Below are 286,614 nucleotides of genomic sequence, written 5' to 3' on the forward strand. Positions count from 1 at the left end.
AGCAATGAATATGAAGGCGCTCAGCGATAAAGTTGTGTAGTTGACGACGACAAACGCAACCGACATGATGAAGATGACGATGTCGGTGATCCAGCCAATAGCAGTGTAGCAACCAATGATAATGACAAAGACGCTCATCAGCATTTGCATAGTAGGTCAACCGTGAAGGTGAAATAATAAGTCGGCGAAAACATAATCATCCATTAGCAACAGCGGAGATGTCAGGGTCGATGAAGCAGAGGTGCTGGTGATGATGTCAGTGACAATAATCCAGCAAATTAATGTTATAGCTGTTGTAGATGCTTCACTTGGAGGAGAGTTGATGTTGTTGTCCAACTCGTCCAAACCGAAATATTTGAAGTTGTTGAAGTAGAATGTCTGCTCCGAAGCAAAGATGAAGATAATGACTCCTGGAGTTGACTCGTGGGTTGATGAATTGATTTCTTCAGCTTGACATAAAATTTGTCAAATTTTGAGCCTTGTATTTGTGTAGCCCCCGACTCTTTGATTAGTTGGGAAACAACTGAACATAGAGTCGAGAACTGTAGCCTCTTGTCGTCGAATAGTTATTGCTTGATTGAAGATATGTGTTGAAGATGTCCAAGTAGAAATCATGAATGTTGGAGAGCCTCTTGTTGTAGTAAAATAACATGGCATCGCATGCCGAGATGTCGAAGCTCACAAAGACGTCGTGGTTGGTGAAGTAGCAAAACTTGCGAAGTAGCAGCAATAGAGTTTGCTGGTACCGAAGATAATAAAGATGAAGTCGCTCCACCATGATGACAAAGTTGTGTTGCCGTGATGAAGTGACAGAAGCAAACTGGTAGTGAAGACGCGCAGTTGTGAAGATAAAAGCACTAGTCGGCGGCAGCATAACCAGTCGGCGACGGAAGACGATGATGTTCATCAGTAGTGGTAGCTGTCTAAACCAGACGTAGAGGTGAGGGCACTAGTCAGCAGCAGACGTAGACAGCTTGTGTTGAAGATACTGATGCCTATTAGTAGTGACAGCGATGTAGCCAGCCGTGAAGAAGATAGCATCAGCTGGCGTTATAACAGGCCAGCCGTGCAGGCGGTGACACCAGTCGGCGGCGGTCGAGGCGGCCGGTCGGTGAAGACGTAGACGCCCAACAACGGTGGCATAATAAGTCAGCCGTGCAGGCGGAAGTACCAGTCGGCGGCGGACGAGGCGGCCGGTCGGTGAAGACGTAGACGCCCAACAACGGCGGCATAAAGGCCAGCCGTGCAGGCGGAAACACCAGTCGGCAGCGGCGAAGGCAAACCGGTCGGTGAAGACGTAGACGCCCAACAACGGCGGCATAAAGGCCAGCCGTGCAGGCGGAAACACCAGTCGCCAGCGGCGAAGGCAAGCCGGTCAGTGAAGACGTAGACGCCCAACAACGGCGGCATAAAGGCCAGCCGTGCAGGCGGAAACACCAGTCGGCGGCGGCGAAGGCAAGCCGGTCGGTGAAGATGTAGACGCCCAACAACGGCGGCATAATAGGCCAGCCGTGCAGGCGGAAACACCAGTCGGCGGCGGCGAAGGCAAGCCGGTCGGTGAAGACGTAGACGCCCAACAACGGCGGCATAAAGGCCAGCCGTGCAGGCGGAAGCACCAGTCGGCGGCGGCGAAGGCAAGCAGGTCGGTGAAGATGTAGACGCCCAACAACGGCGGCATAATAGGCCAGCCGTGCAGGCGGAAGCACCAGTCGGCGGCGGCGAAGGCAAGCAGGTCGGTGAAGATGTAGACGCCCAACAACGGCGGCATAATAGGCCAGCCGTGCAGGCGGAAACACCAGTCGGCAGCGGCGAAGGCAAGCCGGTCGGTGAAGACGTAGACGCCCAACAACGGCGGCATAATAGGCCAGCCGTGCAGGCGGAAACACCAGTCGGCGGCGACGAAGGCAAGCCGGTCGGTGAAGACGTAGACGCCCAACAACGGCGGCATAAAGGCCAGCCGTGCAGGCGGAAACACCAGTCGGCAGCGGCGAAGGCAAGCCGGTCGGTGAAGACGTAGACGCCCAACAACGGCGGCATAAAGGCCAGCCGTGCAGGCGGAAACACCAGTCGGCAGCGGCGAAGGCAAGCCGCGGTCGAGGCGAGCCGGTGATGATGTTCTGACTGATCCATTCCTGGAGCGTAAGAGATAAGCTTAAAGCCATGAATCTCTTTTATGCATATCTGGATCTGGATCCTGCAGAACAAACATATAGGATGAGTAGTATCTGATATAAATATAATACTCGAGAAAAAATCAAGCATTTTAAAATGTTTATAAATATGTATTTCTTCTCTTGTCAATTGTGATTTCCTCGAGCAGATGACTCCTTACGTTTAAACACTCTGCCCGACTAGTCATAGTCCCCAAGCATCGGGAGTCGGCCTAGGCACTTCCCAAACATGCATATGAGTGACATGAGTTCGTCATTAATGGAACAAAGTTTCACGGATTAGAATTTACTACTCAGGTACTTTTGCAATTATTAAGAGCAGAAAATAAATTTATCTTATCTCTATGCTTTTGATTTATTCCGAATAATACTTAGCACCTTGCGTTACTCGGTCCATCCAACGAGCCCCCGGGTGCTAGGAATCGGCTCAAAGGCAACCATCCATTGGCAAACCAAACGGAAAGCATAGGAAGATAGAACTCCATAACTCGATAGGTACTTTTGTACTCAGATTATGTCGCAAGCAATCAAGATAAATATTATGAAAAATATGATATAACATCTGTAGCCCCCGACTCACTACTCAATGGAAGACCAATTGGTGTAGTGAGGCAGAGGAAAAGGAAAAATATCATATAAAGAATAAAATAAATGATGACTTAGCTTTGTAATATTCCCCTTGGTGATGGCAGAAGTGGCCAATGTGGGAACAAAGTCGTCCATCAATAACAATGAAGACACCACTCGGCGGCGACGGAGGCAGGCCGGCGGTGAAGTCGTAGACGCCCAACAGCGGCGGCATAATAGGCCAGCCGTGTAGGCGGAGGCACCACTCGGCGGCGACGGAGGCAGGCCGGCGGTGAAGTCGTAGACGCCCAACAGCGGCGGCATAATAGGCCAGCCGTGTAGGCGGAGGCACCACTCGGCGGCGACGGAGGCAGGCCGGCGGTGAAGTCGTAGACGCCCAACAGCGGCGGCATAATAGGCCAGCCGTGTAGGCGGAGGCACCACTCGGCGGCGACGGAGGCAGGCCGGCGGTGAAGTCGTAGACGCCCAACAGCGGCGGCATAATAGGCCGGCCGTGTAGGCGGAGGCACCACTCGGCGGCGACGGAGGCAGGCCGGCGGTGAAGTCGTAGACGCCCAACAGCGGCGGCATAATAGGCCGGCCGTGTAGGCGGAGGCACCACTCGGCGGCGACGGAGGCGGGCCGGCGGTGAAGTCGTAGACGCCCAACAGCGGCGGCATAATAGGCCAGCCGTGTAGGCGGAAGCACCAATCGGCGGCGACGGAGGCAGGCCGGCGGTGAAGTCGTAGACGCCCAACAGCGGCGGCATAATAGGCCAGCCGTGTAGGCGGAGACACCAGTCGGCCGTGACGGTGGCAAGCCGGCGGTGAAGTCGTAGACGCCCAACAGCGGCGGCATAATAGGCCAGCCGTGTAGGCGGAGGCACCACTCGGCGGCGACGGAGGCGGGCCGGCGGTGAAGTCGTAGACGCCCAACAACGGCGGCATAATAGGCCAGCCGTGTAGGCGGAGACACCAGTCGGCGGCGATGGAGGCAAGCCGGCGGTGAAGTCGTTGTTGATATCAGCAATGGCGGTGGCGAGGACAAGCCGGCGGAGTGGACTCGCGGCCGATTGACCGGAAAGCTGAGATGCCTTGAGTCCATGACCAACATCGTTCGCCTCAGTAGTGCCGCGTAATTATATGCGAACAACAACAAAAAATAGCAAGAAATTAATCTGAGTTTAGAAATCAATCTAATATATATTGATTATTGATAACAAATTGAAACGAAAAACTCAAGTCGAGCAGTGAGGCTGGATCGTGGGTGATAGCCGGCGACGCGCCATGCAACATGTATAAGCCCCGGCAACTAACTGCTAACTCGATGTTCTTTCGGTATGACGCCATTATCGGAGGTAGCCGGCGGAGCACATCAACCGTCATACATGGAAACAGGAATCGAACGGCACATGTGTACATGCAATAGAAAGCAATTAGTAGATTAATTCCAGTCTGCATATACGTGTTGATTAATAAATCAACAGATGCGTGTGTTTAATTTGCTCCTGGCGGCCTGTGCTACTCCAGCAACACGTCCAACTGCAAGGAAAGGAAGAGAGGAGCACTCGGACACGGCAAGGGCACCCGAGCAGGCGACGATGATGGCCGTGTCTCGATCTCATCGAGTATATGAAATGCATCAAAATATCAGGAAATCAAACAACGATTAAAAATCAATCTAATAAAAATTAGATTGGAACGATAAACCCGATTAAAGATTTGAGCCGTCGAAATTGATGAGATTGATCTCCGGGCTTCTTCTGAAGTTGATTCCATCGCACTTTTCGACAGGTAATTCGACGCATCCCCTACCTGGCGCGCCAACTGTCGAAACATGAATTCGGCAATAATAAAACGGGGTAGCGCACGAGACCTAAAAGTGGATGGATGCAGAGACAAAGGATTTAGACAGGTTCAGGCCCTCTCAATGAGAGGTAATACCCTACTCCTGTTTGGGGATTTGAATCCGCCGGGTGTGTATTGATCTGACGATCAGGTTGTCTCATGCCCCCTAGAGGGCCTCCTGCCCACCTTATATAGGGTGGGGGGCAGGATTACAAGATAGAAACCTTAACCAACACGGTATCGGCTTCCTAAATCTACTTTACAATATTATCAAATCAGGACTTTAGGCCGCTCCATAATATAAAAGAAAACGTAATACCCAAGTCATGATCTGTTACATATTCCATACATATATGTTATCCCCTATTACTAGTCGGATAACCATGCCGTGTGGGTATGGGGTACCCATAATCTCCACAGTAGGTAAGTCTGATAAAATACGAGTGGAATTTTTGTACTCGATGTACTTTGAATTTCGAGAATATATATTTTTTTAAGAAACACATAAACGCTCTCACAACACGAGCATTGAGATTGACGAAGTCACCACGGAAGCCTCAAGCACACGTGTCAAATCAAAGATTTGAATCCAGATTGACTGGTTTCACCACAAGAAACTATGGGAATATACCTGTGTATGTTATCTGAAATAAAATGTGTGGAGTTTAACAAATCGTAAAAATCAATCTTTTTATTTTTGTGAGAGTGAGTATTGTTTTGAGTTACAAATTATATTTGAAGTCAAATATTAATTAGTAGACATGAAAAAAAATGAAAGACGATTAGACAGTGAGGGGAAAAAAAATTTTAAAAAAAAAGAGCAGACAGGAACAAAGAGAAAAACAGAGAAGAGGGGACCGATCGAGAATTTTTTTATTATTTAAACATTTTAATAAATAGATGCAACGGGTAAAATAAAAATATAACAAATACAAAAATATTAGGTTATTAGGATTTTAGTTTTTCATGATATGAGCCCTTAAAGAAGTTGTCAAAAAAAAAAAGGCCCATTAGCCCTTACTTTTCTGATTCAAGTGAGTGAACCATGAGTCCATGATGGCGACCACCCGGAGCAACAGCAATGACATCACAACACAGCCATGAGCGACGTACTCATGTCGTTCGTGTCTCTAGTGAGCCCCGGCGACGATGGAGACCCACGACCAAAGCGAAGCCAGCTAGCTCGTGTTGCACGTTGCACTGGTCTAAGCGAGAGATGTGAGGGCGACTTGGTGGAGTGATGACGGCAAAGCTTCCATGCGGAGTTAGCTGATGCCACGGTGTAAGAGAAGGAGGTGGGAGACCAGCTTATCGGGGAGACGGGAGCCAGATACCCAGAGCGGACGACACGTGCGACGTGGCGGCGGCGGCGACTGAGGCAGGCGCTCTGATGGCGAGGGTGCTGCTCGTGATGTCGTGCGTGGCGTGCCTCAACGACAACCCACACTAATTAAAATAATTAATTAGTGCAGGTAAAATAATTAATTATGTTTTGTAAAAGGGGTATTTCGCTCTGGGTATCTGGAGCCAGATCCCCAGAGCGGACGACGCGTGCGACGTGGCGGCGGGGACTGAGGCAGGCACTCTGATGGTGAGGACGCTGCTCGTGATGTCGTGTGTGGCGCGTCTCGACGACGAAGACATAGGGGCCGGAGGCATCGTGGAGAAGGCGTGGCGACGAGCAGGTGGCCAGTGCCCAGTGCCGATGCAAAGTACCAGGTGATTGATCGATTTTATTGTATTGCAATCTCATGGTTCCATTCAAGCTGATTTTATTGTGGTTACTGGTCCGATTCTGGGTCCAGATCGAATCCATCCTTGTTTTTCCCTTCGTTTTAGTAGCACCTTGGCTGGTTGCATCGCTCAAATCGGATTGCGAGAAAGGAACGAAGGACGAACGCTAACACAAATGTGCGTACGGTCGAAAAATGGATTTACGAACGAAAAAATTAGGTGGCGAACGAAAAATTATTATTTTTTTAAGTAGTTAAGATAAGATATACCGCTTTTATAAATAAAGTACTAAGTTATAAATGGTTTTCTTAAGAGGCATTTGTAAATTTGCTATCGGTTTTTTAATTTTTACAAGGATGTCACTCGAATGATAATTCTAGTGGTATTTTTATATTTTTTAGTGCCATTTTTTAATAACGTTTAAAAATGGTAAATTTATAAGGGACGCACAAAAATCAAAATTGAACAGTCTTGCGGAGCCCAATTGACTCTGCCCCTACAGAGCCCACGTCACCTTGCCACACTTGGGCCGATCCAAGCACACATCTCAAAGAATATGTGACGACCAAAAAAATCGCATGATGCAGGCCACTAAAATCTGTTGACAGCTTAGTTAGCAATAACCGCTCGGGGAGAGAGAGAGGAGAGACCGAGAGAGAGCGTCGTGCACGGTGCGCCTTGATTCTTCCACCCATTCTAATCTCCTCATTTTTCTCTCCTCCACCGCTCATCCTTTTCTCTTATCTTCTCTTTTTCTTCTTCTCTCCTCAGCCCTCCGTCTCCGTCCCTTTCTCTCCCCACGGAGGCGCCGCTCCCTAGGAGATATTGAACTATATACCACTTTTAGATGTGTCAATTAACTATTTGCCATTGGACCCATATATCATAGACACATGTGGACCCACATGTCATTGAGATAGGTGTAGCAAATAGTTAATTGCCACATCTAAAAGTGGCAAATAGTTAAATGCCCCGCTCCCTAGAGCCGGCGGTGCCCTTCCTCCGAGCCAGCGGCTCAGCCATGCTCTCCCTCTACCTACGACCCCACCATGGCGCCTCCTCTCTCCCTCTCCCTCTACATGCGACGCCATGCCAAGGCTGCCTGGCGAGCAGCGGTCTACGACGGGCTAGGGAGCAGCGGCCGGCAAGCTACTCCTCGGCGTCGGCGGCGCTCCTTCTGCGAGCGGCGACGGGCGGCGGCGTCTCTCCGCCTCTCGCCTTCTCTCCCTCGCCATGGGGCCGTGGGAGGGCTCGACCGTAGCGGGCGGCAGCGCCCTCCCTTCCGGCGGGAGGGGAGGCGGCGGACAGGGGCGGTGCCCTTCCCTCCGCCGGATCCAGCGGGAGGAGGGAGGGGAGCCGACGGCGGCCCACCGGCGTCCCAGCGGCGGCGGCACCCTCCCCTCCGCCGGATCCAACGGGAAGGGAGCCGGCTGCGGTTCTGTGGCACCTTCTCCTTCGATCTAGTTGCATGGCAATTTTGGGATATATTTGTGTATATATGCTTCAGTTTTTCCTTTCTCCGTCTATTTGTGTGATGAAATTTCAACTGTGATCTTTTCTGGGGGACGGACGAAAAATTAGATTAAGATAAGATAAGATTTGAATTTGATTTGGGTTTTCATGCATTCGGTCATACAATCGAATTAGGGTTACTAATTTTGGAAATTTTGGGGGAAATTTCAATCTGATTTATTCCCTCTTCCCCAATTCCTTTCTTCTTCCCCGCAAGGCCGTGCGGCGGATTTCCCACTCCGATTGCCCTACCTAAATACAATCGGATAATAAACGGAAGAAGCGGAGTCGTGGCTATCGCATCTTGCGGACGAAGGGATGAACGAAAATTGAGGTGACGATTGGAAAAATACCAATCTTTTAATTAGTTAAGATATGTGCACACGGGCAGTATTACCCGTTGCCAACACAAACCGACTAGGCTCTGGGTTCCGCCGAGACCTGGACAGTAGCTACATAGGCAGGAATTCACAAAGCCATACCGTTGGAACTATATATTAAAATAATAATATCTATAGCTAATTATTAGCCTACTCATATTCAGGCTAATACAAATCAACTAGGAGAGCCATCATCTTACATAAAAGACAACATAAGCAAATATTATATACTTCCGAAAGGGACTTTCTCAGAGGTGAAAACCAATGTTTCAGGATTGTTTTAAAAAAGAAAAAAAATAGAATAGCACAATAGCAAATTCAAAGCTACTGATAGCATGTTAGTTAAGGATTAATAAGGCATGACAAGATGCGTTATGTAGTAGTGTGCAGAGGCATTTTAGCAGGAACTAGTAATATACCCGTGCTAAACGCTACGGTGTAATTGATAATACAAACCAAACAATTCACCGTGCTAAACGCTATAGTGTAATTGATAATATAAACCATGTTTTTTTTTAGCTTCATGTAAGGTTGTAAACGGATATAAAAGAATGGCATGAAATAAATATCATTTCTTGTTTTCCTTCACAATACTAATGTTTTAATCCTAAAAGTGGTAATAGATAAATTTGAGCAGTCAACATTAAACTCGCATAGTATGAGCTCCTCTCATCCTAGGTGACTTGGCCATCTGATTAAAAAAAAAAGACATGCCTAGCTCCAAAATAGATTTGCTCCACCTCCTACCTCCTTGATTCAGGACTTCTCTGTTTCCCCCCACATCAATGTCTTCTTCTATCACAAATAGTAGTCAGCATAGCACCTGATGGTGTATGATGAATCTTCATAGCCAAAAAATGATATTCCAGCACAAATGATCTTCCATCTCTTTACAACCAGCAAATTGCAAACAATGATAGGTTGATGATTAGCCATGGCATGAGAAAGTTCATAACTGGAAATGACCGGCCAGGGTTGACGGAGCTCTAGATCGGCGTCGCTGTTGAAGGTGGGAAATGGGATCGTTGCAGTGATCTATAGCCACCGCAACAGGGGATTGGCAGCTAAGGATCATGCAGGAAACACCATATCTGTACTACTTAAAAAATTAGAGAAATTTCCGTCGTCCGTGCGCCGAAAAAAGTGTGAAAAACTTTTTCTGTCCGATTGAAAAAGGAAGTGCAAAAAAGGATTTCCGTTTTCCGTTAAAAAAATAAAGAAATATTTCTGTACGGAAAAAACAAGGGCTAAAAAAAGGGTGAAAAAAGTGTGAAAAAATATTTCCGTCCGATTAAAAAAAATATCCTGTCGTCCGTGCCAAAAAAAAAGCAAGCGCGAATTTTTTTCTGTCCTATTAAAAAAATCTCTATCCTTATCTATATCTATATCTATCTATTATCTATCTATTATACTACTTAAAAAATTAGAGAAATTTCCGTCATATGTGCGCCAAAAAAAAAGTGCGAAAAACTTTTTCTGTCCGATTGAAAGAGGAAATGCAAGAAAGGATTTCCATTTTCCATTAAAAAGGAAAGAAAGATTTCTGTACCCAAAAAACAAGGGCTAAAAAAAGGCGAAAAGAGTGTGAAAAAATATCAGAAAATCTAGATAACGGGAACGGGATGCCTTAAAAGGTCTACGTTATTTCCATCAAAATAATTGTACACGCATGTGACACAATTTCCTACTACGTGGCAGGTCTATACTCCACAACACATCCACTTGTATGTGTTCTTCCTGCAGCACAAGAACTCTAGGTATATTGGTTGGGCACTTAGGCCATGTGAATCAATTTGGGCATGCACCTCTGTAGGCTTGACTTACATCTTCTATATACCACGGTCATTTTTAATTTTTCGTTTTCTCCTTTTCTTGCTTTGTTTCTTTTCTTGAGTGAGACACATTGAGATTTAGTATGTCGTGTAAATTAATTGACACAATGATATTATGTAACATAGATTTTATTTTTTTTCTCTTTTTGACTGGTGTTCGCTTTTCCGCCGCTATGCTGATACCAGTATGGTACCAGTTGCATGGTACCTGGTACCTGTGACAGCTGCTACCTGATATCTGTGATACCTGGTACCTGATACCTGTGACACATGATACCTAATACCTGGCACCTGGTACCTGTGATATCTGGCACTTGGTACATGTGATACCTGGTACCTGATACCTGTGACATCTGGTACCTAATACCTGTGACACGTGATACCTGATACCTGGCACCTGGTACCTGTGATACCTGGCACTTGGTACATGTGATACCTGGTACCTGATACCTTCGACACCTGGTACCTGATACTTGTGATACCTAGTACCTTAGGTATAACATGTTGTACGCTAATTGATCATACGTAAAAATTGTCCCGTGACTTCACTTTTCCAAAGTATCCCGTGGGCTAGCTGCCCTCAAAAATATTTCCGTCCGATTAAAAAAAATATCCCGGCGTCCGTGCCAAAAAAAAGCAAGCGCGAATTTTTTCTGTCCGATTAAAAAAAAGTGTGAAAAAAGGGTTTCCATCTTCCTAAAAAAAGGAAAAAAATATTTCTATTAGATTCTTAAAAATAGTATGTATAAGCCGGTCCTCCAAAAAAAGGTTAATGGAAAAAAAAAGTTCCTGTGCAACGTTAAAAAAAATGCCTGATTCCATAAAAACCGTCAAAGTAGATTTGGAAATGTAAAAGCGAATTCAATTTTCTCCTTTCGAATTACTTTTTTTATTCATTCAAATTATCATATATTAAAATCCACCTAAAGATGTCGAAGTTTATATAAACCGCGCGAGAAAAAAAAGCCCTTATAAAAATGAGTAAAACACCTTTATAAAAAAGATAATAAAACCATCCGACTCAATGCGAGGAAAAAACCACCTTTTCGTGAGAAATCCGTATGATTACGCGTGAAAAACATCACTATTTATAAAAGAACAGCTTTGAAAAAACCATGTGACTCAACGCGAGAAAAACACCACTGTTTATTAAAAGAAAAAAACTGGTTCGGCACTGTGCAATGCAAAAAAAAGTCCGAATTTAGAAAAAATACATCTGATTCCATGAAAAAGATTCGTGACATTTGTATCGTCCATAATCTACCATGTCGGTTTGGTTTTTTCAAAGCGTTGGTTGAATGTTCTAACATCTGGAACTAAGACAAGTCTTGTTTGGGCCTTTTTTTTATGAGCACAAGATCAAATTGATGGACGTTTATGTCTGATAGGATCCATCGATTTTTTCCATCTCCTTCACGGCTTTTGTTTTCTCATCTATTCTCCTATAAATTATCATACTACTATAGCTACTATTCTTTATAACATATTATATGGAAATAATATTAAAAGGAAAATATGTTTTAAATTGATATTTAGAGAAGAGTGCACGGTGGCTCTATTTTTTTTAGACTTTACCATGCAAGGCAGTGTAGGATTTTGATTAATCATATTTTTTATTGCAAGAATAGGATTGAAAGAGTATTTTAGATTATGGCTGTGTTTAGATCCACGATAAAATTGGAAGTTTGGTTGAAATTAGAATGATGTGACGGAAAAGTTGGAAACTTGTGTGTGTAGAAAAGTTCGATGTGACGGAAAAGTTGGAAGTTTAAAAAAAAAAGTTGGAATCTAAACATGGCCTATATGTATGCTGTCACATGAATAATCCAATTCTTTTGGGCAAAGAATGGAAGATGTTCTATTTTTCCTTATGATATGTCTTAGCTACAACAATCAACACAAACATTATTATTCACATGGTTATTTATGAAAAACATATATTGTCATTGGAATTTTTCACCCGTTGCAGCACACGGGCAGTTTTGCTAGTCTGATCTAAAAAGAAAGAGCCATGCTCAGTGCCACCAACTGATTAGTACATGCTTGCTTACTGATCACAAACAATGGAAAATCTCATAAAATAGCAGCACTGAAGTCACCAAAACTGAAAGAAAAACTGCATCCACAGTAGTTCTCATTGAGCAGGACATCCGCTCCTCATCCACGGTCAAGCGCCATCCTTCGTTCTGCAAAAATGAGTAAAAAAATCAACATTATATAGCAAAAAACTAAATATGACTCAAGTCAATAGTACATCTCAGTTCCGCAACCAGGATCTCAAGCACAAAACAATACTACCCTAGTTAGTTCCCTTCCTATTCAATCATCATTGGAGGCACTGAGTTCAGCTAATCCAATTATATGAATTCAGGGTAAGAGCTGCCTACATGTGCATCAAAGGGAAGTGCTATCAATAATATGTTTAACACAAATGTACCATGTTTCACCCACGATGACTCAAAATGATGTAATTAATTAAGCATTGACTAATCACAAGTTTGGATAAGGTTATGTTATCCTTATTGTAACATTGTATTGTATAATGAGCTTTGAAGGAGAATTTTATCTCCTGACCTAGTAGTAATAAATAAATAAATTATGGCAAGATTAAACCAAAATATACATCCATACATGCCAAAAAGAAAATCAAACTTTAAAGATTCCTAGACTCGTAGCATCTGATCAGTGATGATCTTGAAAAAGAATCTCCCAAGAAATACAGGGAAGCAGCAGTATATTATATGTCCATTTTATATATTTTTGGTCATGTTCTCCACACAATTAAACAATATTATAGGGATTCTAAGCCATTAGACTCAATTAAAGGAAGTATAATTTCGTAATACATAGGGCACTGCATTCTAAAGCAAATAAATAACATTTTGTTCCAACCCAACCAAATCTCCAGGAAGCAAACACACAAGCATATCTAAAAGGACACATATCCGGCGATGTTTATTAGTGATTCCACTAAGAGCATAAGCATATCAAAGTAAGCAACGTCGGACATACCATGAACACTGCACAATTGGGTCTAAGTTACAGCAGAGCAAAGTTTAGCTGTTCCGCTCCATAATCCATGAAGATTTCAAAATACATCTATCAGTAAAAAATAGTACCTATGCCTATGTTAATTCTCCTGAACTACCATTGTATAATTCCACGTCTCCGCTCGCCAAACTGCTCGATCAAAATAGACATAAACCACTTTACCACTCTGCGCCTAACATATGGACTTCAAAGTTAAGCTATAAGGGTTAAAATATCTGGGGTTGGTGATTGCAAATCAGCTGCATATACCCACATATCTGGGGTTGAGAAAATTGTATGTTGAAGTCTAGTAGATTTGAAGGGAAAAAATAGATGGATATATATTACCTGCAGATTATAGTATTAGTAGTTTAGTACAATGCCTATCAATGGTGAATTACCGAAAGATGCATCCCTTGCAATGTTTATATAAGTAGAACTCTGTCAATAGAGTGCAGATGCAGAATTCCTCCACGATTTCCATCCACACCATGGCATATCTTTTTGTATATGTATGTATATGTGCCTGCAATTGTAGTATTCATGAGATCGTGCTAATCAGTTAGCATACTGCATAAATTAATTACAGGAAAGACAGGGTAATTCAAAAGAACATGCCTGTAAAATCACAGGATATTTTAATCAATTAGCTAAATGCATAACACAATAATGTGTACCCATCTGCAAAAGAAAGTACATGCCTGCTTGAATGATCAAGAGCAGTGGAGGACAATTGTGATCATCTCCAACATTGGTGTTTTCTTGAGCAGAAGATTATCCTGTTCCAATCTATTGTGATACCATGAAAAACAAGGGGAAATTTTTAGTACAAATCATTCAGGCTTAAATAAAGATTGCTAATTACTTAGAAATAAATTCAGCAAGCAGACCATCAGTGGATTAATGCTGGGCTAGCTGTTTGTGAACAACCAAATATCACATGTCCTATTTTGACCCCTAAAGCACGAGATAATTTTTTTCCTTTTGTCCCCAGACTATCATGAATGCATCGAATAGTATGTTAGCATTTCAGGCAGAAACCCAAAAATTAGTTGGCACTAACACATTGGCGTAATACATTCCAACCATCGATAACAAAATTGCTTGACGAACAGGGTGGCGGACTGTTTCTGCAGCATTCAATAGAAAACATCATGTGCATGTTCAAAAACATACCTTGCTGGTATATCACAGCCAAAATCAAATTGGCCAGTTTGTTAAAAAAAATCAATCAGGCCAAAGAAAAATAATGAACTAGAAGGGAGAAGAGATTGAAACTGGACAACGGAAGAAAAAACAAACCGTGCGGAGGAGACCGGTGGCGGCGCGAAGGTGGGCGACAGTGCGACATGAGCCACCGAGGGCGACGACCTAACGCTGCTCCGGCGGCGGATTTCGAGGTGGAGATCAGGTGAGACGCGGAGGAACCGGCGAGTGGGGAGGGGAGCGCGCAACAGCGTGCAGCGCGTATTCGTGGAGAGAGAGGAGGTTAGGGTTAGGGTTTGGAGAGAGTTCCTCCCGTGAGTGGGGAGAGGAGCGGCATGCGGCGACGGCGACCTAACGGCGCACGATGGGGAGTCCAGGAGAGAGGAGGGGGGCGATGCGTGAGTTGGGGGTTGAAGATGTGGTGGGGAGGGGTGAGGGCGTGAAGTGCGCGGGGGGTTGGCAGGGGAGACGCCGAAACGGAGCCGTGACGAGCGATCGGCATGCGGAAGAGAGGCGGAGCTGATCTTGATCGTTCAATTGGGGTAGAGATATATGAGCCGTTGGATTTGATGAATGAGTAATGTAGGTGTAAGAGTGAGTTGATGAATCTACCCTATAGTTGAACAAATGGTTTTACTCAGGCCCCGTTTGGCACAGCTCCAGCTCCTAACTCCAACTTACCTGGAGCAGGAGCTATGCCAAACAGTCCAGATCCTCCATTTTTGGGAGTTGAGTTGGCAGAGCTACTCCACAAATTTGTACTACGGGGGTGGAGCTGGGTTTTTGCTGCTCCACAACTCCACTCCAAACCAAAAGACCCACTACCCTTTAAATTTTTTACATATTTACACAAAATTGCCACTCAACTACCCCTAACTCATCTCTCACCCCCTCTCTCTCCCTCCCATCAGGCCGTCACCCTCACTCTCCACTCCGACGAGCTCGACGGCGGCCGGCGCGCGGTTGGCGGCGAGGTCGACGGCGGCTGGCGCACGGCGGGCGGCGGGGTCGACGGCGGCCGGCGCACGGCGAGCAGCACGTGGTGGGCGGCGTGCGGTGGGTTGGTGCGCGGTCGGCGCGCGGTTGGCGGCGAGGTTGACGGCGGGCGGCATCGGGGACGGCATGCGGTTGGCGGACGGACGGCGGCAGGCGGCGGGCGACATCGGGGACAGCGCGAGTGGCGCGCGGCCGGCGGGCGGACTGCGGCGGGCGGCGCGCAGCAGGAGGCGGCCGCCCACACACGGGGACGGCGACGGCAGCAGTTGCGATTGGGGAGTTTTTTTCTTTTTTTTTTTTTTTAATTTCAGATCTGGAGCTCGAAACCTACCAAACACTTTTCAGCAGGTCTCCAACTCCTACAAGAGCTAGCTCCCACTAGAGTGGGAGTTTAGAGCTGAGAGTTGGAGTTTGGAGCCCTACCAAACGGGGTCTCATTCATCATTCATCATGTTACACATCCAACGATGCAAATCCATCTGATGACTTAAATCCGACGGCTCCCCGCCTCCCTCCCGATCCGATCCAGATCGCGGATCGCTTCCCCTCCCCCGGGCAAAATCACCGCGCACTCCCTCCTCTTTCTATCGCTCCTGCCGCCTCGCCTTTCGCCCCCCTCCATCTCGCCAACGCCACCGCCACCGCCTCCGCCTCCGCCACCCCCTCCGCCCGCCGCCCGCCGCCCCTCCTCCCCTGCGCCGCCGCATCCGCACCGCCCAACCCCGCCGGCCACCGAGGACGCGGAAACCGCACCTCACTCCCGGTCTCCCACGCCTCCCTCTCCTCTTTTAGTCAGAACGCGGACGCCCTCCTCTCTCGCAGCCGTCGTTGGAGCGAGCACCGCCACTCCAATCGCCGGCAATCCCCTTCGCCGTGCGCACCCGTCGTTGGAGCGAGAGCCGTCGTCGGTTCCTCCTCCACCGTCGCCGCCACCGGATCACCGACGCCGACCGCCCGCATCGTAGCCTCCGTGCCAATCCCCCCATCTCGCGAGCAGAGCAGGGGAGGGGAGGGGAGGGGTGCCGACGTGCCGTGGTCCTGCTGCATCCCGGTGAGCATCCACATCATCTTTCTGATTCATCTCTCTCTCTCTCTCCCACCCACTTTTGTCTCAAATTTACCTGCATTAACCCTAGCTTCTCTTCTAGATCTGGATGGAGCTCTTCTCTTATTTTGTTTGTTTGTCTCCCCAAAAGTCCAAGTTCGATCCGCCCCTGCTAGGGATAAATAAGATTCAATTCAACACGAAACACACGCAAAATTAATCTGAAGCACAAGCCCCTTCACTCCCTTCACACGCAAAATCACATCTGGTTCTTGTAGTTTAGAATGAACATAATGCTACAGTATGCCTTGCTGCTCATGAACTGATTGACAAAATGTCTCTCAAGGTTATATCTGAAATTCTGAGCATGTTAATTTGTGTCTCCCAGTAAGGTTCTGTCATCTTCTGTCATCCATTAGTGCCCAATCAAAGAACTTGCATATAATAACATATATTCTATTCTTTTAAAAAAGCAGAAGCTATTATCTGAAGTTCAGCTCTCAGTTTCACAGTAAATTTACATAATTAACAGTGCATGTAATTTGTGGGTACTCTTATATAGGAAAGGAAGATCAGCACAATACTGACGGGTTTCTCTTCAAGATGATCCCGTGGTTCTCAGTTTTCTGCTTTCTACACTGTCTACATCTTATATGTGTTCATTGAAGCTACAGATTGATGGACATAGCTGTCAAACCTGAACCTACCAGGCCTCCTGGTCATGTTTCTCCTCAGCTCTCATCACATTTATATGTTTTCTTACCCAATTCCATACAAAAAATTTTACCAAGGCAGACCCGTTAATTTTGGTATGGATCATGTGAATTTTGAAGAGAATACGTACACCGTTAATTTATTCATGCATTCTGCTTTATACTATAGTCTACCCAATTTATTCAATTATTCTGCTTTGTACTGTGGTCTAGCCATTTTATTCATTTTTTTCGCGTTGCCCTCCGCTGTCGTCCAGGACCGTCGCCCACGGCGCTGGCGACGATTCACCGCCGACGTCATCGTCCAACACCGTGACTTGGCCCTTCGTCCTCCATGTCCACCGCGCCCTCGCCGCCATTCATAAGAACAACATTGCAGCACCCAATCTGTGGCACCCCATCGACACATACGACCGCGTCGCCCTGGCTCATCGTGGCTAACCCCACCGACGAGGTAACTAGATTTACCTTTTGCTTTTGTTCGATTGTTTGACGGCCGAGCAACAGGGATCGCGACCAGTCGGCAAGCTGACTGTTTTGGTTAACTGATAAGTGATAACTGAGGAATTTAAAGCTGTGTGTGCTTGTCATGTGCTTTCGGGTAGCTGTTCTTAACCACTGCCAAAAGTTTCGGAAGGTGATAGAACCAAACAGGTAGTTCCTTAGCTGCCTGTGCAGTGTGCAGTGTGTCTCTGGACCAAAGGTTGTAAATGTTGCATAAATGTTTTTTTTTAAAAAAAAATCCAGTTGAGGTACTCTTGGGTCCAAAGCCATAAATGCATAAATAAGGTCCAAAGGCACTAATTTCCATTGCTAGCTTTCTTGTCACTTAGTTTCATTACATTTGACATATACCCAGATGATTTTTGTTCTTGTTTGTGTACAGGTTCAGAGTTTTTTATGTAATAATTACTCTCTTTCCATATATGCAGTACATTTTTATTACACGATAACATCAGTGTTAATGTTCTATATGGCATTACTATCATTATTTTTCAACTTATGTCATGCATATCATTCCATATCTTTTACTTCTCTTTTATTATGAAAATGACATCTTTCTGATTCGTTGAGGGCATGCGGGGTAGTATATCTGTTATTTTAATATATTCAGTGTTTTCATCAATATATTGACCAAATATTCGGTTTATATCAGTAAAGGGCCATGTTCTTTTCACAAGATCTGTTTCTGAATATACAGACTGTGTTGCAACATTTATAGAATTCAAGTTGTCCGTAGTCCTGCTTTGCATGAGTAAATGCCAATCTTATGTGTCTGAACTCTTTTCTTCTGTGTCTGAACTCTCAAGTGATGATCTATGTTTCCCAAAAAATCTTATGTCTAGCAAACTTAGTTTCTGTTTCCAAATGAAAAATCAAGTAGTGAATAATGTACCTGTATTAAATGTACTGGTCTCTTATTTAGTAATGTATCTAGATACATATGCTGAATTTTTATATATAGAAGCATATGTTGCTTTTACACATGAAGGTGTATATGCTATCAGGTTTCTATAATATGGTTCATAAGTGAACAGCATCAAATGTCTACGTTACTTTAGTTTGAATGTACACGCTGATATAAAATTTAGAGAGCATTCTTGGAATGTACATACTGTTAAGAAAATTTAGATGAATTAAATCCTTATGCCTTATATGTTTTTTCTCACACAGTTGTAAGTTTGTTTGGAGAAGGGGACATTCACAAACTGCTTGAAAGAGGTGTTTTGGTATCTCAATATATGGTGGAATATTTACTACTGCTTTTAGTAACTCCTAGATAATCTTTTTTTACATACATGCATAACTAAATTTGCATATATCTTCATGTGCAATTGCGCTCTCTGATATTACAATGGTAGGATTTGTCTTTGAATTGGTATAGTGACGTATTTCTGATTCATTAAGGGCAAACTGGGGAGTAGAACTGTTATGTGCGAGATATTCAGTTTATATTTCTAAACTTGGGTGCACTTTGAATCAGGACGAATAGGCTCAGTTGAATCTGTTGAGTTACATAAAGAAGAGGTGGATGTATTGAACTCACTAATGTTTTTAGGATGATGCTTACTGGATTGCCAATTTTGAAGTTCCATTCAGATCAAATATTAATGATTTATAGATTCAGGTTTGTCTGAAAACGATATAAAACAATATGCTTTGCTGAACTTAATACTGGGAGATCACTAGGGTGGGGTAGACGGCCTTCATGGCGTCTAGGTTCTATTGTGGTCCAACACATACTCTTTTTACCGATCCTAATAGATTTGGCATAGGTTTATCTACATCTGACTATGACTACTGTATATTCCTCAAAAATCCTATTAGTATATGTTTTCTGTTCTGACTCGTCTGGTTGTCTCTTATATTAAAGGTAAGGAAATTGAAGGAGTTGTAGCTATCCAAATACATCAGCTTCTCAAAATAGAAGAGCTAAATATACTAGTAATATGCCCGTGCTAACGCTACGTGTATGTTTAGTAATAGAAATCATGACACATAGTAAAGAAAAGATAAAGATTAGGAAAGGAGATGAAAATTAGATTGAATACAAAAATTTAGGGACGGAATATTCAGTTTTTGTTAGCAATAAATAAATAAATAAATTCCTCAATAAGAAGGGGGTTTCTCTTTTCTTTGCCGCGTGCGTTCCTCTCCTCAGGTGGTGACTCGGTCACCCCTTGCCTCCTTCGGCCACCCTCTCCTCCTCTCCTCTCCTCTCCTCTTCCTCTTCCTCCCTCTCCTCGTCGCCCTTCCACCAAAGCGAGAGATCGACCGACTCCTCTCCCTCCGCCGCCGACCCCCCCCCAGGTGAGCGATTCAGCCGAGATCCTTTCCTCCTCCTCGCGTTGCTCGATCCCCACTCCGTTGTTGTTTCCTACCTGTACTGTATCGCGCGCGGTTCTTGGGGGGAAAAAAATCCTTTCTGATTAAGATACAGAATTGTTTTAAAATATCAATTAATTCTGTTTTTTTCAAGTCTCTCTCGCTCTCGCTCCGGCGTGTGCGGCGCGTGTAATGGGGGATTGGTCATACTGTAATGGGGGATTAATTAGTTGCAATGTGTTTTCTTGGTGCCTGAAACTCTGAATTCTTTAAACATTATTGTCATTGTCCTAGTAAATTATATATTTCATCGAAGATATATAGTAGATTCTAGGACGAATTCGATTTGGACATAGCAATTTTCTGATATCTCTAGTAAATTACAATTTAATTCCGAAATGTTGGGTGATACAGGTATTTGTCTTTCACCTTGAGTCAGCCCCAATTTCCAATCTTGATCTTGACTTCAGCATATGAATGTTGCTTGATCTGTATTCGACCTATGCAGGTGTTGTTGATCGCTTTGCGAAATGGAGCTCCCAGTTGCTGATCCTGGGCCGGTGAGGGCTGAAGGATTGCTTCTGCAGTGTCCCTATTGTGATTCAGAGGCAATGCACAAACTCGCGCAGTTCTTGCTCCCCGGCTTGGCTGCGGTATGCATTGACTGCACGACAGGCGATCTCTTCAGGAAGCCGTCGGTTGTCGCCGTTGACATGAGGAAGGAAATGGTGGACTATGTCACGCAGAGAAGCGAGACATTCATATCCGATTCGCTTATCGAATCAGAAGCAAGTCAGGATCAAGAGAACGAGATGCCGGTGGACCCTTTTGAGATCGTGTCCATCTTCATGGATGATTTTAGTAGCACGAAGAGGAACATTATCGGCCATGTCTCTGGGTGGTTGATGAGCGACAGCCGCGAAGATAAGATTGATGACTTTGTCCAAGAAATGGAGATGACCCGCTTCTGGCCGCTGGAAAGGAGAGAAGTTATTGCTGAGGTCCTCCTCAAGAATGTAGACCTGAAAACCAAGTACCACTGCCCTGAGAAATATGAAAATGAAGAACGTCTCGCTGATCATAAGGCCCAGTGTAGCTTCAGACCTGTTACCTGCCCCAATGATGGATGCCGAGCGAAAGTTTCTGTTCGCTGCATGCAAGACCATGATTCAGCTTGCCTGTTTAAAATCCTTACATGTGAGCAGAACTGTGAGAAGCGGCTTCTGAGGCGTGATATGGATAGGCACTGCGTGACTGTGTGCCCCATGAGGCCCATGAAATGCCCTTTTGGCTGTGATTCCTCCTTTCCTGAGCGTAATCTTGAGCAGCACTGTTCTGAGTTTCTTCAGGCACACCTCCATAAACTCCTCAAGGTTATTCATAAGAAAGGTTTTACAGATGAGGGGCTCAAGGACCATGCTCTACTGCTGGAAAAGGTTAGGCTCCTGATCTTGTTAATTTACAATGTGTAACATATGTTTTTCAATTAAAATGGCTGCCTTATTTTCTTGATTTGGAAACATTGCTGTCAAACTATTGTGAAAAAGAAGACATACATGGACTGCAACAATATGATTTACTGAAATAATCTGGTTTTGTTCTGCAGCATGACAATGATGGTAAACTGGCTAAATCTCGGGATGTAAGATCTCTTACTAATGTTGTAAAGAATCTTGAAGCCAAAATAAAAGATGATTCGAGTTAGAGTGGATGGCGTCTCCAGAGCAAAATGCAAGTTTTTTTTTTTTGAGGCAGCAAAATGCAGCATGGATATTGAATGGTATAGTTGAAGAGTTGTTTCCACTCACAGTATACACCGAAGAGTACAAGATTCTGCACGTTTTTCCTTTACAACTATAATTTTCCCCTCATGATTTTTCTTTTCTCAAAATCGGTTAGTTTTTTATGGTGTAAAAGTATAACATTATTTTATCCTTGCTATTTTGTCCAAGGAACTCTTTTTTTTTCATATAAATTGAGAATAATTTATCAGGAATGCTAATTTTTGTTTAATTTATGGAAGGGCGATGCTCGAAGTAAGGGATGTTTTTCCCAGTCTGATTCCGTTCCCTGTACCAGCTAAATACCCACTAGCTGAAGTTAAATGCTATTCCTCACAATGTTATTATTTGTTTTTTGGAAACTTTTTTTTTCAATGATCCAGATCAAGGTTAGGAACACTAGCATTTATCGGTAAACTGTTGGAATGGTTTAAATTCAAATTTTATTTTTTGATTTACACTTAGTACCGTTTACATGCCCTCACATGTATAATGCCCATTGATAGGATATCTCCACCTCCTACAAGTTGTGTCGTTTTCATTTATCATGGATTCGTGTATGATGTTTATTTCAATGTATAAATTATTACAAGAATGTCAAACATTTTTTTTTCAACTAGTCCCTGATCCGTAACCATTATTCAAATTCTTTTTTTTTCTGGGAAAACAGTTATTCAAATTCTAATATTCGATTTGGATTTATGTCCAGTAAATTCTACTCCCTCTGTTTCATATTATAAGTTATTTTGAATCTTTTCTAGCCAAATTTATTTAGGTTTGACAGTTTATTAAAAAAAATAGTTCGGTTAAATGTAACATTGAATATGTTTTTTTAAATGTTGCTATATTCTTTTATTATTTGATCAAACTTAAAAAAGTTTGACTAGGAAAAAAAATCAAGCAACTTAAAGTCTTTTTATACGAGGGGAAAAGAGAGAATTGAGAAGATACGCAAAACAAGGTGAGCATTAGCGAATAATTAATTGAGTATTAATTATTTTAAATTTTAAAAAATAGATTAATATGATATTTTAAAGCAATTTTTCTATAGATTTTTTTTATAAAATAAACATCGAAAATATGCGCGTAAAATACGAGGGAGTTTTTCTGTTTCTACCTAATCAATTTCTCACAATCAGTTTTATGATATGAAACGGAGGGAGTAGATCGCTAATTACTGGTCAGGCTTGGGTGACTGGTACTTTTTGCAAATACTGGTTTCCTAGGTTTTATCCTAACAAATAATCTGGAGATCTTTTACGGTGTTTGCATTTTAAAAAGGGTAAAAGTCTATCGCTGCACAATGAAAGGTACCACTTAAAAGGTTGATATAGTTACTTACTACCTCCGTCCCACGAAAAATCCAATCCTAGCATCCCAAGATAGAATTAGTGGAGGATAGAAATGACTAAAATGCCCTTAATCATTGAAAAAAGTAGTAAGAGTAATAATAGGTAGGTAAAGGGTATTAAAGGGAGTTTTATCTATAAAGAGTAGGTAGGATGGTAGGATGGTATAGGATGGTAGAAGTTGGTTTTTTTATGGGACAAAGTTCAAACTCTAGAAGTTGAGTTTTTTTTTTTTTGACGGAGGGAGTAGGTGGTAAAAGTAAAATGATAATTTTCGTAGGAGATAGAGAATGGCATAATTGTTTTCGATATTAGTTCTAGGTACATAGGTGCATACAATACCTCAATAACTGTGTGCCCGGTAATTTACATGACATGTTTTTTAGATTTACATTTTTTCCTACGAATATGGTCATGCAGTAATCCTCTGTTACATTATTTACGTGTTTGTTTTAGATTTATATTTACGTGATATTTTCTAGATTTTCATTTTGTTCTAGGAGCACGATTGGTTAAAATATGACCGAATGTTTGCCAGGTTATTTTGATATTTACATTTTATCACAAAGAACATCTAACCTTGGTAAAAAGATCAGTGGTTAGTAGGTTCATGTGTAATTCATCCTCAATACGATATATTTATATTGTTTCCACGTGTTTGCGTCATCTCCCCGATGAAATTTAACTAAAATGTCTTAAGCAATTAAATAGCTTATTTCCTTACAGTTATTTTGTAATGTATCGGGTAAAATGGAAATCACATGCATGCTTGGATAGCATGTATTGTTCGGAAGTGCTAATGGGTGATCGATCGCCCGGCGACAAGGGTTGCCATCGATCCCCCTTCCCCCTCCCTCCCTCTCTCCACCTGGTTTCCTTTTTTGGCACCGTATTACTTTCCTATTTTAGTAAATTTATGCATCTAAAGTTTATACATCTCAAGTTTACACATCTAAAGTTTATACACCTCAAGTTTACACATCTAAAATTTAGAGACCAAAAGTTTATAAGTCAAAAGTTTATATATCCGATTCAAATTTGAATTTGAATTTGAATTTAAATATTTTTTTTATATATAGTATTTCTATATATACATCTAAAGTTTATAGACCTAAAGTTTATAAGTCAAAAAGTTTACATACCCGATTCAAATTTGAATTTGAATTATATCGGGATTCAAATTTGAATTTGAATTCAAATATTTTCTATATATAGTATTTTTATGCATCTAAAGTTTATACACCTAAAGTTTATAGACCCAAAGTTTATAAGTCAAAAGTTTACATACCCGATTCAAATTTGAATTTGAATTATATCCGTTCAAATTTGAATTTGAATTATATCCTTCAAATTTGAATTTGAATTCAAATATTTTCTATATATAGTATTTCTGTACATCTAAAGTTTGTACACCTAAAGTTTATAGACCCAAAGTTTATAAGTAAAAAGTTTACATACCCGATTCAAATTTGAATTTAAATTCAAATATTAGTTTATAGACCCAAAGTTTATAGGTCAAAAGTTTACATACCCGTTTCAAATTTGAATTTGAATTTGAATTTGAATTCAAATATTAGTTTATAGACCCAAAGTTTATAAGTAAAAAGTTTACATACCAATTTCAAATTTGAATTTTTATTCAAATTTGTATGGTGTAGTAGTAAGAGAAGAAGGGGAGGTAAAGTAGTAGGGGCAGGGGCGAGTGATCGCTTGGGAGGGGAGGGAGCGATCACCCGCCCATTAGGAGTCCCCTGTATTGTTGCCATTGAAAATTAACTACCTCCTTGATTTTAGGATTTATGGATTTAGAATAAGGTATTCGGATATCTGGATCAACGTGCGCCTAGTCTACAGATTTGCGAACTAATCACCTATGTAACCAAGCATAAGGAAGATAAGTACCTATTCTTTTTTAATACGTACCGGTTCAATCAAGAAAGATATTCACATCAAACAAAATTATCGTTGTTTTACTAGTTACTTACCCTACTGCCATTGGTTATAATAATTTTATTTCACATCTTGCCCTTGCCTTTCTCTTGATCAACGATCCACATCGCACCACCTCTCAATACCTTTACGTATCTCGCAAACACCGTAAAAGAGCTTAATAAACTAAGATGAATGTGAGGCCATAGGCCACACGTTTTCCTTCGTATCCCCGAAAACTATATAGTATCATGTAACAAATAGTCTAGAACAGCTAACTATGCGTCCAAACAAAACTACAGCGTATGCATAGGATCGTTGGTATCAAAGGTACCAGGAGGTAAAAAAATTATACTAAAAAAAATATATTATCTTTATGGACGTGACTACACAACTAGTGGTAGCTAGTTTGTCTAAACCAGCTACCACTCCATTTATAAGAGACATTATCCACATATACTTCAAATACAATTTTCTCTTAAACTACTCATCCAATTTACGATTCGATTGCACCGTTATGTTTGTAACAATTAATATTTATAACAAGATCTCACATGATTATATTCTGATAAAAAAATATAAATTACTTTTATAATATATCTAAATTACTTTTAGATTTCACTAAATTACTTCTTATACATGTAAAAGTAAATTAAATGAAGCCTAAAAGTAATTTACATATATTATAGAAGTAACTTGTAACAAAAAGAAAGTAACTTTAATGAATGTGTCGACGGGGGATACCCGTAGACCGGATATAGAGGGTATTGGGGTCTGTTGGTACGAGGATCTACGTAGTATGACATCAAGCAGACAAAAGACAAGGATTATACTAGTTCAGGCCCCTTAGCAGGTAATAGCCCTAATCCAGTTGGTATGGGATTATATGGTGGAAACCATAGATTACAAAGGGAATAGAAGAACTCGGTGATATCGACGAGACCGTAGTCGAGTTGGCCCGACTAGATCTCCCGGTGACTTGGCTCCTGTAAGCTCCGGCTTCGTAGGCTGTGGTGGGTGTATTAGCGGTGAGATTTGATGCCTTAGATCCTGCCAGGGGGTCCCTTTTATACCGCGAGTCAGTCGATCTCCAAGTAGAACTCGGAGATATCGGACCCCTCATGATATGGTAAAGACCCAGTCTCGTCCGAGTAGGACTCTCCATCCGTAGATTCTGTTCCTATCACGGGACAGATTTCCTTAATGTATACGGAAACTATTCGTACACGCACGGGTATACTATATCGGTACCCATCGTATATCCAAGGATAGAGGGCATACCTTATCCGTAACCCTGACAGAATGTCTTTTTAATTGGATGTGACTACACAGCTAGTGGTAGCTACTTTGTACTCCATCTAGTATCTCCTTTCAACTTAAAAAATACAACAGTATCTTCTTTTCTCATTCTACATGAAAACAAAAATGAAAGGGAAAAAAACAATCGATGATTAAACAGATTTATAGAGAGTTACTTTTGAACCATGCAAAAGTTACTTCCAATTAACATTGAAGTTACTTTTAAAAATTGTTAAACTTATGTGTGTTGATCCGTGCTGATTAAATTTAATTTTTATATAAAGTCATATTTTTATCCGTACGACGAATTTACTTCTATTGTCGTGACAAAATTACTTCCGTTTTGTTTTATGTTACTTTTATAATATATGTAAATTACTTTTAGACTCTATTAAATTTACTTTTATATATCTAAGAAGTAGTTTAATCAACTCTAAAAGTACCTTATATATATATATATATATATATATATATATATATATATATATATATATATATATATATATATATATATATATATATATATATATATATATATATATATATATATATATATATATATATATATATATATATATATATATATATATATATATATATATATATATATATATATATATATATGATAAAAACAACTTACATATAAAATAAAAGTAATTTACAAATATAAATATTTTTTTCATCTTAATATAATCATGTAAGATCTTGTTGTGAAGATTGAATTGTAACGAACACAATGATGTAATCAGATTGTAGATCGGATAAGTAATTTGAGAGAAAATTTTGTTTGAAGAGAAAAAGGACGTACATGTATATTAAAAAAATGCATGCATGTAGTACTATGTAGTAGCTGGACTTCTCCACGTTTCTCCGTGTTTAGGCGTCGCTAGTTAAGGTAAAATCAAGATGCCTCTCCAAATAGATTTTACGTACCTTTATACTCCCTCCATAGTCATTTTTTTTAAATCTAAAAAATTTATTTTTGATAGGCATATTTCAATCCAACAACATATCCTCTTAATGACTTTCTCGGATTCAATGTATGTCTCTCTATTCTTCCACATATGATTGGCTACATGGGCATTGAGAAATATAAATATTAATGAATCGTTTGTTTACGAGGAATGACTAGTAGTATGTTTAAATGGATGATAAGTAAAATTACTTATCCTTGTTCTGTGTGCCAAGATAAAATATGACTATTAAAAGTAGATGGAGGAAGTATTAGCTCTAATAACCTCTCGATACCTCCTATTGACCATAAAAATCCCTATAAAGAAACTTTTACTACAAACACTGGAAAACTTGAATCTTTCTTGCGGTAAAGACATTGATTGTAGAACGCCACTGATTCTAAAACAATTTCATGTACGTCCAAAATATATAAGTAAAACGAAATATGAAAAACACCTTATGCATGTTGTACACGCCTCTGAAATCATCCAACTATGCGTTGTAACCACCTTATACTCGATGTTATATTGTAACCTTCCTCACTGAAATGTCTTCAACACCTCGAAATTCTGAAAAACAATTCTATATTGACATTTGCCAACATGTCAATTTAAGGTTTACACAAACACATGATTTTCTACGTAAAGTGGCACACGGATTAAATAAATAACCAGGAAAATTCATAGTAGTTTGGAGTATGTTTCCTAGAATGATTTACAATAAAAATCGGTTGACAACTTGTTTTTCTTAAAACCCATCCAACAACGGGTTAGAGAACCTTCATGCACCAGAATTTTGGCATTATCATCACCAACTTTAAATACAGAAGCAACTTGTCACGCAGACTCTTGACAAGTTCACTTGAGTCGGCATCAATTTTGGGTCATGTTTTAGGATCAATTCTGAACATCAGATCAGAGGTGTACTTTCCAGTTGAAATTCTACAGTAACAGAAGTTGTCTGCACTACACTGGAAACACCATTGCTACTGCTGTAGTGATTTACTACAATTAACTGTAGCACAAGACTCATTTCAGTATTGATGCACCTCTGCAGTAAGGATCAGTTTCCGTTGACACTGCTTCCTCTTTTTTTCCCTCAAAAACGCATGAGAGCATTGCTCCCATTTTTATCAAGGTAATAAGCTGCATATGGTGTCACTTCAGCTAACAAGACCAACCTTTGCAGATCAACCAGTCCAATTAATCAGGAAATGGGCCATGCTAACATTGAGGTCCAAAAAAATCTCATATGACTGCCTGCTACATCATCTCAATGGCTAATGATCATATTGTTCTGCTAACACTACAGATATAAATTAAGTGAAAAGATTCAGGACTGAATTTTACAGCTGCAGAGGGGCACTTGTATGTCTTACCAGCCAGGGTCAGATGCCTCCCAGCTGCCATCCCATGGATAACTGCTAGAAAATAAAATGTACAACTCTGATTCCTTATCCGTTTGTGCTACAAATAGATGTCAAGTCAAAGGAGTAAAATTATAAACACATAACCATGGAAAAATCAGGGGAAAACACAGCAGTCCAACAGGAAAAAAAAAATGAGTTTAACTACAGCCCTCAGAACAAACAATGGCACAAGATATGATGGAAATATAGAGGCAACACATGGTCTTCAGGAGAAGTTAAGTGCAGTTCAACCCAGGGTATAAATGATCCACATATTTCTCATAATATAAAAACTAAACAGGAATAACATAGCTCCTGAAGAAAACGATTTCAGAATTTCAGGCTATCTGAACAGTATAGGATATAGTAAAATCTCATCGATCACCAAAAAATCCAAATAAAGCAATAGCAGATGTTCTCATGGATAGTGGTAATCTTGGACAAAATTGAAGATCATTACAGCATGACTCCAAGCATATATATACAAAGAGACATGCACAGAACACAGAAGATCCAGGATATTATATTCTAACTCAGAACACACATAGTTTGTCTAACTAAAGAAAGCATCAACGGATTAGATAGACACACTAGTGAGAGGTTTCTGATGTCAAAGGGTGGTTCACTGAACTTTACAATCTGCAATCAACTGTAGAACGAAATTGCTAGAATTAATCTCTTCTACATTTGAACATACCTGGCATCAAGTGTGACATGTGCAGTAGAATAGCCCTTCATGGAATCCAAATAGAAAAACACTAAAAAGGGGAAGAGCTTAGACATAGTCAATCAAGAGGACAAGGCCATTGGATTGTGAATGTGATTCATCCATGCAAACAAGATTTGCTATGGTCAGTACTCAGTAAAATACTTTAGGGATTTGCTATGGTCAGTAAGATTTGCTATGGTCAGTAAGATTTGCTATGCAAACATGTTTTTTTTATCATATGCACATTTGGTTTTCATTGGAAAATACTTTAGTTGATATACCTTTATTTGTTTTAATCATACTCCCTCCATCCCTAAATATTTGATGCCGTTGACTTTTTTAAATATATTTGACCGTTCGTCTTATTAAAAATTTTAAGTAATTATTAATTCTTTTCCTATCATTTGATTCATTGTTAAATATACTTTTATGTATACATATAGTTTTATATGTTTCACAAAAGTTTTTAATAAGATGAACGGTCAAACATGTTTAAAAAAGTCAACGGCGTCAAATATTTAGGGACGGAGGGAGTATTATATTTTTTACACTAGCACCTCCTCAATTTACACCCTGGATTCGCCACTGAACATCACTGAAACTATAGTCTTATGTTATGTCCAAAGCATTTTGTGGATTCAACAAACATCACATTTGTGAGGCATCTAGTCAAATATTTTTTTAAAAACTTCAAAATCATGTGCATAGAAAATATGAGTTTTCAGATACTGACAGTTGCTGAAAGGAGAAGCACTCTAATCAAGAATAAATTTAACAATCAGTCTAGCGCTGGCAAGGGGACAAAGAAAACGGAATCCATGCGAGGATAGTAATGGGACTGGGTTCGCCCAGGGAGATGGCTAGAGAGTAGGCAGAATTTTCTGGGAGCAAAGTCATTAAAAAGACTTTGTTAAACGCATTAAATTGATGGACTTCTGATCAAATCACGAATGGCCATGATGTCCTGTATCATCTAGCAATCATATATCAGAAAATTTTAAATTGATGCCTTTAAAGCACAAATTATTTGTTTTGGGGAGATTTGGAGGTAAGGATCCAACTTCAAATATGAGGTGTTTGATCAAATCAAGCGCTAGCTAGGACTACTTGTATCAACGCTCCATGTATAGCCAAACTGATGCTGGTGCTGTTATAATAAAGTATAGATACACATCTAAATTTTGGTCAAAAAATTGGAATATCCATGATGGCATGATGTTCATGTTGCTATTTACACGTCAAACAGTAGTGTTGCATGGATCTCTTCACTTCTGGCATATCAGGAAGCATGTGCAGTAACTAAACAAGTTGATGAATACAAAACACAGAACTATTTATAATTGCAATTCCCAAGCTGATAAGATCAAATTGGTGAAAATTTGCAATTGCTTTTATTTACAATCAATGAAGTTTACTAAGAACTTACGTATATCTGTAAGGAATCAGTAACACAATTTCTAAAGTGCTGCAGAACAGAAGCAGGTGAATCTGAATTGAACAGTACGCAGGTGACTTTCTTCACCTCAATATTAGACAAACAATCGTTACTTTATTGTCTAAGCAATTCTAAGAAAATTATATCGCAAAAAGGTCCAAATTTGGCATATAGTAATGCAGTGAAATAATTTCCCATCCTGATAAAGATTATTGATTAGTTTCCATACCTGCAAAGGCTTCCTATGCTTGCAGTGCATGCATTTGTCAGGAGGCACCAACAAGGACAGCTACTGATCTTTGAAAGAGCTAGCTACATATGTCAGATGGTACAAGAAGCAACCACAATTAGATTGACATGCAAAATTCGATTAGGACCAAAAGAGTTTACAAATACCAAACCTGTACTGCAACAGATCTGAAAGCTACAATATTACTCCAGAAAAAGCAGAATAATATAAATATCTGTCTCCAATTCTCCATGAAATACAAAGAAGTGCTTGAAATGTTTGCAGCATATATGACATATTTTTATTCCATATATAACATATTTGCTATTCCATATATGATATATTTGTAATTCCAAACGATAGATAAGCCAGCTCTTTCCATACCTAATCAGAAACTAATACACAAAGGTAGTTAGCAAACTGAGTAACTGGTTTTGGAGAATACAATGGCCAGCCAGCACTGAGCAGCCATATTTCTAAGGCGTTGTTCGTTTAATCCCCAAGAGAGAGGGATTGGAAGGGAATAAATCCCCTTCAAATCCACCCATAAGAGGGATTAAACGAACAAGGCCTAAAGGGGTTTCGTGTATGTAGGTGTAGAACCCATAGGGCCCATGAGTTATATATACTATCGCCATCCTTAAAAGGATGACATCATAAAATGCATGCGGTCAAACCTCAAAATGTTAAACGATTAATATATGGAAAACATATTAGGATTTGAATATGAAAATATATATTAGTAGATTTGCTATGAAAAACTATTTCATATAGTTATACTTTTATTAAGTTTTATAAATACATAGTTTGAAAAATTAATGATCAAACATGTGCATGGAAGACTGACGATATCCAAAATATAAGTAAAAAAGAATGGAGGTAATAATATGGTGGTATAAGTCTCACACTCTTACATGATGAGTTTAATAAATAGGTTAAGGCCAGAGTATAAAATTAACAGTTCCAAAAAAATAACTCCGGTTAATGCAAGTGTAAGTAGGGTAAGGCCTGATAGAAGGGCTAGAGATTAGTGATCAAAGTATTGTCTTGCAAATATATTGTGATAGAAATTGTTATCAAAGTTATATTTAGGAGACCATGTTGATGCCCAAAATGATAAGTTTTCATGGCTAGAGTATAAAGAATCTAGATTACATCAGTATTCCTTACTGTGGGAAAATATATAGTAATACATTGTTAACTACTTAGTTTATGCTTCTACCTCTGATGCTTTCACAAAAGAAACCCTCACCAATAGCCACCACATGAGCATGAACCATTCTTGAAATGATGAAAACGACTGGGGTCGCGCACTACGATCTCATGGTCCACAATCTTGGAAATGTAGGTGAATGCGCTATGGCAATCACCACATACACGCAGGTTCTTTGTGATCCTTATTGGGCAACCAGGGGAAGTTGTGAGGAGACCATATGCAAGAGCAAGTTTCTCACTGTGCTCAACAAGAAGATTATTTTTCTCTTCCTCATCAACATCATGTAATGCGAAGTTTGTCTCAGGAACATATCCCATAGCTTTGATGCGATCAATTAGACTCTCCAGAAGAGCATAAATTTGTGGGGATAGTGGGTGTGATCGATCTCCGACAAAGAAAGATGCTGTGCCCTTTTGACCCTGGACCCAGCTGCATCCTGGCCTCTTCTTAATTCCTGATTTCTTCATCAAGTGCCTGATCCTCGCTACATCCTTCCACCGCCCTGCAGTGGCATATATGTTGGAGATAAGCGTGTAAGATCCATCATTTTCAGCATTCATCTCGACCAGTTTGTTCAGAGCATGTTCAGCAAGTTCAACATTTGAATGTACTCTACAGGCACTCAGTAATGCAACCCAAACTACTGCGGTGGGCTCCATTGGCATATCCTTAACTGTTCTCCATGCCTTATCTAATCGCCCAGAGCGGGCCAGCAAGTCAATAGCACAGGCATAGTGCTCTGCCCGAGGTGTCAAACCATAATCTGCACTCATGCTGTCAAAGTACGATAGACCTTGATCAACCATTCCACAATGACTACAAGCATAAAGAACAACCAGGAAGGTTATATCGTCAGGAACAAAGCCTGCTTTCCGCATCTTGTCAAATATGTCCAGGGCCTCACTACCACGACCGTGCATTCCATACCCTGTCATCATTGATGTCCAAGAAATAGCACTCTTTTGAGACATGCTATCGAATACATGCCTAGCTGTATCAACATCCCCACACTTCGAGTACATATCAATGAGGCAGTTCGCCACAAAGTATGCAGATGATTCATATCGGTGATGACGAAGCACATAAGCATGAATCTGCTTACCTATACGTATGGCTGCCAAATGTGCACAGGCCATCAAAATGCACGAAATTGTATAAGCATTTGGGGCTACTCCATATGGTTCTGAAATCATCTCCACGAAAAGCTTGAGGGCATCATTTGAGTCCCCATATTGTGCATGCCCCCCGATCATGACAGTCCAGGTGACAACATTGCGTTCCTCTAGAGGTATATCATCAAATATGGAGCGTGCAGCTTTGAAGCTTCTGCACTTTGAGTACATATCTATTAGCGCGTTGTACACCATAAGATCCTCATCCTCACCACCAAAATCATTATCCAAGGTTAGAAGACAGTTCTTTAGAGAGTAGGCATGAATTTCCGTACCCTGAGAAAATGCTCCCAAAGAAGCGCAGGCAGACAACACAGAGATGATTGTGACACAATTTGGCAAGGACCCAGAAAATATCATTTGACGGAATAAATTGAGTGCTTCATGGCTGCATCCCCTCTGAGAATAGCCTGCAATTACAGCAGTCCATGTTACCACATCTAATGGGATATTTTCCTTGCGCATGTTCTTGAAAAGCTCAAAGGCTGCCTCAAAGTTGCCACTTTGGGAGTACCCAGCCACCATTGCGTTCCAAGAAACCACATCTTTGAATTCCATCATGTTGAAAACCTTTACCGCGTTTTCCATCAAACCACACTTAGCGTAAGCATCAATCAGGGCATTACCAACAAAAACATCTGGAAATGTGCCATTACGAATAGCATTACCATGGACTTCTTTAGTTTGAGGTACTGCCTTTAGAGAACCACATGCAGGGAGTATGTTGACAATGCTAATGATGTCTGACCTTTCATTTGTAGGCTTCTCATGGACAATCAATGTCATCTTTGAAAACAGATCCAATGCAGTCCAAGCATTACTACTTTTAACATGGGCTGAAACAATAGAGTTCCATGAGATAACATCATCAATACCCCTCTGAGTTATTTCATCAAAGATCATGCTGGCTTCCTCCAAAGAACCACAACGGGAATACATTGCCACCAACGCATTGCATATGAAGACATTGGACTCAAAGCCATTGCAGCATATCAATCCATGGAATGCACTACCACAACGGTATGAAGGTAGCTCTCCACATGCTTTTAATACATGTGGTAGAGTAAAATGGTCCGGCCTAGTTCCAGCACGCAGCATGCGGCAAGAGACATTAATTGCACTGTCAAGGCGGCCTTGTTTGATGTGTTCTCGGATAAGTAGATTCCACCACACAGCTGGTGACGGTGTAACACGTTCCAACACCAAGAGAGCATAGTCGGTAGCACCACAAGCAAGATAAGAAGCTACGACACCAGTACCCAGAGATCTTGGAGATATAAATGGTTCGGATGGCAATGCTGGTAGTGAGACTGACAATAATGGTGTGGGCAAAGAAAGAAGACCAGAAGCAATTATCTGTTGGTGAATTTGATGAACTGTATTTGCAGACTTGCATTCCTTCAATAGGGATGCAAAGTGACTAGGATAAACATCTACACCAATGCATGCTGCCCTTGCACCTGAAAGGAACCATTCTCCAATTGGTTTTACCGCCTTAGGCAAGTTCAAAAGCATAGCTGCAGTAGAATACCATTATGCATAATGAATCCTCAAAGAAACAGCCATTGCATCACTGTATGACCAAAAATAACTGAATTAGCAAAAGCCATCATACATATTACATCAATCTCATGCAAACCAATGTAATGTAAAGGAAGAATAAGTCAAAGATCACAAAGGGGAATAGGCATGCTATCCATCAGGGTTGCAGAATCAAAGGTAGTTTGTAGTATCCTACCATCCTGTAAAATCCTTCTTATCTGGATTATTGGGGTTTTAACAACCTAACATCATGCAAGATCAATTGTCAACTCCCAGTGACAATATTCATGCCCAAAGCTTGTTCTATGTAGCACTAAAGCATTGCGATGCTTACAAATTATCCACCTGAGCATGTGACTGTGAATGTCCATTTCATCATTTCACTTCAAATGTCAATCTCAGGACAACAGCGGAAATACTAGCCCTAGTAGGAAAATTTTGACTATTTATGTGTGATAAGGGGGTATAACATGAAAATAGTTTGAGCTGCAACAGATGCACACATAGACATGACTATAGGTTTACCAAATTGTCAGAACGCACGAGAGAATGAGAAAGGAAGAATAATAACAAAGGAGCAACTGTTTGTACCTTTTGTATTCACAAACACTGCAGTTCAAATCAACCATGAGAAGCAACAGTGGAATGATTTCAAATCAACCAGGAATGCAAACTAAATTGTTCTTTATATCATATCAACGCCTCCTAAATCTATGAGGAGTATGTGGAAAAAATTCGAAGTTCAATACTACAACTAATAAGACAAATCGAAGCCATTGAAGGGTGTCAACTTTTCTCACTATACCATGTCCCATCCATTTTGATTCAATTCTTTGAAAACCTTACAACAACCAGAACACAATGGAAAAAAAAAGAAGATAAAAACATGAATGGTTCCACTTCTTACGATCTAAATCTTGAAGTCCTGGTACAAGTCCCCTTGTTTCAATTTAGAACAACTGAAATCCACTTTTTAAGGAAACCTTTGATAATTGGATTTGCTTGTACTACTCTCTATCTGTGGTCTGTACTATTGATTAACCATAAGCATTTATTTTGAGCAATAAAATCTAAATCTGGCATAATAATTCATAGTAACAGTTTTTCAAAATTAATTGACAACATAAATAATGATTTCATTTTTTTGTTGGGCTTAAGCGGTATATGGCGTAACTATCAACACTGGAAGCAGTGGGAGTCGGCAATGTATAATTGCCAAAGAAGAAAACATGAATAAAGGAAAGTAACCATGAAACTTCATCATCCTTCAATTTCTATCAGACACGATTAATTGCCGATGCTGAACCCGTCCCACTACAATGTATAGAGATTTTCTTTAAATACAGTAAGCTATATGTTTCAATGACAAAAAAAAAAAAAAAGAGGAGAAGAAGATCAAATGGAGCACATGTGGGAGAGCCACCGCCACAGCACCAGCACCAGCACCACTGGAGTTGGAGAGGAGCTGGGAGAAGGAAGAGCTTTGTTATTACCTGCCCTCCAGGCGTCCGCACGCAAGAAGAAGGCGTTGGAGCCGCAGGCACGGAGGTGGCGGACGGCGGAGGGCGCCGACGAGCCGCAACAGGCCAAGGCACGAGGCAGTGGCCGGAAGGCAATGGCGTCGAGCAAGCGAGGGAAGGGCCAGCGGAGCGTCGGGGCAGACGCGCAGAGACCGGGGGAGCGGAGCTGCAGGGCGGCGGCGGCGGCGGCGGCGGCGGCGGCGTGACTTGTGACGGAGCCGTCCAGAGTCTGGGTTTTGGAGCGGCCCAATCTGAAGCCACACGTACGGCCCATAATTTATTTATTTATTGCTAACAAAAACTGAATATTCCGTCCCTAAATTTTTGTATTCAATCTAATTTTCATCTCCTTTCCTAATCTTTATCTTTTCTTTACTATGTGTCATGATTTCTATTACTAAACATACACGTAGCGTTAGCACGGGCATATTACTAGTATATTTAGCTCTTCTATTTTGAGAAGCTGATGTATTTGGATAGCTACAACTCCTTCAATTTCCTTACCTTTAATATAAGAGACAACCAGACGAGTCAGAACAGAAAACATATACTAATAGGATTTTTGAGGAATATACAGTAGTCATAGTCAGATGTAGATAAACCTATGCCAAATCTATTAGGATCGGTAAAAAGAGTATGTGTTGGACCACAATAGAACCTAGACGCCATGAAGGCCGTCTACCCCACCCTAGTGATCTCCCAGTATTAAGTTCAGCAAAGCATATTGTTTTATATCGTTTTCAGACAAACCTGAATCTATAAATCATTAATATTTGATCTGAATGGAACTTCAAAATTGGCAATCCAGTAAGCATCATCCTAAAAACAGATTCAACTGAGCCTATTCGTCCTGATTCAAAGTGCACCCAAGTTTAGAAATATAAACTGAATATCTCGCACATAACAGTTCTACTCCCCAGTTTGCCCTTAATGAATCAGAAATACGTCACTATACCAATTCAAAGACAAATCCTACCATTGTAATATCAGAGAGCGCAATTGCACATGAAGATATATGCAAATTTAGTTATGCATGTATGTAAAAAAAGATTATCTAGGAGTTACTAAAAGCAGTAGTAAATATTCCACCATATATTGAGATACCAAAACACCTCTTTCAAGCAGTTTGTGAATGTCCCCTTCTCCAAACAAACTTACAACTGTGTGAGAAAAAACATATAAGGCATAAGGATTTAATTCATCTAAATTTTCTTAACAGTATGTACATTCCAAGAATGCTCTCTAAATTTTATATCAGCGTGTACATTCAAACTAAAGTAACGTAGACATTTGATGCTGTTCACTTATGAACCATATTATAGAAACCTGATAGCATATACACCTTCATGTGTAAAAGCAACATATGCTTCTATATATAAAAATTCAGCATATGTATCTAGATACATTACTAAATAAGAGACCAGTGCATTTAATACAGGTACATTATTCACTACTTGATTTTTCATTTGGAAACAGAAACTAAGTTTGCTAGACATAAGATTTTTTGGGAAACATAGATCATCACTTGAGAGTTCAGACACAGAAGAAAAGAGTTCAGACACATAAGATTGGCATTTACTCATGCAAAGCAGGACTACGGACAACTTGAATTCTATAAATGTTGCAACACAGTCTGTATATTCAGAAACAGATCTTGTGAAAAGAACATGGCCCTTTACTGATATAAACCGAATATTTGGTCAATATATTGATGAAAACACTGAATATATTAAAATAACAGATATACTACCCCGCATGCCCTCAACGAATCAGAAAGATGTCATTTTCATAATAAAAGAGAAGTAAAAGATATGGAATGATATGCATGACATAAGTTGAAAAATAATGATAGTAATGCCATATAGAACATTAACACTGATGTTATCGTGTAATAAAAATGTACTGCATATATGGAAAGAGAGTAATTATTACATAAAAAACTCTGAACCTGTACACAAACAAGAACAAAAATCATCTGGGTATATGTCAAATGTAATGAAACTAAGTGACAAGAAAGCTAGCAATGGAAATTAGTGCCTTTGGACCTTATTTATGCATTTATGGCTTTGGACCCAAGAGTACCTCAACTGGATTTTTTTTTAAAAAAAAACATTTATGCAACATTTACAACCTTTGGTCCAGAGACACACTGCACACTGCACAGGCAGCTAAGGAACTACCTGTTTGGTTCTATCACCTTCCGAAACTTTTGGCAGTGGTTAAGAACAGCTACCCGAAAGCACATGACAAGCACACACAGCTTTAAATTCCTCAGTTATCACTTATCAGTTAACCAAAACAGTCAGCTTGCCGACTGGTCGCGATCCCTGTTGCTCGGCCGTCAAACAATCGAACAAAAGCAAAAGGTAAATCTAGTTACCTCGTCGGTGGGGTTAGCCACGATGAGCCAGGGCGACGCGGTCGTATGTGTCGATGGGGTGCCACAGATTGGGTGCTGCAATGTTGTTCTTATGAATGGCGGCGAGGGCGCGGTGGACATGGAGGACGAAGGGCCAAGTCACGGTGTTGGACGATGACGTCGGCGGTGAATCGTCGCCAGCGCCGTGGGCGACGGTCCTGGACGACAGCGGAGGGCAACGCGAAAAAAATGAATAAAATGGCTAGACCACAGTACAAAGCAGAATAATTGAATAAATTGGGTAGACTATAGTATAAAGCAGAATGCATGAATAAATTAACGGTGTACGTATTCTCTTCAAAATTCACATGATCCATACCAAAATTAACGGGTCTGCCTTGGTAAAATTTTTTGTATGGAATTGGGTAAGAAAACATATAAATGTGATGAGAGCTGAGGAGAAACATGACCAGGAGGCCTGGTAGGTTCAGGTTTGACAGCTATGTCCATCAATCTGTAGCTTCAATGAACACATATAAGATGTAGACAGTGTAGAAAGCAGAAAACTGAGAACCACGGGATCATCTTGAAGAGAAACCCGTCAGTATTGTGCTGATCTTCCTTTCCTATATAAGAGTACCCACAAATTACATGCACTGTTAATTATGTAAATTTACTGTGAAACTGAGAGCTGAACTTCAGATAATAGCTTCTGCTTTTTTAAAAGAATAGAATATATGTTATTATATGCAAGTTCTTTGATTGGGCACTAATGGATGACAGAAGATGACAGAACCTTACTGGGAGACACAAATTAACATGCTCAGAATTTCAGATATAACCTTGAGAGACATTTTGTCAATCAGTTCATGAGCAGCAAGGCATACTGTAGCATTATGTTCATTCTAAACTACAAGAACCAGATGTGATTTTGCGTGTGAAGGGAGTGAAGGGGCTTGTGCTTCAGATTAATTTTGCGTGTGTTTCGTGTTGAATTGAATCTTATTTATCCCTAGCAGGGGCGGATCGAACTTGGACTTTTGGGGAGACAAACAAACAAAATAAGAGAAGAGCTCCATCCAGATCTAGAAGAGAAGCTAGGGTTAATGCAGGTAAATTTGAGACAAAAGTGGGTGGGAGAGAGAGAGAGAGATGAATCAGAAAGATGATGTGGATGCTCACCGGGATGCAGCAGGACCACGGCACGTCGGCACCCCTCCCCTCCCCTCCCCTGCTCTGCTCGCGAGATGGGGGGATTGGCACGGAGGCTACGATGCGGGCGGTCGGCGTCGGTGATCCGGTGGCGGCGACGGTGGAGGAGGAACCGACGACGGCTCTCGCTCCAACGACGGGTGCGCACGGCGAAGGGGATTGCCGGCGATTGGAGTGGCGGTGCTCGCTCCAACGACGGCTGCGAGAGAGGAGGGCGTCCGCGTTCTGACTAAAAGAGGAGAGGGAGGCGTGGGAGACCGGGAGTGAGGTGCGGTTTCCGCGTCCTCGGTGGCCGGCGGGGTTGGGCGGTGCGGATGCGGCGGCGCAGGGGAGGAGGGGCGGCGGGCGGCGGGCGGAGGGGGTGGCGGAGGCGGAGGCGGTGGCGTTGGCGAGATGGAGGGGGGCGAAAGGCGAGGCGGCAGGAGCGATAGAAAGAGGAGGCAGTGCGCGGTGATTTTGCCCGGGGGAGGGGAAGCGATCCGCGATCTGGATCGGATCGGGAGGGAGGCGGGGAGCCGTCGGATTTAAGTCATCAGATGGATTTTGGATCGTTGGATGTGTGACATGATGAATGATGAATGAGTAAAATTTTGATAACTTTACTTTAAAAAAAATAGTATGGTTAAAAATGATATCAAAGTGGACAGACCATAAATTTACGATATACTTGTACTCAGTACAAAGTAGTACTATTATACTTGCTGTGGGTGATGTAGCGCGTCACCCGCCCGCCCACCCGACCGGAAGAACCCACTTGGGAATAGCGAAAACGAAAATTCCGTGGTCGCTGATACTACCACATCTTGCCGAACTCGAGCGCGTGCGTTCCCACCACCACACCTGGGCGATCGATCGATCGCTACAGCGATCCACGCAGCACAGCCAGCCGCCTGAGCCGCGGACGCACGCAGGCGCAGGACGTACGGGTAGTGGTCCGCTCGATCGGTCCCGCGAGTCGCGGCGCATCGCTGGTCGCGGTCGCGCGTACGAACGTACTCCGTATACGTACGGGTACGCCCGCGGGGGCAAGGCGTCTCGCTGTCACACACACCCGGTCTCCAATTCTCTCGTCGTCTCCCCGGCGCGCGCGAGCGTTCTTCCCGGGCGTGTTGGCTCGGCAGTTATACGTACGTGGTGTAAGTACATGTTACATAGGTTAGAAAACGATAGGCAAACAAACGATAAATAACAGTAGATCAATCACAAAAAAAACGAGATTTTAACGTGGAGCTGGCTTTTATTAAGTGCAAATAAATTTGGATCACAACTCAACAACGTACGTGGACGTGTGGTGGCGTGTGGGTGATCGATTGATCGACGAACGTGTACGTGGTGTCCCGTCCCGCGTTGTCAAAGGCTCGCGCGTGTGCGTGCGGCGCCGCCGTCGTATTTTGCCGATTAGTTCGACCGGTCTTAGGTAGGAGTAGTATACGTCGTACGTGTACAGTACTATGCGCGGTGAGTAGTGGGGCGCCGTACGTACACGATCGATCGACGGCGCGGATAGGTCCAGCCGAGTGGCCGACCCCCACGCAACGTTGTCTACCGCCGTACGTACAACTTCGGCGGTGTGATCAACTGTCATATGCATTCCAACATGTGGTGGGACGTCGGTTGGTGGTTAGGCGGCTCCTATTCCCTCCGTCCCATAAAAGAACGATCTATGATGAAATATGACGTTTACTAGTACAATAAATTTAAGTATATTAAAAAAATAGCATATTTTATTTTAGATTAGTTTTTTATGAGAAAAAATACGTTGAAAGGCTTGTTTATATTGATGTTATTTCAAATCATATCACTTTTTGGTAGAGTTTTTGCCAAACTTTAGTACATACGAAATCCTACTAAAATTTTAACAATATTATCAAATTGTCAAAATTTGGTTTATTTTGTCTACCATTTGAACAGCCCAAAATATTGAATGGTTGTCAGATAGATGTGCACGGGCCCTATTACAAAATTGATGAATGATAGTGCCAGCTCTCGTTTGTCGTCAACTTGGCATGATATGAACGGTGTGGGATGGTTCTGTAATAAAGAGGACCGTTGTCACTCCATGGAGTATATTAGTGTCACAGGATTTTTATACTCCATCCATCTCTAAATATTTGATGCCGATAACTTTTTTAAACATGTTTGACCGTTCATCTTATTCAAAAACTTTTGTGAAATATATAAAACTATATGTATACATAAAAGTATATTTAACAATAAATCAAATGATACGAAAAGAATTAATAATTACTTAAATTTTTTGTATCCTTGCTATTTTACGTGTGCTAAACGCTACGGTGTAACTCTATTTATCTTTAATAACTATCGCCAATGCCTATATTAAAAGATGGATTTTCACGTTTTCCTTTTACATATTTGACAGACAAAAAATATATTTTGTTTCTCATTAATCGAATTCCCCTATTTTAAAGCACTACAATGTGATTCATGTCACGTGAGAACTTTTTTTCCATGCAGTAATTAAATAGTTTTTTTCACAATCCTTTTTATGGCGTGCATTCGATAGTTAGTGTATTTAAGGATTTATTTGTATTCATATTTAAATGGGCAGACCAATTTAATTTTTCATATGTATGAGTATAATGTATTTTGAAAAGCACCACATCGGCGAATTAAGAAAATTACCTCTCGGAATCAATTCAGAGGGGAGGAAACATTGAAACATATGGATCCGTCGAATTTCATCGAAGCTACAGAACAGGCTTATGTATATTAATTGGATGAACAAATTGAAGAGCTGCAGCCCACCATTTCACCCGTATTGTCGAGGTTCCTTTTGCACTCGCTTTTGCCGCCTCCTATGTATCAAGCATGAAAAATTTTCACAAGTCAAGGCTATTCAAGTCAAGCAGCTTTGTAATCTTCTTTTCCTATTCTGCTAGCCACTTTTTACAAACACCTCTACTTGGTGCGGGGCTCGATCCTATTCTTCTCTAACAATCGCTTGCTGAGCTGCTCTCATTCTGCAGCACAAAAGACATAAAAAGGATAAATACCCAATACTGCACACACAGCAGTTATATAAGCTAAATGGCAAACACATAATTGCCCATGACCGCTTCTCTATCCTCTGATGAGATAGCATGATCAGGTTCCCTCTAAAATGTTAGGAAGAAATTTCAGTGGCAACCATATGTTTAATCGTAAACAGGATACTTGTTTGATATGCAATTGCCAAACCATTGATAACCGATAATGAGTACTATGATCTGCTCGTCAAAGACCACGAAGAAAAAATGATCTACAGATGTCTGTAACACACTAATTCTTGAGGATATATTAGCAACAATAACCTTTTGGTATGCACTTTTGTTACAAATTTTATAACATCGAATGAATAACAGGAAACCTAACCATTACCAGAAGGATATTAATAGTGTCAGCAAATAAAGTTGGGTAAACATTGCAAAAATCATCTCTCGGGATCAAGGTATATTGCAATCATGTTATCTTACAGGAATCCTGTAAAAAAAGCAAAATACCAGGGCCTATATTGTGCATGTTGGAAGATTTAAAAAATTGGTAAAAGCAAATGTAATTGGCAGAGTAAAATGACAGGAAGGAATAATACGAGATATAGCTTAGGAGGTTGACAAATTACAGATTAATTAGCATTCTTTAACTGTAGATAGAAATAAATGTAAGATTTGATGCAGACGCCTACTCAGTGCTCATATTACTTCCATAGATACTCTCCATGCACTTTAGCTTGTTTTCACTTACAGTAAATCGGCATCCTTATGAGAGATTTAGTCTCATGGGAGCATAAATCTCTACTATCTCATAACCATTTGTGATACCTTTTTTTTCGAGGGTGGTCATACCTGAACACAAAAAACTAAACTACATTCTTATCCTTGATAGTTATCAAAGGCCATTGATATGCAGCTTGAGGTGCCAGGGTAGAAATTAGGCGAGATTCCCCATGTTGATACATCTGCTGATGATCTGCAGTTATTCACCCATCCACAACAAAGTCAATTAGTATACCTGGGGATACTACCAGCTTTATATGAATGATAATCAAATAGTATGTTCCCAAATTAGATAAGATATATTGAGCACTCAACCATTGTGAGTTTATATATTGAAGGACAATAAGTACAACGTATCTGAGAGCATGTTTTGAGAGTTTGTGAACCATTGGGCGGCGACCGGCCGGTGATGGAATCAGTCTGCGGCGCGATGTAGAGATACCACTTAACATAATGGTTCTAGCATGTAGCTCATAGAATAATCAAATAATTTGATACCCTAGATACCCCTATTCTGGAAATAGTACAACTGAATAAATTGGCTAGACTACAGTACAAAGAAGAATAATTGAATAAATTGGCTACACTACAATACAGAGCATAATAACTGAATATGTTGGATAGATTATAGTACCAACCAAGTCTAGGTTTTATTCTGTCCAACAGAATTAACAGTGCACATGCTATTCTCTTCAAAATTCACACGATTCATACCAAAATTAATGGTTCAGACTTAGTAACATTTTTAACATGGAATCAGGTAGGGAAACATATATACACGATGAGAGTTGAGGAGAAACAAAGACCTTTCTAGCAGCTGTTGTTAGGGTCTGGCTGTTTGGGCGTCCGACACCCAAATTCAGATGCCGTTTGGGTGGGCGTCTGACACCCAAATTCAGATCCACAGGAGTCAGAAAAGCAGCAGTGACGATACCATTGAACTGCAGCTCATCCAATGTATAAAGTCTAGTACCTGATTTAGATTTCAGTAAACAAATGACTACATATGATTGAGTAAATAATATGGGCACACATCTGCAAATAAAAGTAACATTATTATGATATAGTTATTGTAGTGAATACTCTTTTCATATATATACTCGAACTGCTTGTAAAATAATTTAACAACGATGTTCTCTTCTCCATTGCAAATATACAAATAAATAAAAACCCATGAAACATGAAGCTCAATTTATTGTAAATCCCATCATCATGACATCATACCATCTCATTTTCAAATTACATTTTCAAGGAAAAAATTATTAGTCTGCACAAAGCAGAATTTGACTGACAACTAATAGTAAAAACTGAAATAAAAAAAACGAATAATATGAAAACTCTTCCCTGCATTAGTTAGTACAGAGTACGTACAGATCAGTGGTGAGAGGGACATACCGAACTCCTTGGCGGAGGTCGCGCTAGACCGGATGGCATGGGCGGCGCCCCGTCGGCGGGGAAATCCGTCTGCGGCGCGATGTAGAGAGACCGAAGGAGGCGCGACGGTGACCGGGTGGCGGCGGTGCGATGGTGACCTGCGGGGCGACGGCGATTGACGGCGACCTGCGGGGAGACGGCGGTTAGGGTTGGGAATCGCGAAGGCGACGGAGTGCGATGGTGGTGAGGGCTTCCGGCGGCGAGGAACGGTGGCGGAGCGGAGAAGATCGGTGAGGAAGGCAATGCCAGTGGGAGAGATCGGTACAGAGCAGATCGGCGCGGGCGGCGACCTGGAGACGGGAGGAGGGTGAGGATGGAATTTTTTTTTTGGGAGAATCGCGAGAATGAGGAGAATCGCGCGTTTGGGGATAGAGGGGCTGAGCGCGTCGATGAGTCTGACCGTTGGATAAGTGTTGAGCGAGGAGGTGCGTTGGATGTGTGATACGATGAATGATGAAGGAGTAAAACCATTTGTTGAACTATAAGGTACTCAATTAAAGAATTTTTTATTATTTGTGAGTACCCTATAGTTCAACAAATCCTTTTACTCACTCATCATTCATCATATCACATATCCAATGGTCTAAAATCATCCAATCCAACGCCTCAGATTACCCCACCTCTCCCCCTCCTCTCCTCCCCGCACCTGAAATGGTGAAATCACGCCGCATCCACCGTCCTGTGTCTCGCTCTTCCCTCCTCTTTCTCCCGCATCTCCCACGCATTTCCTCCTCGCGCTCTCTCGCCCCCTCACCGTCGTGCACTCGTGCGCCGGATTTTTCACAGAATCGACGCGCTCCTCCTCCGCAGTCCGCACCACCATCGTGCCGCGCGCCTCTCCCTACCGCGAAAAAACGCCGCGCCAGCGCCCACCATCGTCACTGGCCGCCCATCGCTCTCCACCGCGCCCTCATTGCGCCTGACGCGAAGGAGGAGCCCGAGGAGGAAGAAGAAGAACAAGGAGGCTGACGCCGATGCCTGCAGGCAAAGAAGATGACCGAGACCTTCTTGTATGAGGGAACACCGAAGAAGTCGTCCACGCGCGGGCGACCGGGGGCGAACCCTAGCCCCCGGCCGCCGCCACCCACCCCTCCTCTCACCGCCTCGCCGCCGCCGGAAACCACGCGGACGCTGGGATGGCGGCGGCGGGGCCAAAACCCCCGACGGCGGCTCGTCTCCGGCGCAAGGAGGCGGCACAGCGCGCCGCGAAGGCCTCGCGGCGCGTGGCTGCGGATCCGCCGCCGCCGGATCTGGCCCTTCCGTGGCTGGATCCGGCCCGTCATCACCGGAACTGACCGGTGAGCTGACGGAGCGGGCGACGGCGGCAGGTGGCGTGAGGACGGCGGCGTTTGGCGGGGGAGACGGCCGACGGGAGACGCGGGCGACGCCACGGCTGGAACTTGCTGACAGGAGGTGGTACGGCTCCGGCCGCTGCGGGTACCTCCCCCTCCGCCACCCACCACACGTCGCCCCCCGGCAGATTCACCGCCTGCCTGCTCGCCGTCGCCGCCATCACCACCATCTTCGCCCTCGCCCTCACCCTCCACCGCCCTGACCTCTCCGCCGCCTCGCCACGGTGAGCGCCCGCCCCCCCTTGCTCCCTCCACCAATTGCTCGCGGGTGCGGTTCGCGATCAACGCGGAGGACAGCCTCAACAACAGGTTCAGGCCCATCCAGGGGCTCACCACCGACGCCGCCTTCGCCGTGTGGCAGAGTGCGCTCTCTGCCATGGTGGGCTTCGTGCCCCGGATGCACTGGCTTGCTGACCCGGTATGCACAAATGCATTCAAACTCACGACCATTTCTGAATTTTTAGTGCACCATGAGTAATCTTTGAATTTGTGGTGCATCATGAGTAATCTCTGAATTTCTGAACTTTTGGTGCATCATGAGTAATCTGTGCACTAATTGAGGATGGCTACACATTAAATAGCTACTCATCTCTTGCAATTACCAACATAAGTAAAGTACTTAGCACAATGTTAGCCTTTTGTGCTTGCTTCATCCCTTGTGCTTTAGGCATGATGAACAATAGAATAATAGATTATCATCCCGGCCAACACACGGGAACTGGCTTTACGTCGCCACTGCTTGTGACCTGCTTGATGGAATGCTTGCCTTGGAGTTCTTAAATATATTATGAAAATGTACATATATGCCTTAAATTACATCTTATAGTACCCATATGAATGTATATACTTATACTTATAGTACCCTTATGAATACAAGCATGTGTTTAGTAAAATGCTAACAAGGTGCATAGACCTGTCTAGGGCATTGGGCAATGACATGTCATCATTTCTTAAGTCTTGTTTACTGTCCTTCTATGCATCTATCTAATTAGCTCCATGATAAATAATTTTGAGTTACATGGATGCTTCATTGAACGGAAGCTTCTACAGCTTTGATTATTTATCATGGCTTAAAACCTTTCATTTCTTCTATCGTTGTGCAAAGTTAGAAAAGGATGATTGGGTCGTGCGTGAATGTCTGCATATGATTGTCTATTGTGAAATACTTGTCTTGTATTTTGAGTGATATCTACATGGTCTCCATCATGTTACTTAAATTATTGATTGGACGTAGAGTTTATATCACTGCATCAGTACAAGTTTACAAGAACGGATCTTGTTCGCTCTGAAATTAACCTTCTAGCTTCTACAAATTTATTTTATGCCACATAAGTAGTGGTTTTTCTTGCATCGGTACCTCCAAATTTAGAATATTACCTTTGAGTGAATTTTTTCAACATTTGTCATATGAATAATAGAAACAATCAACATATCCCTTGTCTCCTTCAGAGGTCACCTGACCTGTGGGACTCCTGGCTGTTTTTTCACCTGTCCACCTCGGCTTACTGTCCACCGCCAGGGATGCACGAAGGGAAGCTCGGACCTTGCTAGCTCAAGGTATTCTTGGCTCCTTTACCATGATGTTTGGCTTAGTATTTCCTTGATTTGGTCCTGTGCGCATTTGATTGATATTGCCTGGACTTACCTGTGCATGAACTACGTACGCAAGCTATGTATCGTACCATTTAAAAATTGCTAAGCGGTTCTATCAATAGAGCAGTCTGGAAAATTTTAACTGATGGGGAATATATTTTATATGTTGATGATGATCAGTACAAAATTAAAAATCATATCATCTCTAGAAGATCTCATTGATGCGTTATAACATCTTTCTTTTTCTGCTAATTGAGATACCATGCCTAAAATGCAATGAAATTAACAAAATAGTGGTCGGATCAATAGCAAAAGCAGTATCTCTAAGATGCAATATTTAGTTATTTAGTGAAAAATACATCTAACACAAATATAATGACTGACCACTGTAGCAGTATATGGTATTTCTGTTTTCCTTGTGTGATTGATATGACCAGATATTTTGCACATATTCTTCTCAATGTCAAATGGCCAATGAAGGGTACTGATGTTCATTTTCCCCATTTGGCTGATCTCAACATTGCCACTCCAACTTAACATTACAATTACCATGCATTTAACCATGAAAAATTTTACTCCTAGCATATATGTTACACCATAAATAAAACTACTGAATTTGAAGGCTGGGCGTATTACTGAGAATATTTGAAGACACTTTAGTCCTGAGTCAATATATCTAGACCAGGCACTTCATTGGCAGTCCAGTCAAAACTCAAACATGCATTCTCTAAAGATGGCACCCCTACTGCTGGTAATGTGTAATGAAAGTTTGTTAGGCACAACTGTTGATTAGTTGTATTCACCTCTCAAGATTAGTGTTTGTTTTAACCCATAGGAAACGCTAGCCAAGTAAGTGATGGTGCTCGAGCTGTCTTACTAATGAGACGTGACATTGCAATGCAAAAGGGTCTTCCAATAGTTGGCGTCTTCAGGTATTAATATTTTTCTATATATCTCATATCTTGGGTCACAACTCACATTTATAGGCATCGTTTTCAGCCCTAATTAAAAAGTACCAAAGCACTCAGTTTATAGATCAGACAAGGCTACTCTATGTTTCCTTCTGCTCCCTTAACATCATGAAGTCTGAAAACCAGCGGCATGAAGGCATCAGCGCTCCCGGGTAGAATTTCAGTTCGTTATATTTTATTCTTCTTATTTAATTGGTTAGCAGTTTTAGGCGTTTTCTTGAGTGCAACAATTGTACTATAGGTCTGAGTGTCTGACCAATGACTTTTCTGTTCATTTTGTTCCATATTATGGTGTAATGCAAGCAGAATGGAAATGAACAAATTAATTAATATTGAGGATGGCGATTGTTTTGAGTTTCATCTTGCCTGTCTTGTGCCGGTGTGACTGCTGTTTACCACCGATTACTGGTGCTGAATTTTTCATGCCATCGGATCGAAAGGAAAGTTAACAGCATGTAAGCACCATAATGTTTGTGTGGCGAAACCCAAGCACCTGAAGAGCATGGTGGATGGTATGCACGCGACCTTGAAATATGCCTCTGGTTTTGTTAAGTTCGTAGATGCAATTGTTAAGAAAGAAAGCAATGCATTTCTTTTCTGGATTATCTACCAAAACTCAAAAGACATTTGAAAATTCAAAGGCATTCACGAAAATAATTATTTTTTATATAAAAGAGACTTTGTGAATACAATGAGACATGACATATTGATATTGGTATTGCTGCTTACGTTTGCATTGAAAATTTGAGGGTATTTTCTCCATGGAGGCAAGCGTGCAGCTATAGTAGCGTTGTGCCGCCGGGTTGACTATTGCAACCGTAGCGTTAGCACGGGCAAATTACTAGTCTACCCTATAATTCACCAACTCATTCTTACACCTACATACTCATTCATCAAATACTACGGACGAGAATCATCCAATCCAACGCCACAGAATCGTTCCACGTACCCCCTCAACCTCCGCGCGCATTTCCCCAACTCCCCTCAACCGAAAATCACGCCGCTCAGATCGCTCCTCCTGCCATCTTCAACGCGCTCTCCTTCCCCAACCTAAATCGCTCCGCCTCCCTCTCCCAACCTACAGCGCCGTCGCATCCCCTGCCACCACAAGCGCCGCCGCACTCCCCCCGGCAAACCCTAATCGCCTCCTCCTCTCTCCCCTGCTGCCACCCTTCCGTTTCGCCACCAGCGCGACGGCTCCCCTCCCCACCGACCGCGTCGCGAACTCGCGATATGCCTCCGACGCTCGTGCCCCCCTCCAGCGACGGCGGCGCCGCCCCTCGCCGCTGACCGCGCAGCCGGCGCCCAGTCCCTCCTGCCGACCGCGTCGCGAGACGCCTCCCTCATGATTGACGCGCTTTGTTCTGGGTTGGGCACAGTAAGCTGAAGTACCTCGTCGCCAGCTCCGTCTCCGAGGCCTGCAACAACTCCGTCCTGCTCCTCGGCCCCTGCGGCTGTGAGGTTTTCCTTCTGCTTCCCCTTTCAGCAGTTTTCTGGAATGCAGGGGTGGTGTTCGACGAAATGTGCCAGTGGGCGGTCTACGACTTTATGCTATCTGTTGTTTTGGCCTGGACTGATATTTCAATTCTTCGCAGGGGTCGACATGGTTCTAGACGATCTGAAGAAGGAGCATCCTAATGCAATATCCTGACTTTACTTGTTGCTAGAAATGTATCCATGTATTTGCGTAATACACGACCAATGATTTACCTACGTTGGCCGTGAAATAAACACAGGTTACGAGAAAATAGTTTGTTTCAGGGCGCTTTAGGGCGGAAGGGGACAAGGCTAAATGTAGAAATTCCTTTCATATTTTTATATTCTCAAATGCATGGCCTAGCCAAAAGGACAATATATCATAATGCACAATTAGTTAGACTTTGTTAACTTGTAGTCCAGTTGGATCATTGTGCAAACTTTTTTCAGATCAGGCTGAATGGGATGCTACATAGTGATGACAACTGTGCCACGAAGGTTAGAGCTTTCTGATGCCAGCTTTTTTGGTTCAATTTCTGTATTCCACATGCTCTCTGAACCAGATCTCCCTCTCTCTTAACTCCTGTCCACCAATTCAGTTAACTCCATAGTTGTTTCTATGCTTTATCAACTCCAATGCAGCCATGCTAATGCTTCTGTTACTTTGCTTTTAAGGAAATTGCGAGGCAACTTTGTTTGGAACATCAGTTATCATTTTCCAAAATGGTGTGTAGCGTCTACTCTAGCCTTCACTCTCTCAATTATTGTTCTTTTTACCATTTTAAAAGACCTTATCTCTTTTAGGCTTCTTCAGATGACAACACGGAATTCATGATTGACATGTTACGGTCAGTGAAGTGTTAACATGATGAGCATCTGTACATCATAGAGACATCCTTTTTCCTGGGTGAATTTCACCTAATCTGAGCCATCCTTTTACTTCTATGACTGAGATCACCTTTTTCTAATTAACAACCCTTATACTCAGTTTAGATGTGGAGGGAATATACATACTTTTCTCTTCATGTAGCGATGATGAGGAAGATCGGTACTGAGGACCGGCACCAGTGGCATCTTATGTATGGTTTCAGATTTACTAGGGATGTATGTATGGTTTCAGATCGTGGTTTTGGATGAATAAATTGAGTTTAGGTTTTAGTGCAACCTTGTCTCTTGCATGCGTGGGGATCGTTGGGGTCTTACAGAATGCATGACAAAATGGATTCCGGTAGAAAAACATAATATACTCTTACTTGCACCGTGTATATTATATATTTACCTCGAGCATAGTAACAGATTCAATTTCTATCTCGAATGGTGCTTCAAACAATATATACGTGGGGTTGTTTTTTTGGCCCTTATCTTTTTTAATCTTCCTTCCTCTTTTCTCTGTGTAAAAATATACGATGCAGCTCGAAATGTATTGTTTTTTATATGTTCATCGGCCTGTTCTTGTTTGCTATAGGAAGTATGCATTTTGTTGGTATGCATTAACAGAGAAGGACCTTAGAGAAAAACTGAAAAATCATTTGTCTGAAAATTGGTTGTGAATTTTAGTTCTTTATATCCCCGAGGAATGCAAATATTATCTGGTTTGTTTCCGGCTTATTTCGGTGGCTTTCAGATATAAAAGAAGGGAAAAAAAGAGCAGTGACTGTAGCAAGTGTGGAGCAATACCTGTAGTCATGGCATATTACTAACGCTCGAAGGTTTAGCCAACGCTTATATCCATAGGGTTATAAACCATTTGGCATATTACTAGTAAGCTGTGGCTGTCGCGACGGCCGTGTGGCAGAAGTCCACCGACCCTGCCTGCTACGACAAGCTCACGCCCGTCTCCTCGCCGCCCAAGTGCGACGACAGCGTCGACCCGGACGCCGCCTGGTACGTGCCCATGCGCTCCTGCCTCACCTCGCCTTCTTCCACTTCCTCGCGCTACAAGAAGCTGGCGCTCGACGCCACCCCCAAGTGGCCGCAGCGCCTGGCCGTCGCCCCAGAGCGCATCGCCACCGTCCCCGGGAGCAGTGCCGCCGCCTTCAAGCACGACGATGGCAAGTGGAAGCTCCGGACCAAGCACTACAAGGCTCTGCTCCCGGCGCTGGGGAGCGACAAGATCAGGAACGTGATGGACATGAACACCGTCTACGGAGGCTTCGCCGCCAGCCTCATCAAGGACCCCGTCTGGGTCATGAACGTCGTCTCCTCCTACGGACCCAACTCCCTCGGCGTCGTCTTCGACAGAGGCCTCATCGGCACCAACCACGACTGGTGACTATTTGCATTTAATTCATTCTTCTACTATATCATAGCTTAATTATTCAACTACTCATTGTCCTTCCAATCAACTCTACTGTAGGTGTGAGGCATTCTCTACATACCCCAGGACGTACGATCTATTGCATCTTGATGGCTTGTTTACTGCAGAGTCTCATAGGTACGTACACTTGCAAATCAGCATTTCTAACTTCAAATTCACAAGAAAGCAAGTAAGAAATACTCCATCCAGTTACAATTAACACGTACTTACCGTACGTTGCAATTGCAGGTGCGAGATGAAGTTTGTACTTCTTGAGATGGACCGTATCCTTCGTCCCACTGGTTATGCCATAATCCGCGAGAACGCCTACTTTCTGGATTCTGTAGCCATCATTGTCAAAGGAATGAGATGGAACTGTGACAAGCATGATACCGAATACAAGGCAGACAAGGAGAAGGTCCTCATCTGCCAGAAAAAGCTTTGGTCAGGAAAGAACACCCAGCATTGAAAAAAATAAATCAATAACTTGATAGCCTCACCTTAATCGAACCTGGAGGGATCACAATGTAAATCTGCTCAACGATTTCAAGCCATTGCTCAACCTAAGGCACTTCACCCTCCCACTAGACTTCACACTCTGATACAAGAACATTCGTATAATGATTAAATTAAATAAAATGAGCAATACTCCAATATAGGATCCAATACTTCCTACTCTCTGCCAGTTATCACACAATTATTTTTTACAGTTACTAGGGGACCAATTAATTAATACCACCAAGAGGCAGCTGTAAGTTATTACTTTTTTTTTTTAGAATGGACAACTGTAAGTTACTTTTATACTACTATATAGCGTGTTCATTTGTATTAGCCATAGCTTGTTTCTACGATTGTAACAATAGGAACGGCTATATATTTATTTTAATTGAATGTTTACAGGAGTAAGATATTGTTGTTGGTATATGTTCCTCAAATTAACAAGAGTTGGCTGTGGGTTTTGCTTTTGCAAATCACGATCGATGAAGGAAGAGTATATAACGAGTAACAATACTATTACCATTATTCAATAAAAAACAATACTATTACCATGTGCAATCAAATTGCCCTAACAAGCATGACGAAGCACTGTTTTTCTGAGGCACATCAGTACACTACCACCATGCACAACCAGCAGCACTTGCTTTGGCATACTTTTCAGTGACACTACATCTGATAATATCAAATTGTAAGCCAAAGAAAACTAAAAGGGGAGCCCTTCTCGGAGCAAGAGGTGCATAGTAGGGCTGTCAAAAAAGCTCGAGGCTCGCGAGCTGCTCGAGCTCGGCTCGTCCTAGGCTCGATTCGAGCTCGGCTCGAGCTCCAGACGAGCCGAGCCGAGCCTCTCCCTAAGCTCGCGAGCTTTGTCGAGCCGAGCTCGAGCTTCTAACGAGCCTAGTAATATATCATTTTTATTGTTACTTAATAACTTAGGAGATCAAATATGTTATTTGTATGTCTTATATTGACATAATATATTTATTTTATTCTTTTTTCCTCTTCTATTAGTATGATAAACTAGAAATTAATTATTTTTTTAAAGATTATCTTTGAAATATATATATATTTTACTTAAAAATCAAGCTCGGTAATCGAGCTCGAGCCGAGCCTGTCGGAAAGCTCGAACATTTTATAGGCTCGGCTCGAGCTCGGCTCGAGCTTGTATCGAGCTCGAGCCTAGGCTGACGAGCTCGCTCGAGCTCGGCTCGTTGACAGCCCTAGTGCATAGGGCCATTAAGGAGATGCCCACCGACAAAGCCCCAAGGCCAGATGGCTTCACTGGGATCTTCTTCAAAGTCTGCTGGGAAATCATCAAAGAAGACATTCTTCTAGTCTTAGACTCAATCTATAATCTCATATGTGCACATCTAAATCTGCTCAACTCCGCGAACATCGTCCTAATACCTAAGAAAGAAGGGGCTGAGGGGGTCGCGGACTACAGGCCAATTAGCCTCATTCACGGTATCGCCAAGATCTTCTCCAAGATGCTTGCGCTGCGGCTAAGGCCACACATGCATACGTTGATTTCGGTCAATCAAAGTGCCTTCATAAAAGGAAGAAGCATTCATGGCAACTTCCTTTTCGTAAGAAACAAGGCTAGAAGATACCACCGCTTGAAGCGAGCAATGCTGCTATTCAAGCTAGACATAACTAAGGCCTTCGATTCCATTCGCTGGGACTACCTTCTTGCCTTGCTATAGCAAAGGGGTTTCCCAACAAGATGGAGAGATTGGTTGGGGGCTATTTTCTCAACGTCAACTTCGCAAGTACTCCTCAATGGTTCGCCAGGGCAGCGAATTAAGCATGGCAGAGGCCTTAGACAAGGGGACCCCCTTTCACCACTGATATTCATACTTGCAATTGACTCCCTGCAACGAATCCTCTCAAAGGCAACAGAGCTCGGTGCAATCTCGAAGTTGTGAGGGAGAACGACCCGTCTGAGGACCTCGATGTATGCGGACGACGCAGTCATCTTCATTAACCCCACTCGAGGCGATGTCACGGCTTTTGCAGACATCCTACATCGCTTTGGCATTGCCATAGGACTCGTCACCAACCTTCAAAAATCCCAAGTGGCGGCCATCAGATGTGACACCATTGAGTTGACGGAGGTTCTTGAGGGCGTTCCGGCGATAAGAGCAAACTTCCCCATAAAGTACTTGGGCCTCCCCTTGGTACTGGGTAGATTACGAAAGGCGGATTTGCAACCTATCTTTGACAAAATCTCAGGAAGGATAACAAACTGGACAGGGAAGAACATGGCAGCAGCTAGAAGAACCACGCTTGTCAAATCTATGCTTACGGCACAACCTATCTATCTCCTGACTGCCTTGAAAACCACGAAGGAATCCCTTGAGCAAATAGACAAGCAGCGCCGTCGCTTTCTCTAGGCCGGAACGGGAGATATCACCGGAGGAAAATGTAAAGTCAATTGGAAAAAGACGTGCTTGCCAACCAGTCAGGGAGGATTGGGAGTCCTAGATCTAGAGAAATTCACGAGGGTCTTGAGGCTGCGATGGTTATGGCACGAGTGGAAGGATCCGACCAAGCCTTGGGTGGGACTGGAAACGCCCTGCGATGAAATTGACAGGAGTCTTTTCGCCGCCTCAACAAAGATAACAATTGGAGATGGGAACATGACGCGCTTATGGGATTCCGCCTGGATCGAGGGACAAAGACCCAAAGACCTCATGCCACTGGTCTATGCGATCTCTAAAAACAGAGGGAGGTCTCTTCGAAATGGAAAGGAGGAGGACGCCTGGGTTCAGGACCTGGCTCTAGAATCACACTCGCCTATTATAGTAGAACTAGTTGACAACTGGTTGCCCTGTGGGAAGCGGTCCGGAATGTCCACTTAGGCATTGGAGAACCGGACCAAATTACTTGGAAATTCACAAGTAGCGGACGCTACACGACCTCCTCGGCCTACCATGCGCAATGTCAAGGAACACCGAGCACAAGTTTCAACTCCTTAATCTGGAAAGCCTGGGCGCCGGGGAAATGCAAATTTCATGCTTGGCTCATCATTCAAAATAGAGTATGGACTTCAGATCGACTTGCGACAAGGGGATGGCAAAACAATGGGTGTTTGTCCTCTGCCACTGCGAGGCTGAGACGGCGCTGCATCTCATTGCCACTTGTAGATACACTAAAAGGATATAGGGCCTCGTTGCTGGACGGGTCGGCTACCAGCAGATTGAGCCGGCTCAATGGGAGGAGGCACTGTCAGTGCAACAGTGGTGGGAGAACCTTGCAAACATGCCAAATGCTCCGAAAAAAGGGCTCCGATCACTCATAATGCTAGTTGTATGAGAAATATGGAAAGAGAGAAATCGGCGAATCTTTGACCACAAAGAGGTGGCAACAAGTTTCCTCATGTCGAGAATCAAAGAATAAGCTAACCTTTGGGCTTTAGCGGGGGTAAAGCGGCTGCGCGAGTTAATCCCGCACTTTGTATAGTGTATAGCTGCAGGCTCCAGATTTTTTTTTCTTTTGCCCCTAGGGGTTGTATTTTCTCCTGCTCTATTCAATGAAAAGGCACTATAGTACTGTTTTTCGTTCAAAAAAAAAAGAGCTAACAGATTATTTTGTGTGTGGATTAGAGTACATGATCTGCAATTTGAAAAGCACAGCTGTCTCAAAAGAAGTCTAGAACTCTATATCAGTTCAGTAATTAAACTTGATAATTCTTTGGTTTTTTAGATAATGGAAATGGTATATAATGATTCTTTGTTCACCAAGAGATGAATTTTTTTGAAAGGATTCACCAAGAGATGAATTAATCTGCTTTTGACAAAATCAATGAATTGGGAGCGAAAATAAAAGTAAAAAAAAAACAGAAGCACGTTGGCTATGTTTTCAAGCTTCATGTAAAGTTTTAATTTAATCTAGGGATGATGTCTTAAAAAAATGAGCCTTTGTGCTTGTAAGTCAAGAAAGGTGCAGTCAATGCAAGCTATGGAACTTATAGGTCCATCTGTAAGCAAGGTGGGTACTCAACAAAGTCCACAGGAGACACCGTACGAATGCGACCATGGTATGTACGATACCATGGTGTATTGGTGTATACACACACATGCACCTAATATAACCCCAATCAAGTCCATGCTACACTGTTAAACTATCCCAAAAAGGTGCAGTCAATGCAATCAGTACTTGAATCAGTTAATACAATATATATTTTCAGGCAGAAAGGCTAGCTAGAATGCAATATATTTGCAGGTTAGAGAAAGTACCACACTTAGAGATAGGCACGCGACAATGGATCGAGTCAGCAGATAATATATATGCACCATACGAAGAGCAGTGTGCAGGAGTGTGAATGGCGAAGACCCTTTAGGATTGCAGTGTGAAGGCACACAAACCAGTGAGTTCGATCAGGCCGGCTTCAGTGTGACAGGGTGTATATATCTAGTCCAGATCTAGATAGATGAAACTACAGTATCTAATTCTTGAACCTATTTTTGAATGAACAAACTGCTTCCTGCAGAATTTCAGACTCACAGTTAACAACCAGGTTGGTGAGATTGAAATTAAAGGAGACAGAGATGTAGACACACAGCTCGTGTACATGCATGCATGGAGGCGTTTCATCAAACACCTTGCGCCTGCGGGAGAGGAGGAGAGGAGAGGATCCAAAAGGAAGGCAACTGAAGAAGAAGTTGTAAGGTGTGGTCTGCCGTCTGCGGCGGGGCGAAATGTGTGGTGTGGGCTAAAAAATGTAGGCCCCCTTTGAATTGGAGGGAAAATGGAGGAAAAACAAAGGAATTGAAATCCTACACTATTCATGCCTTTGATTCGTAGGAATGAGAAAAGGAAAAATGTAGGAAACTTTTCTATTCCTACAATTCTAGAGCAAAAACGTAGGAAATTTAACATCCACTCTAACCTCTTGGAAAACTTTCCCAGAGTCTATCTCTCTCATCTAATTCCTGCATTTTTCCTGTGGTCTAATCAAACGGTCATTCCTATATTTTTCCTGTGTTTTGCAATCCTCTGTTTTTACACTTGCATTCCTACCAAAATCCTGTGTTTTTCCTATTCCTCCGTTTTTTCAATCCTACGATTCAAAGGGGCCCGTAGTGTAGGAAGTAAGGCCCAAGGCCCATCCGATATCGACTCGACTCTTATCTGTGTGGGCCGTCGTCGTCTTCAACCCTCCTCCTCCTCGGACTAGGACTAGGACTCGGACTCTCCCCTTCCTCCTCCTCCTCTCTACCTCTACCTCTGTGTGGGCAGCCGCAGGAGGAGGCCGGCTGGGCTGCGCTGCGCGATGGAACCGGAGAGGGAGGCATCGTCGGAGTGGGGAGATGGTGTCGGGGTGCTGGGTTTCCGGGTGAAGGCGTCTTCGTGCGAGCCGGCGGCGCAGAAGGCGGCCAATGTGCTGTAGCCAGACCTGCGCTCCCACTGGTCCACCGCCACCAACACCAAGGAGTGGATCCTGCTCGAGCTCAGCGTGCGTACTAGCGACTTGTTGTTTCTTCCCCCTCTCTAACTAGGAGTCTCCTTCTCTAGCCCTGAATGAATTGCTGAATTTGCTGCTGCAGGAGCCGTGCCTCCTCTCCCACATCCGCATCTACAACAAGTCCGTCCTCGAGTGGGAGATCACTGCCGGCCTGCGCTACAACAAGCCAGATACCTTCGTCAAGGTTCGCCCGCGCTGCGAGGCTCCCAAGCGCGACATACTCTATCCTGCCAACCACACCCCTTGCCGCTACGTCCGCATCTCTTGTATGCGCGGCAACCCTATCGCCATCTTCTTCATCCAGGTAGGAGTAACTACTAGTATAACTTTTACTCTTCCTCCGGATATATTCCGAGTAATAAGTCACTCTTCTTCTTCAGCTCATTGGAATCCCTATACCTGGACTGGAACCTGACCTCCAGCCTCTAGTCAACTACCTATTGCCACATATCACTGCACACAAACAATCCTCTCAAAATATCCACCTCCAGGTTTGTTTCTTCTTCTTCTTCTTACTTCTGTCTGTGTCTTGGCAACATATAAGTTTCTTCTAATCATGCAATTTTTTTGATATTAGTTACTCAAAGACATTGCAAGCAGGCTACCACCATTTCTGCCCCAGATTGAGGTAAGCTTTCCGACTAGCATGCATCTCCCCATGTCCATGTATGGTATGTTGTGCCTTTGTTGTTTCCCTTTAATCGCCGCTGTCTATCTGAGTGCAGGCTGACCTCGCTAGTGTCACAGACACTCCAGACAGCAGTGTACACTTTTTGGCTCTGCTTGCTGGGCCATTTTATCCAATCCTCCAACTTACAAATGAAAGGTGCCAGTTCCTTGTTCAACATTCAACTGCATATCAATTATTTTTTTTATACTAAGCTCTGTGCTGTCCTAGATTATTTTTCGGACAGATTATGTGTTTGTGCAGGTTGCTGTACAGACATGTGTGCGCACACCTACATGCAAGCACTGCTATCTGAAACACCTTCTTATTTTACAGGGATTTTACTAAATCATTAATTAGCTCTGCTGATTCAGATGCTCTGAAAAGTAGTTTGGCTTCTACTCCAACGGTTTCTTCAAACTTTGAGGCATGTAGTTTTTTTCTTTCCAATGTACTTCTACCGCCTTTCTAGTTTCTGCATTGCACTATGATAATGTGAAATGTTATAGCTGATATATGCTGAAAGAGTGAAAGCTTTGATTAAATGGTGCTGTTGCACTTGCTGCTTTAGTAACACACAATTTTCATTTGTGTGAAGTGTCTGTAAGACCTAACCTTAATCTTCAGCACATTGTTTTCTCGAGAGACTACGGGAATTCATAGTGCTAACTAAGGGTATAGACACCTGGCTCCTTTAGACCTTACCTTGAACTATAGGAACAGAAGCTAATGGCAGGATGCATCCCACAGTGACATAATAAAATTAGATAGGTTTTATGGTTGGATCCAATAGACAAAAAGTCCTTCATGACTATTACTCTGTAGGCTGCAATATCTATGTAAGATTTGACTTAATGAAAACTAAGAAACACAAGTTGTTTCTTTTTTGAAACCAAAAGTAGTATCATGTAAATCATCCACATTTTCTTATATTTTACTGGAGCTTTCTGTATTCCATAAAAACCATCATGTAAACCAATAAGACAATTTGGGATGGTTGGTCAATATTATAAATTATTCCCTACATTCCAAAATATAAGGCTCAACCACCCTTAACCCAAAAACCAAGATATTATCACATCATAGTTTGGATCATCCTAATCCTATATACTTATAGTTCATCCCCACTAAGTGTAGTTAATGCTATTTCTCTCTTCTCTCATGAAGCCACATCACAATTATTTCTAGCCTTTGGATGATAGATCTATGGTACACATAGTCTCTTCTTTCTTCTCTCATAAAACCATGCAATCTCAATTTTTAGGCTCAAAATTCATAAGTATCAATTACATAAAATATGTTCACCTTGCACTATATTGGAACCATTTTTAGGAGGTCATTTTGTTTTGGTTATAAAATATATTGTGGCTTATTTGTACATATTATACAACTTAATTTCCCACAGAAAGACGGCGGGGTATTTATCTAGTAAATATCATGCATGCACCCAACAGAATTAAAGATCTTGAGTATGGAGGATTTAAAAAATAATAATTTAGTGGGAAAGAAGTGCTAGTTAATAGCATGCATTCATTCCTTATATTATGAAACATCTCGAAAAAGTAGTTGCGCCTTATATTATGGAATGGAGGGAGTAGTAAATTATTACTACCTCCATCCCAAAATATAACAACTTTTGGTTATGTATCTTGGGACAGAGGGAGTAGTTATCACCTACTTCCTCCATTTCATATTATAAATCATTTTGGGTTTGTCCTAAATCAAACCTCTTTTGTGACCAAGCTTATAAGAAAATATAGCAACATTTCCACAAAATAAATATACTACAAAAATATATTTAATGGTGAATTTAATGAAACTAATTTGGTGCTTTAGATGTTAGTACACTTACCTATAAACTTGGTCAAACTTGAAGAGGTTTGACTTGACAAAACCGAAGTGACATATAATATGAAACCGAGGGAGTATTTAGGATTTATGCGTTTTTCATATGGGCATTTATCTTAATTGCTCCTTTCAGTTTCTGAATTCTTTGATTCCCTCCAGGCACAACCTAGGAGATCACGGAGTCCATCTTCTGTTCAGCCTGCTTGTTTTCTGGCATTTCGATCTGAAACAGCCGTACTGCTCTTAAGGAAAGCACACAGAGACAGAGCCCTTGGAATTGTTTGCCTGAAAGTAGGTTCTTTGATGTCCTTTTCCTTTCTTATTGATTACAAACTCTTCCCCTCAGAGGGTTTTCATGACATGTATTTATTTTGAAATTAGGCATCAAAGGTCCTGCAAGAACTTCTGGAGCCCGATCCATTGTTAGATGATGCTTCTGACCAAGTACTTTGTACAGACTACTCTAGTTTGTTTGGAGATGAATTTAGCTTATCGGAGAATCGCTTTGATGCCTCTATTCTGAACATTTTGGATATTGCTGCTGTTGAAGAAGGCATTCTTCATATACTATATGCAGCTTCATCACAGGTTCTGTCTGAACTCTGAAGTTGTATCTTTGTATATATTTTCAGTTCCTCTGCATTTACTTTCTGTTTTTTTTTTTCTAGAACACCTTTATAACCTTTTTGGTTTCAATTGTAGCCTCTGTTATGTTGCAAGCTTGCTGAGAAAGGTTCAGACATGTGGTCTGTCTTACCACTTGTTCAAGCTCTGCTTCCAGGTATTAAGTGGAACATATATACACTTGTGCTTTATATTTTTTACTTTTTGATCCAAATGGCCAAAAAAAATGTGAATAGATAGAACATTTGTTACCAAATAATGTACATATTCCCCCATGCTCATTCATATCTTATCCTATATATACCAAGTGATGACAGGCCTCTGCCAACTGGTGTAACATAATGACACCTTTGTTTTTGTGAATTTTCTGGGATTTATCCTTTGGCCTCTCCGTTGGCATGGGCCTAAGGCTTTGGGATGATTGTAATTAACTGCCTAACTTCACCCATTCGTTGAGTTAGAGAAGGGGAATTCCTGCAGTTGCATAAGCGTACAACACAGATGGCTTTGTTGACTGGTGTCACTGATAGTATGCTTTTTCTCTCTCGTGTTCCTGTAGCACTTCGTCCTCCACTTAGCCCTGGTTCTACTGAACAGATTGATGGTTGTCTTAGCCAATGGAATCATCCAAATGTTCATAAAGCTCTCTCTCAGGTACCTGAATTGGCACTATTTTATTAGCTTTGTCATGCATCACGGACATCACTTAATATTCCTCAAGTTAACTGTTTCTGCAGATTGCTACAATGTCAATGTCATCATCAGTTCTTCATCCTCTTCTCAGAGCCTGTGCTGGTTATCTTTCATCCTACCTGTCATCACATGTTTGTTACATAACTCTCTCCTACAAAAATATCCCATTTCTTCTGAAAATTAGTGATGTCTCTTATTTTCATTGTTAGGCAAAAGCAGCCTGTGTTTTGCTTGACTTATGCAGGGGACCATTATCACCATGGGTACCCATGATCACAGCAAAGGTTTCTTTTTATGATTTTTCCCCACACTTATTTCTACAATCCATATCTTTTTCACAACCTTGTATACTCTTTAAACAGGTAGACCTTGCCATTGAACTTCTGGAGGATCTCCTGGGTATTATCCAGGTATGTACAAGTTAAAAAAAAACCTTAGCATGGCATAATTTATGTTAACCTTTGATGCATGTAATCTGGCATATTTCTATATTGAGTAAGTTGCCCACGCATTATAAGAACACTTGGCTGGCTTGAGTTTTATTTTGCATGTCGCTGAAGATATGTGTGGTATGTAATCTGGATCCTCTTGGACAAAAGTACACAGCGAAGTCAGGTCTGGATGCACCACCATACTCTACTATTGGAATATCAATCAAGTGATCAATCAACTACCTGCAGTGCTCTTCCCTAAGCTCAGCAATTCTATTCCTGTTGTGTGTTTCTAGTAAGATTTTTTAGTGGATAGTCACCTTCTTGTCGTATGCACAATTGTGCATATCTTCTGTGTATCCTGGAGTGGACAGCAGCATAGATGATAGATGGCACATGCAGAAGTGTCTGTATCATCATGGCAGAGTGCATGGCAATGGACCATGTCCGTCGAGTATGCTGACCCTGCATCTTGAGCATAACATATCCCAGGTAGAAACGTGAGCGATGTGAAAACATCGAAAAAGTCCGGATAATATTTTTGCAAATCCGAAGTTGACACGTGCTAGCGTTGACATGGGCCTCCTAGGTATCAACCAATGTTATCTGCTGATGTGGAAAAAATCATGCGTGGCATGCTCTATGATAAAAACACGCTACCTGACCAGTCTTTTTCACCTGGAGGCTCATTTTCAAATTCTTGCACCAGATTCTACCCATCTGCCAAGTTATTAGAGCATACATAATTTACTCTTCTGTATCTTACCATACTTCTATAGGATTGACACTTTTGTACCAATAACTAATAAATAAAGAAATCAATTCTTCAATTTATTTATTTTTTATTTTGGGTTGACTCTTGAAGGCATTTAGATATACGATGTGTGAAGGTGGTATGACAATATTGGTCATGTTTTCTCACTACAAAAGGAGTATTTTACCATGACTATGCGCCTTTCCTTTTTGCCATCCTAAGTTAATATAGATGATTTGCTTTGTTACTTCAAGTCATGATTTACCCAAATTTATGTGGGATCAAATGGTTTTGTTTCTTTTAATGTTTTTCAGGGAGTTGGTCAATCTCTTACTCGTTCTCGTGCAGCACTGAAGTATATTGCATTGGCCATATCTGGCCATATGGATGATGTTCTCACAGAATATAAAGTACATTCATTTTTCCTCCTGAAAGTGAGCTTTTCCTTGGTGATTGGTTTGTTTTACAGACTCCTTAACTTGTATTATGTAAATTTACCTACTCTCAGGACGTCAAACATAAGTTACTTTTCATTCTGGAGATGCTAGATCCTTTTATTGATCCTTCTGTAAGTGTTATGACAGATGCAATGGCATTTGGTGATGTGTCTGTTGTGCATTTGGAGAAGCAAGCAAGCGCTTGCAATATTTCGTTAAATATTATCCGTACAGCAGTGAAGAGGCCTGCTGTTCTCCCTTCTTTAGAACTTGAATGGCGTCGTGGTGCTGTTGCCACAAGGTTGGTGAACTCTATATGTTTACATGCTTATCATAAATTTGCCATTAAGATTGATCTGAACTTGTCATGGTTGATGAGAACCAGAATAGTACTGTCATTATTTAATTGTGACTTCCTCTGGTCACAAAATTCTCCATTGGAAGCATGCAATTGAACTTCATCATTGCAGAAAAAAAGAATACCTTGGAGGAACTAGTTTTGCCTTTAGCTAATAAGAAAGATATGCACCCAAGTTTGAACCAAAGAGGACTTGGGATGTATCATAGAACCTGGTAAACCGTGTGACTTTAGCATGCACATATGATTGACGGCTTAAACATTAAAGCATTTCTCTAGCTCAGACCTACTTTGTATGCTGGTAAAAACATGCTAAATCTAGATTTGATTTGCAGTGTTATTCTCTCTACCTTGGATCCGCATATGCCACTCCCTCCTGACATAGATCTCTGCAAAAGTTCAATGCCTGAGATTGATCAAATATCTCTGATAGTTCCAAACTGTCCACCGCACTCCTGCAGTGCTGAAGATGCTGATGGGCGTGATACATCTGAAACAACTCCCAGGGCAGATATTCTTGAACAGTGCAATTCTTTATTTGCTCCAGAAGAATTAGAGCAATCTGAGTTGACAAAGACTTTGGAAGAAAAAAAGCATGAGAAAATAAGTACAGATTTGGACCAGAACTTCCCAGAGGACACAAAAAGTAATGGAAAATTACCAGCTGGCCTTTTTCAGTTAGATAATATTTTTGCTACTGATTACTATGATGCACATGCTGATTATCTGCAGCTGGTGAACTATCAGGACTGTGAATTAAGAGCTCTAGAATTTCAGCGCTTAGCACTGAATCTATGCACACAACAAGAACCTACAGTTGAGGGGCATAATGCTGGAATAGATGCTTTTCTGTTAGCTGCTGAATGCTATGTTAATCCACTCTTTCTCTTGGATTTCCATTCTAATTCGGAGTCTTTGGATGAAATTGAACGTATTCATGCAGAATTGATCCAAGGAAATTGTTTCTCTGAGGCGAAACATCTGCGTGCTAAAGATATTGATCTCATGAAAATTTATAATTTGGAGAATAAACGAGATAAAGCGGTCCTGGATTTACTCATGCAAGCTGCAAGATATGATTTTGAATACCAGGGAAAGATACCTGATGGGAAACCTTTTCCAGATGATGTTGAAGATGGCAAGCAATATATAGAAATTTCACCAGAGGCTAGACACCTTGCTGATGCTGTAACTTTGGTCAGAAAGAACCAGGCTATGCTTTGTCACTTTATCATGAAACAATTTGAAAAGAAAGGACACTCTCCTAACGAAATTCTCCTCCAGAGCTTGTTGTTCTTGTTGCACTCAGCAACTGATCTATTTTGTCCACCAGAGAATGTGATCGATATCATATTGAAATCCGCCGAAGATCTCAATGGAAAACTTGTATGTCTTTACAATTCCGTTAATGCAAGGAATAATAAATTGGATAGAATAAAACTACATTATCTACGAAGACGTTGGGCACTGCTCCAGAAGCTGGTTCTTGCTTCGTCTGGCAGTGATAATACTAGAGAACTTGTCAGCATTAAAAGAGATGGTTTCCGTTTTAAAAGTCTGGTTCCTCCATCAGCATGGATACATAAGATATCAGATTTTTCCAGGTCTTTTAGTCCACTACCTCGATTTTTTGGATGGATGGCAGTGTCCCGTTATGCCAAGGAATATTTAAATGAGCAGCTATTTCTTGCCTCTGACTTCTCACAGCTTACATCTTTGCTGTCAATTTTCACCGATGAACTTTCTTTGATGGGTGGTGTTACTACTCAGAAGGCCAAGTCTGCTAAAATTGAACAATCTGGTTGCAATAACTATGTGCTTCTTAAGAAGGAACCTTTGCTGTCAGACCAACCAAGCATGAGATTGTTTCAGATTTTACTTCCTGAACTGCATTTCTTCTTTCCGAGTATGAGCAAAAAGTTTGATGCATTTGGCCAAAGCATTTTGGAAGCTGTTGGGTTACAATTAAAATGTCTCCCAAAAAGTGCAGTGCATGATGTTCTTTGTTGGTTTTCAGAAATGTGCCTGTGGCCTTATCTTGGAAATATTAGGGAGCATCTTGCATTTGCAAACGGAGTTAATAGTTTAAAAGGAAACATTGCAGCTAAGGCAAAGGCTGTTGTTTTCTACCTACTTGAGTCAATTGTCGCTGAGCACTTGGAAGTTATTGTTCCTGAAATGCCACGGATGGTGCACATTCTTGTGTCACTTTGTAGAGCTTCTTACACTGATGTAGCTTTCCTTGATTCTGTGCTGTGCCTAATGAAGCCAATGATCTCACACTTCTTAAGGAAGAGTACTGATAATGGAAATGTATCAGGTGATATTACTGAATGCAGTGATTTTGAGTTACTTTGTTTTGAAGAGTTATTTGAAACAATACAGTTTGGTAAACAATCAGAGGATACACCTGGCAATAAGAACCAGGTGCCCTTTCTCATATTCATTCTGGGTTCGCTATTTCCTGATCTGTCCTTTAAGAGGAGGATTGAGATATTAGGCTCATTATTAGTATGGGTAGACTTCGGCAGTTCTGATCCATCATCATTGTTGTGTAGTTATCTACAAGGCTTTCAGGCATTTATTGATGGTTGTGAAACTATACTAGTTCAGAATATTGAATTATTTGGTATGCATGTCCTTTCTGAGAGAAACCAGTCTACAGAGTTTGCTAACTCCGCAAGTCCAGATGACACCATGGATAACAAGAAAGCACAGGCCAGTGTAGCACAGGTACAGAGGAGGTCCACAGAATATCATGAGAATGGTGAAAATTCTAAGGGAGTTGATTCCCCACATACTGTTTGTATTAAAGAATTTTGTGGTGCCCTGGAGAGGTTAGTGTCAAACCTTGCACCATCTATTGAGGGCAGTTGGAAATGGCACCTTCAGTTGGCCTCTAGGTTATCTTTATCGATTGCAAAATGTTTGCTGTATGCAAAATGCCTAAAGTCTATTGCCGAAGGAGGTATGATCTATAGTAGCATCAAACAAGAGGTTGGTACTGAAATATCCACTGATCTTTCCTAAAAACACTGGGAGAGTGCTCTCCAAGGTCTCGCAGAAACCATTTTAGTAAATCAGAAGAAGCAGTGCTGGCAGGTGGCATCAGTTATGCTCGATTATATGATTAAGCTTCCAAATATTCTTGCTTGGGATAATGTTCTTAATGTCATGTCTTCTGCAATGAAACACCTCTGCTCTCATGCACCCAGGATATCTTGGAGGCTTCAGACAGAGAAATGGTTATCAATATTGGTTTCTTATGGAATTGAAGGCCTTAAGAACAGTGAGAATTCATTGATTGATCTTTTCTGCACATTGTTGAGTCATGCTGAACCAGAACAGCGCTCTGTTGCATTGCAGCAACTTGGGAGGATTATTATGAGTACAACTAAAGTTGATTATGAATATACTACTTATAAGCAAAATTCACTCTCATCTGGTTCAACAGTAACATCCCTTTTGGTTACTCATACCTGGGACCGAGTAGCAGCATTGGCTTTCTATGATTCTTCTATGTTATTAAGGAAGCATGCATTGGCTTTGCTTACTGAATACATTCCATTTGTTGATAGAAATCATCTACAGTCCTTTCTTGGATCCAGTAACAGCATCCTTAATGGTGCGGAACAATTTTCTTATGCAATAGAACAGGGGTATTTGACACGAATGTCTTTGCTGTTGCTTTCAAGGGCGTGTCTCTATTCTGCTCCTGAAGATATTGCTTTAATACCTGAATGTGTTTGGAGAAAACTGGAAAATATGCAAACATCAATACCTGGTAAATTTATGCTCCTTAACAATCTGCACTTTCTTTTTTGCATAAACACATGTAAATTATGTTGTACATCCTTTCAAGATCAATAACTACCAATTAACCATGCATCTAACTTTTTTATGTCTTACTAGGATGCTTTGGTGATATGGAGAAAGATCTCTGCCGAGCACTGTGTCAACTAAGAAGTGAATCTGATGCTAAAAGTGTAGTGCTCTCTCTCTCTCTCTCTCATACCTAAAAGTTATTTTAATATCTTAAAAATCAGTTCTGTGGTTGAGTTGATACCATAGCACGACAAAGGGAAGTAGCTTCAGTAGAATTTTGTACATGTCTGTCAGCAGCAATACTGCTTCCAGGGAGTTGCCGTTGTCTGACTAAGCACAGGAGAACACAATTACTAGGCCGCTGAAGCGAGCTACTAGAATTAAGAAGTCTAATGTTCGTCTGAGTGGGCCTGAATGGGCTTGTAAGTAATAGCTGGCTATGGCTCTGTCGACAGCCTGGCTGGGACCCAGCAACCAGTGAGAGAGAGTGTGTTGAATATAAACAAAACTTGTAAGAACAGAAAGGTATCTTTGGAGATCAATCGAACGGCGGCGTTGGCGGCGGAGGCGATGCGATCTCGTTGATCGTATCGATAATTCTTGTTCTTGAGTGAGCTGATCGAGAGATTGCGAGAGAATCCTAACAACTTGGTATCAGAGCTTCGTGATCCTCGGAAATCCTTGATTCCGCTGTAAAATTCTTGGGCAAGGATTGGATCGCTCTTGAGTGAATCCGCGAAAAGGCTACCCAGCCTTGCCTTGCTTGAGTTGGTGGAATTCGGGAAGAGTTGATCACTTGATCTGAAACCCTGGAGAAACCACGATTTGTGACGAAGCAGACGGCCAAAATCATGGAGAATGAGGCTAAGCTTGACCTTCTGTTGAAGAAAATGGAGGAGACAGAGCGCAAGCGAGAGGAGGGTGAGAAGAAGCAGAGTTTGGAGATGAGGGTCTTCAAGGAGGCGGTAGAATCGTGGATCCCTGCGGTGGAGAAGAAGGTGGATGTCCTTCAGTCCACTGTGGATATGCTACAAACCCAAGTAGCGAAACTCTCTGCTCCACCTCCAACAAATTCGGCGACTCCTTCCTCTTCGTCGCCATCCGGAGCGGCAGGTGTTCGAGCAATTGACTCTACCGGCTTAAATGGCCAAGGCGCTGCAAATTCTACACGGGAGGAGGCTGATGGGGTATTCAATACCCCAAAGCCACCCCCGGGCAATGGTACGCTTGCGTCACAAAATTTTTCTCCATTCCATTGTCGAGTTGATGCTTCTGCCATGAATTCTTTCCAATCTGGAACATCTGTTGGGTTGACTGGTGGGGTAGCTCCTATGACTTGCCCAAAATTTGATGGAGATAACCCAATCATGTGGAAAGTTAACTGTGAATCTTATTTTGATCTCTATGGAATCCATCCAATTAACTGGGTTAAGGTTGCCACTCTTAATTTCACTGGGAATGCAGCTTTTTGGTTGCAAGCTGTTAGATCACAATTAGAGGGGGTGACCTGGGAGGAGCTATGTGATAGGGTGTGCACTAGGTTTAACAAAGATAGACAACAGGCTCTTATCAGACAATGGTTTAAAATTTGTCAAACTGGCACAGTAGCTGATTATGTGGAAAAATTCGATTCCATCATGCACCAGTTAATGGCTTATGACCCCACTTTCAAACCTGTTTACTTTGTCACCAAGTTTGTGGAAGGCTTAAAACATGAAATCCGGTCTGCAATTCTTCTTCAACGTCCTGGCGACCTGGATGCTGCTTGCACTCTTGCATTTTTGCAGGAGGAGGCGCTTGAAGGTGATAAGGGCATTGACATCAAGAAAGGTGAAGGCTCTGGTTCTGCCAAGCACTCTGTGAGAGTTGCATTGCCATTACCTACCCCTCCAACTGTTAAAGGGGGCTCTCCTTCCTTTGCTGAAGAAAGACGAATTTCTGACAATGGTAGATCCCAAAACCGTGAAATGGATAGATTGGCTACACTGAAGGCTTATCGGAGGTCGAAGGGATTATGTTTCACTTGCGGGGAGAAATGGGGTCGAGAACATAAGTGTGCTTCTTCCATTCAATTACATGTAGTTCAAGAACTATTGGCTGTTTTGCAGGGCCCTGACATCAGTTCAGAAGAGTTTATAGTTCAGTCTGATGATAGTTTGATGGCTATTTCAATTCAGGCTATCAATGGTACTGAATCTAATCATTCTATTAGATTGAGGGGCTGGTTACAGGGTATTGAGGTGCTTATGTTGGTGGATTCTGGCAGTACCCACTCTTTTGTTGATCATCAGCTTGGATTGAAGCTAACTGGAGTTAAATCTATGGCTTCTCCTGCAAGAGTTAAGGTGGCTGATGGTGGGCATCTCAATTGTTCTCTGTATGTGAATAACTGTGATTGGTTAACTCAAGGCATTCATTTCAAGAGCAATTTCAGATTGCTGTCTTTGGGCACCTATGATGTCATCTTGGGTATGGACTGGTTAGAACAATTTAGTCCCATGAAAGTGGACTGGGTTCAAAAGTGGTTAGAATTTCAGTTTCAGGGATCTACTGTCAGATTGCAAGGTATTCAGTCCCATATTTCTAGCTGTCTTCCTATCACCCCTGATCAATTGACTGGGTTACTGAAATCAGGCAGTGCCTTGTTCTTGATCCACTTAGACAGCAACCATACATCCCATATTACTACAATTCCTGCACATGTGCAGCCACTACTGGATGAGTTTCAGTCTGTCTTTCAGGAACCTACTGAATTACCACCTAAGAGGTTGTGTGATCACAAGATTCCTTACTTCCTGGATCCAAGGCAGTGTTCATTCGTCCATATCGTCATACCCCAGCTCAAAAGGATGAAATCGAAAGACAAGTTAAAGAAATGTTGCAGAATGGCATTATACAACATAGTTCCAGTCCCTTCTCTTCTCCTGCCCTATTGGTTAAAAAGAAGGATGGCTCTTGGAGAGTATGTATCGATTACAGACAGTTGAATGCCATTACTAAGAAGGGAACCTACCCAATGCCAATAATTGATGAGTTACTGGATGAATTAGCTGGAGCTAAGATTTTTTCTAAATTGGATTTACGAGCTGGATATCACCAAATTAGAATGGCTGAGGGTGAAGAATTTAAAACTGCCTTTCAAACACACAGTGGTCACTATGAGTATAAAGTCATGTCATTCGGTCTCACTGGAGCCCCTGCTACGTTTCAAGGTGCTATGAATGATACCTTGAGACCCTTGTTAAGGAAATGTGCCCTGGTCTTTTTTGATGATATTTTGATATATAGCCCTGATATGAATTCTCATCTAGACCACCTCAAACAAGTTCTGCAGTTGTTAGACACTCATCAGTGGAAGGTTAAACTGAGTAAGTGTGACTTTGCTCAAACTCAGATTTCTTATTTGGGGCATATTATCAGTGGTCAAGGAGTCTCAACTGATCCTTCTAAGATACAAAGCATTGTTGATTGGGCAGTACCTACTACACTCAAGAAACTCAGGGGTTTTTTGGGGTTGGCCGGATATTATAGGAAATTTGTTAAAGATTTTGGTACTCTCAGCAAACCCTTGACACAGTTGCTCAAGAAGGATGCCCCTTTTGTTTGGTCAGCTGAAGTGAACCAAGCTTTTCAAGCTTTAAAACATGCCCTTACTTCAACTCCAGTATTGGCTCTCCCTAACTTCCAGCAAGGTTTCACCATTGAAACAGATGCTAGTGACATTGGCATAGGGGCTGTTTTATCTCAAAATCAGCACCCTGTTGCTTTTGTTAGTAAGGCTCTTGGTCCTAGAACTCAAGGTCTTTCCACTTATGAGAAAGAATGTTTAGCAATCATGATGGCAGTTGATCATTGGCGGCCATATTTGCAGTTTCAAGAATTCTTGATCATTACAGACCATCATAGCTTGATGCACCTCACTGAACAGCGGCTCCACACCCCTTGGCAGCAGAAAGCATTTACCAAGCTTTCGGGATTACAATTTCAGATTGTTTACAGGAAGGGTAAACATAATGCTGCTGCTGATGCATTGTCTCGACATGTTCCTGAGGAAACCTCTGAATTTTTAGGAATCTCAACTTGTTCTCCAGTCTGGTTGCAAGATATCCTTCATGGTTATGATCAGGACCCATTGGCTCTTTCTTTACTTACTGGGTTGGCTGTTAACCCCTCTTCTTATCCTCACTACTCTCTGTCTAAAGGACTTATTAAACATAAAGGCAAGGTGTGGGTCGGTAACAATTCCAACATCCAACAACAGATCATTTCTGCCCTTCATGATAGCCCTTTAGGAGGTCATTCTGGATTTCCAGTAACTTACAAAAGGATCAAGTCTCTTTTCTCTTGGCCACATATGAAGCTCACTGTTCAAAAGCAATTAGCTTCTTGTGCTGTTTGCCTTCAAGCCAAGCCTGACAGGTCCAAATATCCTGGGTTATTACAACCTCTTCCTGTGCCTGACGGTGCCTGGCAGATAATATCAATGGATTTCATTGAAGGTCTGCCTAAATCATACCACCAAGATTGCATTCTGGTTGTTGTTGATAAGTTCTCTAAGTATGCACACTTTATGCCCTTATCTCATCCTTTCTCAGCCTTGGATGTTGCTAAAGTATTCATGCTGAATGTTTATAAGCTTCATGGATTACCACAGATCATCATTTCTGACCGTGATAAGATTTTTACTAGTGCATTATGGGAGCAGTTATTCCTGAGGTCTGGCACTAAATTGCATTTATCTTCAGCTTATCACCCGCAATCCGATGGACAAACTGAGCGAGTTAACCAATGCTTGGAGATATTTCTGCGTTGTTTTGTTCATGCCACCCCAGCTAAGTGGTCTCTTTGGTTACACCTTGCTGAATTTTGGTACAACTCTTCTTACCATTCGGCATTGAATAAGACTCCTTTTGAAGTCTTGTATGGTTATCCTCCTTCTCACTTTGGTATTCGAGCTGATGCCTGCGTCATTTCTGACTTGGATTCTTGGCTGTCTGAAAGGCATTTGATGACTCAACTGCTTCGACAGCATTTGAACAGAGCACAGCAAGTTATGAAAACACAAGCTGACAAAAAGCGCAGTTTTCGCTCTTTTCAGGTGGGGGATTGGGTTTTTCTTAAACTGCAGCCTTATGTGCAATCTTCGGTGGCAAAAAGAGCCAATCACAAGCTCTCCTTCCGTTATTTTGGTCCTTATCAAATCTTGTCCAAAGTGGGATCGGTGGCTTATAAATTGCAGTTACCAGCAGATAGCATGGTTCACCCGGTTTTTCATGTCTCGCAATTGAAAGGAACTCAGAACTTTAAGCACTCCATTCAGTCTCAATTGCCCAACATTACAGATCATATTCAGTATCCTGTTCAGATCTTGGATACAAGGATACAGAAGAAAGGTAACAAAGTTGTCCGTCAAATTCTTGTTTGCTGGTCTAATTTGCCTGCAGTGGAAGCCACCTGGGAAGATGAAGAAGAGCTCAAGCAGCGTTTCCCTTCTGCACTGCCTTGGGGGCAAGTCAGTCTTCAAGGGGTGGGGTTTGTCAGCAGCAATACTGCTTCCAGGGAGTTGCCGTTGTCTGACGAAGCACAGGAGAACACAATTACTAGGCCGCTGAAGCGAGCTACTAGAATTAAGAAGTCTAATGTTCGTCTGAGTGGGCCTGAATGGGCTTGTAAGTAATAGCTGGCTATGGCTCTGTCGACAGCCTGGCTGGGACCCAGCAACCAGTGAGAGAGAGTGTGTTGAATATAAACAAAACTTGTAAGAACAGAAAGGTATCTTTGGAGATCAATCGAATGGCGGCGTTGGCGGCGGAGGCGATGCGATCTCGTTGATCGTATCGATAATTCTTGTTCTTGAGTGAGCTGATCGAGAGATTGCGAGAGAATCCTAACAATGTCTCTAATACTGATTACTGATTGCATACCTGTTCCCTTAGGTCGTAAAAGAACTTCTCACGGAATCTACTGCGAAACCAGTCGAAACTGATTTTAAGGGCATCCGTGAATCGATTCTTCAGGTCATATTCTTTAGGGCACTCTATTGTTGGCTATCTTTCTTCTTTCTTGCTTGATCCTCTGCCTTCAAACATCACTGCTTATAGTTCAAAAACTCAAACTAGGTTGTCAGTGCTGACTGCTGACTGTGCTTGCACAGTTAAACTGTACAACATAAATGACAATACTTGCAAATTAGCTAACTAGTTCTCCTAATTGAGCCAAATGAGCATCTATTTTTAGAATTTGATAATGACAGGATCAGTGCAATTACTTTGCCCAAATGAATAATTCTTGATGACAACTATTATTGTTGTGGATTTTTTATTCGTCATGCAATCAATAGGCACAACTGGTCCACTGCAGTGTGCTTGTATTATAGTTTCTTTGTTCAAAAGGTTATTATCTCTATACCAGAAGATGCTGTAAATTATATTTCCTGATCTTGTCAGTGCTGGTCTATCTCGATTCATGATTCTCTCTTTTATAGGTGCTGTCCTCTTTGAGTTCTGTTGAATCATACTTTGAGTTCTTCTCAACAAGATCTGATCAGGAATATCAGGTTAGAAATGCAACAAGGGCTTTCCTTTTGGGCCTTTGTTTTGAACACCTTATACTGACACTTGGTTAATCATAACATTAAGGAACTTGAAGAAGCAGAGATCGAATTGGAGATTGTTAAAAATGAGAAAGCACGTCACAGCTTTATTGTACATCCCCAGGACACCATGATTCCGGACATGTCATCATGTAAGACTAACGACTTTTAAGGCATCCTTTCATTAACGATGTACTTTTGATGTGTTATGATATTATTCTATTTCCAGACTATAAGGATGGTAATGAGGTTAATAAGCAGCTCCAGCAAATTCAGGAAGATATACGGTCCTTGTAAGTCCTGAACTCCTGATTTGTTTCAACTGAACTATTTTTCTGTCATGGTAATAGACCAGCCCTGCCAAGCCCTTTAGGGGGCTATGGCCTATGGGCAATAATATATGGTCCTGCCCAGTCAGCATGTCATGCGCTCATGCCTGGCTTTTGATCGTTCCTTTTGGGTATGATGAGTCTCAAGTGGTTGGATATTGGTTCAATTGTTCAACGTCTAAAAATACTGATAAGAGAAGAAACCAGCCTACTAATGAGTAAATAGGCTCAATTTGTCCCATAGAGTATACTTTCATGAAAATAGAAAGTACATTACTTTCCTATATTATACTTCATTTGGATTTTTTTTTAAAAAAAATAACTATACATGTTGTAGACCACTAAAAAGCTAAAAAAAAATAACACCTGTGATTTTCTCCAGGAGGCACGGATTGTCTGCTAAGGTGAACTAAAGTTCTACTAATACATGTTTGCTTTCTGGATTTTTTTTTTGGAATTGCTCGATAAGCTTCTATATAATACTGCCTTAGCTCTAGTTCCTTGTAAAATTCTTTATTATCTTTGTGAAATGTCCTTTTTTTCACCAATTTGAATTCTAGAAGAATTTCAAATTTAGTGCTAGTCTTATTTATAGACTTATAGTTTGTGTTCTTCTTCAATAGGGAAAGGTCCAAACTCAGGGAGGAAATTATAGCACGCAGACAAAAGAAGCTGCTTATCCGACATACTCGTGAAAAATACTTGGAGGAGACTAGTTCAAGGGAAATGGAGCTTTTGCAAGAACTTGACAGGTTTAGAGTTGTTGCCTTTGTCATTTAGCATGTCAGAAACAATATAAATGTTCCTATCCCTATTTCTTTGTTGTGTTATCTGTATAGGGAAAGGGCTCATGAGATGGAACGTGAAATCGAAAGACAGCGACAACTGGATCTTGAGCGCGTTAAGTCTAGGGAACTGCAATTTAACCTCGATATGGAAAGAGAAAAACAAACTCAGGTGCCAGAATAGTTTACTCTTATGCACATATTTTTAGATGAACAAGAATCTTTGTATTTCTCTTTGCACTCTGTGCTTAGTATATGACTATGGGCCTGTTCAGATTGTAGCAAAAATAAACTTTACCAAATTTTGGCGATGCCAATACTTTGGCAATTTGGCAATATTGCCAAGTTTTTGTAGGATTTCTTATGTATTTACTAGAGCTTGGTAAAAAAAACTAAATGGATGCACATATTTTGCAGCTTTAAAAAAAATTGGTATGGTTTGAAATGGTATCAATCTGAACTAACCCCTATATGTATATGTGTTCCTATGTTGTGGTGGGTGGGTTCACTTCATATTGATAGCGCATGTTTATTTGATGTTTCGCCACATCCTTTGTGGCTAGTAATTTAGGGTGAAGTATCGTAGGTTTTGACGATACTCAACATTTTGCATGAATTTGATATTTCTTGCCATGTCATATACTGATTGCTTTTGTAGAGAGAGCTTCAACGAGAATTGGATCAAGTTGAGTTGGGGCGGTCATCAAGGCGGGAGTTTTCAGCCAATACTAACAGGTGTGTTATGCTGGTAGGCGGTTGCCTCCCTCATTGTCTCACCATACTGCTTCTGATGAAACTTCACTTGACATGTTTGTTACCCTTGCCATGTGTGTGATGTGATGGGTGTTTTTGCAGCCGGTCTAGGGAGAGATACCGTGAAAGGGATAACGGTAGGGGACAGCAGGAAGGAAGGAGCCGAGGTGGAGGAGGAGGGGTGGAGGCCGGTGGGTCTGCGACAAGATCATTTTCAGGCAACCTTCCCACAATACTGCAGCAACCTCGAGAGCGTACTACGAGTGACGAGCGTACTAGCACAGGAGGAAATTATTATGAGGAGAATGCTGAGGGAAGTGGTGACGCCAGCAGCGTCGGAGATCCAGAATCAGCGGCGGCTTTGGAAGCTGGCACGAGGCATACTCCTTCTCGGGGCAGCAAGTCGTCGTCCTCAACCTCAACCTCAACCTCAAGGCAGGTTGTAGTAGAACGCAGGGAGCGTCGAGAAGGGAAATGGGAGAGGAAGCATTCTTGAGCAGGTTGTGGTCAAATTGGCTGCCAGTACGAACGAACTGTATCGATTATCTCCTGGTTGCCCTGTACTGTACTTTTCTCTATTATGTATGTGTACGCGGAGCGGCTAATGAAAATGGCTATTTCGATCGGTGGCTTCGGTGTTCTTTTTCATCGCTCGTTTTCTTCACGGATATTTGTCGAACCGATAAACGGTGTCTTTTTTTTACTAGTAATATGCCCGTGCTAAACGCTACGGTGCAATTCTATTGTCTTTAGTAACTTGAAATTTCATTTTAGCAAAAAAAAATTATATGATCTATGTCATTAAGCTTTAGTTCAATTTATGTCGTACATCAAATATATTCCACACAAAGTTCAAAAATATGATATTGCATGGGCATAATAAATCTTGACCAGAATTAACTAAATTAAATTGACATCCAGTTCCACGCCAACTCACATCATTTATTTTCATAATTTTACATATGACAAAATAATAATTATCCAAAGAAATTATTATGGTTAAGCGGTTGACAGATCTAAATAAATTGAAACGCAATGACGACTGCGTACTGCCCTTACATTTGGAACTTCTTGATGACCGGACTGCATTCATATCGACAGGAAGAGTGTCTTTATTTACGTGAGTACATCATGGTATGAAGTACAAGTTAAAATATTACATATTATTGTACACTATACTATGAATTTGGAGCTGATTTAAAAATAACTTGTATTAAGCAAAATAGAAAATTAGAAATTAATAGGTCTACCGTCTATGCATGAAACTGAATCATTTGCCCGTGCTAACACAACGAAATCATTTAATAATGTAAAGTAAACAATAAAAAGAATATATATGTTTCAACAATCAAAAATAAAATGAGATATGATTAATATTAAAGAAAAGAATGATATCACGAGTTATTACATTATTAATTACATAGCCACATGGCTAAAAATAACATCCCAAATTTTCCATCTTTCGAAACCATGCAAAAGGGCAAATCCATATTTCTTTCTCACCTATGGTATAGAGACACTGGACAGCTTCGACAATCAACCCAACACTTTTTGGTTGGTACCCCCGTGCCAAAAAGGTCATCATCTCTCTGGTGCTTATGTCATGTGATTTTATTGTGCCCTAAAGGAAATGCAAAAGGATCTCCAATTAGTCAAAATAGAAGACCAAATACATAGAGCCCTTAGAGGAGAAAAATGTTCCTCTATATCACAGGACAAAATATTATGTTTAAACTGCATAATACAATTGATTCTGTAGATGTTCCTTGATCATGCTTTTCGACTCAGCTGGACAAATAACAAAATACAATAAATAGCTTAGAAACTGTCATGCCATAAGATTCTTTCAAGTTATTCATGAGATAAACATTTCATAAGTATGATATGGAAGCAATTCCATACTTGAGTAAACAAAATATAAGAAATGATGACTATAGCAATTTTATCATGCAAAGTTATTTGTTTGGAGCTCGTAGAGTAAATTATTTGGAAGGCAGACATATTAATCATGGTAGACATATTAAACATTCCTAGTTTAAAACATATTAATCTCCAGCAGAAAATAACATACGCACTTAATCGTGGCAATGATTTTGATTGCTGAGCACCAGCATAGTACTGAGTCTGAAATTACCATTGATTCCACCATGTTCAATAACAGGAATAGAAAACACACAGTAATAAATTTATCTTGCAAGGACTACAACAAATAGCTTGCCTGCACACGTCCACCAGAACAAAATGCTATATATATGAGTACCAACAATTTGAATTAATCTAACCAAAACAAGAAAAAAGAAGCATGGTCAATGCTCACCAAGGATCGACATCTAACTTGCTGCATGCTGAAGGATAGAAGCACTGAAGCAGCTCGTCGACCCATGACAGGCTCGCTGTGCTGGACATTCTGTAAATCTCATCTACTGGAGGAAGCTCTCTAGCAGAAGATGCAAATTAGATTTACATTATAAATCTCCTTGGTGGAAGAAAAATCGTTATACTTATGAAACTTCTTCAAGAAAGTATATTCATATGGATTGAGCTACGAACCTCTTATTTATACATCAATGGGTACATGTGCTTCTCAATTTTGTGCAAATGTACTTAAAAAATGGTCATGGTCAGGTCCGCGACTCCTTGCCTTGCTATAACAAATTAAATCGACCAATAAGAATACCTGCTGTTGACGTGCTGCATAATCCCAAATTCAGTAGTGCATATACTGACAACAAACTGCATTACTTTTCCTCAGAGATTATACTACGTTGTTATACCCATTAATTGCATCAGCTATGGTTGTAGTCAAAATCACTGTGCAATCAATTTGACAACGGAGAAAATCATAACTTGATGCTGTAACCATAAGCAGCTCTAATGATACCAAGATTTTACCATGAATCACTAACGAAGTGAAGTTGAGGAGTACAAAAGTCTATAATATTATGTTTCCACGAAAATACACAGCATATTCAAAGAGAGATGTAAAAATGAATGGCATCCACAGCTACTACTCATAGCAAGTTCAGAAATTTACGAGATAAATAGCACAGATTGTTCATTCCAGTTTTGTTGAGGAGCTTTATTTATTATACTCATGCCTCTGATAATAACTTTTCTTTTTACCTCTTATTGCAGAACTCTTGGAAATCAATGGATTCAGTAGGATCTGCACGGCATATAAAGCGAGATCAGCAACACATCACTTTTAGTTTCAGGAGAGTTTTACGCAATGCAACTATTGAAATCTTCCTATGCTTCAGGCCTCTTAATTATTTGGTCACAAATGCAAAGGTGTGAATGGGCTAAATGTCATCTCTTCTGCAAATTAGAAGAGGCCGAAAATGATCTTATATTGCTAATTGTGTCGTAGTGACGACCTGCGTGGTAATACTCTTCTATCATTTAAAAGGGTTATCTACCATTTTTTTGCTATTCCATTTATTTACAAGTAGTACTCCTAAATTTTCAAAATTATTCCTGCAAGCATTAATTTACTAATTTGAAAAGAGTACAAATATTTTTCTTGCCCTCACAATTTTATCCGCCGATGCAACTGGAGAGAAGGTGACACAGCTTCAGCTCCCCGTCCACCTTGTCCCTTGTATGTAGGAGACAACTAAACGAATCAGTATAGATATCACACATATATAGAAGTGAAAATCACAAAGCAGTTTCCAAAATAGTATATCCACAGTGCTCATTGATAACATATAGAACACAACATAGGATGTGTGGCAATGTGCCATGTTTCGGAAGACCCATAGAATAATTAACCATGATATAGAACATAATGAATCTAAACCCCGGAAACTGATCACAGATGCATGACAATATTAAAAATATAAAGGACCAAAATAAATCTGATGGTCTCCACTTCACCTCTTCAATTCACAACTCACAACTACTTATCATTCATGCCCGTACCTTAATTTCTCAGTAGTATAAACTATTCAAGTACAGTTCACTAATTAGAACTCAAAACAAATGAATCCGTCATGCAATATTAACAGTTTGGAATATTGTGAGGGAAAAAAGTATGAGCCAAGAATTGCTATTGTTGCAAACCTCAGACGTTTAGCAAAAAGCAAACATAACCATTGCACCCATCCTAATCATTCTCTGTTTCTTCCACTGAAACAGACAGCCTTTATACTGGCATACCTTTTGTGTCATAATGGAAATTCAGAAAAGCAAAATCCAATTATAGAAGTTATATCATGTAGATAGTGCAATTAAGCATTTATTTCATTTATAATGGCCATGATCAAGGGATAATTCATCAGCTGAACGAAATTCTCCATTTCTGAAATAACCACGGGACAAGGTTTCCAATACTCACCTTGGAGAGAGCAGAGAGCAGGATGAGACTGATGGAGAGTGGTGGTGATGGGGAAGATCTAATTTTGATTTGGAATAAATTTAGCACAGTATCGACCTAAATGAAATGAAACCAAATCAGCGGGAGAGCTTAAAAAATAAAATACTGATGGCATCCTATATTTTGGCAATTCAGCTGAACCAACAACACTATATACTAATTAATTTTAACATGAAACTGAACTCAATGGCACTGATGGATGCTATAGTGCAACAGAGGAAAATATATCAAAAAGATTAGATTCATTTTTATTTTGAATTTTATGTCTCTTTCAGTCACTTTCGAACAAATTTGTATCTTCAGACAAAAATTAAACAGGTACTCACAATTAGAGTTCGGTTCTTCAGTAGTTTAGCTCGAAGGTCTGAGAATCACCGTACTTCAAGAATTAGTTGCAGATCAAACACTCTGCACTAATGGTGAGACAGTTAGCATTTTTCCTAGCTTGACAAAAGATCAGGCCTGCTATCTCTTTCTCACACGCGCAGATAATAACTTTTTTTTATCACACACACGGACAATAATTTATTTTCTCACAGGTACTACTTCAGCTTATTCAGGAAATAATCAGAGAAACATATAGAGTGAAACTGAATTGATCAAACATCAATTTCAGTGATAAAAATGCAGATCATGCCAACCATTGCATCACATCTGTTGGTAACATCGCACTGAATGGTTATAGGGAGGGGTGAGGAGGAGGGTTTCTGTACCTCCTATCGGTGGCGGATGGGATTTGGTTGGCGGCGCCGGCGCTTGATGCGTAGGAGGTGACAGCACGTTGGTGGAGGAGGCAGCGGCATGACCGGCTTGGCGACGACGAGCCCGGCGACTCCGGCCAATGGTGAACTGGTGACGCAGAGGCGGGCGGCCAGGCGGAGATCGGTGGCAGCGAAGTTGTGGGTGTTCCGGCGGCGCCGATCGGTGGCGGATCGGTGCGATGGGCGGGAGGGTGGCGCGGATGAGATCGTCGTTGGTGGGCGGAGGCGCAGCGGGCGGCGCCCCGGGGGGGAGGGGGGTGCTGCCGACAGAGGGCGGGGAAACGGGATCGCGGGCTCGCGGCGGTTCCTCGGATGGGAGAGGAGGGGGCGTAGAGGCGCGATCTGTGGAGGCTGATCCGGGAGTGGCGTGGGGGAGAGACGCGATCAGGATGAGGCAGTGGGGAGCCGTCGGATGCCGCTCATCTGATCGTTTTCCATCGTTGGATGTGTGATATGATGAATGATGAACGAATAAAACCATTTGTTCAACTATAGGGAGACCACTAGGGTTCGCCCCCGGTCGCCCGCGCGTGGACGACTTCTTCGGTGTTCCCTTATACAAGAAGGTCTCGGTCGTCTTCTTTGCCTGCAGGCGTCGGCGTCAGCCTCATTGTTCTTCTTCTTCCTCCTCGGGCTCCTCCTTCGCGTCAGGCGCAATGGGGGCGCGGTGGAGAGCGATGGGCGGCGGTGACGATGGTGGGCACCAGCGCGGCGTTTTTTCGCGGTAGGGAGAGGCGCGCGGCACGATGGTGGTGCGGACTGCGGAGGAGGAGCGCGTCGATTCTGTGAAAAATCCGGCGCACGAGTGCACGACGGTGCGGGGGCGAGAGAGCGCGAGGAGGAAATGCGTGGGAGATGCGGGAGAAAGAGGAGGGAAGAGCGAGACACAGGACGGTGGATGCGGCGTGATTTCGCCATTTCAGGTGCGGGAAGGAGAGGAGGGGGAGAGGTGGGGTAATCTGAGGCGTTGGATTGGATGATTTTAGACCATTGGATATGTGATATGATGAATGATGAATGAGTAAAAGGATTTGTTGAACTATAGGGAGACCACAAACACATGGTCATTTGTTCAACTAAAAGGATGGTGATGAAAGTAGTGTGCACTTAATTATTTTAGAACTTTTTAATAATTAATACTTAATTATTCATGTGCTAATGATTTATCTCATTTTGCGTGTTATTGAAAAGCTTAACTAAGTCAGTGGTGATATGGTTTTGAGAGTGTTATGTTTATCATTTTCAAGTGATTTCCTAAAATCAGAGTTATTGTGATTTGTGATCACAAAGTTTAGCTCGCTTTTAGTTTCATTGCATATGTAAGACTTCAATATGTTTGTAAGATGTGAATTTGTATATCAACTTTGTTGTGTGTACCTTGGCCGGTTCTAGACAAGGGTTTTAATGCACATTAGAATTATGGTTCATGAATTTCTGTACGTGACAATTGTACTATGTGGTTTTCTTCGTAATCCTCTATAAACTGGGTTAGGGCTATTACCTTACGAGGGGCTTGAATTAGTATAACCTATGGTTGCGTTCGGGAGGCACGGAAAACGGAGCAGCGATTAGCAGGTGATTAATTAAGTATTTGCTTTTTTTTAAAAAAGGATTAATATGATTTTTTTAAGAAACTTTCGTATAGAATTTTTTTTTTTTTGCAAACAACACACCGTTTAGCAGTTTGAAAAGTGTGCGCGCGGAAAATGAGGGAGAGAAGTTGGGAATATGTGTTTGATGTGGTATTGTGTGGATCCTCGAATCAACATGCCCTAATACCTTCAGAATACGGTCTGTGGGTATTCCCCATCGACAACTGTTCATCGTTTTCCCTAGTTGAAGGCCAGAAACAAAAGAGGGGGAAGATGGGCGCGGTGCTCCGGGTTAACGACATCATGAGTTGTTGTCCGGCAAAATCCACCACCATCCATTCAATGAGGTCTTGGTCAATGAGCTTGGTGCAGCTAGATGAGGTTGGTTTTGTTGGATCTAGCCTCTTCCTCCTTTCTACTGCTTGGATTTGGTCTTATTTGGTTCACCCTGTAGCTCCCGATCTCTCGCGCACAGCCACCGCAGACTACGCTTACACGCCACCGTTTGCCTCTCTGTCTCCGCCTATGGGAACAACCATCAGTGAGGATGCTGCCGCCTCAACCAGCCCACTTGTGTTGGCAGCCGGGCACCTCTTCCATCTATAAAGTTTGCTGAGAAATTGAAGTTCCCCTCCTTTTCCAAGGCGACACATACGAACGATTCGTAGGCGGACCACGGACGTGAACATGTGAGAACCACAGGCGGACGCGAAGACGAACACACTCTTGAATTGGATGTGTGCAACGCCTAACGGTGCAAAAGCGAAAGCTAACGACGAGGGCAAGCAGGGGAGTCAGATGATGTACCAATAAATCACTCAGTTTATTTTGTATCGCCCGATCCAATGGTGACTTGAATGATGGACGAAGAGGATGGAAGAAGAGGGTGTGAGTACATAATCATCTCTAATTTTTATAACTAGAAAGGAAGCCCGCGCATATGCGCGGGCATCTAATTTAATGTGCTTGAAATATTATTCTACACATGTGAATATAATGTTTGTATATGCGTGATTGTTCCAGATTCTATTGGCAACATGTTTTTTTTGTCAATATTTTGTTTGTGAATATTTTGAATGCTAATTATCCTCGCAACACATAAATTCTAAACTAAAATTACTTACAAACATGAAATCTTTAATTATTGGAAAGTATTATGTCGCAAAAATGAAGTTGGTTCCTATGAACTGTCATCTAAACTATATGTTATTTTTAATACATATCAAATCTTTGTTTTGGAGTTCTAAACTTTGAGAAATTCGTGTTCTTAAGAATAGTTATTGAACTTTAAGCCAAAAAAATTCAAATGATTTCTTCAATTTATATTGGGCTTTGGATTCAACAAAATTTGTTTAAATTTAGCCCAAATTTTGTCTGAATTCCAGTCATCCTTTCTGTTTTTTTGGGAATATTGGAGGTCTATGTTCTATCAATTGTTCTTGAAATGCTTTTGATCTCTTAAAATTGGGATGTAAACATAACTATGTTGAGTGTACAACTTGGTATGGGATAAATGTGTCCTTTCTAATGCAGCGAGAATATACATATATATATATATATATATATATATATATATATATATATATATATATATATATATATATATATATATATATATATATATATATATATATATATATATATATATATATATATATATATATATATATATATATATATATATATATATATATACACACCCTAATCTCCAGTTGAATCAAGAGCAGCATCAATATTAAGATAGAGATCTCATCCAGCAAAGTATATAGGATCGCACACATATGATCGTTTACTCCAGATAGACTGAACTGAATAGCTCCAGTAGCATCAAATTTAAACAGACAGATGATTCAGTTTATAATGAATAAACTAACGGAACCTGTACATAAACTCCACCCATGCAGCAAGAATGATAGCCGATCAGAGCAAGAAGACTTTGTCAGAAATCAGAACATGCCTAGGACCAAATTAACCAACGCAGCAACGATGGTGCCAAAACGTATGGAATCGCCATCTCCTTCCTGACCTAGGCGGTGGCGGCGGCATAACACAGAGGAAAACAAAAAACCAATCTCCTAATACAAGGAACATGGCATATATAGGTGGTACAAAGGCCTAGCCAGCTGAACGGACTAAAGCCCAACATGGACTCCTACATACCGATCCAAATAACAGAAAAAAAACCTTATTAATGTAAAACCCTGATTACTTGGTAATCCTGCCGCTAAGCATGGAAGGAAAGCATCCACATGCATGCGTACATGCGGACGTTGTGGGAGAGGATTTCGTTTTTTTGTGGGTCCTCATCTCCTCTCCTCCCACCACGTGCCAGCTTGAGAGCGCTTTTAGGATGCCACATGTCAGCTTGAGAGCGATTTTAGAAAGGTTAATGGACTTTTAGTATATAATAGAAGATAGGTAAAGAAAAGATAAAGATTAGGAAAGGAGATGAAAATTAGATTGAATACAAAAATTTAGGGACGGAATATTCAGTTTTTGTTAGCAATAAATAAATAAATAAATTCCTCAATAAGAAGGGGGTTTCTCTTTTCTTTGCCGCGTGCGTTCCTCTCCTCAGGTGGTGACTCGGTCACCCCTTGCCTCCTTCGGCCACCCTCTCCTCCTCTCCTCTCCTCTCCTCTTCCTCTTCCTCCCTCTCCTCGTCGCCCTTCCACCAAAGCGAGAGATCGACCGACTCCTCTCCCTCCGCCGCCGACCCCCCTAGGTGAGCGATCCAGCCTAGATCCTTTCCTCCTCCTCGCGTTGCTCGATCCCCACTCCGTTGTTGTTTCCTACCTGTACTGTATCGCGCGCGGTTCTTGGGGGGAAAAAATCCTTTCTGATTAAGATACAGAATTGTTTTAAAATATCAATTAATTCTTTTTTTTCAAGTCTCTCTCGCTCTCGCTCCGGCGTGTGCGGCGCGTGTAATGGGGGATTGGTCATACTGTAATGGGGGATTAATTAGTTACAATGTGTTTTCTTGGTGCCTGAAACTCTGAATTCTTTAAACATTATTGTCATTGTCCTAGTAAATTATATATTTCATCGAAGATATATAGTAGATTCTAGGACGAATTCGATTTGGACATAGCAATTTTCTGATATCTCTAGTAAATTACAATTTAATTCCGAAATGTTGGGTGATACAGGTATTTGTCTTTCACCTTGAGTCGGCCCCAATTTCCAATCTTGATCTTGACTTCAGCATATGAATGTTGCTTGATCTGTATTCGACCTATGCAGGTGTTGTTGATCGCTTTGCGAAATGGAGCTCCCAGTTGCTGATCCTGGGCCGGTGAGGGCTGAAGGATTGCTTCTGCAGTGTCCCTATTGTGATTCAGAGGCAATGCACAAACTCGCGCAGTTCTTGCTCCCCGGCTTGGCTGCGGTATGCATTGACTGCACGACAGGCGATCTCTTCAGGAAGCCGTCGGTTGTCGCCGTTGACATGAGGAAGGAAATGGTGGACTATGTCACGCAGAGAAGCGAGACATTCATATCCGATTCGCTTATCGAATCAGAAGCAAGTCAGGATCAAGAGAACGAGATGCCGGAGGACCCTTTTGAGATCGTGTCCATCTTCATGGATGATTTTAGTAGCACGAAGAGGAACATTATCGGCCATGTCTCTGGGTGGTTGATGAGCGACAGCCGCGAAGATAAGATTGATGACTTTGTCCAAGAAATGGAGATGACCCGCTTCTGGCCGCTGGAAAGGAGAGAAGTTATTGCTGAGGTCCTCCTCAAGAATGTAGACCTGAAAACCAAGTACCACTGCCCTGAGAAATATGAAAATGAAGAACGTCTCGCTGATCATAAGGCCCAGTGTAGCTTCAGACCTGTTACCTGCCCCAATGATGGATGCCGAGCGAAAGTTTCTGTTCGCTGCATGCAAGACCATGATTCAGCTTGCCTGTTTAAAATCCTTACATGTGAGCAGAACTGTGAGAAGCGGCTTCTGAGGCATGATATGGATAGGCACTGCGTGACTGTGTGCCCCATGAGGCCCATGAAATGCCCTTTTGGCTGTGATTCCTCCTTTCCTGAGCGTAATCTTGAGCAGCACTGTTCTGAGTTTCTTCAGGCACACCTCCATAAACTCCTCAAGGCTATTCATAAGAAAGGTTTTACAGATGAGGGGCTCAAGGACCATGCTCTACTGCTGGAAAAGGTTAGGCTCCTGATCTTGTTAATTTACAATGTGTAACATATGTTTTTCAATTAAAATGGCTGCCTTATTTTCTTGATTTGGAAACATTGCTGTCAAACTATTGTGAAAAAGAAGACATACATGGACTGCAACAATATGATTTACTGAAATAATCTGGTTTTGTTCTGCAGCATGACAATGATGGTAAACTGGCTAAATCTCGGGATGTAAGATCTCTTACTAATGTTGTAAAGAATCTTGAAGCCAAAATAAAAGATGATTCGAGTTAGAGTGGATGGCGTCTCCAGAGCAAAATGCAAGTTTTTTTTGAGGCAGCAAAATGCAGCATGGATATTGAATGGTATAGTTGAAGAGTTGTTTCCACTCACAGTATACACAGAAGAGTACAAGATTCTGCACGTTTTTCCTTTACAACTATAATTTTCCCCTCATGATTTTTCTTTTCTCAAAATCGGTTAGTTTTTTATGGTGTAAAAGTATAACATTATTTTATCCTTGCTATTTTGTCCAAGGAACTCTTTTTTTTCATATAAATTGAGAATAATTTATCAGGAATGCTAATTTTTGTTTAATTTATGGAAGGGCGATGCTCGAAGTAAGGGATGTTTTTCCCAGTCTGATTCCGTTCCCTGTACCAGCTAAATACCCACTAGCTGAAGTTAAATGCTATTCCTCACAATGTTTTTATTTGTTTTTTGGAAACTTTTTTTTTTCAATGATCCAGATCAAGGTTAGGAACACTAGCATTTATCGGTAAACTGTTGGAATGGTTTAAATTCAAATTTTATTTTTTGATTTACACTTAGTACCGTTTACATGCCCTCACATGTATAATGCCCATTGATAGGATATCTCCACCTCCCACAAGTTGTGTCGTTTTCATTTATCATGGATTCGTGTATGATGTTTATTTCAATGTATAAATTATTACAAGAATGTCAAACATTTTTTTTTCAACTAGTCCCTGATCCGTAACCATTATTCAAATTCTTTTTTTTTCTGGGAAAACCGTTATTCAAATTCTAATATTCGATTTGGATTTATGTCCAGTAAATTCTACTCCCTCTGTTTCATATTATAAGTTATTTTGAATCTTTTCTAGCCAAATTTATTGAGGTTTGACAGTTTATTAAAAAAAAATAGTTCGGTTAAATGTAACATTGAATATGTTTTTTTTAAATGTTGCTATATTCTTTTATTATTTGATCAAACTTAAAACTAGAAAAAAAATCAAGCAACTAAAGTCTTTTTTATATGAGGGGAAAAGAGAGAATTGAGAAGATACGCAAAACAAGGTGAGCATTAGCGAATAATTAATTGAGTATTAATTATTTTAAATTTTAAAAAATAGATTAATATGATATTTTAAAGCAATTTTTCTATAGATTTTTTTTATAAAATAAACATCATTTAGTAGTTCAGAAAATATGCGCGTAAAATACGAGGGAGTTTTTCTGTTTCTACCTAATCAATTTCTCTCAATCAGTTTTATGATATGAAACGGAGGGAGTAGATCGCTAATTACTGGTCAGGCTTGGGTGACTGGTACTTTTTGCAAATACTGGTTTCCTAGGTTTTATCCTAACAAATAATCTGGAGATCTTTTACGGTGTTTGCATTTTAAAAAGGGTAAAAGTCTATCGCTGCACAATGAAAGGTACCACTTAAATGGTTGATATAGTTACTTACTACCTCCGTCCCACGAAAAATCCAATCATAGCATCCCAAGATAGAATTAGTGGAGGATAGAAATGACTAAAATGCCCTTAATCATTGAAAAAAGTAGTAAGAGTATTAATAGGTAGGTAAAAGGTATTAAAGGGAGTTTTATCTGTAAAGAGTAGGTAGGATGGTAGGATGGTATAGGATGGTAGAAGTTGGTTTTTTTATGGGACAAAATTCAAACTCTAGAAGTTGAGTTTTTCTTTTGACGGAGGGAGTAGGTGGTAAAAGTAAAATGATAATTTTCGTAGGAGATAGAGAATGGCATAATTGTTTTCGATATTAGTTCTAGGTACATAGGTGCATACAATACCTCACTAACTGTGTGCCCGGTAATTTACATGATATGTTTTTTAGATTTACATTTTTTCCTGCAAATATGGTCACGCAGTAATCCTCTGTTACATTATTTACGTGTTTGTTTTAGATTTATATTTACGTGATATTTTCTAGATTTTCATTTTGTTCTAGGAGCACGATTGGTTAAAATATGACCGAATGTTTGCCAGGTTATTTTGATATTTACATTTTATCACAAAGAACATCTAACCTTGGTAAAAAGATCAGTGGTTAGTAGGTTCATGTGTAATTCATCCTCAATACGATATATTTATGTTGTTTCCACGTGTTTGCGTCATCTCCCCGATGAAATTTAACTAAAATGTCTTAAGCAATTAAATAGCTTATTTCCTTACAGTTATTTTGTAATGTATCGGGTAAAATGGAAATCACATGCATGCTTGGATAGCATGTATTGTTCGGAAGTGCTAATGGGCGATCGATCGCCCGGCGACAAGGGTTGCCATCGATCCCCCTTCCCCCTCCCTCCCTCCCTCCACCTGGTTTTCTTTTTTGGCACCGTATTACTTTCCTATTTTAGTAAATTTATGCACCTAAAGTTTATACATCTCAAGTTTACACATCTAAAGTTTATACACCTCAAGTTTACACATCTAAAATTTAGAGACCAAAAGTTTATAAGTCAAAAGTTTATATATCCGATTCAAATTTGAATTTGAATTTAAATATTTTTTTATATATAGTATTTCTATATATACATCTAAAGTTTATAGACCCAAAGTTTATAAGTCAAAAAGTTTACATACCCCATTCAAATTTGAATTTGAATTATATCGGGATTCAAATTTGAATTTGAATTCAAATATTTTCTATATATAGTATTTTTATGCATCTAAAGTTTATACACCTAAAGTTTATAGACCCAAAGTTTATAAGTCAAAAGTTTACATACCCGATTCAAATTTGAATTTGAATTATATCCGTTCAAATTTGAATTTGAATTATATCCTTCAAATTTGAATTTGAATTCAAATATTTTCTATATATAGTATTTCTGTACATCTAAAGTTTGTACACCTAAAGTTTATAGACCCAAAGTTTATAAGTCAAAAGTTTACATACCCGATTCAAATTTGAATTTAAATTCAAATATTAGTTTATAGACCCAAAGTTTATAGGTCAAAAGTTTACATACCCGTTTCAAATTTGAATTTGAATTTGAATTTGAATTCAAATATTAGTTTATAGATCCAAAGTTTATAAGTAAAAAGTTTACATACCAATTTCAAATTTGAATTTTTATTTAAATTTGTATGGTGTAGTAGTAAGAGAAGAAGGGGAGGTAAAGTAGTAGGGGCAGGGGCGGGTGATCGCTTGGGAGGGGAGGGAGCGATCACCCGCCCATTAGGAGTCCCCTGTATTGTTGCCATTGAAAATTAACTACCTCCTTGATTTTAGGATTTATGGATTTAGAATAAGGTATTCGGATATCTGGATCAATGTGCGCCTAGTCTATAGATTTGCGAACTAATCACCTATGTAAGCAAGCATAAGGAAGATAAGTACCTATTCTTTTTTAATACGTACCGGTTCAATCAAGAAAGATATTCACATCAAACAAAATTATTGTTGTTTTACTAGTTACTTACCCTACTGCCATTGGTTATAATAATTTTATTTCACATCTTGCCCTTGCCTTTCTCTTGATCAATGATCTATATCGCACCACCTCTCAATACCTTTACGTATCTCGCAAACACCGTAAAAGATCATAATAAACTAAGATGAATGTGAGGCCATAGGCCACACGTTTTCCTTCATATCCCCGAAAACTATATCGTATCGTGTAACAAATAGTCTAGAACAGCTAACTATGCGTCCAAACAAAACTACAGCGTATGCATAGGATCGTTGGTATCAAAGGTACCAGGAGGTAAAAAAATTATACTAAAAAAATATATTACCTTTATGGACGTGACTACACAACTAGTGGTAGCTTGTTTGTCTAAACCAGCTACCACTCCATTTATAAGAGACATTATCCACATATACTTCAAATACAATTTTCTCTTAAACTACTCATCCGATTTACGATCCGATTACACCGTTATGTTTGTAACAATTAAGTATTTATAACAAGATCTCACATGATTATATTCTGATAAAAAAATATAAATTACTTTTATAATATATCTAAATTACTTTTAGATTTCACTAAATTACTTCTTATACATGTAAAAGTAAATTAAATGAAGCCTAAAAGTAATTTACATATATTATAGAAGTAACTTGTAACAAAAAGAAAATAACTTTAATGAATGTGTCAACGGGGGATACCCGTAGACCGGATATAGAGGGTATTGGGGTCTGTTGGTACGAGGATCTACGTAGTATGACATCAAGCAGACAAAAGACAAGGATTATACTAGTTCAGGCCCCTTAGCAGGTAATAGCCCTAATCCAGTTGGTATGGGATTATATGGTGGAAACCACAGATTACAAAGGGAATAAAAGAACTCGGTGATATCGACGAGACCGTAGTCGAGTTGGCCCGACTAGATCTCCCGGTGACTTGGCTCCTGTAAGCTCCGGCTTCGTAGGCTGTGGTGGGTGTGTTGGCGGTGAGATTTGATGCCTTAGATCCTGCCAGGGGGTCCCTTTTATACCGCGGGTCAGTCGATCTCCAAGTAGAACTCGGAGATATCGGACCCCTCACAATATGGTAAAGATCCAGTTTCGTCCGAGTAGGACTCTTTCCATCCATAGATTCTGTTCCTATCACGGGATAGATTTCCTTAATGTATACGGAAACTATTCGTACACGCACGGGTATACTATATCGGTACGCATCGTATATCCAAGGATAGAGGGCATACCTTATGCGTAACCCTGACAGAATGTCTTTTTAATTGGATGTGACTACACAGCTAGTGGTAGCTACTTTGTACTCCATCTAGTATCTCCTTTCAACTTAAAAAATACAACAGTATCTTCTTTTCTCATTCTACATGAAAACAAAAATGAAAGGGAAAAAAACAATCGATGATTAAACAGATTTATAGAGAGTTACTTTTGAACCATGCAAAAGTTACTACCAATTAACATTGAAGTTACTTTTAAAAATTGTTAAACTTATGTGTGTTGATCCGTGCTGATTAAATTTAATTTTTAGATAAAGTCATATTTTTATCCGTACAACGAATTTACTTCTATTATCGTGACAAAATTACTTCCGTTTTGTTTTATGTTACTTTTATAATATATGTAAATTACTTTTAGACTCTATTAAATTTACTTTTATATATCTAAGAAGTAATTTAATCAACTCTAAAAGTACCTTTTATATATATATATATATATATATATATATATATATATATATATGATAAAAGCAACTTACATATAAAATAAAAGTAATTTACAAATATAAATATTTTTTTCATCTTAATATAATCATGTAAGATCTTGTTGTGAAGATTTAATTGTAACGAACACAATGATGTAATCGGATTGTAGATCGGATAAGTAATTTGAGAGAAAATTTTGTTTGAAGAGAAAAAGGACGTACATGTATATTAAAAAAATGCATGCATGTAGTACTATGTAGTAGCTGGACTTCTCCACGTTTCTCCGTGTTTAGGCGTCGCTAGTTAAGGTAAAATCAAGATGCCTCTCCAAATAGATTTTACGTACCTTTATACTCCCTCCATAGTCATTTTTTTTAAATCTAAAAAATTTATTTTTGATAGGCATATTTCAATCCAACAACAACATATCATCTTAATGACTTTCTCGGATTCAATGTATGTCTCTCTATTCTTCCACATATGATTGGCTACATGGGCATTGAGAAATATAAATATTAATGAATCGTTTGTTTACGAGGAATGACTAGTAGTATGTTTAAATGGATGATAAGTAAAATTACTTATCATTGTTCTGTGTGCCAAGATAAAATATGACTATTAAAAAGTAGATGGAGGAAGTATTAGCTCTAATAACCTCTCGATACCTCCTATTGACCATAAAAATCCCTATAAAGAAACTTTTACTACAAACACTGGAAAACTTGAATCTTTCTTGCGGTAAAGACATTGATTTGTAGAACGCCACTGATTCTAAAACAATTTCATGTACGTCCAAAATATATAAGTAAAACGAAATATGAAAAACACCTTATGCATGTTGTACACGCCTCTGAAATCATCCAACTATGCGTTGTAACCACCTTATACTCGATGTTATATTGTAACCTTCCTCACTGAAATGTCTTCAACACCTCGAAATTCTGAAAAACAATTCTATATTGACATTTGCCAACATGTCAATTTAAGGTTTACACAAACACATGATTTTCTACGTAAAGTGGCACACGGATTAAATAAATAACCAGGAAAATTCATAGTAGTTTGGAGTATGTTTCCTAGAATGATTTACAATAAAAATCGGTTGACAACTTATTTTTCTTAAAACCCATCCAACAACGGGTTAGAGAACCTTCATGCACCAGAATTTTGGCATTATCATCACCAACTTTAAATACAGAAGCAACTTGTCACGTAGACTCTTGACAAGTTCACTTGAGTCGGCATCAATTTTGGGTCATGTTTTAGGATCAATTCTGAACATCAGATCAGAGGTGTACTTTCCAGTTGAAATTCTACAGTAACAGAAGTTGTCTGCACTACACTGGAAACACCATTGCTACTGCTGTAGTGATTTACTACAATTAACTGTAGCACAAGACTCATTTCAGTATTGATGCACCTCTGCAGTAAGGATCAGTTTCCGTTGACACTGCTTCCTCTTTTTTTCCCTCAAAAACGCATGAGAGCATTGCTCCCATTTTTATCAAGGTAATAAGCTGCATATGGTGTCACTTCAGCTAACAAGACCAACCTTTGCAGATCAACCAGTCCAATTAATCAGGAAATGGGCCATGCTAACATTGAGGTCCAAAAAAATCTCATATGACTGCCTGCTACATCATCTCAATGGCTAATGATCATATTGTTCTGCTAACACTACAGATATAAATTAAGTGAAAAGATTCAGGACTGAATTTTACAGCTGCAGAGGGGCACTTGTATGTCTTACCAGCCAGGGTCAGATGCCTCCCAGCTGCCATCCCATGGATAACTGCTAGAAAATAAAATGTACAACTCTGATTCCTTATCCGTTTGTGCTACAAATAGATGTCAAGTCAAAGGAGTAAAATTATAAACACATAACCATGGAAAAATCAGGGGAAAACACAGCAGTCCAACAGGAAAAAAAAAATGAGTTTAACTACAGCCCTCAGAACAAACAATGGCACAAGATATGATGGAAATATAGAGGCAACACATGGTCTTCAGGAGAAGTTAAGTGCAGTTCAACCCAGGGTATAAATGATCCACATATTTCTCATAATATAAAAACTAAACAGGAATAACATAGCTCCTGAAGAAAACGATTTCAGAATTTCAGGCTATCTGAACAGTATAGGATATAGTAAAATCTCATAGATCACCAAAAAATCCAAATAAAGCAATAGCAGATGTTCTCATGGATAGTGGTAATCTTGGACAAAATTGAAGATCATTACAGCATGACTCCAAGCATATATACACAAAGAGACATGCACAGAACACAGAAGATCCAGGATATTATATTCTAACTCAGAACACACATAGTTTGTCTAACTAAAGAAAGCATCAACGGATTAGATAGACACACTAGTGGGAGGTTTCTGATGTCAAAGGGTGGTTCACTGAACTTTACAATCTGCAATCAACTGTAGAACGAAATTGCTAGAATTAATCTCTTCTACATTTGAACATACCTGGCATCAAGTGTGACATGTGCAGTAGTATAGCCCTTCATGGAATCCAAATAGAAAAACACTAAAAAGGGGAAGAGCTTAGACATAGTCAATCAAGAGGACAAGGCCATTGGATTGTGAATGTGATTCATCCATGCAAACAAGATTTGCTATGGTCAGTACTCAGTAAACACTAAACAATATGGAAATAATGTAGGCTAAGCAAGTTGTTAACATTGTGAAGACGTGTGACATCCAAAACCTGAAAAATCATGATGGATTTAAGGCAACAGGAATATATGCTGTACAGATAATCTGACAGCATGCTTTATGAACATTCGAAATACAACATCACCAGTGGCGGATTCACTGTTGGGGCTGGTTGGTGTGCCAGCCCCACCTCTAATCCCTGCTCTTAATTAGTTATTAACAAATCTAATTAGTCATTAGTGAAGAAATTTCCCGAATAGCACAGGCTACCTTAGTTCTTCTACTGCCCAAACTGATAAAACAGAACATCCTCCAAGTATAAATAACAATATATTCACATATATTTGTGAATATTTTAATATAGCCACAAATCAAAATAGAGAGTTTTTTTTTATCATATGCACATTTGGTTTTCATTGGAAAATACTTTAGTTGATATACCTTTATTTGTTTTAATCATACTCCCTCCATCCCTAAATATTTATGCCGTTGACTTTTTTAAATATATTTGACCGTTCGTCTTATTAAAAATTTTAAGTAATTATTAATTCTTTTCCTATCATTTGATTCATTGTTAAATATACTTTTATGTATACATATAGTTTTATATGTTTCACAAAAGTTTTCAATAAGATGAACGGTCAAACATGTTTAAAAAAGTCAACGGCGTCAAATATTTAGGGACGGAGGGAGTATAATATTTTTTACACTAGCACCTCCTCAATTTACACCCTGGATTCGCCACTGAACATCACTGAAACTATAGTCTTATGTTATGTCCAAAGCATTTTGTGGATTCAACAAACATCACATTTGTGAGGCATCTAGTCAAATATTTTTTAAAACTTCAAAATCATGTGCATAGAAAATATGAGTTTTCAGATACTGACAGTTGCTGAAAGGAGAAGCACTCTAATCAAGAATAAATTTAACAATCAGTCTAGCGCTGGCAAGGGGACAAAGAAAACGGAATCCATGCGAGGATAGTAATGGGACTGGGTTCGCCCAGGGAGATGGCTAGAGAGTAGGCAGAATTTTCTGGGAGCAAAGTCATTAAAAAGACTTTGTTAAACGCATTAAATTGATGGACTTCTGATCAAATCACGAATGGCCATGATGTCCTGTATCATCTAGCAATCATATATCAGAAAATTTTAAATTGATGCCTTTAAAGCACAAATTATTTGTTTTGGGGAGACTTGGAGGTAAGGATCCAACTTCAAATATGAGGTGTTTGATCAAATCAAGCGCTAGCTAGGACTACTTGTATCAACGCTCCATGTATAGCCAAACTGATGCTGGTGCTGTTATAATAAAGTATAGATACACATCTAAATTTTGGTCAAAAAATTGGAATATCCATGATGGCATGATGTTCATGTTGCTAATATCCTTTTCTAACTTTGCACAACGATAGAAGAAATGAAAGGTTTTAAGCCATGATAAATAATCAAAGCTGTAGAAGCTTCTGTTCAATGAAGCATCCATGTAACTCAAAATTATTTATCATGGAGCTAATTAGATAGATGCATAGAAGGACAGTAAACAAGACTTAAGAAATGATGACATGTCATTGCCCAATGCCCTAGACAGGTCTATGCACCTTGTTAGCATTTTACTAAACACATGCTTGTATTCATATGGGTACTATAAGTATAAGTATATACATTCATATGGGTACTATAAGATGTAATTTAAGGCATATATGTACATTTTGATAATATATTTAAGAACTCCAAGGCAAGCATTCCATCAAGCAGGTCACAAGCAGTGGCGACGTAAAGCCAGTTCCCGTGTGTTGGCCGGGATGATAATCTATTATTCTATTGTTCATCATGCCTAAAGCACAAGGGATGAAGCAAGCACAAAAGGCTAACATTGTGCTAAGTACTTTACTTATGTTGGTAATTGCAAGAGATGAGTAGCTATTTAATGTGTAGCCATCCTCAATTAGTGCACAGATTACTCATGATGCACCAAAAGTTCAGAAATTCAGAGATTACTCATGATGCACCACAAATTCAAAGATTACTCATGGTGCACTAAAAATTCAGAAATGGTCGTGTGTTTGAGTGCATTTGTGCATACCGGGTCAGTAAGCCAGTGCATCCGGGGCACGAAGCCCACCATGGCAGAGAGCGCACTCTGCCACACGGCGAAGGCAAACCGCAGCGTGGAGCACGGCACGATGAGGTCGTCGTCAACGGAGAAGACGGCGTCGGTGGTGAGCCCCTGGATGGGCCTGAACCTGTTGTTGAGGCTGTCCTCCGCGTTGATCGCGAACCGCACCCGTGAGCAATTGGTGGAGGGAGCAAGGGGGGGCGGGCGCTCACCGTGGCGAGGCGGCGGAGAGGTCAGGGCGGTGGAGGGTGAGGGCGAGGGCGAAGATGGTGGTGATGGCGGCGACGGCGAGCAGGCAGGCGGTGAATCTGCCGGGGGGCGACGTGTGGTGGGTGGCGGAGGGGGAGGTACCCGCAGCGGCCGGAGCCGTACCACCTCCTGTCAGCAAGTTCCAGCCGCGGCGTCGCCCGCGTCTCCCGTCGGCTGTCTCCCCCGCCAAACGCCGCCGTCCTCACGCCACCTGCCGCCGTCGCCCGCTCCGTCAGCTCACCGGTCAGTTCCGGTGATGACGGGCCGGATCCAGCCACGGAAGGGCCAGATCCGGCGGCGGCGGATCCGCAGCCACACGCCGCGAGGCCTTCGCGGCGCGCTGTGCCACCTCCTTGCGCCGGAGACGAGCCGCCGTCGGGGGTTTTGGCCCCGCCGCCGCCATCCCAACGTCTGCGTGGTTTCCGGCGGCGGCGAGGCGGTGAGAGGAGGGGTGGGTGGCGGCGGCCGGGGGCTAGGGTTCGCCCCCGGTCGCCCGCGCGTGGACGACTTCTTCGGTGTTCCCTCATACAAGAAGGTCTCGGTCGTCTTCTTTGCCTGCAGGCGTCGGCGTCAGCCTCCTTGTTCTTCTTCTTCCTCCTCGGGCTCCTCCTTCGCGTCAGGTGCAATGGGGGCGCGGTGGAGAGCGATGGGCGGCGGTGACGATGGTGGGCGCCGGCGCGGCGTTATTTCGCGGTAGGGAGAGGCGCGCGGCACGATGGTGGTGCGGACTGCGGAGGAGGAGCGCGTCGATTCTGTGAAAAATCCGGCGCACGAGTGCACGACGGTGAGGGGGCGAGAGAGCGCGATGAGGAAATGCGTGGGAGATGCGGGAGAAAGAGGAGGGAAGAGCGAGACAGGACGGTGGATGCGGCGTGATTTCGCCATTTCAGGTACGGGGAGGAGAGGAGGGGGAGAGGTGGGGTAATCTGAGGCGTTGGATTGGATGATTTTAAACCATTAGATATGTGATATGATGAATGATGAATGAGTAAAAGGATTTGTTGAACTATAGGGTAGATCCATGATGGCATGATGGCATATGTGTATAACATGACATATGTGTGGGTGCACATGACAATCAAATTCTCAAATTGGCATAGAAGGTTCTCCACTATAAGTTATTTTATGAGACAACTACAAATGATAAAAAAAATACTGAACGTACATAAAAATGATATGATGATAATGAGGTTTATTTTAATCACCGATATCTTCTTATATAGTTTTAATAATCTACTGAAATGCTCACATTTGCTGAAAAAAGGGAATTACTAATGAAAAATAAATTAAAAATATATTAAAGAGCTTTTACAAACACATGGTCGGTGGGTTGTAAATATTCCATCCAGATCAAGCATTTTAAGTGAAATATGGTTTGTGATTTTAAAAAAATGTAACATGCATCTATACTACACAACAGACTTAAATCATAGTATACATTAAGTGTTATCTCCAAACAAGATGGTTAGCGGTCTCAGTGGCAGAGTAAGATGCAGAGCAAGGTTATAGCTCCTTCAAAAAGACTATCTATACAAAAAAGAATCACAAATTTCAGATGTGCATATTCATATTGTCCACTAAATTTTTTGCTTACAACTATGATTCTTCCGTCACCATCGCATTGGAGCAGAAAAGAAAGTGCAGCATATGCCTAAAACCTTGTTGTACTACTTCATCAAAAGTTATTGTTGGTGACTTCGATAATTCAGAGTTCCCATCTTCTCCCCTTCTTGTATTGCATTGCATAATCTCGCATATACTATAGTAGATATGTTCCGTCTTCTTCCATTCTTGTGCCAACTCCTAAATTTTCAACAAACCTTGCTGTAACACTTTGCTCTAGAAGTCCTTCTAAAGACTCATCTTTTTTGTCACTGGGAACCCACAACAGCTCTTTGATTGGCACACTTTTCTATTATCACTTTCTACCTGCATACTTACAACACCCAACTAAGTACCACTTATCAGAACAGCTGGTAATAGCAGTGTACTGTTAGTTTATTAACCAATTATTTTTCTGCAAATGGTAGCACAGTGCTTAAAATACTGAAAATTTAGCATATTGTGTATATAGGATTAATTAGAAGCACATTAGATTTAATAGACAATACTGAAACCTGTAGCAAAAAGGAGTTAATTTGACAAACCCTTTTCTTTTTATGTGCATAAAAGATATCTGTGAAAGACAATTTGTTCTGGTTTGTCCTCTTACTTTATATCAGATTATTACTAATTTGTCTCTGCAATAATATAGTAGCCAGATTTTAGAGATATACAGGCAGGGTGCTGAAATGGCACAAATCTCTAAATAGAGCAATCATATTGTATACACCTGATAAATTTGTCCTCAATATTCTTTACATAAATTTTATTCAGTTTCAGGGACATGTTCAAGTTCAGAGAATCATTAAGAGCTTGTTTTCAGCCGTAAATTCAGATTTCAGACACATCCAAAATGATCTGATTTTATTCTTTTACTTAAAAATTCACTTTGGAAGCATATTTTGTGCTATAAAAATCAATTAAAAGGTTGAAGGACAACGAGCGAGGACAGCTAGCAAACCTCAGCTCAATTGACCCTACTTCATGCATCAACGGCCAAGCAATTAACTCTGTACATGAACCTGCTTGTTCTGATGAGGAGTAGGCTCCATGAAAGCTGAACTTGATGCCCACCTATCTGAGACCTATCCAGCACATGGATGGTATCTTGATCTTCACCAGATGACCTGAAAAAACAATAATACAACCAAAGCAACAAAAGATCAGGACAAATATGTATTAGGTAAAGATGGTTAGCAAAGAAACCATGAAGGATTTATTAACCAGCTGTTCAAGCACAACTTCATACAAAATTGTAATATAAAAAGCATGAACTTCCTAAATACTCTTCTTTGTACCAAGCAGTCCTGAAAGTTCCAAATTGACTGGTCTCTATCTAAGAGATGGAAGGGCAGAGCTTTTTTATGGTTTTCATCTTTTCATAAGATCAGCTAAAAAAGCTCAGTGTTGCATAGATATATAAAGATAACCTAAAGAGATACAAATAATTCTTGGTCATGAGGGCACGAGTCTACCATCATAGGCAGTAGTCCATAGAGATGATCATTTAGATAAATAATTCATTGGAATAAATAAAAATACAAAATCATAAATCAAGCCTGCTCTCCAGGGACAAATAATCTGGTAAATTTATAAGACGTAAAGAAGCATGTGCATTGCACAAACTTATTGTGCCATGCAAACCATATACTTCCTCCGTCCCAAAATGTAGCTACCTAGTACAGGATGTGACATTATCTAGTACTACGAATCTAGACAGCCCCCAAAAATAGGAAGTGCATTTCATATCAACCAAGAAAATAGTTCGCCTATAATAATGACTCAACTCATATATTCTATTTATATACAAATCAAAAAGAGAATTTAAAGAAAAAGTATATATACAACTCATGTACTCTCTAAATTTCTACATCTCTTCTATGACAGGACCTGATAGGTTAGGGGAAAAATGCAACATGCTGGATAAATAATTACATGCTGGATTGAAACCATTTAAAATCAAGCAACTTGTTGATTTTTATCTTATTGCAGCAGCTACATTTTACAACTCGCGAATGGAAAACCTCGAAATCATTAGAAAAACTATTTTTATTGAGAAAATGATTACCTAAACAACCAACAGAAATCAGGAAATGGACCTAATAAAGTGGATACCCAGGCAGAATGTTTCCATTCAAATAAAAAAAGAAATATCTTGTACTTATAGAGCATAAAAAAACCCAACTATTACCGAGCAAGCACCTGAACAGCTCCCCTTCCATCAGTCCCAGCACCTCCTTTGCTCCCCTCCTAGCTTCTGTAAAAAACAATTTTGCCAATCAGAACTGATGTTAGAACAGCAAAAGAAAAAAAAACTGAGAGAAGGTCATGGACCCATCCAAAAATAATAATAATATATGATTTGATGCTTCCAAATGGTTAGCCTTGGATCAATCATAAGGTTGAAACCGTAATGGTATGGTTGAAAGCACAACAATAGGATCAAATTATTTTACCGTATCCCTACGAAATCTGGAAGGGAACGCAAATTAGCTGGTGGACTAACAGAGGTAGATCAGGCTCGCTAACATCTAATAGTTTGCTCTTGCATCGTAGTCAAAATCAAATAGGCACAAGAAAAATAATGAACTGGGATGGAGAAGAATCAAACTTGCCGTAGAGCTCTAGACACCGGACGTCAGGGCCCGGAGAGGATCGGTGTTGGCGTGAAGGCGAGTTGACGTGATGGAGACCGAGCGCGCTACAGAGACTGGCGGGGATAGTTGTCAGGCGGCACGGCGGCGATTTGATGAAGTCCCGATGGAGAGCGGTCGGCGATGGGATCGGCGACCACTTGATGCGGTGCACCGGCGACCGGCAGAGATGGCGCGAGGCGGCGAGACGGCGCTAGGGCGAGTTGGCGCGATGGGCAGAGGGGCCAGATAGGGTGGCGATGAATGCGCGAGGGCGAGCATCGGGTCGGCGGCGGTGTCGATCTGTGCAACGGCGAGGGCGAGCGTGGACTGGCGGCTGCTGGGGATAGGCGGCGACCTGGCGGAGGTGAATCGGCGACGGCGCGACGGCAGGGGAGAGATGAGGGCGTCCTGTGTCGGGGCGATGGAGAGCGTGGCGAGCCGGCGCCCTTGACGATGGAGGATTGAAGGCCTCGGTGGCGGCGGCGGCGCACTTGACGACGGAGCGGGAGGGGAGAGAGAGGCGCGGATGCGGTATGGGAGGGAGGTGCGGGGGAGTCGCGGCGAATGCGGAAGAGAGGGAGATGCGGGAGAGGATGCGCGGTCGCGCCGATGCGGCGTCGATTGCGGCAGAGAGAGACGGGGGTGCGGGAGAGGAGGAGGAGCGACACGCGCGCATCTGGGACGTCTGATCTAACTCATCAGACGATTTTACACCATTGGATGTGTGATATGATGAATGATGAATGAGTAAAACCATTTGTTCAACTATAGGGTGTACTCACAAACTAGAGGTAAGGAAATTGTTTTTATTCTAAATTCCAGCACATGCAAAAAAACAGGAAAAATAATATCTTCTAATATCAATCAATCAAGGAAAATAGGAAAAAAAGAGAGAAGAAACTGCTTTTACCTTCAATTGAGGTATGAACCAAGGATGTCTACTGGAAACAACAGGATATGGGCACAGGAGAGCTCTGATCGGCGGGGTTACGCATGGCAATCTGCTAAACTTGTTCAAATTAGCGAAATTTCTGAGAATTGAAAAGAAGCTAAGACATCTATTTTCAGTTATTTACTTAGAGGGTAGAGAAGGGCAATGCAAATAAAAAACTATATGTGCCTAAAACATTTCATCCCAAAATACACCACTGAATCTTGTCTAGTAATTTGTTTTCTCATCCTTCTCCAATTCATGGCATTACTAAATGAAGTTTATCTTCCAAAAAAAATATTGATCAGTGGTTAATTGGGTTAGCTTGTTAACATGAAATCAACAATAAAATGATATGATTGGGCCAGCCCTACTATTGAAACCAAGAATAAAATGATATGATTGGTGAAATGGTCTATTTCCTATGACATTTCTCAATAATACTAATCTACAATTTGGCTGCCATTCCATGAAAGATTGGAAGTGAGAAAGCACCTGGAAAGAGAAAAACCAAATCATGCGAACTCTTAGTTCCAAAAATGCATGGTTGTACCTTTCTGATAGTGTTTTTATTTTCTGGCAGGGCTCTTAATAGGATTTGAACAATTGAAAATGGCCATGCGTGTGCAACAGGAAATGTAAATTCAGTATGAACCCCACAATAGATACAAAGGAAGAATCTGTACAGCAACACTTCTGAACATTTTTGAAGATACAAACAAAAATATAAATTCAGTACGAACCCAATAATAGATCATAGGTTAGCTCTTGCAAAGTACAAGTACAAAGAAAATCAAAGGAACAAAGATCCCTCTTGGAATTCAGAAGATCTACTCCAATATTCAGAATGACCAATAATAATTCAAACAGTAGATCTCAGAATCAGCTTTTGTACAATACATAATATCATTAGGTTTCAATAATAAATTATCAGAAGAACATTTTTTTTCAAACTAAACAGTAGACCACCATATTTTTATCCTAACTGAACAGTAGACCACAATATTTCCATTTCATCTTTCCCCGGGACAGCACATGCTTTCTCTGATACGGCATGAAAAGAAGAGGACTAATGGTAAAATCTAAAATTTGCACTGGAAAATAGAAGTGAATTTGACAATTGGCATCACACGGAAACACTTTATTCAATCATCCAGATCCATTTCACCCCAAATCCAATCATTTTACTTTTCTATCAACCAACAAAACGGTCGCAGTGCACGGCTTCATATGGCACAACTACATTATCTAGAAACATCATAACTCAAGGAAACGTCTATCACCTTGAGAAGAGGTTGACGGTGCTGCATAAATCAAAATATACATGTCACATTTCAGTTAAAAAAAGTGTTCTTTCAGTCCAAGTTGCATAAACACAAAGTCAGGAATTGTAGGATTTTGTAGGTACAGTTTAATGTTTCTTAAAGATGAACTTACATTCATCTACTCAAATCGTAGGTAAAATCTGACCCCGACGCAAGCACAATTCACATGCTATCTTGCGTGCAAAATGGAAACCTTGGCATGGTAGTGCTCACATGCTGTTGACATCAATAGGAGGAATAGAGAGCAGGAGATAGAGTAGGTAGTGTTTTACCTGTTTAGTAAATAGTCTTAGGGAGGTGAGTGCGCCATGGACGAGGTTGCCGGTGGTGTAGTCTGTGCCACGTGAAGGATTATCCCGTGCCAGGGCAAGGCACAGAGTATCTTGGCAACAGATGCAGTTTCAGAGTCTTGACGGCAAATGCAGTTACAAATCGCGGATCAACAGATGCAGTTTATATAGTCACCTTGATATGCCTTAGGAGATCTTTCTTCAAAGCCTAAATCCCAGTGACGCTGACCTATTTTTAACATTTACCTCATGAGGAAAACAGGAATCCACAAATCAATGCATACATAAAGCGAAAGTCAAGACCAAGGACAACACTTTAGGTTTTACATCAACTTATTAACTCGCAAATAACTACAAAAGGTGCATGCATGCATGTAGATTTTACTCTAATCTAGATACCAAAGTGTTGCATCTGCATTTTCTGTCTTAAAATGCTTTCTTTTTCGCTGAAATAGTAGCCACTGATGCAATACAAGGATCATAGTGGCTCCCTGGTTCTCACTTCCTAGTGGGGCCCTGCATTTCAACAACGTCATGTCCTAACTCCTGATCTTAACAATTGTCTAAACCATCTTATCTTGACTGCTGGGATCTTACATTGTGACACAAAAGAGAGATATCATTATATTTTCTTTAAATAGCAAATATGGGGTAAATAAATGAATAAAGTTCAGAAGTGACACTGCCATGGCACAACCCACAGCAGACGGTCGCCCGCTCGAGGGCCGCCTCGCACTCCATGACGAGGAACCACTACTACGGAAATCAGTATAGGTGCCGGTTAGGAACCGGCTATAGATGACGGTTTCCCCGCCGGCACCAATTGGTGGGCACCTATGCCGGTTTTAGAATCGGCACCTACAGAGATTATAGATGCCGGTTATTACCCCCAACCGGCATCTATGGGTTAGGGATTTTTTTTTTAAAAAAAAGCGTCTCCAAGGAATATAGGAACTGAAGCATCCCGGTGATCTCACCACAATCAGAAGCAAAAACTTACTCCAAGGAAGCAGAAACTTGTACCATCTCACAACAATCTCGAACCCAACCATACATACGAAGTAGAAACATACCACTAATCATCAATCTGATGAGCTGCTGCTCCTCATGAACATCCCGCGCTTACGAGACGAAGCCCTCCTCGCCTACCAGGGAACCCCACCTCCAGATCGATCGACAGGGCGTCTAGACGTCTGTCGCTAGCGGCACGCACCCTGAATGAAAAGAAACCAAATCAGAGAAAAATGAATCCGCACCTCCGCCGCTAGCAGCACAAACCATGAACGAACAAAAACCAAATCAGAAAAAAAAAAGAAGAAATCCCTTGATCATAAGGGTGCACGCACCTTCGTCCCTGGAAGCACACCTCCACCAATTCGCCTCGCCCATGCATCAATCGATCAGCCTCGCCCTGAGCGAATCCCACGAGTCAAGAGATGCGGCAGAGGAGGGATTGCTACGAGGAAAATAGGAGTACCTTCGATTCGACTCGAACTGAGACGGAGGGCAGAGGCGGGAGGGGCTCGTCGCTGGCCGTGCGTGGGCGTGCATGACGCGGGAAATTTAACTATTTGCCACTCTTGTGACATGGCAATTAACGATTTGCCTCACCCTGTCAATGACATGTGGGCCCTCATGTGTCTATGACATGTGGGCCTAGTGGCAAATCGTTAAGCAACATCCGTAAGAGTGGCAAATAGTTAAAAGCCCCGCGTGACGCGAGGAGGCCGCACAGATGGGAGGAGAGGAGTCCGTCGAACACCTCGCCCGCGAAGGGAGAAGGGAATGGGGCCGCCTCGCCGGCGACGAGCGCGAGGGGAGGAGGCCGGAAGGGGAGGGGAGCCGGAGGGGGAGGAGGAGGGGAGGGCGGTGACGGAGGAGGCGAGGGGGAGGGAGCCGGAGGGGAGGGGAGGGTGCGGCGGAGGAGACGAGGGGCGAAGCGAGGAAGAGTGGAGGTGCGGCCTGGCGGTGATCTGACGACGGGAGGAGCCAGAATGGGCGGCGTGGCTTCGGCGGCGGTGGCGACCTGGCGACGGGAGGAACGAGAATGGCGAGTTTTTTTTTCCGGGATAATCGCGAGATTTAGGGCGACCGTGGGGACGGGAGTTGCGGGGAGAGGAGCGCATGGGTGGGTGCGGGAGGGAGGAGAGGGATCTGGTTCGTTGGATTCCGCGCGCGACGGGAAGACGACGGAGGACAGGCTCGCCCTTAACGGGCGTTTACCCCATCGCCAGCTACCGGCGAGGCGTTCCTCCTCGCAGGCGGATTATTTTCCTCCCGCAGGCACAGACCGGCGACGTGGAGGCGAGGGATTCGGGTGGAGGGCGCGGTGGGAGGGGAGGCGGCGCTCGATCGTGACGCGGAGGGGAGGGATGCGGAGGAGGTGCGGCGAATGCGGAAGAGAGGGAGATGCGGGAGAGGATGCGCGATCGCGCCGATGCGGAGGAGGCGCGGCGATTGCGTCGATTGCGGCAGAGAGAGAGAGAGAGGGGGGTGTGCGGGAGAGGATGAGGAGCGACACGCGCGCATCTGGGACGTCCGATCTTAACTCATCAGATGATTTTTGCACCGTTAGATGTGTGATATGATGAATGATGAATGAGTAAAACCATTTGTTCAACTATAGGGTAGCTTTAAATGGTTTTACTCATTCATTATGCTTTAAATGGTTTTACTCATTCATCATTCATCATTCATCATGTCACACATCCAACGATCCAAATCCATCATATCCTATAGTTGTCAAATTAATGAGTAATGAGTAAAACTAAGATATAATGAGTAAAACTAAGATATATAATAAATTAACTATAAATTAGATATAATATGCCCGTGCTAACGCTACGTGTATGTTTAGTAATAGAAATCATGACACATGGTTTGGTATCAAGTATCTAATATGATAAATTTAATATTTAGGAAAAAAGAACTACGGAGAGAGTTTTTATATTGTTGCTAATTATATAGCCTCCAAAATATAAAATCACAACTTTTGTATCTTAGGAATACAAACAAAACATATTGCCTACAAATAATACAAACCAAACTTCATTTTACAAGGAGAAGTGTTTTGATTATTTTATAAATTATATTAATCACCGAGACAAATTTCACCTAAATGGAAGGATATAATCATACAGAAATGACCTTCCAAAGTTTGAGGAGTCATTGTCTAGCTCAAGTATAATCATAAGTAACAAGAACCCTATCTGAACCAATCCACGTGCCTTCGCAAAGCATGTTAGATAGTGCAAAAGCATTTTTTGTCATTCTGCATAATAAATTGAAATTTGTCATTTATGAATTAGTTTATAGAACATGCTGTAAATTTGAACCGCAAATGTATAGAGTATAAGGATATACCAACTATCCTGAATTCTTTCAAGTGCATGCAATCCTATAATAAACCAGATATTAAGAGAGTTAGTATTTCATCAAGTATTTGCTACTATGATTATCTTTTAAAAAATAAATTGTTATAAAATGGCAGCAAACCTTTAGCAGTACTACTTCATGCTTTGTAAAATTAGAATATACTTGAATCAATTCAGATGCTTCAATGGCTGATGAATTTTTCATGCAAAATTCTACTTACTTTCGGTTATGAAGAATATAGATAGCACTTACCATCACCAACTGGCTTGCCATCCCATTTGACAATGGGCAGAAAAGGATCTGACTGCTGCATCCCAGCACACTTCCTTGCTCGCTGGTCATATTAAACACACCGGCATCCACCATCCTGGGCACCGGTGCTGCAGCCACTTAGCCATTTACCTAGTCACCCACAGCGTTGAACGCCAGCACCACCAGATCACCATCGCCCGTGTCGAACACCACGTTCATCATCGGTCCCTCGTCCATATCCCTGGCCTCGATGAACCACACCAACACGCACACACCGTGGACCTCTACCAAATGTGATTCTACCTGACCAAATCAAGAACCCACTTCGAGTCTAAATTCAGTACCAACAAGCTCATGCAGTTGTATGGCATCCACAAATGATTGGCTCCCTTCCATCGATGTCAACACGGTTGTTCCCCTCCTAGCTTCTGTAAAAAAGATAAGAACCAATGTTGAAATTCAATCATCAGAACAACAAAAACCATGGAGTACAATATAACAGTGGAAGTACAGTAAATATATATATGCTTAATTCTCTGATCCCATACTTCCCCTGTTGTCACATCAATAAAGTACACTTGATGATTTGAAATTCAAATCGTCATATACTGCTATACATGTGGCAAATGTGAAAAAATCACTGAAAGATCAAAAATCTGTTTTTGGAGATCTTAACAAATGTATAATCACACATAAATGTTGAATTGTCTCAAATACCCTAGAAAGAAAAAGATGCTCCCACAATCACAGGCAACTTGTCCAATCTGAAATCTACTTAAATCGGTCACCAAAAAGAACATGGCAATATGTTCAGATCAACCTAACTTTAAATGTTCCACTTAATATGTTCAGATCGAACATCACAGTCAGTATGAAATGTTCTATTGTGGGAGTGAGAAGATTCTGAAACCGGACAGCAGAAGAAGCGAGCTTGCCATAGAGCTTTGGAAACCGGCAGAAGAAAGGTAATATTACAAACTTGCCTTCGCCGTCAACCTTTCCACAGGCACCAAGCTCCCTGAACCCACCATACACACCTGTCTCCAATCTGTTTCAGAACAGAGAAGATGGAAAACACATAATCCCGTTCTCTCTCATGAGTGCATTTAAATTCTTATTAGTGCAGGACCAATAGGCTCACAAAAAAAGAGGGATCCCACAATTCGAGCTGGATTGCAAGAAGGAAGGAAGAGGATTGCGTCGGATCGGATCGAACCAGAATTTGAACTCCGGGAGGCGACGGACGAAAGGGCGGAACTCGTCAGATGTGCTGATGGGGAGCACGGGCCCCCCCTCGCCGAGCTCCTCGGCGACCTCGGGGTCGTCCTGGGGCGAGAGGAAGGCGATGAGGAGGTTGAGGATGTAGATGCCGAGGGCGTAGGTCACGATGTAGCACCCTCCCGCGAACCAGGCACGCAGCACGTACGCGGTCGCCAAGCCAGCGAAGGCCAGCCACCGTCGCGCCCGCGGAGGAGATGGCGGCCAGCACGGCGGCGGCGGAGGAGGAGGGGTCCATCATGGCGTCGGGCGGGGCAGAGGCGGCGGCGTCGGGTGAGTGCGACAGAGATGCGGGAAGAGCGAGAGAGAGAGAGAGAGAGAGAGAGGAGGGCGGAGGCGGCGGCGTCTGCGCGTGAGGGGATGGATGCGGCCGTGCAGGGAGGGGAGGGGAGGGTGAGGGGGAGACATGGGCCGATCGGAACCGTCAGATTCAAGGGATTTGGACCGTTGGATGTGTGACATGATGAATGATGAATGAGTAAAACCATTTGTTCAACTATAGGGTAGATAACCATTATTCCATCGTGACAGTGACATAATCCCAACGGAACGGGATCACGGAGTCTAACTGGTCTACATCCGCAATGTTTGTTTGGAGGAAATGCAAGTAGTAGTTGTTTCCCATCCTTAGTGCTATATATTTAACGTATAATGTGTTTATGTGGTTATGCAAATGTATGACAATATTTTGCGATATTTAAAGGTGCATGGGAATGGTTTTCGATACCAATGACGGTTCAATGAGGAGGATCACACATTTGTGTTTAATGTGTAACTTTCATGTTTGATGGAATGGTTATAGATTGGCTTGAGTATATTTTATATGCGACATGAATTGAATTATAAATCATTTGGATTGATTATGCAAAAATTACTTTTGCTAAGAGCCTATGATGGAATTTTATTACTTTATAAATATAATGGCGCTGTAGCGTTAGCACGGGCTTATTACTAGTTATAGGTAGGTAGATAGATATTATTGCAAAAGGAAGGTAAAATTGTTGCTCCTAGATGCGGCAAACCTCTTGTCCACACACCATCTTCTCGTGCATTCCATTTCTCTTCGAGTAAGTGTTGAAGTCCTTATGTAGATTCAGCAACCATAGCTTCTTTAAGGAGCGAAGAAACTCGATGCCTTCCGATACTTTTTTCACAATGTGCAAACCTTCAATGTGTGGAAGGGCTTCAGCTTCGACCTCCACCTTGTTGACATCCGACATATGCATCAGCACGAGTGTCTTCAGCACTGGAAAACACCCTGCAGAAAGAATCAATGTCTTTGCAGTATTCGCCTTGTTTAGTTTTAGAAAAGTGAGGTATGGCACATGTTATGCTAGCAGCAATAGTAGATCTTCCCAAGCCGACACCGGCCTAGAGCTAAATATTTGAGATTTCTCCGACAACCCTTTAGAAAAATTCAATGTCTTCCTACAATAGAGAGAACTGTTCCCATGGAATATATTATCGATTAGTTGTCTCTGATATGCTAAAAAGGTTTTGAATTGACAGTATTTCATAAACAACATCGTTAGTCGACATGATTTAGAATTTTAGGGATGTATCGGAGTATGTGACAGGAAGAGAGTTGATCATGTCGACATTGCTTCAAACATATACATGGTTTATCCATTTTGAGAAACAAAAAGATAGTAATAAACCCTCTAGAAAGCTAAACAATATGATGAGATGGTATGTCAGTACTGATTCTTATATTGAAAGGTACATGCATGTATGGATTATAGCATGTAGTTTACAGCCTTATACAATTCAATTGGTAGATCCAGCATATTACATGAAAATATTATATATCTTCCAATATACTCCCAAGAGGGACTTTCTCAGAGGAGAAAGCCAATGTTTCAGGATTATTTAAAAAATAAAAAAATAGCATAGCACATTACCAAATACTCCACAAATCTATTGATAGCACATTAGCTAAGGATTAATTGGGCAGGACAAGATGCGTTATTTAGTACTGTGCAGAGGCATCTTGGCACGAGTACGTGTTATGCAGAAGGAAGAGTAAAATATGTCACTCCTAGATGCGGTAGAGCTCCTGTACATGCGCCATTTTCTCGTGCATTCCATTGCTCTCCCAGTAAGTGTTGAAGTCCTTATGTAGATGCAGCAGCCATAGCTTCTTCAAGGAGCGAAGAAACTCGATGCCTTCAGGTACCTTTTTCACATTGTACAAAGACACAATGTGCAAACCTTCAATCCGTGGAAGGGCACGGTCTTCGATCTCCACCTTGTTGACATCCGGCATGTGTTTCAAAACGAGTGTCTTTAGCTCTGGAAAACACCCTGCAGAAAGAACTAATGTCTTTGTAGTATACACCCTGTTTAGTCTTAGAAAGGTGAGGTATGGCACATGTGATGCTAACAGTGACAGGGGATCTTCCCCAAGATGACACCAGCTTAGAGCTAAGTACTTGAGATTTCTCCCACAGTCCTGAAATATTGGGCATTGCAGTGTCCCATTGGCCCAGTGCCCTCTGACAATTAGCTTGTGGAGCCTCCCTGAAATAGGCTCGAGGGTTTTGAAACAAAGCGTCTCAGTTTTACTACTTGCGGAAAGAAGCAGGGTTGAAAGAAGTGGCATATTTGATAGTGTAGAAAAAAGAACTGCACAATCAACATCAGTTATGTTGTCAATCCACACGCTTCACAGTTGCGTAAGTTTCTTCAGCTGCTCGGCCAAATCTTTGCTGGCTTCCACAGTTTCGAGTGTCTGCAACTCTTCTAAGTTGGATAGCTCTTTCGGAGGTTGAACTCCAGTGAAGTACCGGAAATCTGAATGCTTCTCATCAGCACATTTGTCAGCTAAAAGGTGTCGTAGCTTCCTGACCTTGACAATCCCTCGTGGTAGCTTCTCTATTTTTGTCTGCTTGATGTCTAGAGTGTGGAGATTATAGAGTTTCTCAATTGTCTCTGGAAATGACTTGACTTTGGTGCGCCTTAAGCCGATATATCTTAGGTTAAACAGATTCCCTATACTTGTTGGCACTTCAGTGATTTCAGAATCTTGCAGCTCAAGGACAGTGAGGTAGGTGGATTCAGAGAAAATTGAGGACAACATGTTAGAGGAGGATGAAATTGTTTGAACTGATATTAATGTTCGAAGGCGAGGAAATTTAGCTTTATAGACACCTTTGTCCTCCCAACGACACATTGACAAGCGGCGGACTTCATTATCCATCAGCATCATTGTGCCAGAATCATTTGCTGAACCAAATCTCTCATCTTTAGCCACAAAAAGAGCTAGATCACGCATAATGTCATGCATCTTACAGGTACTAACCCTACCAAGTTCATCTGTCTCTACCACTTCCAGCATATTCCGGTTGATCAGTTCATTGAGATTTCCTTCAGCCACGTCTTCTGGCGTGTTGTTTTCTTTTCTTGCAGCAAATCCTTCAGCAACCCAAAGTCGTACAAGGTTGTCTCGTGGCATGGGGCAATCCTCAGGGAACATGCTGCAATACAAAAAGCAGTTACTGAGGTCTCCTGGTAAGTCATAGTAGCTTAGGTTCAGAATTGCTTGTACATGATCACTCTTTGCTAGCTCGCTCTGTAGCTGATTGTATGTTTGCTTCCAAGCATGCTGTATCGGCTGCTTTGAGGACAACAGGCTCCCAATAGATACGATAGCTAGAGGTAGGCCTTGACACCTATCGACGATTGAATTAGCCAACTCTAGAAGTTCTGAGGGGCAATCGTAGTCCTTCCTGCTATAAAAAGCCCTTCTGCAGAAGAGACTGAATGCATCGACCTTGTCCAAAGGTTGGAGTTTAAGGTGACGTGTTGGTAGAGCTAGTGCTGCCACATGCTTACTCCGTGTAGTGATGATGATGCGGCTTGCCTGGAGATTTTGGAAGGCATCATGTATTTGGTTGTATGCTTCTCTATCCCAGACATCATCCAACACTATCAAACACCTTCTATCACTTATGTTTTCTTTGAACTTCTCTTTTAAGTCATGAACATCCATACCATCCAAGTGTGCTTGATCTGCATATCCAATCTTCCTGAGTACCTTCCTCAGCAATTCTTCTACGTCATAGGTCTGTGACACGACAATCCAAGCATGAGCATGGAACCTGATCTTCCCACGCTCATACACATTGGCAACAATGGTAGTTTTTCCTAATCCACCCATGCCAGATACTATTATCACTGTGCTATCTAGTTCATTTGAGTACAACCATCCAGTCAATAACATCCTGTTGCCTTCGATCCCCACAAGATCTTCATCCTTTACGAGCTCTGGCAAGCAGCCTTGTGACCGCTTTCTTTCAAAATCAGAATGTTTATTACGGATAAGCTGGGATGGTTGCAGCCATTTATCTTTCAGCTTTATAACTCTTTGGATTTCCTGCTCAATCTGGACTATCTCAGCAACAATTCCATCGAAAACAATGGCATAATGTGATCCTTTGACAACGTACTTTTTCAGGAACCCTTCTTCCTCCATTTGAAGAGCATGATATGAGTATTTGTCCATTACATCCTCAACATGGTAGGCCAGCTTTCGTACCTCCGCAATCCAACCCTTGATAACTTTGTCAGTGAGATGTGCTGTATCTAGTTGTTCTATGACATTTTCCATTGTTGTTAGTTCCATTCTTATTTCTTCAACCTTCCCCGGTAACTCCGCCAAACTCTTTCCTTTCTGATATAGCTTGGATACTGCAGATTTGGCAATATTTGTGGGATCCAATCCAAAAGTACTATTAATCTTTGATAGAGCAAGAATAATTGCTTCTGCCATTTGTGCTGAGGAAAAAAAAAGTTCATGTTACACAGTGCAGGAACAAGATTCAGGACTCAGTAAAACTCCATCCAGCCTTCTTGCGTTACCTAATTATTAATTTCAATAAGTAGAAAATCAAACCATCATATAGCAAATCAAATATATATATATATATATATATATATATATATATATATATATATATATATATATATATATTAAAGGAAAATATCCGATCTAATGCGAATTAAAAAAAATCAATTTGGTAATTTGTTGTGTTTCAGACAAGAAACAGACCAAATTTGCAGTTTCGGCGAATGAAAGCTAATTAACAAGCCAGATAATATCTTTAATACAACATTTAGATTACAAATATGAAATAATAATTTTGGATTTGAAATCCAATAGAACCCAACTGCAATGAAGGTGTCAGCTTTATGTTTACAAAACAACAATTTTCCCACCAATCAAAGTAACATAGGAGATCAATCTTTCTCCAGTACCTTTTCTTTTGTTATAAAGCTTTAAATCTGTTTGGAAATTTATTATTTTCCTGCATGTTCGATAAATCAATTGGACATTGGACTTTTGATACTCCTAAGGACGTTATTAGAGATACTGATAGTATGCTTCCAAAGTTATTTTATTTGCCAGATGACGTGCAGGCTATCTATTTTGCATTTCTAGCAGGCTGTGGAAACAATGGAATAAATGATGCAAATTAGAAATGGGTTTTCATTTTCTTGGATGTCTCAACAACTAGAGTTGCATTTTTTATAAGGAATTGTATAAAGAAGTTGTACTTGCTATGGGCCTATGGGTCTTACGTCTAAGATCAGCTACTGTAGCACTACTAGTTATACTCATCCGCCATACTAAGCACCAGGGAATTAGCCTAAGAAATTAGGTCAGATTGGTTAATGTTATAGTATCGTTTGTTTCCATGATGTTAGGGCATACATTGTTATACTCACTACAACAAAAACCTCGTATAGAGGCACTTTTGTAGAGGCATTTTGTAAATTGCTTCTACAATCAGAAGTTTTATAGTGTAGAGACACTTTAAAAATTGCCTAGAAAACTTTTACTCTAGAGACATTTTTATATCAGTTTGTTAGATTTTATCTTGTAGAGGCATTCTTTCGGCACTATGAAATGCGTCTAATATGTAAAGGCATTTTGTTGAGACATTTTAAACTATGTAGAGACACTTTTTAGAATGATAATGTGTACTAAACGACTAAATATAAGTAATTAAAGGAACAAGTATACAAGTAATGACATGGAGTTGAGTTGGTTAGTGTATCGAAGATTAAAATGATTTAACCAAAAGATCATGAGTTCAAGACTTATCAAAAGCAAGGAAACTATTTTATTCTCTTTTTTGGACTGGTTTTATATGTTTGCGGTACAATTTAGTGTCTCTAAAAAATGCCTCTACCATCTTATAGACATTTTATAAAATGTCTCTTCGTTTGTAGAGACAATTCACCATAAGACACTTATTAGACATTTTTTAAAATGCCTCTACATTGTTGTAAAGGCATTTGATAAGTGCCTCTACAGTACTAGAAAAATGTCTATACAGAGTATTTTTCTTGTAGTGTACTATTTATTAGTTGGGCGTGCTAAGTAGAGCCCATGGTGCTACGTCCTTACATGGGGCCCCATCCTCACACAACCATATATTGTCTTGTCATGCCCCAGCAAACAATAAGGCTGTAAATGACTAAATACCCATCTATGTAAATAAGAATAGTTGAATGCATCACACAAGTGTAAATCCTCATTGCTTTTCGAAGGGCAATTATTGGTCCTGAATTGGTAGCTTGGCAAGATCTACTGCCCAAAGTAGCTACGATAAATCTTCAACAACATGGACGGTTTAAACTATTCAACGCGTTGAGCTTTGATGTACTGCAAAAATTCCATATTACATCGAACAACTTTGTGATACTTTATGAAACTTGCAAAGTAGAGTTGTTTTTTATGGTACTTGTGAAAAGGTGTTACTCCAACCAAGGATAGTTGAGTGAAAAGGAGATGACGAGGTAGTAAAATATGTTGTTTTCATGGTGCTGATGAGGCTACACAACACTCTTTCATTGACTGTAACAGTTTGCTACTAGTTTTATTTGGCAGACTATTCATATAGTTTATGGTTTACAGCCACCCAAAAACATTGATCATATTTTAGGAACTGGATTTTGGGTTTGGATAAAAAAAACAAGATCTAAGGTTTCAGCATGTGCTAATGATATGTTGGGTAATCTGGTTAAGTTGTAATCGCAACGATTCAATCTTGTATGCAGGATATCTATAGTGGACATATTGGCTTTGTTATTGGTCATTGCTAAAAAATGAGGATGAGAAAGCAGAAATCAACATGGGCTTGTGGGGACATATATTTGCTAATTAACACTCTACCGGAAGATTAAAACAAAACTTTGAATAAGAAAAAAATTTCGCTGCATCCAAGAGCAATACCCCGAATGAAGCTGGTGCCAGAGGAAGGAAAAGGACGAATGAGTTAGGTATCTGCAGCCATTGGCGCCAGGTGCGGCGGACGCTCATCCGGCTAACCCCGAACTCCAATACCCCGCCACTGCACCGAGAGTGTGCATAAGAAACATCGCCGCGAGCCAGGAGGGCTCGGCACTTGCTACGGCTGGGCCGAGAGGAAGGGGGGCACAGCTGATTCACCGTGGGGGACGGCAGCAGCACCAACGCGTGATGGGGTGTCCAGGTGAGCGCCGCCGGTAGGCGCTATTTTAGCTCGAGGAGAGGAGACGACGATGCGGAACATGGTTTTTGACTAATTTCCACCAAATAACTGATATTTTTTTATGAGTGGATGACTACGGGGACCCCAAGAACTGAACTAGTGGAAGTTTCTGAAATTGCAGGGTGAAATTTGAAATCAATTATGAGGTGCATCTCAATACTGCTGCAAAGTTTAGAATCCTAAAGCTTTGGATTTTTTTTTTAATTTTCACTGAAAAAGGAGAGCAGGAAACGTCAAATGCTAGAAATGTCCTGGCCACACTAGTTATATTATCCTCTTCCTCATGCTTGCTTTCCATTTTCTTGTGAGCAATGATTTGATATTCCGTGGAGTCTTGTCGCGTGCCCGTGGTGCCAACGTTACAGCGATGAAGGCCGGTGGCTGACGAGGAGGGTGGAAAAGGATGCAGTTGCATGGCACAGTCACCGTGGGGAAGCTGGGTTGGTAGCGGTGGCTAGGTAGGGTAACGAGGATGTGGGTGCTGTGGCTGCTTAACTGTTACTCAGGTGTACCGAGACGATATCCATGGACCAACTACCATAGGTGCAGGACCTGCTTCTGGAGATTGCCTAGGTGTCCCGGTTTAGGTCATCATCTGAGAATGTCACAGCCTACTTGGGGATGAATTGTGCGCACGTGGGCTAAACTCATGCTAGGGGCCTACTCGCCGATTGCGCTCCAACTGCTTGCCGTCATGCACAGCCACTGCACCTCCGGAGCACATTCCATGCATACAACGCACTCTCGCCGCTTGTCAAGTTATAGTATGCTTCACGCCCAACCATGCTATTTCTTCCAAGCGCTCGACAGTGAGGACCACGTCCACATGATTGATCTCAAAATCATACAAGGGCTGCTGTGCTTGGGGCTCTTTCATATTCTTTCTTCTCAGCTGGCCAGCCGTGCTCGCTTCACATGACAGGGCTTCGCTCGTCGCTCCATGTCCTTGAAGCCAATGTGGTCACCACCTCACTACTTCACTGTCTCTCTCGGTCTACCCTTTGATTTTTGGCCCATCAAGGGCTAGATCGGGCATGACGCTGATGCTGCTGTGCTCCTCGGCCTGCACCACCATGGAGAGAAAGGGAAAGTAGAGCGGAACTGAAATAATCTGATCCAATTGGGCCAGTGCCATTTCTAACATTTCAAATTATTTCCATAAACCTAAATAAATATTTTATTAGATGTGGTGTCTAGCAGCAAATTGACAAATTTTGATAGTGTTTTCCTCCAAAAATTAACTTTTGTCGTGCCCACGAACTAAGATCCTCAGGACAATAAATTTTGCCATTTTTCTGATGTCTTCATTTGGGTTCATTTGGTTAGATTTATTGGGCTATTTATTAATTAGATCAGGATCAACGATAGTTGACGTATTCACCGTACATTCAATTTGATACTAACCAAAGATCTAGATCAAGGAGATGATATCTGTAATTTGTATTTGCAACTAATTGTTGTTCCAAGCTATTTGCATTTTGTTATGACCATATTTTCCTCTCTTTATCTATAAATATAACCAAATAATTCAGTACTTTGTCATCATAAATTTAAGACTTAGTTGTTCGACAATATTTGCAGAGCTCCTGGTCTCATAATAAATGCAGCTCAGAGCGCTAATTTGATTTATTAGTCTTGATTATACTTATATTACTTTTCAATAAGTTCAATTCCTCGCTCACCAGGATGCATGTGACTTTTAATGTTATATTTGTTGAGACTTGAGAACCCTCCTTTATATCTATCCCTTCTCTCTTCTTATCTAACCTAGTAGTTATCTCTGGCACCTTTGTAATATACCTCATTCTATTTAGTCTGTTTTGCTCCATGTGTGTTTCTGTTTCAATTTAAATCCACTAGACACTAGTGTTTGTTTAATGGGAATAGTCCCACATGAAGAGTTTAGATTAGTCTGGAGCTGCTTGTATACCCACCTCACTCCAACCATAATACATGCGGGTTAACCCTTTTATATGAACTGAGGATGAAAGTGTAAGTGGAGTGCTATATGAACATGGACCCACGTAACGTGTAGAGAAGACTAATGTAATTATTATTTGGGGCTAGGATGTACCATGGTGCTTGGGAAGTACATATAATTTTCTCAAGTTATTTGCATACATGTTTAATCAGGGAGACTGGAATAAGTGAGATGTATATACTCCCTCCAATCCCAAATGATACTTCCTCCGTCCTTAAAAAAAACTCTACTTCTAGAGTTTGAATTTTGTCCCATAAAAACCAACTTCTACCATCCTACCTACCCTCACAAATAAAACAAGAACTTTTATCCCCTTTACCTACCTATCATTACTTTTTTAAATAATGAGGGACATTTTGGTCATTTTTCTCTCCATTAATTTTACCTTGGCATGTTAGGAATGCTCTTTTTGTGGGATAGAGGGAGTACTTGTCACCTGACATCATTTATAACTAAATCACTTCTGTTTCTTTTGAAAAAAAATAAGCTGTTGCATTCTATAAATAAACATTAAGATTCCGTTAATCATAATCTAACCATACCATTTAAAATATATTAATATTCAAAGATTAAATAAACAATGACAAATATTTGGAATAACAAGTATGAAACAGAGGGAGTATATTTTAGGATGAATTCCGATTTACCTCTAAACTATTGCGTTTGTCCAATTTACACCCCTAAACTACAATACCAGATACTTTTAATCGTGATCTATCCAAACCGGACGAATTACCCCCCTAAGTCCATCCGAGGGGGTTTTAGTCGTAAGTGCACACATGGCATCGGCCCCGCTTGTCAGCCTCCACTTCATTTGCCCTCCCCTATCAGGCTAGTGGGACCCTCCTATCAGCGTCGACTCATCTCATCTTCTTCCTTTGGCCATGAGGGCAATAAAAGGGCAGGGCAGGTAGTCGGGCTAGAGCTTGAGCCCTCCCATCCCCTCCGCTCTGCAATCCTCCTTGTGACCTTTTCACCGCTCGATGCCGCTCTCCTTCCTCCGTACTTACTTCCCTCATTTCTCCGTCAGGTCTGATCACGGTGAGCCAGGCAAGCCTAGATCTATCTGGTCAAGCTAATATGGTCCCATGGAGTGGTGTGCCCCTAGTGATGCCGGTGCCCGGTGGTGCGAAGAGGAGGGACAATGGGGCTGATGGAGAGGAGGGGGAAAGGGCCCTCGTGCAAAAACTGGAGGCTTGCTGCCGGTGGAGTTCCTACTTCCTAGAAGGGTTTCATGGTAGACCTGCAGCGAAGCTGATGGCGAGACAATTCTCTGGAACATGCAGCTAGTGGTAGATCAAAGATTGAGACGACCAGCCCGAGAGGAGATGGCAACAGGCATGGTGATGGCTGTGGTGGTGGGAGACCAGGACAGATTAAAGTACGCGAGCAGTTGTACCCACCTAGCGTGGGTGAGGTTTTCGGTATGGCCGACGGCAGCGCCTGCATCTGTGCCTCCTGCTTGCAGGAGAAGCTCGGGATGCTCGACTCTTCGTCCCAGTCAAACCCTTCCCACCCACTGTCTGTGTGTCGTCCACCTTCTCTTCCTATTCTTTGACCAGCAACCTCACCGCTGAGAATGGTTGTTGGTGAGCTCACTGAGAGAAAAGCAGGTTGAATGGTGAGGAATAGGGATGAAGATATATTTTTATCTCAGAATGGTTGTTGGTGAGCCGACGCCGCTCTTCCCCCTCGTAGGCTTGCCGTTAGCGCCGTGCGTCCTCGTCTGCCATCTAGGAGGGCAAGTGTAGAGTCCCGGAGCAAATACACAAGCACGCCGTCCTCGTCGGCAGCGGCAGCAGCACGAACAAGCAGGGCCCTGCTGCAGGAGCTTGCGACTCCACTGCTGGCGCCAGGAGATCCAAATCAAGAGCAAAAGTTCAAGCTTGTTGTCCTCGTCGCCGTCGGCAGTTCGTCAGTTCGGCAAGTTGATCTGCTTAATTTTGGTTGGCCTAGGATTCACTAGGAAGAATATAGGATGTCTGCTTGGTTTTTTGTTTGGTTCCAATATAACGAAGCTTTCAGATCTATAAGCTCGGTTCTGTTGATGGGTGCAATATTCCAAATTGATGTGTACAAAAATTTTGTGGCAAGACTTTGTGATTTGTCGGTTGTTTGATCTATTATGCAATTACAAAAAATATTGTTCGCAGCCACAATCTTCGATATTTTCTTTGAAGCAAAAGATTTTTGTTGAGTCACTGGTGTCTATTGACTCGCAAGCTAAACGAGCTAGCTCGAGCTACCAACCGAGCCGAGCCGAGCTAGGATTTTAGCACGTTAGGATAACGAGCTGAGCCGATCCTAACGAGCTAGACCGAGCTAAGCCGACCCGAGCCGAGTCAGCTCAGTATCCACCTCTAATTATGTAGGACCATTAATGTCTCGAAATATATTAGAGGGTAATTTGTCTGCTTTAAAAAGTTTGAGACTTGAAACGTCCGGTATTGAAAATGAGGGGGTAAAACAAACTATGTCAGAGGTTGAGGGGGATAATTAAGACTTTTTCCTATATTTTATTGACAAATACTGGCTAGATATATCACACCTAATTCTTTTTTATTCTGTTTTATTATTTAGAGCAAAGATATTTCAATCTAGCTTTATAAAAATGCTACATACGGTACATACATTCATGTCTATAATGTGAAAGTGTTGCATGACAAGTATACGCTATAACATAACATAGGGTGTTAAAAGCAAAATATATTAATGACCGGGGTGAGTATAGGTTATAAGCACTACCCAGAAAAAAAAACATGGAAACCGACAGGAGTCTTTTCCGCCTTGGAAGAAATTTTAAATATGAATGAAAAATTGCAGGTCTATGAGTAAATTTCAAGAAAGGGAATAATCAAGGGGGAACAAAATTGCCACAGAATGACAGAAACTTCAGCAACAATGAAATCAATACAGTTTTGTAAAATTTCTTTCAGCTAGCGTAGATATGATGCTGTAAAACAGTAGTAAAATTGGTACCTTGAGTTGTAGATCAAGATAGCTAACTCAAACTAGCTCATGCATGGAAGAACAGCCGGTTGATGTTGGTAGCAAGGAAAATATGGACCCGAACTTCAGATCGTGATGCAACAAGCCTTCTAAATATATCTACTTTTCTCGTTTTGCCCCCTCTCAATTATTATGAAATATTCGTTGAAGGCTTCAGGCCTACGGCTGTGTTGTATCTAGTGGGCAAGTTTCATTGAGAATAATAAACGCATAATCAACATTATTGGTACACTTTGGGTCATCAACATTCTATTCTTCATCATATTCTTCTCTATCAGATTCATCCTTACTAGCTAGCATCCACTTTTGTTTTAGTGTGTAATAGGTCCCCACTTCCCAGGATGCATGACATGCATGCCTTCATTGAATTGATGGCATTTTCTACATTACTATAAATATCTACATCTATATATTGCTTAAAAAACCAGTGGGGTGAGTTCTGTCACTAGGGGCGGATCAGAAAGGACTAACAGGAGGGGCTGAACAAACTATACAAAACTATAGCCTCATCTTCTAATGGATGCATGACAGAAAATTTTAGTGGTGACTTCATGGGGACTCCCGTGGTTACAACGTACGCCGGTAGTGGGGGCTCAAGACCCCATAGCTCCCGTTGTAGATCGGCTCCTGTCTGCACTCCTACCACCAACTCCCCTAAACTGAAATGTGAGAGTGAGACCTGATTGAAAGGCCTTTTTCATTCAAATATCTTGTACCTCTAACCTCTACCTTTAATAGTACAAAAGTAATGCTTTTTATGCTGGTGGTAGTGAGTTTGTCACTCCCACCATAACTTTCTCTAAACTGATTTTGTGGGACTGCTTGAAAGGCATTTTTCATTCAAATATTTTATACCTTAACATCTACCTTTAATGGTCCAAAAGCAATGGTTGAAAACTGAAAAAAAAAGATAAAACCTAATTAATTTTAAAAATAAGTTCTCGCTCTCTCAGTCAGATCTAGATCCGCCCACCTCTCTCTCTCTCTCCCCTCATCGTCGACGCCGAGTGCCGCCTCCCCGCTGTTGACTACTGGTTACCGTCTCCTTGCCCTCGACAACTACCGCCGCCTTCTCCTTGGCCTCGACGACGATGGCTGCCTCCTTGGTCTCCACGACAATGGCCGCCTCCCCGATGCTGAGCACCTCCTGTCCGCCCCCTATGACCGCCGGCTACCTCCTCCTTGGCCTCCACGAGGACGGCCGCCTCCCCGCCCTCCTTGATACCGAGCGCCTCCTCCCCTCCCTCAACGACAACTGCCGCCAACTCCTCGGTCTCCACGACGACGGCCGCCTCCTTGCCCTCCTCGATGCTGAGCACCTCCTCCTTGCCCTCTACGACCGTTGGCCACCGCCGACCCGCCATCCACTACCACCGGCCGCCGCCTCCACCAGGTTTTCGGCGAAATTTTTCAATAATGTCTTAGGAATTTGTAGGAAATGTTTTAGAAATTTATAGATAATGCTTTAGGAATGTGTAGGAATTCGTAGGAAATGTTTTAGAAATTTTTAGGAAATGCTTTAGAAATGTGTAGGAATTTGTAGGAAATGTTTTAGTAATTTTTAGGAAATGCTTTAGGAATTTGTAGGAAATGTTTTAGGAATTTTTTATGAAATTATTTGGGAAATTTTTGGAACTTTTAGGAAATTATTTGGGAATTTTTAGGATTTTGTAGGAAATGCTTTAGGAATGTGTAGGAATTTGTAGGAGATGCGTAGGATTGTTTTGGAAAATGTTTAGGAAATGCTATAGGAAATTTTAGGACATGCCATAGGAAATGATATGGGACATGTTAGAAAATGCGTAGGAAATTTCAGTAGTTTCTTCGCTGCAGAAATGTCTAAGCAACATGATATGTCCATATCGGGCGGTACAAGTGGAGCTACATCTGGGCAGAACCCTCGGACGCAAAACCACCTACCGACCACCCGGCAAGTTATCACCGTTGTGGATGAAAGTGGTAAGCCTACAGCGTCGAGGAGTGTCATCTCCAAATGGTCGAACAGTTGCAGGCGTGTAGCACTTGATCATTTTGGTATCCTTCATAAAGGTATTAACAAGGTGCAGCTGGTCGAGAAAGAGCGAGCTTTGACAACATTAGTCACATGGTTCAACTATCCTGCTGAAGCAGAAACTAGACGGCACTACAGAAGATGGGCAAAGCATGGAAGAATTTTAAGTGGAAGCTTTTCTCCGAATATTTCATCCCGCCCAGTAATCGGACCCCTTCAACGATTACCTACAAATAATAGAGAAGGTGTGGGAGGAGTTCTTCGGGCTCAAAAGCATTCAAGAGTTCGGGAATGAGCACCCACACCGACCCGGCACAACGGGGTACATCGAGAAGGAGGAAATATGGGCTCAAGAGGATGATGCTACTGCTGCAGCAAATGTCCCTATCCCTTTCACTGACATCTCTGAAGTACTAGCTCGAAACTGGGCTAGACCCAGTGGTAAGGTCAACCAGGACGACACCATTACATTTCCAAAACAAAATGATGCCACTGTCTATCAGCAACTAGTGAGTTCCCTTTTAACTTAAGTAATGCTGTACTCGCAAGCTCCTTTCATACTTCCTACATGTCATTAACGATTGACCCTTATAATATATAGATGGGGTTGATTGCTGAAGAAACTTCACAATGCGAGGTTGAGTCTGCATCGAGGAGGCCGAAGATGACGTTTTCACGAGGGCGCTCGGAAATCCAGAACATCCTAGACGAACTCGGGGAATAGGCTGCGACGTGCCATGGAGGCATGGCTTGCCCCAATATGTTGCGCATTGTCAGAAAAGGAAAATCTCAATAGAAGAGATGGATGCTTGCATGAAGGAGCCGTTCAAGGAGGTCATTCAAGAGCTGAAGCAGGACATGGACGCTAGGGTGGAATAAAGGGTGGCAAAGGTCCTCGGCGATATGAACATAACTCGAGGGCATGAACAAGCGACACACCATCTCCTCATCCACACGTTGACGTGGGAAAATCACAACGAAGGAGTAGTTGTGTGTCCATAGAGTTGCCTCATCTTCCGGTCCAACTACTGGCTATGGTGGACAGCATAGAGGTAGCTGATTTTTTATGCCTCATCTCATTTCAAATGCCTCACCCTTGACACGTTTAATTAAGAAATTTTCATTGCAATGCAGGACGTAGCACTGTGTATCCTAGTGGTTAGGGTCACACCAACCTTTTTGTCTGAAGTCGCAAAGGGCATGGCTTACATACCCTCTAGCATAGAAAGGGTGCACAACGTAGACCTCATGGCTGGATATGCGAAGCTGGTAATCAATTCGGTTATGCCCAACCAGCTTTCATATCCAATACCTGCGCCATCAAATGATGGAATTCTAACTTTGGGCGATGCACGTCAAACGTACATACAATGGTTCAAGGCAGATATTATCATAAAAGGTGGTTCCTCGTCCAAAACACCCGGTAGAATCTGAACCTCCTATGGCTCAACTATCAATTAAGGCTTGTCATGAACCTGATTTGACGAAACCACATTCACCCCGGGAAACCATGCATGGGTTTGACTGATGTAGCAGCCACCATGACTCCAGTTAAGACCACATGGAAGGCCGATAGCTCTCCACCACCTGTCAAGAGACCAAAAGGTGACTGGAGTCATTAGTGACCACTAATATCTGATCAGGGCCAAATCCATCAAAGGTGAGGGTTAGGGTCCGTTAGAGATGGCCTGATTCGGGTATCCGGCGTAGTGCGGGCTACAGAGCACATATTCGATCCATACATTTTTTAGATAATAGATTCGATCCAACATTCGATCCATACATGAAAGCATGGACAGCTGCGCCTGCGACAGCGAGCATCAGAATGTTGAGGAGGTTTTCTTCTTAGGTAATGGAACTAGAGTATATATGGAGAAGATATGTTGATATGGGTATATGATCCATAATTGATAATTATTTTGAACCGTGAATTGCATTGCATATGATTAACTGGTTCAATCGTTCGGATTACTACTATTAATTAATAACCCCCCTTCCTTTGTGTAGCTTTTAATTGATGTGTGAAACACAAGTGTATGCAGACTTTACACTCTTGAAATTGGCTGAAATTTCGGTTGTTTTGGAACCTCTTTATGGAATTATTTCAAAATTTAACAAATATTGACTGAATTTGAATAATTTTTACCAAATTCACAAAAAATCGATAATTTCAAACCGAAATTTCAATTCCCGATCAGAGCAAGCCAATTGGAGACGAGCATCGATTGGACACTTGCCATGATCTAGGGTCGTTTTTATGATAATAGGGTTTTCATGAAGCATATAAAATGAAAGCATCCGTCTTTAACATGAAAGTGCACTAGCTCCATTAGATGGGCCTAGTTGGCCGGGGTCTACAAGGGTCCTCACTTATATTCTTTTCATTACACGGGAAACTCTATTCATTGCTCGAGGAAATGTTCACTTGTTTTTATGTCACTCAGAAGGTCATCAATTTTTTTTCAAAAAAATAATAAGATATATCAATATGTGATAAGTCGCTACACAAATATATAGGTTTAACTTCAATTTATATAAGTAGAAACAAAATTTACAAATCTAACACTAAATAGAACGTGTAATTCGCAATCAAATTTGTTTATTTAGTTTCTAATTATATAAGATGAATTCGAACTTGCATATAATGAGATATCACATATCGATCAATTTTGCTAAATGGTTTTAAATTATTTTGTAACTTTCTAAGCGCCATGCATAAAATAAAGGGATGTCTCTCAGGGGAAAAAAAAACTCCCATTATATTGCTCTGCACTCCACCTGAAGGACGTACGCGCACAGCTGTTCATACGACTATACGAAGCCCTGTCTAGCTAAAAGTCTCCTCGGTCTCGATCCTCACCTTGCCCCTGCAGCTGCATACCCGGCCCTTTCGATCTGGTTATCAATCGATCCGGTCGCCATGAACGACGGTCAAGGTCCTCTCTTTTCTAGCTTCATGCTGTCTATACTTCCCTTTCTCAGAGATATTGCAACGATAGCACAGTCTGTTAATTACTAACATTTTCTTGGCGATATCATATCGGCAGCTCGATTGATCGCTCTGTAATAATTTGGCTGTCGTTACTGCTTTGCTTAATTAGTGCGTGAGTAGCATGTAACACCGTACCACTTCATGGTCACTACTAGGGTACTTTGCTGGCAAACCAGCGAAACCCAACGACAAAGAACAACAGGCCGGTGATGAGGAGACGCAAGCTGTTGATGCACAAACACCTGGCGGTACGTAACGCTTAATTAATCATATATGCGTGTATTGCTTCACTACTTCTTAATTTGAGTTACTAATTATCAGCCAAAGCATTTGTTTTTCTCTTTTCAAAGGGTTTAAGACCGAAAGTGCAAATTTTACATTGTTTTCCTTGTTCGCAATTGTGTTAGTGAATTTGTGTATGAAGACACTTAATTTCTGATGCTTTTTTATCTCAACCGATCACAACTTCTCGAATCATTTCCGTATGCGCTCTTAATACGCGTGTCTACCTAAAAGATGCTTACATTCTGGGACAGAGGAAGTAGCAGATTTTTAGTATTATGATTTGTCATATCTGCTAATATGTTGCTATATTTTTGAGATTTAGCTAGTAGTATGTATTACATTCCTCACCAATCTTAGTTTGCATATGAGAGCACGTACGGGACAGTAGATTTTAATCTCATATATCTTAATTTCTTGAGAAATAAACTAATCAATTTTGGTGGCATACAAGATTACTTCTTGGGCCCTCCAGCAAACCTTCAACAGCAGCCAGCAGCGAAGCAATCCGCCGATCAGAACAGATCAAGCACTACACTGGTCAAGGTCACCTGTGACGGGCCCAAACCCTCACCTTTGACGGTTTTGGGCTTGGTCAGTGATCAGTGGTCACTGGTAAGTCCAGTCACCTTTGACGGGTGGCCGGCCGTCAGTGGTGACATCCACCTCTGACGGGCAAGTTAATAGAAGGCCGTCAGAGGTGTTGGTCTAAGCTAGACTAGGGCTTGTTAGGACCCGTCACAGGTGTCTCGTCTCTGACGAGCCCCTAAATAAAGGCCCGTCAGAGGTGATGATCTCCGGTATATAGTAGCCGTCACAGGGTGACCCACCTGTGACGGGCCCGAAAGTAAAGGCCCGTCACAGGTGGGTCACCTGTGACGGTCCGACGTTTGCGAGTCCGTCACAGGTGAGGTTACCTGTGACGAATGTTTCTTCCGAACCGTCACTGATGAGTTAATTCCAGAAAAAAAATAAATGCTAAATATTGGCTAGCCTCAGGAATTGCTAGCCATGCCCTCTGAAAAACAGAAACATCACAGGTGCCAGTCACCCCCCTCCATATCACATATTCCCCAACTGCCCAACATCACAGATGCATCACATATCACAGATCCATCACAAAGCAACAATTTACAACATCACATATGCAACAATTTAATTTATTATAGCACACAATTCATACCCCATGAAAGTCCTCAAATGATTACCAAAATTTCTTGTATTCTGTTCGTTGTGAACCTACACAACCTGTCAATAAGGGAAAAAAAAAAGGAGAAAACAGATGAATAGTACAACATAAATCGTAGTTGATCAAATGTGATGACAATTTAGTAAAGTACCATAAATATTGCACATATGAAAGTAAATTACATTGCACTCTATAAAAACATAATTTTTTACATCGCCAGAAATTATAAAAACATCTTTTTTACATCACAATAAATTATCTAGCCAAGTTCATGAGTCTATTTGGCATGAAAACGTCCTTTCTTATTCATTATTTCTGCAAGAATAAAGGCGCACACTTCGCCTCTGATAGCGGGGGGGTTGATGGGTGAGATCTTGAAGCCAGCTCTACCTTTCTGTTTAATAAATAAGAGGTTAATTAGCACGTTTTGAATAGCAATGTAGATATTGAAATGAGCTTATTCGCCATTAGCAACAACCTCAGGGTCGAAATCTTTCACCTCTCTTAGAAGTGTTGACATGTTGTGGCACACGTGGAAACCACATTGGTCTCCGATCTGTTGTGCGCATGCAAACTTGGTGTCATGATAAAGTTCGTTCTTGCCCTCCTTGTGCCTACCACCCTTTTCCACATATGGGCCCCAAGCCATATTTAAGGCCTTGGTGATTTCACTGAAATCATAATCAAAGGACTTATTGGAATTAAGGTAGGTAACCCTACTCCACTTAGGTACGATGACTAGGAGAATCCAATGTCGCCTGCGTAGTGGTTATGTAGCGTTAGTACTAAGAACCTTAACTTCAAAAACAATATACACGAAGGGTATTGTCCTCTTACTCTTGGTTGTGTGCGCACATGATGTACTCCTTGTCTTGATGGGCCCATAAACACCGGTTGACATAGTCAACCACCTCAGTGAAGCTCTGTCGTAAATTAACCTCATTCACCATGGATGGATCAAGGAACCCAACCTGATTACCATGGCGACGACTCTCGATCCAACACAACCTTAAAATATTTACGTATTAGAACTAATTTAATTAGGAGATATAGTCCAGTCATATCACAAGTATAGAAGGTATGCACTTACAAGGAGTAGCATTTTAGAAGACCAGTGTCCAACTTCCGGATCCTGAAAAGGTCGAAGAGGTCATCAAAGCCTATAGTTATATAGGCAGGCGACGATAGGAACGGCTGGTGGTCGTGATGTCCAACTATGGATGACTCCCGCATTTTCCGCTTGGCATTGCTTAGCTCCATGTATTGCTTATGTAGCTCTCGGCAAGCAATACCCATCACAGCTAACACATTGTCCTCCACCAATGGCATGCCTAGCTCAAATTGGGCTGGCGCCCTCACGACCTTCCCCGATTTGCTCACCAGCATCGACGTCGCAGCCTTGCCCCTTTTTGGCTCCGGCGCCAACTCCCCGACCTTCCCCTTGCCGTGTTCACGCTTCTGGCCCTTGACAAGTGGTGGGGAGCTATCGGCCTTTCTTGTGGTCTTTATTGGAGCCAAGCTTTGAGCTATATCTGCCAAGTCCATATCAGCTCCACCGGGAGAATGAGGTACTGACAATGCCGGTCCACGGGGAGCCTCAATTGATAGCTTAGACTTGGGAGGTGTAAGCTCCGTCGGTCGACTTGGACGAGGAGTCATCTTCACAACTATGTCTTCTTTGGGCCATTGTATGAACGTCTTGCGCGCATCGCCCAAAGTCATGATTTCATCATTTGGGGGCACGGGCAGCGGATAGCCTGACCAGGTGTCCTTTACTGTATCGATGGACACCTTGGCATACCCAGCTAGCAGGTCTGCGCCGTGGACCTTGTCTGTAACCGAGGGCTTGAAAGCCATGCCCTCAGCGACTTCAGGAGCGAAAGTTGGGTGGACTCTCGCTAGTAGGACACACTGTGCTGCGCCCTGCATAAGGTGAAAGTTTGAATTTAATATTGGAATGTGTAAATGTCTTTTATTAGATATGGATCGGATAACAACAATTACCTCGATGTGGTCCACTGCAGCTAGTGGTGCGATCGGGAGACTAGGGGCCGGCACCTCTGTGGATGCACAACTACTCCTATGCTGTGAGGGACTCGCGTCGTGTTGTACACGAGGAGTTGGTTGCACAGCAGGTGTTGTGACTCGGGGTATATTCATGTCGGCGAGGACCTTGTTAACCCTTTCTTCCACCCTTGCATTCATGCTAGCTTCTAGTTCTTGAATGACCTCAACCTTAAGTTCGGCCTTCAAACGAGCGTCCCTCTCTTCCTTGGAGACTTTCCGTTTCCTGTATTGGGAGCTGTACTGAGGGAGTCCATGCTTCTAGGGCACATCGCTACCAATTCCCCGAGTTCGGCCAGGATGTTCTTTGGTTCCGAGCGCCTTTGTGAGGATGTCATCTTCGCGCCTCTTCGGCGCGGACTCAACCTCGCTTTGTGAAGCTTGTTCAGCAACCAAGCCCAACTAGAAAAGAAGATAGTCGTTTATACGAACTTGTACTTTATACGAACGGAAATTAGTTAGGTTGAGTAGTGAACTCACCAGTTCCTGATAGACGACGGCATCACTTTTGTTCTTAAATGTGACAGAGCCGTCCGGGTTGACCTTACCCCTTGCCCGCGCCCAGTTGCGAGCTCTTTGTTCAGGGATGTCTGAAAACGGGGCAGGGACATTCGCTGCTGCAGCGGCTGCATCTTCTTGGGCCCATATTGCCTCCTTGCCGATGTACCCTGCGGTGCCCAGCCGATGCGGGTGCTCATTCCGCTGTTGCAGTACGCGATGTGCCTCGCTTGATTCCCTAAACTCTTGGGTGGTCTTGAGAGAGCAGAATTCCTCCCACACCGCTTCGGTTATTTGAGGGTATTCATCGAACGGCGTATGATTGCCGGGCGGGTTGACAAACTCGGTGAAGAGCTTCGACTTCCAATTCTTCCAAGCTTTGCCCATCTTTTGGAATGCCTTCCGCTTGAGCCTATCCTTTGCTTCGGCTGGAAATGTGAACCATTTCTCCATTGCCGTCCAAGCTCGCTCTTTCTCGGCTTCTGTGACCTTCCCGATATCTTTATGGAGGATCCCGAAGTTCTCACGTGCCGCTAGCCCGCAGCAGTTAGACCATCTTCCAATGACAGTCCTGGGCGCCGTGGGCCTACCACTAGCGTCAACCTCTCTTATAACTTGCACTGTGGTCGGTCATATATTTTGTGACCGCGGATTTCTACTAGACCTACTTGCACTTGTCCCGCCCGACATCGACGTATGTTGTTCCTGCGGCAATTCTGCAGCACAAACAGAAGGCAATATTTGCTAAGGGGTGCTAGCTAAAATTTATGTGGTCATGTGGTGAAAATTTATCCTATAAATTACCATGAATTTCGGGTTGTTGGACCGCCGTTGTCGCGGGATGACCTTCGGCAACTGCCTCTGTGGCTGGTGTTGGGGAGGGCGGGTTTGCGCCGAGCGTTGACATGGTTTAACTTTCGCGAAAAAGATTATAAATTTCCTACCATTAGACTAAATAGCATTAGAGCCAATGTAATACGGGGTAAACTATGAAAGATATGGCCTCAGTTTTGCTGAGAAATATGCATCAATTACAATCATTTGCATGAAGGGATAAAAAGAGGAAATCATAACATCAAAAGAGCAAGTGCAGAAAATCTGTTCTTATGCATAAAAAAAGAACAAGTGTAGAGGTATATAACCACTGAATCAATCATGCAAATTTAAAAAACAGCAGCAGCAAGGGTACAAAATTTGCATGATTGACATAAAACAGCAGCAGGAGGAGTATATATGCCACAGGGGTAGCAATAGCAGGGGCAAATTAACTAAAACAACATGTCTAGATATACTCCTCTTATCAATCCAGAAGAAAAGAGCAAGTGCAGAAAATCTGTTCTTATGCATAAAAACAGAGCAAGTGCACAAAATCTGTTCTTATGCATAAAAAAAGAACAAGTGTAGAGGTATATAACCACTCTACACTGGCCATTTAATAAGGAACAAGTGAACAAGTGTAGGGGCAAAAAAATGAACAAGTGTAGATAATCTGTTCTTATTGAGCAATTCATCACTGGCTATTTAATAAGGAACACATTGGGCAGCAGCAGCAAGGGTATATAAATCATCAAAGAATGACAGAAAACAAAATGCATGGAGAACTTTGGTGTCTAGGTCGGTTCCGTCCATGGACTACACTGACCTATCCTTTTTCGGCTAAATGTAAACATGATCCACAAAATTCAATAGGTCTAGCAACATATATAGCAGTACACACTCCATGAATGGTTATATGTCCAAATGGCACTTAAATCCACATTCAAGTTGCACTTAACTAACAGTTGCAACCATAGGCAGCAGCATGGGCAAACATAGACAGCAAGGGCAAACATAGACAGCAGCAGTTGCACTTAAATCCACATTCAAGATTCACTGCACCAAAATCATGTAATACGAGGTATACTATGAAAGATATGGCCTCAGTTTTGCTCAGAAATATGCATCAATTATATTCATTTGCATGAAGGGATAAAAAGAGGAAATCATAACATCAAAAGAGCAAGTGCAGAAAATCTGTTCTTATGCATAAAAAAAGAACAAGTGTAGATACTCTATTCTTATCCATAAAGAACAAGAGTAGAGGTATATAACCACTGAGTCAATCATGCAAATTTAAAAAACAGCCCACAATAAGGGTACAGATAAACTGTTCTTATTGAGCAATTCATTACTTATTGAGCCACAACAGGGGCAAAAAGAAGAATAGATAAAAAAATGAACAAGTGTAGATAATCTGTTCTTATTGAGCAATTCATCACTGGCCATTTAACAAGGAACACATTGGGTAGCAGAAGCAGGGGCAAAGATACTCCACAGGGGCAGCAACAACATAAAACAAGGAACAGGTGTATTAACAAGTAGCCCACAATAACAGCAGTAGCAGGGGTGTAGATAAAAAAGGAGACAGTACTACTAACTTCATGTAAACAGCAATTCATCCATTCAATTCAAGCAAGTGTAAATAATAAAACAGCCCACAATCATTTATGTGGCAGCAGCAGCAAGGGTATATAAATCATGTATATAAACAACAATTCATGCAATTGACCTATTCATAGACAAAAAGGGTATATAAATCAACAAGTTTAGATAATCTGCAAAGTTCCTTAATCATCAAATAATGACAGAAAACAAAATGCATGGAGAATTTTGGTGTCTAGGTCGGTTCCGTCCATGGACTACACTGGCCTATCCACCAAAATTCCCCATGCATTTTGTATTTTGTGATGGTTTGATAACCCCTAACTAGCTAGCTTAATAAACTATTTCTAGCTAGCTACCCTACCTACCTAGAAACACTATTGCCAATCTATCAATCCATCCTTTTTCAGCTAAATGTAAACATGATCTACAAAATTTTAACTGGCTACACATTCAAGTTTTAACTAACAGTTGCAACCATAGGCAGCAGCATGGGCAAACATAGACAGCAAGGGGCAAGTGTAGATAATAAAACAGCCCACAATAATTTATGTGGCAGCAGCAGCAGGGGTATATAAATCATGTATATAAACAACAATTCAATTATTCATAGACAACACGGGTATATAAATCAATAAGTGTAGATAATCTATTCTTATCCATAAAGAAAAGAACATCCACTGCTGCAAAATTCATGCTAAGATCCTCTATTGATGCTAAGATTCACTGCACCAAAATCATGTATATAAAATCTAGCCTCTACATTCATCCAAAACATCCACAGACAACAAATCACATTTAATTCATCTATACAGCAGCACCAACAATCGAAACAACAAATCACATTTCATTCATCTAAACAATGCAATTCATCCATCGAAAAAAGGAGGAATGGGGGAGGGTGGCGGCGTACTTGGAGAAGCGGCGTACTTGGAGACGGCGGCGCAGGCCGTAGTTGTCCTGGATCCTGGTGGCGGCGGCGGAGAGGCAGCGGCGAAGAGGTCGAGGCGGTCGACGGTGGTCGGGGATCCCGGCGTCGGGGAGGTCGGGGAAGTCGATGGACGGACGGCGGAGAGGACGATCGGCGGCGAGGGCGGCGGTGGAGAGGGCGACGGAAAGGGCGGAGATGGCGGCAGAGAGGGCGGTGGAGATGGCGGCGGAGAGGGCGGCGGAGAGGTTGAGGCGGTGACGGTGGAGATGGTGGTGGAGAGGACGGCAGCGGTCGAGAGAGTGAGTGAGGAGGCGGTGGTGAAGAGGGAGGCGGCGATGGCGGTGAAGAGGGCGAAGATGGCGGCAGATAGGGCGGCAGAGATGGCGGAGGAGAGGGTGGCGGAGAGGTTGAGGCGGCGATGGTGGAGATGGCGGCAGAGAGGACGGCGGCGGTCAAGAGAGTGGCGGCGAGAAGGCGGTGGAGAGGTCGAGGCGGCGGTGGAGAGGGCGGCGGCGAGGAGGGCGGTGGAGAGGTCGAGGCGGCGGTGGAGAGGGCGGCGGTGGGGAGGGCGGCGGAGATGGTGGAGAGGGCGGCGGTGAAGAGGTCGACGCGGCGGTGGAGAGAGTGAGTGAGTGAGAGTGGGTGCCGGATCTGGATCGATCTAGAAGATGTCCAACCCTAGGTCAACCCTAGTCAAACTCACTTGTGACGGGCGCCAACTATGTGGCCGTCACAGGTGGCCTCACCTGTGACGGGCGCCAACCGTGGAGCCGTCACAGGTAAGACAACCTGTGACGGGCCCAACACTCTGGGCCGTCACAGGTGAGGTCACCTGTGACGGCCCTACAGATAGAGCCCGTCACAGGTGAGTTTGCCTAGAGCAATTTTATTTTATTTTATTTCACTTAGTTCTTTTATTTTCCTTAACATATTTTCACATACACTACATATTTTTTTATACTTAATTATTTTATTTCACTAACAGTAGTAATTGCACTTCATTATTATACTACTTTAATTATTTTATTTCCAATGCTTATACTTGCTTAATTATTTTATTTCACTTCTAGTGGGTGCTTCACTTAATTATTTTATTTGACTATTTCATAAGCAATATACTATTGATCATTGCGAACATATTAGAGTCATACAGATAACAGACATGTAGACATAAACTACGTACATAAATTACAAAAATAATCCTTCCTCATGGTCGACACGTGCATATTGAACTTCATCTTCTTCTTCCTCCTCTTCTAGAGGTATTTCTTGACCTATGCCGTGGACGTGCTGGTTGTAATCATCCTCGTCTGCAATGTTGTCCAATCCAACAATTCTCCTTTTCCCTTCACGAACAACATGTAGTTTCTTGTTACACGGGTCAACTATGTAGAACACTTGAACAACTTGTTTGGCGAGAACGAACGGTTCATCATTGTACGCGTTGTTAGCCAAGTTGACAGTGGTGAAACCTTCATTGTCAACTTTTACATTGCGAAGATCGACCCATCGACAACGAAACAACGGGACTTTGAACTTCAAGTAATCTAGCTCCAATATTTGCTCAACTTTACCATAGTATTGATCACGACGACCACCGTCACTAGCAGCCTCGATGCGTAACCCACTGTTCTGCACTGTGCATTTGCTGTCTTGCTTTACCGTGTGAAAGATGTATCCATTTATGTCATATCCTTGCCAGGTGGTGGCACTCCATTCAGGACCCTGTGACAACCACTAAAGTGTTTCACTAGACAACTTAAGCTTTCTGGCCAAATGGTACTTCAAGTAGCACTACCGTACCACACACTAACAATACTAGCCGTCAACCCGTGCGTTGCACGTGCTCTATCTATATAATATAAATAAGTATGGAAGTTTTAATCAGATGCCGAAACGTTGATTATTTATTTTTCAAAATATTTCTAAAAGGCAATTAGCAGGATTGCCCCTACAACTTTACCTTATTTGGATTTTTGATTTTCCCACACAACTCTTTAATAGATAGATAGATAATAATAAAAATATCAAGTAATTTAATTATCTTATTGAGAATAATTAAATTTTTTTATTAGAACAATAAAATCTTAGCCCACGTTGAACTTCGTGTGTGGCAGGCAATGCTTGCAGTGCAAGATTTTTGTAATTATTGAATTGCTAAAGAAGTCACCCTTTTGATTATCTATTTAAATTAGTAATACAAAGGTTTACTGGTGTCGTAATTTTAGATTTTTTTTGATTAAGTAAATTCAAACTGTAGAATTAATCAATGCAAAAGTACTGGGGCATCAACTGTTCTTTGGGTATATAATCTATAATTTCAAATTTTGAAAATAATAAGTATCATGATGTACTTGTCTAAATATCTATTTTGTACGTATTTTTTTTGTTAATGTAATAGTTGTCAAAATTTAGAAAAAAACTATATTAGTGAGTCATAACTAATGTGACCCATAGTTAACATGATTATGTTGGTCGCCAACCTGTGCATCACATGTGCTATTATATAATTATTATAAATATTAAAAAGTTAATATGCTAAATGTTACTTTTCTAATTATATCTATTTAAACCAAAAAGGGTCCACATCAAGGACTGCATACAAATTATTAATTTTAAACTTCTGAATTAAACTAATAAAATATTATAAAACAGGAGTCAACTTCATATTTATCCATTCAAATTTTGGAATTAGCATTTTTTAAGAAAAAACTGAAACTAAAGAGTGTATGATATTTATTAATTCAAATTTTGGAATTTTTAGGAAAAAAACTGAAACTAAGGAGTGGATGATATTTATGTAATATTCTATTGCTCAAGAATATTTCAATTGAAACATAATCTGTTGTGTTTTACTTGAAATTATACTTACAATGAATAGATTAACAAAAACTAATTAATACAACCGAGAGTTAAAATACTAAGTTATTTATAATTCATGCAAAATCTTAAATCGAGAATTGATATTTATTAATATATGCATGTTTGTAAATAATGAAATCTAATTGAAACTGCAATGAAGTTGTTTTTATATTTGCATCATATGTGCAACAAAGTTGTTCTATTTTGTGGATCAATACCTAAATTTTATAGTATCAGACGTTATGATGGTGTGGTTGAGTTCTGATCTCATTTCAGATGAGAAACATGTAAATAAAACAACCAAGATGAAAAAAAAAGATCAACTCAAAATCTGGATGGAGAAAATAGTCTGAACCTACAGAGTCTGAGGTTGTGTGTATCCAATTGACGTCGTCAGTTAAGCAGTGTATGCACACGCCGGCACGCTGCTGATCTTCATGTGCAAGACGAAGGAGGTCGATGTGGCCTCCATCATGCCGTACTCCAGCGTTGTGAAGAGTAGGTTATTGGCTTTGTCTCTGAGTAATCTGCGGGCAAAGATTGATGAAAAGTAAAATCGTAATTACCTGTGGATGACACAATGGATATAAGATCCTCATAGTTAAAAATTGCCCCATAACATAGATTAGTTAAATTTAATAATATCTTGAAAATTGAACGTGAACCATATATATATGTCGGTCCAACGATTAAATTGCATCTTGTCTGGCAAATAAAATTAGTAATGAAATAACCAAGCAAAATGGTTGAAGCGTAGCCAATCTTTTGGAATGATACAAAAGGAGCAGTACATCGTAAAAGGTGTGGGAAAAAAAAGAACTAACCTTAAATGAATCTGCATGATATGCATGATAAAGATAGCTATAACAATTATAGTCATTAAACTTTTGCTCTAAGAAACATAGCAAAGTAATTAGCTTGGCTAAAAACAATAATATGTAACTCAAAGATAAACATTTGCATGTACCATTGTTTACTGGAAAGTAATTTGCAAGTAGCAAAGTAATTAGCTTTCAGTTGAATCTGATGCAGATGCCATTGTCTTGCTGATTGGTTACCTCTGCAGATCTATTTAATATATACGTACGAAAAATAATGATATATTTGTAATTACCGGCACATGATGTTCAAAGAGCAGCTTTTCTATTTCCATCACTGTTATTTTGGCTGCAAGAAGCAAGATCATGTTATCGGTCAAATTTGTGTACGCAAATATACCGTGTGGCCACTTGAACCAAGCAATCCGTATTATGAATTAGTAACGGCAGAAAATAAAATCAAACAGTGCAAGCAGTTATATAATCCCCTCTCCTGTTGTGCTTTCTCTTCATAATTGTTCTCTCTCCTTATTGAGGATCTGCCTGCTCCTGCAGCAGCGCTGCATATATACACGCATGCGCTTCTTGTTAAACACAGATAAAGACGGTTAGGGAAATAAAATTAGCATTACTTTTTACCTAATTTTGAAGCAGAAAGATTGAAGGGCGATGTCCATCTCCTCGCGTGGAACGAAGTTGTCAGTATTCTGGGTTTGATCGGATTAACGTTGATGGCCAGCCGGCGAATGCATCTGCCTGGTTTACGCTCTCGTCGTTCCCATCTACGTTCCGCTCGTATAATTGACTGGCTATTGGAGATGGGATCGATGGGGTAGGCTACTACGGAGAGATATGATACAGTGCGTTACATGTACCGCAAGGTGGAAGGGCTTTAACGTGGGCCATAACATTAAGTGTAGAGATTGGATTTTAGATCAACGGTTACAATGGTACGATATATCTAAACAACGGCTAGATCTTTCTGGTTAACGTGAGACCTCGTAGAAAGTGCCCAATTAGTATAGGTATAGATAATTAAGCTTCCTGATCACCCAAATTCACATCTGACTAAACTGTCTTTCATCTCTAGTTGGTGATTTCCTTTTCTTTTTTCTTGTACCATATCACCAGCTGTCCATGCCTCGCGGGCGTTGGAGGAGCAGCAAGCAAGAAGAAGTCTGGCCGTGTTCTGTATGCATATAACTCAGCTGAATCATTCAAGTAAATTGCATGGAGGGAGTTGCCATGGATCAGCATCTCTGTGTTGCAAGTTGTAAACATCTCCGGAACCTTCGTGCTCAAATTTATCGATGTTCGATATATACGTTGGTTTCATTAATTGGTATAGTGGGTATGTTGAAATTCAATGGAACTATCAACTATGGTTGATTATCAACCATGCACCGCAAATATTATAATGTTGACCTCTCTAAGAGCATCCCCAGCGCTCATCCAAATATCATCCTCCATATACCCATATGGATGGCCATCCAAAAAATATTCCTCATTCATATCTCTTCCCACTCTAACAGATCATCCATATTACATCATCTATATCACATCCTCCTATATGTTACTAATATCTCCCAACTAACCTTACACTTGTATTTTTAAGGGATATATTTTGAACAACTAAATTTTAACGGTATTATTTATCACGATAAAATTTTGAAATGAGTAAATTTTAACGGGTAATTTTTTAATTGATATATTTGATTTGGGTGAATGATAGCAAGAAATATCATACCAACACAAATAAAATAAACATACTACTACTGTCTTTTCTCTCCTCAGTTTTTCTACTCTTCTCTTCTTCTTTACAGGAGTACTACTACTCTTTTCTCACAGAGAAGAGGGCGAGGGGCGAGCGAGGAGGGGGGGGGGGCGACTGAGGGGCGGCAGCGGACGTGGGCGAGGAAGGGCGGGCGGGCGCGCGGGCGAGCTGGTGAGGGGTGGGGGAGGGGCGGCGGATGGAGGTAGGCGGCGGTGGGCAAGGGGAGCGGATGGAGGCAGGCGGCGGCAGGCAAGGGGAGCAGATGGAGGCAAGCGGCGGCGGGCAGATGGGCGAGGTGCAGGTAGCGGTGGGCGGACGGGCGAGGCGTGGGCGGCGGGGTCGCCGGGCAGAGGGCGGTGGCGGGTGGACAGACGAGGCGCGGGCGGCGGGGTCACGGGCACGGGCCGCGGTGTCGCGGCGGAGGAACGACAGGCGGCGGCGGGCGGGCCTCTGCCTCTACTCCGAACCTCCACCGCCAGATCCAGTAGGTCTCTCCTCTCTACCTCCATGCCTTCACCTCTACCCTTGCACGGCACCCATGGAGCGACGCGATCCGGATGGTGGCGTGAGTTTATCCAGAGACGGGCAGTTGCTGGATGGCATGAGGAGAGAGAAACGCCAAATTTGGAGCCCCCTATGGCGTATCTGTTGGAGCCCCCTTTTCTCTCCTCATGCGCTATTTTCAGGATGGAGCATGTGATACAGGAGGTGCTGGGGATGCTCTAACCCGAGTCACCACAAGCTACTCCCTCTGTCTGTCGCTTTAGGGTTTAAATTTTGTTACAAAATACTTGTCACTTTAGAGCACCTTTTGTAACATCAATCATTTGGAGGCATGTCACAAGGGCTTTCGACCGAACCTGCCGAAACCACAAAGAACCCCACACCCGCGAGGCGCCAGTTGAAGCCCAATGGGTTAGCACTCGGGCGAAACACCTAGGCGAAGTCGAAGGACAGCGTCTAGAGGGTTCACCACCGAGCCTATGGGACTCATCGTTGGATCTTCACTTTGGGTGAAGCCATGGGGCGAAGCAGGAAAGATTCGCCCGAAGAGGAATCATCTTCGCCAGGAAGCCCAAAGGACGGAACGATCCAGGAAGGCTATTCACCATTAGCGGGCTGGCCCAAGAAGCCCATATAGGGGCCCATAGCTAGGGTAGACACTATATGCCCTTACTAATGCCCCTATCATAAAGGTATCCATATAAATTCCTCTGTATATATATTAAACCCTAGAGGATTTGAGCCTGTACTGAGACTATAAATAGCCATCTAGGACCATGTAATGAGGGATCCCAAAAGTTTTTACCAATTAATATATTGTCTTTACTACACATCCAATCCTCTAAGAGTGCCACGCCTTTCGACGTGGCATGGTTGTCTTCCCGACAACAATTTCCAATTCAAAATTTTCTCCATCCTACCCCCAACTACCTTCTCACTTCCATCCGTACATTATTGAATAAAGGGCATTATGTTTATTCTTCGTAAACCTTAAATTTTGCTAAACAACCTGTACAGAGGTAGTATTAGATAAGTGCAATCCATACGCGCAATGTAGCCACCCATCCTCATCATGTATATGATGAAATTAGACCTATTTTTTGTATAGTAATTACAATGTCGAACTAGGAAGAAAGGAGATGTTTAATAACAAATAGCACACGCCAGTCCACTACCAAGGCATGTACCGTTTGATCATCCGCTTGTTAGCGATGACCCAACGCTCGTACACCAAGAGACCCTTCTCATACTATCTTGCAAAAATCTCAATTATATATTTCAAGCGTATACTCATGCACATCTAACCCATAGGACGGTTGTTACCTATGCACCTTCATCTCAATTAATGACATAAAGTAATATGGATAATATTCTAAACATAGTCAAGGGTACTAACATCGTTAGAGTTGCAGGAGAAAAACAAAACATGGATCATGGTATGCCCGTATTAACGGCAAAATTTGTTAATGTTCTTTAGTGGATTCAGTTTTGGAAAGAGGTCGATCAACCAATGAAAGTTTATCAATAAGAGACCGAGTTCAAGGAGGAATCGTGAAGACCACGTCATGGCAGTCTAATTCTATCTATTAATTAGGCAAGATTTAGTAACTTTCCTTTTATCTTTAGGAAGTATTTATCTAGTGTCTGAACATGACTTGTAGTTTTCCTTTTATCGTTAGGAAACTTGTACCATGTCCAATCAGGACTAGTATCAACCCGTGAGTATAAATATGTCAACCAAGGTCATTGTAATCTATCTCCACATATCAATACATTTACTTCCGATGCATCTGTTGATGAAAAATCCGCGCTCGGCCAATAGTGCCAGGTCTGTGTTGGCGCAAACTAAGTCAATGAACACAACGACCTGGGAGAACTGCTTAGCTCCAATGCAGGTCTAAATCTTGGTGAGATGCGGGCGTGCCAGTTAGTTTGATCCTGCAACTGACAAGGTATAAAATTGCAGATCAATGAGCCAATCGGCTAATAAGTCGAAGGAGTAATTTCATCCGATGCTGATGCCAGCCGATAGCAATAGGGTTTTGAGCAATCGGCTAAATATCCAACGTAGAATCTAACACTCGACGTATAAAGGCGATCAGCTGATGATAATATAGTAATAATATAATCTAGTAGAAGTCAATTAGCTAACAATGATATGATAGAATAAGCACTGATCCGAATGTTAAAGAATACATCAGCTGGAGTCCCAATGTCATAAAATCCACAAGATTAGATTAAACAGTGAAATCTTTGTTGCGATCGGCTAAATCCAACTTGTATGTAATCCTTATAAGCTGATGCAACGTCTAGATAACTCATCGGCTGAAACCCCGATGAAACCCTTATTGGCAATCAATTAGCAGGCTAGAGATTATGGTTCTAAGCTCGACTTAGTAGATCAAACCTAATTGATGCAACACTAAGTATGAAAAGAAACATAATATCTAGACAACTTAGTAGATCAAGCCCTTGACTGATTTTTAGGGTGGTAGATGCCTTAGCTAATCTAATCCAGTAAAACAATTTAGTCGATATCAGCAGAAACCCTAAAGCGAGAGACAACCGATAGAGCTAAATTGAGATTCTAAGACTAGATTAACAAAGACATATGATAAATAGGCAAGCAAATATATCAACCAAACCAGAGCAATCCTAGAGGTCGAATGTACTGATGCAGCCTTGAACGACACTATTGTAGCCAGTACAATTGCCTGGGCCAGCAGAACATTGGACTTACCCCTTCGCCGGAGATCGAAGACCCATGCAGCCCCGCGTCAGTTGCCAAGTTCGCCGTGATAAATAAAAAGTAGAAAAGGTAAAAGGTGGCGATGCACCGATTTGTATTGATCGTGAGATGGTTTACAATGACCTCAGATGTACATATTTATACCCATGGGGAGATACTAGTCCTTACAGGACACTAAACACACTTTCCTAAAGATAAAAGGAAACTAACGAACTATTCCTCATTAATACATAACTTGCCATGCCACATCCTCCTTGAACTCGGTCACTTCTGGATAAGCTTCCTTTAATAGAGTAATTTCCTTAACCGAATAAAGCAGGAATTCAACTATTAGCGGCATGATAATTCTCATCAGCTAATTCTAGGATTCTGAAGCCAATACTGACTCTAGGCCGATGATATCTTCGGGGCTTACCAAATTTCACTGTTAACAGCACTATCACCCTCTTTTACAATGTTTTTACTACCGACAGAATTTGGCACCTGAATCACCTGAATCGGGGCTACATCGGCTTCGATCTCCAGCGAAGGGGTAAGTCCTAAGTTTTGCTGGCCCTGGCAATTGTATCGGTATATTTTGCCTACATGATATTTCAATTGTATCTCTAATTGCACTATGTTTAGAGATGAATCGGTTTACTTAGGACTGTCTCAGTTAGATCTGTTATTCTGATTTAGGCCCTGTTTGATTCAGCTTAGAATTATTATAATCTGGATTATTAGGAGTAAGCTGAAACAAACAAGTAGATTATTATGCTAGATTATTATAATCTATAAGCCAGATTACTATAATCCAATAATCTCCTCTAGAGGAGCTTTTTCCAGATTATTGAGTGGCTAAAGACCCACTACCCTTAGATGCCTCTAATAATCCAGAGAAACAATCAACTCGTAGCTTATTTTATATTAGCTTACTATAATCCAGCTTAGAGTAATCCGATTTAATAATGTAGATTACAATAATCTTAAGCTGAAACAAACATGGCCTTAGTTGAGATATCTCTACAATCACAATATTGTTTTAGATAAATTTGTTATATCCATCACATTAAATAGATTTCATTGGCTCATTGAATATTAGATTATTATATACAAATCCCATGCTGCATCAGTTAGGTTCGAGCTGCTAAATTGTCATTGATAATCTAAGTCTTGTTAAGCCGATAGGTTTCATGCCAGTGTTTTATCAGAGCGCTAGCCGATATGTTATCTTTGCATCGGACTTCCAGCCAATGTATGTTTTAACCACTGAGCCTACATTTATTATTTTGTATCAATATTGACCGGTTGCTTCATTGGACTTATATTTCATCATATTATCACCGACCGATTGGATTGTTTGTTCAAACCGATTGTTGAAAACCCTATCGACATCGGCTTGTTAGCCCATCGGCTTTTTGATCGTCAACATATTTATCTATCTTGTCAGTGCAAGATCAAATTGATTGACATGCCCACATCTTATCAAGATTTAGGACCTGCACTAAAGTTAAGCAGATCTCCCATGCCTTCGTGTTTTTCGCGTCAATAGCCTGTCCAACCCTCGTACATGCAACTGACTAGTTATAATCATCATGAAAATTGGTGTCACTCTGCACATTAAAGTATTCATCACCTACATCAAATTCTAAATGCAACTACCATTAATACAAAGCAAGAGTTAGTAAAAAAAAATGGAAATGCAAGACCTAAATACATGCAAGCTGAGATTAGGAGGGCCATTTGTGGTCACAATTTTCAGCGTAAAGCAAATTTTGCTGTGGTATATTTTTAAACCTTTAAAGTAAGTACAAGTAAATTATTGTAGAAACATCATCATGCTTGCTGCCCTCCACGGCAGGAAGCCACCACATGTCAGCCACTAAACCCTTCATTTGTAACCCCTCCAGGAAGGTACTGCTATGAAAAAAAATGCCGGCTCCATGTACGTAGCACGTGGTGTCAGTATACCTTGCATCCGCAGCTAGGGTACATTGCGGTAGTGCATGTGGATGACCTAGTCATCAAGACCAGGGAGAACCAGCCCACAATGATCAATGACCAGGAGGAAACATATCCAGAAAAATGTGCATTTGGGGTTCTAGCAGGATAGCCGACTGGGCTAGATTTGGACCACGGCTACGCAGCCTCTAGAATTAGTGCCTTTGCCTTGTTTCAATGCACTTCGCCATGGTTCGCTTGGCTTAGCCCTTCACCGTGCTTCGCCAAGCTTCATCGTGCTTCATTCAGCTTCACCTTAATTATTTTTTCACGATTCGCATGGCATTGCTGTTACTTGCTTTGGCTGACCTACCTCCAACAGCAACCACCTGCACGGCTAAAGGGGGTGCAACATTTGGCTAGTTGCATGGTTGTGGCGGAAGGGTGTTTCATCTCCTCGATAGGAGAGAAGGAACTACCTATATTCAAGTGGACCCAAGAGACTGAGGCCGCCCTCCAGATTCAAAAATGTACCTCTCCATGTCCCTGGTTTTGACTGTGCCTAGACCCATGGAGTCCTTCTTGCCGTATGTCACTGCTATCCAACTGATCGTCAGCACGATGCTCATGGTTGAGCATGACAAAGGAGAAGTGACCGTCTACTTCGCCAACAGGTGCTCCAAGGTGCCCAGACACGCTAAAAGGGATTATGCACAACCTGGAAGCCATTGGATGGGCAACCAAGTGGGCGATTGAGCTCGATGAAGTTGCCCTCTACCTTGTTCCTTGCATTGCCCTCAAAAGCCAATCTGAAGTCCCAAAATCCACATATGATCATCCAATATTATGATCACGCACATATGGACATACATAATAAATTTAAATTGATGTACTCAACTTTCCATGCCGAAGGGCCAAAACTCTACTAAAACTTTCTCAATTCAAGATCCAAATAAAAAACCAAATAAACACCATAGGATAAGGTCAAGGGTGGACAAGATGTATAAAAGTCAGTACCATTGAAATATATGTTATTCACCTTCTAGGGTTTCCTCATAGTACTGTTCTTCTATATTATTACTTATGCAAGAGTGAGTACTTATGTGCGTAATTTTACGGTCCATGAGGAGGTACGAAAGATACCATATTTTATAGTGTAAAATTTGTTATGTCTTTACGAGAAAAATTAGAGGTAGTATGCACCTCTACCATAAAACTTGCTCGATCGCAATATCCGGTTCTTGTGCAAGATATAAAGAATAATATTTATAGTTGAGATGCCCACTAGTTTACCAGCAAGCATTCAATTCCAATACTCTTGTTCCCTAAAAAAAAATTCCAATACTGTTGAATAAAGCAACTGATATATCTAGGGAACATATCCTGGGTATATAACTTTTACGTGCACACTCCATACACACTAATTAACTAATGTCACAAAAAAATCTAAAAAAACATTGTGTAGACATTTTGAAAAGGATCACACCTACTTGTAAAATTTTAGCCGTAACAAAAAAAAAACTGATAGTTTTGAGACTATAAATCTATTAGAATTTTGTCTTTTATACATAATGAATTTGAGGATGAAACTTTACAAATGTGATACTATTGAAAGTACATGTGAATGTTTACTACTCCCTCTATATTTTAATGCACGACGCCGTTGACTTTTTGTCCAACGTTTGACCATTCATCTTATTAAAAAAAATATGTAACTATCAATTATTTTGTGGTGACTTGATTCGTCATCGAATGTTCTTTAAGCATGACATAAATATTTTGATATTTGCAGAAAAATTTTGAATAAAACGAATGGTCAAACGTTGGTCGAAAAGTCAACGGCGTCATACATTAAAATATGGAGGGAGTATATTGTTTGGTGATATTTGTTCTTTGATGTGTATGGTGTGTACACAGGAAGGCTTATATGTATAGGATACGTTCTTATACATCTATGTGTATTTCTTCGGAAAGAATTATTACACATCAAGCATTAGTTATGGTTTTCCACGTGACCTAGCATCCTATTCGTGTCCAAGTTGAAAGGAGCATATTTATCATTGAGATGCCCATGGGCTCACCAGCAAGCATTGAATTCCAATGTATTCTGAATGAAACAACTCACACAGCTCATCCTCCTTGTCTTGGTGTCATGGTGACATATATACATTGTGCTACACAACTAAGTAATATAAGCTGGTAGTTTAAGCTGGCCATACATGCATCCATCATCCATGGCTGGGATATCGCAGCTCCTCCTGCGCGAGTCCACCATCACCATCACCATCACCACCACCACTAATATTCCCGGTGCCGGCGTCGAATTGCCCAGACAAGTGCGGCAACGTATCCATCCCCTACCCGTTCGGCATCGGCAGAGGCTGCTACCTCGACCTGCCGGGCTCCGGCAGCTTCAGCATCACCTGCAACCACAAGACGGACCCTCCCCAACCCTACACCGCCGATGCCCTCTTGGTCCTGAACATAACGCTGGAGACAGCGGAAATGTTCGTCGTCTCGGCTGGCGCCCTCGCCGTGGTCAAGTACCCATCAGTAAGAGCAAGAAGTGCCATCACGAGCAAATTTATCACTACTACTCAACAAGAAGAAGAACATTCTATGCAAGTAAAAGTAACTGTAGGAATGCCTGTCACCCAACAAGTAAACATGACATTCTTACCAAGCGGATACACCTTGAGCGCACCGTACCGGCTTTCCCCGACGGGCAACATGTTCACGGCCGTGGGGTGCGTCACCATGGCGAAGTTGTACGGCAGCGTAGAGAACAGCAGCAGCAGCAGCAGCACGGGGGCGACGACGACGACAGCAGCAGCAGCAGGAGGGCAAATGATAGGGGAGAGGGCGTATGCGTACGACGCGGGCTGCATCACCTACTGCCCGAGCCTGAGCGACGCCGCGGCGGATGGGGCGCCGTGCAAGGACCTCGGCTGCTGCGAGTCGCCCATCACGCCAGGCCTCACCCAGTTCGCCGTAGGATGGGGGCGATGGCCAGGTGCATCCGACGACGACTACGGCGAGTTGGACCCCGAACAGTACTACCAGTATGCCTTTGTGGCCCAGGACTGGTAACTAGCTAATTCCGGACCTGATGATGATTCTTTGTTATACTATATCTTTGCAAGTTTTTAGATGTTTTCCCATTTCTAATTAATAACTTGACGTTGCCTAGCTACCCACCATATATTATGGGTTTTAATTGGTGTTTCCCATATATATATCTCTAGTAAAGAAAATTTCAGCACAAGGAATATATATAGCACCCATATATATAATACTAAAAGAATTGGCACACGTATGAATTTTTAAAATTGTTTCAACAGTAATGTAGTTCAAAGACTGTTCATTTCAAGTCATCTATAGCATCAAAATACATTACGTTTTTTGGAAAGGACTTAGAAGAATTGCATGTATAGTGTACACTGCTGGAGAATGCATATATACTCCCGGTTCACATCCCTCTTTAATCCCGGGTATGCAACCGGAACTACGAATCGGGTGAAATAACCGGGACTAAAGATATATCTTCTTTAGTCCCGGTTGGTGTAGCCATCTAGAGTTTATTTTTTTCTTTTTTTTCTATTGTTTTTAGCTGCTTGCATATTTTTTTCGTCGTTTTTTGCCAACATTCACATACCAAAAATCACAGATCGAGTTTTTTTTCTAATATTCACAAATCCAACATTCACATATCACAAATCCCAGATCCAACATCACAAATTCATCCAAAAATTGAAATCACAAAATCATCCAAAAAAAACATATCACATCTAAAAATTATCCCCACGCGGGTCGCCGCCTCCGCCCCCGCGCCGCATCAGGCCGCCGCCACACACGGCTGCCGCTGCCCCCGAGCGGGCCGTCGGCTCCGCCCCGCGCCGGGCCGCCGCTGCCCCCACGTAGGCCGCCTCCTCCGCCCCCGCGCCGCGCCAGGCTACTGCCGCCGCAGACAGCCGCTGCGGGCCAGCGCCTTCGCCCCGCGCCGCGCCAGCAGCCCACCACCGCGTTGAGCCGCCGCTGCCCTCATGCGGGCCACCGCCTCCGCCCCTCCCCCCCCCCCCCCCCCCCCGCCACGCTCGCTCCTAGCTGCTGCAATATTTGAGAGGAGAAGATGAGAGCAAGTGAAGAAGAGGATAAGGGAGAGGGGGAAAGAGGTGGAATGGTAGGAGGAAATTAAAAAGATAAGGAGCAAGTGTTTGCGATAGTGGAGGAGAGGATAAGTGCGAGGGATTATATATACTACATGTTAAATTTTAGTCCCGATTGGTAGTAAAGATTATTTAGATCTTTAGTCCAGGTTATAAGATCCTCAGCCCCCTGACAGGCCACTGACAGGCCTTATCAGGGATGAACCGGGACTAAAGTTCCAATCGGGACTATAGATCACATAGTTCCGATGGAATTTTTAAGCGGGACTAAAAATGCTTTTTTATTAATCTAGTTTTTGACTGACCCAGCAAAGGTCAGTTCTCCAGTTGTGGTATAAGTCAACAGTTAATTAATTGTTCAATACTACTTACTCCGTTTCAGGTTATAAGACGTTTTGACTTTGGTCAAAGTCAAACTACTTTAAGTTTGATCAAGTTTGTAGAAAAAAATATTAGCATTTTTAACCCAAGACAAATTTATTATGAAAATATATTCAATAATTGATTGGGTAAAACTAATTTAGTATTATAAATATTACTATATTTGCCTATAAACTCATCTGTGACGGGCTCCAACTCCAACCCGTAAAAGGTGACTCGGTCCCTTTTGACGGGGTACTTTAGAGCCTAGCACGGATGACTAATTGGTGATATAGTCCTCTTGCAACTCAATAACAATGTTGCTTATAGTTGGCCAAAAGCCCGAGGCCTGATAGCCCGGCCCGGCCATGGCACGGGGTTTTGGTCCGGCCCAAGCACGGCACGACCTCTACTTTGGCACGATGGCCCGACCCGGCATGGCCAGGTCCAACTATCAGGGATTTAATAGATGAGGGAGCCAAAATAGACTTAATCCAACCATATAAGGCACGGCGAAAGAGATGAGGGAGACAAAATGAACTTTTCAAAGGAGGAACACGGTAGGCTTCGTGGCTTCGAGTTGGTCCGGCATGACCCGAGTCTTATTGGGTCGTGCTTGGGCCAAACGCGCAGCAAGTGGATGGGCACAGCACGATCCGGCGTGTAGGTCGGGCCGTGTCGGCCCGACTGATATCGGCCCGAGCCCGGTCATGCTCGGGCCATGCTAGGGCGGGTGATCCTTTTGGGGTGTGTTTGGTTGGGTGGATGAGCCTGGATGGGAGATGCATGGCCGCCCGATTTTTTTTGGTGTTTGGTTGGAGGGCAGGGTGGATGGGGCGGCCCAGAATAGGGAATCTTCCCTCAATAGGTTGGATAAGTGCATCTGGCCGATTTGGTTGGATGAAGCCATCTAGTTTTGGTCCGGGTGATGTGACCTATTCTGATTGGCTATGGTTGGTTTGATTTTCTGTTAAGCAAGCTCTAAATGATTTTTTTTCTCCTAAACTGTTTATCTAATTTATGGTTTGATTACACCATTATATTTGTTACAATTAAATCTTTAAAACAAGATCTCGGATGATTATATTATGATAAAAATATATATATATGACAAATGGGTCCCACTATCTTATGGTTTCTCCCATTCATGCTATATCCCCTAACCAAACAAGAAATTGGATCAACATATCCATATAAACCAAACAAAAAATTGAATCGCCATATCCAACAAAATATGGATGGCCATATCCCATCCATGCATGACCGTGAACCAAACACACCCTTGGCCATCTATAATGCTGCTCAACCGTGACGGGGTTATATATGTTGTAATCCGGCACCAAAGAGGTTTTACCTTAAAAATGTAACTGCTAACAAAATGACAGAAATAGAGATATACATTCCTAGAATCCCCATACATTTCACAATCACATAAATTCCAAACCTCGATTATTTACAAGTCTCAATAATTGGATGCCTCACATATTTCTTCAACAAAACTTTAAGTTGCAAGCCTGAAGAATTTAGGGAACTGGACATGCATCTTGAAAAGAGAGCTATCACACGACCTGTGAATTTATATACAATTTGATAAAAATAATAGAATTAGTAACGCAAATGTTACCAACAGCCCACCATATATAGATGGTTGTCATCGGTCATAGGTTTGATCACACAGCCCATCACAGATGATTGCCACTGTACGGGCTGCAGGTCTCCGTCGCTGATTGGCTGATTAGGATGCTAGGGTTTTGAAGTAGTAAGGCTACCAGTGCTACTTCCAAAGTGCCGAAGAGAGTTTCTCTAATAGTGAAATTCTCCTAATGACTCATTTTGTTTTTGTGCTCCAAATTTCATGCAGTACCACATGGGGTTTTCATCCAGGGGAAAAGAGATCGATACATTTCTATGCACATAAGGTTACTCGCCGTGCACACCAACTAACATATATACAAGAAATTACAGAATAATTGATACATGTACATATAATACTATTGCACCTATATGTTAATATGTAAAGTCTCAACAGTATAACATGAAAAATCTGATAATTTTCTCAGAGTTTTGTCTTCTATGTCTCTGTGTTCGCTGAATCTAAAGTGGAGACGTTACACTTGGATATGTTGTTCTATTATAAGTACATGTACAATTTTTTAAGGCATGTTGGTGAGATTTCTTAACACGGAGCTTTTGTGTACATCCGTTTCATCTAGTCTAGTTGTTTGTTGGAAATCTGGTCTTCATGTATCTGAGTATCTCTGGGGTTTTGATATCAGTAAATTCTCAACTTGTAACCTAGCTGAACAAATCGAGTAGTATTTTTTATTCATTGGCGAGTTATTCCATCATATATATTGTGATATCTCACATTGATTGTAATACTTTTACGCAGGTATACGTTCAAACAAGATCATCTTACTCACTGGGACATAGACAACATCAGTGTTCCTTTCGTTCTTCACTGGGATATCAAGGATGGACCTGCATGCCGACCAGAGACAAATTATGATAGTCCCTTCGGCGCATGTCATAGCAACCACAGCAAATGCGCCAATGTCACCAGTGGTTTGGATGGCTATTTTTGCAACTGCTCCGAGGGATACATTGGCAATCCGTACATACCAGATGGATGCAAAGGTTTGTATCCCAGCGCTCTACTCTCCATCCGCATGCTTATGTTTTTTTTAGATAATGGATTAAAAACCCGACCTCTACATCCAAAAGGATGTACACAGCCCAACATGTCCATACATGAGTACTTAGACTCCAGCCATTACATGGGACAAAAAAAAGTTTAGAAGACACGAAAAGAAGACAGAATTACAAGTTCAACAAACAAAACGAAATGACTAGACCAACAACCTCAACGACCAAACTCAAAGAACCGGTCTAAACTTCAACTCTCTTTCTGAAATTCCAGCCACACCTAGACAAAAACTCCAAAACTCTCATCTCTAAAGCCTTGCAGCATTCTTTAACCACGTTGCCATCCTCTTCCTTAAGCAGCAAAGACCAAAGTCTCACCCAATTAATGCATTCCCCTGAAAATTACCTACATAAAAGAGTACGGGTATGATCCATTAAAAACCACATCATTCCTACTCAATCACACCACCCAGCACAATGCTGAAATGCCCACAAACACTTGATTTTTAAGCCTAGGATTAACACTGGTTAGCCAAATACCAAGTAAATGTGACACTGTGTGGAGGCTGATGCCAAACGTGAAATAAACCACGTTGCACACGTACCTAACCAATGGACAATAAAAAAAAGGTGTTGTATTGTCTCGTTAGAATTACAAAAGCAACATCTAAGGCTACCTTTCCACCTTCTTTTAGCAAGATTGTCCTTAGTTAAGGTGACTCCTTTCTAAAGTACCACAAGAAAATTTTAATCTTAAGTGGAAGCCTTAGCTTCCAAATAAAAGACTTCGCATTTCGAAACATGATTTTTTTTACATCGAATTGACAGAAAATATTCCATGCTTATGTTATTAGTCGATATTGTCGGAAATCTATAAACACCCACATCCCATAGGTAAGTACGTACATATCCCCTGTAGGATAATAACCTTACACCTATCTAGATCACAGCTGTCAGTGGAAAAGTTTGTACAAGGATCGGAGCTCTCAAGCTTGTTAGACTAATTCTTGCTGATTGTAGAAAGACCAACTCTCACTGACGTGCTTCGGCTTGCTTTTATACCCACCAAGCACCAGCACTCTCTCTTTCTGTCCACAAGGAGACATATAATATTGTATATAATCATTAGCACAATTAGCTCTTTGAAGCCGCGCGCAACCAGTTTGTAGAAAACCAAACCCAGATTCACTACTGGATTTGGATAATTGGCCGGAAGGCAAAAATCACATTAGTCCCGGTTCAAATAGGAATCCCGGTTCAAAAGCCCAACAGTACTTTTTGATCTTTAGTCTCGGTTGGTAAGATCATTTTTAGCCCCCGTTGAGAAAGTGTTAGGCCCCTCACTATCTTTAGTCCTGGTTGGGTTACCAACCGGGATTATAGATCGACGCGTGCGTATATAATCTACTCGTACTTAGCAACGCGCGGTGCACTTCGTTGCTCTCGTCTCTCAATCTCTTCGAATCCTCCCCTCTCCCTCTCTCTCTCTCTCTCTCTCCCTCTCTCAGCTCTCTGTCTCGCTCCCTCTCCCTCCACCGCACCACCCGATGAGAGCGGTGGGAGCGGAGGAGATGGCGGCGGCTCAGCAGCTCGGAGGTGGCGGCGGCGCCCTGGTGGCGGCCCGATGGCTCGGAGGTGGCGGCGGTGGCTCCCTCCGCCTGTTCGAACTCCTCCTCCTCCCTTTCCTCATCCTCTTCCTCCGTCTATCCTCCTCCTCTCCGGGAGCATCGGGCGGCAACGGCAGAGCCCTCCCTTCTGTCGGATCCGGTGTCCCCTCCCCCGGATCCAGCGGGAGGGGAGGCGGCAGGCGGCGCATGAGGGGCATGCGGCGGTGCACGAGGGGGAGGAGGCGAGCGGCAGGCGGGCGCAATGATGCTCATTCTTTTTTTTTTTTGAGAATTTTGTGATGTCCATTCGAGTATGAATTCTATTTGTGATATTAACTGTGAAATCGTGATGTGAAACATAGTATGTTCATTCGATCTGTGATGTTAAATTGATGTGGGGATTTGGGGATTTATATATGGAGCAACTCGCTTTGGAAAAATCAATATGCAAGTAGCAAAAAACAATAAAAAGAAGCAACCCGAAACTAAAGGGTTGCAAACCAGGACTAAAGAGGGTATCCTCAGCAGTTATTTACTCGCCGCTATACGCACCCAAATCCATGCATGTGAACACGAGAATTTTGCTTACAGCGTACTCCCTCCGTCCAAAAAAAAAATCCAATCCTATAAATGTTTTTGAACATTCACGTTATCCATATACATCCTCAGGATTGTTTTTTTTCCAGAGCAGTATCCCTTTGCGTTAATATAATAGGATAGTGTAATTGAATCTGGAGTTAATGTGATGGATGTGTGATGTGGCACTGACTCAGCAAACAAGTAAAGGTAAAAATTAAAGTTGGCGACGAGGAAGACTACATTAATTGGAGATTCGTGTAGCGGTGGCTCGAGGTGGAAGATGTGAGTGAAAGGATTCAGGGCATATTTGGTAGAGCTCCAAGCCTCCAACTCTTAAATTTAGCTTCAGGAGTTGGGTCTGGAGTGGAGTTGTGGAGCAGCCTAAACCCATCTCCACCTCTAAAGTTCATTATGTGAGAGCGCTTCACCCAGCTCTGCTCCCACTTTAGGTGGAACTGAAACTGTTTGGCTGAGCTCTAGCTCTAGGAGTGGTGGAGGTGGAGCTATAGCTGGAGCTATGCCAAACAAGCTCTCAATTATGCAGCGATAGCGATGTTGACAAACAGTGGATTGTTCCTATGACAAATAGGATAGATGCAATTTTGGTTTCCAGCGATAAAATGGGCCACATGTATACTCCCTCCTTCCCATAAAAAACCAACTTAATACTGGATGTGACACATCCTAGTTCTACGAACCTAGATATACCTTTGTCCAGATTCGACGTACTAGAATATGTCACATCCAATTCTATATTCGTTTTTTTGGTTGGATGGAGCGAGTATATATCTAGCTAGCCAATAGGCTACGGTCATCTAGGCCACCGAGCCAGGTCAGGCTCAGCTTGCTTCATTAAGGAGATACAGAGCCAGGCCATATTTCCAACGGTAATAGAACATCCCCCAAGAAGATGAGTTCATAAGTCAATGTACATGAATGAATATATTCACAGTCAAATTTAGCATTTGGAAAAATTTAGGCGAAGCCTTGGGAGGGATCCGAGAGAGCCTTCTCGCTAAAGCTAGTAAGAACCCTTGTCGATCTGACCGGAATCCTTTGTCATGAGTAGAGGTCATGGATCGGTTTTGTCATCAGAATCCAATCCAAATCCAATTTGGCTCTTCTTGTGTTCCCTTTTTTAGGTGTTAGGGTTTTTGGAGTACTAATTTTCTCTAAAGCCTAATTAAACCTTGATACGCAAGACCAGCCATACTATAAATATAGATGTCAAGCCTATTGTAGGAACCAACAATTAATCGACAAAATCGATTTAGTATCTAACCTCTATCTTCTACCCTACCTATATCATTCTTCACTTATTCCATCCCTATTTTCCCTCCAATCCCATAATTGCTCATCGTATTTTGTCTCCCCTGCATTAGAGGACATCCTAACTGGCTTTTCAAGCCTAGATCAAACTGGCCCACACTCATTTTGCGAGTTGCGTTCCTCCATTTGACAATGAACATCTACAGTACCACCCTTTCGTTGACTTATTTCCGTGTTCACTACTCTTGAACCCTTCCTCTCGTATCGAGAAGCACTGCATACAGGGAATTTTCTATGGCATATTTCTTGTACTACGATATCAACGCGGTCATGGCGATTCATAACTACGAGTCATAGATGACCCCTCATTCTTAACAGGTGCTACATCTTAGACGAGCCACTCTGTGACCCGTAAGAGATGTAATTATCTGAGACGAGCATTTTTCACCTATCATAGATTAATATGCCCCTGTTTAGCATCCCAAGTTTAGGCTGTGCAAGTTTTAACACAGGGCCAGAGATATTTAACTACCTATATTTTCTCCTTCATGAGCGTGTAAGTAAAACTAAGAATAGCTTTATTTATTTTTATATTTAACATCTACTGTTTTCTCCACTTTTCAGATGTTAATGAGTGTGAAAACAATTCTATTTGTGGTGCTGGGTCCACATGCAAGAATACAGAAGGTAGCTATCGTTGTGACTGCAATTTCGGCCAAAGACGTGACAATAGTTCTGATAACATGGGTAATTGTGAACCCATATTTTCCAGAGCTGCCATAGCAGTCATAGGTGAGGTTCAATACATGAATGCAATGTTGATTGAAATTTGCAGCATGCCATACATTCCACATATAATATATAATGCTCTAATTACATGCAGTTCTGCATTCCATGTATACACCATATTTGCATTGCACTACATTCAACTTGAAGCTCAACATTGAAGTGTGAAAACATAATTATTTCCAGATAGACCATGGCTGTGCCTAAATGTTATCTTTTCGCATGAGCATAGACCATGTGGTTGTGCCTAAATTATCTTTTCACGTGAGCAATATATATGGACTACGCAATTGCATGAATATGTATAAGTTACCTTTGCAGTATTGCATGTTCTATATATTAACTATTTTGTTTCCTATTTGTCCACAGCAACAGTTTTTATCATCGCACTTCTAGTCGTGTTACTAATGTTCATTCTATTGGAGCGTAAGAAAAGAAAGCTGAGAGCTTATTTCAACCGAAATGGTGGACAATTGCTGAAAAGTATCAAGATAGATATTTACACAAAGGAGAAACTTGACCAAATTACTAAAAATTACAGTACTATTATTGGAAAGGGTGGGTTTGGTAAGGTGTACATGGGAACCATCAATGGAAATGTGCGAGTTGCGGTCAAACGCTGCATAACAGTCAGTGAGGCCCGGCAGCGGGACTTTGCAAATGAAATCACAATCCAGTCTCAGATTAGTCATAAAATTTAGTTAAACTTTTGGGTTGTTGCTTGGAGACAGATGTTCCTATGTTAGTCTATGAATTCATACCCAGAGGGAGTCTCTGTGACGTACTTCATGGTAAAGAGTATAATAAGAAACATCCTCTCTCACTACTAGCACGGTTGGATATTGCTATTAACTCTGCAGATGCTCTTGCTTATATGCATTCATATGCTAGTCAAAAAATTCTTCATGGAGATGTGAAATCTGGTAACATTCTTTTGGATGATAACTTTGTGCCAAAAGTTTCTGACTTTGGGACATCTAGGCTCATGACTATTGGAAAAGACCACACCACTTTTGTTGTCGGAGATATGAGCTATATAGACCCTGTATACATGAAAACTGGCCTTCTCACAGAGAAAAGTGATGTTTATAGCTTTGGTATTGTCCTTTTGGAGCTCATGACGGGAAAGAAGGCAAGGTACAATGGGAATAATAGCCTCCCCATGAACTTTATGGAGGCTTACATGACAGAGAGTAGAGCATACGAGATGTATGATAAGGAGATTATAACTACTGAAGAGGACATAAAATGCACTGCAAATGTTGGTACCATCGCTGTTAATTGCCTTAAAAATAGTGTGGATGAGAGGATGACCGAGGTTGTGAAGGATCTTCAAATTGTGCCAAGTGAATGGTTGCAAATCCTTGGGCATAGGGAGCATGACTCAACTGAACCTATGGGTATTTAATTAATAGAATTAGTAACACTCCTATGATATCCGACTGTAACATGTGAAGCATTTTAGATATTGTATTGTAGTGAACATATCTAATCCTTTTGTATTGTGATCGTGTAACACCCTTATTTTTTTTATTTTGTTCTAATCTATTTTATCATCTATTTAAAATTTCAAAATTGATTCTTATGAGTAACTTGACTCTCGTGTCAAAGGTCTGAAATTCAACATTTTATTCCTCCAAAACTTTCCACGAAAAATAGAGGCCATCAAAATCTAAATTCAGTTCAAATCCCTACCAATTTGAATACTAAAAATCCATGGGAATAAACAAATCATACTGTTCATCTTGGACATCCTCTCTTCCTTTCTTCCTCTGCAGCCCAACTCCCATTCCCATTCCATTGTCTTGAATAAGTCCACCTGCCGTCCCTCAACTTCACGTCGAGTTTGTTTGACATGTCCCTAATCCCCAGTACCAAAAACCTTGACCGCTCAAGTGTTCAAAACTGTGCAACTTACGTCCCATGGTAGTATAGACCTCATTTACCCCTGTTTTTGCTTAGTCGGCAGATGTCCGAGCCCACCTTGCCTGAGTCAGCAAGATGCCATTGTTAAACGCAGCTAAAACAGACGCGCGCCTGTACTCTCTCTCTCTCTCTCTCTCTCTCTCTCTCCACGTTCTTGTTCCCCCGAAACTCTAGTGTAGAGGGGAGCATAGAAGGTGACTCGGAGGGAGGGCAGTTTGGAAGCCGGCGATGAGCAAGGCGGGTGTCGACGGGCACCACACATCGATTTGCAGGGTGGAATCAGTGGAGGTACGTTCTTATGCTATCAACATTTCGTTGGAAGCGAACACACATTGATTCGATTTGGTGGAAGTCTTATAATGTGGTAGATTTGGTTTTTTTTTTGTTGGATTTAGTGTGGATGCAAACTAGTTTATTGTCGTTGTGTATGTGGATGTAGTTGATCTGTTCAACTGGGAGGTATTTTATTAAGTATTAGGTGCAAAGGTGGTGTTAAGGATCTGGATGCAGTGTAGTTTATAATACTGTAGTTTAGTAAGCAAGTGCTGATTTTTTTTATTGGTCAATCTGCATGTAGGCTATTTGAGCCGTGGCATTATGGATCCCTTAAGGACTCTTGCAGTAAGGTTCCATTTCAATCTAGAATTTGTTAACAGAGGTAGAAAGAAGCAGTACTATGATGGGAGGGAAGCAATGCCTCGTAAACAGATAGAGGCAAACCCAAATAAGTGCAAGGAAGGGAGCGCAAGTTGGGAAAATGGGCAACATGCTTTGCACATCAAGTATCTAGACATACGTTGGATAAATATCAGTTTTTTTTTTTAGAGTTTGTGTTGAATATATGTACGGTATTCGCCTTGACATGTAAAGAAGTGGAGAGGATGACTCTATAGCATTGAAATACAAGAACCAAGCCTACTAGAAGGAGGATGAATGGTAGGGAAAAACTAATCTTTTTCGTGGAATTGAAAGGAACCCTCAAACCTGATGGATTGCGCCAGTCAGACCGCTTAGTAGTCGTCGGTCAGATCGCCACTTTGTAACTGGTCAAATTGCCTTGAAGCCTTCGGTAAGATTGCCTCCTTCCTGCCTACCTGCTGCCTGCTTGCCTCCACCCGTTTGACCACCTACTTGCTATCGGTTGGATAGCTCACCGGTTAGACCATGCGCCTAATGCCGGTCTAACCATCAGAATCTAAAAAATTGATGAAACTCTTGAAAGTAGATTAACTTTGTTCAATGTGTTTACAAAGTGCATCCAGAGCACTCCTCTATCAACTCATGAAATCGAATCGAAGTTTCGAAGCAAACCCTAACTTTTCTCCCCCAGAAAATCGATGTTCTTTGAGTCTATACCCCTCATCTATTTATACCTAAAACATGGATGCATACAGTAGCAAATCCAACTATAACTAGAAATCCTGATCACATAGGAAGTAACCCTTATCACATAGGAAACCCTCAAACAAGGAAAACAACATCCCTTTACAACTCCGAAGTCCAATCTTCCCACACTTCATTCTAAATTTGATTCCGCTTCCCATATGCACACAATCCCATTGGATGTTGTATGGAAACCTTCACCTATACGTGCATTGTTCTTTAGCCTTAGAATCCCGTATGATCTCCTTGACCATCTAAACCACAACTTCACCCAAGCCTAGTCCCGATCCATCATCGGCAATTCTCCCGAGGCCGCGAGCAACACCTACACATGAACAATCAAAGAAACCATATCCGAGTACAAGTTCGCAGCAACTTGGCTGACGTCAGCACACAAAAAGTATCATGCACATACTTGTAGAAACCATCTAGAAGTCATACATATGAAGCAATAACAAACATCCACGGAAACAACCCAAAATCGAGTCCCTCCTAGAATCTGTCGGTTTGATCATCGCGTTACCCAATCAGACCACAGTTGCCCGACCGGTCTGACCGCCTAAGCACCATCGTTCTAACCGACCTTACCGTGCTCCTCTGACTGCCAGCACCCCGACACTTCACCACGAAAACACAATTTGACATATATCAACACATTCACTTATTTATCACCTTTGATAATAGTTCATCACTAAGACTAAATCAACACCTTGATTTTATAGATTCCAGCTCGGAGTCATGCCTAGGAATATGTACACGCGGAGAGGACGAGTGGTAAGCCTTGTCGAATATAGAAGGGGAGAAGAGAAGGACTCAGGGACGATTCGGACTCTAGACCCCAAATACAATCAGCAAGAGGGATTTCTATGGGATTGCAATCAAATCAAATAATCCAAAGCAATGAAGAAATCAGCCCTGATTTTTTGGGTCACGACGATTTGGGGCAACGAACTTCGAGTGGCAGGAGCACACTGCTTAGTGCGGAAGGAGCGCAAGTGCCTGTGGAGTTTTGTGGGACACCTGAAGCATCTAGGCCCCCATTGTTAATTTTAGTAATTAATGACAAATGCTAATTGTGGACTAACTGTTCTATTGAGCTATATATTTTAAGTTAGGTTCACATTATGTGTGCGCATGGACGATTACCGATGGATTAAAATTGACGGCGCAAAGCAAAAGGAAGAGAAGACGGTAAACTAGTGCCTTTTTTTAAAATTGATCGAGGCATTGGGCGATCAAAATTGTGCTAGTTTATTTATAGCTTTGCCGTACTATTAAGAGGGGTAATGACCTAGCAAAGAGATGATTTTAATTGCCACTTAGGTCATTTGCATATTCACTTGTGCTCACATTTGTATTAATACTTTTCACACACACATGCATTCATTGTGTTCGGCCTGACCAGAGCAGGTCTGACCGTGCGTCTGCCGCCAGTCAGACCACCGGTCCCTGGCCGGTCTGGCCGGCCTAACAGTGGCAGTTTGGCCGGTGCTAAAGGTTGGTCTGACCGACGGCTTCGGGGTGGTCTGACCGGCCGGCCATATGGCCGGGATGGAGTGCTCGGGGTTGGCCGATGCAGAGCCGACGGAGCTGTATTCGGTCAGACCGAGCTGAGGGCGGTCTGACCGAGCCGAGGCCGGTCTGACCGGCCACTCAACGTCAATCTGACCGGCCAGGCCGATGGGGCCCTCTGACAGGGCTACAACGGCTAGTTTTCTAGCCGTTGCAAAGTAGCACGGTCTGACCGGCCACTTACCTCCGGTCGGACCGGCGGCACATAGAGTTGGGGGATTTCGCCCCTAACGGCTAGTTTTGGTTGGTGGGAGTATAAATACTCCCCCACCAGCAGTAAGGGGACTCTCTTGGCACCCACTTCAATTGCATACACCCCTTGCACCTCTCTCACACACATTTGAGCTTAGTGTTCATCCATTGTAGTGGTTGAGGGTTGATTTAGCCAAGAGTCAAGTGCATTGCTTCCATTGTAGAGCTAGTGTGGCACTTGATCATCTCCGAGCCGCGTCATCGCTTGTTACTCTTGGAGATTGCCGTCTCCTAGACGGCTTGTGGAGGAGTTGCCCGGTGACCTCTCCAAGAAGATTGTGGAGGAGGCCCAGCGCCAGTTGTGAGTGGTTTGGAGTTCACCACCTTCGGAGTGAAGGAAGAACTACCCCAAGCGATTGAGGCTTGGGTAGTCCTCTCCGTGGGCCGGCTCACGCCTTGCCCACCCCTTGACGAAGGGGGCGTGCGGTGGCTTCGTGGTTGAGCGGTGGAAGTGGACTCGCCTCAACGGGGAGTAGGAAACCTGCGAGTTTCCGAACCTCGGTGAATAATCTCTTTTCTCCTTATCTCATTTATTTGTCGCATTTACATTTGTGCAATTTACATTCCTAGAGATATACTTGAGATCATATCACCCTAGGATTGCTAAACATTGACATAGGAGTGTGATTTACTTTCCTAGAGATATATTTGAGCCAGTATCACCCTAGGTTTGTAAAACATAACTTAGTTGTTTTGAAAATTAACAATTTACACAGGGAATTGAAGTGAAGCATTTTAAGAACTATCAATTAATGGCAGTGAAGAAACAAGCATTAGCATTGTTTAGATGATTTCATCTAGCATGCAACATGAAAAAGGCACATTCGACTTAGAAATGTCGAGCGTAAATGCAGGCACCCATTACATACAATGAGTTGCCACCTTCCTGTTAAACAAGGCTCCAGCCTCTGTTCAAAGGACCACAGCTCTTGCAGGTTAATCTTTGTTTGTTAGTTGCTGTATTCTCAATGAATCCACATTTCTGTACAAAGTAAAGCACTCTGATAGTATGATCAAATCAATTTGTTCTGTAAACTTTTGTGGATATTATATGTAGCAGTTGGATTTATAGGCTGGGGCAGCATGGGCATAGAACATGGTGTGCAAGAGTGGACTATGCTAACCTATCTTTTCTCTTAACAGAGGGATCGATACTGATCATATAATCATTCCAGCAATCAGCAACACCAACTAACTACAAGAAACAATACTTCCAACACTAATTTCTACAACAGTATTTCCAAAAGAATCCAGATTCGTCGTATGGTCAATTTTAAGGGTGCTTACAGAAGGAAGATACCTCATACAGAAGCTCTAGCATATACTCATATCTGAGCAGGCAGCCATAGAGGTTCAACTAGAAAGAGAGGAAAATTTGAAGGGAGCATATCTTCATTTGTACTTACAGATGCTAAAGCCAAAGAAATGCCAGGCTTTGCTCAAACACAGAAACATGATACTGCACAGTTAATTTACAATTCTTCTATCACTCAAAATATTTAGCTTAGCTAGTATTTTTTTTTTTTAGAGAGAAGGCTCATGCCCAGCTTTTACTAAAAGCATACGAGTTCAGTACAGAAACAAAATAAACTGCTGGGGAAGCCAGCGAACTAGAGAGGCACAAAGCAACTTGCAGACCTACTGCTGCTGGCACAGCACTAACAAGCCAGAACAAAAAAGACAGACAGACTAGCTCTTGATTGACTCATTTTCCGGACAGCAACAGTAGTCAATCCAGAAATTCAGAAGTCCCCACCCTGGAGACAGCCCTCTCCACAACACACAGGAGCCAAATGCAAAGCAATTACAGTGAAAAGAACTCTGCTCGGCCAGACGCTCGATCCTTTGGCGCCAGCTTGGAAGTCATGCCTTTACCTCCCCTCGCACCTCTTGGATTCTGGCATACAGCAAGAGCCTTGTAGCCTCCACATCTTCCTCCATCTTCGCCGGTACTAGAGTCCTCCATGTTAGATGGATCTCCCTCCCCTTGAGTCCAACGGCTCAAGGGGGCCTTGACCCGCGCCCTGATCGGGGGCGCCCAGCCCAATCGCTGGTGGGCCCCCGTCACACTGTGCCATATAAAGAGGGGTGGAGGACGGGACGGGACAATGACACAAGGAACGAGGTTCGTCGCCGCCGCCGCCACTCCACCCCATAAACCCTAACCGATCGAGGGGGCGCAGCCAGTGACGGGAAGTCCACCGCCGCGCCACGCCTCGTCGTCGACACCGTCGCTGCTGCAACCGCATCACCGCCATCGGAACCGAGCACATCGTCGCCGCCGTCCACGTCAAGCCCGCGACGACAACGACGATGGCCGGCCGGACTTCCTCTTCCTCAACAACGACTGGTCACAACCCTAAATCCTCTCACTCCCTCTTTGTGCATTCATCTATTGTTGTTCATCCATTGCAAATAGAACCACCCGACTAGATCTAAACCTAGGTGATCCAATAGACTACCCTAACAATGGTATCAGAGCAACCCTAGTGTTTAGATTGGTTCGGGAAAGAAATCCAAAGAGAAAAGCAAACGATCCAACGGATCAAAAAGATCGAAACCCTAACCCTAATCTTACCTCGTCGCCGGCCGTCGATGACGCCGGCCACGGAGGGGGGGAGGGGCAAAGAGGCACCGCCGAGGAGCCACTCGACGGCCGCGCGCGCACCCGCGAGTGCACGCGCGCGCCGGCGAGGGGGCCCGCGGCGGCGCCGCCATCTCCTTCGGCCGCCACCCTCTTTCTCTCACTTCGCGGTGGGGGCTAGAGACGGTGGGGGGAGAAGAGAAGAGAAAAGAAAAGAAGGCGCCGCCGTGTTTCCCCATCCACCGCCGTCGCCGGCCATCGCCGGCCGTCGCCGAAGCCGGGGGGAGACGAGAGGGCGCCTACCACACCGTTGCAAGGCCGCTCGACGGCGGCGCGCTCTGCCTAGGGTGAGCACGCGCGCCAGCGAGGGGCCCCGCGACGGCGCCGCCACCTCCTCCAGCCGCCGCCGATGGTGCTCCGGCCGCCGCCGATGGCGCCGCCGCTCCGGTGTAGAGAGAGGAGGGAGAGAGGAGAAGTGAAATGTACGGCTAGGGTTCGGCCGGTCGGGAGGAAGGGTTTTTGTTTCCCCGAACTCGGCGGCTGACCGTCCGATCCTAACCCTAGCAAATGGATGGCCGGATGGTGACGGTCGGCTGGTGGCCGCGGGCCGGACGGGCCAGGCCGGCCAAAAGTCCACTTTAGGTCTCTCGGCCGAAAGAAAGAAGGAAAAGAAGAAAAAGAAGTTTAATAAAAGTCCCTCGGCCGAAGGAAGCATTTTCAATATGTTTAATTATTGTGATTATTTCTAAGCAATTTGAACCAACGTGAAAATTGTTTAGAGAATAGATAAATGTGAGAAATGCTTCTGAACATGTATTTTGTATATTTTCATGCAAATTACAATAGAATTTTAAATTGTTTTTACATGTTTTACCTCTGTTTAAATTTGAACCAACGGGAGAATTTTACAGAGAGTAAATAACAGAGTTTTGTTATTGTTTATACGAATTGTATATAGATCTTCCGCTGCAAATAGATGAAATTGATGAAAATTAGTGTTTCTAAAATTAAATTTCGAACCAACGGGAGATTTTAATTTTAGGAACATTAATTATGTGCTATGATGTTGTAATTTTTCTGACCAACGTTGATAATTGCAATGTTATAGTTATGGCTTTATGTGTTATGTCTATTTTCTGCCCAACGGTGATGTAGACTTAATACATAATAATTTTAATGTTAATTTTGTTCTCACAATACATGATTATCTCAGGTGGCTACTCCTTGATGGGTTACATTAAAGATATTCCGACCCTGAAAGGAGATAACTACGAAGAATGGAAAAGAGAACTCGACCTTGCTTTTATCTTGGGAGAGGTGGACTGGGTGTTGACTACCCCATGTCCTATAGAACCTGCTGAAATTTTCAGAGGTGAAAAAGAGTCAGATGCTGAATGGCAAAAGAGAGAGAGGGACAATGCTTCCCTCATCATGTCGTATGACATTGAGCATGCGAAATGGTCTTCAGCCAACAAGAATTGTTTGGCTGCGGTAAAGAACACGATTGAGCCAACAATATTGGGCTCAATCCCAGAGTATGACACTGTCTCTAAGTACCTCGAAAGTATAAAGAGCCAGTTTACTGGTTCTTCAAAGTTTTATGCGACACAGCTGATAAAGCAGCTTGTTACAGAGAGGTACCATGGAGGTGGTGTAAAAGACCACATTCTTAGGATGAGCAACATGGCTTCCAAATTGAAGCAAAAAGATTTGGGCATCTCAGATGACTTTCTGGTCCATCTGGTTTTGTCCTCATTGCCAAAGAACTTTGACAACCTTGTTGTCAATTACAAAATAAGTACAGAGAATTGGAATATTGAAGAGCTCATCTCTAATTGTGTGCAAGAGGAGGAAAGACACAAAGAGACCAATGGTGACTCCATTAACCTTGTCAAAGATAACAAGGAAAAGAGCCACAGGTCACCCTCCTCAAAAGAAAAACAGCCTCAGCATCTGCCTCAGAAATAACAGTTTACAGTTGAGACAAGATCAGTGTCTACACTGCAAGAAGACAAGACATTCCAAGAAAGATCATCCTAACTTCCTGACAGTGATCATGGCAAAGAAAGGTGAGAACATTATTACATTTGTAAAGAATCTCATTATGATTGGTTATTCTAGATCCACATGGTGGATTTATTCTGGAGCAACTATTCATGTGTGTAATTGTTTAAAGGATTCCGTTCAATGAGGACTACGCAAAGAAGTGAAAGATCCATTAGAGTTGCCAATGGAGTTGAAGCAAAAGTTGAAGCTGTTGGAGATCTTCGCCTAGAACTCACGAATGGCTTCACACTTTTACTTCCAGATGTTTTTATGTCCATTCTTTGCAAAGAAACTTGATAATAAGTGTATCCAAATTGGATTCTGATAGATATGAAATGGCAAATGTGAACTATGGTATAATAATGAATGTATTGGTCTTGTGTTGCAAGATCAGCTTTATTTGTTATCTCTTTCTGAGAATGTGAATGTTGTGTCCTCGTTGACAAAAGAAAAGAAAGCGAACTTCTGATGTCTCATCGAAATTATGGCACTGTTGTTTATGCCATATTTCGAGGGGGAGAATTGAGAGACTGGTTAAGAATGTAGTTCTTCCTCCATTGGAGTTCTCAATTTTAGAACGATGCATACAATGTATAGAATGCATCGGTGCCCAAAACACCGTATGAGCTATGGATCCTCCGTGTGTGGGGGAGTCCTGCAAAGGATAAAGTATTTAACCCAAAACAGTAAGCTGCCATTTTATTGGCTATTCTGAAAGATCAAAGGGTCATCGTTTCTACTGTCCAAACAGTTATACAAAGTTTGTAGAAACGAGACACGTCGTCTTCTTGGAAGACGAAATGATTAGGGGGAGCTTGGTAGTTCGAGAAATTGATCTTGAGAGGCGGGTGTCTGTACCCGCTCCGTCGACTCAGGAACCTTTCTTCTCTCTACCTGCTGATGTTGTGCTTGCAATGCATGACGTTGCGGTACCAACACATGTTGTTATCTCTCCTGTGGCAAAAATGAATGAAAGTGAGGAACCTGTTCTACAGGATTCAACAGAAATTATTGCCACATCAGAGGAGGAGCTGCAACAGCCTCAAACAGATAATGTGTCAGAATAGGAGGCCCCTAGAAGGCCTGAAAGAGTAGCATATGGAGGATGATCCCACCTCATATGCAAAGGCCATGGAAGCCATGAAAGATGAAATGAAATCAATGAAATTAAATGATGTCTGGGATTTAGAAGAAATTCCTAAAGGAGCCAAAACAGTAGGCTATAAATGGGTCTACAAAACCAAATATGACTCCAGAGGGAATATAGAAAAGTTTAAAGTGCGACTTGTGGCAAAAGTTTTCACGCAAAGAGAAGGCATTGATTACAATGAGACTTTTCTCCAGTCTCTTGTAAAGATTCCTTTATGATTATAATGGCACTAGTGGCACATTATGATTTGGAATTACATCAGATGGATGTAAAAACGGAATTTCTAAATGATGATTTGAAGAAAAAAGTATACATGGCACAACCGAAAGGTTTCGTCATGAAAGGAAACGAAAATATGGGATGTCGTATAAAGAGATCCATTTATGGATTAAAGCAAAGCTTCGAGATAGTGCTACTTGAAGTTTGATGGAACAATAAAGAAATTTGGGTTTTCAAAAGAATGTAGAGGACAATTGTATTCATTCAAAGTTAAGAATGGGAGATTCATTTTCCTAACTCTGTATGTAGATGAGATTCTACTGGCTAGTAGTGATGTCAGTCTACTACAGGAAACAAAGAAATTCTTGTCCTCAAACTTTGACATGAAAGACCTCGGTGAGGCATCATATGTTTTGGGCATAGAGATTCACCGAGATAGAACAAAGTATGCATTGGGACTTTCTCAAAAGGTATATATATAGAAAAGGTGTTAAAGAAATTCAATATGTACAGATGCAGTGCTACACCTGCTCCTATAGTCAAAGGCGAAAAGTATGGGGCATCGCAATGTCCTAGAAATCAGTATGAGCTCAATAAAATGAAAACAAAGCCATATGCGTCAGCTGTAGGAAGCCTACAGTACGCGCAAGTGTGCACACGACCTGACTTGGCATTTGTTACCGGGTTATTTGGCAGATTTCAAAGTAATCCAGGCCTAGAGCACTGGAAATTGGTATAGAAAGTCTTGCGTGATTGCAAGGAACAAAAGGCCTCATGATGTCTTACAGAAAAGCAGAATCGCTCCAGATAGTGGGGTATTCGGATTCTGACTTTGCAAAAGATAATACAAAGTTAACATCGGGATACATGTTTACCCTGGCAGTAGGAGCTATTTCATGGAAAAGCTCAAAACAGACTACCACTGCAGGGTCTACCATGTATGCCGAGTTTATAGCATGCCATGAGGCTACGGGGCAGGTGAACTGGCTAATGAAGTTCATACCCGGTTTTAAAGGTGGTTGATAGTATTGAGAAACCACTAAAGTTATACTGCGATAAAGAACCCACAGTAATGTACTCTCACAACAATTAGTCAAGTGGTGCTGCCAAACACATTGACATAAAGTACTATGTTGTGAAAGACAAAGTCCGGGATCAAACAATCAGTCTCGAGCACATAAGAACAGAAAGGATGCTCGCGGATCCGCTCATGAAAGGCCTACCTCCCAACATGTTCAAGGAACATGTAGCATGCATGGGTTTTAAGGGAAGCCTTATGAATCCTGGACTATAGGGCCCAAAAGTTAAAGTATCTGTTTCTGAATAGAGATGTGTATAGTGGCTGTCGAATCCATCGGTAATTAACCGTGACGATGAAACATGCTCTATATGTAAATCTGTGATGGAATAGAAAAAGCTAAAGGAAATAGTGAGATCAAGGGGGAGAATGTTAGATGGATCTCCCTCCCCTTGAGCCCAACGGCTCAAGGGGGCCTTGACCCGCGCCCTGATCGGGGGCGCCCAGCCCAATCGCTGGTGGGCCCCCGTCACACTGTGCCATATAAAGAGGGGTGGAGGACGGGACGGGACAATGACACAAGGAACGAGGTTCGTCGCCGCCGCCGCCACTCCACCCCATAAACCCTAACCGATCGAGGGGGCGCAGCCAGTGACGGGAAGTCCACCGCCGCGCCACGCCTCGTCGTCGACACCGTCGCTGCTGCAACCGCATCACCGCCATCGGAACCAAGCACATCGTCGCTGCCGTCCACGTCAAGCCCGCGACGACAACGACGATGGCCGGCCGGACTTCCTCTTCCTCAACAACGACTGGTCACAACCCTAAATCCTCTCACTCCCTCTTTGTTCATTCATCTATTGTTGTTCATCCATTGCAAATAGAACCACCCGACTAGATCTAAACCTAGGTGATCCAATAGACTACCCTAACACTCCATTGCTTCAAAAATGAAACAGCTTTATAAGGTAATTGAAGTACATCTGACATAAGTTTGTTGTTAAACACCCAATCATTCCTAAACAGCCAAATTGCCCAGGTTCCCGCCGCAACAAGGCACAACAACGGGGTGTTGCGAGCATTGCCTGGGCAAAGCAGCTTGTCAAGCAGCTCTGTTCTAGTGTTCGGCACTTTAGCCCAGCCTAATGCATCTCTAACACAACACCAAAAAAATTTAGTAGGGGGACATTGGAAAATTAGATGATCAACCCCTTCTAACTCCCCACAAAGTTTGCACTCCACCTCACCAGGCCATTTCATTTTTTTTAATTGCTCAGCTGTTTGTATGCGCCCTTTTATCATTAACCAGAGGAAAATCTTAACTTTCAGCGGCACTGGGATACTTAGAATTTCTTGGGCTCTTCTGTCTCTTACCCCTCCAAAAATCATCTCTTTATAAAGCGACTTAGTAGTGTACCACCCTGATTTAGTCAGACCCCAGCTCATTTTGTCATCTTCTTCTGTTAACGTCACCCTCTCTAGAATCTCATGCAAATTATCCCACTCTTCAAGGTCTTGCTCACTTAATGATCTTCTTAATTCGATATTCCACTCCCCATTTGTACAAATTTGTTTGATCGTAGCTCTAGGAGCTCTACAAATATTGTACAGATATGGGAATTGAATTTTTAAAGCAGTATCTCCCACCCAAACATCATCCCAAAAGAAAGTATTTCCCCCACTCTCCACTTTGTACTTACTCCCCATCGTCATCCATTTTTTGACTTCATGAAGTCCCTTCCAGAATTGTGACCCCCCTTCCGCAGTTGTTTGGAAAAAACCACCACTCCCATAGTACTTTCTCCTTAGCAAGTTACAGACCGGATCTGCATTCCCCGACTCTAGTCTGAAAATCCACTTACATAGCAAGGCTATGTTCATCACTCTTGTGTTGGTAAACCCTAACCCTTCAAATTCTTTTGGCCTACACAGCGCCTCCCATTTAATCATATGATATTTCCTCTTGTTTTCCAATCCTTCTCAAAAAAACCTAGACCTTAGACTGTCCATCTTATGGTGTATAGATTCAGGAAGCAAATACATCCCCATCATGTACATTGGTATGCTGCTAAGGCAGGAATTGATTAAGATTGCTCTGCCCCCTTGCGATAGGTGACCACACTTCCATGTGGCCAGCCGTTTCTCGATCTTTTCAGAGGGAATTCCTAGTTCAGCTGCCGAAAGTCTGCCATCACTGATTGGAACCCCCAAATATCCGATAGGCAGTTTCCCAAGCTTGCAATTGAATATATCCGCCACTCGTTGTGCTTCGCCCTCATCAGCCCCCACAACAATGACCTCGCTCTTCTGATAATTAATCTTCATTCCTGACATCTCTTCATAACAATATAGCAGGAATTTAGTCGTCAGCACACTTTCTTGTGAGTTGGCCATAAAAAGAATCGTGTCGTCCGCGTATTGAAGATGTGTCAAACCTCCTGGAAATAAATGTGGTACCAGTCCTTCTAAATGGCCAGCTTCTTTTGCTAAGTCCAACATTATTGCAAGAGCATCTGCCACCAAATTAAAAAGCAAAAGGGATAGAGGGTCGCCTTGTCTCAACCCCTTATGCGTTTTGAAAAACTCCTCACTCGATCCATTAAAGTTTATAGCCACTCTACCGTTCGTTGTTGCTTGTTTAATCCACCCTATCCATTTATCATCAAAACCCTTTCTCTGTAAAACATCGAATAGGAAGCTCCACCTCACTTTATCATAAGCTTTTTCGAAGTCTAATTTCAAAATTATCCCCGATTGGTGTGAACTCTTCAATTCGTGCAGGACCTCGTGAAGAATGACCGCCCCATCTAAAATATATCTACCTGGGATAAAAGCTGTTTGACTCGGGCTAATCACTTTCTCTGCAACCTTTGTCAGTCTGATTGTTAAGATCCTTGTTAAAAGTTTGAAGCTAACATTCAGCAGGCAGATCGGTCTGAATTGCTTAATTGTGTTAGCATCCTTCACTTTCAGGATCAAAGTTATTACACCATAATCCAGTCTCCAAAGGTCTAAATCCCCCTCAAACATCATATCTAACATCTCTTTAATTTGGTCTTTAAGTTGTGGCCAAAATTCTTTGATAAAAGTCGCTGAGAAGCCATCGGGTCCGGGAGCCGTGTTAGATTTCATCCCTCTTAGAGCCTCCTCTATCTCTTCCATGGTGAATGGCCTGGTCAATTTATCATTGTCTTCTTGATTCAGCTTCCCCCTATTATTCCATATATCTTGACTCAGAAACACTTTTGGTGCTTGCTCAACCCCGAACAGCTTCTTATAATAGCCGTAAACATGTTCTTTTAACTTTGTTTGATCATTGATTTCCCTCCCCCCATCCTCGAGGGAGGTTATCATTGTTTTCCTTTTTCTCCCATTCACCACCCCATGAAAAAACAATGTGTTTGCGTCGCCTTCCAAGGTCCACTTTGTGCCACTCCTAATTTGCCAATAAATCTCCTCAGCTTGATAGATCTTGACTAAATCCTCCTCTACTTGATATCTTTCGGCCCATTCTGCTGTTGACAGCACCCCTCTTTCAGCCTCCTCGTCTATTTTCTTAATTCTTTCCAACAATCCTTGTCTTTTCTTAAATCACCCCTCCTATTCCTGGCCCACCCTCTCATTAGCCTCCTGAGAACTGTCCCTTGACAATTCCAATGATCTAAGATATGTTTCTTCCTCCTTTCCGGCCACTTAGCTATCAGCCACTCTTTGAATCCTTCCTGGGTAAGCCAAGATGGATCAAATCTGAAAGCATCTCTCGACCACACCAGCTGTTTTTCTAATTCTACCAACAACGGATTATGGTCAGATCCCACTCTTAACAGACTTTTAACCATCGTTAGAGGATACATCTCTTCCCACGAAGAGGACACCAACACCCTATCTAAAACCTCCATGACAGGGTCTGCTTGTTTATTTGTCCACGTATATTTGCCTCCCGATCTATGAAGCTCCCTTAGTTCTGCCAAGGCAATGAAACTATTGAACTTGTCAGCCCACCTCTTATGTATATTACCGTTAGACTTCTCATCTGGGAACCTAATCATGTTGAAATCCCCACCCATCATAAAGGGGATCTGCATACTGTTACTTTTGCCTAAAATTTCCCTCAGAAAATCATCCTTCTTTTCCCCCTGTACTGGGCCATAAATGTTAATAATCCCCCACTCTTTACCATCCCTTCTATTTTTTAGTACCATGCTGAGAAAAAATTCACCCAAATCCATCTCCTTTACTTCGAACAGATCCAAATTTGCACCCAGCAGCAAACCTCCAGAGTGCCCGTTGGCTGGTTTAGTTATCCATTGAAAGTCTCTTCCTCCACAAAAATTCCTCAACTCCCTTAAATGAAAACTCTCTCTTATTGTTTCTTGAAGGCAAATGACCTCTATTTTATTCTGGTGAATCACTTCTCTAAGGAGCCCCCTCCTGCCCATATTCCCAAGCCCCCTCACATTCCAATATAACACTCTCATTATTAACTTGTGTTTTTTCTTTTGGTATCTCCCCCTACTTTGGCCGGCTCTATGCCTGCAGCCTCCGTAGTGGGAAATACACATCCCTCTATCTCTGTTGTCAAAGGCAGCCTCTCAATTGGGTCTTCATTGATCAACCTCTCTTTAGCAGTGTGAATCATTGACTGAGCTAACTCTCTGGCTTTAATTGTTTCAATGTTCTGATTCTGCAACCCCTCTGAAGTTCCTAAATCTACACCTTCATCTCTAGCTATATTCACCAGCACAGATTCATCAACAGTATTAAAAATAGCATACTTATTTTTACCTGAAATGTCGTTCCTCACCGAAGTCCTTTGTTGAGCCTTCAGAGCAACAGGTACTCCGTCTCTTGCAATTCTTGAGCTTTGTCTTGTAGCCACCACTTTCTCTTTCTGCTTCCTTTTCTTCTTCTTCCCCGATGAGATAAAGCCATCACTAGTCAGCTCTTGCCCCTTCACTTCTCCAGTGATCATCTCTAGAACTCTGATATCATCCTCCATCCGATCCTTTAGTGAAATCTCATTTTCCTCCTCGGCAGCCTTGTTTTCTTGTTGTATAACAGGAGTGACCCCCCCTATATTGTTACCATCTTCTCCTAATTCTTCTAAAACATTTGCTCCACTTACTCATTAATTCCCTGGACCTCCTTCCCTTGTGAGCATAAAACCACTTCTTCTGCCTCATCTGAAATATCTGGGATATACTCAGGTATATCCACTTTCTCCCCTTCCCCCAAAGAGTCTTCCTCTTCTTCCACCATCTCATTGTTCTTGTGTCTCTTGTGCCCATGATCTCCTTCCCTTTTTTGGGTGTCCTTCTTCTCTTCTTCTTCTTTTTTTGATTCCCCTTTGTCAGCCTCATGGCTGTCCTGAGAGTCTTCCTCATCATCTCCTCTCCTCCCTCTTGATCTGTATGCAGGTTTGGGATCATCAGGATCATCTTGGTGATGTTGTCTTACTCCTTCAGGATTCCAAGTAATCCTATACCCAACTCTGTTTAGAAAGATCTCAGACGTCCCCCCTATCTTCAAAGGATCCCTGCAAAGGACTTTTACTCTCACAGCTTCTCTGTTCAAGCTAATTGAGTCTACCTCCATGGGATCTCCAATCAAGTGGGCAATTTTTTCAATAACTTTTTCAGATCTAGCCAATGGTGGGACTCCTGTAGCTCTGACCCAAACCTCCTGAAGCTCGGCAAAGGCCTCAATGGTTCTCTCAGTCTCCCTAACATTAGCTCTAGCATTGGATAATTCAAAGTCAAAGCCCTTGAGTCTTGTTAACTCCCTCCTAGCATCTTTGGATGGAAATTCCACCAAATATTTCTTCTGCTCCACCTGTTTAACCTTCCAATCCCACTGCTTATGTTTCTCATACAGGTATTTCATCTCCATAACAATCTTCGAGATCGAAGTCAGCCCACTTTCGATGGTTAGAATTCCTGTAACTGGACGCTTCTCCACCTCATCTTCCTGGACGACAATATGCAAACAATGAAAAACTTGACCAGGGTACTGCGGCTGATTTTAGCTTATCAAGTTGAAGCACAAAACACCAATATCATGCACGCATATATTCTCTAGTAGAACTTCCGAGCCCTTTTCCGAGCCGTTTAGGAAGTAATCAGATATAGAAAAATTAAACTGAATAGTTATTTTGTACTACCATTAGACAGTATAGATCAACACAGTCATGGATTTTGGGGAAACAGATATTTGAGTCAGAAGATTTTAACTATTTGAGTCATGGATTTTAACTATCCATAGTGCTTCTAGCGCTGCAATTCAAGTTCACAGTGTAAATCGAGGATCTAAATCAATTAAACAGCAAAAGCAACCTGAAGAAAGGAGCTAGCTACTGCTGAAGCAGCAATAGAAGTTGAGCACTAGAAGATGTTGAAAGGCTCTGAAACTCACATGGTTAAAGCAGCAACCGGCCAAGAAGGATGGGCCAAACATGTGTGTGGATCACGTAGCTTGTAAATCTGCCGATCCTCCCGCTTCACCGTGATGACCAAATCGGTGTCAGCAGAATCATCCGCCTCCACCTCCGCCTCCGCCTGAGAGTAAGTGCGATGAACAATACGTGCTACTATGTCCTGCTTGGCCGGGGAAGCAGTGGATCGAAAGTCGAAGGAGGAGAAGCTGCCCTTCCCCATGGTGCAGAGAAGGTGCCCCGGAACAATGCGCTTGGATTCCACCTGCAACTCAACGATGGACAGCTCCTTCTTGCCTGTGCCTGAACCTGCAATTCCTGGAGGGAAGACCATGACCTCCATGTAGTACACTGAAGCCGCGCCGCCCTTTGCCATGGAGCAGGAAACGAAGCGGTGGTCGCCAAGAGGCACGGCCTGACCGGTGAAAGGCAGGTTCGTGTCGAGCACCATCTCCCACTGCTCGGCGTCCATGTCGAAGGCGCAGGTGCCCTTGTCCTGGCCCTGCTGCTGCACCGACACCGAGAGCAGGATGTGGGAGCCGACGATGGCGTAGGCCGCGACGCGCACCGCCGGCGGATCGCGGTACTCCAGCGGGTTGAGACGGCACGGGAAGATGGGCGGCGGCGGCAGCTCGCGCCATCCGAAGTAGCCGAGGCTGTCGAGGACGAGGAACCATGGCTCGAAGTCCCGCCCGTTCACGACGGAGGGGCAGCAGGAGACGGCGTAGAGCTTGCCGCCGTGCGAGACGAGGACGGGGTTCACCTTAGGGAACACGAGCCGGCAGCCGGCGCGCACCGTGGAGGTCTTGGGGTCGTACACGGTGGTCTGATCCAGCCCGATGCCCACGATCCGCGTCCCCACCGCCGCGAACGACATGCCGCGGCCGCTGGTGGAGTGGAGCAAAAGGCGGACGGTGGCGCCGGCGGCGACCTCGATTACCGAGTGGGTGGGCTCCTCCTCCACTCCGTGCGCCAACACCATGTACACCGCTGGCTCCTTTGCGGCAGAACCCTCGGCTGGGGCCTCCTTCCCCTTCCCCTTCCTCTTCTTGTTCCCCGAGCGAACGCGGACAAGCCGAGCTACCGGTGCCGGTGCTGGCGCCGGCGCCGCTGCCGCAATTTTCTTCCTCTTCTTGTCCGGCATCATCATCTTCCCTCGATTGGAATCAGATTCGCCTCCCTTCTCGAAAACGAGTGGGTAAACGAGGTTAGCTACGATCAAACAAATTATTATTATTAGGTGGAAAGTTCATTGAGGTGTCTTAACTTGTGAAGGGATTCGATTTTCATCCTTCAACCAGAAAACTTTAACTTGTGAACGGATTCGATTCATCATTCAACTAGAAAACTAATACAACGGGTCCCTAAACTGTCAAAACCAATAGATCCCATGGCGGTTTGGACGATTGTTTTGGGTGTCGTGGCGCCTACGTAGATATTTTGACTCGGTCTTCATCTGATGTGGTATATGAAGCAAAATTTCATATTTTTAAATAAAACAAAATATATGGGCCCACATGTATGTGGCCCCACTTCCTCCACCTCATCCCCTCTCTTCTCTATCTCCTGCCCTTCTCCTTCTCCTTCTCTATCGCAGCCTGGTCAGGCAGGGAGGAAAGGGCGGCTCCGGCGGCTGTGGGCGGAGGAGGAGGGGGTGGCAAGAGGTGGCCCTAGCTACGGCGGCCGGAGGAAAGGAGCTAGTGTCGATGGCGGCGTTCGACCTCAGCGAGCTCGAGAGGGTAGGAGCGGCCGAGAGCCACCGTTGCATTCCTCACCCCGCCGGTCATCCGTCACGTTTGCCACGCCGGTCCTTGTGGGTCGGGGCAAGGGGTGGTGCAAGCGCGGGCGAGGATGCGTCGGTGAGTGCGGGGAGCGAGGACGAGGAGTATGGGGGCGGCACCAAGGGCGCGGAGGATGGCGAGGAGGGGCTTGGGCTAGGGGAGGCGGGCCTGGTGGAGGAAGGAGGAGGAGGAGGAGGAGGCGGCGACTGTCGGGGTTCTTTAGAAAATCGACGACCTCTTGCAGCTCGAGTTTGGCCTGGTCGGCGCCGAGGACGTCGACGAAGGTTACACAATTCTCGGGCACCTGCTCGAACTTGCTCTTGGAGCGGTCGAAGTCCAAGCGCCAACCGAGGCTACCAGGGCTGGTGTCAGGATCACCCTGGGCGCGGCGGAAGATGAAGAAGAGGCTAGCGAAGGCAAGGAAGGGGAAGAGGAGGTTGCCTACGAAGGCGAGGAATTCGCCCAGGCCGGCGGCGTCACCCTCGACGACGGAGATGTCGACGTCGTTGGTGGCGAGGATGTCAATGAGGTCAGGGGCGTTGGGGATGACAACGATGGTGTAACGACCGTCGATGGCAGTAAGCTACAGTACTCAGGTGGTGTCGATGTCGACGTCGATGGCAGTGTCCATTATCCACACGCGCCTTTGCACGCTGCCGCAACTGGGCCCACAACAGCCTCGCGCGCGTGATTTTTCACTGCCGCATGTCCGATTAAGACTGCATCGCCCTCTCCCTCGATTTAAAAATTGAAGATGTTTTTGTAAAAACTATGGTATGTCATCAGTATCCGATTCATGTCACGCGTAACATTCATTACAAAGTCACGACTCACGAGCAAACTATGAAAGAGAGTCTGTGTGATATGGATACCAAGCGAATGAAACTCGCAGAGTCCGTGTGGATATCACGTACATCATTGCCCAGATCATCCGATTCTGTTCGTACTACACGCCATGATTCCTGGAACATGTTAGCATAATTTCAAGTCTTTTAAGTCAGTCTCCACGCATGCTTGTACGTACTAGTAGGGATACTGTTACAATAATCCATAAAGCATAATTTCAAGTCAGTCTCCACGCATGCTCGTACGTACTAGTAGGGTTACTTTTACAATAATCCATAAAGAATCAGTTTACTTTCGAAAAGAATATGCCAACCAAAATAAAGGATGATCGAAGTTAATGATTTTGTCCGTCATCCATTCCTGCCCGACTTGAGATAAAGCTGGACGACAAATCGAGCTCGTTTTTTAAGCCCTCATTATTTGGCTTATGCTTATTCCTATAAGTCAAATTTTAAATTTTAGAATTTAATTTTGAATTTGACTTTTTGGTTATTTATCGTACTTTATTTTACAGCATTTTCTTTTGAGTCGCTGAGAACGTGTATATAAAAGATTTGCACACAAATAATCATTTATTTGGCAATAATCGATATGTATAAGCACATGAATAAACGAATCAATGGCCTGTGATTATTTATCCACAGACACATATGCACAAATTAAATTGGCTCTACCCATTGCAATGCACGGGCATCTTTTCTAGTGAGGTATGACAAAAGAAGGATACCAAATTAATTCTTACGGAAAATACAAAAGAAAATCTATAATGTATTTTCAAATAATATGTTATAATAATTAAGCATGTTTTAGAGATACAAAGCAATTTTAGATTCTCAATAATTCTTAAGATAACAATAGATCTAGTAAAAATATGTTCTCAAAAACAAAACATAGGAAGCATTGTTCCTTAAAATGAAGATGTAGTAGTCAAACATTCAAAAAATTTATCTTCTGCCGGATTTTATTTACACAGAAAGAGCTCCAACCAATTTTAAACGATTGTATTACTGTGAATACATGCTAATAAGATGCAGCACATACATGATATCAAATAAAAAAAAATCCTCATCTCTTGGTTCTGCATGCTGCAGCTATCTCAACAGGAAGCACTAGCTTCTGTAGTTCTGTGGGTCACAAGAATAAATCATGATTCCCAATAGGCTGGCGAACAAAAAAGAGGACCAGCAATCTTGTTTTAGTCTTAATACATCTCTCATCTTGTTTGTTCTTCCTTCTGCTGAGCCATCCCAACTCCCAGTCCCACTGCACCCACGAGCTACAAAACCAGGACAAAGAAAAGGATATCAGTAAACTCTCAAGTGAGAAACCAACCACCAAAAACAACAGTCAATGGAAGATATAGAAAACAAACAAAATTGTATTTTCTCATAACAAACGTGGTACAACATTCGCTACCTAATGGTAAGAAGTAACGCATCTAGTGTGTTAAATCAACAAATCACTACTGTATGATCATACCCAGGTGTAGGGCCACCTATATCTGTCCGCACCCCAACCGCTGCCACCACACTGCACTGTAGCTGCCTCTACCACTGCCGTGTACGCTAGCACACTTGGGGCTTATTCGGTTTGGAGGAATTTGACCCATAGGAATAGGAAAAATGAAGTATTATGAATGTTTGCACATATCAATCCATAGAAATTTTCTAAGAGGTTTGAGTGGATGAAAAAATTCATATGTTTTCTCTATAGAACTTATAGTAAGGGAAATTTTCCTTTGGTTTTCCTATACTTCAATCCTAGAAACCAAATGACACTCATAGAAATTAATCCTTAGAAATCCAATTCCTTTGTTTTTCCTCCAAAACAAACAAACTGATCTTACCAAAAACGGCCCGGCCTTCTACCGCAGCAACTACCTCCGCTACACCACTGCAGCTCGCTCCTTTCCAGTTGCTTGAGGAAGAAAGAAAGAAGGGTTAGCGGTCGCCGTCATCACAGCCGCAGTTTCCACCCCAGCGGTCTGCTTAGATGATGGTGAGGGAGGGAGATGGAAGAAGGTTGCGGCGCCGGCAAAATGAGTCATCACCGGTGGGGCAGTTATTTTTTAGAGTTGTGATTGTAAATTTGTCTAAAATACATGTTTTGATTTTTAGATAATGGGCAACACTCGGCCTCTGTATTCTTAGATGAATGCACACGGCCAAAATACAAGTTCTGATAGTCTTGGTTTCTTGGTAAGTCTATATTCAAAAGAACACAAACGTACATCCGGTCATGAGAACGAACCTTCTCAATATCCTCTATGGGACAATGGCCCTTTTCTTCTTATCCTTGTTCTTCTTCTGCCCTTCCACCATTTTTGCCTAGGTGCAATAGATGTGTTAAGAGGCGCGCGTGGCAACACTAAACAAAGCGTGGAGACTTGGACACAAGCTAGCTAGTACCTTCTGCCGATGCACACTGCCGTTGAGCTGGTTGGGGTCAGGAACACCCTTCACCGGAGGAGCCCCTCTACCTGCGCCATGATCAGCCACGGCTTCTCCTCCATACCTCACCACCACCCCCTCGTACTCCACCACGAAGTCGTCGTTCTCGTAGACACGCACGTTCTCCAGGAACAGCCTGTACTCCTCTTCGATGTCAGCGTTGGCGTCGTACACGGCGGGCACCGTGGACGAGGCCTCCTTCTCCTCTTCCCCCACCTGCGCCTTCTTCTTCTTGCATCCTGCTGCCCCGCCGCCCCAGGAGGAGGAGGCGGAGGCGCTCCGCGGTCGACGGCGGATGCCGCGGCGTCCCTTGACGCTGGTCCTCCCCGCGGAGCCTATCTCGCCGGCGGCTTCGGGAACCTGGTGGTTCGGCTTCGGCATCGCTGGGGATAGTGGGGAATTCGTTCGATCGAGAACCAAGGTGAAAACGAAGCGGGTTGTGTTTGGCGGTGCGGGGCGAAGAGAGGCGACGAAATTTTGGGTGATGCGCCTGTGACCGTGCGAGATGGCCCTAGCTAGCTGTCGGAAAACTGGGCCACCGTAAGTTGGGCCGAGATGAGCATTATCTTTTTTGGGCGGAATAAGTTCATCTGAGGTCCCTTAACTTGTCAACGAATCCGATTTTCGTCCTCCAACCGGAAAACTAGATACAACGGATCCCTCAACTATCAAAACCGGTGCAGATTAGGTCCCTCGACGGTTTTAAGGGTGGTTTTGGCTGACGTGGTGCTTACGTGGCTAATTTGACTCGGTCTTTATCTGACGTGGCAATGACATGGCGCTTACGTGGCAATTCGATCTTAAAAAAATAATAAACCCCGTGGGACCCACATGTCAGTTTCACACAAATTAATAAAAAATGGTGGGGCCCACGTGGCCCCACATGTCATTCTCACCCCTATTCTTCTTCCTCCTCTCTTCATCTCTCTCTCCTCTCTCCAGACACGATCGAGAGTTAGCGGTGCGCGGCGGCCGGCGGGAGAGGAGGGAGCGGCGCGCAGCCGCGGAGGCACATCTCCCGCAGCTGTGGGCGGAAGAGGAAGGGGCGGCGGGAGGTGGCGGGAAGCGGCGGGAGGCGGCTTTGTCCTAACTCCTGAAGAACTAAGCAGCAGCAAAGGACACGACGTGTCAGAGATCCATGCGAGCGAGGAGGAGAGGAGAGGGAGGGGAGAAGGTGTGCGTGCTTACGTCACTGTCGAGGGCTACGGCGGCGGTGGCGCGGTGCCCCGGTGGCCCGGTCGGACGGCTCGATGGCAAGCAGCGTGTCGAGGAGGTCGAGCGCCGGCGGCGAGAAGTCCCTGAACGTCTCGGCGATCTTCCGCCGGTACGGCCACTGCGGCTTGAACAGCGTCACGTCCGGCAGCTTCGCCTTCACCCAATACTATTTCGACGGCGACCTGCACAGCTTGAAGATCTTGTGCAGCTGCTCGATCTGTGTCGATCAGCAATGGCAAATCAGATGCCGATCCATTTCATCCACGCATAGATGATATCATGACATATAGATGGAGAGTTGAGGTTATAATATTTATTTATTTACCTTGGTTTGGCTGGGCAAGAATGCAAGATGGGCTTGCCGGCGAGAAGCTCGGCGAGGATGCAGGCATGCAGCCGGTGCTGCAGAGGTCGACGGCGACGCCGTACTCGGTGGCGCCGAGGAGGAGCTCCGGTGGGCGGTACCAGAGCGTGACGACGCGGCTGGTGAGCGGCTGCGGCCTTGCGGCGTCGAAGAAGGTGGCGAGGCCGAAGTCGGCGATCTTGAGCATGCCCGTCGCCGTCGGTGAGCAGGTTGGCGCCCTTGATGTCCCGATGCAGCACGTCCCGTTCATGGCAGCTGCGGAGCCCGACGAGGATCTGCGCCATGAAGCACTTGACCTGCGGCTCCGTGAAGTGCAGCACCGGCGTGGCGGCGAGGTCGTGGTCCATGTACTCGAAGACGAGGTAGAAGGGTGAGATTGACATGTGGGGCCCACGTGGGCCCCACCATTTTTTATTAATTTGTGCGAAACTGATGCCCATACCTAATTTAGTACCATTCTGGAACTTCCTTCGCTATAAAAAGTATATTGGTAGCAAACTAAACATAAATCCTATCTTACTGTAAAGTTATCCCTTACTAACTCCTTAAGCTTGACATGTAAAGATGCCACATCATTATCCACTAACAAGATGCCACATCATCATCCACTAACAATCATCACATTTAAACATCATGTAAACATGCTATATCTTTATAGTTTTTATAATTTAAAAGCTTTTTAAATATAAACATGTTAAATTATCATTCAACATAATTCACATAATGTTTTAATGTATATCTTTATTATGTTTTAAGATATCCTATATACTTATATAGTTCATCCTCACTTAGTTAGTACTTAAATGATTAATCTATGGTTCAAATTATATTTCTCCTTTTTGCTCTAATTAAGTCATATCACATCAATTATTTTTGGAAAAAGTACGAATTACCCCCCCGAACTATCACGGTCGTCCGAATTACCCCCCTGAACCCGAAAACCGGACATTCTTCACCCCCAACTATGCAAACCGGACGAATTACCCCCCTCGACCCAATCTGCGGTTGTTTTAGTCTACGTGGCGTACACGTGTCAGTCCAGTCAGCATTCTATTTATTAAAAAATTATGGGACCACTTGTCATACTCTCATCCACTCTTCCTCTCCCTCTCTCACTCTCTCTCTCTCTCTTCTCTCTCTCACTCTTCCTCTCTCTCTCACAAACGGCAGGCCGCAGGCGGGGGACAGAGCATCGGCGGCGGCGGCCGCGACGGCAAGTGGGGGACAGAGCGGCGGCGGCGGCGCGTCGCCAACGCGGTACGTGATGACCAACTTCGGCAACTTCCAGCTCCTGGCCTGGGACAAGAGCTCGTTGGAGTGGATCACCTTCAGCTCGTTCCCGACGCACCAGTGCACCACGTACGGCTACTGCGACATCACGACGGGCGCCGCCGCCGCCGCCGCCACGTGCAAGTGCCTCGACGGCTTCGAGCCAGCGAGCGGCGGGGAGTGGAGCGCCGGCAGGTTCTCGGGGGTTTGCCGGCGGAAGGAGGCGCCGCCCCGGCGCCGACGGGGATGGTTTCTTGGTGCTGCTGCGGATGAAGGTGCCGGACAAGTTCTCGACGCTCGCCGGGAACATGACGTTCGACGAGTGCGCGGCGAGGTGCGCCATGAACTGCTCGTGCGAGGCGTACGCCCACCGCCCACGCCGACCTGAGCAGCAGCAGTGCCCGGGGGGATTTCACAAGCATATGCAGGTTGTTTCATTTGCTGTTGGTTTAAAAATGACCTGAAAACTGTCAAAGAGACCAAAAAAAAAAATCAAACCAGTTTCGTATTGCATTTGTTCATAATACATTGCCATGCGGAGTGCGAGCGCCGCGGCAAGGAGGATGCGAACGGAGGAGGCGGGTCACGCAGAGTGCAAGCGCGGCGGCGAGGAGGATGCGAACGGAGGAGGCAGCGGCGAGGAGGTGAGCGCGGCGGCGAAGGAGGCGAGCGGAGGAGGCGAGCGCGGCCTCGCAGGGCGGGCGGGGGAGGACGGCGCGCGGGGGCGGTTGGTGGGCGGCGGTGCGAGACGAGGAGGCCGACGACGCGGTCGAGCTCGTCGATGGTCGTGGCGACGACGATGTTCCCCTCCACTCCGCCCCCCTCTCTCTCTGCCCTGAGCTCACCGGTGTCCGTGCCGACGACGATGTTCCCCTCCACTCCGCCCTCTCTCTCTCTGCCCTGAGCTCGCCGGTGCCGCATCCATCTGCTTCCACCTCCGCGCCCGTCGCTGCTACGTCGCCACCCCCGCCGACCCGCACGAGGGGGCTGGGAGGCCGGCGAGCTCGCGCCGCCCCGAGCCCGCGCGCCCCGGGAGCCGCCGTTCTTGGGTCGCCCCTGCGCCGCCCAGTGAGGTAGTGACTCCGTGAGAGAGAAAGTGAGTGAAGAGAGAGAAGTGACTTTGAGAGAGAGAGAGAGTGAGTGAAGAGAGAGAAAGAGAGGAAGAGGGGAAGGGGAGGTATGACACATGGGTCCCACTATTTTTTTAAAAAAAAATTGCTGACTGGATTGCCACGTGTACGCCACGTAGGACAAAACCGCTCTGAATTGGGTCGAGGGGGGTAATTCGTCCGGTATTGAAAGTTCAGGGTGAGTAATGTCCGGTTTTAGGGTTCAGGGGGGTAATTCGGACGACCGTGATAGTTCAGGGGGGCAATTCGTACTTTTTCCATTATTTTTAGCCTTTAGATGATTAATCTACAGTTCAAACTATCTCCCTACTTTTCTTCTTCCATAAAGTCATACCAGCATTTTTTTTACGTTTGAATCACAATTCTACATACTATTTAAATTTAAATTATCATAAACCACATTAATTTACTTAATCTGATGTTATCTATCTATCTTACACGTTATTTTTTATTGTTATCATACTAAATTCCCGCAGCAATGCGCGGGGTTTTACCTAGTTATATAAAGTTTACTCTACTAAAGAATTAGTAGTGCCAAAATTTACTTACAGTTTAGTACTACCATTGAATTGATAGAGTAGAGAATCAAATAGATCCTAAATTTGTGTACATGCATGTGCCATGGCTCTGAACAATTCAATCCGTCTAATGCAGGGTTTGCTTCGTTCATCGGAAAGGAGCAGGCGGTGGCCAAGTACAGCAGCTCACTGAAGAGCGTCATGTGCATAACCAGCCACCGGCCATTCCTGTCTGCGTGCTGTCCACTGCTTCCGTGCGAGCACAGACGACAGGTTGGGGCATGGCCACACGGGGCACTACTCCACCGGCTGGAGGCTGGAGCTGCCTCCCCCGCCGTCCGCTGCTACAGCCAGCTCGGCTCATTAAGGCTCGGCTCGTTTGAGCTCGTTGTCTTAACGAACCAGCTTGGTTCGGCTCGTTAATGTTAACGAGCTAAAAGACTAGCTCGGCTCGGCTCGCGAGCAGGCTTGTTAACGAGCTATATCTTATTAATATCATATTAATAATTTCAAATTTAAAATTTTATTATGTATAAACATAGTAATCAACACTAACTAATATAGTACTCACTAAATATGAATAGTTTTGATGTAATTAAAAGACTAAGCACTAGTCAATAAACACTAAGTTCATGAAGATATGGCGATATTTTATACTAACGAGCTAAGCGAGCAGCTTGCGAGCTAGCTCATTAAGCTCACGAGCTAAAAGGCTACCTCGTCTCGACTCATTAAGACTACGAGTTCGAATCGATCCGAGCTGAGCTTGCTACGAGCCGATCCGAGCCACGAGTTTCGAGCTTTTTGTCCACCCCTAGCTACAAGTCATGCCCCAACTCGCCTCCGTCTCTAGCCCATTCCTACAAGTCCAATTAATTGTTCAAATGTGAACTTTTGGATAATGCAATAAAATCCCGGCATTTGCTCAAAGAGCTACAGCCAATTATTATACCAATTCAAACAAAAAAAAGCATAACAAAAAGGTCGTAAAACTAAAATGATAGAAACACATGCAAAGTACTAAAAACCAACACAAGAAATTACCAAAAAAAATTGAATTCTATTTGTGTATCTCCACCTGAAGTTGGTAAAAAATTGCATAACCGTTAACTCAACATTACGACATGCAGCTTTAATTAACTTGATATCTTCTTCACACTTTTACAGTTATGCCCAGGACCAGAGCCAGTGTATTGACCTAAAAAGAACCTGCATATAAGATATAGATGGTGATTTGTCAAAAACCATATCATTTCTATTCAACCATAGAGCCCAACATATAGCAGAAGCTCCTAGCAAAATAAGTTTATTAGATTTTTTATCAATCCCCATAAGCCAATTCCCAAAGGTATGAGATATACTATGTGGAATATTTAAACCAGAAGAAAACTGTAATTCTCTCTAAAGAAATTTTGCATAATGACAGTCCATAAATAAATGATGGATAGTCTCATTTTTCATGCAAAACAAACATTTCAAACTAGCATGCCAATTCTTCCTAGTCAAGTTATCCTTTGTTCAGACAAACCCTTTACCACATAAAAATCTTACTTAAAAGGCATTTTGAGTTTACAAGTAAACTTATTCCTTTCAACGTAACCATTATTAAGTACATAGAATGAACCGAGAAGATTCCATCTAAAAATATCATTCTACTCTGTCAAATGAAGATGCACAATTGAAGCATACAAATTATGCGAATTAGTCAGGTTCTGCGCTACTAAAGCTCTCCTAAAAGAAACATTGAAAGAAACGGAATGCATAACATTTGCAACCAAGAAGTTTCTCCTTCTTTCTATAGCATATAAAGATGGGTACCTATCTTTAAAGGAATAGTTACCAACCCATTTATCCTCCCAAAATATAACTTGTTCACCATTATTCACAATCCAGAAACCCATATTTAGGAACGTATTCTTAACTTTCATAAAACCCGCCCAAAAATGGGAATTCCCTTGTTTCCTATTAACCTGGGTTAGAGATTTATTATTAAAATATTTCCTTTTTAACAGATCTTGCCAAACACTTTGCTCATTAATTAACTTAAATAGCCACTTACTCAAAAGACATTGATTTTGAATTTGTAAATTAGGAACTCCAAGACCACCTTGATTTTTGGACAAATCATATCCCATCTTGTAAGTCTATACTTCTTCTTCTGTTCATCACCGCTTGCCAAAAAAAAAGGTGATATATAATAATCATTTTTTTTAGAACCTCTTTTGAAATCTAAAATAAGATATCATAAACATTGTCAAACTTGAGAGCACAACATTAATCAAAACTAATCTCCCCCTACAGATATATGTTCAGATGTGAATAGCAAGCTAAATACTTGCACATGGAAACAACATCTGTTTGAAAAATTTTATAGAGTAAATTTCACAAAACTACGGATACTTTGATTAAATTATCACAAAACTACAAATTTAAGAAGATGTATCATAAAACTACATATTTTACACTAAATTTCTCAGAGAACTACAGATTTAAGATGGAGTATCGCAAAACTATAGATTTAGTAACAAAATTATCACAAGACTATAGGTTTATAACTCAAATTAGTGCCAATTCAATCATAAAACTTAGACGTTTAAAACTCAAATATACACTAGTGCTAAGGATTTAAACTCCAAAATCTATAGTTTTGTGATAATTTTGTTATTAAATCTACAGTTTTGCGATACTCCACCTTAGATCTGTAGTTTTATGATAAATTTATTGTTAAATCTATAGTTTTGTGATACATCTCCTTAAATCTGTAGTTTTGTGATAATTTGACCAAACCATCTGTAGTTTTCTGAAATTTACTCAATTTTATATTGTACAGGTTTGAGAAGTGTTCAAGTTCGATCAGATTAAGGCCCTGTTTCTTTCAGCTTAAGATTATTATAATCTAGATTATTGAGTCAGATTACTATAAGCTAGACTAGATTGTTATAATCTATAGTAGAATAAGCGGTTAATTGTTTCTTTCCTAGATTATTAGAGGGGTTTGCAAGTCTAAAGAAGGAGTGGGGTGGCATGGTGGGTAATTTTTCACCCAATAATCTGGAAAAAGCTCACCTAAATGAGCTTATCAGATTATAATAAGCTGGACTCCAGATTATAATAAGCTACTTCAATAAGTTGTCTGTTTCTTTCAGCTTACTCCCAATAATCTGGATTATAATAATCCCAAGCTGAAAGAAACAGGGCCTAAGTGGATCAACTGACTTTTGAGAATTCATATGCTCCCTTTCTGATTCATTTGTTTCGTACTTTGGTTCATGAGCACCGATGATTGTGAGCCATCATCCATGAATAAATTATATATATGTTCAATTCTTCACAAAGCAATTACCTAACCTGAGTACTCCGTAGTGTAGCAGTTCATCTGGGTTACCTCCTTTTTTGTGTTGTCTAATGTAGCAGTTCATGACTGGTTAGATGGTCATGCATCAGGCGGTGGTTGGCGAGCAGGGGCGGAGCTAGTATAGCTAGGGGGTACCTAGTAACCCGGTTAAAAAAAAATTTACCTATAGTTTATCTATTTTCACCATATATATACCCCCATCAGTTTAAACTTAGGCACCCAAGCTAAATTTGATTCAAACCAGAGTAAAGCAAGCAAGTGGAACCCCCTTCATTTTATTCTAGCTCCGCCCCTGCTGGCGAGACGGGTGCTAGGCAAGAGCGTGCACTGGTTCTAATTCTTTGCCTCTTTTGGTTCAATCTCCCTTATTATAACAAACCATTCTTATTTTACTTCTGGCATAGAAAGCTTATTTGCACAAAAATAGAGGATACAACATTTTTGCTACTCAAGGATGCGGTTAAAGTTGAAAGATTGGTTTTATCCGTTATTCCTGGGAACATGAAACGTTCACATTTTATTTATGTAGCCTAAAAGAAAGCAAATCTGAATTTCTGATTTAATATAATCAGTGGAACAAGTGATAAGGGAGTTTCAAGACAGATTCCAGGAACGTACAGAGTTACCTCCAAATTGGCAATTTGACCTTCACATACCTCTACTTCCTTTTGCTAAGACAGTCACTAAGAAGACATACAGATATTCCCCACGCCGAAAGGATGAGATAGAACAGCAAGTGGTGCAAAATGCTGAAATAGAGAATTATATACACTAGTACAAGTCCTTTTGCATCACCTGTACTCTTGGTTAAAAAGAAGGATGGTCTTGGAGATTCTGTGTAGATTACAGGGGCTCAATGACATCACTGTGAAAAATAAGTATCCCATACATGTGGTAGATGAATTGTTGGATGAACTAGCTGAAGCAAATTCGCTCACTAAACAAGATCTGCGGTCTGGGTACCATCAGATAAGGCTAATTAATGAGCATGATGAACACAAGAGAGCTTGCAGAACCCACCAAAGTTTGTATGAGTTCAGGGTGATACCCTTCGGGCTCACCAATGCACCAGCCACCTTTCAAGGCCTCATGAATACTGTCAAAAAGTTTGTGCTAGTATTTGTGGATGATATATTAACATACAACAAGACCCTGGATGACCATGTGTTGACAGAAAACACGAGGCCTGGGAGATCTGCTTAATTCCAGTGCAGGTCCAAAGCTCGCATTCGGGTGTGCTAGCGTGCCAGTTGATTTGATCCTGTAATCAACAAGAAATAAAAGCAAAGAAACCGCAGTTAAATCTATAAATGATAGCCGATCGGCTAGATGCCGATGACATATCATTTATCTTTGAGCCGATGTCATATGTGAATCGATCGGCAGTTGTAAATAGACAATAAAGAACTAAATCTATTCGATCGGCTATAGATATTTCCAATATATAGTTCTTATATCGATATATACTTGAATCAAGTGATTGGGATAGATCGGTCGTCATGTCGAGACAGTATAAATCACTTAGATCAAAATATATATTAATAATAGGACTATATATGTTTATAGCATAGCCGATCAGATAGATCTAGCATGTATCGGCTAATACTCCGATACTACTCTATATCAGGATATTAAAACAGGTATAATATATCAAACATAAGGCCTAATATACTTAGATACAGCAATACCTTGACATAAAGGGCAGATTTAACATGTCAATGAAGCATATAGAGCAAATATAGTTAAATTAGATAAGATCGGCTGAAACTCCGATGCTACCCTAATTGGCAACCAGAAGGCATGCTAGAGATTGACATTCTAAACACGACTTAATAGATCAAACTCAACTGATGCAGCATTAAGTATGAAAAGAAGAACAATATCTAGACAATCAAGCCGCTAGAAGTTTCATAGAGTGGTAGATATCTTATATAATCTGAATCAACGTCAAAATCTAACCTAATCGGTTGCTCTATTCGATAGATGTTAGCCGATTGTAAGTTAGATAGTGTCACACCCTGATTTTCGTTTCAGGATTTATAAATTATTTAATAAATTATTATCAGAATTTATATTAAATGTTCATTAATTTACAAGTGAAGTTAAATGTGGGAAATAAAATTTCCTAAATATAAAGCATGGATGGATTTAATTTTTATTAAATTCTCCATGGTTAATTATACTCTCTGGAACTTTCTCGGATTTTTCGGAGCTCAATTCCTAATTTTAATCATACAAAGAGAAGTTCAGCAATTATTTAAATATTAAATTAATCATTAAATGGTCTGATTGTAATTTTTTTAAGTACTTTGAGTGTCCAAGTATTTTCAGGTTTTTTTTCTTGAAATTATTTGAGCATTAGAAGTATTTTTAACAATTCAAAGATCATTTCAGTGATTAATTTAATTGGAAAAGTAATTAAAGTTCACCTTTTCCTTTTCGGGCCGAATTAGGAAAAGTCCTCTCACTCTCGGCCCAGTCTCCTCTCAGCCTGCAGCCCTTTTCCTCTCTTTCCCGAAGTCTGCTTTGTGTCCCTCCTTTAATCAGTCCTTGGAAGTAGAAGCCCAGCCGAAAGTCTAGTTTGCCTCCCTGGCACTGTTCATCTTCAAGCTTGGACAGAGCCGAGCCGCCCGTGCTGTGCCCTGTGCAGCCACCGCTTCCTCCGTTAAATCCGCCACATCCCGAGCTCCGTTTGCAAAATTAGTTGAGGGGAAATATTCCTCTTATCCTCCTCTATTCTGTTCCCCAAGAATCGGAGCAAATCGTTGAGTATTTTATCCGAATCGAACTCGTTTTTGAGTTTATCTCCAAAACCGAGTTTTTGATTTCCCGGATCGATTTCTTGCGGGAGGAGTCCGATCTCTTCAATCCAAGGCTATAAATAGGACCCCCTAGTCCTCCTCTTTCGTTTTCCCCCTGTCCCGTGGTCTCCCGTGTCCCGTAGCCTTGCCGCCACCGCCGCCTAGCTCACCGGTTGCCGCCGGCCATCTCCGGCGAGGTAGCGCCGCCACCTCCGTCGTCGTCGCCGCTTGCCGCCGCCGCGTTTAGGTGCGTGGGAGCGAGGAGAAGCTCGGCCGCCCCTTCCCCGAAGCCGCCGGCCGCCGTAGCCCGCCGTCCCCGTGTAAGCCGAACCGCCGTCGCCGCCCCTTCGTCGCCGGTCGTCGTCGGTCGTCGTTTGGCTCGAGGGTGAGTACCGTTGGGTTCGTCTCGTCGTCCTCTACGCGTACATGTCCTCCAAATTCGCAGCCGATCATCCAATCTCCGGCGAGCTTGCCATCCTAGCCGGCCACCATTGATGATGTCATCATGTCATCATCGGTTTTTTCCTTTTTCCCGTTTTTCTAATAGATTAAATCTTCTGAAAATCATAACTAAATAACCGTAGATCCGTTTCAGGTGGTTCAAGTTGCTAAATTTTTCTAAAATCAAGATCTACATGTTAAAAATATCCACATGTACTGTTTATGCTTGTTTTTGTACTGTTTTGTTGAATTTTGTTTTTTCGCTTTAGTTTCCGACGTTCTGGAGGAGAGCGTTTTCGTTGAGGAAGGTTCGGAAGTGTTTGCGGAAGCTCAAGGCAAGTCACACAGATCCCAAACAACCCTTTGAGCATGTTGAACCCATTTAAAGCTAATGTTTTATTTCAACTTATGCATTATTTTCGAATGTCATCGGGTGGTGAACCTTTCCCAATTAAATAATGGCCGAAGATGACTTTATTTTCCTATGGGTTATAATTTGATTAGCATGAACCTTATATATTGGATTGGTTCAGCTAAATGTTATATGTATTTTGCTTAGCCATGCTTAGAAACATAAGCTAACTAAAGGGGTTAAATATAAATTATATTATTATTATTATTAATTATGGTTATATTTAATGGTCGCACACGATGGTAAATTGTGTGGTGTTAATTAATTGATAATTAAAACCTGGTTAAGGTGGGTTGTGAGCATATGGTTTTGATGGTTGTGCTCATGGCAATTAAGGACCGGTTCGCGAGCTACTGTTGTGAGACATTAACCGTACCAACCACAAGCCAGCGTGGACAACGGCTTTATCTTTTGTATAGCCTGATTCATTGCGGGGCACCAGACTGTGAAGCGGCGAGAAGTCCGTGGGGGTCGCTGGGGAGTCCATTGCCTCTGGTTTTGAGGGGGAGATTATGATCCAGGAACGGTGCACTGTTTTGAGTTGTGTTGTGCAAAGGGTATTGTCACGATTTCCCCCTTTGCAATGCCGTGGTGGTATTTCGGGGCATGGCAACATGTGTGGAATCGTGTCTTGTGGGTACAGTGGTACACCTCTGGCCAGAGTAAAACTATTCGAATAGCCGTGCCCGCGGTTATGGGCGAGTTGAGCAATGTTTTTCGTGATTAGTCTCACACTACTCATTAATGGTAATAATGTGGTAATTAATTTGACTCCTGGTTTTGAATGGATAATTCCTGGTTTGGAGGTTTGATCTGTACGACCGGGGTTGGTTGTTCAGGTTTGGTTGGGCCTGAGCAGCATGGGTGTGCTGTTCAGTGTTGATTAAAATTGATGATTAATTACTCTACTATTTTACTATTCTTAAATCTTTGTTAAATGCTGCTTTTGCAAATGAGCCTATATTATGCCATCCTTTGGTATCCTTGTGCACTTGCATATTTGCTGTGTGGCTTGTTGAGTATGTCATATGCTCATTCTTGCAATAATCATCAAACCTCAGTTGAAGATAAAGGATCCAGAAGGAGAAGACGTTTGGCTTATACCCCAGTTGAGCTGCCTGTGGGAGTGGAGCTGAAGCCATCGCTAGATCGTTAATTCCGCTGCTGTTTTCTTTTCTTTTGTAAGTATGTAACGTTATTATTAAGATGGATTTGTATATTAAATTGTCAGTTTGTGTACCTCGGCTGATTCCTGGATGAGGATTTTATGCACAAATTAGTTCGGAAATTACTAGTGAATTTCCGGGCGTGACAGATAGCGATATTGCCAGAGATTATGTAAAATATATGATAACTCGACGAATTACATAAACAAGATTAGAGTATCATAAAGATGGAAGCACTAATCCCGAGAATACAAGCCGTCATAACAAGTTTTACCTCTTGTTGAAGATCGAAACCGATGCAGCTCAACTCGAAAGCAAGAACTCGTCGAAACAAAACTAAAGCAAAAGGGTGGCGATGTGCTGAAATTGTATTGAATATGTGTGTTAAAAGTTACATAGGGCTCGGGTCTATTTATACCCGAGAATTACAAGATATGTCCATAACGGACACGACTACCATCTCTAACAAACTCTAAGATACCATAAGTCTTTGCGGCAGACTTTTGCCCAATGCGTATCTCTAAGGAAATTACATAAAACATCCTAATTAATAGATACAATTGCCTTCTCAGGACTCTATCCATGTGCGGCAATCACCTTGAAGCGCCTCAATTCAACCCGATATCATACATCAAGTTGCACTATCGGAATCGGCTGCATCAGCTTACCTAGTTCGACTCAAATCCAGCCGATCCTAATCATAGCCGATCTGGACTCCAGCCGATTCCTGCTCTGTTTCCGAACTCGATCTCCGCCTCGGACTCCGCTTCGATCTAAACTTCTTTCCCGATGCCGATATTACCAAATTTGGTTGTTAACACCATGTAAAACATTTAAGAATGGTGCTCACTCTATTGCAACAACATCAGCTTTTTGTGAAAGAAAGCAAGTGTTCCTTTGCCCAACAGGAATTGAAATACTTCGACCATATCATTGGCACCAATGGAGTAGCAATAGATCTTGAAAAGGTGAAAGTAGTGCAATAATGGCAGGTACCTAGAAACTTGAAGCAACTCAAAGATTTTTTGGGTTTGGCTGGTTACTACGGCAAGTTCATCCAAGTATATGGTGTGATGACAAAACCTCTCACTACATTGCTGAAAAGGAACTCAAGTAATCTGGGAGTGATGCTCAGAAACAAGCCTTTGAAGCTGTGAATCAAGCTCTCAGTGGAGCACCAGTTCTTGCATTACCAGATTGTCACGCCCAGAAATTCACTAGTAATTTCCGAACTTATTTGTGCATTGGAAGTATTTTTAACAATTGAAAGATCATCTCATTGGTTAATTTATTTGGAAAAGCAATAAAATCATTCTTCCTAGTCTTGGGCCGAATTCAGCCCATTCCCTCCCTTCCTCTCAGCCCGGCCGAAAGTCTGTTTTGCCTCCCCCGTGCTACAGTACTCCATCTTCCTCCTCCAGCCGACTGTCTCCCATGCTGTGCACAGTGCCACCGATCCCCTTCCAAAAACAGTGAAGACCGTCCACCCCTCGGTTGTCGTCTCTCGTCGCCGGAAAGCCATCGCCACCATGGACAGTACCTCGCCGCCCTTCGAAGCTCGTCGCCGGCCATCTTCCGTCGCCGTCCGTCGTCGCGTAAGTGTTGGTAAGGACCGTCGTCTCACGCTCTTCCTCCCGGTGCCCTCCGTTTGCATTATTGTGCCGTGGTTCGCCGGCAACCGCCGCTCCCATGCCGTTCGCCGGTGTAGGTTTTTCCCTAGGGTCTTAATCCAATATAATCTAATCCGTGGTTTGTCTAGCGTTGTCGTCTCCGTGTGTTGCTATCGGAACGTTGTCATCATCCCTCCCTCTCCGATCGTTTTGGATCGGTGAGACGTCTATCCTTGTCTCCTTGGTTTAGATTTCAACCCATCGGCCACGCTTGCCAAGCCGCTTCGTCGCAGCCGCAGCCGTGCCCGTTGCGTTGTTGTTCGCCGCGCTGCTGCCCTAGCCCGTGCACCGTCGCTACCGGTTGTGCCGTTGTTGCTTGCCGTCGCTGCTGCGCTAGTCGCCTAGCCGCCGTTGTGCCCTCCCTGCCACAATCATGTTGCTCCTGCTGTGCGTTACCGCTTGCCGCTATCTGCTGTTTGGCTGCTGCTCGTGTGTGCCAAGTTGTTGCCGTCCCGCTACTGCAACCACCGAGCCACTGGTCGCCGTGCTGTGTTGTGCCGTGCCGTGCCGTTGCTGCTATACCATGTCGCAGCCGTGCGTCGCTTAAACCTAGCCGCCGCTATCCCGCGTTGTCGTTGTTGTGGTTTGTTCGCTGCCGTTGCCACGTAGCTGACTTGCAAAGCCTAAGGTGCAACCCTAAATTCCTACCGGCCTATCGTTTACCGTACCGGGGCTTTACCGTGAATCGTGTCTAGCCCACCGGTTTAGTCGCAGCCGTTGTTGAGTTGTTCGCTCGTTCGTTCGAACGAGGTGTCCCCATGCTTTGTTCGTTCGTCCGTGTGGAGTCGTTCTTTAGTTTAGAGCCGTTCAGAGCCGCCGGTTCCGTTCGCCGGTTTCAGTTGATCATTTAGGTGATCTCGTGTCACGTAGAATTGACTTGTTGAGTCGGTATCTCGTGAGGCTCGCTTGCCAGATCAATCCAAGCCATCCGATCTTGGTCAACTCTCGGTCAAGATTAATCTCAGCCGTCCAAAATCGATATAAATCCGTTCTCTCTTTTCAGTGGCATATTATTCCTTTTTAATATATGTCATCTACCAAATATAATCTAATCTATTTCCGGAGGTTGCTTTAATATTTTGTCTCAGTTAAAAATCTTTTGTAAATTGTTTAATTAATTTGAAATAGTCTTTTCTTTAATAGGCTTTAATTGGAATTAATCTTGTAAAATTCATAATTAATTCATATGAAGTCAGAATGAGGCCGTTCAAGTCTCATAATTCATCTAAAATTATGACCTACATGTTTGTTTACTTTATATGTATTGTTTATTTGGTTTTTATTAGTCTTTTTTCCCGTTTTGCGTGTTAGCTTGTCGTTTCCGTCGTTTCGAATGATCGTAAGTGCATCGGAAGTGTTCAAGAAGATTAATTGAAGACCCGTTATTGCAAGGCAAGTCACACATATCCCAAACACAGTTCCTTTGAGCATGTTGGTCCTATATTTAAATTCTCTATTTATTTCAACTGTGCATTTATTTTCGAATGTCACCAGGTGGTGTGAACTTATTCCTTTGTTATGGCCTGTTTGCATTGTTTACTCTATTCCTTGATACCTTGGGTTATTATAATTTGACTAGTTGAGCTTTATATATTGGTTCAGCTAGATATTAGACATAATTGCTTAGCCATGCTTAGAAACATTAGCACACTATTGGGATAACTAATGCTTCACTACTACTTAATGATGGACATGATAATGGCTAATCGTGATTGGTTAATTAATTAATGTGCCAACTAAAACTTGATAATGGTGGGTTGTGAGCACATGGTTTTGATGGTCGTGCTCATGACAATTAAGGACCGGTTCACGAGTTTCGGTTGTGAAACATTAACCGTGCCAACCACAAGCCAGAATGGGCAACGGCTGGACACTTTGTATAGCAAGGCTCATTGTGGAGCACCAGACTGAGAAGTGGAGGAGATAAGCCCACGGAGGTCGCTGAGGAGTCCATGCCTCTGGTTTTGAGGGGGTGACTACGATCCAGGAACGGTGCACTGCTTTGGGTTGAGTTATGCGAGGGATCTTGTCACAACTACACAAATGGTGACATGTTCAGCATGGGCACATGATGATATGGTGACATATTGTGGAGTTGTGTATTGTGGGTACAGTGGTACACCTCTGGCCAGAGTAAAACTATTCGAATAGCCGTGCCCGCGGTTATGGGCGGGTCTAACAATGTCTTTCATGATTAGTCTCACACTTCTCACCATAATAAGTGATGCTATAACTGGTAATAATTTGATTAGCTCCTGGTTTGGAATGGTACATTCCTGGTTTGGAGATAGATCTGTACAGCCGGGTATGGTTGTTCAGGATGGTTGGGCCTGTGCAGCATGGGTGTGCTGTTCAGTGATTGATTAATATTGATGATTAATTACTCTACTGTTTTACTACTCTTAAATGCTTGCTAAATGCTGCTTTTGCAAATGAGCCCTATATTATGCCATCCTTTGGTATCCTTGTGCACTTGCATAATTGCTGTGTGGCTTGCTGAGTATGTCATATGCTCACCTTGCAATAATCAATCAAACCTCAGTTGAAGACAAGTTGTGAAGGAGAAGACGTTTGGCTTATACCCCAGATGAGCTGCCTGTGGGAGTGGAGCCAGAGCTTCGCTAGACCGTAATTCCGCTGCAGTTTTCTTTTCTTTTGTAAGTATGTACAGTTATTATATTGATGAATCTGTATATTAAATTGTGAGTTTATGTACCTCGGCTGATTCCTGGACGAGGATTTAATGCACAAATAAGTTTGGAAATTACTAGTGAATTTCTGGGCGTGACACAGATTTTACTAAGGAGTTTGTGGTGGAGACAGATGCTAGTGACAAAGCGATTTTAGCAGTTTTAATGCAACAGGGTCACCCATTAGCTTTCATCAGCAATGCCTTGGAGATCAAATCCCAAGCAAAGTGGGAAAATTAACTATTTTCCATCCTCCCAAATTCCAGTTCTCAAATGCCACTCTAACAAAATTCCGTTCCCATTTACCACCCGGTCCCCACCCAAATTCTCTCCCATGCGCCACTTTTGACCTGTTTTTCATCTACGTGGCTGGTTTTTTTTTTGCATTTTAACCCTGTCTGACGTGGATGCCTTAAAGAAAAGACCTAAATGCCCTTGGTCCCACTTGTAATGAGTGTGGGCGGAGGTCCCTACTCCGGATCGGCTATCATGAGAGTTACAATTAATCGGTAAAATTACTATAAATTAATTGTAACTTTAATTTTTTTTACCATATAAATTAATTCTGTCTACCTAATTTTTGAACCCGAACCGACTCTAAATCATATCACACAAACTACCTCCATTACCATTATCCTACTCAATAATAATATACTAGTATTGTACTAGTTGAGACTACATTATAAATATGTTATATTTATTAACATCCTATGTGAGTATTTTTACATGTGACGTATAAAAAAAATCTACAACCTAATATATATACCTCAAATTTCCTCTTAAATAATTAATAACAAACATTTATTATCCTACTAGAAACTATGTGAACTATAATCTTTTCTAAATCCTCGATCCTACAAACTTTTACTAATATAAAAACTAATCAACTTACATGTAATTTTTTTTTCCTTCTCTCCACTGCCTCCTCTCCTCTACAGCCTCCCCTCTTGCTCTTCCCTTCCTATGTGCACCATCCCTCTTGCTCTACCTCTCCTCAGTACACTCCCTTCTAGCTCTTCCTCTCCCCCTCAGTACACTCCCCTTCTTGCTCTTTGTCTCCTCCTCAGTACTGCTTGACCTGGGGACCATCTCCTCTCCTTTTATGGAATGGGGTCCTTGGATTCATATGAAGAGAGATGTTACGAGCTGAGTGATCGTGTCCGACATAAAATGACTCGGCTAGCAAAAATAATAAAGAGAAAGTTGAGTGAAATGGGGAGTCCGTGGTAGACATGAAGTGACTCCCCGTGCAAAAAGGAAGAGAGGGGAAGAGTGGCTGTAATTGCATGCTGCTCCAAAACGCTAGCGCGCAATTTTCTTTGAAATATAAAAAATAATGTGGCCCCATGTCACTTGCGATTCTCAAAGCTGGTCTCGCACTTTCAATGAGCAAGACCGCGGGCCCCACGCCACCGATCACGTGTGGTATCGCGCTCCCAATGGGCGAGACCGCGGCTGCCCCAGAGCGCCAATAAAACGAGTCCACGGGACCCACAACCCTCCCGCTATCGCGTGTTGAAACCGCGATATCGACGCCACTCTAGCATTCCAAGCATGTGAGATCGCGAGCCCCCCCCAACACGCCATTAAAGCCACACCACGGGCCCCACACCCCTGCCGCTCTCGCGCGCTGAAAAAGAGATACCAAGCCAAGGAATTCTTTTTAGTAATAATGCTGTTTTAATAGAAAATTTCAAAAAAAAAGGTTGATAGACTAAAATTGCAAGTTTAGTACCCATCGAACAACCAAAATTTGATAGGGGTACATATCAAACCACCGCAATTCGATAGGGTACCTGTCGAACTGCGGTTATTCGATGGGGGATAAAAAATACCCTGTCGAACTGCAGTTGTTCGACAGGGGATAAAAAATAATTAAAAAAAAAGAGAACAATCACTATGTGCCACTGTACACTACTGTGCAGCACTATGCATGCAGGACTTATCGAACCATGGATGTTCGATAGGCCCCCTGTCATGCTCTTTCTTGTCATTTTCTATTTTTTAAAAAGTGATTCATAACCCTGTCGAACAATCGCAGTTCGACAAGTTATTAAACTTGCAATTTTAGTCGATCAGCTTCTACTTTTGCAATTTTTCATTAAAATAATATTATTTATAAATAAGTTCCCCAAGCCTAGTCTCGTGCTGCCAATGAGCGAGACCGTTGGGCTCACTCCTACCCATGCCACACTCTCCCAAATCGCGAAACCGCAGTGGTGTCGTGTCCCATTCCACGGCCTTTGCCACGTGCCGCTCTCTCACTCGAGAGAAACTCGAAACTGTCGTCGGCGTCGCTTAGCCAAAAAGCGATATCACCAGCTCAAATGTCTTTGCTCTTTCATTGCTCAAGACTAGCAGGAAATCCATAGCTGACGTCACACTCTCGCTCACGAATTGGTATTGGCGGTAACGTGGCGGTATTGCCTGACCCGTTGCGAACCTCGATATCACGCTTTCAAAACGCGATATCCACTAGTTGACACTAGGGATGAGGAAAAGACAAGGAGTGATGTTTTCAGGTTTGAGATGGGGTGGTTCCAGCATCCAAACTTTCATATCATTTAATTAAAGTTATGCCAACAAGATTACAGAAAAGGGTGTTGGATTATTGGCATGTCTTAATGCCTATTCTGAGAAGGTGGTTAAGGGGTTGGGGTGCTAATTTGAACAGTGAACAAAAAAGAAGAAAAAAAGCTTTAGAAAGGCAATTGGAAGCAATCGACAAAAGAGCAGATGAAAGGGACCTTTTTGAGCATGAGTGGGCAGAAAGGTATGAATTAGAAAGAGAATTAGAGGATATTTACTCTCATGAAGAGATTTGGTGGCAGAAAATATGTGGAGAGACTTGGCTGCTTAGGGGAGATGCAAACACCTCCTTTTTCACAGGTCTGCTAATGGTAGGAAAAGGAAGAGTTTAATTTTCTCTCTACAAAATGAGGGGAGGTGATCACAGATAAGGAACAAATCAATCAGCATATATATGGGTACTATAAGAAGCTTTTTGGTAAGGAGGACAACTGCAACATTCATCTAAAAGGGGATGCTTGGGGAGATAGGCTTAGGTTAAGTGAAGAGGATAAGGTAAGAATGGTCAGACCTTTCTCTATGGAGGAGGTGGAGAAGGTGATCAAAAGTATGAAAGCAAACACTGCACCCGGGCCTGATGGCTTTCCAGTTGGTTTTTACAAACATCTGTGGAGCCATTTTGGGGGTCTGATCAAAGAAATGATGATGATTTGCATAAAGGGGAGCTAGATATTGATAGGATTAACTATGGGGTGATAACTTTGCTTCCCAAAATAAAAGATGCAAATAAAATCAAGCAGTATAGACCTATTTGTTTGCAAAATGTAATTTTGAAGATTTTGACTAAGACTGTGACAATGAGGTTTTCTGAAGTGGCAAATAAGATAATAAGTTGGTCCCAGACGGCCTTCATTCCAGGGAGAAACATTCTAGAGGGATGTGTCATTCTGCATGAAGTACTTCATGAGTTGAAAAGGAAGAAGATGTCAAGAATTGTTTTTAAGATTGATTTCGAAAAAGCTTATGATAGAGTCAAATGTGATTTTCTCTATGAGGTCTTAGAAAAAAAGAATTTTGATCTTATTATGATTAGTTGGATAAAGAAGATCAATGAAGGGGGGAAGGTGAGCATTAACATCAATGGGGAACAAGGAGCTTTCTTTAAAACTTTCAGGGGCTTGAGGCAGGGGGACCTCCTGTCCCCCTTGATGTTCAATCTTGTAGGGGATGCTCTTGCTGTCATTCTTGATAAGGCTAAAGAAAGTGGGGTGTTGCAGGGGCTTGTTACTTGCAATACGCTGATGACACCATCCTTTTTGCCCAAGTATCTGACCAAAACATTATGTGCCTGAAATTCCTTCTGTTTTACTTTGAGATGTCAGGAATGAAGATTAACTACCAAAAAAGTGAGATGTATGTGCTGGGCGTGAGTGGGGAGGAGGAGATTAGAGTGGCCAATATGATGAATTGTAAGGTGGGGGTGATGCCCTTTACATATTTAGGTCTGCCAATGAGTTTGGATAAAATCACCATGAAAGATTTTTGTTTGATCATTAAAAGGGTGGAAAAAAGGATGCAGCCTTGGAAAAGTGGGTATTTGTCCTATGGGGGTAGGGAAATAAAAATTAATTCATCTTTGTCAAGTGCCCCAATGTATGCTATGGGTTTCTACTCTCTCCCAGAGGGCTTTCACTCCAAAATGGACTCTGCCAGAAGTAGATTTTATTGGCAAGGTGTAGGGGGGGGGGGGAAGAAAAAATATCACATGATTAAGTGGGAGGCTTTTTTAAGACCGAAAGACTTTGGGGGGATGGGTTTTTTGGACACTAGAATTATGAATATTTGCCTCCTCAGCAAGTGGATTATGAAATTGGATAATAGAGCTACTGACATGTGCTATGAAGTTCTCAGGAGAAAATACTTGAAGGGAAGCTTCTTCCAGAGTTTAGAGGTAGGGGGCTCTCAATTCTGGAAGGGCTTACACCATTGTAAAAGTCACTTACAAAGATTGGTGCAAAAAAATAGTACATGATGGCGGTAGGGTGGACTTCTGGGGGGATGTTTGGCTTGGTGATGCACCTCTGAAAGTGACCTTTCACAAGCTGTATGAAGTGAGTTTACAACAAAAAGCTACTGTTAGGGAGATGTGGGCTAATGGCGACTGCAATTTGATTTTTAGGAGAAGCCTAAATTTAGAGAGAGAGGGAGAATTACATGGTGTGAAGGATATCCTCCAATCTGTCCAGCTTGATGGTAACAGGGATGAAGTGATTTGGCCTTACACAAAAAATAAGTCTTTTACTGCTAAATCAATGTATAGGCTTTTAACTTTTGGGGGAGTTAAAGATACTGAAATGTGGTCTATCTGGAAAGGCAAGATTCCTTTAAAAATAAAACATTTCCTTTACCTTGTGGGGAGGGGAAAACTTCCTTGTGCCTCTCAGTTAGTCAAAAGGAATTGGAAGGGTGGGGATGAGTTTTTGCAAACTTTGCAAAAGCAGAGAAACAACTAATCACATCTTGTATGGCTGTCCTCTTGCGGTGTTCACTTGGTGTGTAGTGAAGGAAGTTTTGTGTCTGAATAATAGGCCTACTTCTTTCTGGGAATGTATTAGCTTTGTTTGGGAGTACTAGCTTTGTTTGGGATAGGGGGAAGAAGAATACTTGGATGGTTCTTTTAGCCAGTGCTTGTTGGGCTCTTTGGCTGACACAAAACGATTGGGTTTTTAAAGATATTTTGGTTTCATCTCCATTGCAGGTTGTCTACAGGATGATCTCCTTTGCTCGGAGGTGGAAGGTTTTTCTAAAGGAAGAAGAGCGAAAGGTGCTGGAAGCGTGACTTGAAGCTGTACTGGACAAATTGAAGTCACTAAGACCGTTTACGTTGCCTGCAGATCTTTAGTGTCTTTTGTGCTGGTTTTCCTACCTGAGGGTTTTAGCTCTTATGTTTGAGTATTCTGGGTTTAATGTGAGCCTGATATGTAGCTGGCATCCCCAGCAAGGTACTTCTTTAGGTTTCTATGTTATGTTCTGGTACTCTTTTCCTGTATTTCAAGACTTTGTATCATGTTTGGCTTTCTCCAAAAAGCCGGATCAAATTAATATTTGATCTGCCCTCAAAAAAAAAAAACGTGATATCGACAGTATATTTCTGCAAATCAATGAAAATCCGGTATATTTCTGAAAGAAAATATCGAGGAACAGCATTTTTTTTTTCATTTTGCTCCTCCGATAGAAAGCCATGAGCCATAGGGTGTTCCAGAATTCGGACTGAGTTAGTACAAGTAAACATTCTCTAAACACATTTTAGTCAACCCCATACTCAGTTACACAAAGAGAAGGTGAGAGAACCCAAGGTTATCCTATCTATGGAGACTAGAGAAGGGCCTAAATTCAGTGCCATTTCCATTCTACGGTTTTTTACTGGGTACGTATTTACAACAATGATGGGCGAGATGCTGCAGATAATCACATGCAAGTAAGAACTTTGTTATGTGTTCTCAGAGAGACATAATTTTGTAGCGTTTGTGATCGTCTCTCCACGGCCTGAATTGATCATCTTGCCCAATATTCTACAAAACAATACACAGTCAAGAAAACTACAAAGAACTAGAGTAAATGTTCAAAAAAAAAATCGTACTATTGCGCAAGCATGTAGCCAAATGGTATGCCACTGCATGCTAGTACGAAGATAATACGAACACTAATGCTGCAAAAGGAAGCAAACTAGTGACATTTGGCATCATTCCCAGAAATTAGTCCCAGCCCCATATTTAGCACGTAGCAGTCCAAGTGTAACATACATCACAGGGCTAGACAAACTGTAAACCTACACTAAAAAATATGGTTCTTTAACTCTACCAAAAACAAATAATCTGCTCTGATTGGGAGTAGTTTGTGCAAGTAAACACAAATATATTGAGAGCTTAACAGGGATGGAAATGTGAATACTAGCAGCTAGACACTATGAAGTTCTCCAACATCATAATTACTAGCATTGCACAAATTGACAAGCCCTTGATCAAAAAAAAAAAAAAAAACTAGCATTGCACAAAACAGTATGAAGTTACCTCCAACCAGAAGAAAAGCCCACGCAACAGAGCCAAGCGATTGGGATAGCTGGCTTCTTCAACTTGTTTGGCAAGATCTGTAGTCAAATAAATAAAATTAATTGCTGCTATAGCTCAACAACAGAATACAAACCAGATTAGTGCACTTTTGCAGATTTCATTTGATACCAAGGTCAGCTTTGTCATCTCTTTGAGGGCAAAAGAACATCAAAAGCAAAAGAAAATAAAAATTATACTTAATCGAATAGAGAAAATCCAAGAAATGCCATTGACAAGCGCCAAATTCCAAGAAATGCAATCGACAAGTGCGAGTTCCATGAAATGTCGTCGTATCAGTGATGTTGTCCCGAAAATGCCATTGCCATTACGGTTCCGTTAGGAGCTATCATTTATGTGCTATAGGATGAACAATGCATTTAACGGGGCAGGATGGGCACAACCCTAACGGCGATGACATTTCTAGAACAAAGTTGCGTGTACGATGGCGTTTTATGGAACTCGCACTGTTGATGGCATTTCTTGGAATTGGGCACTTGTCAATAGCATTTCTTGGATTATCTCGATGGGGATAAATCCACTGTTCTTTTCAGCATTCCCATCACAGCAGTGACATCTGCATACATGCTGAAAATTTTAAATGAAACAATTTAGCTCACATAAGATCAGTATGAAGTCCAAAACAAAACTATTTTGGACGCTCGCAGTGTTGTACAAAATGATCCAACATTCCATATACTTGAGCACAGATGAATACAACATCATCCATCCGTGTTATGGTCAGTTTGTAGGATAAACATTGTCATGGGCAGACTTGAATAAGGCATAAAAATGTAAAAACTCTAAAAACCATATAGTCCCAAACAATGAAAATAACACTTGCGAGCAAAGGAAAACCTTTTAAACGTTCCATAAAGGATAACAAATAGATGTTCAATAAGCACAGAAAAACAGAACAGTACACATTATCGTTTCTGTAATTATAGAAAGATTTCTTCCACTAACAAAATAATACATGGCAGAAATCAAAAAAAATGTCTGTCACACTCATACCAAATGAATGTGCATGATACATAAGCAAGAATACCTGGGTAACAATCAAAATATGATTTTGCCTTCTCATGTTGAGAGTAGTAATACTTCACACCACAGCGTGTCCGACGTTCCCTTGTCAATGGATTGCGAATAGTAGCCATACCAAAGAGTTTGTCATATTCTCCCTGGCTAAAGGGTTTGTTGAGAACATGTATCAATCTTTGCTTGAAATCCGATTCTTCCCTATCATTTATATGTATTGGCCATATAACTCCATGTGACCCCTGGAAAAATGAATAAGGAGAAATGTGTTGCAATTAAAAGGAACTATGTTATGACATACTGACAACTTCTAAAATTAAAAATACAACTAACAATTACGAGAAATAAAAGTATGGCATAGCATTAATCAAAGATGAGAAACACAAAAGCATTCCAACAATCAAACAAAAGGATCAGAACTACATGGGCTCCTTCCTTTTTAAAAATCTATGTGCACTGTGAATAAGCATGGTACACAAATATACAAATACTACAACATTAACAATTTTCGTGAATGATTCGAACTATTAGCCTCCATCGCATTCTTTCAATGTAGAAGGAACTAGTAGTCAACCCTGGTGAGAATAATGTGGTCCAATAAGTCTTGCCATCTAAGAGATATGGAACAAGGGAAGAAAATGTGTGGAAAAACAGAAAAAAAAAAAAAGGTAAGATAATGTTAGTATTAAAAAAAAGCAATCAAAGTCAAAACTCATCCAACTAATCCACCCCACCAAGTGGAAAATTGCCATGTATTAACCCACTTCATGTAATTGCTTTAGTATGAGCTTTCCCATTGGTGCTCGCATATGTCCATGCACCGCATTTGACATTTCGTTAACCAATTTGATAAGATGACAGAAATGAAAATGTGTTTTATACTTTTGTTTCTTGTTTGGCTGCAGTCGTATATCTAACATGAGTTTTTGTTTCTTGTAGAGTTTCACATCAGGAAAGTGAACAAACAAAAAACTTTGCTTCCTAGAAATTTTACCACTATGTTCAAGTTGGTGTCCTTGGAGACAGGCAGCCATGTAGCTGGTGCCTCACGCGCAACAACATACAGAGCTATGAGATGAGAATGGATTGGGTGCAAACCGAAAATTCCTTCAGTGTATTTGTTTTCGTCTTTTTTTAGCCTTGGAAATGAGTACGAATCATATCCCAGCACAATTTCAATTATTCCCAAATAAGGCCAAATAATGAATACTTCTGAAACTATGTGCATATAAATAGCAAAAAGACCTATATACCAACAAGGTATACAGCATTATCAATAAACAAAAATGCCAGAATGCATAATCATTAAGAAGGTTAAAAATGTTGTAAAACTATATAACATGCCCTAGCTATAAAGAGTTCTCGGGAAACAGCATTGGTGTGGTAGTTGGAAGATTCCACCTAATAGGGTTTCAAATCCGATTAAATGGTTGTGTGATCCTCGCCGCACCGCCCAACATTTCCATATCCTCACTGCTCATCGTCCAACATAGATTCTTTGGGCCGTTGGCAGCTGTAGTTCACTGCATGGAGAGTGATGGTACGCGATCGTCAGCGGTCATGAAACCTTGACAAATATGCCTTTCTAGGCATGCCAACCTATGGTGGCGGTGGATAGAGTTGGGGATAGCTAGAATGTGGAGGGAGTGGTGGTCGAGGAATGACTTCCCCAACGGTCGACCTTCCTTCATCAGCAGGGTGGAGATCATGATGGCTCGACAGCTATGGTAGCCTATGATGATCTGGTCTTCACTTTGCTATATCCATCAATCTAGTCTAAATTAATTGGATCTAGCAATTAGATAGTGTTGAGAAATTATCTACAAGCTCTAATAATTCATCAAGGATGAAAACCATATTTCTACTATTTATTGGTTAGTTTCATCAATGGCGTCGACAGGTGCGCTTCTTGAAAGCTTTGCCATGGAGAATTGGTACTTGAGATGCGGAGAGAAATCCATTATCTAATATTCACAGGTTGGATTTGGCGATGACGATGGGTTGTAATGGTTGGATATGACAATGGATTGTAACCCTTCTTGGAGGTGTTCCTCCGAAGATTAAAAACTCAAAACTTTTTTGCTGCATAGTTATCGAGTTCATGTGAATGTTTCTCTAGTTGTTCCAGAAGCAGGTTTGTGTTGGCCAACAATAATTTCTTTGTTATGTAATATTTTTTTGGCCTTTTATCCCTTTCTTTGTAACAAGTGCTAAGCACTTGGCGATGTAAGGGTTGTGTGCTTGCCTAGTTTCATCACTTTCCTTAACTAAACAAAATTGTGAAGAGATCTGTTTAAGGAAATAGTTCAACAAACAAATGATTATTGGGCAACTTGTAGCATCCTCTAATTATTGGGGATTTGCTTTCATAGCATCGCTTGAACTCTAACAAGTGATGGTGTTAAGGCAATTTAGGCAATGGTATTTCAATTATTATCTCCCAATTATTGGGTTTTATGTACTTGAGCTGAGGCCCAATATGTGAATAGGCCCTGTTAGCTAATGGCAATAATCAAATATATTCTATCACTGATGAAGAGAGTTTTATGCCCATCAGATGGCCCATGAATAATGATAACAGCGACTAATTATCACTGTCTAATGGTGCACGAACCCAGTCATGAACGGCATACAGAGTGACCAAGAACATTGAACAAATGAAAAAGAAATTCTAAGCCAAGGACGTCTTCTCGACTGGACCATGCACATATGAGTCTTGTCTTATACACGTACATTGCTTAAAACTAGAGTTCAGAACCAAATTTGGTACATAAATTGCAGTGGCAGAACTTCTAGTCAGTTAGACTAGATGAAACATTGTATATTAGAAGGCCAGGAAACCGTAGTATGCACACGCAGGAATTACAGAGTACTAGATTACGGAAACATTGTTAAGTAGGCGTTTGTTTATATTATTAAAAGTGGGAATTGCTCGAGCAACTACTGATGATCATTTTAAGGCAGACAAGGTAAAAGTCGAGCAGATTTGTGAAGTTGTAGCTTCAGATTTATTCATTAATTGAATAGAACAGAAAATGAATAGTTTATTTGCTAGGCCCATGTTATCAAAAGCAGATTAAACAGATATAGCCTGTTCTATAATTCAATACAGCCCAATTTTAGATTCACATTAATCCTTCACGTAGCATTACAACTTGTCAAGTCAAACTGTTTTCAAACAAAACATCCGAAGAAAAGTGTCATGAAATCAAGCTGTGGTAGGCCGAAACAAAAAAGAGAGATCCAATGCTGGATTTATGAACAGAAAGAGCTGCAAACAATTTAACACAAGTGTCAAACAAAACATCCGAAGAAAAGTGTCATGAAATCAAGCTGTGGTAGGCCGAAACAAAAAAGAGAGATCCAATGCTGGATTTATGAACAGAAAGAGCTGCAAACAATTTAACACAAGTGTCTTATTGAGAATGCATGCTAATCAGGACCAGCTCAAACATAATCTCAAACCACCTAATTCTGTACAATTGGCTCTGCAGCTATCTCAAAGCCCTGTAGTAGCTTCTGGGGGCCACAGAAACAAAGCATGAATGCCAAAAGGCGGACAAACAAAAAACAACAAATCCAAATATCTTGTTTTAGTCTTTACACATATCTCTCTTAATTATCGTTAGAAGCCTAACCAGATAGGCAGATTTTGTTTTTCCCTCCTGCTGAGCCATCCCAGGTCTCAGACCCACTTCTTCCATGAGCACCAACAAAAGTACTCCAGTAACACTCAAACTATGAATGTTAGAAATTGGAAACAAACAAAATAGTGCTTCTCATAGCGGACTCAATGGCTGACTTCATCAACCATTTAGCATGTACTATAGCGCTAAATCAACAAATTTTGTAACAGGAAACAATCAATAAGAAAATCAACTGGTGTTGGATCATGGGTTCTTTGTACTGGAAATAAAAGTTTGAAGATTTTTTGTTTCATGGTTTGATGTTGAACTTCATTCAAAAGAAAACAAACAGCTGTGAGGGTTGTTAGGTTAGTATGATGAAGTTCATGAAGTGCAACAGGGAAAATATAAATTTCACAATCGAAAATAGGTTATCATTTTTCAATTGTAAAAACATATTGACTATAATGTTCATACAGAATTACACAGCAATAGGCACGTAGGCTAATTTGTCATGTTTTAGCCAAAATTGTGAAGTAAGAAGCACTCGGAAGGGCAAGTAGTGCAAAGCTAAAGTTGATCAAGCATGCTAAAAGTGGATGATAAGCAGTCAAACTGTTTCCATCTTTAACAATAATATACTAGCTAATTTGAATTCAAGTACGATTTTTCGACATGATGTACGAGCCATCTACACTCAAAAAAAGTTGGAAGACACAGGTTCTACAACAAAGAAGGTTTGACATTTGTACGATGCTAAGTACCGATTGCAAAGCACAGATGCAGAGAACTATTTCCAAAATGAAAGTGCACATGAAACATATGATCTTTAGCTAATGTCCGACATAACAGATTAGAGAAACTGGCATGCATAACATAAGAAATTCTCACCGAAGCGATACGAGGGGCGGTTTTGTGGCCATTGCTTAAGTTTGTCAGTCTAGTTGTAGTCGCTAGTTTCTCCACAGCCGGCACAATCTGCAACTGCCCATCTTCCTCTTCCACCTTGATCACCTGATCAGGCACATGTCACGCATGTTTGTCACACACATTACATCAGACTCAGAAATAACCAACATTGGGCCATGAGAACCTACCACACCCTCTGCTAATTGACAATCTTTCCCCTTAGCAGAAAGGGCAACCTCTTTCTTCCCATGAACCTTCTTATCCTTTGGATTTTTAACCTCTTTCTTCTTATCCTTCAGATTTTTCACTGGTGTTGTATCATCTTTCCCCTTAGAATGAAAGGAATGAAAGTTGAACTCTTTTCTGAGCTTCTTCTTCCGATCCTCTTCCGCCACCATGGCACCATCTTCCCCCCTAGCAGGAAGGTCGACCACTCTCTTCCCCTTCTTCTCCTGATCCTCTTTTACCATGGTAAAATCTTTCTTTCTAGACGGAACGGCAACCTCATTCTTCACATCCTCCTCCTCCTCCTGATCCTCCTCCACAATTTTCGCCTAAGAGCAAGCAAACATGTATGTCAGAGACGCGCACAACAACAGTAAACAAGAAGATGGAAAGTAGAACGAGCTGGCAAACCTTTCGTCGACGCGGATCGGGCTCCGGAGCACCCATCACGGACTCATCGGAAGACTCATCCGAGCTGAGCGCCGCGCCCGAAGCATCGTACCTGATCACATTGCCCTCATGCTCCAGCACGAAGCCGCCATGCCCAACGAGGCGCACGTTCTGAAGGAACACGCGGTAGTCCTCTTCAATGTCGGGGTCGGGTGCGGGTTCGGGTTCGCCGGACGAGCTCTCCTCCTCCTCCTCCTCCTCCATCCGGCAGCGCTTGCGTGCAGCCCCGCCCCGGGAGGAGGTGGAGGCGGCGCCGTTGGTGAGGGGCTTCTCGTATTGGAGGTAGTAGGAAGGGTTGGCGCCGTCGGCAGGGACGCGGACGGCGTAGGAGTGGCCTTCCTCGCGGACATTGTCGAGGAAGTACTTCCAATCCGCGTCTATCGGGCCCCCGCCGCCCCCGCCGCCGCCGGCAGCGGCGGAGCGGGCACGATGGTTGGGCTTCGGCATTGGTGACTGTGAGGAGAGTGTGGGGAACGGGGGAGGGGATATGCCGATTGTTTTAATTTTGAGTAAATTTCATAAAAATACATTGTTTTGTGATTTAAGTTGTATAAAACAACACATATTTTGACGGTAGTGCTATTCCACGTGCTACAGCGCGGAATAATAATTCGAGCGCCGCACACCGCCTTCTCCTCCCGGTTTTTCTTTTTTACCACCCCACATTTCCTCCGCATCGCACCTTTTCTCGGTTTGATTTTTTTCGTTTTTTACCACCCATCTTGTGTGTTTCTTTTTTTTCTCTTTTCCATCTTATCATGCTTCATTAATGGGCCCGGTCACGTCTCAAAAATAACGAATTTACTCCGTGGAGTTTTTGATTTACTCCTAGCCTCCCACATCTGCTCATTCTAGAGTAACAAATTTATTCGCATGAATGCCTCATTCTAAAGTAATAAATTTACTCGCATGAATGCCTCCACATCGTATAACGCCATACTTAGATGGTCGTAAAAGAATTACTACTAGCTTACAACGCTAGTAATTGTTTTACCAATATTATTTAAATTTTGTGGTCTATGAGTAAAATAATTACTACCTTTCTCTCGATATAGCCCATGATGTAATAGCCACCGTGTAGTAATATGTTTACTGATGTGTTCAATACACAGTATAAGAGTAAAAACTGAGATTTTGTGGTATGCGAGTAAAACAATTACCACCTTCCTCTCGATATAGCCATGATCTTGTAGCCACCGTGTAGTAATATGTAAAAACTAGTACTAAGAGTATTATTGATCTGTATCACAAAATAGTCGTATGAATGAAAAAGTTACAGGCTCAATCACACACAAACTATAAAATTACTCACAGGTGAATCAAACTAGAAAAGAAAATAAATGATTCAGCCGAAAATCCATTATGGAATCATGGAAGGATGTAGCGGTGTGGTATAGAGATGAGCTCGACGTTGCGCAATAGCAGCTATCCATCATCTAGCAAGCACAAAAAAAATGCAAAAACATTCTCGTTCATGTAATACAGATGATGAGCAAAAGAAAAATAGCAAACAATCTCCATCACCAGTGGACTCCACCCTATCCTCTGCGGCCAGCCACATGGAGCACGATGTGCAAATGTAGAACCTGTGCAGCCCATCAATTGAGATCAGGTAATATTGGAGATTGCATGTTAATTTGATTTGCAAAAAAAATTAGGGCTTCATGTGTGAAGTTGAAGGAAAGTATGCAGATGCAAATCAGAGTGTTATTTCCTTACTTGCTTGTTCTATCAATGTCGTCGACGTGGAGCAGTCGTTGGTTGTTGCTATTAGCCCAGGTGAACACCTCCTTGCTGGTTAAGGTGTTGCCTAGCGTCCGGCAGCGAGGCTCGAAATAGTGCCTTCGCCTCAACCGCCGCCGGCCACCGCTCGCCGGCCACCACCATCAACCGCCACGGTGTCGTCGTCCTCCTCCATGGTGTGTCGCTGATCTGTGGGCTGGGATGGTGGATCGATTCAGATCCGAAAAAAAAAGGAAAAAACAGAGTGGGGGCGAGAGTAGTTGGTTGGGTACGAGAAAAATAGAATATATACCGCCAGTAGAGAAGTTGTTTTTATCGAAGTAAATTATTTACTCTGATAATGGTGGGTGCACGATGCGAGACGTGGGGTGGGATCGGAAGCAGTGGAGTTGTTTTTATTATCGAAGTAAATTGTTTACTCGAATAAAGGTGGGTGGTTGAGGCGCGCGATAGGAGTAAATCGTTTATTCCGACAATGGTAAGAGTGGGATGACGGGACGTGAGGTGGGGGGGGCCTGGGCTGGTGCATGTTTGGCGCGCTGCGCTCCTAATAGTAGTTCTACACATTTTGATACTCAGCACTTAAGTACATATATTTTGGTAGTTTAGTTTCACAAAACCACATTATTGATGAATGGATTCACCCGTGAGATGACATAGTTGTTCCATCTAGGATGAGGACGTTGCATCCTATTAATTTCGTGCGATGGCTGGTAATAGGATGCCATGTCCTCGTCCTAGTTGAAACAACCACGCCATCTCACGGGTGAATACATTCATTGATAGTGTGGTTTGGTGAAACTACACTACCAAAATATATATACTTAAGTACCAAGTGTCAAAGTGTGTAGTTTTCTGCAAATTAGACCACAAAATGTGTAGTTTTGTGAAATTTACTCTTTAATTTTTCTAATCATTTTCATTTGAATTAAATAAGTAGTAATAAATCGGATAGGTGAGGTGACTGATGAAAATACTATGGACACTATATCCAACTGGGAATGAGATCATCTGACGTTGGGAAAAAACGTCAGAGGCGCACAGTCCTCTAATTGTGGTATTTTTAACGGTCTGAACTGCAGTGAACGGACAAGATCGATCGCTACAATATGATATATAAACAATATTTTTTATTGTTTTCTGCCGTTGCTACAGTGACTACAGTAGAGGAACTGTTTTGTACTGTAGCGTAAGCCCCAAAACACTGTGTGCCTCTGACGTTTTCACTCAAAGTCAGAGGAGCCGGATCCCTCCAACTGCATCATAGCATCCAATCTAGATGCTATGAAAGTAGTATGGACGCAGCCCAACTCTAGCGTGGACGTTATTCTCCATAGCGTCCATTCTCTCACGCAGCCCAACCATCGATCATCGACTCTCGATAGCCAACATGTCGTTATAGCGCGCCCTATCGTGCCGTTTATACTTACGATGTGTTGCTGGCCTAGCATGTGGCGCTGATGCGCTCTTGGTTTTTACTGATATGCTTTATTAATCATTTAAATTGGACATGTTGTAAAAGTGGCCAAATTGCACAGATAACATTGAATCCTTCAACTTGATTCATATCCAACAGCAGCTCCTTCCCATACATCTTGTTTGGCCTAGCTGATTGATTTAGCTCAGGCGCCCAGCTGCTTGGTTTGGCCCATAAGCATAGCGAGTAGAGGCACAAGAATAAGAAAAAGGCACGAGAAGAGGCACCATGGACGAGAGTTTTGGTGCGAGGAGCTGAGGAGGCAATCACTGATGGGGTGAGCTTCTCCGTCCTTCAATCCTCTAGGTAAATCTCAACAATCTGTCTCTCGACCACCTTCTTTCTCATAAATGGCTCACTAAATCAATCAAACATACATCGTCATGTTTCTTTCAGCTTGATCGAGCTTTCCCTTTTCTCATGGAAGAAACTGTCGCTTGTCAATCTGAGACTTGCCACTAAAGCAAGTCTAATAGTCATGCGATGGAAGGACATAGGTTTGTGTAAAACAATGTTATGATTGTGTCTTTAGCAATATGTGTGGTGATATGTAAACAACAATCATAGTATGGTTTTTCCAATTTTTTGGTCAGCAATCATAGGTTCCTAATCTGGTATCTAAGGTTGGAATGGAATTTACAAATCCAAATGAAACTTGCGCATTTTGGCTTAGCTACGGTGGGCAAGAAGGCTTCGAGGTAAGAAAAATGTATTAAAACAAAAGGCAATCCGATAGCAAGATCACATAATGTAGATTTGTTTGTGCAAATGAGGGTTATCGATTACAATATAAAAGGAATCATTTAACAAAATGCCCTCGAGCTGAAACTGAACCAATTGTCAAGTCTACATGAATCTGAAAGTAGATGGAAAGAAGGATATATACAAAGAGTCTGATCTGGTATTGGAACACAATCACCCACTACACTTGCCTGAAACTCTATATTTAATGGTGTCACAAAGGAAAATGCCTTTTAAATTGAAACGACGGATGATGCATGAATTGGGCTAAAAGCGGCACAAGGCGGAACACTCAATCTTAGCTACACCCTTCACGATAACAAGAACTATTTACGGAGCAAGCGCCAATGGGAGATGGCATATGGCCAAGAAGGTAGTGTGCTTAAGTATTTTCATGACAAAATTGTTGAGAACCCATCATTCCAATATGCACTGCGAATTGACTATGAAGAGCAAATTGCAAATATATTCTAGGCTGATGCTAAAATGATCATGGACTACCACATTTTGGTGATGTTGTTAGCTTTGACACCACTTTTGAAACAAATAACGAGAGCAGGCCTTTTTGTGTGTTTGTAGGGTTCAATCACTTTAGAGAAACCGTGGTTTTTGGTTCTGCACTCATGTATGATGAAACATTTGAGTCTTTCAAGTGATTGTTTGAGACTTTTCTGAAAGCTCATAATGGAAAGTGGCCTAAAACATTCTATATCGATCAAGATTTGACTATGGAAAAGGCGGTTGAAGAGGTGTTTACATAAGCATGGCATGGGTTATGCACCTTTCAAATTATGTAGAATGCTATCAACCATCTACATGAACTGAAGAATGAAGACACAAATGTTCTATTGCTTTTTAGTACATGCATGTTTGAGTATGAGGGCATTGAAGAATACATCACTTTGACATTTTGAGGAAAAAGATGAGCAAGCAAACTTGGTTTGATAGCGTATACATGTTGAAGAAAAATTAGGTTGAATGCCATATGAAGGATGTCATCACATTAGGAATGAGAAGTACACAATTGAGTGAGAACCTAAACAATGATTTGAAAAATCATTTTGAATCTGATTTTGATATCATTTGATTCTCTAAGCATTTGGAAAGGGTCGTGCAAGTAAAAATGGAACAATGAACTGAAATCAGAAATTGAATCAAGGAAAAAATTGCCTAAAATCTATATGGGAGACCACCGCCTATTTTGGTGCAGGCTAGCAAGCTGTATATCTTACTTAGGTACCTTATTTGTCACCTTTTGGTTCATATATATTTTGTTTATTCGAGTTACAAGTTCATAGCTAGTGCTTTATTCCATTATCCACTGAATTTTTTGGTTGAGACCGGAATTTCCAAACCATACAGGAAAGTTCCAATTTGAACCGAAAGTTCTCATTTTTCTAATATGCTATGAAGTGTGATAATTTTTTTAGGAACGCCTATTCACCACCCCCCCTCTCTAGGCGACATTAAGGTCCTTTCACCAATACTTTTCCCTTCCATTGAAATCTTCCAAAGGATTGGCATGTTAAGTGGTTCTACTTCTCAAACCCCAATTCTTTTCTTGAATAGGACTTCCCCTAGTTAGTACATCGCTCATTAAGCGTCCTTCAGACAAAGAAATGTCCAAAGTCAGCACACTCATCGCTAGATTTACTGCCATGAGAGGGCAAGGATTGATTGGGGTAGATGTCACTTGGCACTTCATAAAATCAAGGTTGCAACCTACAAAAGATGGATCTCGTGAAATTAAAGAATCTTTGGATAATTGAAGGCTAGGATGCATAAAATATTCTCTAACGGAATTGAGATTCCTACTACCGAACAAAAGCCTTTGAACACATATCATTGCTCAATACATATCTTCTTGTTCATACTCCTAAGTTTTTTCTATCATCATTGTTTTTACAATTTTCCTTGTTAAAATAAGCCTATAATGTAACATTCCTTAAATTTCCATGAAAATCAACTGTATCTCGCCCTCCGAGTATGGGACAGCAGTCCCCATGGAAACCAGCTACTGGTCCAAAGATCAATGGAACTGATCAAAGGGTGAAAAAAAAGAGAGCAGCAGCTAGCCCGAACTCCGAAGACGGATACTGTGCTGATCCTAAAAGTAAGAGGTGGCTGATTGTTGAATCTGATGATGACGTAGCTAGCAAAGCTTAGCCAAACTGTTATGACTTTTCCTCAGCAGCAAAGCACCAAGTCCTCCCCCTCCATTGAACTGGCCCGCGCTTTAGGACCTCTTCCATGTGTTGTTTACTCTGAATCCATCTAGAGTTAAATGCACTAATTGAGGATATCTTCGTCTGTTACTCTCTATCATGCAGGGAACCATCTGATATTGATCCGACTAGCAAGTCAGAGGACCTCTACAGCGACGGTGACAGGGACGCCTATTCCAACCTTCGGTGGACGCAGAACACGAGTTCGCCTCAAGCCTTCAAAGTTCAACCTCACCGGCATGCAGTGGTACAACACACTCAGCTTTCTTTCTTCTTTTTCTTAAACATCACACTCGCTTTTGATTTGTACAATATCACTGCATGGGATTCTAATTCAAATTACTATACATCTTAGATGGTTGGAGGCGAGCTGGTCTTTGGATTGTTAGTAGATTAGCATGCAGATTACTGCGAGGAATCAGGTTTGATTGGCTAAATAGTTTGCTACTACTGTTACTTTCATGTTTATACCATCGAGAGAATGTTTGGAAGTGAGAGTTTTCATGTTTATACCATCAAGATAGTGTTTGAAAGAGAGGGTACAATGGTGCTTAAATTTAAATTTTCCTTCAACATTACATCATTGCCCTCTGATCCAGATCCTATGCTCCTCACCCCTGCTCCCCTTCTCAGACGACCAGGGGGGCCACGACCCGATGCTGCCGCTCCTGGCAGAGATCGCTCCCAAGTTCCCACGGGAGGCAGAGAACGAGACGAAGAGGACGGGTGGGGAAAAAGCGATACTGGGAGAGGATAAGGTGGCATCGGCAGCTGAGTTGGGCCAGAAGAAGATGGGCCATCTCGGCCCAGATGCGCAGCAGGCCCCCAAGATGGACCTCCTCACTCAGTCCACTCAAGATGACGAGGCCCAAGCTTCCATAGGAGACCAGCCCACCCTGGTGCAGCAGGCCGACTGCGAGGAGCAACACCAGGCCATGGTCCAGACTCAGCCCATCCACGGAGGAGAAGGTGAATGTGAAAAGGTCATCTTATCTCCTCTGTTCTCGCAGCTGCAACCACCGATCATCCTGCAGGCGCCGCTCGAGCTAGCGCCGCCCGGCGTGGCCAAGACGAAGGGGTGCGGACGCAAGGTGATGCAGATGCCGTCGCGGTGGAGCGGCCATAAGGCGCGCTTCTCATCGGTGCCGGTGTCCAAGCGCGCAGAAGTGCGCCTCATGGAGGAGATGGGGCTGCTCACCCCGGGTGAACCGGTCGGGGATGCGGCGGTAGGGGCTTATGCAAAGTCCTTTGACACACCGCCTCCGTCGCATGTCATCGCCGGTCTGCGGGCGCTCACACGCATGGATGGAGTGCACGACATGCCGGTGCCAGGAGAGGAAGGAACCACCGCAACGATGGTGGTCTGAGGCGCGCGCTGTCGCGGCCTGAGAGAAGTCATCAGCTGTCATGATTGTCCGCATCAGTGTTAGAGCTGCAGGAATGGTCTTCCATCATCATCTGCATGTATCCTTTACATTTCTCTGCGGCCTTAAGCCGCTGCTCGCTGTATGGTCGATGCGACTAGCGCTCCCATGCTGCAACGGCCTTAAGCCGGAGCTCCTTAGTCGATTGATGCGAATAGCGCTCCCGGTAGGCACCAGCCTTCAGCCGGTTAGTAGCAGAGTAGACAGGCTAGAAGATAATGAAATTGCTTCTACATGGCCATGTTTGGATTGTAGTTGTAGGTCATGGAAGAAAATATGTAGCCCTCTATCTGCTTATGAACTAATTCATTTGGAAAACATTATGGGGTCGATCCTTTTGGAAAAAATTGTGTGTTATACTTCGCCCAAATGTTACAACATCTGAGAATTCTCAATTGGAATGTTCGCGGACTAAATAACCCAGCACGAAGAGAGGCAGTCCTCGAAGCAGCCGAGCTGGCCAGAGCAGGCATCCTGTGCTTGCAAGAAACAAAATTAAGTTGTATAGACCAATGGATCGGCAAAGAGATCGGGGGAAGCAAGCTGTCGAACTTCAATTTCCTTCCTGCCAATGGAACTTGTGGAGGAATTGCCATCTTCTAGGATGACACAATTGTTAACATGGTGAATTTCTCCCAAGGAACACACCATCTTTCAGCGATGGCAACGACCATAACTGATAATCTCAGCTTCATCATCACAGTAGTTTATGGACCCTCAGAAGACTGTGACAAGGAAAATTTCCTCGCCGAATTAGTCGCAGCCAAGCCACCAACAGACACGCCATGGTTGGTCATGGGAGACTTCAACATCATATATGAGGCTAGGGATAAGAATAACCAGAATTTGAACAGGCGTCTTATGGGGCGCTTCAGGGCAACCTTAAAAACATTGGAGCTAAAAGACATTAGATTGCAAAACAGGTAGTTCACTTGGAGTAATGAGCAGGGAAACCCGATTCTAAGCAAATTAGATAGGATTCTGAGCAATAGTGAGGGAGATATTCTTTTCTCTGGGCATTCCTTGCTAGCACTATCCACATCCTGCTTTGAACTGGCGTCTAATGGGGCGCTTCAAGGCAACCTTAAATACATTGGAGCTAAAAGACATTAGATTGCAAAACAGGCAGTTCACTCGGAGTAATGAGCAAGGAAACCCGATTCTAAGCAAATTAGATAGGATTCTGAGCAATAGTGAGGGAGATATTCTTTTCTATGGGCATTCCTTGCTAGCACTATCCACATCCTGCTCAGACCACTGCCAGTTGCTGCTAGCACCAATGCAAGAACCAAAGAGGAAACCGAGGTTCCGATTTGAAAATTTCTGGATTATAGTGGAAGGTTTCCTAGGCGTCGTAACCCAGGCTTGGAACGAGCCTATCCAGGAAGGTCACCCCACTTGGCGGCTAAGTCAAAAGCTCAGAAACAACGAAGCGGCCTTGAGGAAATGGAGCAAGCAAAAGTTTGGGCAATCAAAATTACAATTCATTATGGTACAAGAACTTATCTACAGGCTGGATGTAGCCCTGGAAACAAGAACTCTGACAGCAAAGGAACACCAATTCAGGAAAGACCTCAAGATAAGAATTCTAGGGCTAGCAGGGGTGGAAAAGGCGAGGAAGAAGCAAGCATCTAGGGTAAAATGGCTAAAAGAAGGTGATGCTAACACAAGGTTCTTCCACATAAAGATGAATGCTCGAAGGAGAAAAAATTTCATCCATTGCTTGCAGCAAGATGGAAATACCCTGCACACACATGAGGACAAAGCAGCTCACCTTCATGCCCACTTCAACTCAATCTTAGGGACAAGAAGACAGTGTGGCTGCACATTAAATTGGGAAGCATTAGGACTAAGTACAATACAAGATGATAGCATGGATGAGCCGTTCACAGAGGATGAAATCTGGGAAGCAATTAAAAACTCTCCAAAGGAAAAAGCGTCGGGCCTAGATGGTTTCACTGGCGCTTTCTACAATAGTTGCTGGCACATAATAAAAAAGAAAATTGTGGATGTTTTTGCAAGCTTTCACAACCTCACAGGGGGGAACTTTGGAAGCATAAACAGGGCCATGATAACACTGTTGCCGAAGAAAGACTCGCCACGCTCGGTGAATGATTTCAGACCCATTAGTCTGATCCACTCTGTGGCGAAGCTTATATCCAAAACTTTGGCAATGAGACTGGCAGCATGGCTTGGTGATTTGGTCTCGCATGCCCAAAGTGCTTTCATCAAGAAGAGATGCATACAAGATTTACTTCCTCTATGTGCGCAACATGATCCGGTCCTTGCACATGCAACGGAAACCATCCCTCTTCTTCAAGTTGGATATAACAAAGGCATTTGATTCGATATCTTGGGAATACCTTGTCGAAATGCTGCAGTGGAGAGGCTTTAGTCAGCGCTGGAGAAATTGGATTGTGCTTCTCCTATCGACTGCATCATCTAGAATCTTACTCAATGGGATAGTGGGAGAACCAACTACACACAGGTGAGGCCTTTGGCAGGGTGATCCCCTCTCGCCCTACCTCTTCATCCTAGCAATTGACCCGATTCAACGACTACTCAATGAGGCCACGCAAGAGGGGCTTCTATCTCCGTTATCAAACCGAGCAGCGCGGTTCAGAATATCCTTATATGCTGATGATGCAGCGATCTTTATAAACCCGATCAAAAATGATGTCAACAACTTGATTAGCATCCTCAAGTTCTTCGGCGAGGCCACAGGCCTTCAAGTGAACCTGCACAAGAGCTCGGTCATGCCCATCAAATGCGTAGAGCAGAACCTGTCCGAGGTGTTGGAAAATTTCAATGGACAGCGGGGCAATTTTCCCATAACATATTTGGGATTGCTGCTCACCCCAGGTCGCATCAAGAGAATACACTTGCAACCGGTGATGGACAAGTTGCAATCAAGGTTAGTGGGATGGAAAGGGAAGTTAATCCAGCAATCAGGGCGGAAGACGCTAGTCACGTCTGTTCTCAGCTCCATACCAACCTACTTCCTTACTGCCTTAAAGCCGCCTAAACAGTTCCTCACAGACATGGACAAGATTAGGAAGAAATTCCTCTGGGCCGGCGATCAAGAGATTAGCGGGGGGAAGTGCAAAGTGAATTGGAAAAAAAGTATGCTCCCCAATAAAGATGGGAGGACTAGGCTTGTTGGACCTTGATAAATTCGCGAGAGCTTTGAGACTCCGTTGGCTATGGTTTGAGTGGGAGTGCCCTGACAAACCTTGGGCTAGGACGACACCCCCCTGTGATGAGTTAGATGAGCAAATTTTCGCGGCCGCAACAAAGGTAACAATCTGTAATGGGTGGAAGGCAAAATTTTGGACATCCAACTGGATTGGCCACCAGCCGCTGAAATACCTAGCGCCAGCGCTTTTCAACCACTCTAAAGGAAAGCAATGCTTGGTTCAGGATGCGTTAACCAATGACAAATGGATTGATGATATTAGGCATGAGTTGTCCATGCCACTGATCTGAGAATTCTTCGCAGTATTCCGCCTTATCTGGGATAATGAGACAAACCTGGAGGAAGGAGTTGATGGACAAATACCGGAACTTGGAGACGGCGCAACATTTATTCAAGGATTGTCCATTCAGGCGAGAAATTTGGGACAAAGTAACGGCTAGGATGAACCACAATCAACCCTTCCCGGTGCACAACCCGGACAAGAGACTAGTGGGAATCAAGAATAAAGCAACAAAGCAAATGTCAAAGTAAGGGGATGCAATCACTGCACATGCTCTTGAGTTGGGAGATCTGGTGCGAGAGGAACAGGCGAGTTTTTAAAGATAAAGAACTTCAAATCCCTCAACTAACGGCAAGAATAATGGACAAAATACACACATGGTCGGCATGTGGGGCAAAAAATCTTATGAGAATAGCGCCTTAACCTCTCACCCTTTGTTGTAATTTTCCTTTTTTCTGCTCTTCTCCCCCCTGTCTTTCCCCTTGTCACCATTGATGGCATTTGTACAGTGCTTATCTCCTGAAATATAAAACTAGCTAAGCTGGCTAAGGTTTCAAAAGAAAGAATTAACAGTGCTTGCTAGTTTGTATTTCAGATGATACTCCACTCGCATATGAAGCGCCCGCGTGCCCTCAAGCCGATCAAATTCAGTGTCGACGAGGAGATAGATTGCCGAGTGATAGTCAGCTCTCCCCGTGAGCTAGAGCTACACTACACATGTACTTCTCCCAAGTCCAGCCTACAGGCTGGTACGTAGAGCGATCTATTGAAAGTTCTGCATATTTTTTATTAGTTCATTGCTGGCTATTCCTTAACGCCTGTCTGTAAACCCTTAATCATATTTGATTTGGTTATGCACTCTAAATCTATGGTGGTTACTGATTGTACATAACCGTTATACACCTTAATAGAAACCATTAGTTCTTGAAAACACACAAGAAAGCCATGCTCATCATTAATTTACTACATCCGACATAAGCAAGCAGTTCAATAACACAGGAAGTGTATAGTTTATTTTTCAGCTGGTTAGACTGAGTTCTGGCAGATTCAGGCTGAGAAGATCATTATCCTCAATCAGTTGCTCTCAGTTGCATCCAGGCTCCATAGTGTCCTTAGGAATCTGCAAGAACCGTTCAATTTGTCAATGTATAAAGTTGCTTGGAGATCATTATGTTTCACGATTGATCAAAATGTTCCAGGTGCCCATAATGTAAAGCAGTACATGATGGGTTTACAGGAATTTAATTCGTAAGTTCATAAAAGGTAACACTTGAAACTACTGTACTGAAGAACTCGTCCATGGACCAAACGAGTAGCCAAAGACGAGGCACAGAGCAGCTTACCACAACCAAGAACGTAGCCCTGTAGGTTGGCCTCCTGCAGGTTGGGCTGCAGTGGCTGAAGCTTTGTACTACTCATGAAGCTGAGGTGAAAGCTGCAGTGCTGTCATGGAAGACTCGGCATCCTGACAGTACATCTGGCTGCTGCACACATCCCACAATGGAAATGGCTTTGGATTGACCATCGAAGCTGCCTGGGTCTGCTCACCAATCAGGTTCTTTTGACAAGCACAAACAAGTTACTCGATAGAGAATCCGTGACATAATTTCACTTGAGGATAAATCCTTGTGCCGAGTTGGAATTGGCACAGATAATTGCTCGTCTCCTGGAATTGGCATCTCCTTTTGGAATGGAGAGAGAGAGATCATAACTTGGTAGTTTAAACTAGTGTAGTAAGGTAGGATAGTACAATACTGAACAAGTGTATCCTTTTGTTAGGTCGTACCCGGTTGCACATCTCAAGAAGCTGCTGATAACGTAGCTGTTGCTGCTACAAATCAGGGTTTTAGCAATGAGCAATTATGAATGCAGAGTATTCTCAAATAACAGAACATACAGTTACTGCGTCAAGTTATTTAATTTTTACCTTCCTTAGACGAACTTTGTACAGAGAGAACTCAATCTTCTGCTCAAAATTACTCAAATCTGCGGAGATCTCGAGGAATCCTATATGTGGATGTATCAATTTCCAAAATCTCAAGCGGAAGATGAATAGTCTAGCTTTTAAGCTGAGAAGTTTCAACTTTCGACGCTTCTGGCAGTTCCAGATTGCATCTACTTAACAATCATGAGAAACAAAAACTGCTGATTGGTCAATGTGGTCACCAATATAGGCTGCAACTTGATGATGCACATGATCCTTGAAAAATGCCACAACAGTTACACATTTGCGGCTTTACCCATAAAAATAGCATTGTCCAACACAGTACAGCCCATCTATTGACTGTCAAAATTAATAGTAGATTTAATTTCAATAAGCTTGCCACATGACAAGTTCATCAGTGTATCAAGTCAACAAAAAGGAAAAATGGCACCCCCATGCATATTAACTTACAGTAGTATTCAAATGGATATTAACTTACAGCTTCTTTTCAAGCTTTTTTTGTTATCTCACTGGCCGCAAGCTCCTTTTTCTTCTCATAATCCTTCTTAGACAGACCCTGCCATGATTATCAGGACTGAATAAGTATGTTGGTACAGAAGGCCTTGGTCTCTCATAATTCAAAGTAAAATTAGATGGCAGCTAGAACACATCCATACCTCTCAATCTTCTATCCCTGCAGTTGTAAAAATATGAAGTATACAATGTTCTTCAGGATACTTACAAATATGCTTCCACAAGGCTTCTCCAAATTAGCTCAGTCATCCTGCCAATTGCACTCAGAGTCTTAGAGTTAAGTTATTTTAGACTCAAAGCTGTACTCAACTTTGCCATTTTCCAAAATAATATTGGTCACATTAGCCTTGAATATTTCACTAATTTCCCTGAAGTGGCTATCGCACTAGACCTGCTGTTTTGCCCATAGGATAGCAGAAGTTTAAATAAACAAACTAAAGGCAAACAAATATGGAGCAACCTAACCTTCCTATTCGCCCTTCAGTTCTCCAATCAAAATTTTACATATAAATTGCATAAAACAAGAAGAATAATACACAACTATAATATCCATAAACAAGAAAACTTAACGGAAGAATAATATACAACTAAAAATTCCACAGACTTCACGGAAGAATCTCAGCCCTCAAAAACTCCCTTCTATTCTATACAATGTTCAAGCAAAACTCTCTCAACTGACCATCCTAAATGAAAGGGGCAAGCTTCCCAATGAACAGTAGACACCAGACAGCTTCTCTGATATTTTCCTTGCACAAATCAACAGAAGCATTGTTAACCTTCGGAGCATAGCCACACACCTTTATTTTGCAGTTATCTCATCAAGCTTCAGAAGGATCCTTTCATTTCCAAAATTTTTTCACCTCCAACTGCAAACTGATGAACACTGCCATTCAGCTCCATCCAACTGCAACCTTTCTTCTTCCACGTCCCCTGGACTTCCATTACTCCCCTTACCTCCTTAACATCATTCCAGTTTCCATATTCTGCATATATATTTGATAAGAGCACTTGTGCTCCACCATGATTAGGGTCCAACTCCAAAATTTTCTTTGCAGCAAACGTGCCGAGCTCAAGATCACCATGCATCCGGCATGCTGCTAACAAAGATCCCCAAATGACCACATTTGGTCTTAAGTGCATGGACTGTATCAGGTCAGCAGCTTGTCCAAGAAGTTTTGCTCTTCCCAAAAGATCCACCATACAACCGTAGTGCTCATGCATGGGCTCAATCCTGTATTGCTGGACCATAATTTTGAACAATAAACGGCCTTCTTCAACTAAACCAGCATGACAGCAAGCATAGAGCAACCCAAGAAATGTCACTCCATTGGGTTGAATCCCTTCACTTTTCATGTTCTCAAAAAGGGTTAAGGCGGATCTTCCATCACCATGCATAGCAGATGCAGTAATTATGCTTGTCCAGGTGACAACATTCTTTTGAGGCATTGCATTGAAGACATCCAAGGCAAGAGTTAAACTCCCACATTTGGAGAACATATCAATAAGAGCATTTCCGATGGGTAATATCTTACACATGCTATGATTCTCCACGAAGGAATGGATACATCTAGCTTTTTCAAGGGCACCAACATTAGCACATGCAGATATTACACTCAGCATGGTAATTTCATCAGGTTTGACACCACTCCGTTGCATATCATGGAACAAATTCAGCGCTTCCATAGGTTTGCTGCTTTCAGCATATCCTGCTATCATAGCACTCCAAGATACCACGTCCTTCGCTGGCATTCCATTGAATATGGAGTGAGCAATCTCAACTTTTCCATTCTTGGCGTATCCATACACCATGGTGGTTGATAATACAATTTCCTTTTCTGACACCCTATTGTACAGCTTTTCAGCCATTTCCATGTCTGCACAACTAGCATACATGTTCATGAGAGCACAGCTGACTTGAGCATCAATAAGAGTATCTGACACCAACATGTATGAGTGGATAGCCTTTCCAAATCTCAAGTTTCTTGTATGAGCACAAGTTGAAAGGACAGTAGCAATAATCACTTGATCAGGAACAACTCTTGATCTCTTCATGCTATGAAAAAGCAACAGGGCTTCTTCATAGTTTCGGGCCTGACAATAACTGACAGGGTAATGTTAGAGAGGTTTATCATAACTATAGTGAAAAGTCCAATTAACATATTATACAGAAGTATAAAAAATAACAGTAGAAAAAATATTAGCACAAAACAAATGTATATATGTAAAATGGTTTGCAAAATACTTCAGAGTTGAGCTGGATTAGAAAGAAATGTTTCTCCACGTGCCCCTTGAATTTCAGCACGTAACACAGAGATCTAGAGGAACCCACATATAAATGTATGTCAAAAATCTCAAGTAGAACATGAACAGTGATGTTTTAAAAACGAGAAGTTCCAACCTTCTAGGCTTCTACTGGTTCCCCATGTCTACTCAAAATTTACAAGTTGCATTGCTGCAAGCTGAGTAATTTCATAGGTCGAGGTGATTTCAGTTTATATATTTTTCCCCACAAAATAAATCAGTATATATTTTAAGTTCCACATTATTTCTGACTATGCCAAGACTGATTCTGTTCCAATCAGGATTTGGAAATTTCACTCCTGCTCGGTGATGATAAGATTGAGTATATGGTTCCGATGGCCTTAGGACATACTAGTTGGACTCACTCTGACATACAGCCATGCAAAACGTTCTCCGATGTACCATGCATTGAACTCTCAACTAAGCACAAGCAACTGAATAAACCATTTTGCAGGCAGCCAGGCATACACAGAACATGATACTTACGAGATAGATCAAACAACTAGGATTCCATAGGATTGCGTGAAGAAATGGAGCTGTTCACAGTGCGTTACCAGTCAAGCATGACGCCCCAGGCGACGAGGTCCCGGTCAGGCATCCCATCGAACACCCTGCGTGCGTCCTCCACACGCCCGCACGCCGCGTAGGCCCGGACCAGCGCGGTCCCGACGAAGCCATCGACCTCTGCCCCGACCCTAAACGCGAGACCGTGCGCGGCCCCTGCGGTGCCAAGGGAGCGCGCGAACGCGATGGCACGGAGCAGGGATGGGAGCGCGCGGCGTCCTGGCGCGGGCAGGCCCACGCGGCGGAGGCAAGCGAAGGCCGCGAGTGCGAGACGCGGCGCGGCGGCCGCGCGGATTACGGAGATGTAGGCGCGGTCGAGGTCAGGGTCGGGGTGAGCCGCCGGCGGGAAGGGGTGGCCGCGGCGGAGGAAGTGGGCGTGGAGCTCTCCGAGTTGGCGGGAAAGGCGCTCTCGAGGCTGCATTGGGGCTTGGCCTGCGTGGGTAGCCAACGGGTTGAGTGGTTGTATGGTCTAGTCGAGCGGTCTGAGCAGAGGCAGACCCAGGATTTAAAAGTTGTGTATTCAAAATGTGAAGGGTGGAAAAAACTTTTTATAGCAAAAGACTAATATTCGACATGTATAATAATCACATCGTTGTAAACCACTAATTATATACTCCATCCGTTTCACAATGTAAGTCATTCTAGCATTTTCCATATTCATATTGATGTTAATGAATCTAGACATATATATCTATCTAGATACATTAACATTAATATGAATGTGGGAAATGCTAGAATGACTTGCATTGTGAAACGGAGGAAGTATTATATAGCAGATATAACATAAAATTGAGCATGATTTCAGATATTCATAGAATTGATCATAAATCTGACATTGTTATTGACAACTGTTCAACAGTGGTAACATATGAAATATATAGAAGATAGAATATGACAAATGATAAGAAATCTTACAATGTAGAGGACAACTTTCCGATGCTTGTTCAACATATCATTGGAAGAAGGATCCAGATTGGCCTGATCCCGAGTTTCATTTTGAGTCTTTTTCTTTGCGGCAACTGTTTCAAAATAAACACTTCAAATCAATAGCAGGACCTTCTTTCTTTTCATATTTCAGACCTGAAATTTCAACAATATGGGATTGATGTATCTGGATTCCTGACCAATTGAAAGCCGCCCTAAATTTCAACAATGTGGGATAAATGTATCTAAATCTATTGATTCTGACTAAAAAATGTAAATCACAGCACATAAAGAATTGGGGACGTGGAACAAACCTGAGACAAACAGTGAGAGCCTGAACCAACGAGACACCGAAACAGACAGACAGTGAGGGCGCTAGGCGCAAGCCTGTGGCACCACCGACGCACCGCCGCTCGCCGCCCGCCCACACTGGGGCTGGTGGTTGCTGGCCCAGCCACAGCCAGGTGCCCAGGCCTGGCCACGCGGGTGACGCTCGCCCAGGGGCGGCCCCAGGATTTTCAGGTTGGGTATGCGAAACGTGAAGGAGTAATTATATAGTACTAAACTACAAATTGTATAACATGAATTGGGTATAATTTCATATATTTATATAATTGATTTAACTACTAATTGCCAATTGTTCAACAAATAGAAATTACTCAACTAGTATTTGATAATTGTTCAACACATAAGAGTGGCAATATGTGAAATATATAGAGGATTGAAAATTGTGCAGTGTTTGAGGCAGGGGACTCATGAATTGCTGATTTAGAATTCATGAACAATTGTTCAAGAGCAAGACCATTCTTTCTCTTCATATTTAGACCTAAAAATCCAACAATATGGGAATGGGATTAATGCCTCTGGATTCTTATGGAAGAAGAATCATGCAACGCAATGGTAGTGTGCCGAACGCCATTGCCAATCAGTGATACGGTAGCTCTGCTGCATAAATTGATTTACTTTCTGTAGGACAGGGGAATAATAGACTTAAGTACACATGCCAAGAATTATCATTGCTGAGAGGAGTTGCAACTGTACTTAGATCTGAGTAGCATCATACGCAAGTAAATGCATGCAGAACTTGCAGATCGAGGGAACAGTGCTACCGGATGAATCGCAGGATCAACCAGCATTCAACACTACACAGACAGATAGATAGAGATTAAAGCTTACTGTTGTGGCTCGATGACGGCGGATGAGTGCTCGACCCATCGGCGCTCCAGGGGAAACCACTTGAGCACCCTCCCGTCCGACACGCCCGTGTACGGGCCGTCGCCGTCGCCGTCGCCGTCGAACGCCACGCTCTCCGGCCCAACCGCGCCGCTGGAGTCCACGGTGATCAGCACGTCGTCGCTCCGGGACCGGGAGTCCAGGGACAAGAACAACGCCGCCGCCACCGCCACGGCGGCCGCGAGCACCACGAGGCTGGCGTCGGCGCGTCAGCGCACAGCGCACTGCCCTGCCGCCGCCGCCTGCTGCCCGCCTCGCCCCCGCGTCGCGAATCGCCAGCCGCCGTTTGGGGAGGGGGAAGGGGAAGAATCGAAGAAAGGAGCTGGAATGGGCTGAGAGAGAGGAGAGGGGGAGCCGGGGAGGGGAATAGGAAATTTGGGACCAGAAGGGTGAAGAAAGGCCCAAATGAGAAGTTTGTTTACCTATTGGGCTGTTTAAGGCTTTCTTTTTATATTTTTAATACTCCCTCCGTTTCAAAATATTTGACACCGTTGATTTTTTAGCACATGTTTGACTGTTCGTCTTATTCAAAAACTTTTGTGAAATATGTAAAATTATATGCCTACATGAAAATATATTTAACAATGAATCAAATGACAGGAAAAGAATTAATAATTACTTAATTTTTTTAATAAGACGAACGGTCAAACATGTGCTAAAAAGTCAACGGCATCAAACATTTCGAAATGGAGGGAGTACATACTAGCAAAATAGCCGTGATTTACTACGGTGTACTAAAACTAAAAATATTTCTTTTTAACCAAAGTTATTTTCACACTGCTTTGGTACTTTTAGCTTGCTAGAAAAAGTCTCAAATGACAGAGAGAAATATAGTAGCTCATATTAAATTATTTTTCACAAATAATTTCGAAGAAAGGGAGATAAAAAAAAAGACAAAGCCGGCTTGATTTCCACCTTTACACGGTGCAAGTCAATATGGACTCTGAAGATATGGGTAGATCTACTGGGTGGAATTAATTTTATTAAATTCTCCATAATTAAATACAATCTTTGAAATTTTATTGGAATTTGCATAAGCTAATTTTGAACATCATTTCAATCTTCCTTTCTCTCTAGGCCATTTTCAGTACATTTTATTCTTTAGCCCATAGCTGAGCCGACCCACTTTCCTCCCTTCTTCTCTCCTCCACCTCAACCCGCACATTTGTCTGCGCCAGCAAGAAGTCTAGCCTCCCCCTACTTCTCCTCTCACTGCCATTAAGCGTGCGGCCCGACGTGACCGATCTGAGCCGTTCGTTTTGATGTACGGCTCAGATCGGCTCTTAATCCATCAAAACCCCGAACCAAACAAACCCTAACCCTAATTTCCTTTTCCCCTTCATTCCCTCACCGCAGGCCGCCTCTCTCGGTCTCTCCCCACCGCCGCCTCTCCACGCCTCTCCCTCATCGGCGTCGTCTTCCCGCGCCCCTCCCCCACCGGCGCCTCTCCCCCACCGGCGCCACCTACGCGCCCCTCCCCGATCGGCGCCGCCTTCCCGCGCCCCTCCCCCACCAGCGCCGCCTTCCCGTGCCCCTCCCCCACCGGCACGCCGCCTCCGTGGCCCTTCCCCGATCGGCGACGCCTTCCCGCCCCCCCCCCCGACGCGCCCCTCCCCCGCCGGCGGCGCCACTCCTCCTCATCGGGGTGCCGCCGCCGCCCCGGCAGCTCTCTCCACATGGATCCGACGGCGGGGAAGGTGGTGGAGGCGTCCGCCGGCGGTAGCGACCCTCTCCCGCAAGGATCGGGTGGCGGGGAGGGTGGTTGTAACGCCCCGATTTTCGTTCGGGATTAAAAATCATTAAATAATGCATTTTCTAGAAATTAAATAAAAGTTAAATCAATTTAATCAAGTGAAATAACGGGAGAATTAAAATTTTCCCTTATAAATCATTGGCCGGGAATATTTTGTAATATTCTTTGTGACCTAAAATACTCTCCAGATTTTTCCGCGAATTTTCGGAACTCAAGAAATAATTTTAGAAGTCACAAAGTTCATTTAATCAATTAAATAAATTGAAAACCAAAGTTAAATCTCCCCTTCCTCCTTGGGCCATTTTCGGCCCAAGATATTTTCCCCCTCCTTGGCCCGCTCGCCCCTCTCTCCTTCCCTCCTCCCTCTCGGGCCGACCCCTCCCTTCTCGGCCCGATCGACTTTCCCTCGCGCAAAGTTGTCACGCCCGGAATTTCTATCCAAAATTCCAAACGCTTACATGTGTGTTAAACCCTCGTCCAGGAATCAGCCAAGGCACACAATAACAAATTGATAATAGAGTACAAATAAATAACTATTTAATATTCGCAAATAATAAATTATTACAGAGGTGGATAGTTCCTCTCAAAGAATACATTCTACGCAGCGGAAAATAAAATAAACTAAAGCAAACTACGGAACAGCTATGGCAACTCCACTCCACAGGCATCTCAACCCGGAACAAGCCTAATCCTCCAGATCATCACCTTCACTGAAGTACTCCTCCTCTGATGAATGAATATTGCAAGAATGAGCATATGACATACTCAACAAGCCACACAGCAAATATGCAAGTGCACAGGATAACAAAGGATGGCATAAAATAGCTCATTTGCATAAACAGCATTTAATAAATATTTAAGAGAATAGTAAAACAGTTGAATAATTAATCAGTATTAAATAAACACCATATAACACACCCGTGTTGCATAGGCCCAACCTCATCTGAACAACCAACCCCGGTTGTACAAATCAAACCTCCATACCAGGAATATACCATTCCAAACCAGGAGCCACATTAATTAACACAATTACCATTAATGAATAGTGTGAGACTAATCACGAAAAATATTGTTCAACTCACCCATAACCGCGGGCACGGCTATTCGAATAGTTTTACTCTGATCAGAGGTGTACCACTGTACCCACAAGACACAATCCCACAACATGTCACCATGCGCCTCAGTACCACCACGGTACCTTAGAAAGGAACTGTGACAATACCCCTCGCACAACACAACTCACCACAGTGCACCGTTCCTGATCATAATCTCCCCCTCAAAACCAGAGGCAATGGACTCCCCAGCGACCCCCACGGACTTCTCGCCGCTTCACAGTCTGGCACACTATAATGAATCATGCTATACAAAAGATAAAGCCGTTGCCCATGCTGGCTTATGGTTGGCACGGTAAATGTTTCACAACAGTAGCTCGCGAACTAGTCCTTAATTGTCATGAGCACAACCATCAAAACCACATGCTCACAACCCACCTTTAACCAGGTTTTAATTATCAATTAATTAACATCACACGATTAACCATCGTGAGCTACCATTAATTATAACCATAATTAATAATAATAATATAATATAATATATCTTTAATCCCCTTTAGTTAGCTAATATTTCTAAGCATGGTTAAGCAAATCGTACATATAGCATTTGGCTGAACCAATCCAATATATAAGGTTCATGCTAATCAAATTATAGCCCTTAGGAAAATTAAGTCATCTTCGGCCATTAATAATTCGGGAAAAGGTTCACCACCCAATGACATTTGAAAATAATGCATAAGTTGAAATAAAACAATAGCTTTAAACGAGTTCAACATGCTCAAAGGGTTGTTTGGGATCTGTGTGACTTGCCTTGGGCTTCCACAAAAACCTCTGAACCTTCCTCAACTGAAACGCTCTCCTCCGGAACATCAGAAACTAAAGCAAACAAACAAAAATCAACAAAACAGTACAAAAACAAGCATAAACAGTACATGTGGATATTTTTAACATGTAGATCTCGATTTTAGAAAAATTTAGCAACTTGAACCACTTGAATCGGAGCTATGGTTAATTAGTTATGATTTTCCGAAGTTTTAATATATTTAATCTATTAAAAAAAACTGAAAAAGAGGGGATTATGACGTCATGATGACGTCATCGACGGCAGCCACGGCACGGGCAACGACCTCGCCGGCGCTAGGGTGGTCGGCCGGGGTTTTGGAGGACACCTACACGTACAGGACGACGACGCGAACCCAATGGTGCTTACCGAAGCGACAAACGGCGACCGACGACGGCCGGCGACAAGAGGCGCGGCGGCGGCGGCTCGGACTTACGGCGGCGGCGGGCTACGGCGCACGGCGACGACGGGGAAGTGGCGGCCGGGCTTCCTCACTCCCGTGCGCACCTAATGGCGGCGACGGAGGGCGACGGCGACGGCGGATGCGGCGGCGCGGCGCGGCTGGCGGTTGGCCGGCGGCGGCGGCGAGGCTACGGAGCACGAGAGAACTCGGGGAAGGGGGCAAACGAAAGAGGACGACTAGGGGGTCCTATTTATAGCCTTGGATTGAAGAGATCGGACTCCTACCGCGTGGAATTGGCCCGAGAAAATCTAAATTCGGTTTTTGGGGATAAATTTGAAACGAACTCGATTCGGTTGAAATACCCAACGGTTTGCTCCGATTGTTGAGGGGATAGATAGAGGAGGATGAGGGGATTAAAACCCCTCAATCAATCGGACTCGGGGTGGCCGGATTTGAGGCGGAAACGGCGGAGGAAGGCGGCGGCTCGGGCGACTCGGCATGGCAGCCGGCCGGCTGGAGGAGGAAGATGGGTCCGACATGTGGGCCCCACATGTCGGTGACCCGAGGAGGAGGGGCGGGCGGCGTCGGCTTGGGCCGACTGGGCCGGCTCGGCCGCGCGGGAAAAGGGGAAAGTTGGGCCGAAATCGGCCCAACAACTTAGGGAAGGATTTTTGGAACTTTTTCAATTAAAATAATTCGTGAAATGTTGTTTCATTTATTAAAAATACTTCCCTTGCTCAAATAATTCCCAGAAAAATCTAAAAAATAGAGGAACAAGCAAAGTATTTGATGAAATTTTATATAGCTCAATTTTATGTTGAAAATTTCCCTAGATTATTAGAGTTTAACTTGAAGGCTTTTAAAATAATTTCTAACAATGATTTAAAATATGCATTTTTAATTTAGGCGATTTTTAGGGCGTGACAAAAGTCTAAATAACCCCTGCCCGGCCTCCTCTCCCCTCCCCTCCCCGACAGGTGGGCCCAGCGACCGCACCTGTCAGGCCCTCCTCCTACCTTCGGCCTCCAGAGCCGAAACCGCTGTGCCGCCATTGTCGCCCACGTCGCCGTCGATTCCGGGTCCTCCCGCTCACGCCCTCGTGCCCAAACCGCATAAAATCGGTTCCCCTCCACCTCCTCCACACTCTCCCCCACTTTTCCCCAAAAATCGGCGCCGGTTTGACCCTCCACGAGCACCACGTCGGCTCCGGCCATTGCCGCCCGATTCCACCTCTCCCGGCCACGATCTCCCTCCCCGCGCCCATATAAACCCTCCCCGGGCTCCCTTCCCCCGTTTCCCCCTCTCCCCGAAGCGCCCCATGCCCGGAACCCCCTCCTCCCCGTGAAACCTATGCGCCGCCGCTCGCCGGCGATCTCCAGCCACACGCCACGGCCGCTCCCGCCACCGCCGCACTGCGTCGCCACCACCGCCCACCTTGCCGCACGATGCCGCGCCCCGGCCTCCCCTTCGAGCCCTCAATCCATTGCCGGAACCCCCTCCCCCCAACATCACCCTACCGGCCGCCCCGTTCATCGCCTTCAGCCGGCCACCACCTCCGCCCTAGCGGCCGCTGCGCTGCGCCGCCGCCGCCGTCGGCATCGCCATGCCGAGCTCCACCCCGGCAACCGCTCCTCTTCCTTCAACCACCACCGAAAAACTAGCCCCACCGCACACCCGAGGCCGCCGTCGCTTTTGCTGCCTCCGGCCGCCTACTGCCGCCATCCCTGTCCACCGCAAGCTACGCCACTGCCTCCACCACGTTCGCCACGTCCCAATGCACCTCGGCTGCCACTCCAAGCCGCCGAAATCCCGCCGAAGCTCGGTATCTCTCGGTCGCCGGTGAGCTCCACCATTCCTCTCCTCTCCGGCGTGGTATTCTCACCGCTCCGGTCGCCTATGTTCCTCCCTAACCCTTCTATCTTCTTCCCCAGGGAATCCCGGCTGCCGTCCGCCGCTTCGTGCTCGCGGGTCGCCATCGGACCTCCGCCACCGCCCTTCCCGAGGGAGCGCCTCCACTGCCCGTTGCCCCTCGCCGCCCCGGCGCATGGTGAGCACTCCCCTCCATCTCCCCTTTCTCCTCTTCGGCGGCCACCTCCCATGCTCGCCGCCGTGCCGTGTCATGTCGCCGGTGGCCGCGCCCGGCCGTGAGCCGTCGCCGCCCCTCTGCCACCGTGTGTAGCCGCCTGTGGACCACCGTGGTCCGGGTCCACGGTGCCGTCCCGGTGCGCGCGTGGACTTGGTCCACCGTGCGCCTGCCTCCCATGAGTCACCGATGGGTGGGGCCCTCTTGTCGGCGCCACCCTTCCTCTCGGCTGACGCCATAAATGGTTAATAATTGCGTCATAAATCGATAATTAATTCTAGAAATTCATTAAAATGGCTCAAAACTTATAAAATTCATATATAATTCATCCGAACTCCAAATTGAGCCATTCAACTTGCAAAATTCATCTAAAATTGAGCTCTACATGTTTGTTTACTTTTTATGTACTGTTTCCTTGGTTTTTATTAGAGTTTTTCCTCATTTTGCGTGCCAGCGTGTAGATTCCGCTGTTTCGGAAGTCCGCGGTCACGAGGAAAAGAGTTCAGAAGATTGTTTTGAAGAAGCAAGGCAAGTCACACATTCCCCCTTGAGCATGTTGATCCTAATTTATAAATGTTTTACCGTTTGCAAATAAATATGCATGTTTTGCTAATTACATGGGATCAGGGTTTACCTATCTGCTCGCTTGTGCCATGTTTACTTGATATCGGTCCTTTGTCAACCTTGGGTGATAAATCGACTAGCTCGTGCTACTTATGTGACCTAGCTAGAACTATATGCTTAGCCATGCTTAATTACCACTAGCTCAGTTGATAGGATAATTACAGTTTTAGACATCTAGTATCTTGACGAGCTGCGTGCTCGAGACATCTGGCCATGGTTCATGGTTGTAATTATCAAACTAAAATGCGACTGAATGGTGGGCTGTGGGTGCATGGTTTTGCGAGTCGCACCCATGGCAATTAAGGACCGGTTCACGGGAAACCCTGGAAGACTAACAGTGCTTACCATAAGCGGGAGTGGGTAACTGCTTGATCTGAAGTATAGCTCGACCCTTTCCTAGGCACCGGTGGCGAGGGTGGACGTGATGGAGTTGGGTCGGCTGGGGTGTCCGGTTGTCCAGCTGCCGGATTCACCGCGCCGCAAGAGGGGACCGCCCACTGCCTTTTGAGGGGTGGGGGTGAAACCTTAGCGTGGTGTGGATGGTTAGGGGAGGGTTATGCGAAGGGTCTCGTCACAATCACTCGACATGGTGACGTGTGCATCATGGGCACATGATGACGCGGTGACATGTCGGTGGGTTGTGTCTTGTGGGTACAGTTGTGCACCTCTGGCCAGAGTAAAACTATTCGAATAGCCATGCCTGCGGTTATGGGCGATCAACCAGATTCACCGTGATTAGTCTCACACTTAATAAATCGACCCAATGCACTGTAGTTCAGGTGGGTTGGTTGGGCCTGTTCAACGTGGTGTAGCGTTGATCAGTGGAGATTTAATATTACCTTAATTACTCAACTGTTTTACTGTTTTGCTTAATAAGATGTTTTACAACTGCCTTTATGCAAATAGCCACAAACCGTCCTTGTATCCCCTTGCACGTCTGCATCATCGGTGTGGCTTGCTGAGTACGGTGGTTGTACTCAGCCTTGCTATTATTCCCCTTTTCAGAAGTGTAGTGCTTCTGAGCTGAAGACGAAGTTAGAGGACCAAGGCTCAGACCCCAGTTGAGTTTTGCCTGTGGAGTGGAGCTGAAGCCCCGCTAGGATCGCCTTTTTCCGCTGCTGTCGTTCTCTTTCGGTGTGAGGACTAAGTGCCTCTTATATAAGTATTTTACGCTTTATTTACGTTTGGAACTGTATATTACTTGTCGTTTTGTGTACCCTGGCTGGTCCTGGACAGGGATTTAATACACAAAATAGTCTGAAAATTTAGGGCTAAATTTCTGGGCGTGACAATGGTGGAGTTGCGCGGCGACGACAGCAGCGGCGACCGGCGCGGATCTTGGGTTTCGGGATTGGGAGTTGCAGCGGCGGGTCGGCGGCTCCCTGGTGGAGCAGCGGTGGCTTAGCGGATCCCGATGCAATGGCGTGTCAGCGGAGGAGGAGCTCTGTCGAGGAGAAGCGATGGCCTCCTACTCGCCCCTCTATCTCCTCTAATCATCTCTTGATTCCGATTTGTATTTGTATTTGTATTTGTATTTTATTTGGATTGAGATTTTTGTTTTTTGTTTGGACTTGGATTTGTGATGAGATGATGTGGGATTGTGAAGATGTTGCGGACGAACGAAAATCGTTGTACGGGTGGAAAATTGGTGTGACAAAAGGAAAAATACAAATATTTATATTAGTTAATATATGAAATACATAGTTTATATACTTACCTTTTGTCCAAAAATCTTGGTATACATCTCAATACCTTGAATCACTAGTGGGCCTGCCCCTGCCGCTCGCCGCATGCTTGCTACCTCCTCGACCTCGAGTCCTCGTAGCTTACGGAGCTGGTGGTCGGGCGACATTGGGGACTTGGGTCCTGGCCGGAGGCGCGTGCGGCGGAAAGCCGTCGACGTCGACGCGGCGTGCGGTGCGGCTGCGTTGGGGGCGGCTGTGCGGGTGTTGCTGCGGCGTTGGGGGCCCGGGTGGCATGAGGAGTTGGGAGAGAATGGGAGGGAGTCAATATGTGACTTTTGGGTTGAAGTTGGCCACATGGGCCAGATTTAGACAAGGGAATCAGGGTTTTTTTTCCTAGGACGATTGGCTTTTTTTTTTCTGTTCGTGGTTTAAATACGAGAAAGCTAATTGGCGGCGTGCATTCTAAGCCCATAAGGCGCATGCAACTGGTGCGTGGCTGATTCGTCCGTACTTTTTTTTCCAAGAAAAAGCTAATGTCCACGCGTTTTTTCATTTCTTTTTGCCATTTTTTCTTGGTTTTTTTATTTTAGAAGTTGAATCTTTCATCAGTTGAAAGTTTTTAAGATTTGAGTTGAAAGTTTTTAAGATTTGAAGTTGAATTTTTTAGATGAAAGTTTTTAAATCTGGATTGAAAGTTTTGAATTTTGAGATGAAAGTTTTCAAATCCGAGTTAAAAGTTTTCAAATCTTTAGTTGAAAGTTTTTAATCTTGAGATGAAAGTTTTCAAATCCGAGTTGAAAGTTTTCAGTCTTGAGTTGAAAGTTTTCAAATCTTGACTTGAATTTTTTTCAAATCTGGATTTGAAAGTTTTAAAATCTGAGTTGAATTTTTTTAAAAATTCAAATTGAAAGTATTCAAATCTTGACTTGAAAATTTTCAAGTATGAGTTAAATTTTTTTAAAAAAATCTTAACTTGATAGTATTCAAATTTGAACTTGAAAATTTTTAAATATGGACTTAAAGTTTTCAAATCCTAAATAAATGTGATTTGAAAGTTTGTTTCAGTGAACTGAAAGAAAAAGAAAAAACACGCACATAAGGAACTTTTATTAAAAAATAAAGCGAAACAAAGAGAGGTGGATCTAAGCGCTAAGCGCTATTAGCGTGGAAAAATGCGCGCCGTCTCCATTCCTGGCGTGCACGCGCGGATTAGGATCCCGCGTATAAATATTACCGTTTTGTTTTCATTTTTTCATGTTCACTAGTTAGTGAAGTCGCGCGTTCTCGCGACCATGAGCTGCCACCTCTTTTTTTACTATAACGGCCATTGGTGTTAAGTTTACTGATAACATCTAATTAATTAAATGAACCGGATTTTTTTTTCTCTAATCTGATCAACACCCTCAAAATTATGTTGTAATTGAAATGAAATAATTGTAGGTTGTCTAATATCTAAAAATACTACTCCGTACGTATTTAATGTTGCAAGATAGCGGTGCAGATCCTCCCCGCCATAAGCAAACTCGCTGATGTAGAAGCAGAGGATAGCAAGAACAGCTCGCTTAGCTCCTCTGTCTGCATTGGTTAGTGTTGATCAGAATTCAAGATCGACGCAGCAAGTATCTGAAACTATCCCCTCTCTTTACTGGATTTCAGAATGGAGGTTGTAAATCCATGCAAAGTGTAAATGTTATTCAGGAAAGGTAAACAGCAGCAAGCATGCATTTGTTAAAATATAACTGATAATTTCAACACTAACAAATTTAGCGTACCACCAATTTCCAGATTAGCTGTACTGTAGAAGTAATATGAGAGAATAAATATTACAAACTTTTTACTTGTTTTAGTGCACCTATCAACCTCTGATATCTTTAAACAATTACTATGTGAGAGGATAAAAAAACATTATGTCAGAAGTTTCAAAAGTTTATCTTTGTCATATTTTACTATAGGTAAAGCTAGCAGATCTGTCTTCTACTAAAACTGCACGTAGTATCAGCATGTAAATTATTATTTGAAGGAGATGGATTGGGTGCTCGACGGGAGGGCGAGGCTGCTGCAGCCTCGCTGCCCCGGAGCCTAGGTGAGGCCGAGCAGAGAAGAGGGGAGACTAGAGATAGGTTTAACTTCTTTCTTGATTAATTCCAAATGACTGTGGTGCCTCTCCTTATATAGAGCCGGCTCTTAACAAACATCCTAACAATCTTATCTAATAAAGCATAACAAACCTCCTAACAACCTTATCTAATAATGAGGGGCTGCATAACATCTTCATCCCTCCTTCGAGACAGCTCGTCCTCGAGCTGCGGTAGAAGCCATGCCTGGAGGTTGAAGGGTGTCGGTTAACCACGTCATCCTAGTCCCCTTTCCCTCCTCCTTCGAAAGCAGCTCGCCCTCGAGCTACAAGCTAGTCTGCACACGATGATTGTTTTGGCATCTAGACTCATCCCATATTATTAAGCCTTTTACATCTGGGCTCCGAACATTATTTGGAAAGAAAAATAAATCTAAAATTATGTTGGTGGTCCCTGCCATTCTTCCGCAGCCAAGCTCAGGTGGGCCCCACCCGGAAGCACATAGAGGAAGGACACCAGAACCATGCAGAGAGGAAGGCGCCACCAGAAGCCACATCGCACGCGCCGCACATGCCGCGATCGCCGCCCGAAAGTGCGGCTTGCGTGGCCCGCCTAGATCCCACGCCGGTGGCGCCGCACTCGATTCTCCCCGCCGTTGAGCAGCGCGTAGCGTAATCGCTGTCGATGCTCGAGGAAGCTGCTTGAAGATGCCTCGCTGCCGTCGTGGTCGTAGAAGGGAACGGTCATGACGCGACAAGATAGTCTCCCTTGGCTGCGACGGGGTTGATGGTGCCCCAGGAAGTGCCGGCCCAACTGTTGTTAGGCAGGGCAGCACTGCCGCAGCCTTGGATGCAAACGACATCTGAGAAGATGGTGCAGCAACAAGGGGCTGCAGCACCTCCGCCGGGTGGGGCAATGGCAGTGGAGAGGACGCCGTCATCACCGTTTCCTCTACTGTAGCCGCGAACAGGGACGATGGCAGAGAAGGTGGCGCCGTAGCGAGTGGCTGCTGCACCTCCGCCTTCGGCAGCGTCGGCATTGGAGAGGGTGTTGTCGGCGTAGTTTCCACCGCCGCCCTCTTGGCCTCAAAACCCGCGCGGAGCGCTAGCACCAACTCTGTCACCTTGTCGTGCCCAGCCGCAATTTCTGTGATGGAGGTCTGCATGGCCATGGAGGTTCGGCGCAGTGTGTGGAGGGCATGGATGGCAGCCATGGTAGATGGTAAATGATGTGGCTTAGTGGGTGGCAGGATCGTGGTCGTCTGATACCAGATGTTATGTGGGTAGATGGATTGGGTGCTCGATGGGAGGGCGAGGCTGCTGCTGTCTTGCCGCCCCGGAGCCCAAATTCTTCATATATGTTCTTGTCAGTCAGGATGTTAGATTTGATATTTTTGAGAAGGCCAGATGGATCAAGTAGAGCTCATTTTTTTTCTTGTACTAAATAGATTGAGGTGACATGGATATTAGCTTTAATCTTAGAGCTTTTTGAATGCTTAGGACATCCATAATTAATTATAGTATTATATTTCTAAAAGTTAAAGTTTGGGTCTACACACAAATTTAGCACCTATAGACGAAATAGGGGAAAATTGCCAAAGTTTGGAAAGTTACGGGTTTCCTTCACAGGGCCGGTCAGACCACAGGTGTGTGGGCGGTCTGACCGGCTTGTAGGGCCGGTCTGACCGCAGGTATGTGGGCGGTCAGACCGGCAGGGTCCGAGTCCGAGTCTGTTTTCGTCAGGTCTCGGGTTTCCTTGCTCGGGAAGGTATGTTTCGTGTTTTCTTTAGTTTCTATTCCGAGTTGGACGTGGAGAAGGGTTTGTAGAGGGCAAGACCAACCCCTATTTAAGGGACAAGGCCGATTCATTGAAAAACCCCCGAATACACTCTACTTGAATCGTTCTTTTACTATGTTTTCTATTTTAGCCTAGTTTTAGTCCATCTTTGTCGGTTTGCACCGTAAACCGTCCGCCGCCGCTGCGAGAGTGCGACACCTCTTTGTAGGTTTATCCTGAAAACCTTCCGTTTTGCCCACGAGACGGGTAGTTATCCTCATATCGATCTAAATCGGCCTAGAGGCTGATTTTGATCTCTAAATCGGCTTTGCTAGCCGGTTTAGCTTTTCTTTTTGCAAAACCCATCTTGATTTGGCCCTTTGGCTAGATCGAGGTGGTTGGCGACTCCACATCACCGCAAGGCGTTTAGGTGTTGTGATCGTGCTTGTCGACTTGTCAAAAAAGTTGCCAACACGATTTTTGGCGACTCCGCTGGGGAACGATCTAATCGGCCATATCACGGCCGAATTTCGTTTAATCTAGTAGTTACCGTTTCATCAAATCCAAGTTTCGGCTAAACGGCCGAAATTAATCTAGTATCGCCGGATTAATCTAATCGGCGGCGAGGTTATTTGGTCGTCACTGAATCCATCTGAACACTTGCCGTGTGTATTGAAGATCATCATCAGGGAGCAGCAGCCGACTCAGCAACCTCCTTTCCTTTTGTTTCACACGGCAACAGAGGAAAAGATCAGGCTACTAGAGCCGATCTGCTGAGAGACAAGCAGCAGGAGCATTGTTTCCTTTTATTACTGTATACGTGCATAGATCAAAAAGATCAGGCTATAAGCCGATCTACTACTGTTCACATTAAAAAAAAAAAGAAAGACAAAAACCGATTCAATTTGTATCGGTTACACTGTGAAGCTTTAGATTAGTTTCCAAATTGTGCTAAGTCCACTCGGTTGATTATAGATCAAATATTTTTGCCGAGTACAGTAGCGTACAGACGGAAATCAAGACCGTATATTAATTTATTCGGTCAAATATTTCGGCTATGAGCTATATGGCCGGATTTAATCAAGGAATTTCTTCATCAACTATGACGAGCGGGAACGAGTTCAACGGGATTACTACACAATACATTAGAACCGATCAAGGCGTCGTGAGAGGAAACGTTCCGCTACCTCAAGTTGTAGTTTCACCAAAGGTAACTTCCGATTCGCCCAACCCATACTTTGCTATTCAAAAGGTTAGTGATCGTTGTGTAGATGCATATGCTACCTCTAGTTTTGCTCCTATACAGTATGCTTATAATGCTATGGGGGTCAACGGGTGTTTATACGGCCGATTACACAGGAATCGGCTATATGCAAAACCTAGATAACGGTGTGACTAGTCATGGCACCGGTCTAACCGCTTCCTATGCCGGTCAGACCGTGCCTACCATAGCCGGTCAGACCGTGCCTACCATAGTCGGTCAGACCGTGCTCTATCCTGGCCAGATCGCGCCTCCTGTGGCCGGTGTGACCGGTTCCCTGGAAATTTCTCCAGGTTTTCATACCATGACTAGCAGTACTGATTTTAATTATTATTCATCACCTGTTAATGCTGTTAGTCATGCTACTCCACATATCCCTAATGCCTACAATGATATTAATAGGGGATATCCTCCCGATACTAGGTATGGCCAATATAACAATATTGTGCCGCAACAACCACCTTTTAGGCCACCAAGTCCACCACCAGATCCACCAAGGCCTGAAACTGTGGAGGATTGGTTTAGAAATATCATCAGGGAGAATTTAGCAAAGCTAAGGAATCGCGCTAGGGAGTACCAAAAGCCGTATCCTGATTATTATGACATTTTCCCATATCCTCGTGATTATAAAATTCCTGAATTTACCAAGTTTAGTGGTGAGGATAGTAGGACTACATGCGAGCATGTAGACCAATTCTTAGTGCAATGTGGTAGGGTTAATAGTGATATTTTTAAATTGCGCTTGTTTTCTTTATCTTTGTCCGGTACTGCTTTTACATGGTTTATTTCTTTACCGGCAAATTCTGTTAGTACTTGGGCTCAAATAGAACAAAGATTTCATGATCATTTTTGCACTGGTAAAACTGAGCTTAGGTTGTCTGATTTAAGATCGGTTAGGCAAAAATAGAATGAATCTGTCGTTGATTATATTGAAAGGTTTAGAGATATTAAAAGCCGATGTTTTAGTTTGAAAATAATTGACAAAGATTTGGCCAACATTGCATATGATGGATTGCTTGATTCTATTAAAGAGAGGTTGAATGGCCAAATATTTCTTAATGTTGATCATGTGTTGCATGAAGCTCTGGCTCAGGAAAGCCGAGTGGATGATAATAGCTTAAATGCTAGTTTAGATGATAGTGCAATATCATGTATAGCCGAACCAAGCGACGGTTCGGATTGTGTTAATAATTTGTGCAATGATGCCATAATGATTATAGCCGAACCAAGTGTTGGTTCGGATTGTCTTACTAGCTTGGATGATAATGCAATAACCATTATAGCCGAGCCAAGTGTTGGTTCCGATTGTGTTACTAGTTTAGACAATGATGGAATAGCCGAACCAAGTGGTGGTTCGGATTGTGTTGCTGGCTTGGACAATAGCATCATTGAAGATATAGTCGAACTAGATGACGGTTCGGATTGTATTATAAGAGAAAATGAAATAGCATTGTCACCTAAGACCGAATCACAAATCGGTCATGTGGATGTTGGAAAAGATAATGGCAATGTCTTGCGGGATAGTAGTGAAATAGAATCTAAGGTACCCATGCATACATATCAAAGGCCGTATCCTGAATATGTAGATTCGGTCCCATACCCGCAAGGATTTGACGTGCCCAACTTCACGAAATTCACAGGTGAGAATGCTATGACTACAATGGAGCATATCGGCCGCTTTATTGATCAATGTGGTAAGGCCGGTAGCGATGATTTGCTTAAGTTGAAGTTGTTTCCCCTTTCTTTGTCAAACTTTGCATCTACGTGGTATAGTTTGCCTGCTCCTAGTTCGATTTCTACATGGTCACAAATGGAGCATGAGTTTTATGATTATTTTAAAGATACAAGCTTGATGGAGCAAAGACCGATTGATACTTCGTCGGTCACTTGTGAAACTATTTCGGTTACATCTATGCCTAAGACCGGAATTGTTGGTGATCCTCTCACTGTTAGTTCTATTAATGTTGGCAAAAAGAAAGGGAAAAGTGTTATTATTGGGGATCCTCGGCCCAAAAATAGGATAAAAAATGCGAAGGCCGAAGATCATAAAGTTGTAAAGGATGGGTCATCTATTTCCACAAGGCCAAAAAGCCAAAGCCCACTTTTGAGATGCTTATGGCTAAATACAAGAAAGGATTAGCCGGTCAACGATTTGATAACCAAACTAGTGATTCGAAAAGACCAAGATCATCTCGTAGGAAGAGATTTGGTCAAACATCGAAGCAATCGGAGCCATCAACCACACCAACTCTATATAAACCTCCGGTTGTGATGCCATGGTATCCATATCCAATGTCACTATATGGTTATCCTTTTATGTATTACATGCCATGGATGCCTCAATTCTCTACGCCGTTTCATCAAGGATGGGAGGAATCACCTAGGACAGTGCCAAATCATTCATCTAATTCAAGACAAGACCGTTTCCCACAAAAGAATCGGTCCGGTGGATCAAAGGTGAAAAAGTTTAAGAAGGTGTGAGTGAGGAAAGAAGCCAAAGCTCCGGAGGTCGTTGATGCCAAAGAGGAGTCTCAAGATGTTCATGTACCTACTGGAGATACGGCAAAAACTATACAAGCGGAGAAGACTGAAGCCGACGCCGTTGCTGTCAACATCGGCGGTCTGACTGAGCCAGCTGGCCGGTCTAACCGCCAGACTACGGCCGGTCTGACCGACGGCTTGTGGCCGGTCTGACCGGGCCCAGAGGCCGGTCTAACCGGGGGGCATTGGAGAAGAGTGATTGAGAGCAACATAGGAGCTTCCACTTCGACCAAAAATATAAAGAATCATTGCTTAGCTCCTGGAAAACAACCACAGCCGAAGTGGATAACTTCTGACTTATCTCGCTCTCAAAAGAGGAGGCTACAATGTCTTCGAGCCATAGGTCAAAAAGAAAAGGAGGCCGAAGATGTGGAGAACAAAACATGTAATAATTTAGAGTCTCGAACGACACCTAAGCGAGTGTGGAGACCTAAAGAAGTAAAAAGTAAGAGATCGGTGATTTTCCAAAGTAGTGATAAATCCAATTTGATGAGAGAAGAATCATCGGTCATTAGAGATAAGTCTCCTTCACATGATGCTATGGATGTTAGTACGGTATTCATCTTGCCTTCGAAATCGTGCAATCAAGAAAGCCGATTTTGCTTGGGGGGCAAGACATTAATATGCTCATAAGGGAACCAAGAGAAGATGAACGGCGATGGATACAATACCACATCTTTGAGCCGCTGTTTGTTGGATGCTAAGGCACGGTATGCGTTTATTGTGTTCATCATCATATTATATGCCTATGCCATGTTAGAACATTGCTTACTATCTAGCACATGTGTGTTTTTTGCTTATCGAATTGATATTATACATACATGTTGCAAATGCCAGTTCTAAGTAGTGGAATTGGTATGTTGGCATATAATTTGTTTGAAGTATGATTTGGCTTATGAGTCTTTGATATTTATTTAAAGCCAAATTGTATGTGTTTTTATGGATCACCATATAAGATATAGATTTTATAATTATTGCACCATGAAAGTTTTGCTTATTAGTAATTCGGCTAATGTCAATGATCAATGTGATGATTTATTCTAGAGTTATTTTCTTTAGAAACATTGGCATTGTTAATATTTTGCATACATGCTCAAGTCGATTACTTACATTTGTGGTTTATTGGAATTCATGTGTGTGAGGCATATGACTTTGGTGATTCATTATTGATCATACTTCAATTGGCTAAGTGTTTTGATGCCATAATGATTATTGTTAGTGTTCATTTAGACATGTTAGTTGGATGTTATAGTTTTTCATATGTCTAGGGAGAAGGAATTTTGGTCCAACAATTTGATACACCAAGCTTCTGGATATTATGTGAAGAAAAATTATATACTAAAGGCCGATGCTTGATTTCAAAAGTTTGGACGAAATTAGGAAAGTCATAGACAGGGCGGTCTGACCGGCATTGCGTGTCCGGTCTGACCGATCCCAGACAGGAGGCTGGGGGCACATTACAATTGATTAAAAGGCCGAATTAATTGTGAATTCGGACATTTGTGCCCTGAGTTAGAAATAGCTTGGAGAATTCCTTTGATTAGATATTTGAAAGATCCTACACTTAAGGTTGATCGGAAGATTCGGTGGCAAGTGTTCAAATATTATATCGCCGAAAAATAGATGGAGTATTACTTAGATAATGATCAATCTAAAGTTGCTAGGAGAGTAGTACATGAAGGGATTTGTGAAATTCATCAATCGGCCCGTAAGATAAATTGGTTGCTAGGAGAGTGGGGTTTCATTGGCCGAAAATAATTGATGATTGTTTCAAATGTTATAGAGGGAGTGAAGCTTGTTAACGGATCGGCAATGTTCAATTAGCGCCTACCGCTGTATTGAATCCTATCATTAAACTATGGTCGTTCCGAGGTTGGGCTTTGGATTTCATTGGTCAAATTTATTCTTCGTCATCAAAAGGGCATTGGTTCATGCTAGTTGTAATGGATTACTTCACTAAGTGGGCCGAAGCCGTGCCGCTCGAGAATATTACTTGTACGGAGGTAATTGACTTTATTTGGAGGCATATTGTTCATAGATTCGGTATTCCTCAAACGTTAAAGGAGCTTCTTTTATGTTTAAGGGAGTAAGAAGTATTGCCGAATCTTATGATATTAAGTTGTTGAGTTCTTCTCTTTACTACGCTCAAGCTAATGGATAAGCCGAGTCGAGTAATAAACATTGTTGAAATTGCCGTTTTGCCAGTTGAGGTAAATCTTGGCTCTCTTCGGTATTTCAAGCAAGACGACTTGTCGGTTGAAGATTATAAGACCTCGATGGGAAGCAATTTTTGAAGATGTCATCGACGAGCGTTTGAAGACTTTGAAGGAGATGAAGATACTTCAAGACGGTGTTTTCACAGATCAATTAATGGGAAATACTTGAAGAAATACTTCCCGAGCATTTCGCAAGATGCTTAGGAAGTCCTATGGCCGGTAATTGGATTATCGCCCTGAGATAACATGTTCTATGCTTTTAGGTTCACGTATGTTCACCAAAAAGGCAGGGGGGGCATGTGTTTACACCCAAATTTGGCACCTATGGACGAAATAAGGGAAAATTGCCAAAGTTTGGAAAGTGACGGGTTTCCTTCACAGGGCCGGTCAGACCACAGGTGTGTGGGCGGTCTGACCAGCTTGTAGGGCCGGTCTGACCGCAAGTATGTGGGCGGTCAGACCGGAAGGGTTGAGTCTGAGTCTGTTTTCGTCAGGTCTCGGGTTTCCTTGCTCGGGAAGGCATGTTTCGTGTTTCCTTTAGTTTCTATCCCGAGTTGGACGTGGAGAAGGGCTTGTAGAGGGCAAGACCAACCCCTATTTAAGGGACAAGGCCGGTTCATTGAAAAACCCCCGAATACACTCTACTTGAATCGTTCTTTTACTATGTTTTCTATTTTACCCTAGTTTTAGTCCATCTTTGTCGGTTTGCGCCGTAAACCGTCCGTCGCCGCTGCGAGAGTGCGACACCTCTTTGTAGGTTTGTGCTGAAAACCTTCCGTTTTGCCCACGAGACGGGTAGTTATCCTCATATCGATCTAAATCGGCCTAGAGGCTGATTTTGATCTCTAAATCGGCTCTGCTAGCCGGTTTAACTTTTCTTTTTACAAAACCCATCTTGATTTGGCCCTTTGGCTAGATCGAGGTGGTTGGCGACTCCATATCACCGCAAGGCGTTTAGGTGTTGCGATCGTGCTTGTCGACTTGTCAAAAAAGTTGCCAACAGTTTGTGTTAAGTCTTTTTTTTAGAAATTGTAGGAAAAGGTATAAATAATGCTTGACCTATCACCTATGGCATGTTGAGATATTCATCTCAACTTGTTATAAATTTTGATGTCTCAGCTGAAAGTAAAAGTCAAATATACATGATTGCTGAGGTACAATGAAAATTTTAATGAAAAAACAAAGAGAAATACCGATATGTGCTCTCCATCAAGATATGTAATACCTAATTTGCCTTCAGCACTTCCAGGTATTTTCAGAAAAAGAAAAAAAGTTTACATTACTAACTTTGCATGAGTATTTGGGTATTTGACTTCAAGGATGAGATTTAAGCACTTCCAAGATATATATAATTCCTAAATAAATATCAATTCATCATTTAAGCACTTCCAAGATATATATAATTCCTAAATAAATATCAATTCATCATTTAAGCACTTCCAGGAGCATGAAATTTGATTATGGTACTATGGGCGGATCAACTTTGCCACAGCAAAAATCACGATATGAGCAATGTATATGAAAAAACCAGTCTAGCAAATGGGAGATCTCATTCACTGCATGCCTAATTTGCTTAAATTGTTTGCATGTGCTTGAACTGTTTCCTCTATATCAGCACCGCTGACCACATTTACATGCCCTTTTTCTAAATCGAACTTCCAGACCTTGAAGAATTTGCATTTAGTTTTATAACCATGGCATACAAGAGGACTGGTTCGTCTTCACTATCTATCCAGATATCAGCTCTAGGAAACAACATGAAACCAAGCCATTTATGCAATAGCCTCAAGGTAGGATTATGAATGTCACTAGTTCTAGGCTAGCAACAGGCAGGAAGACAAAAATTGCAAGGTAAGCAAATGGTAACCCGGCTCGTCTACACATGCAAATTTATCCCATCCTAAAGCACGCCAAACAGTATGAAACTCAGCATCCATACATATCCTTTTCAGAAGGTCCGGGTCATATGTTTAGGTGCGAGCAAACGTTTGGTCTTTCAACATGCAGTAGGCTTGCAGTTCCCAGTCGTCCATGAGGTTGAGATCGGAGTCGTCATACAGCCTCGGTGGAATGTCCGCCTCCTCCATCGATGCATTGGTGGAAGGGGGTGTGCTAGGCTCATCGTGTTGGCTTGACCGTGAACTTGATCCTCTCTTGAATATGCCCGAAAGTTGTTTCTTCATGGCTACAACAAAGAGCAAGGGTACAAGACTACTCGAGTGGGGATTAAGCAAATACCCACCATTAACCTTGCACCGAACTGAAGCAAACTTGTATATGCAAAGTGTCTAAACTAAATGCAGCAAATGAAAGTTGAGACAATTACACAAACTTAAAATGAACTTAAGAGCAATGATGTTTGGGAGAGAGTTTTGGAGATGAGTTGAAATGGGATGAATATCTCTCCCCCAGCCATCCACTTTATATGTGGCTGAAAATTTTATTTTATTTTTGCTCAAACATTTATTTTAAATTTGTTGTCTCAAAATCCATTTGAATGCAGAAAGATCTTGAAAAGGGAAACATGCTCTAATGCAATGATGAAATTAAATATGAGATAACTACCAATTTACCTGTTGGCAAGGGTGACGTTGTTTTAGGTCCAACGAGCATGACCGTACCTCCAACATTTCAGCTTGACGAGGCACCCTGTTCCGGAGGTACAGGAACAGTGTCTTCTCCTTAACCTGCCACACCTTCTTTATCTTAGGTGCAGACGACGACCTCTTCGTAACTAGGAACGAAGGTTGACAGGCCTGTGTTCCCGGCTTCTTGGATGCCAGCCTAAGGTGCTGACGGTTCCTCTTTTCTTCCCGCTCCGAGAAGTTCATCATGAAATCGATGAGGCTATCCGTCCTTCGGGGTTGGAGCTTGACCTCCTTAAAGTTCTGTGGGTTTGGTCCGTACTTGATCCTCCCCATGGAGCAGTGCTCCATCCTTGGTTTCCTAGTGGATGATACCCATTGTTGTTGTTGTTGTTGTTATTGTTGTTCATGAACATGACGTCCTTACGGGTTTTCGGACGATCTGTCCCAGAGTGACCATCATTGCCACAGACCTCACATGTCATGTAAGAATTCAGGGCCTTAACGGCACCCTGCTTGGTGTCCTTCTTATCATTGTCCATTCTCTTCATAAGGAGATCCAATTGAGCGGCGAGCATTTCTGTCCCGTTGATGGGTTTGGAGTCGTTCCTCGCTCCAACCCATATTTGAGACCATCTTCTCAATCAGGTCAGTGGTATCTCTGACGTCTTTGAGAAGAATGCTCCTCCAGCAGCAACGTCCTGGTGATCCTAGGATGAGGGGGTTAATCCATTGTAGAAACTTTGTAGGATGAGCCTCTTGTCCATCCCATGATGAGGATAGGTGACAACATATTCCTGCAGCCTTTCCCAAGCTTCAGGAGCTGTTTCGTCCCTCGTCTGTTGAAAGCTGGATATTCTTCCACGAAGAGCGTTAGTCTTGCCCATCGGGAAGAATTTTGAGAGGAATGCCGTTGAGCACTTATTCCGGGTATTCACCGTTGCACGGTTGGCGTAGAACCACTGTTTCGCTCTCCTGAGGAGGAAGAATAGGAACGGTCGGAGCCTGATAGTATCTGGAGTGACTCCGTGCTGCAGATTTCCAGGAATTGCTGCAGATGAGCACTTGCATCCTTATTAGGCTTACCACAGAATGAGCTAGCCTGCACCATCGTGATTAGGCTGGTTTTCATATCAAAGTCACCATCTCCCATGCTGACTTCAGGTCCAACGGGCACGTTGTCAGCGAAGGGAGCAGCGAACTCGTGAAATGTCTTCCTAGCCATATCGTTCAACTCTGGTGGCGCGAAGATGGCTGGTTTGCTGCCGATAGAGTAACTTGAGGAGGAACGTCATGGGGTTGAACTCGCTCCACAAGGGACTCTGGATTGAAATTGGTCGGCAAATCAGAACCAGTCTTGTACTACCCTATTTTCACATAAAAGAGAAAACAAACAAGGTTTGCCTACAAAGGACAGTAATATATACAAAGGTAAATATAAAATTATTAGCATGTAATAAACTCTTAATCATTAATCTTCCCCGGCAACGACGGTAGAAAAGCTTGTTGATATTTCCTAACGGCATTACTAGAAATATAATTCCCATCAATGATGTAGAAATATTCATGGTATGGCCTTGTTTAGTTCCAAACTTTTTGTTCAAGCTTCCAACTTTTCCATCACATCAAAACTTTCCTACACACATAAACTTCCAACTTTTCCATCACATCGTTTCAATTTCAACCAAACTTCCAATTTTTGCGTGAACTAAACACACCATATATTTATGGTTAAAGATATGATCCGCAAGCGCATGGATATACCATTGTAACATTTCACCCGGAAGTATTCCAAGGTATTGTATTTATTTAATCCCAAGGGATAATATGATAAGAGAGTACTATGCTAATAGTTTATATATTACTTGTATACATTAAGGTCCATGTAGGGGTTAAGTAATTTCAACGATAGGATAAAGTTGACACACAGGAGAAAAAGAACTAAGATAGTCTCACTAAAATATAATCTAAGCTAAGTGGAGAAAAAATAAGAAAAGTATAGTCTAGTATACAAACATCTTTAGTCTACACTTGCTAGTTTAACAGTGCCCTCCTGGTGTTTCGAGAGACCACACCTGATTGCCGAGTTCCTTACGACAACCTATTATGGCCGTCCAACCGGGGCTAAATATGGAGGAGAACCCTCCCCAGGAAAGTGTCTTAGTAATATATACTAACATGGAGGAATACCCGTACTAAGCTATCACCATCAGCGGCCCACCTCTATTGTCCTGCAGCATATATGCCCAATTAATGATACTTAATAATCTAAGCACCACGCTTACATTATTAAATACTACTCTACATCTGAGCTCCCGACATAGAGTAACCGAATACTTGGACATTAAACCCACACCATTGCACCTCTCTGGTAGGCTAGCTACACAACTATATTGATACAAGTATAAAATAAAGTTGGTACTCAGATAATATGAATGGAATGAAATACTGAAGATGTATAAAGAAGAATATTCTATTAATTCTATAAGTCTAACAAAAGAAGAGAGAAAAGCTTCTAGAGCCATACACGAATTCTCTTGAAGACTCGAGGACTAAGAATACTATTCTAATTCCTACTCCACTAGCACTAGAATACTACTAAACTTGAGAAAGAGCTCTTGATCTTCTTCTTGAGTGTGTGCTTGGAATGAAGGAAGTGAGGGGGTATTAATAGCTAGGTGGAGGAGCTTTGGTAGGGTGAAGATCTTCCATGGCATCCAAAGAGCATCTTCATCCTCTCCTGGACAAATGTCCTCCTGAGGTCAGTAGTTGCGCTAGAAATGGTCGTAACGACCTCAGGTAGTTATCAACTGCCAGCTCATGAAGTTCTAGGCCGATTGGGCCAACTGGTGGTTCGGCCGAACCCAACTCGGCAGGTGTACTCCTCATTGATTTCTCAGTCCAGTGATGTGGTGGTTTGGGCCCATTTGATATTATTCACTGGGTTTATAGGCTCATCCATCCTTAAGTTTGATTCTCGACGGCTTCTGATTAATTGTTCATTTATATTCCGTCAATTCTCCTCCATTTATGAGTGCTTCTCCTGCATATATGTTAGTAGCATAGTACATAGTGAAAGTAGATATTTTATTTGAAAATTATGCATTGCAAGCATAGCTAGTCTTCATTAATTGGATAATATTGACGGTCGAAATTGGTCGATAATGATGTCAACAGGCGCGCAATCAATAGGGAGCGAGCATGGTGCCCAACTTATAGAGAGTGACTTTCATGGGAAAGGAACTCTAATTCTCAAGTAGATGTTTAGGGGATCTGTTGGAGCGATTTTTTAACTAAAAAACCGTAATTTTAGGATGCTCTTATGTGTGATGTCTTTTTAACTACGTGGATATTTGTGGTTGTGCCGTTGTTCGAGGTGTCTCAGCATCTCAGGATTCATAGGGTGTGGTTTCCTAACATACACACCCAGCCAAACCTCTCGAAATACAAGCATCAGCTACCGAGCCGCTGCCCCTCGTAGGCCTTGTTTGGTTAATCCCTTCCACGAGGGAATTGAGGGGATTTATTTCATACCTATTGTAATGTGAATTATTTCTCCTCAATCCCCTCCAATCCCAACGAACAAGGCCGTAAGTGACACTTTTTCCTATCACAACACACACAAGACAAAATAAAGCGTGCCAAAAAAAAAAAGAAAATGACACATGGAAATAAAAGAGATATAACTCCATGTTCCTGCTGCATGCAGCACGGTAGCTTTTTAATCACATTTACTCTCTCTTTCCTCTCCCCATGAGATATTTATGTAAAACAATTAATTAGAAAGCTCCAAATAATGTTTTCTTCTGAATTATATATCCAATTTATAATCCAGTTAGTTGTTTGTTGTAATTAAATCTTTACTATAAGATCTCGCATGGTTATCATCATGATAAAAAATATATTTATCCACAAACGGAGATTGTTTCATCACTTGAGGTCAAATGTTTCCACACACTTCATAAAGTGTATCAAAGCCATACAACATTAATAAAATATTGACTGCAGCAGCGATAACTACTGCATGAAACATTGAGTCCCAAGAAGCGAAACATAAAAAAATCATATGAAACACGACATATATGTAAATACTTGGTTTTGTTGAAATATTTTTATGTCACGAATAAAACTATCAAACGGTTAGACCCAATAATGGTATTTTAGAGGCATAGGGCACGTTGATAGCAGGGCATACGCGAGATTGGAATAAGGAGATGGGAGACAAGGCTTTTTTGATTCAGGTCTCCGGAATGGATAAAAGTCCTAATCCAGTTTATATATAACACCAAATTACAAAAGGGGAGTAAGCTAGTCTAGCCAAAGAATTATGGCCTGTTTGGTTGCTGCCCTGAGGAGAATTTGCCTGGCCTGAGAGTAGCCTGACTTATTTTACTTCTTGTTTGGTTGCTACCCTAAGACCGTCTCCCTCTCGCCTGGCTTGACGCACGCAATTAGCATGAGTCAGGTGACCAAAATTGGTCGCCTGAGCTCCAGGCGTAGCACCGTTCGTGGTTTACAATGTAATCTCTTGCAGCTACACAAAAGTCACCGCCGTATGGAAGCTCCCACTGTCGCACAAAGCTGGCTCGCGTGGATCCCGGCCACCGCGGCCGTTGTCGTCACCGTTCTGCCCATCCGGCGAAGCCCCTGCTGCTGTTGTCGTCGTCGTGCGATGCTACCGCCCCTTTTCAGATCTAGCTTCCCGCAAAGCTTCCAGCGAGGCTGTCGCATCCCGTCGTTTGCTGTGGCCTCTTTGCGCGAAGCTTCCGCCGAGGCTGCCGATTGTTTGGTTCATGAAGAAAGCTGCGGACTTGTCGATTGAAGCTCACAGCTGGAAAAGATCATTATTAAAGATCTAATTTGCCATAGGTATTGCTAGATTTGGGGGTTCGTCTTCCTTGTATTATTCTCTTATTTATTTTCCCCTTATTTTTTGGTATGCGATTGATTTGATTTTGCTTATGGAAAGCTAGGTACATAAGGATTTTGGTTGGATGGACGATGCTGCCGACATTTACATATTCCTGTTTAACACTTTAGCACTTTACTTAGCAATAATCATCTAGAGCAAATCACTTGTTTTTCTTCTCAGGTAGCTGCGACAAACCAAACAAGCACAACCTCAGGCCGCCTGACCAGGTCGTGTTCCTGAACTTCTCGTATGCCTATCAGGCATGAAAATTCTTCAGGCATGGTGTCGAGGGCACCAACCAAACAGGCCCTAGTCTTCGACGAGATCTAATCCGGCAACTTGTACTCAGCTACTAGATATTGGCTTCCTTCTCACTTGTCTTTGATGTGGCAACTTGTAGTTGGCTATTAGATATTGGCTTCCTCCTTCCTCATCTTTGATGTGGGTATATGACCATGACTTATGACTCGATACTCTCCCTTCCTGAGGGCGATGTGTTTAATTATATAGGCAAACAACCCCTTCTCCAAGTACAACTCGAAGACTCTGTGTGGGAAACATGAAGATGAGACCTAGGTCGAAATCCAATATCTTTCCTTTCCAGGGAAAGAACTTTCATCTTTATCTGCAATATTCCTATATCCGAGTATATTCTTTATGTATAAAACTAAATATGTGGTATTCCCAATGGTGGCGAATTTAAGTATAGAAGGTATACCTGATATGTAACGCGCACACATACATCATTAATAACTATTGAAGCATCATAGAATACATGGATGAAACATCCACATAGCACCACATGCAATTAATAAAATATAAAAGAAATACTGATTGAAATATCCATCCAAATAAAGCAGTATGAAAAGATTCATTGCAGCACAAAAGCCAAAAAATCATTAAAATATAGTCATTGGTGATTTTGTTGAAAAATTTCATTGCAATAAATTTAACAATGTAAAGGATAGTAGGTCGGATAAATCTTTGGACTAGAGAAACATCCCTTGAAAAAAAAAAAACCTTACAAACTTTAAAAAAACATTATCTTGCTTTTCCATAACCAACATCTTATAAGTATATCTCGTTTTTCCATAAGTAACTGATTAGATTAGATTCAACGGTTGATATCTCTACCCTGTTTGTAAAGAGTTTTTGAAAGTACGTATATCACTGCTCCGCATACAAATAATTTCTCCCCACGGCATCAATTGACGTGACATTAGCACAATTCCAAATCGATGGGCATTCAGCTAGTGAGTAAATCAGTTCAATTGCAGTTTCGTAGACATTTTTTGCTTAGGTTACCAACCAATCCGCCACAAAATAACTAGATACGCTGATACACATAATGCTTGTTATTTTGGGCGCAATCATCAGACGCTACAAATTGCAAATTGCTTACATGATACGCTACTTCAACAAATCTACCTGCATTACAGTTAGGCGAGAAAAGGATTAACTATGTTACACTACTGTTACAACTTACAAGTGAACCGATCTGCGGTCGCTAAATCTGACTTTCTTCACCAACTCCATTCGAATGTATTGCCAGCAGCACTGCATTGAACCACCTCTATGAACTTGAATCTGCATTCTTAGCTATAACAAAACTATCTTCTAGGCTCTTATCCATAGGGGTGTCATTTCTGTCACTACTGGAATCCGACAAGGTGGTATCATCATCATCAGAGGCCGAATCAAAGCTAGATCTCTTCCTCGTATCGTTGACTCTCCTCCCTTTCAGTTCAAGACGCCTGCATTTCCGAGCCTTGCGTTTGCCCCTTGGCAGAATTTCATGGTGTGATTCAGCATTTGTGTCTTCTGGACCCCTTTTAGCCTCTTTATTTGTCTTCTCGGTTGCCAGTACATCTGCTGACAAAGAGTCACTTTCCTCTACCTTCCGGCGCTTGTTTGGATTCATCTGAAACAAAACAAGTTAAATAACTTTTAACCATCAAACCAAACAGAACTCCCAATGTTTGCATAGAGCTGAATGCAGGTGGTTTCCTTAGTTACGAGTATGCAAAACCAGGTAGTTAATAATAAGTTTAATAGGTTGACAGGAATAACTTGGGTCATTCGAATAACTAACTGGTGCTGAGTTTTTGGCACACGACCAGTGCCAAGATTGCAGCATTCTGACAGATCAGCACCAGGAGGTCCGGAGTTGACCTTGTGCATGTCAACACCAAGCTCACTGGCACTGACGTGCTGCTGATCTGACTGTCATGTTAGTGCAGCCGACAACTCAGCACCTATAAGAATGGCTGAGACATTACAGTACAACTCCTTTGAGGCTAGTGCTGAGCCAGGGGTCCATTCATGGAATAAATTTTTGAGAGGGTACATTTGTACAAAATGCATAGCAAAACGACCTAAAAGGTTTTCTTTATTCAAATGAATAAAACTGTATGAAGAAAATTTTATTAGTTCACTAAGATCCCCAGAAGACAAGCATACGCCTTTAGCTGGCACCTAAGAATTACATGCCATGAGCAAGCAGAAAATTTTATTTGAAGATGCAACTGTATTTAGCAAATAGCATTGAATGTACCAAGTGACTCAACCACACATGCTAAAAGATATAAAATGAAATCAACCATCATCTAAGCTCTAAGGAGGCACAAATCAGTTCATGTAACCACAATACTCAGAAGGAATTACAACTGTCGACAAAATGAAAAGGAAAGGATGAAAGTCGAGATCTCACCATTGCAGCCTGGTCAACAAGGTGAGCCCAGTCATTCCTGTTCCTAAGACAATCGTTAACAGCATGTAAATAGTTGGGGTATGCATTGTTTTCCACGTTGGGTTTACTTAAATCCCCCCAATGCTGAAAGAAACATAATAATAAAATTAGCACAAATTATGAAACATACAGAATAAATATACATGAAATTGAAATAAAACATACCTGGCGAATAGCGTTGCACAGTTCACCATATGTTATGTTTGTATTTTTGCTAATGATTTCCTCAATCAACCCTGCAGATAGAATAATAAGGCACCCTTATTGACTTCTATACTGAATAAAACCAGATGGTATGAGTTACATACCAGGTAAATCATGTGAAACACCTCTATCTATTGGAGCATCATTTCCTACGCCAGAGGTGGCTCCAGTTGAACAAATGCCACGATTTCTCTGTTCTGATTCTATATTTTCAGTAAATTTGCATGAGTCTTTTGCAGCAAGGACACGTTCTGTGCTACTATCTCTATGCCTCCGTTCAACACTAGACACCTTTCCTGTCTTCTTGGTCTCATCATTATCTCTCCATGCATCATCTTTGTTCCTCTTCTTTAAGACCTGCACTTACAGGGAAGCTTCATAAGTTTTCACATAAAGATGGAAGAAATATTGAAATAGAAATAGAAAAGATGACCTTTGGTAGTACTCCCTCCGTTTCATAATGTAAGACTTTCTAGCATTGCCCACATTCATATTGATGTTAATGAATCTAGATACACATATATGTTTAGATTCATTAACATCTATATGAATGTGATCAATGTTAGAAAGTCTTACATTGTGAAACGGAGGAAGTAATAGTGATCTTACCAGTGCTTGATCCCTTCCTCCATGTGCTGAAGACCGTTTTGAGAACACACTAGCTCCAGTTGGATGTAGCATCTGCATGGTAGATGCTTGATGACAACGTGGCACCCTTGGTACTCTGGGGGAGCTGTTCAATTGTTGATGTAATAACAATGCAAGCTACAGAAAATCAAGAAACCATGAGAAAAAAATAAAATTTTATCAGCATACATATAAATTATTGGAGAACTTATTGTGTCCGTACCTGTTCATCGCTCAATGAAGCTGTTGTTTCAGTAGATTGCAGCTCAGCCGATGCTGAACTATTGGAAGTGTCCTGTGTGATATGAATAGAGCGGTGGTGGATCTTGTCCTTTCTTTGGTAAAAGCTCAAAGGCATTGCCTTATTACGAGAATGTAAGGGTGCCACTTCACCTTGTAATGACCCTGGTGGAGCGTTTCCTTCAGTTGATGTCTTTTGCAACTGCTCCTTTGGCACTATAAATCTATTTTTGGCAGAAGATACATATGTTCTACTTCCTTGAGATGATTTTGGCGCAGACGGAACAAAGCCTTTCAATTGAACTTTATCAGAGGATCTTGTGCGATCCTGGGAACTCTCAGATTTTTTTGCAAAATCATTTTCGCTGTCAGCGGATGAGACCAACCTTGTCTGATCCTTCTTTACCAAACGAACAGTAGTTTCTTCTGATGATGGTTCTGTGGATAGCAAAGAGCAAGATAAATCAAAAGTGGTAGAGTTAGGACCAGAAGATGCTGTACAAACTTTCACATTACCTAAACTTGAGTTTGGATGCTCTGGTATTGTGTGCATCGGATTTTGTGTTTCAGACTTTGGATGTTGATAAACTAAGTCAGATGCTAACTTGGACGAATGCCTCTGAAGGGTTGATAACATTGCAGTATCTTGTTTTCCACTTTTATGCTCATCACTTACAAACTGGATAGCCTCGGTTCTCTCATGATCATCTGTAGATGCTTCCTTCTTGATAGTCAATGATTCTGACTGGTTAGTCTGTAAATCCGGTACACCACCAACAACCAGAAGATTTGAAGTTTGATTTGATTGCTTCTGAAGATCCAGACCCTCATTCATTTTCTCAGGAGCAGCATCGCTCTGGACATCTCCATTTGATCGTTTGGCATCATCCCTTTTCACAACTGTGTAATGTTCCAAGCATAAGTCACACTAGTGAGTTTCAAGGGGTTTTCATATTAATCAAAACATACCAGAGGAACTTAAGTTACCTCCATTCGATCTTACTCCAGTCTGTAAACCTACATTTTGATTCCCGTCTAGTCCTTCATACACGCTACCCTGCACATTATAGAATGTATTAAAATACATACTAAAACTATTGCAGTAATTAAGCTTACTCAATAGATAGATAAAAAATAAACAGAAACAGGACTAATGATAAGCCATCAGAAATTGAAAGAATTAACTTCTTGAAATGAACATATCTAAATATTCTTAGAAGTTCCATTAGTAACACAAAATTGTCTATCTTGAAACTATAAATCTGTCTTACATTACAATCGTCAGAACCTAAAATTTATAAACCATATGCCTTCATATGGCAGTGATGTATCAGAAGTTCAGAATCTTAATACTAATTCACATGCCAAAAGAAACAAGATTTTCTGTCAGATAATTATGCACCATTCTTTTTCATACCAAAAGGCATTGTAGCCAGAGACAAAATGTAGACAAAATAATCATGAATCAATGTGTAATGAACAAAAAGAAAACCTTTTATGCATTTACTAATTAATTTCGGACATGACAAAATTTCACCAAAAGAAAAAAAAAACATAGCAGAAAAAAAAAGTAATATGAAGTTTCTTCACATCTATTCTGAGTTGGGAAAATCTCATAATAAGACTCTGTTTTTTTCATCTACTTCATCATATTATTGTCGCTGATTATTAATTCCACACCTCTAAAAATATGTTTTACTAAAAACTTTCTTCTACTGCATTGCTTGGATCCCTTGTTCTAAGCTAGTATTTGTTAATTTTATTTATCAATATATTTAATTTATATCTGTAATGGTGTAGATAATCCACTAAAATAGACCCAGTCAATAATCTATTTCAAACTGTGACTAGTGGTAGTACTTATCAACTGCACCCATTCTAAATATTAGAAAAAACTACTCGTAAAGTTGTAAATTTGTAATCATTACTCATACTAAATGTGTCAATATTTTCATTCAAATTGAAACCCTTTATTAATTTTCCAACACAAACTGAAGCAGTTCATACATAGCTAAAAGGATCTGATTACACTTGTCTTCAGATCGCTCATGTAAAAGCATTAATGGTCGGAACATGTGGGTTTATGTACCCGGTTGCTGGTCCCAACCAATATAAATTCTCCATGTTGGACTAATGCCACCAAAACCATATATGGGCCACATGGGATATTACAAATCCACTCACTCCAGGTCCTCCACAGAGCCAACACCTACAATAGTCAAGAGCCATACTTGCCACACCTACCCAATAGCCATTTCTTCAAAGTCTCATCCAAATCTCAAGTCGCTGCACCCATGTGGCACCTAAAGCCACCAGCCTGCCCCGTCTAAGCTAGAGTTAGCCCAAGGATGGAATCAATTTTTTGAGAGATGGGATTACTAGCGGAGGATATGAGCCTACAAAGCTTCAATAGTCCCAAGTCATGCATTTGATGCTGATACAGTTCTAAAACATTAACAGTATGCATAGGACTATTATCTCATTTAAAGTATAAGATGAAAAATACACATATACTATTCCAGGACACAATTTTAGCCCAGCCCAATAACAACCCATCTCAACACGCACAAAACCCCTAGCCCTTCAGCACCTACACAGAATGCAACCACACGAACCTTCCTATTCACATGGAGGAGCACAAAGAATATGTGCTATCCATCTGGCGGGAGAGGTGGCTGTGCTAGGAAATGTCCTTAGGCTTCTGTCTATGGGCAGGGTTGGTGTTTTTGTACCGTCACCGCATCCCCAATGGATCTTCCCTGCTTTTCAGAGGTAACTGAATTTAACAGGTGATCTAACTAGCAGTGAAGTTCATTGGTGATCGGTAGAAGCACTGGTGATGAACAGCAAGATATAGTTCAACTCAGAGGCCCATTCTATTATCCTTATTAACGGCCAGAAAAGTCTAACCCAGAAGACAGACTTTCTATTGGGCTTCACAAAGCTATAAGCCACTCTTGTACTAATAAGCCAGATTCAGATTTAAGTAGTTTTTTATAGCTTTTGTGGACTATAGTTAGTTATGATTGAACCTGTGGCCGTGTGGCTTAGAAACTACTGCCTTGTAAACTACAAAGGCCAAAAAGACAGCTTGAAAGCGTAAGCAAAGAAACATACCTAAATCATGGCTAACACCAAGAGGATATGATAGTGGTTGGACCATTTTGTTATCATTTAAAAAAAATGATGAACTACAGAGGCAAAAGCAGAAACAAAAAGAGAAAAAATCCTTGCCACTTAAAGTTCCCATGTTTCCTTATATGCCACTCAAAATTTACTATTACTTTCCATGCACTTGAAATTTCACTTCCCTTATAGGTCACCTCTGTTAGTTCAACTCACCGTTAGTGTGTTTGGCATTTTGGCCTTGTCAGTTTTTTTGAGAAATGGAAAAAATGCCCTTTATCTACTCCTCAACCATCCCTTCGCTCTCCCCCACCTGGTGCACGCCTGGTTTGCACCTTCGCCATGCAAGGGTCTGCTGGTGACTTTGCCACTCTGCTCCTCCACCCATTGGCAGGTGCAGCTCACTGCCATGCATCTCTCCTGCTCAAAATGAACAGGTTCCATGACAATACAGGCATAGGTTACTTGGGGCATGGAATTACTTTGGCATAAGGTTAAAACTTCTTGGTGATAGACCAGGCAGATCAAATAGACTGCTACATGGCCAAATCCAATTGCTAAACGGAATGCTGTAACATGTGCCCTTCTAATAGTTTCCTTGCTTAGTTTATCTGACCAAGTTTATACCCTTTGTGCTACTGTGGGGAGTGAAATCAAATTGCTTGCATACAAGAAATTACATACAAACAGAGTAGAATGGGTGGGTATCATGCACACACACTCACCTCCACCTGGCGCACTCAAGTGAGGTGGGTAGAGCTGCACGACCAGTCACCAGCTACGCCTATGTGCCAGATCCAGTTAAGTTGCTGCAGGTTAGCTTCGCTATCTGATGGATATTGGCAAAATGGGAAGCATAACTAGGAGTGTCTCCCATCTTAGGGGTGGAGAGAAGGAAGAGAGAGCCACAAGTTGGCATCAGCGTCAACGAATGGAAAGGAGTCTACAAGGAAGGGCACAACTTTGCACGACTTACCTAACTGCTCCAAAAACCCTAAATAGGTTACAAAGGGGATAAAATTTTACTTAAGCGCCGTGAGGAGTAGCAAATTGAATGTAGGTTTTAACAAAGGGGAACATGGGAACTTTTAGTGCTGGATAAAGAATTCAGGATATAAAACTAACTCTTGCTTGGTTACTTAACCATGGTATTGATGCGTCTCTTTAACCAAGTTGCTCCCTTAAAATTTTTATGAGGAAACACAATTTTGTTACTTTCAAAGACCAAATTGAGCAAGTTGTATGTATGAAAATGAAATTTCTGATCGATTCTAATCCTGTAGAGTAGTTTTTTCAAACTGTATTTACTATTTACTGATGTACGGATAAAAGATTATGCAGCTCAAAAGGATTGCCATATTCCAATCCATTTCCAGGCTTCCAGCATTAAGAAATTCTACCCATACTATGCACAAATGGTAGCTTATCTATCAACCTATTTAGCAGTTCCAATACAATGTGGTTCTGATAAGTGGTATTTAAAAGTTTAGGATGAAAGAAAAATGGCTAACTTGGTGAGGTTAACTATGAACATTAAAATCAATAGTAGGCTAATTGTCAGGAACCAGTGCAATCCAAATTATATGAAATAAGCAGTTTGAATATAGAAAACACTAACTTCTACCTTCACAAATCGTGAGTGCACTTCTTGCTCTGCTACAGCTGCCGTTGTTGCAACTCCTGAGGATATCACCAATCGCTTGGACTCCTTAGGTTCATATTTCTTTAGCATCCCAGTAATTTCCTTCGAGGCAGAGCACTTCTTATCCCCACTTCGTTCTGAGGATGAAGCCCTCTTCTTCTTAGCTTCAACAAGCACGTGCAAATCAGAATTTACCATGTTTGTTTTGGCATGCTGATCCTCACTAGCTGGCACATCAAAATCCCTTTTCTTCTCACAACCATTGTCCCAAGTATCAGGCTCTACAATGCTAATGGATGTTCCTAAAATAGACAAACCAACAACTCATGACTAATAAGAATCTTCATTTTGCAGTAATTAAATAAATAACAAGCATTGACCAAATTATTCACCTCTCTTCTTTGCATCACTTGGTGGAGATGTCCTCTTTGCGTCATCGTCCACAGAGTGCTCAACGCCATCCACCTTATCGCCGCAAATGCTCAGCGTCCTGACATAATTCTTGTCCTTGTGTATGGCTCCAAGGCGGAGAGGGAACCTAGTCTCTGCCTTTTCCTTGCGCTTCTCTCTAGCCAGCGCAAATAGAGCGTTGGCACCGTCCTTGTCATCAGCCCAGTAGGGGAATTCGCAGTAGCGGAAGCCGAATCTCTTGGGTACGTACCCAGCACAGCGCCATAGGGCGGACGAGAATACAGGGGAGGGTGCGGCGCTGCGGAATAGGGCGGTGTCTGTACCGCCTGGAAGCCCGTGGACATGGACACGGGAGGGGAGAGGGACTTCAGCCCATCGGCGGTACAACGGCCGTGGGCGGTGGGTGGGCAGCTCGGCCAGGAGCTCGGCGACCTCAGCCTCGTCGGCGGAGGAGGGGGCGCGCTTGGCCTTGCAGTTGTGGCAAGAGAAAGAGATGTGCACGCCGCGGACGTAGCGGGCGCACCGCGTGTGCACCCAGACGTTGCACTCGTCGCAGCTCACCATCTCCTCCCCGTCGTCGTACGTGATGCCGCACGAGCAGTCCACCGTCCACGAGCCATCCCCCCAATCATCGGCGGGCGCCGGAGCGGGCGTGGTGGCGGCTGCGGCGGTGGTGATGTGGGCGGCGGGCGGCCGCTCCAGACGGTGCAAGCGGCCCCCCTTCATCGGCGGCGAGTAGAGGGAAACCCTAATTTCGACTCCCCTTCGGATCTAAGCAAGCAAAAGAGCGGGTGAAGCGAGGCAAGGATGCAACCGGTGCTGTAACCAAATCATACTTACATGCGATTCCTCGGGCTGCACATCGACACCCTGCGCCCTCGGTAAGCCCCGAACTGCCGAATCGAGCACTGCACCACCAGGTCGAGGCGGAAAATCGGCGGGACGGGGTGGTGGAGAGACGAGAGGCAGCCGCCGGAGCGGGTTGCCACCACCAAACCTTGTCGATTCCAGAGATTGGGCAGACAATCTCCCACACAAAGGGGAGGAGGAATACAGGAGACACGGACGACGGCGGCGGCAGAGGACGGCGGCGACGCGGAGGGGAGGGGATGCGGGGCGAGGAGGAGAAGGGGAAGAGCTCTTGCCTCTCGACGGGGCCTATTGCTGTTGAAATGGGCCGGGCCGAGGCGTGCCAGCCCAGGCACGGCACGCTCGCCCGTGGGCCGTGCCGGCACGGCCCATTTAGCCGTGCTGTGCTTGAGCCGACCCCTTATCCTGTGGGCCGGCACGGCACGGCTGCCGTCAGGCCGGCACGGCACGGCCCACCAAAATTTACCAATGGAAAAAGTACACCGAAGGTCCCTCAACTTGTCATCGAGTTACAAAATCATCCTCTAACCGCAAAACCAGATATTTTGCATCCCTTAACTAATCAAAACCAGTCACAATTCGTCCCCCAGCGGTTTCGATCTCGGTTTTGTCCTACGTGGCTGCTAAGTCAGCATGGGATCCACGTGGGCCCCATATGTCAGCGTGGCCACGTCAGCCTCATCCCTCTCCCCCTCGTCTCTCCCTTCCTCCTCCTCCTCTCTCTCACTCTTGTCTCTGTGGCTCTGGGCAGGAAGAGCTTGGACACCTTGGCGGCGACCCACGAGGCCACGACATCTCCGGCTGCGCCGCCGCGTCCTTGGCTACGCACTGGAGCGCCAGCGTCGTCATCTCCTCCACCGTGTCCACCGGGAACGAATCCCTCAGCCTCCGGTCCACCCACCGCCGCATCGCCTCCCCTCCTCCTTCTGCCGCCACCGCCGCCCAGCGCGTACTCGTCCGACCGCCGCGATGGCGCTCCGCCCGCGATGAGCTCCGGCACAATGTACCCGCACGTGCCCTGTTCGGTTTCGGTTTCCGGGAGCTCGCCGGCGAGATCGGCGGCGCCGAAGTGGGCAATCTTGGTGCGGAGGTTGGGGCCATCGCCGCAGAGGCGCAGACGAGGACGGTAGAGCGGAGAGGCTTAGCCATCGCCGCAGCATCGCCTCGCACGCACACATCTTCAACAATCGGATTGACCTAATCGCACCTAGAAAAGCAAAGAAAAAAGAAAAAAAAGACTAAGCCCAATGGTTTTGAGAGACAATCAATAACAAATTCACTCAGTGACAATCAATAACAACGAGGAAGAACTCGCCATGGTGACGGCGGCGAGGCGGTGGAAGGAGGAGAAGTTGGCGGTGGCGGCGGCGAGCTCGTGGAAGGTGAGGAGGAGCAGGAGGTCGGGGAGGGAGTCGTGGAGGGCCTGGAGCAAGGCGGTGGTGGAGGAGGAGGTGGCGGAAAAGAAGGTGGAGTACTGGGTCGCCGCAGGATCTAATGGCGGGCTGGCGGCGACGGAAGAAGCTATCACTGGAGATCGGTGCAGGCGGCGAGCGAATTTGCGCGCCGCCCCTTCTCCCCGCCAGTCGCGCCATCTTCCTCTCCGGCAGCCGCCCATCTCTTCGCCGCCCGTTACGCCGTCGACCCCGCCGGCCACCGCTCGTCTCAGCAATCTCGGCCGCCGCTCATCTCGACAGAGAAGTGAGAGAGAGAGATGAGGAAGGGACAGATCAGGGGAAAGAGGGAGAGGAGGTTGACGTGGGTAACCCTGACATGTGGGATCCACGTGGGTCTCACGCTGACTCAGCCACCACATAGGTCAAACTGGGGTCAAAACCATCAAAGGACCTCGAGTGACCGGTTTTGTATAGTTAAGGGATCCCGCATATCTGATTTTGTGGTTCAAGGACGTTTTTTATCCCGATGACAAGTTGAAGGACCTTCGGTGTACTTTTTCCCTTCCTATTTGTGTCCTATTTTTCTCATTTTTCCATACGATTTTGCTATATATTTATTGATAAATTATCTCCTAAAAATTTGAAAAATATAAATATAGTAGTTGCAATATAAGTATACCAGATTCTACTATATTTATATTGCTCGCGCGGGTACATTGCGCTGGAGCTCATCGCGGGTGAAGCGCCATCGCGGCGGTCGGACCAGCTGACTCCCGGTTCTTCTGACATGCGGCAAGACCAGATGACTAGAGCTATCATGTGAGGCTTTTTGGTAATGGATTCCATTATATGGAATCATATTATATTAGCAGATTTTCCGGATCATTTAGTTGCAAGTCGTGCGCAGCTGGTGTTTGAGTATTCCTATATGTATTAGGGTATCAGATCAATGACGGGGTTAGACAATTTTTCCAAGACATCTGTTATTTTTCTCTGCAATTTACTACACTTTTTCTCTTCCTTGATCTTTACTAGTTTGCGTCGAAAATCAGTCGGGTTCTTCCACGAAAGTGAAGATCTTTGCTAGTTTGCTCGAAAACTAGTCGTTCGTCGTCACGAAAGCGTTCGTCGTCACGAAAGCACGACAGTTATCATTGTTGTTACGTGAATCGATTTTACGTGTCAACAAAATTGGCGATTTTCCACAAAAGTGAACTGTTTTGTTTTGGTCAGGCAAAGGAATGCCAGGAATTTTACTCCAGTATTTTTGGTTGTAAGCTTGGGAGTTTTCCTACAAGATATCTTGGTATTCTGATGCATTTTAGGAAACTTAGTAACAAGGACTGGAAAATAATTGAGGAAAGAATTGAAAAGAAACTTAGTAGTTGGAAAGGTAAACATTTGTCTGTGGGAGGAATGTTAGTGTTGATTAATTCTGTGCTCTCTAGTTTAGCTATATTGATGATATTTTTTTTTAGATTCCAAAAGGAGTTCTTCAAAAAATTGATTATTATGGATCACGTTTCTTTTGGCAAGGAGATGAGCACAAGAAGAAGTATAGGCTTATAAGATGGGATATTATATGCCAACCCAAAGATCAGGGAGGTCTAGGAGTGCATAATTTAGAAATTCAAAATCAATGTCTTTTAAGTATGTTGTCGAAACGACAACCGCATAGGTCGAAAGACGTGGTTACTCAACAGTGGTTGGAAAACAAAGTGTATTAATTTGAGAATTTTTTACTCGGATCCCCCTATTACATGGCCCTATAGGGCTATTTATAGCCCCATTACAGGTTCTTTCTACTAGGGCTTTGTTTATACAGGGGAATTTACATGATTGCCCTTATGAAAGGGACATTTACATGGGTATATAACGTAATTGCGGTCTATGGGCCCTTAGTGGGCTGACGGATTATTGCCGACCCAATTGACCCCTAGGCTTGGTGGGCCAGGATAGCTTCTTCGGCCCTTCCGGGGCCGAACCTGCTACGGCGAAGTCGCCCCCCCCCCTTCGGCATATGCTCTTCGCCTTGCGCCCTTCGCCCAGGAAGCCTTTAGCCTAGCTGCGATTCCTTGCCTCTCGCCATCCTTGCTCCATAGTCTTCGCCATGGGAAAGGTTCGTCTTGACTACCCCTAACGTCTCGGGCTTGAATCTTCGCCGGTCGCAGGCTTTCGGCAGGTTTGGTCGAAAGGCCTCATGCCATATCGCCAACAAGCCCCTCACGGGCAAGGGTGAGATAGGAGCTTCGGCCGAGACCGTGCAAACCATGTAATATGGTATGTGGCGCCCCCTTTCGACTGGTGCTCCTACCGAAACCTACATCATTCCTGCAAGTAAAGCTTGTTTTGTTTTTATGCTTAGAAAAATTTATTGAGAAAATATCCTCTTCGCATCTGCTGCAAAGCGTCGAAGGGGGGGATTTTAGTCTCTTTTATTACTATGAATAGTAATGGGCCACGTGGGCTTTTCCTTCTCCATAATTGGGCTTTTTACTGTGCAGCTCGGTCGATGGGAATTTACCGTTTCGCCTACCCTCGCGACACGTGGCGCTTTATTACTGGTGGGTAGGCGAACCGTCGTCCGGGTGAGCTATATATTCTCCCCCCCCCCCGTTCTCTTTTTACTACTAGGCTAGTCACTTTCACCGCGCGCGCTCTTCCTCTGTTCTTCTTCTCTTGGCACTCCTTGGCTCTTTAGACCTTTCGTTCGCTCCCTTTGTTCGCCACTGCACACACTGTTTGCCGCTGTATACACCCTTCGTCATGGCTCCCCGCAAGCCTAACCCTTCTTTGGTGAAAGGGCCCGACCCTGGCCGGATCGACGACGACTCCACTGCTTATTTGGGGATTTCTCTCATGGACGACGACGAGTTGGCGAAGTTGGTCAGTGCTGGGGCGTTAGCCGAAGGACAGGCTTTCGCCCCGGGGAAAGCCGTTGTACCGAAGCCCGTCGACAACCGAACAGTGGTGTTCGCCGTGTTTTTCGAGGCGGGGCTCCGGTTTCCGTGCAACGCGTTGTTGCCGGAGATCCTTCGCCTTTTCCAGGTGGAGCTCCCACAATTGAGCCCATCGGCGCTGGTCCGGATCGCTATCTTCGACTGGGCGTACCGGACTTCCGGATTCGAGCCTAGCGCCGAACTCTTCGGTGCCATATTGTCCGCCACCGTGAACTCGAAGACGGTGATTACCCCGGTAGGGACGAAGAAGACAGTGTTTGGGAGCGTGAACTTTAATGTTCGCCCCGAGCGATTCGATCTCTGGCCAGTGAACGCCGCCATGTCGAAGTGGGATCGCCATTGGATGGCGAGGTGGTTCTACCACACCATCCCCTTCGAGGCTGGCTCCGACTCAGCGAAGGCCCTCCGGTGCCGGCGCAGGGCGATCGCACCGAACCGGAAACCCAAGATCGCCGTGGACGGCGCTATGGAGGCGCGGTTCGCTCTGCTGCGTAAGGTTTGCTCCCGCCTTAGCTGCCACGACTTGGTGGAGGAATTTTGCATGCTTCGCATCTTTCCCCTCTCCCAATCGTGGCAAGTCGCAGTTGATCAAGGCAAAGAGTCTGACGGTTTGCCGAAGTTGGTTCTCCCTGAGGGAACGAATAGTAAGACTGCTCTTTCGCTATGCACTCCTGCGCTTTGTTATTTTGCTTTGTTTGACGCTCAACGCGGTTACACCCTTTACTTTTGCAGTGTTGACACTCGACCAAGCTGAAGCCGAAGCCCATAGGATGATCGGCGACGTGTCGGTCGTCGAGTACAGCCAGTTGCTGACACGACAGGCAGCCGGCCGGGCGAACCGGGTTTACAACGGCGAATTGCCTCCTCGGGCGAACCCCCACAAAGCCGATGACGATACAGGACCTTCGCGAAAGCGAACGCGCGGACAGGTGAAGCTTGCCCCTAGGAAGCGAAGGGTTCCTGCTTCCTCCGATTCCGACGCCGACGACGAGGACGATGCCGAAGAGCCTGACGAGGAGGAGGAAGGGGATGAAGAAGAAGAGGCGGAGGCCGTTGCCGAAAAGGCCGTGAACGAGGCGGCCGAAGACCGCGTCGACACCTATGGCTACACTCCTACCCCAAGTCCAGTTCACAACGAGACCGGGGTGGAGTCGAACAGCTCCCCCCTTCGACAAAAGGATTTGGAGGGGGCGAAGACGCTAGTTGCATTTTCGTCAGGCAGGGTGGCGAAGGGAGGTCCGGTCAAGAAGATCTCCAAAAAGGGAGGACTCATCGATATCGCTCGCGTTTTCAGCGACGACGAGTCTTCCGACGAGACTCCGACTTCGCCCACTAGGCGCAGCCTGGACCTTTTGACCGCCCCCATTCTTTCACTCGGTGCCGATGGGGCAGGTGGTAGCGCCGCCGCCGGGGTTTCAGCTTCCGCAGAACGGATCGTGACGGCTGCGGCGAGGATCTTCGACAGCCCTCCACGTCAACCGGTTGCTTCGCCTATGGTCAAAACGAAGGGGAAGGGTGCGGCTGCCGAAACATCCGCCTCGGAATATTCCCTTGCGGCGCCCCACTTCGCCTCTGGCGATTTCAAGACCCGGGCAGACCTTATTCCCTTTGTCGAGGGAGTAAGCAATCTTGTCTTGCCTGCCAGCACCCCAAGCCTATTCACCGAACTGAACGAGTTCGATGAGGGGTGTTCCGCTATTAAAAGCTTGGCGGTTCGGGTATGCTTTTTCTCTCTTCTTGATTTTCCACTCTTCTTTTTTTACATGTCTCATAATTGACATTTTGTTCTCTTCGCCTACTCCTATCTTGCATCCAGATTCTTGCGGCTCATTGTTCGACAGAACGAACCGTGCGGGCCCGTCTTGACGGATTCAAGAACCGTCTTCGGGCTAAGGATGAAGAAATAGGCCGCAAGAACTTGGAGATGGAGGCCCTCGCCAACACCCTCAAAGAGGCGTGAAAAATTTATGGTTTTCGGGTCTGAAGGGGTAATTTTGTCACGCCCTGAAGTTTCCCCCTCTCCTTGCTTTAAAAATTGGCTAAATAAATCGTCCGAAGAAATTATCTTAATTAACCTAGAGCTAATTCCCTAATTAATAAATGCAATTAATAATCGGAAATAGCATGGTGGAATTTTTCTTGAGTTCCCCATGCTCCAATGCATTAACAAGATTTTTAGTGGAATTTTCAGAGCCTTGGAAATAATTTTAACCAATTAAAAATAAGCAAGCGCAATATTTTAATCCCAGGAAAAATCCTTTTTCCTTTTTTTTCCTTTTTCCTTTTTTTTCCCTTTTCCCTTTTCTTTTCCTCTTTTTCTTTCTTGGGCCATCGGCCCAATCCAGCTCGCCCAGCCGCGTTCGGCCTCCTTCTTTGGGCCGGCCCGTTTCCCCTTCCCCCTCTCTTCGGGACGCTGACAGGTGGGGCCCACCTGTCAGGTCGTCCCCTTCCTCCAGCTGCCGCCCCACGCCGGCAACCGCCGCTGCCGCCCCACCTCCTCCGCTCCTCCCGCGCCCACGCCGTGCCGTTCCCGCGTCCTCCCCACGACGCCGCCCACGCCCTGTCGCTCCTGCCCCGCGCGCGCGCTCGAGAGGGCGGGATTCGATTTCGAATCCCACCCCACTCTCTCTCTCTCTCCACCCCACGTCGCCGGCGGTTTCGGCCACCTCCCCGGCCACGTCCGCCCCCTCCCGCACCTATAAATCGCTCCCCCGAGTCCCCTCTCTCGTTTCCCCCATTTGCCGTCCTCTCCCACATCCCCTACCGCGCCCGCGCCGTCACACCCGAGCTCCGCCGCCGCCGCCCATCTCCGGTCGCGCGCCGCCGCCACTATAGCCACCGCCGCGCCGCGCAGTCGCCGCCGTCGCGCTCACCGAGCCCGCCCGCACCTCGGCCGCCGCTTCGTTGCCGCGAATCACCGCCGGAGCTCCGATTCCCTCGCGCCGCCGGTGAGCTCGCCATTGTTTCCATCTCCGGCCGGCCATTTTGGGTCGTCGCGGTCGTCCTCTCCATCCCTAACTCCTCTCCTCCCCTTCTTTAGGTGTTGCCGCCGCCCGTCCGCCGTCCGTTCGTCGGCCGTCGCCGCCGCTTCCATCCTCCACTCCGGTCGCCGCCGCTCCTCCGGTGAGGAGTCCCTTTCCTCCCTCCTTCCCTCTCTCTCATGAGCGCCGCCGCCCTCCGCGCGTGCGCCGTCGTCTTCGGCCGCCGCCGTCGCCTTCGGCCATGCGCCGCCGCCTTTCGGCCGTCGCCGCCGCTTCCTGCACCGCCGGTCACCGCCGTCGGTGGCCATGCCTCGCTGCCGCCTCACCTTGGTCGGCCGGTCGGCCTTGAGGCCGAGCCGAGCCCGGCCGGCGCCTCCCTCGCCTCCCCTTTGAGCTACCGCCTGGTGGGGCCCACCTGCCAGGCGCCACCTCCCTCCCTTTGGAGCCGCTGACCCGTGGGGCCCACGTGCCGGCGCCCCCCTTTCGCTGACGTTAGCCCTGGGCTTTATTGCGCAATAAAGTGATTAAGGCTTTTTCTTTATTAGTAAAAACACAGTTTATCTTCTAAAATTCATAAGTAATTCATCCGAGCTCCGTTTAAGTCCATTCAAGTCTCAGTAAATCAAGAAAAATGCAAAGAATCCATTAAAAATAGTTTTGTTTCCTATTTCAGTAGTCTTATAGCATGTTTTGCTTGTGTGCTTTGTTTGTCGCGTAGATTTCGGCCGTTTCGTCGATCCGCGGTTTCTCGAAGACGTTGCTGAGGTCTTATCAGTGCGAGAGCAAGGCAAGTCATGCAATACGTTTGATCATATTGTACCCAATTTACAAATATCCCGCATTTCTATTAAATGTTGCATTCTTTTACAATATCATGTGGGATGGGTCCTACTACTCAGCCATATATTGTTTACCTTATGCCATTGCCAACTTGGGTATTAAAATGACTAGATGTTGGTTTAGAAAATGCTTAGCCATGCTTAGTTCTACTAGTACACAAAAAGGGAATCACATTAAAGCATAGACTTTGATTATTGGCAATAGCTTTGGATTGGTGCCACCGCAATGGTGTTAGGTAATTAAAATACACTGAATGGTGGGCTGTGGGTGCATGGTTTTGCTGGTCGCACTCATGACAATTAAGGACCGGTTCACGGGAAACCCTGGGAGACTTACCGTGCTTACCACAAGCGGGAGTGGGTAACTGCTTGATCTGAAGTATAGCTCGACCCTTTCCTAGGCACCGGTGGCGAGGGTGGGCGTGATGGAGTTGGGTCGGCCGGGGTGTCCGATTGTCCAGCTGCCGGATTCACCGCAGCGCAAGAGGGGACCGCCCACTGCCTTTTGAGGGGTGGGGGTGAAACCTTAGCGTGGTGTGGATGGTTAGAGGAGGGTTATGTGGAGGGTCTTGTCACGATTTCCCCCTTTGCAGTATCATGGTGATACTTCGGGGCATGGCGACTTGTGTGGAATCGTGTCTTGTGGGTACAGTTGTACACCTTTGGCCAGAGTAAAACTATTTGAATAGCCGTGCCCACGGTTATGGGCGATCAACCAGATTCACCGTGATTAGTCTCACCCCTAGTTTAGCTTAATGATCTGGTGTAGTTCAGGTGGTTGGTTGGGCCTGTTGCAACGTGGTGTAGCGTTGGACAGTGTTTGGTTAATATTGATTAATTACTACAACTGTTTTACTGCTTTCAACTACTGCTTTTAAATGCTAGCTTTATGCAAAAGAACCCCTAGCCTCCTTTGGTTATATCCTGCATCATACCTCCTCTTCCGGTATGACTTGCTGAGTACAGTGGGTAGTACTCAGTCTTGCTCTCTTTTCCCTCACACCAGAGCTGAAGATCTTCCTAGTTGGAGCTGTTTTGTCAAAGTTGGTTTCGTCGCTGCCGTCAAGGATTGCCTGTGGAGTGGAGTCGCCCGCTGCTGAAGTCAAGCTTCCCGGTTTAGCTCGCTTTTATCTTTTCCGCTGCATTTGTAATCTTTTCTATTTTTGTAAGACGTGGATCTGTATGTCAACAATTATCGTTTGTGTACCCTGGCTGGTCCTGGACAGGGATTTAATGCACATTCAGCTTAGAAATTCTGGTTCGAGAATTTCTGGGCGTGACAAATTTGTACTTACCCAATTGGGTATTTGGACTTTTCCCTATGCGATAGTGAGGTTATAGGTGCAATATTCCTGTTGTTCGACAACACAACTATATACAAAGACCTGATGATACCAGTAGGTTGCAACAGTTCATTAGAATGCACATAAATGAGTCAAATAGCTATAGCTTCCAATGATCGATGCACTCTTTGAAAATGAAAAAAAAAAGATAAGAAAATTAACATACAGAATGAAAGCAATGGCAACGTAAGAGGATTACTGAGTTTTTACACATGGAGTCAGTATTTGTGGGGTCAATTGTAGCAATAAAAAAAGCTTTGTAAATCAAGAACCTGATTAATTATCGATTCAACCATTCACAGTTACAACAGTGGGCAGGATATTTGTTAATTCCATTATAAAAAAAGGGACATCACAAATAACATGGCAGAAGTAGCACACCAAAACTTACACGGGACGGTTTCATGAAGGCAAGGAAAACATCAAAATGAAATAAAATATCAAAACAAATTAGATAGAAACTTCCAAACACCAGGACATACAAACAGTCTGAGATGACCGGTCGGCCATTAAAGGAAGTAGTGAAATTACCATAGTGGAAGGTAAGTGTCTTCCTCATTCTTTGTTTGAATCTTGTGCTCCTTGTGTCTTTTCTTCCTCTTTCTCAGGCTCAGGTACTGGCCTTTGAAGCCTGTCTGCCATTGTCTCCATGCCCAGGTAGCACTGAGAAAACCAGACTAGTGTGAGCGGCTCTATACCGCTGCCTAGGCTGACAGCGTGCAGGTACCCCCCGCATCGGCTAGCGGTGTAGCAGAGCATCTCAATCCACACATCTCGCACCATTTTCTCCAATGTAGAATGGTCGAGCAGCTCCTCCATGAAGAAGATGAGCGCGTCAGCAAGCTCGCATGCCTTGGGAATGAGGGGTCCCACGCAATCCCCATAAACCCAGCGGTGTCGCGCCGTGTGAAGGATTCCTTTGGCGAGCTGCTGTGCCGCCTGCGCTAAGGTGATGCTGTGCCCGACGATGTCGCTATACTTCGCCATGAATGTGATGTCATCACAGGCATTGGCAAACAGGTGCGATCGGGTCCCAGGCATGAGCATCTCTGGCTGCGATGTGAAGAGGTACATCATGTAGCGGGATATCTCCAGACCAAGAGGCACAGCTGAATCTAATGAGGTGTTGTCATCATTGCTGGTCCGGGTCTGGTGGTGGAACCAGATCTCCGTTGCTATGTGCCAGAGGAGTACGCTCTCATCGAATGGAATGCTGAGGCTATTGCCAACCACCAGCAGGTGCTTGCTAGCTGCAGGATGATCCTTGGCTGAGCCTGGGAGGAACTTCTTCAAGGCCAACTGGCCCCTCATGCAATTGAACCTCCTGTAGCTTGCAGCACTCTTTATGTACTTGGACCAGCCATAGAAAATGACATGATGCTTCACTGCCTCAAATATCCGATCCATGGAAGGTGTTTGCTTGATGTACCACCGCTGGTTGACAAGGGCATCGCAATAGATGCAAGCGGAGAGCCAGAGGAGACAGTTGGGCTTCTTCGTCATCCGTGCAGCGCACCAGATCACACTCTGCTGGTCCACCATTTGGTTCCTCCTGTCAGTAGCCGGCCACACCGCAAGCGGAAAAAACAAGCGGCATAGGGTGACGGAGGAGATCAGCTCCAGCAGCGCAGTACTGAAGAAGAGGATGTATGTCACGGTGATATCATGTTTGTTGTACATGTCTTTGTGGCTTCTTGCGTAGAGGCCGGCTGCGGTCGTTGCTAGTAAAATGGAAAGCAACCGGAGCCAAGAGGCAATGGGCGTAATGGTCACCCTCACCCTGGTATATAGCCGGATATATACATCAAAGAGCCCAGCACGAATCACCCTATAACTGTAATTAGTGTTGATTGCCATCAGAAATTGGAGGATCTTGAGGCGTTTGGAATAGGTGACAAAGGCGTCTGCCATGAATAACTCTGGCTGAAGCACGGACTGCAGCCGACGCAAAGTTGGTTTACTCAATTGTCCCTGACGATTCATGATCTCCTTAGCCCTCTCCACATACTCGTTGAGGTTGATGAGGTCTTCTTCTTCTTCTTCTTCTTCTTCTTCCTCCTCCTCCTCCTCCTCCTCCTCCTTTTTTTGTTGTTCTACTACTGGTTCGATGGCAGTTTTTACGGTGGACCTTTCTAAGTTCTCATGGAATTGCCCACCTTCCCTTCTTTCTCCTTGTTTGACGGCTTCCGTTTCGTCATTGGGTTGCGGCCGCTCACGAAGTTCTCGAGAGACCACAAACATTGTGACTGTAGGTATAAAGCCAGTAGTGCATGACCTCCAGTAGTCTGCCAACTGTCCTCCACCAGATCCAATCAGCTTCTTCCTTCGGGGCACACTAGGAGGGTGCCTTGCTATGCTTCTTATAATGGCCCTCTTGAGAGCCCAGGGCTTGGCACAAAACTTGAGGATGCCAACAATGAACAGAAGAACCGCAGCTTTCAGAAGGATCTTCTTACCAGACCAAGCCAAACAGAACACATACATAGCAACCGTGACTTGGGACACCAAGGTGACGACTTGGCGCCACCATAGATAGTTGTCCTGGATGCTGTAGGAGGCTATCATATCTTGGCCAGAGAGGTGAATCAGGAGGATGGGCGCCCACAGCACCTCCAGCTCCGACGCTGCAGGAGCCTCATGCTTGTGACGGTTGAAGAGGGTGGCAAGGGCGTAGATCGCCAGGGAGTCACCGCCGATGTATGCAAGCCAGATGCATAGCCTGAACCACAGCGAGATACGATGCCAGCGGACACCTCCATATATAAAGAGGAACAACTGTATCGTGTTGCTTCCAAGGACAAGGATGCGGAGCTTCCAATCATCCCACCAATCCAAAGCACTTGAGATACCCATAACTTATGATGATATATTTCTCTACATATATGTCTAGCTAGCTACCTCTCTAGGTTGGAAGCAAGCTTGCTCTCTTGCTTGGAGTATGTGGGAGTGTTGGTATGTCAATGAATATATTGGTCACACACACACACATATATATGTTGTTCTACTGTGTAGCACAACAGCTTCTTTTCTTATTCTTTTTGGTGAATAATGTTCACACTACAGCTTAACCAAACAGATTCATGGCAACAAGCTTCAAGATCAATCCACTGCCAATGGCCCCGTGTGTGCAAATATTCCAAGATCAATTAAAGGGGAAAAGCATACGGTTTTATCGAACACGCTAGAACGCTAGTCCTAGAAAGAAAAAAAAAACTTGAACCAGCGGGGAGATGGAATCTACTGAGGGCAGGTAATCTAGAAGTTGAGACGACTAGCTATCAACTTCATGAACAGTCACTGCATATGTTAAAACAACACAATTGCACAAACATAACCAGTCCAAATGAGTTGGATGAAAACAAGTTAACATATATAACATTTAATACCAACATGTTAACATGACATTTGATCTGTACTTTCTTGATCTATTCTATTTATCCTTGATTAATTCATGTGCCCAGAGTAGTTTATTTATTTTATTTTTTTTGCAAAGAGACGTATATTTCTATAAACCCCCTTTAATTTTGGCTATAGCAACAGGAACCAACAAATCAAGAGTATCGGTTGAAAGAACCGATACTAAAATGCATACCAAGTCAAAAAAAAAATATGGGATGTGGGATTTAAACTCAAGATCTTTCATCTTAGCCCTCACGCGCGTTACCATCCCACCTACTCTACATATCCGACTTGAGTAGATATGCTTTCCTTTTGAACTAACTCTATAGGCATATTTAGTACCGGATGATAACATAAATCTGGACTAAAGATATTTAGGGGACTCGGGGCTTTTAGAACTGGTACTAAAGAGATCTGTACCGGTTTTTAATACATCCAGAATATTTATGGCTTAGGACATTTGGTAAAAGATGAGTTCTCTGTAGTAGTGAAATGTCGCCGACATTTTTGTAATCATCTTCCCTCCCTTCTGATTTCTGCCCCTAGATTCCCGTTCATGTTTGTGTCTTGGTGCATCTCAGATTTTTCAATTTTTTTTGTCATGTTTTTTTTCCATTTATAAGCAATGTGCCAATGTTTGGTTGATGTGCATGAACATCTGGTGAAATATTTCAAATTGTTTGAGTTCATGCTGTGAATGTTTGGTTGGATATATAATACCCAATATGATAATAGTTTGGGCCTGAGATGAAAGTTCATGTCCAATCAATCAAACATGAGATGAATGAGATTTGAAATCTGAGGTGAACAAATATTTTATGCACAACGTACAGTTTGAATACACCATGTAAAAATTGTGGAATATTAAATGTTTTGATAAATGTGCAAACATAAATATGTAAAATGATCATATATTGAACAACGTTTTTAATGCGTTGAACGGCTCACTCCAGAGGTACCAATTTTGGTACTCCTTAGGTTTCGTTAGTTCCCGCATAAGTACTGAGCTCTTTAAGTGGCGAAAAAAAAAACCCGGAGCAATCAATTAATACATAATACATTAATTATAGATTTGAAAAATGGGTTGTTTGAGTTTTTAAAGAAACTTTTATATAATACAATTTAAAAAAATGCACCGTTTAATAGCTTTGGAAGCATGATAACGGAAAATGAGGAAATTCAAGTTTAGAGTTGGAGTTTAGAACTGGGGCTTAGTACCTCTTAAGGACGACTGTAAATTTTATCCAATATATTTCAATGTTGTTAATCTATCCAAGCTTTACATGTGGATCTAATATTCTAATCTTACACTAAACCATATAGGCCTCAGAAGACACTACTAATCAATGGATGGGCTATTACAAATGGTTACAATGAAAAAAAACTAGCCAGAAACTTCCAACTGCTAATTAAGGTTTTAATCACTCTTCTCTTCCCGCAAAGTTATTATTAGTACTCTTCATCTTTTCATTAGTGCAGAACCATAGGTCTCACAGAGTTGAATTCTGCAATGGCAGAGCAATTGAGTTCGCTGGTCAGAACAGAGCTTGGACTTTCATATGGTTTGCAAACTGCACATTCAGATATTACGATTATGATATATTTCTATATTTGCATGTGTCGGAATTGTAGATTTTCTCAAATAGGAGAAAGAAAACCTATAGATACATCGTTGAATTTTCATTGTGTTTCACAATGTAGGTAATAAAATATATTCTTCCCTTATCTTAACTTTGTGCTTTGGTTCTCTCTAAAATTTGTCTGGGTCCACCAGCTGTCCAAAACATGATATAATCAAATCATGAGCACTTGGCGTACTAGAGATAGACCACTTTGTCCCTTTATGTTTTTTTTTTGTAAGCTACACAACTGCTTTAATTTCTTTGTGTGATTGTCGTAATATTCCACTTCCCCATGTGTCCGTGATAATGTCGAAGTCCCTTGCTTTTTACAAAGAAAATTCCGTGCCCCTAACCCTGTAGGTTTATTTTCATTGCTGCACACCATTTCGAAGCTATTAACCTGCAATGTACTCCAAGCAATACTTACTTTTGTTGAAATTATAAGCACATAATGATTTAATTTATTTCATAAATAAATCATGATATTGCAGATGTAAACTAGCATGAACACATCATTAGATCTACATATGTAAACTAAGCAGTAAAATATGAACAGACCAAATATGCGTAACATATCGAACCCGTACCGAGGTGGCGGAAAGACCGGTTACTCGGCAGAAACTACTCGTGGTTGTGGGCGTCGACGAAGGCGCGCAGCACGCGAGCGGAGAGGTAGGCGAGCCGTCGCGGACGAACAGGGAGCAGTCGCGCGAAGCGCTTCCCAAAAACCTTACTGCCGCCTTCTCCCGGTGCAGGACGTCGAAGGCAGAGGTTCTGAAGACCTGCTCTCCCGATCGCCGGTGCACGCCGGCAAGCGGGATGGAGTAATCTACGAGCGACGGCGCAGTACAGAGCAGCAAGCAAACCCTAGATTGATTTCGCGTGAGTTCCGTGAAGGCGGCGGCTCGGTTTATATAGTGATAGGTCGCTTGATCAGGGCGCCCGTGTAACTGAACCGGATAAGTCACGTGTAACTTATCCGGACTCCACGCCGTTTTCACGCACCGGATTTTTCGGAATGTTTCTAAAACAAAACAAATCCGAATTTCCCGCAGCAAAACAAAACTGCAAAAGGAGGCTGCATCTGCGCAAGGGTGAGGAGCCAATTTTGCGGACCATTCGACGCGTACGTCGTGCACGCGCGCCACCTGCCCTGCCAGGCCAGGCCAGGCCAGGCTAGGCGAGCGAGCGCGTGCGTGTGTTTCCCCTCTTCTCTCCTCCACACACGCTTCAAGTGGCTAGGAGAGCATCCTCCCTTTTAAGGAGGTCCCCCTCTCCTAGAATAAGCAAGGTAGTACTAAACTTCACATACATACCATCCCATGAGGTGGGCTTTTATGATTTTCCAAAGAATTAATCTTCGAATGGGCCTTAGCCCATCTATTAATTCCATCAATCCCCCAACAAATCTCAAAATCCCACTGAGATTTGCCTTTTCCAATGTACTGTTTATATACTAGCGGTTCGATGGAGACCGATTAAGGTTGAACATCCACCTAGAACTTCAAGCTACACTTACTCACAACTTGAACAATGGACTACGCCTTGAATTGCAAGTCTTGTGCAAGCAAGTTTCACTCAGAGTCTTATCTGGTACTAGACCTTCTGTAGACTACCCCTCGGGTGGAGCGTATAAGTCATACTCCTAGGTCTTTAGTAAGCTTCCTAGAAGATTCACCCAAAATCTCCATAGACTGCGACCAACAGTCAAGCTTACAAAGGTGAGTTCTTTCAAGAATGCTCTGCAGGACAGCATCTTCGCTAATTAAAGCCAACAGAACTCATTAAGGCATAGCCAACCTGCCTTGTAGCTCACGAGAGTACATGCATCTTCACTTAGAGAGGGTATAGATTGGTACTCTCCTGTAGTTTATTAATGGTTTGTTCTTCCCAGGTTCTAATTCACGGGATCTCCGATCACATAGACTGGGTTACCACCATAGTATAACTCACATGGGTCTCAAACCCATCTCCTTCGATGCATTGTCTATCACATTTCGTGATAGTCCCTTCGTGAAGGGATCTGCCAGGTTTCTAGCTGTTTGGATGTAATCCAATGTTCTAACTCCGGAGTTTCTCAATTTCCTAACAGACTTCAATCGTCTTTTCACATGTCTAGACGATTTCATATTATCCTTAGAACTATTCACTTTGACAATTACCGTTTGATTATCATAGTTCATAAGGATAGCCGGCACTGGTTTTTCAACAATAGGCAGATCCATTAATAGATCACGCAGCCATTCTGCCTCAGCAGTAGCAGTATCCAGTGCCGTCAGCTCTGCTTTCATGGTTGACCTCGTCAAAATGGTCTGTTTGCAAGACCTCCACGAAACAGCACCACCACCCAGTGTGAAGACATATCCACTAGTGGCTTTGATCTCATCCACATCAAAGATCCAGTTAGAATCACTATATCCCTCCAGTACCACAGGATACCTAGAATAGTGAAGCCCCAATTCCATAGTACCTTTCAGATAGCACATTACTCGCTCAAGCGCACGCCAGTCATCATCTCCCGGATTAGAGGTCAACCGGCTCAACTTGCTCACAGCAAAGGAGATATCAGGCCTAGTTGCACTAGCCAGGTACATCAGCGAGCCAATGATTTGGGAGTATTCCAGTTGATTCCTAGCAATTCTCTTGTTCTTGCGAAGCAACAAGCTAGGATCATAAGGTGTTGGAGAAGGCTTACTATCAATGTAGCCAAAGCGATTCAAGATCATCTCCACATATTGGGGCTGCAAGAGTGTAACCCTATTCTCACCTCTAATTAGCTTAATGTTTAAGATAACATCAGCTACTCCCAAATCCTTCATATCAAAATTTTGAGACAAGAATGATTTAACACTACACTGGACAAGGTCACCTGTGACGGGCCCAAACCCTCACCTTTGACGGCTTTGGGCTTGGTCAGTGATCAGTGGTCACTGGTGAGTCCAATCACCTTTGACGGGTGAAGGACCGTCACTGATGACAGTCACCTCTGACGGGCTAGAACTCTTCCGCCCGTCAGAGGTAAGTGTCTGCGCTAACCCATGCCATTTTGTAACCCGTCACTGGTATGGTTACCTGTGACGGCTTTTTCAATATGAACCGTCAGTGATGAGGTACATCCAGACAAAAAAAATTTCTAAATATTGGCTAGCAAATCGCTAGCCAATATTTAGAAATTATATTTCAGTAGCAGTAAACAGAAGCATCACAAAATATATCCATCACAAATTAGCCAAAATATAACCTAAATTTCTCATCAACAATATATCCATCACCCATAACAGTAAGGGACAAATCCATCACACACATGCACAAATCCATCACACACATTCACAAATCCATCACACATTCACAAAATCCGTGCCACTGCCGCTCCAAGAATCACCGAATCTAGAAATTAGAGAAGGGGGAGGAGGATGGGGATGGATGCGGCGCCGCTGCCACTCACCTCCTCCTCGCCGCTGCACGTCGTCGAGCCCTCCTCACCGCTGCGTCGAGCCGCTGCACCGCCGCGCGCCGTTGAGCCCTCCTCGCCGCTGCCGCTGCAAGAACAACCGGCGGCGGCGGGCGGGCGGATCCGTGTCCCCCAACCTCGTGGAGGCTAGATCCGACACCCAGCAGTCGGGGGACGGCGGCCGTGGCGCCCGGCGGTCGGGGAGGGGGGCGAAGGAGGCGGCGACCTGGATCTGGCATGGTGGAGGCAGGAAGGAGGAGGCTACCCGGATCTGGCGTGGTGCAGGCGGGAAGGAGGCGGCGACCCGGAGGCGGTGGGCGAAGGAGCTGACGACGGGGCGGCGGAGAGACGGCGGCGGCGACCATGAGGCTGAGGGCGAAGGAGGCGGCGACCTTCGGAGGTGGGCGAAGGAGGCCGCCGCCTCCGCCTCTGGTCCCCGCCGATGGACGATGGACGGCGCCGCGCCGCTGCTCCCCGAGACGAGCCCCAAGAGCCGGAGAGGGCGAAGAGGCGGACGTCGGTCACCACGACGCGGCCCCCGCACCCGCCGGCGCCGGTGCCGTCTCCGCCTCCGACACAGGTCGATGAAGAGAGAGGGTTGAGAGGGAGAGAGAGATGGGGGGAGTGGTTGAGATGGATAAGGATGAGCCGGTAGTAGAGGATAAGGATGAGCCGGGATGAGAGGGGAGGGTTATGAGAAAGATTTTTTTTTTATCATCTTTGACGGGCACATAAAATTTGACCCGTCACAGGTGACTTTATCTCACCTTTGACGAGTTTTGTTTTTGGACCGTCACAGGTGACTAGTTACCTGTGACGGGCTAAATATTTTTGGCCCGTCACATGTAATTTTACCTCACCTTTGACGGGTTTCATTTTTGAACCGTCACAGGTGACTAGTTACCTGTGACGGGTCACCTCCTGATGGCTCACCGATGACGGCATCCTGTAGGACCCGTCAAAGGTGACCCTCATCACTGACCAGCACTTATGCCCGTCACAGATATGCCGTCACAGGTGCAAGGATCTGGCGTAGTGTAACCTCATTTATCACCTCAAGGTTTGTCCCAAATATCAGTATGTCATCAACATACAAGCACAGAATAACTCCCTCACCCCCACCATGGCTATAGTACACACATTTATCTGCCTCATTGACTGCAAAGCCTGTAGATGTCAATGTTTTGTCAAATTTCTCATGCCATTGCTTAGGAGCATGTTTCAAACCATACAAAGACTTCAACAATTTGCACATTTTGCCTTCTTGACCTTCAACTACAAACCCATCAGGTTGATCCATATAGATCTCCTCATCCAGCTCTCCATTAAGAAAAGCTGTCTTAACGTCCATTTGATGAACGAGAAGACTATGTGAGGCTGCTAGGGAAAGTAGCACACGAATTGTGGTCAATCTAGCAACAGGTGAGTAAGTATCAAAGAAATATTCGCCTTCTTTCTGAGTATAGCCCTTAGTAACAAGCCGAACCTTGTACTTTTCAATAGTACCATCAGGCCTAAGCTTCTTCTTGAACACTCATTTGCACCCAACAGGTTTACACCCATAGGGTCGCTCTGTCACCTCCCAAGTCCCGTTAGCGATAATGGAATCCATTTCACTACAGACAACCTCCTTCTAGTAGTCTGCATCAGGAGATGCATATGCTTCTGAAATTGACTTAGGAGTGTCATCCACGAGGTACACAATGAAATCATCACCAAAGGACTTAGCTGTCCTTTGTCTCTTACTCCTTCGAGGAGCTTCACTGACATCCTCCTCAGTGACATATTCATGTGTATGTTCAGTTTGTTCTGGTGGTGTGATTGAACTAGGAATTACTTCAGAGGGTTGGCTCGAACTACTATGTGTATCCTTCATTGGAAAAAAGCTCTCAAAAAAGGTAGCATCACGAGACTCCATAATTGTACCAACATGCATGTCAGGTACCTCAGATTTAACTATTAAAAATCTATAGGCAATGCTGTGATGAGCATATCCCAGAAAGACACAGTCCACAGTCTTAGGTCCCAGTTTGCGCTTCTTTGTTATTGGTACATTGACTTTCGCCAAGCACCCCCATGTGCGCAAATAAGAAAGTGATGGTTTTCTCCCAATCCATATCTCATATGGTGTTTTGTCCTTATTTATGTTAGGAACTCTGTTTAACACATGATTCGAGGTCAACAATGCCTCCCCCCACCATGCCTTAGGTAGTCCCGTTGTTTCCAACATGGCATTCACCAAGTCAGTCAGTGTGCGGTTCTTCCTTTCAGCAATCCCATTAGACTCAGGAGAATAGGGAGGCGTCCTCTCATGTATGATGCCATGTTCCTCACAGAATAAGTCAAACTCGTTTGAGAAAAACTCTCCACCACGATCAGACCTAAGCCTTTTTATCTTTCTGTCAAGTTGATTTTCAACTTCTGCCTTATAAATTTTAAAATAGTCTAGAGCCTCGTCTTTCGTTTTCAACAAGTACACATAGCAAAATATAGTAGCATCATCAATCAACGTCATGAAATATCGTTTTCCACCCTTCGTCAACACCCCATTCATTTCACAAAGATCTGAATGTAGGAGTTCTAGTGGTGCCAAGTTTCTCTCCTCGGCAGCCTTGTGAGGCTTGTGAGGTTGCTTCGATTGCACACAACTATGACACTTAGAACCTTTGACAGTGGAAAACTTAGGAATTAAACACATGCTGGAAAGCCGAGACATCAAGCCAAAATTAATATGACATAAACGTGAGTGCTAAACATTAGCCTCATCATCCACGCCGCCACAAATATGGTTCACAGACTTATTGCAGAAATCAGAAAGGGAAAAGCGGAACAGGCCTCCGCACTCATAACCTTTACCAATAAAATATCCTTGTTTAGACACGACTACTTTATTAGACTCAAAAACCAACTTAAATCCGTCTCTAGTCAGACGGGAGCCACTAACAAGATTCCTGTCGATAGAAGGGACATGCTGCACGTTCTTCAGCTGCACGATCTTTCCCGAAGTAAACTTCAGATCTATCGTGCCAACACCATGAACAGAAGCATGTGACCCATTCCCCATTAGGACGGTGGAACCCCGTGTGACCTGATAAGAAGAAAACAATGAGATGTCAGCACAAACATGTACATTGGCCCCAGTATCAACCCACCAATTAGTAGACTGATTAACTGAAAAAACAGTAGGTAAATTATCATACCCGCTTCCATCTCCAGTGTTGCCAATGGTCACATTAGCAGACTTAAAAGTCTGCCCTGCAGGTGCCTTCATCCCCTTGCGCTGTGGACACTTCCTAGCCACACACAAAGCAAGTCCTCTCATCCTGATTAGGATTGTTATTGTTCTTCATCTGCTTCTTGAAGTCGGTGGTCTGTTGAGCTTTGTATTTCCCCTTGCTCTTGTTCTGGGCCTTGTGCACAACATTGGCACTGGACTGCCCACCATCGCCCTTAGACGCAGCGTCCTTTTCCCGAGCTTTCTCCTCAACATCAAGAGACGCTATCAACCCCTCAACGGAGTATTCCTGTCTCTTGTGTTTGAGTGCAGTACCGATCTCCAAGATGGAGGTAGTTTCGCAATAATGCACCCGGCCACAAATTTGTCGGGTAAGACACATTTAAGGAGTTCGAGTTCCTTAGCCATGGTTTGTATCTCTTGAGCCTGTTCGACTACAGAACGGTTGTCAGCCATCCTGTAGTCATGAAACTGCTCCATGATGTACAGATCATTGCTAGCATCAGTAGCACCGAATTTAGTATTCAGTGCATCCCACAAGTCCTTAGCGTCGGTCATGTGCATATTCACCTCGACCAGACGATCGCCAAGAACGCTAAGAATGTATCCCACAAAGAGAGTAGTGGCTTCCTCGAATTGCTTCTGCTGATCAGCAGTAAGAATTCCTTCAGGTTTGCCAGTACTGACCCAGAAGCA

At 43.0% G+C, this 286,614-nt stretch overlaps 13 protein-coding genes, 10 long non-coding RNA genes, 1 other non-coding gene and 2 pseudogenes across 60 annotated transcripts; 11 read left to right on the top strand and 15 right to left on the bottom strand.

The window, feature by feature from the left end:
• Positions 1-11,928: 11,928 nt before the first annotated feature.
• Positions 11,929-14,654, bottom strand: LOC107280503 (uncharacterized). Of its 4 annotated transcripts, none has more exons than XR_010741002.1 (5): positions 14,376-14,654; positions 13,775-13,862; positions 13,475-13,599; positions 13,163-13,223; positions 11,929-12,229 (listed from the first exon to the last, which is right to left on the bottom strand). It is a non-coding gene; the product is annotated as an uncharacterized lncRNA (long non-coding RNA). The 4 variants fall into 4 exon arrangements; XR_010741000.1 differs by having other exon boundaries at positions 13,422-13,599; XR_010741001.1 differs by lacking the exon at positions 13,163-13,223.
• A 1,191-nt stretch (positions 14,655-15,845) lies between these two features.
• Positions 15,846-21,914, top strand: LOC9267213 (uncharacterized). Of its 3 annotated transcripts, XM_066309669.1 has the most exons (5): positions 15,846-16,326; positions 16,883-17,038; positions 17,291-17,487; positions 20,368-21,295; positions 21,466-21,914. In XM_066309669.1, the coding sequence occupies exons 4-5, from the start codon at positions 20,390-20,392 to the stop codon at positions 21,562-21,564; spliced, it is 1,005 nt and encodes a 334-aa protein (XP_066165766.1). In that variant the 5' UTR covers positions 15,846-16,326; positions 16,883-17,038; positions 17,291-17,487; positions 20,368-20,389; the 3' UTR covers positions 21,565-21,914. The 3 variants fall into 3 exon arrangements, with proteins under 3 accessions (XP_066165766.1, XP_066165767.1, XP_066165768.1); XM_066309670.1 differs by lacking the exon at positions 16,883-17,038; XM_066309671.1 differs by lacking the exons at positions 15,846-16,326; positions 16,883-17,038; positions 17,291-17,487 and adding an exon at positions 18,708-19,844.
• Positions 21,915-28,352: 6,438 nt separating this feature from the next.
• Positions 28,353-40,418, bottom strand: LOC4335187 (pentatricopeptide repeat-containing protein At5g16860). Of its 7 annotated transcripts, XM_066310129.1 has the most exons (6): positions 39,944-40,418; positions 39,232-39,387; positions 38,783-38,979; positions 36,376-36,653; positions 34,872-34,913; positions 28,353-34,800 (listed from the first exon to the last, which is right to left on the bottom strand). In XM_066310129.1, the coding sequence occupies exons 5-6, from the start codon at positions 34,879-34,881 to the stop codon at positions 32,201-32,203; spliced, it is 2,610 nt and encodes an 869-aa protein (XP_066166226.1). In that variant the 5' UTR covers positions 34,882-34,913; positions 36,376-36,653; positions 38,783-38,979; positions 39,232-39,387; positions 39,944-40,418; the 3' UTR covers positions 28,353-32,200. The 7 variants fall into 7 exon arrangements, 6 of the variants coding, with proteins under 6 accessions (XP_066166226.1, XP_066166225.1, XP_066166224.1 ...); XR_010741092.1 differs by lacking the exon at positions 36,376-36,653 and having other exon boundaries at positions 28,353-28,476; positions 28,550-34,913; XM_066310128.1 differs by lacking the exon at positions 36,376-36,653.
• Positions 40,419-45,861: 5,443 nt separating this feature from the next.
• LOC136356119 (uncharacterized) lies at positions 45,862-49,456 on the top strand. Of its 2 annotated transcripts, XR_010740836.1 has the most exons (3): positions 45,862-46,950; positions 47,982-48,089; positions 48,961-49,456. It is a non-coding gene; the product is annotated as an uncharacterized lncRNA (long non-coding RNA). The 2 variants fall into 2 exon arrangements; XR_010740835.1 differs by lacking the exon at positions 48,961-49,456 and having other exon boundaries at positions 47,982-48,271.
• Positions 49,457-50,095: 639 nt separating this feature from the next.
• On the top strand, positions 50,096-53,790 carry LOC9272129 (probable methyltransferase PMT20). 2 transcript variants are annotated; one of them, XM_015780549.3, is made up of 6 exons: positions 50,096-50,557; positions 50,692-51,070; positions 51,248-51,298; positions 51,377-52,840; positions 52,929-53,006; positions 53,118-53,790. In XM_015780549.3, the coding sequence occupies exons 4-6, from the start codon at positions 52,467-52,469 to the stop codon at positions 53,335-53,337; spliced, it is 672 nt and encodes a 223-aa protein (XP_015636035.1). In that variant the 5' UTR covers positions 50,096-50,557; positions 50,692-51,070; positions 51,248-51,298; positions 51,377-52,466; the 3' UTR covers positions 53,338-53,790. The 2 variants fall into 2 exon arrangements, with proteins under 2 accessions (XP_015636035.1, XP_066165762.1); XM_066309665.1 differs by having other exon boundaries at positions 50,710-51,070.
• Positions 53,791-58,546: 4,756 nt separating this feature from the next.
• Positions 58,547-77,551, top strand: LOC4335189 (uncharacterized). The gene is given in 25 exon segments (XM_015779981.3): positions 58,547-58,821; positions 58,913-59,134; positions 59,211-59,321; positions 59,408-59,458; positions 59,556-59,656; positions 59,834-59,924; positions 61,505-61,636; positions 61,727-61,933; positions 62,048-62,126; positions 62,529-62,623; positions 62,707-62,793; positions 62,872-62,946; positions 63,025-63,072; positions 64,162-64,257; positions 64,356-64,585; positions 64,978-68,426; positions 68,555-68,628; positions 74,404-74,484; positions 74,952-75,023; positions 75,106-75,211; positions 75,289-75,352; positions 76,012-76,140; positions 76,228-76,345; positions 76,832-76,908; positions 77,029-77,551. Coding segments are annotated over 25 exon segments (6,372 nt in total). The 5' UTR covers positions 58,547-58,638; the 3' UTR covers positions 77,423-77,551.
• A 714-nt stretch (positions 77,552-78,265) lies between these two features.
• LOC107280521 (uncharacterized) lies at positions 78,266-82,423 on the bottom strand. 4 transcript variants are annotated; one of them, XR_010741073.1, is made up of 9 exons: positions 82,018-82,423; positions 81,631-81,712; positions 81,266-81,361; positions 80,460-80,524; positions 80,050-80,092; positions 79,477-79,571; positions 79,244-79,363; positions 78,672-78,714; positions 78,266-78,547 (listed from the first exon to the last, which is right to left on the bottom strand). It is a non-coding gene; the product is annotated as an uncharacterized lncRNA (long non-coding RNA). The 4 variants fall into 4 exon arrangements; XR_001544990.3 differs by lacking the exon at positions 78,672-78,714; XR_001544992.3 differs by lacking the exon at positions 78,672-78,714 and having other exon boundaries at positions 80,460-80,542.
• Positions 82,424-86,219: 3,796 nt separating this feature from the next.
• LOC4335190 (uncharacterized) lies at positions 86,220-88,386 on the top strand. The gene is made up of 3 exons (XM_015778493.2): positions 86,220-86,382; positions 86,904-87,831; positions 88,002-88,386. The coding sequence occupies exons 2-3, from the start codon at positions 86,926-86,928 to the stop codon at positions 88,098-88,100; spliced, it is 1,005 nt and encodes a 334-aa protein (XP_015633979.1). The 5' UTR covers positions 86,220-86,382; positions 86,904-86,925; the 3' UTR covers positions 88,101-88,386.
• A 5,833-nt stretch (positions 88,387-94,219) lies between these two features.
• On the bottom strand, positions 94,220-96,297 carry LOC136356356 (uncharacterized). Its single transcript, XR_010741093.1, has 3 exons — positions 95,678-96,297; positions 94,951-95,038; positions 94,220-94,877 (listed from the first exon to the last, which is right to left on the bottom strand). It is a non-coding gene; the product is annotated as an uncharacterized lncRNA (long non-coding RNA).
• A 3,358-nt stretch (positions 96,298-99,655) lies between these two features.
• LOC9270674 (uncharacterized) lies at positions 99,656-103,102 on the bottom strand. 2 transcript variants are annotated; one of them, XR_003241857.2, is made up of 4 exons: positions 102,454-103,102; positions 102,030-102,095; positions 100,800-100,965; positions 99,656-100,165 (listed from the first exon to the last, which is right to left on the bottom strand). It is a non-coding gene; the product is annotated as an uncharacterized lncRNA (long non-coding RNA). The 2 variants fall into 2 exon arrangements; XR_001545074.3 differs by lacking the exon at positions 99,656-100,165 and having other exon boundaries at positions 100,684-100,965.
• A 300-nt stretch (positions 103,103-103,402) lies between these two features.
• Positions 103,403-107,500, bottom strand: LOC107280687 (uncharacterized). 2 transcript variants are annotated; one of them, XR_001545244.3, is made up of 6 exons: positions 106,498-107,499; positions 106,367-106,431; positions 106,094-106,234; positions 105,196-105,249; positions 105,003-105,112; positions 103,403-103,475 (listed from the first exon to the last, which is right to left on the bottom strand). It is a non-coding gene; the product is annotated as an uncharacterized lncRNA (long non-coding RNA). The 2 variants fall into 2 exon arrangements; XR_001545245.3 differs by lacking the exon at positions 103,403-103,475 and adding an exon at positions 104,524-104,709 and having other exon boundaries at positions 106,498-107,500.
• Positions 107,501-111,604: 4,104 nt separating this feature from the next.
• LOC4335194 (disease resistance protein RPM1-like) lies at positions 111,605-122,594 on the bottom strand. Of its 2 annotated transcripts, none has more exons than XM_066310131.1 (2): positions 122,424-122,594; positions 111,605-114,701 (listed from the first exon to the last, which is right to left on the bottom strand). In XM_066310131.1, exon 2 carries the CDS (start codon positions 114,694-114,696, stop codon positions 112,591-112,593), a length of 2,106 nt encoding a protein of 701 aa, XP_066166228.1. In that variant the 5' UTR covers positions 114,697-114,701; positions 122,424-122,594; the 3' UTR covers positions 111,605-112,590. The 2 variants fall into 2 exon arrangements, with proteins under 2 accessions (XP_066166228.1, XP_066166229.1); XM_066310132.1 differs by having other exon boundaries at positions 111,605-114,785; positions 122,424-122,541.
• Positions 122,595-127,158: 4,564 nt separating this feature from the next.
• Positions 127,159-139,978, top strand: LOC4335195 (uncharacterized). Of its 2 annotated transcripts, XR_010741094.1 has the most exons (4): positions 127,159-127,400; positions 127,612-127,704; positions 128,193-128,545; positions 128,603-128,730. It is a non-coding gene; the product is annotated as an uncharacterized lncRNA (long non-coding RNA). The 2 variants fall into 2 exon arrangements; XR_001545155.3 differs by lacking the exons at positions 128,193-128,545; positions 128,603-128,730 and adding an exon at positions 139,653-139,978 and having other exon boundaries at positions 127,187-127,400.
• LOC136356357 (uncharacterized) lies at positions 128,256-129,529 on the bottom strand. The gene is made up of 2 exons (XR_010741095.1): positions 129,406-129,529; positions 128,256-129,321 (listed from the first exon to the last, which is right to left on the bottom strand). It is a non-coding gene; the product is annotated as an uncharacterized lncRNA (long non-coding RNA).
• Positions 139,979-147,550: 7,572 nt separating the features above from the next.
• Positions 147,551-148,271, bottom strand: LOC136356358 (uncharacterized). The gene is made up of 2 exons (XR_010741096.1): positions 148,149-148,271; positions 147,551-147,989 (listed from the first exon to the last, which is right to left on the bottom strand). It is a non-coding gene; the product is annotated as an uncharacterized lncRNA (long non-coding RNA).
• Positions 147,974-157,242, top strand: LOC4335196 (wall-associated receptor kinase 2). Its single transcript, XM_015778773.3, has 3 exons — positions 147,974-148,554; positions 152,387-152,631; positions 156,720-157,242. Exons 1-3 carry the CDS (start codon positions 147,974-147,976, stop codon positions 157,040-157,042), a joined length of 1,149 nt encoding a protein of 382 aa, XP_015634259.1. The 3' UTR covers positions 157,043-157,242.
• A 6,249-nt stretch (positions 157,243-163,491) lies between these two features.
• Positions 163,492-166,653, top strand: LOC112938741 (uncharacterized; annotated as a pseudogene).
• A 7,754-nt stretch (positions 166,654-174,407) lies between these two features.
• LOC9270856 (uncharacterized) lies at positions 174,408-176,665 on the bottom strand. The gene is made up of 2 exons (XM_015778018.3): positions 175,443-176,665; positions 174,408-174,998 (listed from the first exon to the last, which is right to left on the bottom strand). The coding sequence occupies exons 1-2, from the start codon at positions 176,609-176,611 to the stop codon at positions 174,959-174,961; spliced, it is 1,209 nt and encodes a 402-aa protein (XP_015633504.1). The 5' UTR covers positions 176,612-176,665; the 3' UTR covers positions 174,408-174,958.
• A 3,673-nt stretch (positions 176,666-180,338) lies between these two features.
• Positions 180,339-181,098, bottom strand: LOC107275320 (uncharacterized). Its single transcript, XM_026024588.2, has 2 exons — positions 180,497-181,098; positions 180,339-180,415 (listed from the first exon to the last, which is right to left on the bottom strand). Exons 1-2 carry the CDS (start codon positions 180,917-180,919, stop codon positions 180,353-180,355), a joined length of 486 nt encoding a protein of 161 aa, XP_025880373.1. The 5' UTR covers positions 180,920-181,098; the 3' UTR covers positions 180,339-180,352.
• A 9,882-nt stretch (positions 181,099-190,980) lies between these two features.
• On the top strand, positions 190,981-193,282 carry LOC136356015 (uncharacterized). Its single transcript, XR_010740660.1, has 2 exons — positions 190,981-191,575; positions 191,901-193,282. It is a non-coding gene; the product is annotated as an uncharacterized lncRNA (long non-coding RNA).
• A 10,007-nt stretch (positions 193,283-203,289) lies between these two features.
• On the bottom strand, positions 203,290-210,909 carry LOC4335197 (uncharacterized). The gene is made up of 6 exons (XM_015778929.3): positions 210,414-210,909; positions 209,966-210,331; positions 209,760-209,882; positions 205,253-205,484; positions 204,169-204,245; positions 203,290-203,670 (listed from the first exon to the last, which is right to left on the bottom strand). The coding sequence occupies exons 1-6, from the start codon at positions 210,897-210,899 to the stop codon at positions 203,599-203,601; spliced, it is 1,356 nt and encodes a 451-aa protein (XP_015634415.1). The 5' UTR covers positions 210,900-210,909; the 3' UTR covers positions 203,290-203,598.
• Positions 210,910-214,301: 3,392 nt separating this feature from the next.
• Positions 214,302-218,005, top strand: LOC136356151 (protein FAR1-RELATED SEQUENCE 5-like; annotated as a pseudogene).
• Positions 218,006-222,420: 4,415 nt separating this feature from the next.
• LOC4335198 (pentatricopeptide repeat-containing protein At4g14820) lies at positions 222,421-229,352 on the bottom strand. Of its 16 annotated transcripts, none has more exons than XR_010740958.1 (10): positions 228,100-228,815; positions 227,777-227,941; positions 226,852-227,293; positions 224,794-226,097; positions 224,140-224,246; positions 223,962-224,039; positions 223,466-223,822; positions 223,325-223,369; positions 222,882-223,220; positions 222,421-222,658 (listed from the first exon to the last, which is right to left on the bottom strand). XR_010740958.1 is itself a non-coding variant. In XM_066309967.1 (4 exons), exons 3-4 carry the CDS (start codon positions 227,280-227,282, stop codon positions 224,822-224,824), a joined length of 1,707 nt encoding a protein of 568 aa, XP_066166064.1. In that variant the 5' UTR covers positions 227,283-227,293; positions 227,777-227,880; positions 228,962-229,352; the 3' UTR covers positions 224,448-224,821. The 16 variants fall into 16 exon arrangements, 4 of the variants coding, with proteins under 4 accessions (XP_066166064.1, XP_066166063.1, XP_066166062.1 ...); XR_010740960.1 differs by having other exon boundaries at positions 223,325-223,366; positions 223,466-223,545; positions 228,100-228,272; XR_010740961.1 differs by having other exon boundaries at positions 223,466-223,545; positions 228,100-228,272.
• A 21,326-nt stretch (positions 229,353-250,678) lies between these two features.
• Positions 250,679-250,785, top strand: LOC112938870 (small nucleolar RNA R71). The gene has a single exon (XR_003242190.1). It is a non-coding gene; the product is annotated as a small nucleolar RNA R71 (small nucleolar RNA).
• A 5,291-nt stretch (positions 250,786-256,076) lies between these two features.
• Positions 256,077-264,942, bottom strand: LOC4335199 (uncharacterized). 2 transcript variants are annotated; one of them, XM_015780911.3, is made up of 11 exons: positions 264,665-264,942; positions 263,806-264,595; positions 263,396-263,715; positions 259,633-259,702; positions 259,162-259,545; positions 258,629-259,083; positions 258,388-258,543; positions 257,904-258,135; positions 257,740-257,810; positions 257,536-257,658; positions 256,077-256,746 (listed from the first exon to the last, which is right to left on the bottom strand). In XM_015780911.3, exons 2-11 carry the CDS (start codon positions 264,548-264,550, stop codon positions 256,399-256,401), a joined length of 2,904 nt encoding a protein of 967 aa, XP_015636397.1. In that variant the 5' UTR covers positions 264,551-264,595; positions 264,665-264,942; the 3' UTR covers positions 256,077-256,398. The 2 variants fall into 2 exon arrangements, with proteins under 2 accessions (XP_015636397.1, XP_015636395.1); XM_015780909.3 differs by having other exon boundaries at positions 257,883-258,135.
• A 9,824-nt stretch (positions 264,943-274,766) lies between these two features.
• On the bottom strand, positions 274,767-277,159 carry LOC112938810 (uncharacterized). The gene has a single exon (XM_026025240.2). It carries the CDS (start codon positions 277,062-277,064, stop codon positions 274,767-274,769), a length of 2,298 nt encoding a protein of 765 aa, XP_025881025.1. The 5' UTR covers positions 277,065-277,159.
• Positions 277,160-286,614: the final 9,455 nt, after the last annotated feature.

The sequence above is a fragment of the Oryza sativa genome, chromosome 4 (assembly GCF_034140825.1).
Source record: "Oryza sativa Japonica Group chromosome 4, ASM3414082v1".
Lineage (NCBI taxonomy): Eukaryota > Viridiplantae > Streptophyta > Magnoliopsida > Poales > Poaceae > Oryza > Oryza sativa.

What these genes read in the sequence shown, in the direction of transcription:
- LOC4335197 (XM_015778929.3), bottom strand. Translation starts at nt 210,899, where the DNA reads ATGCCGAAGCCCAACCATCGTGCCCGCTCCGCCGCTGCCGGCGGCGGC. An exon ending in GTCAATTAGCAGAGGGTGTG is followed by an intron (nt 209,883 to 209,965) that starts GTAGGTTCTCAT and finishes GTGCCTGATCAG; the next exon opens with GTGATCAAGGTGGAAGAGGA. An exon ending in ATATTTTGATTGTTACCCAG is followed by an intron (nt 204,246 to 205,252) that starts GTATTCTTGCTT and finishes ATTTGACTACAG; the next exon opens with ATCTTGCCAAACAAGTTGAA.
- LOC4335199 (XM_015780909.3), bottom strand. Translation starts at nt 264,550, where the DNA reads ATGAAGGGGGGCCGCTTGCACCGTCTGGAGCGGCCGCCCGCCGCCCAC. An exon ending in TGGAGTAAGATCGAATGGAG is followed by an intron (nt 259,546 to 259,632) that starts GTAACTTAAGTT and finishes AACATTACACAG; the next exon opens with TTGTGAAAAGGGATGATGCC. An exon ending in TTGTTGACCAGGCTGCAATG is followed by an intron (nt 256,747 to 257,535) that starts GTGAGATCTCGA and finishes GTTTTGTTTCAG; the next exon opens with ATGAATCCAAACAAGCGCCG.
- LOC112938810 (XM_026025240.2), bottom strand. Translation starts at nt 277,064, where the DNA reads ATGGGTATCTCAAGTGCTTTGGATTGGTGGGATGATTGGAAGCTCCGC.
- LOC4335198 (XM_066309967.1), bottom strand. Translation starts at nt 227,282, where the DNA reads ATGCAGCCTCGAGAGCGCCTTTCCCGCCAACTCGGAGAGCTCCACGCC. An exon ending in TGGGGCGTCATGCTTGACTG is followed by an intron (nt 226,098 to 226,851) that starts GTAACGCACTGT and finishes TTACCCTGTCAG; the next exon opens with TTATTGTCAGGCCCGAAACT.
- LOC9267213 (XM_066309669.1), top strand. Translation starts at nt 20,390, where the DNA reads ATGGAGCTCCCAGTTGCTGATCCTGGGCCGGTGAGGGCTGAAGGATTG. An exon ending in ATGCTCTACTGCTGGAAAAG is followed by an intron (nt 21,296 to 21,465) that starts GTTAGGCTCCTG and finishes TTTGTTCTGCAG; the next exon opens with CATGACAATGATGGTAAACT.
- LOC4335187 (XM_015780136.3), bottom strand. Translation starts at nt 34,855, where the DNA reads ATGCTTTTGAACTTGCCTAAGGCGGTAAAACCAATTGGAGAATGGTTC.
- LOC4335196 (XM_015778773.3), top strand. Translation starts at nt 147,974, where the DNA reads ATGTTCGTCGTCTCGGCTGGCGCCCTCGCCGTGGTCAAGTACCCATCA. An exon ending in GCCTTTGTGGCCCAGGACTG is followed by an intron (nt 148,555 to 152,386) that starts GTAACTAGCTAA and finishes ACTTTTACGCAG; the next exon opens with GTATACGTTCAAACAAGATC. An exon ending in CATACCAGATGGATGCAAAG is followed by an intron (nt 152,632 to 156,719) that starts GTTTGTATCCCA and finishes TCCACTTTTCAG; the next exon opens with ATGTTAATGAGTGTGAAAAC.
- LOC9272129 (XM_015780549.3), top strand. Translation starts at nt 52,467, where the DNA reads ATGCGCTCCTGCCTCACCTCGCCTTCTTCCACTTCCTCGCGCTACAAG. An exon ending in ATCGGCACCAACCACGACTG is followed by an intron (nt 52,841 to 52,928) that starts GTGACTATTTGC and finishes ACTCTACTGTAG; the next exon opens with GTGTGAGGCATTCTCTACAT. An exon ending in TTTACTGCAGAGTCTCATAG is followed by an intron (nt 53,007 to 53,117) that starts GTACGTACACTT and finishes TTGCAATTGCAG; the next exon opens with GTGCGAGATGAAGTTTGTAC.
- LOC4335194 (XM_066310131.1), bottom strand. Translation starts at nt 114,696, where the DNA reads ATGGCAGAAGCAATTATTCTTGCTCTATCAAAGATTAATAGTACTTTT.
- LOC107275320 (XM_026024588.2), bottom strand. Translation starts at nt 180,919, where the DNA reads ATGCCGAAGCCGAACCACCAGGTTCCCGAAGCCGCCGGCGAGATAGGC. An exon ending in GCAGTGTGCATCGGCAGAAG is followed by an intron (nt 180,416 to 180,496) that starts GTACTAGCTAGC and finishes TATTGCACCTAG; the next exon opens with GCAAAAATGGTGGAAGGGCA.
- LOC4335190 (XM_015778493.2), top strand. Translation starts at nt 86,926, where the DNA reads ATGGAGCTCCCAGTTGCTGATCCTGGGCCGGTGAGGGCTGAAGGATTG. An exon ending in ATGCTCTACTGCTGGAAAAG is followed by an intron (nt 87,832 to 88,001) that starts GTTAGGCTCCTG and finishes TTTGTTCTGCAG; the next exon opens with CATGACAATGATGGTAAACT.
- LOC9270856 (XM_015778018.3), bottom strand. Translation starts at nt 176,611, where the DNA reads ATGATGATGCCGGACAAGAAGAGGAAGAAAATTGCGGCAGCGGCGCCG. An exon ending in CCGGTTGCTGCTTTAACCAT is followed by an intron (nt 174,999 to 175,442) that starts GTGAGTTTCAGA and finishes ATTGTCGTCCAG; the next exon opens with GAAGATGAGGTGGAGAAGCG.